This window comes from Ambystoma mexicanum, chromosome 7q (genome assembly GCF_040938575.1).
Source record: "Ambystoma mexicanum isolate Mex_15411 chromosome 7q, UKY_AmexF1_1, whole genome shotgun sequence".
Lineage (NCBI taxonomy): Eukaryota > Metazoa > Chordata > Amphibia > Caudata > Ambystomatidae > Ambystoma > Ambystoma mexicanum.
This window is the reverse complement of record NC_090941.1, coordinates 1,089,525,253-1,089,813,610: the sequence shown is the minus strand read 5'-3', so window position 1 is coordinate 1,089,813,610 and position 288,358 is coordinate 1,089,525,253. Positions and strand designations below refer to the sequence as shown.

Genomic DNA, 288,358 nt, shown 5'->3' with positions numbered 1-288,358 from the left:
AGTAATCCTCATTGCTCCTGGCCTCTTCGGCGTCTCAGTTGTTGGTTTACTGTTCCTTATGGGACAATGGAGAGACTGCGGTTGGATCTTGTTGAGAGTAATCACTACTGTTCGCACCACCGTCCTCATCTCTGTTGTTAATACATTAATATCTGGATGATATTGGGGAACACCTGAGGTACACTTAGCAGGTGATTGGGAGAGAACCAGTATGCCATCAAGGCATGAGGAGGCAATGGAAGATCCCTGAAAAAGAATGGGGGGTATGTGACTTCATCCAATGATGCTGTGTCCTCCTCTGGAGGGTTGCCTCTCCCCATGTGGTCCTCCCTCACATAGTCGTCCCAAGGGTTAGGATCAGGTAGCGGCTGCCGTCCTCTGGCCACATGGGAAGAGGCTGTCCCAGCAGAAGAAGTGATGATGCCATCAGATTCATCACAATACCTTTACAACAATACACCCCATGTAATGCTGGCTATTCCTTCATGATAGTACGTCCCATTTATTGCAAATTAGTGCCCCTTTTTTAAATTTCATTCAATTATTTCTGCATTATTTTACTTTTTCTATGGGCCTGGGGCTTAATGTATGCTATTGCCTCCGTTTTAACAGTTGTATATCGCTTGTATGTTCCCATATTGCACACCCTTTGAGCATTTGCTTGTCATTTTCAGTACACTTGTGTCTTGAAGTGGGTTGGGAAGAGGCCTACTTTACCTGTGCCCATAGCATTTCGGCCATCTCCCCACGGTTCTGAAGGATGGCCCAGAGGAGGAGATCTCGGATGGGGTATTCCGGACATTCGGGGAGACCTCTCCTGCGTTTCTGTTTGAAAAATAAAAGCAAATATGAAGGATGCATTAAGCACAATGATAGGCTGGACTTGAAAGTGTTTTTCTCCCCATAACTATCCATACAGAGCCAGTCCATACTGTCACACAAACCATACAATAGCTTCTATCATTTAAGGTATGGTACAGCTTATTGTGGTAGTCTACTGTGGGCACTACTGTACTGCACACAGTCGGATTAGACATGCAGCGTGGCCCTTTGGATGATAATTAGCTTCTATCATGCCAGCTGCCCGGGAGACACTGGAACTCAAAGGAACCCTAAAGTGAGAGCTTCAGTGCGCAGCCTCCGACATTTGCAGGCCCCAGTTTATGAGAACACGCCTAGTCGTAGGCGACCAAACCTAAAAGTCAAAATGATCATTTAACAAGAACAACGCCACTGAAATTGGTCTTCTAATAAAAGGGTAGAGAAAGACACCTCAGGGTAGCAACTTTAAGACAATTTGCCAAATTCTAACAGCAGCTTCATGAAAAGGACTATCTGATGTAGATCAGAGCTTTGTCGGAGCAATTCAACCCCCTGATGTTACACATTGAGCCCATATGAGTCCATGAAGTTGGGAAACCCTTTGGTAAAAATAGTCCTCACCAGAACACCATTAAAGATTTCATTTACAGGTAAGAAACAGATTGATGTGATATCCTGTGGAGTCATGGTTGGATAGCTCCCTTATCTGTTTTTTTCTTTTTGGTTTTGCAGCATTGCTGCCAGGGATGGTATCAGGGCCTTTTAACTTTTTCAGTTGAAATGGACCCTGGGCTTCAAGGGTGCCTGGAGCAGCTGCCCCATGTTGGCAGTCTTATGACGCTGCAGCATACTCCTTTCATTCGGGACATTTGCCTGGAGCCATCCAGCTGTCACCTCCCTCTGGCCTCTGCAGTATCCAGCAGCGTTATTATTGCCTGATTGCCTTTTTACTCCAGGGTCCTCTACATAAGCATCCTGCTGTCACAGTGCACCACATCAGGCCCTTCATAGGTCGCAACCCTTGACTTTGGGCTACGTTTTAATGTATGTGTTCGGTTCACACAGTGCATGGCCATCATTGTTCAGCTGCTTGGATACGGTATCTATGTATTAAAACATATCCCAAAGTCAGCGGTTAATATCCAACCTCAAATGTTACCTCATGCTCAACGTTTACAAAAATGCCCACAAAAAAACTTGCAAACGCATGTAGTCTAGCAAGTTTTTCACTGTGCGTGTTTCATTTACACGTTATCATTTATTTCTCTAGCTTTAAAATAATGAATGCAAAATGACATAATGAAGGAAGTCTGCAACCACCCCTCGCTCTTCCCTTTCACCCAGACCTTCAAGGCCCAACCCAAGGCCCCCTGAATGGCGCACCAGCCACACTTGCATACGTCTTCTTTAAAGTGCTCACGCAGTGTTAGAAACGGATAGCCCATTACAAAGTTCCATCTAACCCTGGTCCATTATCACAATCATAACATCACGTTTTTATCTAGTGTGTCATGGCAGATACCCCTCTCACCTGAGTGGCCTATAAGTGTTATTATCACGCACATTGATGGCAATCAGGCACTCCATGCACAATACTAACTAACTAACTAGAAAAAAACTGCACAAAACACACCCCTGAGGAACAAACACAGAACAAGCAAAGATAGTAGATGCAGCCCTCTGGGTAATGAATCAGGGAGGAAAGGCAAGCAAGAGCAAGCACGTTTTTGAACAAGGATATGTACTAAGCAAAAAAGGTTCAAAGTTACCTAACCAATCTATAGGGCCCAAAAATTGACCAAGGGGGCAGTTAACAGTCAATAGTATCTTTTTTCAGTTCTTGGTGGTTCAAGCATGGGTTTGGCATGGATTCATATGCTAATGAATATTTCCCATCTTCAGGCTGGGAATCCTCGGTAAAAGCAAAACAGTTTCACTTTCACTTACAAACTATATTTCTCCTTTAAGCCAATCCCTGTCCTCTGGGTCATGCTGCCCCCATCCAATGACAGTCATGTTCCTAAGCCCCTCCTCTGGCAGCCATCTTCGGATTTGGTAAAGTGGCAGTATGACCAAGAAGAGCCGCAGAGGGCACAGGGGGGGTTCACATGTGAATCCATGCCAGACCCATGCTGGAGAGAAATAGTTACCGGTAAGTAACTTGTTACTTCTCCAGCATGGGGTCTGACATGGATTCACATGCTCATGAATAGCAAATACATAGCAGTACAGCATAACACAACCACGGGAGGTGGCAAGGCTCAACAGAAGCAATTAACTTACCTCTGGAACAGACTCATCTCAAGCGATCAGGTTGCATAGCACTGCCTGGCTGACTCTGAATTCCTCCCTGGAATCCCTGTCGACGCAGTAGAACTTCGTGAAGGTGCGCGTGGCCCTCCACGTAGCAGCCCTGCAGTTGTCCAGCAGTGGCACACCAGACAGGAACGCTGTCGTCGCATAGATCGCTCTGGTGGAGCGGGCTCTCAGATGGCCGGGCAGCTGTCGGTTCGCCAACCGATGACAGTGCGTGATGCAGCCCGAGAGCCACCTTGAATGGAAGCCTTGGATAAGGCCTTCCATGGTTCACAGGACCAAAGATCACGCACAGTTGTGAAGTCTTCCGAAAAATCTTTGTGCGTGTTGCATACCACTTCAGGGCATGAGCAACGTCCAGCAAGTGCAAGGCCCTTTTTAGCCGGAGACGAAAGCTTTGGGAAAAAACAGGTAACACCAAAGACTCATTGAGGTGGAATTCTGACAGAACTTTTGGCATAAAAGAGGGGTGGGTCCGCAGCACCACCCTCGATTCATGGAAAGTCAGGTCTGGCTGTTTGCAGGATAGGGCCTGAATCTCACCTACCTTCCTGGCAGAGATGATGGCCACAAGGAAAGCCGTTTTCCACGAGAGGAACTTGAGAGGGGCTTGAAGCATAGGCTCAAAGTGGGCCACCATGAGCCTCGTCAGCACCACGTTGAGATTCCACGCCAGGGCAGGAGCCTTCACCGGCAGGAAAGATCAAAACAGTACTTTGAGGAACTCCCTGACAAATCGGTGAGACCAAAGCGAAGATCTTCCTGGAGACCTGGTGTAGCAGGAGATAGACGCCAGATGTACCTTAAAAGATGCATGCGCCAGTCGGCCTTGGTCAAGGATAGCAAGAATGGAAGAATCTGCGTGGCCGTGACCCTCAGAGGGGTAATATTCTGTGACCAGCACCACGTAGCGAAACGCTTCCACTTGTGACCGTAGCACTTCAAAGTCGACGATGCCCTGGCTTTGGCGAGGACCTCCCTACAGTCCGCAGGAAATTCATATCCTTCAAACTCTCGGGCTGCAGGAGCCAAGCTCTCAGGTTCAGCGATCCTGGGTCGTGGTAAAGTATTGCGCCTCCTTCTCTGGGGAGAAGATCAGGAACCACTGGCAGCTTCACCAGAGGCGACACTGACAGGCTGAGAAGGTCCGGGTACCAAATCTGCCTCGGCCATGCCGTGGCGATGAGTATCATCCTGCATTGGCACTGTCTGAGTGTGATGATGACTCGCAGCAGGAGAGGCAACAGAGGAAACACATACAGAAACAGGCCTTCCAACAGGAAGGAGAATGCTGTAGCGGCTAGGTTTCATTTTAAGGCCATTGCATGGCTCACAAATGAATTCATGGTAATGCGCCCAAATATCTGAAGAAAGATACAACCATCTACAATCCCTCAAGATCGCTTCACTCCAGCACTAGTGGGCGACTTGTTTGTTTGTTTATTATTTATAATGTGCAGACATACCCTAGGGTAACAGTGCGCAGCAAATACAAGAATATGCGAAGCTTAGTTACAAAGCGTTAAATTTACATACAGATATTTAAGTATAAAGGGTATAGATAGAGGAATCATAATACAACATATTTACAATGGCAAACTATCATAATACAACATATTTACAATAGCAAAATATACAGGTTTGATGGGCAGTCATTTCAGTCAGCACTACATTAGTGAGCATTCACTTTCAACCACAGGATAGAGTTGGTCCTGAAGTTTTGGTAGGGAAGGTCAGTTCTTAATGTGTGGGGTAGGGAGTTCCACAATTTAGCTGCTTTCACTGGGAAGCTGTTACCACCGATAGTAGAGCGATTGAAATTAGGGATAGAAAGGCAGTCTTTGTAGGCTATTCTGGTGGGTCTCAAGGAGTGTTGTCTGTGGAATTTGTTGACCAGGTAAGAAGGCGCAGGGTTATTAAGAGATTTGTGGGTGAGTGACAGGGTTTTTAGGTGGATTGTATCCAAGGTTGGCAGCCAGTTGTTCTGGCGGCTACTCTCAGTGATGTGGTCTCTTCTGAAGATGCCCAATGCCGCCCTAAGGGCATTATTTTGTAGAATTTGGAGTTTCCTAATGGTAGCTTTGGTTGTCCCAAGATAGAGGGTGTTGCAGTAGTCTAGACAAGACGGGATGAGGGCTCTGGCCAACGTAGTGCAGCTAGTATCAAATAGGAATGGTTTGGCTGTGCGGATAAGTTTGCACGTGTAGGCCGTGGAGGACGCCAGAGAATTAACCTGTTTTGCAAGTGAGAGTTTCAAGTCAAGGTAAAAGCCCAGCATTTTTACTATATGACCTACTTTAATGCTAATGCCGTCAATTAGAAATGAAGAGTAATCGGGTCGTAGTTTTTTTAGGCTGGAGGTAGTACCTAGGATGATGAGTTCAGTTTTATCATCATTCAGGCATAGTCCGTGCATGGCCATCCATGCTTGGATGATGATGTACACTCTATTCACTAAGGTCAAATCCTTTTCATAATCCCCAGAAAGCGGGAGGAGGATCTGGGTGTCGTCTGCATAGTTAGTGTAGGTGACACCGAGAAGATCCAGATCGAAAAGGGGCTTGGTAGACTTACCATCCCTAGAGCAAAAAAAAAACAGAGGCCTGGGGAGATCTTTGCCTGTGCTAGTGGCTCATATCTGGAATGCTGTTCCTACGCCGTTGAGGCTAGAAACCAGCTGGATGCTTTTTAGGAAAACTTTGAAAACGCACGTATTTTGTTAATCCCCTTGGTATCTCCTTGCCTTTTTTCCATTGTCCCGTCTTCTAAGTCTTGCCGTGTTAGTGTAGCACCCTGATGCCCTCAGGCTTTGGCGCACTATGAATAAATACATTTAAAAAATAAAATGTAAAAGAAATCAAATAAAAAGAAAACATGCCCCCTAGGCTCCTCGGTTGGTGGAATCTGCTGGCAAACTTCTGGCATTTGCAGTTTGCCGTCGTCGCAAACAGATCGATCTGGGGCCTGCCCCACTTGACGAAGGTGCGGTCCATATGATGCTCTTGAAGCTCCCACTCGTGGCTGGAGCGCAATTCCCTGCTGAGGGAGTCTGCAATGGTGTTCTTGACTCCCGCCTGGTGAAGAGGAACAAAGAACAGCTCTTGTTCGACGGCCCAGTGCCACAAGTCCTGCGCTTCCTTGGAGAGCTCTGGGGACCGAGTGTCCCCTGTTTCTTGATATAGAACATTGTGGTGGTGTTGTCTGTGAAGATCCTCACCACCTTGCCCTTCAGAGACGGAAGGAATGATTTGAGGGCCCAGAACACTGCCTGTAGCTCTAGGATATTGATATGGAGAACCTTCTCCTCTGGCAGCCACAGGCCTCTGGCGTGCAGATGTCCGGTGTGGGTCCCCCACCCTTCCAGGGAAGCGTCTGTGTGATATTGTGGGTACCTCATGTGGGTGGGACCTGGGTGAATGGAGTGTGTGACCAATATGCACTTCCTGTTGTGGTTGTCTGGTTTCTGGTATGAGAGACAAAGACTGAGACAGCCTTGCCCGAAACTGGCCTGAATGCAGTGTGTAGTGTTGAATGGCTGGGTACTTGTCCCAATCCACATTCCTTGTTGTGAGTATCTGAGCGGGAGGAGGATGGCCTGAATGCACTGCGTGCCTGATTGGCTGAATGACTGCATGAATGCCCTTCTGGATGATTGGCTGCTGAGTGTGACCTAGCAGTGTGGATGGGAGACAGAATAGTATATCTGGGGACCTCTCACCACTGGAAATTGTTCAGAAGCTGAAGTCCACTACGACGAGTAACTGGAGTAACTGAAGCTTGACCTTGAAGCACTGCTGGAAGAGAAGAATTGCTGTTGCTCTCCTTCACAATCTGAAAGCTGCTGTGTCTCCAAGGACTGACCCAGAGAGGACCTGGTAAGGCGCCCTCTTCCCGAGCTACGAGGGACTACCGTGCACAGCTGCTCTTTGCCAACACTCCCTGGTAGACAGGCCTACGACAGGCTGCCGACCGGAGACGGGGACTTCCTCGTAATCCCTAAGAGAAGCACCCGGACTGTTGTCAGCCACTGTTGACGACCGCCATCGTCGACCGGAGCCGCCGTGCTCCCGTTTGCCTAAAAACGTCCTTTGATCATCGGACGCTCTCCTCTGCATAGTCGCCCGCTTTATCCTGCTGGAGAAGGACCGACCGTCGATGCGCAGAGGAGCATCCGCCGGTGGTTTTCCCGCCACCTAAAAGACCACAGAGACGTCGATGACTCGACGCCCTTGCTGGGCCACAGTTCTTCATCCTCTCTTTGCGGTCCAGAATTATCATCACCGAGGTGCCCCGCACGCCTCTTCCTTGCAGGACGCCAACGCTCTGCCGTCAACGAGCACCGCTAGGAACGAAGCTGCCACTTCACCGCCGTAGTTCAACCTGTTCTCCGTCGGACGTTCGACGACCCGTGACTCCTGCCTTAAAGGGAGGGCACTCAAGAAGGGCCGTCGATTCCCCGACGCCGAACGCCGAGTTCCTCGACGCCTCTCGACGATCCGTGGCTCCTGCTTAAAGGGAGTCACTCAAGAAGGATCCTTCGACGCGTCTTCGAAGAACTCTACTCCACCAGGTACATTGGGGGGGGGTAAAACCTTAATAGGAGGAAATAAGACTATTGAACAATATATGGACTGGGCTTGTGCTATATATCTTTATCTACAGGTTGCCCAGGTGGGGGGATCTCCACACAGAACTGTGTCTAGGGGTAGGGGTCAGAAATCTGCCTATTGTTTCAACCATGTTGTGTTCCTTCCTATCTCTATTGCTGGTTTCCTCGTTATTGATCTCTGTGACATTTTAACCGTACAGTTGATGCACTTTAATGAGATTTGATAACATTGGTGGTACCACTTTAGAATTGTATATATTTATCATTATTGATTTCTGAGTACAAAGTGCGTTATTGTGATCGTGTACATACCTTTTGAATATTAATTATATAAAGACTGTGTTTTCAGTAATACAGTGCGTGGACATTCCTTTGTGGGGGTTCGGGGACTACACTGTACTTAAGAACCAGCCTGCATCACCTCCTGAGAAGCTAGGCCTTGATTGCTCGTCCATTGCTACCGCTTGAGAATCTTGGCTGGGGTCCTGTGTGCCTCTCCTCTACCATATAGAGAGCGGAAGTACAGGCACCCCCCACCAGTATCTTCACAGTCTGTGGTAACTGTCTCCTGGTATGGGGGGGCTTAAAACCCTGTGCTGGAGTGGACGCCACACCACCTTATCGCCCGACGGAATTTGTCGCCGAGCGGGACCTTGTCCGCAAAGCTTGGGACACCTGTATCCAGCGAGCATCCAGGAACTCCTGAAGAGGTTGCATCTGTAACCTGCAGAGCCTTATGAGGTAGATGCAAGATGACATCATGCCGAGCAACGACTTGATGGTTCGCACTGTATCGGTCTTACTCAACAGCAGTCGCTGCACCTTCCCCTGAATGGCCGCTACTCTCTCCTCAGAGGGTGACACCAGGCAAGGGACCGTATTGAGTCTGGCTCCTAGGAACAGTGTGTTCTGCGATGGTGTCAAGCAGGACTTTGGATAATTGATGGAGAATCCCAGATCAGTCAGTAGCTGGACGGTCGTCTCCGTATGTCCGACAGCCAACTCTCGTGAACGGGCCCGGATGAGTCAGTCGTCGAGGTATGGGTATACGTATATACCCCATAGATGCAGATGGGCCACCACGGTGCCAGGCAGTTCGTAAACACCCTGGGGGCTGACTTCAAGCCGAAAGGAAGGGCCTTAAACTGGTAGTGTTGTCCATGCACAACGAAGCGTACAACCTTTCGTATAACCTTTTGGTGTTTCTTGTGAATGGGGATGTGGAAGTAGGCGTCCTCCAGTTCCAGCGATATCGAGAAGTCTCCTTTCTCCAGTAGGCCGAGCACGTGCTGCAACGTGACCATCCTGAACTTTAGGGACTTGAGGTACCTGTTTAGACGTCACAGGTCTAGAATGGGCCTCCAGCCCCCGGTCTTCTTTTTGACAAACAAGAATCTGGAAAAGAATCGAGCCCCAGAGTGGCTGGTGAACTAGCTCTATGGGCCCTTTTCACAGCATGGCCTGCACCTCCTCCAGGAGCTGAGAGATGTACTGCTCCTGCCGGGCCACCGGAGGAATCCGCAGACACCTGTGCTGAAACTTCAGGGTATGTCCTTGGGCGAGAGCTTCCTTGCCGGCGATGGCAGCGCAGTCTTCCTCCACTGTAGGCACGGGAACAGCCTCTGTAGGCTTCCTGAGTCGTGGATCTGGAAGGCTGATGGTACGATGAGGAAAAACATTTTGACGACCTGCTCGACTTCCATCTGGAAGAGCGAAAAGAAGAGCAGTGTTCCTGGAGTGTGCTCAGGGAGCGGTCCATCTCCGTTTTGATGGCCTGTAGGTACTCGTTGACGACCTTTCCAAAAAGGTTATCTCCATCGAAAGGCATGATATGATATGATATGGCATTTATAACGTACCTATACACAAGTGTTTCAAGGCGCGACGAGGCAAGGGAAGAGGAACAAAGGGAAGACAGACAACAATCATACTAGGCCAGGTGTCATTCAGATTGCGCAAGTGCATGGGAAGGGGAAAAGGGAAAAGTGTGTGGGGGAAGGGAGAGGGGAAAGTGCAGTACATGGAATAGTAGAATAAATAAGATAAATAAAACGGCCAGCTGGTGGCAAGTGCAAGTTAAGTGCAGACATAAGTGCTGGTAGGGGGACTGCAGGGATACAGAAAACAGTCCCCAGGTGCAGGGGTTGCCAGGAAGGCAGTGCAGGTGTACAACTGGCGGGACCTGAGCCTGAGATCAGAAGGGTGGCCAGTGCAGTTACTGCCAGGAATTCAGCAGTGGAGAGGGGGGGAGAAGGCAGAAGCAAAGAGGAAGGTTTTGAGGTGCTTCCGGGAACCGGAGATGGTTCTCCTCAATTTTCAGGGAGGCAGGAAGGCTGTTCCAGAGGGAGGCACCTGCCAAAGAGAGAGATCTACCACCAACTCGTTGCTTGGAGAAGCGACTGACCTGCAGGTGGGCAACTGGCGGGGCCTGGGCCTTCGACTGGCGGGGCCTGGACCTCCGGGCGGAAATTTGTGGCCTTCATCCAGCTTGGCAATGAAGGCCGACACTGTTCCCCATCTGCCGGAACCCTGTGTTGGCAATATCCAGCGCCACTGTGATGGCGTGATCCGACGCCAACTCACCCTCCTGGAAGAGAGCGATTGCCTCCATCCTCTTGACATCGGGGAGGAGCTCCAAAATCGGACCCAGCTTGTACCACAGCTCCCTGTCGTACCTGGCTAGGATCGCCAGTGCGTTGGCCGCCTTGATGGTCGACGCTGCAGTGTAAATCACCTTTCTTCCCATGGCATCCCATCTTCTTCCCCTCACTTTCCTGAGGGACTGAAGATGACGAGGACGGGTTAGCCGACCGTTTCTACGCGGCCGCTGAAACCACCAAATCCGGCAATGGTTGTGACCTCAGGCACTAGGGTGCGAATTTCAGCACCCGGTACTTCTTCTCCAGCATATCCTGTTTGGCCGGAGCCGTACAAGGGTTCTTCAAGAGGCCCAAGCCCTCCTCCCACACGTCGCCATGATTGTCTTCTTCTTGGCCTCGTGCCTTTGGTACAAGAAACGCTCCTTCTTGGTTTCGTCAGGCACAAGCTGGAATAGCTCGGAAGCTCTGGCGATCATGGAATCGAACAACCCCACCTCATCCGGTGGTGACGCCCTAGGGTGTGGAGACCCCCTGAGACAATATCATCATTGTTGTGGCCGTATCCGTCCCCGGACCTGTGTCTGGGTCTACTGGGGGAGAGTGTTATAGTATAGTTATTGTGTGTTATGATGCACTCATGATGTAATAATATTCTGGAAGCATATTTGATTCCAGAATCATATGATGATGAGAAAGCTGGGAGAAAGGTCGGGAACCACCTGGGGTCCTCATATTTATAATACTAAAATAAACACATATGTTTGGAAACATATGCCTTGAGTCAAAGATCCTCATTTTATAACAATTGGCGACGAGGATCGCCCGTTGCAGGATTGAGGTCCCCGCAAGGGGAAAGACAAACAGAGACGACATACAGAGCAACAGTTCATGGTGAATTGCATTGAGGAATCTCACAGAAAGTGAGGCAGTAGAGGTGGCGAGTTGGAGCACCAATAAGCCCAGAAAAAAACGCAGTGAGTTACATGCCAGGAAGATTATATAAATGATAAAAAAGAATACGTACGAGCAACGGTGCAAAACTGCATCTTTTGCGTGAAGCGCAAGCATACAGAGCGCATTGAGTTAGAGGAAAAGACCTAAAAACCTGAAATAACACGTGGCAGCCATTTTGTGAGTGTGGAAGTTACCAAGGCAACAGAAGCCATGCGTACGATTGCAAATACATGAAAAGGAACAGTGCAAGACTACAAAAGCAGATGATTAATTGACATTATTCAGAAGTGGCAGTACAAAAGGAAGAAATACAACTAACTAAAAAGAAAAAAAAGAAGGACAACAGTACAGTACATGTATAAAGCCAATGTTAGTCAGAATGTACATAAGAAACTTATATAGCCAGTAATTGATGTTGATAGATAAGGAAATTATTAAAAAGAATAAATCAAAAGGGAGCAAACATAAGACAATACCATTGTAATTGGAAACAGCCCTGCTCAATATAAACATCTAAAATGCAAAATATTGCTGCACCAATGAAATTTCTTGCACAGCCAGGGAATCCAGTGTGCAGTTGGGAACAGTGGCTAGACAACTTTCAGGTATAATTGAGGGCAGTGGGAGGAGCCAAATTTAATGATGATCTCAGAGAAGCCACATTGCTGAACTGTGTGGGTGCTGAGGCTCTACGAATTTTTAGAACTTTACCTGATCAAGTCAATGTGGAAGAAGGATCTGATGAGGTGGCTACTGGCTCTGGAAACAATAGAAAGTATGAATTGGCTGTGATTGTATTGACCAAACATTTTGGAAATAAAAACTAATGTAGTGCTGGGGAGATATCATTTTTTCTCGAGAAGTCAAAATAAGGGAGAGACTGTTGATGCATATATGGCTGCTCTAAGGGTATTGATATCAACATGTAAATTTACCGGAGTAGTGGATGAGTATTTAAGAGATCAATTAGTATGGCAGGTTGCAGACTCTCGGATACAACAACGTTTATGGCAAGCGAAAGAACCAAACCTAGAACAAGCCATGGATATCGCCAGATCAATGGAATTGGGAGATAAATGCATGAAAGAAATGCAAGACAAAACACAAAGTGCTGAAGTAAGATGCGTCCAAGAGATTCATGAAGGGACTCCAGATAAAGAGGAAGAAAGTTTGATTGCAGCGATTAGGAGAATGTCGAAAGACAACTATAGTAACAACATGAGAAGAGATAGAGAGTCTACCAGTAGAGCACAAAACAAGTGCTACAAATGCGGCAAATATAGACACAACAACAATGAAAAAGAATGCCCAGCATTCTTGGGAGAATGTTACAAATGTGGCTATGTAGGCCATTTTGGAAAAGTGTGTCAAAATATCAGAGGAAGAGGGAGCGCCACAGGAATGTTCTCCGTGAATAGAATGCAAAGAGATTGGAATCAATTTACAAAGAATAATATGTCGAGTATAAAAGCAATAGAAGGAATTTCTGGTCCAAACAACCTAATGTCCATTGTCAATGAGATGGAAGAACATGTACAAATCCTGACATTGACACCATCTGAAGGAGGCGTAGGACCATGGGGGTCTATGTTGGTAAATGGTGTGTCATTGAGAGTAATGGTTGACACAGGGTCACCATACACCATGGTGGACATAGAAACATTTGAGAATGAACTACGAGGAAAGAGGGCAGACCTAAGAGATACAAGAGTGAGAGCAACTGGGTATGGAAAGACACCTATCAACATAATTGGATACACGTGGATACACTTACGTTTTAAAGAAAGGAAGACATATTGCAAACTTTATATGGCCGAAAATGGATTCTCAATTGTAGGATGGTGGGAGCAAGCTTCCTTACAAATCAAAATACATCCAGGAGAGACAGTACCGATTTTAGGTATCACCAAAGAAATTTGTGGAACTGGTGAGAACCTAGCAAAAAGTTTTTCAAAAGTGTTCAATGAAACTATTGGTACATTAAAGAGATTTAAACACAGAACTGTATTGAAAAGAAATGCCAAACCGGTAGTTCATAAGGTGAGAAACATTCCAATTGTCACAAGAGAAGCCCTACAGAAGGAATTAGTAAGACTGTGAGAACAGGACATTATAGAACCTATAGAAAGTTCAGAATGACTTTCGCCAATTGTCATTGTACGCATCCAGATGGATCAATAAGGATATGTGTAGATCTAAGAGACTTAAATGCAAATATTTGGGTGAACAGACATCCATTTACCAAATATAAATGAGATGTTGACAACGATGAAGCCAGCAAAGTATTTTACAACATTAGATTTATCATCTGTGCTAGATGAAGAGAAGAAACATCTCACATCTTTTGTTACCCCATTAGGAGCATTCAGATACAAAAGGATGCCTTTTGGATTGGCATTGGCGGCAGCCGTATTTCAAAGGTTAATGGACAAATTGTTTGATGGTCTGCAAGCGTTTCACTATTTCCAGGATGATATTGTGATATCAGCATTGACTGAGGAAGATCATAATGCAAAATTTCAAGGAGTTTTACAGGTCATCCAAGAAAGAATAGAAAAGTGTAAAATTAAAAAAAGTGAAGTGACTTTCTATAAATGCAGAAGGAATACAACCAAAAAAATAGCTGGTTGATACAATTCTAGGTATTTCAGAACCTATGAACAAAGACCAACTTCGCAGTTTTCAACGGTTGGCAGAGTATTATTCAAAATGCGTGCACCATTTTTCTGACAGATCAAGACATATGAGAGAGTTGATGGGCAAAGGCATGACATTTGTGTGGTCAGAAGAATGCAAAAGAGAATTTGAACAATTGAAAGAACTGATCAACACAGCTCCAACACTTAAGATGTTCGATTATGGTGCCAGAAGTATCATCTCTGTAGATGCCAGCAGCATAGGATTAGGAGGAGTCCTTGAGCAGATACTAGATGGCATGGTTGTAGCTATCGCTTTTGCCTCCAGGATTCTGAGAGGGGCAGAGAAAAATTATTCCACGATCGACAGAGAGGCGTTGAGGGTGAGGTGGATTTTAGAGCATTTTAAAGGTTTAATGTGGGGTGCAACGATTGAATTGATAACTGATCACAAACCATTGATTCATGTTTTAAGCTCCAGGAGCACACAACTAACATCACCACGCATCAAGAGGTGGATTTTAGACATTATGCAATATAATGTCATACTAAAGTATACACCAAGCAAATCCAATGTCGTGGCGGACTGTCTCTCAAGGTTACCTTGGGATAGTGATGAAGAGGATGTACAAAATGATGAATGCCTGGGGGATCAAGCCACGGAGTGTGTAATAGCACACATCAATTCAGGTTTTTCGAAAGAAGAATGGGCCAAGGCAATAGATGAAGATATTGAACAAGGACATTCGAAAAGAGCTATCAGGAGTGATTGGGAAGATGTTGATCAGAGCATCAAAATGTGGGTCAAAATAAAAGATCAAATCTCTTGTGATGATATATGTATATATAGAGGAGATCGTATTATTCCACCGATTTCGTTGAGGGAAAAATTAATGGTGATTGCTCATGAAGGACATGTAGGAAGAAGCTTTACAAAAAGGAGTGTAAGAGAAGTGTATTGGTGGCCTGATACGTGGAACCAAATGGAACAGTTAGTAAAAGAGTGCACAGCGTGTGCCATCAGTGATAAAGGAAAGAAAACACAGCCTACCTGTTGAAGTTCCCAAAAATATATGGACCAAATTGGCCATTGATATAACAGGACCGTTTGAAGCGTTGCAGACTCAAAAAGTGTATAATTTGGTTTTGATGGATTATATGTCAAAATGGGTAGAGTGGGGATGTAGCAGCGGAAACTGTTACTGCTACCAAAGTAATGAAATGTCTAGAAGAAATCTTTAATAGAGGAGATCCTCAAGAAATAATATAAGACAATGGTGCCCAAGTTATGTCTTTAGAGGTACAAAAGTTCATGAGAGAAAGAGCCATTGAACTTACAACAACAGCTTTAGATCATCCAATGGCAAATGGGCTAGTCGAAAGAATGAATGGATTCATAAAGAGTATAATCCAACTAGCAATTGCCAATAACCTATCATGGAGAGATAGGTTATTGGCAAGTATTCCAATAACCTATTCAATAAGTATTCAATGCCTCCTTAAAGGAGGCATTGAATACTTATAGAGTTACCCCACATTCAGTCACGGAGGAAGAACCTTTCACGCAGATGAGGGGCAGAACAGCTTCCAATAGGTTAAGACCTGCTTGGCTCATGTTAAAAAAAAGCAAAGAGATTAATATGGATGAAATTATAAAGAGAGTGAAGAAGAGACAGGCTGAATACAAGAGATATTATGATGACAATAAACATGTGAGAAAGAACACCATCAAGGAAGGAGATTGGGTTTGTGTAAAAGAACCAAAGAAAATATTGAAAGGAGAATCCAAATGCAGGGTTCCGCAAAGGGTGGAGAAATGTTCAAACAAGTCTGTAATCCTTGACAATGTTAAAAAGTGGTCCTGTGATGACAGTGTTGACAAGAGCAAGAATTCCGTTGGAAGAAGAGCAAGTGACAGAAGATTTTAGAGACAATGAGGGAAAGAGTAACATGTCTTCAAAAAACAGAAGGATTATACGAAACTTTAAAAAAGATTATGTGTACTATTAAACTACACACAATCTTTACATGTTACAATGATGTCAAGAAGCGGATGCCAGAACATATCCTTTTAAGTCTTATATTGCTTAGTATTGTTATTCTGTTGTTATTTTCATTGTTATTATTGTTTAACCAAATGTTCATTTGTTGAATTTGTGGAAGGGGAGATTTTATAGTACATTTACTGTGTGTTATGATGCACTCATGATGTAATATGATTCTGGAATCATATTTGATTGCAGAATCATATGATGATGAGAAAGCTGGGAGAAAGTTTGGCAACCACCTGGGGGCCTCATATATATAATACTAAAATAAACACATATGTTTGGAAACATATGCCTTGAGTCAAAGATCGTCATTTTATAACAGAGGGTGCCCGACGTGGATGTGGAGGCTGAAATGGGGGCATTGGATGACGCTTGCTCCTCTTCGTTGGTAGCTGATCGGGGGCCAGGGAGACCATTGGAACCAGACCCTGTGTCATCCTCTTTTGGATCTCTGACACCAATGTGTGGAGGGTCGACAAGATGTCCAGAGACACATCCCTTGGCTGAGCTGGCATGATCGGAACACTGAGCCCTGCGCCATCATCGCTGCCGTTGCCGTCCTCCTCTTCCACATCCTCGTGGACCGTGTGTAAGGACTCCAGGTCTTCGTCGCCTGTGGACAAAACCTCCATGGTTTGGGCCACAGCCTGGGACTGATCTGGGGTTTTCTTACCCTCCTGCCCCTTTTTTCCACCCTGAGGAGTCGGAACCGGGCTCAGTGACAGCATCCCCTTCTGCGGCGGGCCAGCAGACGTTTCCAAAGTCACTGCAGCGGTTTTGTTCCTTGGGGGCAGGGATACTTTCTGCACTGTAGGGGTTACCTTCACAGGGTCAGCTCCCTTAGCCTTTGTGAGAGCAGCCGCCACCAACTGCCGACTGGGCCTTTCTGGGCAGTTTGGCCTTCTTCTCTTCCGTCCACGGCTTCTCTGGCTTCTCCCGCAGTTTAGCTGGGTTAGACGATTTCCTTTTCGAGGAGGAGCTCGATTGTCGGCTGGCAATGGAGGTGGAGGGTGATGTCAATCGCGCCCTGTTCACCGTGGGAGCCGCTTGCTCGACAACCCCAGTGGACCAGGACTTGTGGTTCTTGGCCTTGTCATGGGCCCCCACGGATGAGGCGCCTTCAAAGGACTTAGAAGACCGCTCCTCGGATGGCCGGTCCTGGGTGGGGAATGACCCTGCTCGGAGCACGGGACAGAGGCCTTGGCATTCAGCCATACCACCAGTCTACTGTGCCTATGCTTTCCCAGCCTGACAAAAGCTTTACTGTTACAGTGAGGATTGTGTAAAATTAAACCAGCTCTAAGCCCAGCATGCACTAGGTACATAGTGATTTAGGCACACAGCCATTTGATTACAGAGGTATTTGTCAAATCTAACAGTCTGTGTTCATTGTTATGCTCCCAAATTGTTCTTTGTTGTTATGCAAAGCAGCCAGGAAGTCTCATTGGTGCTTTGTTCCATTCCCCTTCTCATAGGATTTTTACAATGAAAGCGTACCTGACTATCCATCTTAGGGTCTGACTTACAAAAGCACTTTTTGAATGGGAAAACCCCATTTAAAAAGGCTTTGTAAATCAGACCCTCAGAATGTTAACCATGGTTGTTTCTTAAAGCTTTTGAGGAAATCCACAATAATCATGAATGGGGAAGCAAGGGCTTATATTGTGGTGGCAGGCTTTCGGATATTCCTTGGGTTCTAACAGCATGGGGTGCAGGGGGCAGCTGAATCCTAAATTGGCGTTACAGGCCTTCTGATATTCTTTGGGTAATATTAGCATTGAAACCTGGCATATTCCTGGAGAATGACCGCCAAGCTCATAATAAAGCCCAGAGCCCCTCATTAATCATTTCAGATTGAACATGTCTCCATATAGCTTTGCCTTTGATAAAACAGGTGCACATCACTGAATACTGATGAAGAAAGTTGACGGTCTACCTGTAATGTCATGCGGCTCTCTGCCATGGACTTGCGGTTTTTCGGGCTAGAGTAAAGTGGCTCTGTGAACTGGCCCAGCAATCCCTTCAGGGCCCGAGCGACGTGAAGGAGGTTAACGCCTTCATCCCGCCTCCAGTGGTCGGAAGACTTGTCCACCTCCAGCACTTTCTCCAGTCTGCCATAGAAGGGGCTGTTTGGCTCGAGGTTATTGTAGAGGAATTCCAGCAGGTCCCACGTGACGTAATGCCGCAGGCTGACGCCGTGATCCAGGAAGAGTTGAAGAAAGTCTGGCTTATTCTCAATCAGGGCGACGGTCAACGAGGGATACAGGTCTTGGGGCTGTGAAGACATTTCATTTATTATTATAAAGTGCTTCTGCTTAAAATAATAGCACACTTATAAACAAAAAAAGAGGAGAAGGAAATGTATAAGGACAAGAGAAACGCAGAAAGTGGGGCGTGAATAAAAACTAAATAGGGTACAACATATTGCAGAGAGAAGAAGATTCCACTGTTTAAGAGCATTTAGTTCCAAGCAGCCGAACCAATGGGAAGAGTCAGGGGTGCACAAGTAAGCATACCCGAGAGGTAGGACTGGACAGGAACACAGAAAGAGAAGAGTGTGTAAAGAAAGTAAGGAGCAAACCCACATAAAAGCGTCAACACTAAATCTAGAAAGGAGAATTGAAAAGGAAGGTGCAAAGTCTGCAAACTGCAATATAAACTGATGAGATATGAGCAGAAAATGGGAGTTTAAAAAGAAATTGGAAAAAGAGGGCAAAGAAGTAAAAGAAATGTATTTATTTAGTTTAACAACCAGTTTTAATTTACAAGAAAAGCTTTTGCTTGACAATGCACTAAAATACAAATATAAAGACTATTAATTAAAATGTATGCATATTATAATTAATTTGAATCATCTTTACAATGCATATTTCATTTATGGTGTGAGTGTGTATATATATATATACTAGGGAGCTCGGCCTCCCTGGCGCCTTTGATGCCCAACCCCGGGGTCCCCGACCCCCCCTGGCACCTTCGGCGCCCAACCTCCCGAGGGGCTTGCATCGCTCGCCCCGATCCCCCGACTCCCTCCTGGCGACTGCTGCGTGATGGCCTCGGTGCTTGCAGGGATACCCCAAGGGCTCACTTCGTTTACACTCATCGCTTTGGCGAATCCAAAAGCTGCACAGTATACCTGCAAAGTTGGAGGAATGTGGGACGGAATGACAGCAGACCCATATCTTTAGGACATGCAATGACCCCAAGTCAAAGCATTGCGGCACGCCACTTGCACAAGTCCATCGCACAGCTTATTCAGTCAATATCAGTGAAGACACCTCAAACGCCTCATGAATTGCAGTTTCAACACCATACCATCAAAGTGGGTGGAAAGTGTGACGGAATGACACCAGAACCATGTCTGTCGGATGTACCAGGACCCCAAGAGAAAGCATTACAAAAAAACCCTACACCAAATTGTCACTCATACACAACTTCAGCAGTGAATACACTCCCAACGACTTAGGTATTGCAGCTTTGGACAGTATCCCATTGAAGCGGACTAAATGTGGAATGGAATGACACCAGTCCATGTCTGTAGGACGATGACCCCAATTTCAAGCGTTACAAAAAAGCTGCAAAAACATTAGATAAAAAACCATCACCTATGATTTTATATTATAAGGTGTATTCTCGTTAATAAAAAGAAATATTACTATACCCAAGTTGCCTTGCATTTGAGATATTTATATAATTCATAAGTCTTAATAGACAAAACACACATAAATTACTGCAATTTCAAAAAAGACCTTTTGATACCCGAAAATCAACAATAGCTAGGTTGAGCCCCACCTGTACGTCACTTATGCATTTAGACCAAAATGCGTCACTTTCCAATGATTGTTCACAATAAACAAAGCATCGGAAAACCTTTGTTCTCAAGGCTGTAAGAGCAAGGCAAGCTATGTACAGATGTTTCAGGGTTTCAATGGCTCCTGGTTCAGTGCATACACGACTTATACACTGACTGTGATCAATTGGTAAGCCATCCACCTTAAATTCCAGGGTTCTGTTGTATGGTGATCTTCTCTCAATAAGCCACAGACTCAGCAAGTAATATTCTTCAACATGGTTTATTGTTCCATAAAATATCTCTGTGAAGAGCCACAGTAGTCCTCCTCTCACGTTGCTATTCGAGAACCCAGCCTTTTGCTTGATTTTAACATTCCACAATTTCTAATGCCATCTCAGCAGTCATAACACACCGTTCCCCTTTCAAACCAAACCAAACCAACCATTAAAAATAATCACCATCTGAGCGTGGTTATCCTACCCAAACTCAACCAGTGGCCATCACATGTCATCACACTGGAACTGGTGACGTTGGATACTCTGATTGGGGTGCTACATTTGGAACCCAATTTTTGCATGCCAAACGGTAACTTATCTTCGACGATGTCTCCTACTTTGATTCCCACATACATTGTACATTTCTTCAAATCATACCTCTCATTCATTTTGCTCTTTCTCCTTCCGCAAAGTCTTTTTCCTTTCTGGAATCATCCTCTTTTTGATCCAATATTCTTTCCATCCACTCAGGACATCTAGCATCTCTGTGGCATCTTATCAACTGAAAAGGTGTGCTCCCTGTGCTGGGCTGTTTCCTCACTCTCTATGCATACTACATCGCAATCACTTCCTCACCTAAGTTTAAGCTTAAAGACCAACATAGCTGTATCCCATTTTTAACCACTCTATTACATTTCTCTGCCAATCCATTTGCCTGGGGATTATACTAAGGTATAGTTATATGATTAATATCATTTTCCTCCAAATATCATATCATTTCTGTTGACATGATTTGTGTTCCATTGTCTGTAATAAGTTCTTTTAGAACACCTACCCTTTGAAATATGTCTTGTAGAAATGCCATCACCCCTTCTGGAGTAACCTCTGTGACAAATCAAGGGAATTCGTCCCTTCTCCCCAAGGAGGAGCCTCCCTGTGAGGCTAGCGAGGGGAGCCCCCTCTGCAACACCTCCCTAGGGGTCGAGGCAAGTGGGAGCTCACCGGGAGATACCCCCCTTTGGGGACAAGGACTCTCATTCCTGCGATTAACTCCCTTAAGCTATACACACCATGGATTACATGGGATACCCTACAATATTAGAGACCGTTACATTTCAAGGCTGGGATGAAGAAACACTCAATAGACGTCATTATCACAAAGAAGAAGAGCATGTCCCTTTAAATCAAGATGTCCAATCCACTGGGACGAGTACATTGAAAGGTGTGTCCTCGACGAGTGATGATGAGAGAGAGCTGAACGCATATGCAGGCAATGAAGGGCCACAAGTTGCGTAACACCGACGGAGAGAGAGGAACGCATACACAGGCGAAGGTAGGCCCTGAGCTGTACAAGTCCTGGAGAGGGCATAGCAAGCGTCAGACAGAACGGCGGCGAGTTTCAAACTCATTCCATACTGACGAGCGGCACGCAAGCGCTACAGCGAGTTCCCAGCTGGAGAAGCCAACAGCGCAGGAGCCCGGATGAAGGTGGTGGCAAACCATGAAGGATCAGAGGTATACTACTTCACCGTGTCCTGTCACCCCTTGAGATACTGAGGAACCACAAAGAGTAGAGAAAAGCAGAAAAAGAAAATGCTGACAAAGGCACACCTTTGGCAGTACGGGATAAGAAAGTGTGTCCCTGAGGTGCAAGGCTCCTGAGGATGTTCTTCTTCACAATAGTTATATCACATAAATAACAGGAGGCTGATTGTTAACAAATTATTCCTACTGCTGGGTCCCTAGCAATAATCTTATTAGCCCTGTGTTAAAGAACTTCCTATGGTGCGGATGCCAGCCCTAGTTGGTGCTGGTGTGCCGACTACAAATGGGATGTGGAGGTCCTGACCCTTTCCTCTCTCATTACTTTCCTGATTTCTAAAAGTAAGTGCACACTTGTGGGGGTCGGTATATATGTTTAATGTTGCCGTCTCCACTCTGTGTGTCTTATCACAAAACAATTCAAAAGACCATAGGTCAAAGAATATAATTAAAAAGAGCTAGTTCTCTCTTCGCCTAGTGAGGGGATAGAGGTAAATAGCAATGAAAGTTCTTTTTCATATACGAGCCCTTTCATCTGTGTATGTAGGGTATCAGAGTCTGGGTTATCAAGCCAGTACTGCTAAACTAATGGTCAACCGGTTTCAGCGGGATTCTTTAGTGACCGCTTTCTTCAGGACGAATACTTCTGATTAAGGTATTACTATGCGGTCTTCAAATCTTTGCAGATTATGAGGATATTTTCGGGTATCCGATAGGCTTGTTGATTCAATCCCTGAGACCCAAAAGGTAAAACAAGAAAGACAAAGTGGAACTAACATCAGTCTTTAAGTACTCCTATAGTGGACAGTCTATCGGTAGAGTCTGGAGATAGATTACAAGTTACCTGTGCTCTATACGGAATAGTCTGATTCCTTTTTTTGGTGAACAGAACTTGAGTTCAGCTGAAGATCTCTCTTACTGGAATCTGAAAGTAAGTGGATAGTGGCTACTAGTGTCCAATTCTTTTTACACTTAATCATATATTACTAATGGAGTGTATACAGAACAAACTGACATATTCTTTCACCTGTTTTCTCTGCTTCATTTCTTTAAGAATAAAGACAGGATCAGGTTCACTGTCATATGGGTTAGGTTCCTTGGAATTTGTTCCTGTAGGTTAAACAATAAGATCATTCAGGTGATTGTAGGCGTCTGCAATTTTAGATACACATGTATGGAGGGCCACTGCCATCAGTGGTTGTCCATAGTTAAGTTACCAGAATATATATCTGGTCGTTTACCCATCCTTATGTGCCACACGCAGATTTCATAGTGCTGGGCCTCATAATAGTACTTCCGCCCTTTCCGGGCATTAACTTCCTATCTACTCGTTGGTAAATAGTTCAAGTATTTTGTGCTAAATAGGTTCCCAGGATCGCTAATGCGCAGTGTTCCCGCTTATATTTCTGAGTTTGTTAGATTCCCGCCCTTTCTTGCTGATTTAATCCTCTTCACAATAGAACATAACAGGGAAAACGGAAATAACGGGAGGCCCCGAGGGCATCATTATACCATGCAAGCCACTTGCCTCAGTCGAAGTGATGAGGCAAAGATAGTTCTGAACTTGATGAACTTTAAATGTTGTGGCGCAAGAGAGAACATTTCTAAGAATCTGAATATTGAGACAAAAGAACAGTGGATAACAATAACCTGGGAAGAGGGGAAATGCACTCAACATTCTGTATAAGAACACAATAGCCAAGAGAGAGAATACAATAGCAAACAGAAGGAACACAATGAATCAAAGTTTGGAGGAACTATTCATGTGAAGCCTGAACAAAGCAATTAGTCGTGAACTATAAAGACGCCAGAGGGGATGCCCTTTCAGAACAATAGCATATTACAAGTGCACCCTGAAATCAGGAACAAAGAAAGCAGATAATATAAAAGATCCCCAATAGGGACTCCAAGAGAAGAGAACAGTTAATAGTCATGTTGAAGAATTACAGAGACTAATCCATGAAATCACAAAATACTATTTAAGGATGGTGTACTTAAGAATCATACTGAATGGTACAAGAAGTACCTCCTCTGCACCCAAATTGTCTTTACAGTTAGGAATATTTAATTAAATGTTATCATAAGAAAGGTGTGCACTCACACTACTTGCTATATACATTGTTTTCTTGCTGCATCACTGGTGTGACACAAAACTCCATCTCTACCTCCCTTACCTCCAGCGCGCGGATCGCGCCTCATCCAATAGCACTAATGCTGTGTTCTGCCCAGACGACCTCCACAGACACTCGTTATTCTTCATCTGTGCTCATATGTGCATGCGCGTAACCCTTTATGCCCACTTCCCTCTACCCATGCCTGGCACCTAACCTATCATTCCCTGTCCGCTCGAACACCACACTGCAGGAGCCATGCTCCCATCCTTCGGAATACCGCCCAGTTCCTCATTCACGTCACCTGAAGTACTATAACTAGCCCCACAACTTATCCTTATGCTGTGCTTTTGCGTTTAGCCTTGTTACCGTTTGCCTACTACATTACCTGCCCTCGAAATACTCGTTCTCTGTGCCAGTTCTCATTAGCCTGCCTGCACCCTGTACTATTTGTCTTGTACACTGTTTAATTGCCTTAATGTAGTCAGGCACTGTATCTGTTTTTATTAGTCTTCCTGCCCACTGCATTTATTACCCCAAAAGTACTTGTCTATCATGTCAGCCTTCATTAGTTTGCCATTATCTGATTTGCACACTGCCCAATTGTTGCAAAGTATTTAGCCACTGTGTCAGACTCTATTAGCCCGGGCTCAATCCACCACTCTCAACTGTACCTGCTCTCGCCTGACCATCCACTAACTGTATTGTTGTATTTACCTGCTGCCTACTTTCTCCCATGGTCCACTCTAGTACATCGTATCGGCCTGATACTCGAGGAATTTGCTCTAACCCATTCCATGTTAAATAATAGGAGGTTCCTAAGTAAGATTTATTAGCCTACCCATATCATTGATCTTATGTATCCTGGTCTCACAAGACCTAGCCCTTCCATGCTGTGAGCGTTTTATATGCCTGATATCTATTATCAATGTATTCCAGCCCACTCCTAGTTCATGATCTTGTTCTCCATGTCTTCTCTGATTTAGCCCAGCACAATTCTACCCCCTTCATAACCTAGTAGCTCCTCCCCCTGGCTCTCCTTTCCGCGTTTGTTCCTGCACCATCATGGCCACCTTCCATAGAGTTACCCTTGCCTTGGCCTCCTTCCTCCCATTATTTCACACCATCACCCCTACTAACTTCCTCCCGCCTCTCCAACCTAGCAACAATCATAACCTCGCAGATGGTACCTCCACCAAATTAGCAACCAGTCCATTACTCAGCCCTTTTGACTGGATACAGCGCTTCGCCACACCGCCCACCCCTCTTATCCCATGTCCTGTCGACATCAGTAACAAGAGACTTGGCTCACGCTTCTCCAACCATAAGATTACTTTACGGATGGCCACTAAACACACACTGCCTAAACCTATTAAGTGCCTCCCACCCATTAGACTAGGAGTAGCGATTGAACCTCCTAACTCACTGGGCCTCATTACAACCCAGGCGGTAGAGGATTAACGGTGCCGGTAGAGCTGCCGGCACCGTTAACCCTCTACCGCCACATTACGAGGTCTGCTCGCGGGTCCCGCTAAGGACGTCTGTTAAAACCAAGCGTCCTTAGCGGGACCCGCTAGCAGACCATGATGCTAACAACGGGCCCGTTGTTAGCATCCTCCCCAATCCCATTGAGCCCTATGTGGGCTCAAATGGGAATGGGGATGTACCGGGTCCCGGGAAAGGGAATTACTGGGCCCTCCAAGGTCGGAATGGCCCGGTAATTCCCTATTCCAGGAACCTGGACCCGGTACCCGGTATGGGGGTAGCCATGCCGCTAAAAGCGGCATGGCTACTTCCATACTTGTAATGAGGCCCACTATCACCTATTACCACCTCAACGACCCCTTTATCGACCCTGACACCAGTACCCTTGGTAAAGCCAAGCTCTCGAGACCCTTAGCCACTCCTCCTCTGCCTACTATCAAAGGAGCACTCATCAATGCTTATTCACTAGTGGCCCATGCCCTCAACATTGCTGACCTTATCACGGCTAACCGCCTGGACTTCCTGGAAATTACTGAAACTCCGCTCCATCAGGCAGCAGGCGCAGCAATCTCATTAGCCCTTCCCGAGGGATACACTATTATCATGGCTGACAGAAATTCAGGCAAAGGAGGGGGAGTAGCATTCCTCACAAAAACCCTCCTGGTCCTCAGAGCTACCTCCCATACCAACCTTCCTTCGGCAGAACTTTTATCAGTTAAAATTGCACTCCCACCCACTCAAACTGTTCTCATGCATCTCATCTACCGCCCTCCAGGCCCGATCTCCTCCTCTTACGAAGACATCACCAACCTCCTCTCCACCAACACTTAACTCGGTTCCCAAACCATCCTCCTGGGAGACCTTAACCTAGGATTACAGACCCGAATGACACACATGCCCTATACTTGGAAAACTCCATCTCCCAACTTGGCTTCAAACATAGAGTCACAGAGCCTACACACTCCAAGGGCCGTATCCTGGATTGAGTGTCTGACCTTAACTGCTCCATAACAATTCTCCAGAATGAACCAGTTGTCTGGTCAGACCACCACTTAATTTCATTCTCTATCCAAGGGAAAATAACCCAAGCACTACTATTGCACCCCCCCACACTATCCAGAAACTGTCGAAACATCACAATTTCTAGTATCCGCCCACTTATAAACAACATTGTGGACATGTCTAACTACAAGAACCTAGACTCGAACAAGTTAGTCGACTTGTATAATGCCACACTTGAATCAGCCTTAAACATCTCTGCACCTCTCAAACAAAAAAAAGCCAAACCAACTGCCCACCTCAACAAGTGGTTCACGCCTGAGCAAAAAATCCTAAGGAATTTCAAAAGGTTGGCAGAAACCACATGGTGAAAATCACCCACCGCTCATTACAAAAACATGTTCACCACAGCAGCAGCATCCTACAAAGCCGCTATCGTATCCGCAAAAAAAGAAGCATATAAAACCAGAATCCACATCGCCAAATCAAGTACCAAGACACTCTTTAGCCTCTTAAAGGAACTAGATTCACCAGCACCCCCGACTGAAGACTGCATCAAGGATGCGGCCTGGTGTATTAAATCCAACAAGCTCTAGCCGACAAAATGACACTATTACAGAATAAGATAGAATCAAAAGAGTAGCCTTTCAAGTAGCCATCACGCTAAACTAGCGCCTACACAAAGACTCCCTCAATGCCCTCCTTTTACGTTTTCTCAGGTGACACCTAAAGAAGTAGAAGACATTATTAAAAACCTGAAACCCTCACACTGTCAAGGAGACATTTGCCCAGCCTCCATCATTAAGGAAGGAGCGAAATAATTGTCCTCTTTCATCGCCTCACTCATAAACTCCTCATTCGAGGCTAGACAATTACCTAACAATCTTAAGGAGGCCTGGGTTATGCCTCACTTAAAAAAAAACAATCTAGACCCGAACATTCCAACAAACTACAGGCCTATTACTACCGTTCCCTTCCTCTTAAAAATCCTGGATAGAGTTGCATATCTGCAAATTCGGAAACACTTAGAGGAAAACAACCTATTAGGCCTTAGACAATCCGGCTTCAGGCCGAGACATGAAACAGAGATGGCTCTCCTGGATTTGAAAATTCAGATGAACGAAGCAAAAGACAAAGGTAATCTAGCGATCCTCCTGTTGTTAGATTTGTCTGTAGCCTTTGACTTAGTTGACCACCAAATCCTAACCAGCGATCTCACCACAGCAGCAGCCTTAACCACCAATGCCTCTAATTGGATCAACTCCTTTTTATCCAATCAAACCACCAGAGTCTGTTCTCCCTCAGCATCAGCTGACCCGAGCCCCATACACTGCGAAGTCTCTGAAAGGCTTCTCCGTGTCACCCACGCTTTACAATATATTTACGAAGCTCCTCTTCGATCGCTTGGACAACCTGGGTGTCATCTACACTAACTATGCAGATGACACGCAGGTCCTCATACCACTTACTGGCCGCTATGATGAGGACTCCAAGTTAATTAATGAAATCTACCTAGAAATCCAGGCCTGGATGGCCACTAACAATCTATGCCTTAATGATGATAAGACCGAGCTCCTGAATGTCGGCACTCAGGCACGCCTGAATAAACTAGACCAGAGGTACACCTCGTTCAATATTGATGGAAACACATCAAAGTCGCCAAGGAAATAAAAACTTTGGGGGTCTACTTCGACTCAACATTGTCCCTGAAGAATCAAGGCCGCACTGTGGCATCCTTCACTGCTTACACCAATAAGTTAATCTACAGTTGCAAATCCTTTCTGTCCGCTAGCAGGTGCCTAACGCTTGCCAGAGCTTTAGCGTTTCCAAAGTTGTAACACAGTTTTCCTTGGCTCCTCTGAACGGAATCTAAATAGGCTACAGGTCCTACAAAATAACTCATTAAGAGCAGTTCTTAACCTTCCTAGATCCAGCCACTTCTAAACTATCAGACGGGACGTCAACTGGCTGTCAGTTCGAGCTACAATCACACTTTGCACCCTGGCGATCATGCACAAATGCCTCTCTAACACAGCTCCCAAATACTTGTCAGATAAATTCAGCAAGCACTAACCATCTCAACCCACCAGATTGGCCCTTTCCCATTGCCTCTCTATATCTAGGTTCAACCTAAAAACTACAAGAGGAGCTAGCTTCCCAATCCAGGCTGCCAAGCACTGGAATTCCATACCCCTCGCCTTCAGATTAGAACCCTCCTTCCTGACCTTCAAATCCGGAGTAAAAAATGGGCTTAGCAACAAGCCTATCAGATGAGGATGCTGTCTCCTGCCTCTATACAATCGACTTTGACTATTTATGCCTATTTCGACTGCGTTTCTTTGTAAAGTTTGCCATCAGACCTATCTGTAACCATTGGTCTTCCTAACTTTTGTTGTTCTTCCCATGTATGTAACACCCAAGTTTTCCAGCGCCCAGTTACCTCAGGGTTCGGTGCGCGATATAAAAAATAAACAAATACAAATACAAAACAGTGTAGTGCACCCACTCCATAGACATGTCCTTGTCTAGGATTATTGACCTAACAGACAAACATGCCACCACCCTTGCCTTTGCTTCTGAAGAGGCCACTAGAATTCTATCATTAAATTCTCAAGTTGAACATACAACAGATGCATCAGGTAACCCAAGCAAACTCATCCACAAACTTGATAGAGTCATAAGAAGAGAAATCTTGCAGAAACCCCATGCGGCCATAGTTGAATACTATAAAGCCCAACGTTTCCCAAGGGGTTTGAGGGTATATCTTTGTCCTACCCTACGTAAAAATAGCATTTAATATGTTAAAAAATGGGATCAAATCCTGAATGAATGTCCACTAGATTTGATCCTTTTGACAATCAAGGAATGAACAAAATATTTGACGTCAATCAACAGTGAGATCTTGGAATTAAAAACACAATTGAGTGAATTTAAAACCTCTGAAGAACTACATACCATCCTGGAAGACAAACACAAAACTCGCTTCATACCAGAAGGATATAGAACAGATGATAATCTGTATATTCCAGAGAGAGACCTTGGACTATACGAGAGACATTGTATATAAATGGCAAGAGTACTACTCACAAAAATTTGGAGGAGGACAGAACAGAAATCCTAACAGTTAAAGTGGAGCATATAACTCCAGTGACAAAAGTGAAGGCAGTAACTCATGTGGCAGCACAGGCTTAGGGAGTTACCTCCTTCCCACCACATCGACAAACGGAGTGGGAGTACCAACAATGATCAGTGGCTTTACACCACTGATTACTGCAATGGTACCTATCCCTGCACAGGTACCATTTTTAGATCCAAAAAGAAGACAAGAAGAGGGAAAAAGACCTCTAAGGTCGAGACAAAAATGAACAAAAACAACATTGTAATACATATTTCTACCAAACAGTTAAGCGAACAACAATTTAGAATACTTAACATGGGTTTATCCTTTGTTCCCACATTGAACACCATGCTTTTCACTGAAAAGAATAAGTTACTTACCCCTGGTAACGTTCTTTCGACTGGATGTTCCTCCCACGCATTCCTCATCTTAAGATATATCCTTCCAGCTTCAGCTGCTTTGTCACCAATGCCGACGTCGCCATTGGTACATATAGAGCATGCAGCAACCTTTAACTTCAGTTCCATTTTTACGCATTCCCTAAGCAATTACGGCGGTACATTGTGCCAGACAATACCTGACCCTCAGAGAACTTAAAGTGTAAAACATTGAAATTCTACTGCCGGGACGATGAGGAATACGTGGGAGGAACATCTAGTTGAAAGAACGTTACCAGGGGTCAGTAACTTGTTCTTCGAATGGATTCTGTCCTCCCATGTATTCCTCATCTTAAAATAGTTTGCCGAGGCAGTATTAGTTTTGGAGGAGGGAGTAGGAATTTAGAAATGTCTTATGGATTGGTATGGACAGAGTATAACACTGCCTTTTCAAATCCTCCTTTCTGAGTTGAGGTAATGCCTCGTAAAAGTATGAACAGGGGACCATGCACAAATATCATGTATTGGGACTCCCCTCTGTAAACCACAAGATGTTGCCATGGCCCTAGTCGAATGAGCCCTAAGGCCCTCCGCAGGATCCCTCTCAGCCAATCTATAGCAATCAGTAATGCCTAAAATAATCCACCTAGACAAGGGTTTTTTGTCACTGCCAGTCCCAATTTATGGACTGTATATCCAACGAAAAGTTGGTCATTCTGTCTCAACTTAGACATCATGGAAATAAAAAAGCTCAGTGCTCGCCTTGGGTCAAGCCTATGTAATTTTTCCACCTCCTTGCCAGGATGAGGAGGTGGGCAAAAAGATGGTAGTACAATTTTTTGAGACAAATGAAAGTCAGATACAATTTTAGATTGAAAAGTATGCTTAACTTTAAGAACTACTCTGTATAAGGAGGCTTGCAAGACAAGGCCTGAAGTTCGCTCAGCCTACAGGCTGATGCTAGTGCGACTAACAGAATAGTTTTAAAGTTTAAAAATCTTAAAGGACAAGTATGAATCGTCTCGAAAAGGGGCACATATGAGGAATTTTAGACCAAGATTAAGGTCCCAAACCTGAAAAGGAGTTGGAGGGAACACACAAATCTACCTACACACAACTGCTTGGAGTTCACACTTTGAACCCTTATAGAAAAACATACATTGCGACCAATCATTGGGTCCATGAACCTTCCCACACCGCCCTCAATTACAGTGTTGTGATGTCACAATCCACCTCCAATTCCCACAGCACAAAATTAAGTCATTGAAACATTTGAGGCCACCAGCAGAACTTTATTAAACTGCCCTGGTTGCCTAACCCTGATTCTCATGAGAATGGCTGCCCACCATGACAACACCAGAGCCTTGAACCACGGACATACTTCTGCACAAATGTTGCATATCAAGGACACTCTAACCCTTTTCCTAGGGAAAATGTTCTACGGGGCGATTTGAAACCGCCATGGTTCTTTTCGGCTCCATTAAGAAATTGCATTTCACAAATGATTTTCAATTATAAAATGGTCATGTTTCATTTATTCGTTGGAGGAACCTCTGAGCTCTAATCTGTGACCTTGAAAATAACAACCACTGTGTACTTCTGTCAGCACTGGCCAGGGATCACAGACTCTGCACTAAACTCCCAGCCACAAAGGTCTTTGCCGCACCTAAAATACTAACACACATTTTCACTAAATGCACGCTTCTAAGGCCTATTTACAGCGTTTTGTTCTACCACTAAGTTTGATTATACTTACCTGTGCCTCAGTATTTATGGATACGCTTTATTAAGCATTTAATTTCAATAGCATCAGAAGGAGCCCCCTCCCCTTTTACAGCGCTACTCTCGCAACTTAGAAGTGTGGTCCTTCATACTGCGCTCAAATTGCATTTTTATTACAACACCATAGGTGTTGCGCAGAAAAGGGTCTGCATTCTTTTCTCCATAACGTCATCTGGATGATCTCAATAGTTATATCTCAACCTCTCAGAAACCATGGCGTGAAGGTTGAGTGTCTTGACCTCTGGATGGAGAAACTTAAAAAGCTCCTCCCTTTGCGGATGATGCATGCATTTGACGGCAGATGGAAATGTCCAGAAGGTCTGGGTACTACGGCCTTCTGGCCCAATCCAGAGCAATTAGGATCATGGATTTCCCGAACTTTCTCAACCTCCTGATAAGTTTAGGAATGACGGGGACTGGTGGAAACACGTACAGCAGTGGAACATCCCAGTCCACCACGAACACGTCTCCTAGAGCTCCTCTTGGGGGAAATTCCCTGGTGCAGAACAGTTTGCACCTCCGATTAACACTGGTCGAAAACAGATCCACTTGAGGGGTTACCCAAAGGGTGAAAATCTCTTGAAGGACTTCCTGAGCTAGTTCCCACTCGTGGGAGACTGTTCTCTGCCTGCTCAGAGCATCCCCACCATGTTCTCCACTGCGGCCAGGTGAACCGCCAATATAGAGACTCCTTCTTGAATTGCCCAGAACCAGAGCTGCTTTGCCTATCTGCACAGTGATAGTGACCATACGCCTCCTCTCTTATTGAGGTAGTACATGGATACTATATTGTCTGTCATTATCAGGACATTCTTTTCCAGTACAGAGGGCAGAAAGGCCATCAGTGCTAATCTGATCGCCCTCCGCTCCAAAAGGTTGATGTGTATTTTGGACTCTGATGGAGACCAACGACCGCTGATTGTTAGATCATTGGCAAGGGCTCCTCACCCCGTGAGTGAGCCGTCCGTCACTACTGATATCCGGCCATGGTTGCCAAAAAGGTTCTCCCTTCAGAATGTTGTCCTCGCAGGCCCACCACAGAAGATCGTGTGAAACTCTGATCAGAACCGGAAGGAGGTCTGACATCTTGCCTGAGAACTGAGACCACTGTGTCCTCAGGGCCCATTGGAAGGATCTCATCCCCAGGCGAGCCTCTGGCTTCAGGAAAATGCCAGACGCCATGAGGCCGAGCAACCTTAAGAAGTCAAAGGACGGAAGACAGTAGGGACTGTGAAATTTGGTCCCCATCTGCAGAATGGGCTGAGTCCTCACCTCATGTGGCGAGGCTTTTCCCGTGGATGCATCCAGGACTGCTCCGATGAACTCGAGTCTTTGAGATGGTATCATGTGGGACCAGTCTATGGAGTGAGTGGCAGGTTATGCTGAGATGTTCCAGGGCCTGTTTGGGAGAATGGGCCCTGATCAGGCAATGGTGCAGGTAGGGGTAGACGTGTATCCCCCCTCTCCTGAGATTCACTGCCACCACCACCTTAACTTTGTGAAGACCCTCGGGCGGAGGTCCTCCCAAAAGGCAGAGCTCAAAACATATAGTGAAAGCCGCCAACTGTGAACCTCAGGTATTTTGTGTGCTTGTGATGTATAGCCACATGAAAATAAGCATCCTGAAGATCTAGTGACAACATCCAATCCTGAAGCTGGAGGGCCTGAAGTATCTGAGAAAGGGTAACCATCTTGAACTTGTCTTTCCTGCAGAACTTGTTCAAGTTTCTTAAGCCTGAAATGGTTCTCAATCCTCTGTCCTTTTTGGGGATTAGGATTTCCGTTGCAGGTACTGGTTCTATAGCACCTTTCCCTAGCAGACTCAACATTTCCTGCACAAGGAACGGATCCTAAACACTGAGTAAGTGGTTCCCTGGTGAATATTCCTGAGGCCTTTTTAGAAAAAGAAGGCAGTAACCCTGGGCTACCGTTTCCAATGCCTGTGCATCTGAAGTAATACCCTGCCATTCTTGCAGATGTTGTGAGAGTCTGCCTCCAACTGGAGTTTTGTGGACTAAGGCCTAAGAGAGGTATTGAAGTGGCTGAATCAGCGTCTGAGGGTCACGCAGCTGTTGCCTGGGTGGACTAGGCACCGCTCCCCCGTCCACCAATCTTCTTTGAGCCTTTTGACTGGCCAGTCTTCTCGCTCTTCCAACTAAGGAATAAAAACAAAAGGACCTGCCCCTTCAAGATGTTCCACCCGGGTGAGGTTGTGGCTGTCTAATAGCGGCACCAGGGGATTGGGCTGCTGCTTTAGAGGTCTTCGAATATTCCAGGCTTTCATCAGCCTTGCTGCCGAACAGGTGTGTGCCGTCAATGGGCATGTCGAGAAGTCTTGATTGCACATCAGGGGAAAACCCAGACATCTACAACCACGCAAATCTTGTCCCCCATGCTTTTCTTATACTGTCCGCAGTGTCGAGACCAGTTTGGAGGGACTTGCACATAGCCTCCTTTCCATCTTTTAAAATGTTTAAGCCTTCTCTTTCTTTCCCTTCGGGAAATGATCAGCTGCCATAGCTATAGAGTCCCATAGGGTGAATGTGAACTTAGTTAATGCACATGTGGCATTTGCCGATTTCAGGGCCATACTACTAGCAGAGAAATGTTTTTTCGACAAAGCATCATAGCGCTTATCATCTCTGTCTGGTGGAATTGTTGGGTAGGCAGTGTGTTTGGAAATTGAACTGGCCGCCTGTACCACTAGACTTTCTGGTGTAGGATGCTTAGATAGTTAGTAAGGATCACTACTAGAGGTCCTATATTTTTTGACAGATTCTTATTCACAGCAGGAACCAAGGCTACGTGAAAAGGATGAACAGGGTCTTCCTGGGGTCCCTTATCTATTATGTCAGTTAGATCATCTTGCTCAAAAAGTGGTGCTGGTCGGCCCCACCCTAGAAATTCAATGACCTTTGACATTAGTGGTCTATATGACCCATCTGCATTTTCTGTAGGGTCTGGTTTGTCAAATTCTAATTCAGGAGAGGTATCTATTGAACTTTCAGAATGGAGAGTCTCAAAGATCCTTCATTCTAGACTCTTCAGCTTACATGCATAGTTTGTCGCCATGCACCATGTGGCTGGCACCATGTTTTGCTCTCTGACTAAAACCCTGCATTTATATGTCCTGCTGCAACATGTGACTGGCACTATATATGCGCCATATGACTATGACCTTGCATATACATGTAGTTGCCACCATGAAATATGTGGCTGGCACCATCTTTCTGCCCACTAACTATGACCTTGTACTGTATTAATGTAACTATAAGCTCTTTTGTTTTTCTATCACTATAACCTTTCAAGTTAAAGCGCTTTGGCACCCCAGGGTTTGGGCGCTATACAAGAAATAAAAATAAATAAATAAATAAATTAGTGCTTCTGGAACACTTGGTGTCCCATACTCTAACCCAAATGGACGTACGTCATCCTCTGAAGGTTCATGCTCCTTATAAATTGAAGAAAGAGACTTAAAAAATTCCTTTCTCGGTAGAAGAATAAAAGATTTCTCAGTCTTTTCAGATTCCTTGGAGGGTTCCGAAGTTTTTGTCGACGATGGAGTTGATGTCTTCAACGCACTCGATGTTGACATTGAAGGCTTTGATAACAACAGCGTTGATGTTTTCACCAAAGAAGGCATCAACCATTTCGACAACTTCGACTCATCCCTAGCTCTCGAAGGGCTACATCCTCGACTCAAGTAAACCTTCAAATGTTCTTGAGGAGTTTTCTTTTCGCACCCGGGCTCGAGGGTGCACAGGATTTGCCTTTCGCCCTTTCTTTGTTGGTTTCAACCGTGACAGGGGCATGACTTTTGGCTTTCTCTTTTTGAGGGGGACGAGGCCATATTCGACAACTTAAAGCATTTTCTGTCCGAATCGTTCCCATTCAGCTGTTGATACTGATTTAGCAGGGCAAGTTTCCCTTTCAGGGGAGGAACTGGAGGAAGTAGATGGCAATCTATGCCGTCTCTTTTTCATTTTCCGAGATGTCGATGAAGAGTGGTAGGATCCACTGCTGGTGTGGGAATGTTTTTTAGCACTCCTCCTCTGACGAGAGTCACCCCGCGACTTGTCAGAGGATCGCTTCTCTGACTGAGTCATCAATGGATATTTATGTGATCTTGTTGCAGCTATCTTCCCTTTACTCTCTCAGGGCTTTACCTGTCATGGATAGGCAGGATCCACGCTCCAATGTCTTGTGGTCGGTGCCCAAACACCACAGGCACACCCGATGGGGGTCTGTGAGGGACATTTTTGCACCGCAGTGGAGGCACTTTTTAAAACCCAGCTAAGGGGTCGATGATGTCAAAGACAAAGCCTTATTATTGAGCAATTTTTAGGTTTTTGAAGGTTTTGAAGGAACCAGAGCGTGCCATACTTCCGAAGCGATCTCACGGAAAATGGAACTGAAGCCAACTGTCGCTGCGTGTGCTATATGAAACAGTGGAGACGTCAGCATCGAGACAGAAGAACTTGAGGGTCATCGAGTCATCCACATCGACGCTCAGCACCCTCTGCTGGAAAAAAATCCAAAGCAGCTAAAGATGAAAAGATACTTTTTAAGATGAGGAATACATGGGAGGACACAATCCATTAAAAAGTGAACTTCAGTAAACTACTCAGGAAGGTACGTCTGCAGATGTTTTTCAAATTACAAGCCCCTGTAGAGAGTGAATCACTATCCTTAGATCTATTAGATCTTCGTCCTAAAAGCAATATCAACCCAACCTTTAACAACATAGCTCTCAGTGTTTGAGAATCAAGTCATCAAAGAAATGAGTAAAGTTAACTACAAGAAAAAGTTCCCTTGTAACATCAAGTGCAATTGACTCAAGCAGACTGAAAAACTTGCGAAGGATGAAAGTCTAATCATTATACCTGCTGATAAAGGGAGAGACCTTAGTTGTTATGGATTTTCAGTTCTACCATACAAAGTGTTTGAATTTATTGTCAGACAAGGATGTCTCCCTTAAATTAGACAGGGATCCCATAACTGAGATTGTAGACCTTAGAAAGCAAATGTTAGCAAAAGCTGGAGCAAACTGTTGCATTACATCTAAAATCAAAGAATTTCTCACACACCCCTTTACGATAACGCTGGTCTTCTATGCCTTGCCCAGAATTTACACACATGCACCAAGACCACCCCTTAGACCAATCGTAGTTGGTACAGAAAGTGTCTTTGACCCTCTTTCCATCTATATAGGCAAAGTCTTACAGCAGCTCGTACAGTCAAAAGATACGTTCTTCAGGGACGGAACCCATTGTTTTGAACTGCCTTCAAGATCTGAAATCATTACAAACCTCTCATATACTGTTCGCCCTAGATGTGGGTAGTGTGAGAAACCAGAGGGTGTACAACCCACTAGTCCCCGGGAACATCTCTCTGAGGTGGCCAGGGTACGGCCATAGCCTTTGGATCCAGACCCTGAGGGTGGACGAGTGTGGGAGGATCACCTGGGTGAGGGGTCTTCAGGGGGGGGTGAGATAGCCGATGGTGAGACACGGTATTACCCCCTTTATTGTAGGATTTTCCAAAGTCCCAACTTCCCTGCCTCCTTTTTACATAAACACTGGGCCGAGGAAGAGGGTGACTGAGAGTAACCAGACTAACTCTCTCACATCGTACTGGACATGTCCCGGTAATCGGGTCAGGCAATATCAGGCACTTTAAATTAAGTGCATACACCTGATATCAGTTAGCTCTCCTCAAATGAATAAAAGGCAACACCTAAAGACACACTAAGAGCAAGGCAGAACACGAGTACAAGCAGCACTTCCGGGATGAAGTCACACCTACTGGAGCAGAGCAACGGACCAAGGGATGAGAGCAGTGGTGCGAAAACCCCAGGGGTTCCCTACTGGAGGTCGCTGCCTCTGACAGACCGTGAAAGACACGTGGAGAAGGCAAGATCCCATAAGTGAAGATTGCATTGTGTTTCAAGGACGCCAGCGACCCTCCCGGGGGTACGGGAGAGTTGGGAAGGCAAGGCCAAGCCTGTGGTACTAACCTTGACTCGTGAATTTGAAATACCAAAACAAGAAAAAAACACACACAGCCTGAGTTGGCAATTGACCTGAGAGGCCGGTGTGTGTTAAAGCGAATGAAGTGCAACATTATACCACAAGTGAAGGCTACACACAAGTATGATGAGACGCGAAGAAAGGCAGACCCGTGGATAAACTTTGAAGTAAAATGCAGCTGTGAGATCAGCAATACTAAGTAATGGAGTGGTCCGGCGAAAGGAAGTAGCCCATTCGAAAGTCTCTGTGAAAGGTACAATGTATGAAGCTATAAAAAGCGACTAAACAGCAAAAGTGAATTAATGTTAATGTTAAAGGACATTTGTACCGCGCACTATCACCACCGGAGTGGTCCCTTGGCGCTCTGGCGGCTCTGAAAGAGGAGGGGAGGTTGAGTTAGTGGGAGGAAGCAGGAAAAAGTGCAAGAGAGCAGTAATGTGCGGTTGGCGGCCTCAGCCTGGTGGGTCCGTTGGCTGGGCCTGGGGTGTTTGCGGCCGGTAGACATTGTGTACTGTTGTGCAAGACTATGTGTGTTTTTGTTTTGTTGTTGTAATGTAGTGAAGTTTGTGCGGTTTGTTGTGCAGTAGGTTTGGTTGTGTTTGGTTTGGAGTTTGAGAGGTGTATGCAGAAAGGGAATTTGTTAATTAGGGTTGGTTAGTTTGCGTCTCTATCCTGAATTGAGGTGCTCGGCTTGCGTAGTCTCCCCTGATGCGGCTCTGTCCTGATCTGGGTCCGACTGGTAGACAGGGTTCCTTACTCCTCTGGCCCCCACCTCTAACATGCTCTCTCATAGCTCCCCTTGTCCTCCCTTCCTACTCCTGTGGCCAGTGCACCTGCCTATGTCAACCTCTCAGCTAGTGTGGTGATAGCCAATATCTCGACAATTCCACGCTACTGTGGTACCTGGCGGTAACTAAGGGGCGGGCGAAAGTGTTGGTGGGATTGTCTGGGATAGTTGACTCAGTCTCTGTGCATGCCGCCTGTGTTCCAATCTATCCGGTGTCATCCGTCCAGGTGCTGTGGGAGCTATCCTCTCGGGTCGGGGATATCTGTGTCCTTTCCGGCTTAGTCGTCCTTTTTCCAGTTTTGGTTTCCAGATTTAGTGTGGTGTTGAAGAGTCAGGTTTTTAGTGATTTCCTGAATTTTAGGTGATCTTCAGTGTTTCTTATTTCTTTTGGGATGTTGTTCCAGGTTTTTGCAGCTAAATGGTAGAAGGAGGTGCCTCCAAGTTTTTTCTTAAGGTATGGTTTGAGTTCCAGGCAGATTTAATTGCTTGATTGGAGGGGTCTCGTTGGTTTGTAGACTTATTTTCTTTTGTAGGAATTCTGCTCCTTGTCCGTTGATTGCCCTGTGCGTTATGCACATTGTTTTGAAGGTGATGTGTTGTTTTACTGGGAGCCAGTAGTAAACAAGAGTAAACGTGAACTTTGAGTCAAAGTGGTCCTGTGGTGGTCTGTAAAGAGAGCCACGCACATTCGAAAGTCTTCGACATCCAAAAGGGGTCCGAGCCCGATTGAGGGAGACCCAAAGTACAATAAGCTTGCGCAAGGGAGCCCCCCCGGCAAGTTTGTGTTGAACTGTGACATGAGTGGTCTGAGCCCAACACAGGGGGACCTATGTAATCTGTGTGCTGGAAGGTCTGAGCCCGACAGAGGGGGACCTTTGTGAACTTTACGTTGGAATAACATTTTGAAAGTCAAGAAAGAGATGTTAATGTGGAAGGCTAGGCGGGTCTCAATCAACGGTTTGGAACTGCTTTGAGTGTCGGAAACCGAGCCGAGCCCGAGTGTGTCATCCTCCCTACAAGGACAGCCTTACTCTGTGAGGTTTAAGGTGAGGAGGAGAGCTGGTTCAACTAATTTTATTCTTTTGAATACTGAATTTTCCTATGCATACATTTCTCCTTTTTACACTTTTTTGTATAAGAGATAGGGCAGGCATTAGGTTTTGTTAGCATACGCCATTTCATTATTATCATTATTATAGGATTTGTAGAGCACAAACTATGGCCCGGAGGCATCTGGTGCCGGGCAGGAGAAAGGGGCAGTTTTACAGAGACAAGACCTCAAGCCTAAGAAGCAAAAAGAGAGCTAAAAAGATGAGTAATTAATACCTTCCTAATAGGAAGGTATTCAATCTGAACTCTCAAGTTCAGCGGCAGGGCATCCACAGGCTGGGGGCCAATACCGAAAAGGAACGGCCACCCAGGCGCTTACAGCGAAATTTGGGAATCTTCAGAAAATCTTTTGTTTCAGATCAAAGACTTCTTGCATGATAATACCTTACCACATCATTTTGATTTGACAGACTCCACTAGGACTGCTTTGTTTATCGTTTGATGGTCGAGACTACTCCCATCTTATTTATAGGCTAACAAAGGAGTTTTTCCGACCGAAACATTTTCAATAAAGGTTTTACAAATTGTATCCATTGTGTCAGTGCCATACTTGTGATACCATGCCTTCCCTACAGCAGTCTCTACACATCCATACCTCACCATAAAGGTCTTGAAGCAACAAAATGGCACGTCCTCAAAGATAACAAAAGAAGAGTGAATAGACAATTCATCATTGAGTTACTGTTCATTATTTTCTACAACAGTTATTTTAGACACAACAACAAGTACTAGACACAATGCTTGGGGGCCTCAATGGGCTCGGGAATGGCTCCCGCATATGCAAATACTTTTATGTAATATTTTGAGAAAAGATTTATACTGGAAAACAGTGACTGGGCACATCTAATTATCTGGAAGAGATACATAGATGACATCTTTGGAATATGGGCAGAACTCTATCCATTGAATTCTACAATTGCCTAAATTAAGTCCTTGCTCTGATTAAATTCACCATGGAAATGGGGGAACCGTACCTCCATTTATTTAGACGTTCAATTGAAAATGTCTGAGAATGGTTTAGAAACTAACATATACCATAAGCCTACGGGTGTCAACAATGTTTTACATTATGCCAGTTTTCACCCAAGACAGATGATAGAAAACCTTCCATACAGCCAATTTTCACATATAAAGAGAATAACCACTAACATGAAATTTTTACACAAAGAATACACAGAACAAGAAAACAAATTCATATCAAGAGGATACCCCTCTGAGACTGTAAAGGTGGCTATAGAAAAGGTGAACACCATCAACAGAAAAACATTACTCCATCCTACACATAAAGAGAAGGAAGTACCACTTTTGTATATATCTGAATTCTCGGGACAGGGCATCCATCTGCGTAGGATAATATGTAAGAACTGGAAATACCTACATCATGACCCTCTCTTAAAGAATCTGTTCCCAAAATCACCAATGATGGCCTTTAAGGATAGAAAAGGATACATTTTAAGGTCTAGAGAGGATAGCTCAGGGGCAACGCGCTCGCCTTGGAAGCAAGACGAAGCAGAGCAACACAGGTTCCATCTCCGGGTCCGTGCTTAGAAACCTATGGGTATTAAGCGTGTTATAAATAACCAATTACAATTGCAACTACTAGTCAGAGCAGAAATAGATGGTTGGGATACACAGACAATCTTTGCCACAAGAAAGAAAGGTACCTTCCCATGCTTCCGTTGCAGCAACTGCAACAACATCATCAAGGGCAGTAACATTCCACATCTCCATACGGGGCATAAAATTGTATTAAAGGATAACGCGACATGCAACAGCACAGGAGTCATTTATATCATTAAGTGCCCATGTGGCTTGTTGTATGTGGGCCAAACAAACAGATCGGCACGAGAAAGATGGACAGAGCACAAATCCATCATCTGTACTCAAAACCCCAAATCACCCCTGTCCAGACACTTCAAGGAACACAAACAAAATCTAGCCCAGATCAGGTTTGTGGTCTTTGATGTGGTACATACATCGGGCAGAGGAGGTCGACAAAACCAAAAAATGGCTACAAAAGAAAATGCATTGGATTAATTTCCTAGACACGGTTTATCCGAAAGGAATGAATGAGGAATGTAATCTCCATTGATTTCTCTAAGCGATGACATAATCCCTCAAATAGACAATGTGCAGGACATTAAGATATAATGTACGCTATTCGGAGTTAATGCTATACAATGCTATACACTATACTTTGTACCTGGAAAACACCTTGCCAGTGAGGTCACTAGATAATAAAGTTGATATTTTAAAGATGGTGATATGCTCTCCATTCATAACATAATAATGTTTTTAACATCATGTGTATTGTGGTAGGGACCCTATATATTGAGTAAGTTAGTAGGGATCAATGTATCCAACTTGAGTGGACCATTGTCGTCATGTTGCTGTTAATTCACAATGTACAATGTATTGTACACATTTATTAGAATTCGTTCATATATGCCATCAGTGAATGCATTCAATTATGACTCATCGCGAACATAATAAGGAAATTTCTCAATACCGAGAGTCTTTCATCACTAAATATGTAATGTGTAGAAAACCAATTGTTAGATGTAGAATGAGACATGTCGAAATAGTGCCATATGTCGTCCCTTGATATTGCAAGAACAGGTTTTAAGTGTGGCTGGAACAACGTGGTGCGCTGGCGTGGATGCCCAGAAATGGCAAGCAAACAGAGGAACAGATATGGTAAGGTTCCAGAAGGCAGAAAGAATTAATGAAGGCAGGAAGCACCAGGGCGCAAGCAGGAATCAGAGGAAAGCAGACCTCCAATAGGTAAGACCAAGGCAAAAAGAACAGAACAAGAACAAGGAGCGTCACTCTCACACACGGAAGAGATTACGACTCAAAGTGTTTGGCGTAGCGTCACAATATATAGTGGCGAGGTAGAGCTCATCCCTCAAAATGGTCACCATGGCAATCCCCTGTATACAAACGTATTGCGCATTCGCGAAGCCCGGCTGCAAGTCCACCTTGCATGCGCACTGCATCCAACATAGCGTCGCCCACTGGAGGATGTCACAGAGCGGCCCGAAGGCTCTCCACGGCAGGTAAGCACGACGTTGCAGAGCTAGCGGCATCATACCAGAAGGGGAAAAACCAGGGTAACAAGGGTGTGGGTGCACAAAGAAAAGGGATAAAGGATGAGAGGGGAAGAAATGTTGATCGAAAGATCCATCGAAGGGTGGAATGTATTAAAGGTGCTAAATCAGAGCCAGACAGACAGACGCACCTACCCGCTGCGAGGGTAAAGAAGGGGGGCGGTGGGGGCAGCTACATAGGAAATGGCACTGGTGCTCTAAGCCACAGACGCGCCATATAAAGGGCATCAGCGGGAACGATAGGGAGTAATGATGCACTGGGTGTACACACACTCCAAGATATTGTCCTATGCTTAACTAAAGAAGGGCAAGGATACACATAGTGCCCTTATAAATAAATACATGTAGCGTGAAATCCCTTGGGGTGGGCTGGACCTTGGGAAATATCTATCTGAAACACATGACCAGTACGAGAAAAAGAGGTACAGCTTAAGCTACTCCTGAGAAAAAAAACATAACTAAAACAAGGTGATGTAATTACAGGGCGATCAGCCAACCAGCCGCCCACTATGGCAGTCACATGACCGGCCAAGCCCATCGGCAGGTGGCTGTGGGAAAGGAACACTGGATGGAGTGGCGTTCCTGAGAGAACCAATCAGGCGGTAAGTTCATGAGCTCCGGGTGGGTGGCCAGCCTCCAAAGGATCTATCGCAGAGTTTGCCATGGTCATCATCCAACAGGTATCGTGTGAATGTCCACTTACCCACCAGCTGCAGGGTGTCTCTAGTTCCGTTCTCAATGGTGCTGACCAATGGCAGTGCATTAAAGTTCCGGCGGTCACCACAAAAGTTACTTCAATAATAACAAGTTGTTCTGGGGTGGGAGTGTGAATAAACGTGGTACCACATAGGGAGGCATTGTAATGGGAAACTTACACTGTTTGTTTCAATTACGCTTCACTAAGTAACGTAAACTTCGAGCAGGTGACGCCCACGACCAATGAAATCCCTGGAAACATAGAAGTACAAGTTACTTACCCGTGGTAATGTTCTTTCCATTGGATGCTCCTCCCACATATTCCTCATCTTTTGATAGACTCCCAAAGCAGAAATAACTTGGTGGTGGGAGTATGAATTTTATTTCGTCCTTAACTGTTATCATGAACTGAACGAAGGACGCTTTCACAAATTGTCCTTCTTGATTGGAAGATGAATCCAAGAGGTGATGTTTTACAAAAGTGTGAACGGACGACCAATTGGCTGCTGCACATATGTCTTTCACTGGGACACCTATCTGAATAGCAGCAGAGGTTGCCATACCCCTTGTGGAATGTGCTCTCAAACCTTCCGGCAGGTCTTTGCCCGCTAACCTGTAACATTCCCCAATAGCCAAGATGTTCCATCTGGATAGGGTCTGTCATTTCACAGCTAATCCCAATTTAGGACCAGTATAGCCAAGGAATAATTAGTCTTTGTGACACATTTTTGATATTCTATAAAGATTGTAAAATAATCTTTTGCAGCAAGTGGAAGTTGGTGACTACCTTTGGTAGAATAGAAGGTTTCAACTTGAGATCTACCTTGTCTTAATAGAAAACAGTGTATGGGGTTTACAGGAAAGTGCCTGCAAATCGCTTACCCTGGGTTGTCGTTATTGCTATTAGCAAAACAGTGTTAAAAGTTAACAGTCTACATGGGAGTGAATGTATTGGCTCAAAAAGAATGCATGTTAGACATTTTAACACCAAGTTAATATCCCATATAGGGACTTGGAATGGAATTGATGGAAATACATTAGTAAGACCCTTTAGAAATTGAACAATCAGAGGGATTTTAAAACCATGAATCCTCCTCCAAAGAGCGCTTGAAAATTCAAAGCGCTGCCAGGTAATCTTTAATTGTTCCAATCTGGAGCCCCAGATTCACCAAATGTAACAAAAAAGAAAGCACCATAGGTGTATCACACAGAAAGGGATCCACATTCTTATCTCTGCACCAGCTGCTGAACTTGTTCCAATGGCAGCGGTACAAAGATTTTGTTGCTGGCCTTCTGGGCGAAAACAAGATCTCCATTATGTCATCCGGGAGGTCCCAATCCTTGTACCTCAACCTTTCAGAAACCATGCCCAAAGGTTGAGTGTCTTGGCCTCTGCATGGAGAACCCGACCTTCCTCTTGCGAGAGGAGATCCTCTCTTTGTGGAAGATGTATTGGAGGGTAGATGGACATATCCAGAAGGTCTGGGCATCACTTACTCCTGGCCAAATCCGGAGCAATTAGGATCATGGATTTCACTAACTTTCTCAACCTCCTGATCACATGAGAAATGACAGGGACTGGAGGAAACATGTACAGGAGTGGACACTCCCAGTCCACAACGAACGTGTCTCCTAGAGCTTGGGGGAAATTCCCTGTAGCAGAACAGTTTGCACCTCTGGTTGACACTGGACGTGAACAGATCCACTTGCAGGATTCCCCAAAGGGCAAAGATCTCTTGAAGGACTTCCCGAGCTAGTTCCAACTACGGGAAACTATGCTCTGCCTGCTCAGAGCATCCACCGCCGTATTCTCCTCTCCGGCTAGGTGAATTGCAGACAGTGAGATTACTTCTTGAATTGCCCAGAACCAGAGCTGCATTGTCTCTCTGCACAGTGATAGTGACCATACGCCTCCTCTCTTGAGGTAGTACATGGCCCGGTGTTGTCCGTCATTATCAGGACATTATTTCTCCCTACAGAGGGCAGGAAGGAGCTTCAGCGCTAGTCTGATTGCCCTCAGCTCCAATAGGTTGATAAGTAGTTTGGACTCTGATGGAGACCAACTACCGCAGATTGTCAGATCGTTGGCGTGGGCTCCCCACCCGGTGAGTGAAGGGTCCGTAACTACTGTTATCTCCGGCCATGGTTGCCAACAGGGTTCTCCCTTCAGAATGTTGTTCTCGCAGGCCCACCACATAAGATCCTGTGTAACTCTGCTTGGAACATGTAGAAGATCTGACATTCTGCCTGAGAGCCTATTGGAGAGATCTCATTCTTAGGCTAGCCTCTGGCACCAGAAAAATACAGGATGCCATGTGGCCAAGCAACCTCAAACAATCGAAGGCCAGGAGACGCTTGGCACTCTAGAATTTGGTGACCATCTGCAGAATGTGTTGAGCCCTCACCTCGGGTGGCAATGCTTTCCCCTAAGTTGTGTCCAGTACTGCTCTGATGAACTGGAGTCTTTGTGATGGTATCATGTGGGACTTCTTGTAATTGAGGGAAAAGCCCAGTCTGTCAAGAGAGTGGCAGATTACTCTGAGATGTTCGAGGGCTTGCTCGGGTGAATGTGCCCTGATCAGCCAATTGTCTAGGTAGGGGTAGACGTGAATCCCCCCTCTCCTGAGACTCGCTACCACCACTGCCATTAACTTGGTGAAAACCCTTGGGCGGAGGTCAGCCCAAATGGAAGAACTCGAAATATATAATGAGAACCGCCAACAGCGAAACTCAGGTACTTTCTAGGCACGTGAAAGTAAGCGTCCCGAAGGTCCAATGATACCATCCAATCCTGGAGCTGGAGGGCCAGAAGGATCTATTTATTTATGATTTATAAAGCGCGGACCATGCCCCAAAGGCATCAAGGTGCTAGGAGGAAGGCAGTTTACAACAAACCACAGCCCAATGAGCAGTGGCAGTGAGAGAACCAAAAAGATGGGTCTTTAAGGGCTTCCTAAAGAGAAGGTATGCAGTCTGGACTCTCAAATGAAATGGCAGAGCATTCCATAGGGCGGGGGCCAATACTGAAAAGGATCGGCCACCCAGGCGCTTGCAGCAAAATTTTGGAATTTTCATTAGGATTCGTGTTTCCAACTGGAGGTTTCAAGAGGGGTGATACCTCACCAAATTTTTCCTCAAATAAAGAGGCCCCACATTGTGGAGAGCACAATGCACAAGATCTTAAACTGAATCTTTGCTTCCACCGGCAACCAATGGAGATGGAGAAGTAGAGCAGTAGAGGGTGTCAGACGCGGAGCTTGGAGAGCAAGTCGGGCCGCCACATTTTGAAGAATTTGAAGTCTCTGAATCTGATACTTTGGTTGCCCTAAGTAGATATTGTTACAGTAATTTACAGAACCCATTATTGAGGAGGTTACTAGTGTGGTACGATTTCCCAGGTGAAGCAAAGGGAGGATTTTACGCAGGGCTTTCAATTTTCCAAAGCCCGTCCCACATATGGCAGAAATTTGGGCTTTGCACGACCCCTCAAGTAGAAGTTTCACACCCAAGCTTTTGACAGAGGTACCGGGCAGGGGCCAAGGGATTCTGGCCAGTTTTGTGCATTCCAAAGATGGTCACTACCCCTGGACCTACCACCATCACCTCAGTCTTACTGCCATTCGACTGGAACCAGTTACCTGCCATCCAAGAACCCATTCTCTCTAGGCAATTGCGCAGCTGACTGGGAGGTACGCTCACAGAAGAGTATCATCTGCGTAGGAATAAAAGAGCACACTGCAGTCAGAGATAAGGTTGGCCAGCATCCGCATATATATATTGACTAATAGAGGGGACAAGACCGACCCCTGCGGGTCCCTACCAAGCAGCTAAACAAGGGAAGAGAAACATCCCTGGAAGGAGGCCCTCGAGGAAGGACCTAAACAGGATAGGTCGAGTGACCCCCACCTGCTCCAACCTACGCAGCAGAAAATGGTGGTCTACTGTATCAAAGGCTGCAGAGAGATCAAGGAGAATATTTCCTAAATATCTTCTTTCTGGAGCTCTTCGCTCTTCCGTCTCCAACTCCCTCAGGGTCAGACGCTTCTCCAAGAAACACGTTGGTGGTAGATCTCTGTCTTCAGCCGGGGCCTCCCTTTGGAACAGCCTGCCTGCCCCCCTGAAACTTGAGGAGAACCATCTCTGGTTCCGGAAGCAACTCAAAACCTTCCTCTTTGCTTCTGCTTTCTCTCCTCCTCTCCCCTGCTGTACTCCTGAATGAAACTGAATCTGCACTGGTCGCCTGGCCACCTTCGGATCTCGAGCCCAGGTCCCCTCCCCTGCCAGTTGCACACCTGCACCGCCTCACTCGCAACCCCCACACTTGTGAACTGTTTCTGTATCCCTACAGTCCACTACCTGCACTTGACACCTGAGGTCTGCATTTACCCTTGCACTTATTTATTTTGGATTTATCATTGCCACCAGCTGGCCGCACCCTTCACCTGTTGATCTCATGGATTGCACTGACCCCTCCCCCCTGGTCCCTAGCACTTTTCCACTTTCCCATGCCACTGCACTTGCGCAATCTCAATTTCACCTGGCCTAGTAAGATCGTTGTCTCTGTCATCCCTTTGTTCCCCCTCCCCTGCCTCGTCGCGCCTTGAAACAATTGTTTATAGGCGCGTTATAAATGCCATATCATATCATATATCATATAAGGAATACAATCCCTCTGCGGTCCTGAAACAGGGCAAGATCATCTAACAGCAAAATCACAACTGAATCCGTCCCCATTTTGGGGTGGAAGCCTGAATGAAATGGTTGGAAGCAGTCATTAGTTCTAAGAAGCTCTAGATTTGAGGCGTGATCACCGCCTCCATCAGCTTCATGATAGCAGGGAGCAGAAAGATAGGCCTATAGTTGGCCGAGACCCGCGGATTCAGATTGGCTTTCTTAAGCAGTGGCAAAACCACTGCATGCTTTAAAGCATCCGGGACGGAGCCTGTAGAGAAAGAATGCTGTACAGCAGTCGTCAACAGGCTCAAGGCTCTCTGAGAGAGAGTTTTCAGGATGCGAAGGGGGACCGCATCACCAGGTGAGGCAGACTTAAGACCAAGACAACAAGCGTAGTCTCAATGGATGTTTCATCAATCGGATCCAGTTTAAAGATCCTAGCCCCAGCCAAAGGGGCTGAGTTACTGCTCAGACCGTTAAGCCCCATATTCCCTCTGAAAAAGGGTAACCATCTTGAGCTTGTCCTTCCTGAGGAACTTGTTCAAGTTTCTTAAATCCAAGATTGGTCTCAAGCCTCTGTCCTTTTTGGGAATTAGAAAGAACGGGCATACCAACCCTTGTTCCTTTCCGCCATAGGTACTGGTTCTATAGCACCTTTCTCTAGCAGGGTAAACATTTCCTGCACAAGTAGCGGATCTGGAATTTTGAAAGAGCTGTTCCCCGGTGGATGATTCTGAGGCCTTTTTAGAAAAGGAAGGCAGTAACTCTGGGTTACCGTTTCCAGTGTCCAAACATCTGAAGTAACGCCATGCCATTCTTTCAAATGCTGAGAAAGTCTGCCTCCCACCGGGGTCTTGTGAGTCAAGGCCTCAGAGTGGTTTTGAGGTGGCTGAAGCAGTGGCTCAGGTTAAACTTGCCACTGCATGGGCTAATTTAGCACCTCTCCCTCGTCCACCATGAGGAAATATTCTCTGACCTCTATGACTGGCCTGTCCTCTCCATCTTCTAACTGAGGAGTAGAATCGAAAGGACTTACCCTCCAACTTGATGTACTGGGGTAGGAATGCTGAGGCTGTCCAATGGCGGCACTAAGAGATTTGTTTGTTTCAACATTATTCGGCCAAAAAGGCCATCAACGTGCATCCTAAAAAACAATTCTAGTACATGATTACAATAAACACAAGAAGAAGAAAAGAAACTGCAAAGCCGTGCAAAAGGCTGCACCCTCCAAGAGTGCCCCAAAACAGTTAATTTGGCCATGGATCAGGCACTACAGTCCCCTTACCTCTGGTTACTCCCATAGCGCCTCGAACCCAAGGCAGACAAATTAGCCCCTGAGAGTGGACTGTTACTGTAGGGGGTTCCTTTGGGACGCACAGGGGCAGGCATAAAGGGTGCGCTGACTTTGATGCCACTTTTCTTTGTCCGCCAGTGGCCATTACATTTTTCCAAAATGTCCCTTGCCATAAGGGCGTCCCCGAAAACCAGTTTGACAGTATCTGTTTTGGCTGAAAGTTTGGACAGTCTAGTGCACTCCAGCAAAGAACCCCTAGACACAAACCCATAATCCCCAACAGCCCGCAACAAGTTAAGACATTTCTTCCAAAGGGCGTTCGTTGGTTCTCTTGTGTCAGGCTATAGTTTTGGGACACCTTGGAGAAGCACCATGGAGCTACTACGGCCTTTGGGTGTCTTGTACCCCGACGGAAGTCTCCCCTCACCGGGGATTAGAACACTATCACCCCTCACTGGACGCATGTTTCCCTGGGCTCTCCCCAAGTGGTTTCGCAAAGATGGGTGCACGACCCCCGAGACTAGGGTCCCGATGGACTCCTTCTGTGGGGAGGGACTGGGGGAAGAACCACCACTGATCGGCTCCTTGTGGTGGGAGAGTCCTGACCACAGAAGCAGGGGACTGACAGGGGTACAAGAATGAGTCCCGTTGGAGGACTCTCCTGGGCCATCCCCTGCTTAACCCTAACCAGCTCTCCCCGCACTACCTTACCCCCTGTCTCCCAACACCCCCTTAATCAAGACTAGTAGGAGGTTTTTGATCTCAGCCATCTCAGTGAGCAGGAGGTGACAGGGACAGCTTGACAATTTTATTTATTTTATTTATTTATTTATTTATTTATTTATTTATTTATATTTATATAGCGCGCAAGTAACCCACAGGCATTGAGGCGCTGTTACTTGCAAAAATCTTAGTTACAGGCATATAGTCATTCATAGGTACAGTATGAGTTCGACAAAGCATAGAGCTGACATTTTGGTTGGTACAGTATGTCATTACAGTACATTTTATGCATTAGGAATATATGAGATGTATTCGACTAGTGCAACGCATCTTATGTGAATAAGATTGTTTTCAAGGTTTTGCGGAAGGTGCTGAGGGAGGACTCGCCTCTGATTGTGGGAGGTAGGGCGTTCCAGTGCGTGGGTGCGAGATATGGGAAGCTGGATCCGCCCGCTCTGACTTTTTTTACTAATGGCACAGAGAGCATGTTAGTATATGGTGATCTGGTTGGCCTCGTAGAAGAGACGGGGTGGATCCTCTGGGAGAGGTAGTCAGGGGCAGTGAGGTGAATGCACTTGTGGGTCAGTGTCAGTGTCTTGAAGATGATTCGTTCTTTTATTGGGAGCCAGTGTGCTAGCTTTCTGGCCTCCGAGATGTGTTCCCTTTTGGCAATGCCTTGGGCTGCCCGGAGAGCACTATTCTGAATGATTTGCAACCTCTCTAGGTTTCTGTTGGAGGTGCCTAGAAAGAGTACATTGCAATAGTCAAGCCTGGATCCAGTGATGGCTCTGACTATGTTAGTGCAGTTCTCTTTGGAGAGAAAGGGCCTGACTGCGTTGATAAGTTTGGCATGGTATGCAGCTGCAGAGGCTATAGCGTTGACTTGTTTATCCATGGATAGGTTGGAGTCCAAGTAGACTCCAAGGGTTTTGACTGATTCTGAGACAGGTATTTTGATAGAGTCTATGGTGAAGTGGCTGAATTGGGAGTCTAGATTTTTCAGTGTGTCGGGTGAGCCTACCAAAAGGAGTTCAGTCTTGTCGGAGTTGAGGCATAGTCCATTGTCTGCCATCCAGGCTTGGATGGTGTTGTAGAGGTTGTTGAGGGTCATGGAATCAGTGTCATAGTTACCAGTGAGGGTTAGGAGGATCTGTGTGTCGTCGGCGTAGTTAGTGTATGAAATGCCCATGGCGTCGAGGATGAGAAAGAGTGGTCGTGTGAAGATGTTGTAGAGGGTGGGTGAGAGGCAGGAGCCTTGGGGCACACCGCAGAGAATGGTAGTTGGAGATGCGGATGCTGAGTCCGAGAATACTTGCATGGTTCTGCCTTGTAGGAAGGAAGTGATCCATGCTGTGGCTTCAGGGGAGAATTTGGCAGTAGAGGAGAGGTGGTGGCATAGGACGTCATGATCCACGAGGTCGAAGGCCGCGGATAGGTCAAGAAGTAAGAGAAGTGCTGGTTTGGCCATGTCTCTGGCATCGTCCATTTGGTTTTTCAGGTCAAGTAGGGCGGTTTCAGTCCCGTGTCTGGGGCGGAAGCCTGATTGGCGGAGTCCTAGGAGTTTGTTCTCCTCAATGAAGTGTTGAACCTGCTGGTAGGCTGCTTTGTCCAGTATTTTGAGGAGGAAAGGGACAGTGGTGATAGGTCTATAGTTGTTGGGGGATGTGGGGTCGAGAGTTGGCTTTTTTAAGAGAGGGCGGACCCAGGCTTCCTTGAGGGAGGCAGGGACTTTCCCAGTAGCAAAGGAGGCATTTACAAAGGCTGTAAGGAAGGGAGCTAGCGCTTCAGAGCAGTCTTTGATAATGGTGGCTGGGCATGCATCACCTTTGCAGTTGGAGGGTTTGATGTTCCTCATTATGTTGGTGATGTCTTTTTCTAGAATGGGTTTGAATGAGAAGGGTTGGGGGGGTCCGGGGCTGGTGGTGGGGCAGGGGTGTGTGTGTTGGGTAGGGCTTGCTTAGTGGCTAGTATTTTGTTTTGGAGCAGGTTCAATTTATTTTTCATGGCTGTTTGTATAGCATCACACCAGGCCTTGTCTTTGGTGAAGTTCTGGGGGGTGGGCGTGGGTGTTTCAAGCTCCCTGAAGATGGCAAAGATTTCTTTAGTGCTGGATTGTGCTTCAGTGATTCTGGATTCAAAGGATTTGGCCTTAGCTAGGGTGATTGCTTTTTTATATCTAGTGGAGCAAGATTTAAAGGTCGTCTTGTCTTTGTCGGAGTGAGACAATTGCCACTGAGTGAGAGCGGCCTTTTTTTCAATGCGGAGTGCGAGGAGGTCCGGGGTGAACCAGGAGTTGGAGTGGCTGGTGGGTTTGGGCTTACAGGGTTTAAGGGGGGCAATGGAATTAATGGCTGCTTTGATGGTAACTTCGTAGGCTGTTGCGAGTGTTTCTGGGTCTGTGGAGAAAGGGGGTCTGAAGGCTGGGCCTTGGAGGAAAGGCAGTAGCTTTTCCTTAGTGAGTTGGCGGGAGCTTCTGGCAAGACAGGGTGGCAGTGGTTGGGGTGGGGGGGTGGTGGAGCGGGTAGTGAGGATGTTGAAGCTGATGATGTGGTGGTCTGACCATGGGGTGGGAGAGTTGCCAGTGATAATGAGAGGGCAGTTGTGTTGCGCAATCCAGTCGAGAGTTCTGCCCTGGGTGTGGGTTGGGCTAAAGATGGTGTTATTGTACCCCAGAGCCTTGAGGGCTGAGTCCAGGGATTTGGCTGCTGGGTCCTTCCTGTCCAGGAGACCTAGGTTAACATCCCCAAGGAGGATGGCTTTTGATTGTTTTTTGAGGTTGTCAGAGAGGAGGTGGATGAGGGAGGCTTGGAAGTCACCTGTTGAGCCTGGGGGGCGGTAGACAATGTGGACAGTAATGGTACATTGGGGGGATAGGTTGATTTTGACTTGGAGGTAGTCACTGTTGAGTAAGGATTTCTCTACCTTCCTGATAGAGAGGCAGTCTTTGGCAATAATTGCTACACCTCCACCTTTGGAGAGGCGATCTTGTCTAGTGATGGAGTATCCAGGTGGTAGTGCGAGGGCGAGTGCTGGGCCAGAGGCATCGTGTAGCCATGTTTCAGAGATCATGAGTAGATCGAGGTCATGGGTGGTTAGAAGGTCATGGATGTCTAAAGCGTGGGCGTTGATGGACCTAGCGTTAATCAAGGCGCATTTAAGATGTGGTCCGGTAGTGGCTGGGGGGGGGTGGGCACAGGTGGTAATACATTTGGCACAGTAGCATTCAAAATGGTGGTAAAAGAATTGCAAACCACAGGTTTTACACTGGGGGGCTCAATTTCAGTGGTGGTGGGCACAGGTGGTAATACATTTGGCACAGTAGCATTCAGAATGGTGGTAAAAGAATTGCAAACCACAGGTTTTACACTGGGGGGCTCAATTTCAGAGGTGGTGGGCAGAGGTGGTAATACATTTGGCACAGTAGCATTCAAAATGGTGGTAAAAGAATTGCAAACCACAGGTTTTACACTGGGGGGCTCATTTTCAGTGGTGGTGGGCACAGGTGGTAATACATTTGGCACAGTAGCATTCAAAATGGTGGTAGAAGAATTGCAAACCACAGGTTTTACACTGGGGGGCTCATTTTCAGTGGTGGTGGGCACAGGTGGTAATACATTTGGCACAGTAGCATTCAAAATGGTGGTAGAAGAATTGCAAACCACAGGTTTTACACTGGGGGGCTCATTTTCAGTGGTGGTGGGCACAGGTGGTAACACATTTTGTATGGGGGTGGCACCCATGTGGGTGTGGTTACGTACGTCATCATCTGCTATGTTGTCAATATCCATAGAAGCAGTAGGCTTTTTGCGGAAGAGTCTATTCGAGGACACATGTTGTGGGGGCGGCAAGATGCGTGAACATAGCCGTGCATTGCGGATGTTCGTGGGGAGGGGATTGTACTTGAAGGTGGCTTGCAGCGTGCGGGTGGCAATCTGAGGCATCTGGTATGAGGGCATGGGTATGAGCTAGTTGACTCGTAGCTCTGATTCTTACCTCCGGGATGCCGCTTGGATTCCGGGCAGTCAGCAGACGAGCAGCAAAGAGCTGATAAGAGCGTGGGAGGCCTTTCCTTCCGGCCTTCCCTGCTCGGCTTCGCCTCTCGGCCCTCTCCCCCTCCATTTAAAGCAGGAGGGGAGGGGCAGGCAGAGGAAGGCAGCAAATGGGCGGTCGGGCCCGCGGCGGTGCTAGCAGCTGGCTCCGTTGTTGTGTTGGCGTCCATGGCAACCATGGGCGCCATCTTAGGAAGTTGCAGGGCCGTGAAACACGCCGCAAACGGGGATGAGTGGATGAAGCACTCTGAGAATCCGAATTCGATCGGATCAGCCCCCTGCTGATCCGTGTGTCGGTGAGCTCGCAGCAGAGCTGATAAGAGCGTGGGAGGCCTTTCCTTCCGGCCTTCCCTGCTCGGCTTCGCCTCTCGGCCCTCTCCCCCTCCATTTAAAGCAGGAGGGGAGGGGCAGGCAGAGGAAGGCAGCAAATGGGCGCTCGGGCCCGCGGCGGTGCTAGCAGCTGGCTCCGTTGTTGTGTTGGCGTCCATGGCAACCATGGGCGCCATCTTAGGAAGTTGCAGGGCCGTGGAACACGCGGCGAACGGGGATGAGTGGATGAAGCACTCTGAGAATCCGAATTCGATCGGATCAGCTCCCTGCTGATCCGTGTGTCGGTGAGCTCGCAGCAGAGCTGATAAGAGCGTGGGAGGCCTTTCCTTCCGGCCTTCCCTGCTCGGCTTCGCCTCTCGGCCCTCTCCCCCTCCATTTAAAGCAGGAGGGGAGGGGCAGGCAGAGGAAGGCAGCAAATGGGCGCTCGGGCCCGCGGCGGTGCTAGCAGCTGGCTCCGTTGTTGTGTTGGCGTCCATGGCAACCATGGGCGCCATCTTAGGAAGTTGCAGGGCCGTGGAACACGCGGCGAACGGGGATGAGTGGATGAAGCACTCTGAGAATCCGAATTCGATCGGATCAGCTCCCTGCTGATCCGTGTGTCGGTGAGCTCGCAGCAGAGCTGATAAGAGCGTGGGAGGCCTTTCCTTCCGGCCTTCCCTGCTCGGCTTCGCCTCTCTGCCCTCTCCCCCTCCATTTAAAGCAGGAGGGGAGGGGCAGGCAGAGGAAGGCAGCAAATGGGCGCTCGGGCCCGCGGCGGTGCTAGCAGCTGGCTCCGTTGTTGTGTTGGCGTCCATGGCAACCATGGGCGCCATCTTAGGAAGTTGCAGGGCCGTGGAACACGCGGCGAACGGGGATGAGTGGATGAAGCACTCTGAGAATCCAAATTCGATCGGATCAGCTCCCTGCTGATCCGTGTGTCGGTGAGCTCGCAGCAGAGCTGATAAGAGCGTGGGAGGCCTTTCCTTCCGGCCTTCCCTGCTCGGCTTCGCCTCTCGGCCCTCTCCCCCTCCATTTAAAGCAGGAGGGGAGGGGCAGGCAGAGGAAGGCAGCAAATGGGCGCTCGGGCCCGCGGCGGTGCTAGCAGCTGGCTCCGTTGTTGTGTTGGCGTCCATGGCAACCATGGGCGCCATCTTAGGAAGTTGCAGGGCCGTGGAACACGCGGCGAACGGGGATGAGTGGATGAAGCACTCTGAGAATCCGAATTCGATCGGATCAGCTCCCTGCTGATCCGTGTGTCGGTGAGCTCGCAGCAGAGCTGATAAGAGCGTGGGAGGCCTTTCCTTCCGGCCTTCCCTGCTCGGCTTCGCCTCTCGGCCCTCTCCCCCTCCATTTAAAGCAGGAGGGGAGGGGCAGGCAGAGGAAGGCAGCAAATGGGCGCTCGGGCCCGCGGCGGTGCTAGCAGCTGGCTCCGTTGTTGTGTTGGCGTCCATGGCAACCATGGGCGCCATCTTAGGAAGTTGCAGGGCCGTGGAACACGCGGCGAACGGGGATGAGTGGATGAAGCACTCTGAGAATCCGAATTCGATCGGATCAGCTCCCTGCTGATCCGTGTGTCGGTGAGCTCGCAGCAGAGCTGATAAGAGTGTGGGAGGCCTTTCCTTCCGGCCTTCCCTGCTCGGCTTCGAGCGAAGGTGGGGGTGATGAACAATGTTCTCCTTTTGGGAGGGGGGGTTGACGGCCTAGACAGGGCTAAGACGGAGGAAGGAACTGACCCCCGAAGGGACATCAAGCGTGGACTCGCTCACGATACTGGACGAGACGCTAGACTTCTCTCCGCCGCCCAGACCAGCTGAACCTTCGCCCCCGGAATCCAGAGACATGGGGACAGAAGAAACAGGGGAATGTGCTTCGAGGTGTGCTTCGGCTTCAGGGAGAGCCAATGGCAAATGCAGGACTGTGACACCAGGATTTGGGCCAGAAGATGGGCCAAGAGGAACCAGTCCCAGGGAAGGGGCCAAAGGTGGGGCCAGTGGCACATTTGTACCAGTCAGCTTCAATATGCCCGTTGAAATCCTCTCACAGCCGTTGGCTAGGGTGTCCAGGAGAATGGCAGTGGCTGCACAGTCAGGACCCCTCCAGGAGTTAACAAATTAACAGGTGGACCAGGTTCGTCCAGAAAGGGGCTTGCCGGGCCGGATGTGGGGGGGAGGAGACAAAACAAGACCACAATGAACACATAGGGTTGAATTGGGCCCCCCCAACCTGCGGGCTGGAAGTGCAGAGTAGCTTGAATGTAGAGTCTCCCTCTTTGACACACACAGAGGCCGGATACAGTTGGACAGAAGTGCCACTCATGCAGAGGCTCCCTAAACGAGCTCCCATTCCATGCTTGGCTCCCAGCGTTACCCCCAGAGCTTTGAACGCCATGCCCCGCCTCAGTCTGCTGCCCATAATTGGCTTCCGTTGAAGGGGCCCCTGAGGGACCCTTGGATGTGGAAACCAGGCACAATCACCACACACAAACTGATCCACCAGACACAAGGTTGTATTCCCAAAATCTAGGGTTTTGTTACGCTCACCTGGTGTCCACGGGGGCGTTGATCTGGACCGGCCTGGTGTTACTTCTTCCAGTGATACTCGGAGCGCCGAGATGACGGAGTGGACCGGGCCACCCAGCTTGGTCTGTGTGGCTCGTATGAATACTCTTCTGTAATGCAGAAAGGGGAATTAACCACCTGTGAGGTTTAAGCTTAACCCCACCTTCTCCCTATGAATTACTTTGGGACTCCTTTAGATTCTCACCTGATAATCTGGAAAGATGAACTCTCCATCCTGCTTCAAGTGCAGGGGCGCGTAGATGACCAGTTGCCTCACTGGTGTGGGAAGTTGGCGAGTTGCAGACGGTGTTGACTCCGTAGAGGTAATAGTTATAAGAGTTCAAAACATCTGGAATTCACTCTGTCCAATTCCCCTAGGTTGCCCTTATGGATCTGGAAAGAGTTCACGTGGCAACCAGAGATGCGCAGGTAAGTGTTTATAAAAGCTGTTTCGGAAATAAGAGGGAAGCTTGCTCTAATCTGTGGTCTTTTTCCTTTTCAGGCATCCATTCGGAGGAAGATCCGTGGATTGAAGCATTTACCGCAACCGGGTAAGTCTGTAGCGGAATGTTTCCCCATAGTGGCCGGGATCCGCCGGATATGCGGAAGAGGTCGCGCCGACCCGAGATTAGGTGAGTATCCCCGGTGATCTCAAGTAAATCTTAATATTTGCCTTTGTTGCCTTAGATAACTCTCTGTTGCTCACCTTATTGTTATTATGTCCATAGGTGATGAAGAGCGGCCGCGGACTGAAGATGCGTGTGATGGAATGCTGAAAATGGCAACAGGTGGGTTCTGCGCGGCGTTGCAGGAGGCGCGGCAAGAGCGACTAATGGATTCTTTCTTCCAGGTCCAAGTCGGGAAGATGCAGGATTCAGGTGAGTATGAATAAACTCTTGCTCTAACCTTTCCTTCTGTTTTCCTTGCAGGGTTCAGGAGCTCTGGAGTGTAGACGGGCGTGGCAGAAGACTGGAAGCTGCTGCAGGCACGGTGAGCGTTACGCTGCTACTGCAGAATAACGCAAAGCACGTGTGGCTGTCCGGGCATGGCTTAAATAGCTTTGGAAGAAGTCCCAGGTAAGTATTCTTCCACTGCCCCACCCAGGTAAGAAAATAGTCCCTGCATTAAAATAGTCCCTCCTAAACCTCATTTGGCTTAGGTCTTCATGCAGCATGGTCTGCATCAGGTGAGTAAGCAGCATGGTCTGCTTTAGGTAAGTTATCATAAATGAGCCTGGCACCTATGGCGCCAGGACTGACTTTGTTCTTATGATCCTGGACTGCACCCAAACAGCACCTAACGGGGGCTTTTGGGCATGCTCCAAATGGCGTGATGCCTGCTTCCGGGGCTGCTGGGCCTGGTCTGGTTTCCCGGGGGCAGGCATCATGACAGGTTTATTGCAAAACAAATAGTCCCAGCTGGCCAAATGGTCCCACGCCCCGCAACATGTGTCTAACAGACCTCGGGGGACGCAAGAGAGCGAAAAACGTACATCAGTTACATATATACAAAATGAGCATCTTACAATCAGCAATGACACATTCGATGCCGCCACTAATTCATTCCCTTTGAATTGGAGGCGATGATTGACCATGGTGACGAATATGACACCATAGACCACCATATTTAGTAACAGTTTGCAATCTCGAATTTACAGACACCATTCTTTATTTGAAAGAACACAGCGCTTCTGTTTTCATGGGCAAGCTGCGCGTAGGGGACTGGCACATTCCAGGCCTTACTATCTCCTGGTTTCGATTCACGCTCTAGAGGTCAGCTTGCTCTCCAGGGGCTCACAGCACTCAGAAGGGGGGCCGTAAAGAAGAACACAATTCAAACCCTTTAATATTAGTTTCGTACGTTGCAATTCTTTTAAGGAGACTCGCTGGCATCCGTGTACTGATTAAAATGCCTTGCTCCTTGCCTTCAAGGATATGTGAGAGAGGGAACCAGGCATTTCTGTCTGGCTCTCCAGCGTAATGTTTCAACATGTATTTAATAACCTTGGACCATTGAAGCGGAATAATATCTACAGCAAAGCAGTTTTACATGAGGCAAAATAGCAGCGTTAGAGAGAACAGAGAGAGAAAACAAAATGGCGATTCTGGTCATTTTAAAATGGCCGCACTCTAGTTGAGCTAGTAACTATGTAATGACTAATGAGCATATATTCTTAACACCTTAAATGAGGCAGTTGGTCTTCGGCCAACCAATTATCCTGCATTGCCTTCCGTTCGAGGGGTGTCTAAATTTTCTAGACTGATACAGTTGCGCCATTGGGGCGGTGGGGGGGCTTTAAGTTTGATAGAAGTGAGGATGTGGAGAGATAGAGGGGGGAAGAAGGGGAGGAGATGTCTCTTCCTGCCATAGTTCCAAAGGCAGCATCCTGGGGAGGCCAACCATCATGCGGCCTTAGTGGAAAGAGCCTTGGAACAGTTCCATAAACAAGAAGGGGACTCACCTCCCCACACCACGTGTGCTGTTTGTGCTGCAGTGCCTGTTGTGGAAAGTTTAAAATTCCCGCCTCCCAACACTCTCCAGCAATTCAGGCTCACCTCATAGACGGTAATTGGGCTTTGTCACTTCCTCTGACCCCACAGGGTGCACAGGGCCCTCACTGCGTTTTGGGCTGGACTGTATTTGCACCTCTCCCTCCAGGCGCCAAACACCCTACGGCGTGCAACACCCACGCTTCAGGCCCTGCGGGGAGATGCCGGTGATTAAATGAGGAGGGGCGTGGCCTCCCCTCAACAACTACGGTGGCCCTCCTGGCCGTGTAGAGAGGCTCAGAGCAGGCCGCAAAACCCGCGCCCTTAATCTCCCATGGGCTTCAGGCCCTGCAGGGAGATGCCTGGGATTAAATGAGGAGGGGGCGTGGCATCCCCTCGACAGCTACGGTGGCTCTCATGGGCATGTAGAGAGGCTCAGAGCAGGCCACAACACCTGCGCCCTTAATCCCCGCTGGCTTCAGATTTAGATGCAGCTTTCGAGGTCTTAAGCTTTTCTAGAATTTCATCAGCCTTGCTGCCAAACAGCCTTGAGCCATCATATGACATATTGAGGAGTCTAGATTGCACATCCGATGCAAATCCAGACTTCCTCAACCAAGCAAACCTGCACAGCACGGTGCTAGTTTCCATGGACCTGCTAATGCTATCAGCAGTATCCAGACATGACTGGAGGCATTCACACATTGCCTCCTTACGATCCTTGATGATAGCCAGGAAGCCGTCAATTTCTTCTCCTTCTGGCATGTGGTCAGCCGCCATAGCTAAGTAGTCCCACAGGGTAAATGTGAATTTTGACAAGGCACAAGTTGCATTTGCTGATTTTAAAGCCATACTTCCAGCAGTAAAAATGTTTCTAGCCCAGGCATCCACTTGCTTGTCATCCCTATCGGGAGGGATAGAAGGGTATGCCGATTGTTTAGTGGACATAGCAGCCTGAACCCCCAAACTCTCCAGTGTTGAATTTTTGTTAAATATTCTGGGTTGGCCTGTATTTTTCCGAGAACTTCTTATTTACTGCAGCTGCAGTTTCTGGTGTTTCCCAGTTAGATGTGACCCTTTTTCTTAGGGCAATATGAAAGGGCAAAATTGAATCTCTCTATGGGCCCCTGATCCAGTATATCAGTCAGGCCATCCTGCTCAAAAGATGGTCCAGGCCTACTGCAACCCAAACATTCTCATTAGTTGTCTGTATGAGTAGTCAGCGTGGTCAGTAGGATCTGGTTTCCCAAATTCCAATTCTGGAGCGGTATCTATACCACTGTTTGCAGGTTTTCATACAAGTCTTTTATCCTAGACTCTATTATAGACTCTAAATTAGCTCATCGGGCACATTTGGGGTATCAAATTGTAAGCCAAATGGTGGTGTATTATCACCTGAGGGTTCATTGTCTTCATAAATTAAAGTTATGGATTTGAAAAAATACATTTTTGGTAAGGGTTTGAAAATCTTTTCCTGCGTTATTATGGGCTTCGATAATCTCAAAGAAATCATTGACTACGATGTCAAAGTTGGTGTCGCAGACTTCACTTTTGCCAGAGTCAACTTTGACACTGGCGCCGACGGCTCCGTCGCCGATGGCATTTGCGAGACCGGAGTTGCCGACTTTTTATGCTTCTTCCAGGGAACCTTCGAAGGACTGGACTCTTGGATTGTCGAAGCCCTCAACGATTTCTCGTCGGATCGAGATTTCTCCCGATGTAATTCCGGCTTATGCCTCAGGATCAAAGATACATATTGTTTAGTCTACAACTTCCCTTTGCCTTTTTTATGCAGATTTTTCGAGCAAGTTGGGCCGCTGTCTCGAAGATCTTTAACATTTCTTTTTTAAATACATCCCTGCACCCCGTTTTGCTGGGGTGTCCGACTCTGTTGGACATTTGATTACCTCAGCCGAGGAATAACTAGAGGTGACCTGTGATGCTGTTTCTTGGCCTTCTTGGAAGGAGACGAAGAATGACACAATCGACATCTCGATCGAGATCTTTTAGACATGTTAGGGAGAATTCTCAGAAATGTGCTAATTCCCTCCACCATAGAGACTCCCAGCAACTTTGCTGGATTTTGAGGACTTGATTGCTTTAACCTGGAGAGAGTGAGACACTTTTTCACACTCTCTCATGTATTTTAATGTGATTTTTGTACTCTGTATTTCTTTTGTTTGTGGAGTCTGACAAACTCGATAGGCATCATCTTTTACATTGTGTCACACAGTACCTTCAGTGCAGTGACAAAGGGAGGTCTTCCAGATTTCCCAAAGGTTTGAATACCTTCTCTGGGATAAACTACTGTTTCCCAGGGCAGTCAAGTGAAATTGACTTTACTTACATTTGTAACTTTCTAGACCCAGCACACACTATTTTACAATAGGGTGCTGGAGGGGTTACTTAGTATCCCCTTTGTCTAGCTTCTCATGTAACATCTTTATCCTCCCTCATCTCGGGAGGATAGCTCAGGGGCAACACGCTCAACTTGGAAGCAAGACGACACTGAGCACCACAGGTTCGATCCCCAGGTCCGTGCTTAGAAACCTCTGAGTATTAAGCGCGTCATAAATAACCTATCATATTATATCATATCCTTTCCTTGATGAATGGCTGGTGGAAGTGGTTTACTTTTAACTACTGTGGTGTGCATTTACCACGGGCTGCGTTCACAGCTGCAGTAAAGCACCCAAGGGTGCCATTTTTGTCAAAACGGCTCAAGTCTTCTTTTTTCGCCATTTCTTTGTGGAAAGGTCCTTCTTGAGATTTACTCTGAGAGCCAAACTAGGTTTGGTCCCTTTGCTCGCTTTGCCTTTGGCGGGATTCACGAGTGAAGCACCACCTCTGGCTCCAGGGTGTCTGGGGTGGGCAGGAAGTGAGGGAGGTCCCCGAAACTCCCTGTGCTTAGTCTCCTAGGAGACCCAAAGGCACTCTGTAGTGATTTGCCGGCTGACTGTCCGGCAAGGACAGCCACCCTGCTGAGTGACTGACAGCAAGGCTGGAATGAATGGGAGAGAACTGAATAAACGGTGAGGCTTTTGGCTTGGAAGGCAGAGTCGACCACTGGACGAAGGAACTGAAGAAGTACTTGAAGAGGACGCCTGCTGCAACTCCTGGACCGTTGGTTTTCCCGGTGAATCCCTGTTGCTGTGCTGAAACTCCAAATTCGTATCGACAGAGAAGCCCCTGCAAGGACGACTTCTCCCCTTGAGTTGGTGGGACCAATCAACTCCAAAGTAAGCCACCTGCACATTCTCTCGGAGCTAGTTGCATTTCCACAGAGTTGCTGCTGGAAACCGAAACGCCAGGGAGAGGAACACCAGATTGTGTGCGTTGCTTTTAAGTTGGCCAAGTGCTCCAGGAAGGTCCTTCGGACTGCCAGGAAGCAGGACTGACTGAGCCTGAGCCCCCTCAACAGAGTGCGGGACCCAGGAAGCAAGGAAAGTCCATCTCGACAGCCAGAAACCGTGGTGTTGCTATTTGCCGTAGTCGCGAGGACCTGAAACACCGAAGTGCCATTTGTTTGAAGTTTGCTGGTTGCGAGCGTTGACTGTCCCATTGCAGTGCAGGAGTCTCCAGAAGTCCTGCCTCTTGTCCCCACCACTGAGGCCCAGGAACAGTGAGATCTGCAGAGCTGCACAGGAAAAGAAGTAATCTGCTGCATTTTGTCTTCAATCCAAAGGTACTGTAAAGTCTGAGAGAACATACCTATTACTGTAGAGTTGCTTGCATCTTTTACTACTCACAAGCCTAAACAGCATGTGGCCCTACATAGATTCTTCTTTTCTTCAAAGATTTCTAAAACATTGTGCAAAGACTTTTCTTACTTACCTACCAGAAGTGCTTCAGCCCATATAAGACTCTTGCCCATTGACTTTGGCTTAACCTGTTATACTGAATGACTCTGCTTAGGGGATCCAAAAGTATTTGCCGGGTTAAGAATATTTGTGGTCTCTTGTTGGTTCTAATTCACCTGAGGGTGTAGGTTGTGACTGTGGGCCATCCCAAAGGGGTCTTTACTGATTTAGAATCTAAGAGTGTGTAGTTCAGGAGTGTATTTGTGTGTTGCTTTTATATTGCTCCCTTCTGAAGAAGGCTTATTCTAACTGACTGATAAATACATTAATAATTGTTTATTCAAAAAACCTTGTGTGTGTTACGCTCACCTGGTATCCACAGGGATGCCACCCAGCCGGGTTACTCGCTGGTATGCTTCTCAACTTTGCCCTGATGTGGTCTGCAGGGAAGGTTCTGCCTGAAAATATAGGAGGACTGTGTTCAAGACTGACCGACTGGGGTACGTATCCTCCCTCCACCCCTGTATGATTTCAGTCCCTCTGGTGCCCTCTCCTCACCTTCTAGTAGAATTAGGTGTGCTCTCCGTCCTGCCTTCTTTGCAGGGGCGCGTTGTCTTTCATGGGCGAGTGCGGTCCAGTTACTTCACTGACGCCGGCCCGTTTGATATTGTTCAGGTAGGTCTTATTGCTGTTCTTTAGTTTTGTTGCTATCCTGCATGCCTTTCTTTGTTTAAAATATCTCTTTTTTTCTCCCTTAGGTATGCAGAGCTTCAGCGCGGCGAACTGGCTTGGTTGAGCCCCGCTGGTAAATGATGGCGCATTAAGAGCGCTATGATGCGGTAAGTAAGCGCTATGCGCAGCGCTGCAAAGTCTTGCCTTTGCTAACCTGTGTTTTCCTTCCTTGTAGGTCGCGTGTTCTTCAACGCGAGTGGAATGTCCGGAGTGGTGCCAGCCGAGAGGCGACCAGCCAGGTAAGCCTTTTGAGCAGTTCGTAATTTGTAAATGTCTCTACTGCTTTCTGTTGCCTCTTTCTTCCTCTTTCAGGTCGTTCTGTCCGGGAGGCGTGCAGATTCGAGGAAGCTGTTCTCAGTAGCTGCGAGTGTTTAAAGATGAAGACTGCAGGTAAGATGCTGCTGCTAATGATGTTCCTTTTGTCTCCTTGCAGGTTCTGCTTCTCCGAGGATCGAGGGAATAGCTGGACACGGTGAGCGCAAGCTGCAAAGTAACGCAAAGGGTGTTGTCTTGCTCGGGTGTGGTTTAAATAGCCCCAACAAAATAGTCCAGGTAAAGTAGTCCCTAGGCTACCACACCCAAAACACTAGACCGCATAGCTTGGTTCTTAGGAACCAGCTATGTGGATGCCTCCATGTTGGCTGACAATACAATAAAGTAGTTCCCGAGCACATTGTTTTTCATGGTGTATGAGCCTGGCGCCATTGGCGCCAGGACTGGCCCCATGAGGGCTTTTGAAGAGGATGCCAGGCTCTAGAGGCCTGAGTCCTGACTCCACCTGGCCAATGGGTTTGCCAGAGGGGGTTTTGGGCGAGGGTTGTGACAGTGTGTAAGTGTTTATTTTGAATACTTGTCACTGTGAATCTCTGTGTAACTCCCATACAGCTCACATTGACCCCTCTTGAGATACGCTTGGCTGCTCAACACGCTACCAACCTGTGTAGTACAGACTTATACCAAAGGTTGGGTTCCTATTGCCAGGAGGTCAGGGTTGTTGTAGTGCACCCAAAGGGTACTGCATACAATCGTGCCTAACAAGACCTTTTCCATCAAGGAGATTCTCTCGACTCTTCAGATTTTCTTTTTTTCGACTCTTCAAAGGAGACTAGGAAGGAAACATACCCACCGCCAATTTACCTTTACGCTCCCTTAGAGCCTTTTCGGTCATCACCTGACAGGACTTACACTCGGATGTACAATGTTCGGTACCTAGACACCACAGGCATATGTGGCGGGGTCTGTGATTGACATTTTCTTGAAGCTCATTTTAGGCGTTGATGGAGCCGACGGTGAAGACGTTTTCGTAGAAAAAATTAGTGACGAAGTTCAGCGAAGAACCGAAGCATGCTGTAATTCTTTCGAAGCAAATGCGCGGAAAAACAGAACTGAAGCCAATGGGCGCTGCATGACCTACTTATACAAATGATGATGCAGATGGTCGAACAAAGGCCCTCAAGGGACATCGACTCGACGAGACAACATTTCTGAAGCAGCTGAATATGGAAAGATATCATTAAAAGATGATGAATACGTGGGAGGACACAATGCAGTCGAAAGAAAAGTAAATTCTCCAATTTGCAAGTGTTTTAATGGATTTCCGACCATTGTATTTATTGGTATAAAACGACTGATTGTATTCCATTCAGATGTCAGCCTTCCGATTAGAGCCTATCCACTGTTCTGTTTAATTTGTGCTCACCCAGCTGTAATAAACTGTGTTGCTTCTTGCACGGTCTTTGCTCTAATTTTTGAGTGCATGGTTTTTTATTATGCTCTAATTGGTGCACCCCTGAATACAGATACCTGCCTCTAGCTGCTTCTAGCCATATTGCATGCAATACATCCTAAAGAGAGAATGCACCTTTTGAAACCATAGATACATGTCACTTGCTGCTCTGAGCCACATCCCATACAATACATCCTAAAGAGAACATGTACCTTCTGAAACCATGGATACCTTGACCTTGCTGCTGATGGCCACATTCCATGCAACACAATGCTGCCCTTTGAACAACTGTTCTAGAGGAGTGTTGGAGGCAGCAGTAACCTTCTGTTGCCGTGCGGCTTGACGCTTGTCCAGGTCCTTTCCTCTAATCGCTCAGCTCCATAGCGGTTTGTTTACAGCCTTTAACTGCTGCCAAGTTTCTCAGAGTGCCAGCGCAGTGGTGTGGAGCCAGTTGCTGGTCTCATCAGCTGCCTTTCAGCCGTTCCGGGGCATGGATGACTGGTGAAGCTGGGTACCCTGGCTCTGGCATTCAGACCGAGAATGCATAAAAGCTCGCTCAGAGTGGAATTCGGAGCGTGGAGCCTGCTCCGTCGATGCAGTTAGTGTTTGTTTATCCCGCTGTTGAGCTTGCCGTGACAGACCTCCCAAGGTGAGGTGAGGCGCTGTCCACATAGTCAGCTGCTGTTTGATCCTGTTTGTTACTCTCCCTGTATTCCTATCCTGTCCTTGTACCACCCTTTCCACAATCAGGGTTCCTGGCTGACATTATGGCAGTCAGAAAGAAAAGTGGAACTGGTAGACTTGCACCCAAGAATAAGGAGTTGAAAAACCTCACCCCCAGGTCGCATGCTAAGGTGACCATAGGATTGGCAGAAACGGGTGCTGCGGCCTCCGCGGGCCTCGTGGCCTCTATCTCCCCTTCTTCTACTTGTGCTAGCGACGATTCCTCAGAGGCCTTGGCTTCCATCCCTGAAGTGCTCCCCTCTTTTGAAGGGCTGGGGAAACACACAGGTTGGCACAGGGACCATCTGCGGTCACCTGTCGATGCGCCACTAGGGGGAGTTAGACCCAACCTCTCTCCACCAGAGTCTATGGCCCCAGATCAATGGTCATATCTCATGGCTAATATTGCCAAAGAGTTAACTCTATGCACTAGTCCTTTCAATATGGGCATTTCGGTGGACGCACTGAAGGATTGGATGGTGGATTTCTGCCAACCCAGATTTAACACCGCTTCACAAACAGATGGGGCCAGTAGTTCTATTACTGAGGCACAGTCATCTAAACTGGACAAGGCTTGCCTAGCCAACATTCAAAGTGAGGGGTCAGATCAAGCCTCACAAACCGATCCCTGTAGCAGTGGACCCATGGGGCCCACTAGGTGTGCAACAGATCCTAAGGAAAAGGCAGAACCTTCCAATATGGATTCCACAGGCAATATGCAGGAGACATATACCTCCTCTTCGACACTTAACCCAAAACTAGGGCAAAAAACACTGAAACTACCCATAGCAGGAAAGACCATTTCTAAGAAGGAACCTTCGCAGAATTTGTGTCGCAGAAAACTGCAAATGCCTAAAATTGAGGATACAAGTACATTATATTTTATTATGGACCATCGAAATTTTGTCATTACCAAAATTCACCGAGTTGAAGGTCCAGAGCCCAGAGAAGCCCTGCGCTACATGGTTCTAGCCTGGCTTGAACAGAGAACTGGGCCGGGCGTTGTAAGGCTGGCATATTTGAAGATTCTTTGGGCTTAAAAGACAGGTGTTCGTAACCCAACAGGGGCTGTGTCCTAGTGGGCTGTGGGGCCAATTCCTTACCTGCTTATCTAAGACTATGAAAGTACTTTCCCAGAGGATCATCAAATTGTAACATGATTCTCTGATGTATCTCATTTAAAGGAATCTCTCGCCATCTTGCTCACGCTTTTTAGCTTTAAATTATATTTTCCCTTGGCCTCTGCATCACAACTGTGTTGTTGCCATGGCTGCCCTCCCTAGCTGTTGATATATCCCTGCCGATGGCCTCTATGTATTTTGTTTGTAAAATGTAAAGTGATTTAACTGTGATGGTCGATTGGATTGTGTTTATGTTTGTTTGTCAAGCGCCCTGATGCCTGCAGGCTTTAGGCGCGTTACAAGTATATAAATATAATAAATAAATAACGCATACTTAAGAGAGCATGAATTTTCTGAAACCATAGATACCTGCCCCTTGCTGCTCCTAGACATATTCCATGCAATGCATCTTATAGAGAACATGTACCTTCTGAAAGCACGGTTACCTGCCCATTGCTGGTGATGGCCACATTTCATGCATTGCCCCCTAGAGATAGCATGGACCTTCTGTAACCATGGTTATATGCCCCTACTTGCTGATAGCCAGCTTCTGTGTGCCAGGTAGTGCCTAAAATTTGGGCAGAAGAGCTTTCATTTGCGCACGCAATAAACCATTTTGAGAGGATGTGGTAGTCTTGAATATGCATGCACAGACATACATATTTTGGGTTTTTTAGGGAAATGTGTTTGGGAGAGTTGGGGTACACAGGGATATGGTGAATACACAAATCTGTACTCCGCGGGTCCTCTCATAGCTAGGGATTGTGCAGGCCCAAAAGCCTGGGATGGCAAAATAAACTCTGTGTGACTGGGAAAATTGGTTGAGCAAGGTTGAAGGTTGGGGAAAGGCAGCGGGAGGCTGCGATAATATCAGATGGTCAGCTACGGCCATTCTCTGGTTTTTGCGACTTGGTACTATTGAGGTAGAGGAGATGCAATCTTTTTAAGTACATGGGAGCCTGTTATTCATTATCAAGGGAAGTCCGGCCATCGGTTTTGAACCGAGTAGTAAACCTGGTACAAGGGACACTTAAGGGCAGAGTTGATGAATTGTTTATGGGTTTTGATCAGGTTCTCAAGATATGCCCAGAGGGCATGCGCGTTTCAATTGGTAGTCGTATAGATTAGTGTGAAATAAGGACACCAGCAAATCTGGGCGGGTAACATATTTATCGCCAGTTCAAAGGGAACTTGTTTGTTCCTCCCCCTCCTAATATTTTTGAAGTGTCCTTGCAAAGACCATGTGCATCACGTTCCGGGTTAAAGGTCCTCAGCCAGTTGGGACTTGTGATGAATTATGTTTGTTGTGTGAATGTGTAACTATGGGACGAAGTCATGACCTACTACTGAAGATCCCAAGAATGGGTGTGCTGTAATGTTTGAACAATCAAGTGTAGTGGGGCAATTATTGCAGACTAAGCCCCCCTGCCTTCCTCAGATAAGAATGGACACATTTGACACTGCATTGTAAATGCTCCAGGAAATGCAGTTGGCACAAAGAACAGTTAGTTTCGCTACACAAGTAGGGAACAGATAAGGCATTAGCTTGCACAATTAGTGTGTTTTAAAATAGAACAGATTAGGTGACAGGAAGGCGTGTACCCAAGATCACTACACAAGTAAGGCAGAACAACTGTAAGCAGGAGAAGGTTGCAGCTACCCATAGGTAGGGAGATATAATGTGAAAGGCATGCATCAGGAACTCGGTAGATAGAAAATAAATGTGTCCTGCAGAGGAAAATAATGTGACAAAGAGCTGTCATTTTAAATCCGCAGCAAACACAGCAGAGAATTAAACACTGCAGCTTTAAGAGAATACCTAGTTAAGCACACTATTTGAACAAATACATTTAATTCAGTAAAATGCTGTGGCCAGCTAGATGGTCAGTGCCTCAAAGGAATATCAAAACCCAAGACTCCGTAGGGGAGGGTTACATGGCAGAAAAGATAACATTGTGTGTGTGTGCATCCAACTGGCAAGGTAAATCAAGTTACGATAACATGGCAGACTATTTGAAGTCTATGGGACGAACTGAATATCTCAGGAAGTTCATAAGTAGTTGGCAGATTAATGTGTCAGCGATCGGCTAGGCGTGACAGAGAAATGCTATGCGACTAAAAAGACAACTAATTGCCGCAATTAAATCTTAACAGGGTGGAAGTAGCATGACTCACAAAATAGTTATTCATAAATGTGTCAAGAACAAGATAACTGTTGCAAGAACCGGTCCTTGAGATCCAGTGACATCATGATGGGGATAACATGGGCTATTTTATTTAATTAAGAACAAAGGCGATATGCTTGTCCTCTCTTCCCATCTACTTAAAATATGTCATCATGCCGCCAGTTCATAGAGAGTGTGACCGCAGGTGGAGCAATAAGCACATGTCCTTTCCACCGCAGAAGTAATTTAGAGCCTACCAATAACATTTAAGCATGATGAGGTAGCACATTTTTATTGGATGGTTTATGGGTGGGATCTTAGATAAGAAGTTGTCCAATTATTTTTGTAGAACATATATAATTATATATGTAGCTTAGTAGCGGGAACCAATGACCAGGAGCGATAGGTTTTCATGACTGTGACAACAAAATGTCTATAAAAACTGCTGTCTCCTGTTGAGAGGTGGAGAAAATCTTGAGAGAGAGCTTGGCTGTTAATCTTGTTTTTTCCCCAGTTTATATTGCAATAAAGCTGGGTTACCTTGCATTTGACATACTACAATCCACTCTGTATTGTCTCTTTTTTGGTAAATACCAGTTAGAGGGCTATTTCATCTGGCAGCAGAGTAGGGTTGGAATTTGTGGACTTTGGGGTGCCCTCACCACCCTCCTTTTTGGACAGCGGACCGGTCAGGAGAGCAGATTTATTTTTGGTTGTGCACAACTTAACAGGAAGGACAGCAGGAGTCTGCTTTGGAGTGTAATCCTGCCTGGTCTTCCACTGCCCACTGGAAGCAACAGGAGAAGCTGGCAAATTGAAGGGACCCCAGCACCCACAACCCTCAAAGGTCCACGGAAAGTGTGTATTCTATGCGCATGGTAACGGTTGGGGTGTGGGGGTGGGAAATTTAATGTATGATATTTCAGAAACTGAAGTTGATTAAGGATAGCCCTAGACAAGGTCTTGGAAGACTGCGCAGTAGGGCCCTAAGGGCCCAACCTTCTTTTGAGGGTAGAGTTAAGGAGACAGAGAGAAAAGGATTTTATTGTGTTGTATTGTGTTTTAATTGATTAAATTGTTGATTGCCGGCATTGTGTTATGTTACAAGACAGGTCCTGTAGAGGTGTTTTTCCTTGTGAGTTGTGAAAGTAGAAGATAGTATTGTTTGGTAGAGGTTGATAGGGTAAGTATGAACATTTTGATTGTGTGCAGGTTTTGCTGTTGTGACCGAGAGGTAGGATTTGGATATTGGGGCGTGGCCCTAGACAATGAAAACAGATTTAATAAATGGTGAATATCTGAAGTGGGGAGGAGGTGTGAGTAAGGGAAAAGTGTGAGAGAACTGCAATTACTATTTCTGTTTGAATTATTGGGAAGATGACCACTTTTTTGCATTGTTTATTCTGTGTAAGTGCCAAGCTGCACGCTGCTTAAAAGTTGTAACCATGCCAGATACCCCAATAATGCACCTATGCAAATCATTCCATAGATGTAGTGCCAAAATCATTAAGTATCATGGTGAGTGAAAGCGACTGATGGGAAGATGTATCTGTCATGGCCACTAGAGGGAACTCACTGTAAAAATGTACTCCAACACATGTGCACATAATTACATGCCACACACATGGGCAGGAAGCTCAAGAACAGGCTAGGTGTATTAGAACTCTGGAAGGCCTTTGAGGAAGAGACAGAGGGGTCTAAGAAGGAATGGAAGCTTAAAATGTGTCAGGAGGAGCGCGACCAGCCCACAGCGCTACTGCCTCCTCCCTCTAAGGAAAACGCTTACACACAGCCAAAGCATCCACACACAATTCACAGTACCACCTCCATATGAGGAGAGCACACCAGCCCGACCATCCCAGGAATATACCCGGTACAAGCAGCAGCTGTAGCGTTTAATAATCCCAGGTATGAATCCCCTGATTATGTGATGATAGTATGAGAAGGGCGAAATTGGTCAAAGGAAAGGCACCATTAGTGCAAATGGAGAATGTAGCATGGCGCAGCTCAGAGACACAGTTAAGGGATGAGGAAGAGTATAGACGGATACATAGCTTAGAAGAGCAGCTAAAGAAGAGCTCCAGAGAGTGAGAGGCATACAGATAAATGGTCACAGGGCAAGAAGCATACCCATAGTTAATGGAGAGAGTGGAGAGACTTTGATGGAACCAGCAAAATGCGTAGGAGGAAAAATATTGTAGAAAATCGACGGGAAAGGCACAGAAAATAATTATGTGAAGGTAGTTGAGTATGAAGAAATGAAGGAGGCAGCCAGATAGAGGAAGTCAGGAGGGAAACACAGGAAGAGATAGAGCAAAATGCACAAAGGGAGAAAGAGAGGGAACAGAGAGAAGCAGCAGAGAAGATGCAGAGAGAGGAGCAGGAAATACAAAGAAGGAAGAGGGAGGTAGGAGAAAGGGATGAGTATGTAAAGAGGCTAAATGAGAAGAACAGGAGAATGGCAAGAGAAAAGGAAGAAATTGAAAAAAATGAGAAAGGAGATGAGCCAAATGTTTAGCAGAAATATGATGCCAGTGATGTGGGCAGAGGGGAGTGGGACAATAACCCCAGAGACCAGGGGCAGAGATGTGTTGCCAGAGATAATGAGTGGAACATATATAAGGGAGCCTGTTAGAGTGAGTTTTGATCTCATACTTGAGGATGACAAGAGTGAAAATAGTGACAGAAAGGGTAGACATTGATGATGAAGAGGAGGGGAGAGGAGGCGGCGCAAGCCCCACAAAAGGATACCACAGGACCAGGTATAGGAGAGATAGCTGATTTTCTGGGGCCAAACTTATGCCTGTATCCACCCCTCACATCAGTACTGCCCATAAATGAAGACTATAAATAACCATATTTCTTAAGAAACTTGCCCGAACGCCAGCAACACCGTGTACCTGAGACATTGAAAAGGAGAACTTGCGCAGCATCACCTTTGTGCATGAATGGGATGACAATTCCCACTGCTCCACAAGGGATTAGGGCAGCCCCACTATACTAAATGCAAATCATAATAATACTCCATGAAATCAGACAGACAAATAACTTGATGGATACGCTGCCATCACTCACAGCAGGGGCAGGCTGGTGGATCTACAAGCTAGAACCAGAGACAGCTGGGATAGTATTAGCTATAGGTGACATGAAAAGCCAATTTGCATCCATAATGGGTGACCAGGCAGAGGTCACGTGGAAGCGAGTACTATCTTTTGCAGTGACAGAACATAACACTGCTAAATATGACAGGTTACCATTTAATAATTGTAGAGCTAATGTATGGAAGGCACTGAGGGTGCTATTTCCAGATCAATCTGACATGAGCACCATAATGACTAGGAAGATGGGGCCTACTGAGGACATTGGGATAACAATATACCAGTGGTTTATCATATTCTATGTCAGGGCCTACCTGAAGAAATACAGAGACAGTTAAAAATGATTGTGGGGATTGAAATGAGACCCTGGCCAGAGATACAATTAACTATCGTGCATCACTGTAGGTTAAAGCAGGAGAAGGATCAAAAGAAAATAGAGGAAAGGCAAAAAGAGGTGGCAAAATTGGTGCAGAAGAAATTATCCAAAATGGCGGGAGAAGGAGCGGTATTGATAAATACAGGATACAGGAATAATGGACAGGGAGCTGTCATGCCACAGCAGGGCATGGGTGGTTATTTTGCAGAAAGAGGGGAGAGTAGTTTTCCCCCAGAGGAGGAAGAGGATTTGTTCACAGAGGGAGAGGATTTGGGTTTAGTGGGGGACAGCCCCCCTTCGGAGGATCTGGGGAACTGGAGCAGTATGTTGGACCAGTGTGAAAGTAGAACATATTTCACGAGTGTGTAGAAGTAGAGGAGCAATGCAGCAAGGTGCAATGCAGTATGGGCCAAGAGGGGAGATGGCATATCCAGCAGCATATGGTGCACCACAGCAAGAATATGGGTATTATGACTATACACAGTATTCAACAGATAATACACAAGCACAGCAGATGCAGCAACCCCAAGGGCCACAGATAAGGCCACAGATAGCGCCACAACAACCACAGCAGACATTGACACAGCAACCACAGAGTTCAGTGCAATCACAACAAGCAATGACAAAGTGGGATACCAATATTATGCAACAGAAACAGACACCACGGATGGGAGGAATGACAGCGGTTGGGTGGAACCCTATTACAGGGACAGGGCTGAACATGTATCCCCAATAGGACAGCCCACAGAATAGCTTGATGGGCCCTATCCTATCAGTAAACAGAGACACTGAACAGGAACAGAGGGTGGAGGTATCTATAGGCGACCAGACTCTTTCTTTCTTGGTTGACCGTGGGACAACAACATCCTGTGACAGTTGGAGAGCGGACGGTAGCTATCCCATTCCTGTATTCCAGGAAGTCACCTGTTAACATATTGGGAAGCGATCTTATGTCAATATCATCCATAGAGCACGGCATAATATTCTCTACACCAGGCATATATTTCCAGAGAGCAAAAGAATACTTACAAGCCTTTCATGGACAGAAAGTACAGAGGGGAGTACCAGTAGATCCACAGGTATTTTTCTATGGAGTACAAGTTATGTTAGCATGGCCCCGAGTAAAACTGTATCCAATGCTCAAAGAAGCAGATGAGGGTGTTTATTAAATAATAAATGTGCTCATGAAGCCGTGAGTGATAGTGCCATCAGAATCTCCTTGCAACACTGCTGTGTAAATAGTGAAACATTCTCAGGGAGGGTCGCAGAGATTTATTTATTGATTTTTTTATTTTACAGTTATAAAGTGCACAAAACTCTCAGGCATTGCGGGTTAGCAAGATTAGCCAGATTGCGTAACACACTGCATAAGTACTGTATGTTTTGCCTTCCGCTGGCTCTTTTAGCCCTGCATAATCAGCAAGGCTGAAACGATCACCTGACTCCTTATGAGTTGGTGACAGGTCGCAGGATGCATGGGCCCATTACCATGCCCACGCGTGCGCAGATGCCCAAAACACCGGGACTGTGTTAGGAAATGAGTTACTTGACAATCTGATGTCCATGACTAAATCTCTCTCTTTCATTTCTCAACTGGTAAAGGAAAGGCAGGGTGGTATCGCAAAAGGCACAGAAGAAGAGAGAGAATTGGACACTGCCATAGTTATTCCACCTCTCCAAATGTTCCCTGGGGACCTTGTGCTATGCCGCTACTATGTGTGAAAGGGGCCCCACCCAAGGTTCACAGGGTCCCCATATTGTGACTTATTATACCCCTTCATCAGTAAAATTGCAGGACAAGGTGTGGGTCCACCTTACTGATGTAAAACCATACGAGAGTGCCGCCTCCATGATCAACTACCAGGATCCCAAGGGAGAAGAGAACAGAAACACACAGGACAAGAGCTCAGGTGTGTGCTGAGGAAGAAGATAAAAGGACTAATTAACCTGAGAATAAAGAAGATATAAATCACGTTGCACCACCTGAGGAACACTGACACTAAACTATCACTGGAACAGTAAGACAGGAGTTGATGCTGAGGACTTTTTGAATACATCACCAGCACAGTATTAAGGACTATTTTTCACATTTTTATTGGGACTAGTTCTTTCTTCCACATTTTTTTATTTCATTTTTTTATCAGCACTATTTATACATTTTTCAATGAATCACTAAATAGTGGAAGTGGTTGGAAAATCAGCAATCACATATTTTCTTATTGTCATTATATGTGGTCGTAAAATGTTTTGAAAAAGGTATATGCAGCTCGCCTCACTCACCATTGAAAAATAATAACCTGCTATTGCACAGTACTAAGTAAACTGTACAAATGTTTTCATATCCTTATGTTCCTGATATCTTCATAATAACCCGATCAATACGCTGCAGGACACATCTACAAATGACTGACATTATGGCTATTGCAGTCCTTCTGTTTTCCTTTCTCTTTTGTTTTTTTTATGTCTTATTTTATCTCACACTGCATTTGACTGATTATGATAAGATAAATGTGTCCCTATGGCATAATGTTAGTAAAGACATTCAAACACAAGTAGAATTCCGGTTAGAGCAGGAAATGGTTGTCCGCCCAGCTCTGGAGACAGTAAGGGCTAGGAGAAGTATTTCAGATGATGAATAAAACATGAAAAGGTATTATGACAATTCCATAAATATTGAACAAAACTCATGTTATAGGTCAATGGAGAAGGTGGGAAGAGAGAACTCAAGGGAAAGCTGCTTTGTTTGCTCACTTATACCCTATGCCATGGCAGCCCCTCAAGTATATAGTACCCGAGTCCAGAGCACACTGCTTGGCATCATGGACAATTTCAAGGACAATCGGCCATGATGAAGTATCTCACAGGATCAGAATTCCCATACGTAGACAACTATGTAAAAGAGGCACATATGATGAGAGTAGAAGAATGAAAAGTAAGGTGCTCAAGTACATACTACTAGGTAAAAAAAGAGGAGATGTTGAAGTAGTGGATCACCAAATATTAAGGTGTACAGATGCCCAGTTTAATTTGATACCTCAATGTGCCGACAAACCACAATTACAAATAAAAGGGAAAGTATATTTCTCAGGAGGATGGGTTGATGGATGAATGGGATGCTAAGCAGAGCAGTATGGACTGCGCCAATAGAATTGATAAAAACGCAGACAGAGTGTGCTGTGAGGAATGGAAAGAAAATGCCACATTTTTAACATGGGTGGAAGATGAAGCAGGACCACTACCCATAACCAAACTACAAGCTCCAACATTATGCTGTGGAAATAATGGTTCAGTAAAGCCTAGTGACAATGAAGGGTACAAACGCATTATGGATTTACTGGTTTATCTATGTTTTCTATGTAAAGTGTTAAAAGTACATTTGTACTGTGGAACACAATAAATAAATAAAATAAATGAAATAGAATAAAAATGGCTTTTTGCATCTTGAGAATAGCAATAGACCAATGTAAAAAGACTGGCAAGAAGGCACTCCACATGACAGTAATGGTTAATGTGACTGACACCATAAATCAGTACACTCAAACTGATGATGAGGTTTACTCTCCCATGTACCCATTTGTAATGCTTATATGCTTATGCAAAATGCGAGCTAAAACAATATGGCGCCGGTGCGCAGCCATCTTGGACATTCATCTCCCATCACTAGAATGCAAGCCTACGTTTCCGTGGGCTCAGCAGAATAAAAGCACATTACGGCAGAGAAGGCAAAGCAAGGTCACAAATATTATTGCTGAATGGATTCACTGTGGAGAATAGTCAGTGTATTGTCCGCTGAAGGACGAGCTAGAGAGGGAGTTGGAGCGTCCAGCAGGTGCAGTGATAAGGGGTCCTGGGAGAATGCGAGGAGAGGGAAGTTGGGTTTTTTCCACTTCTAGCTGGCTTTTTCCGCTCTTTGCCCCCTTCCCTTTGTGAACTGCTCTTCGGCTGAGGGCAGTCATAACCGAGAAGGGCAGGGTTATGCCCCCATAATGTTTTCCTCACGATATTTAGTTAGAGTTTGGATGCCAGGGTGATGCAGTTCAGCTGAGAGGGAGGACGCTCCGCTCCAGACTCTGTTAGTGCGTGTGATCTCTTTGCCTACCTGCTCTGGGATGAAGCAGTGTTGGATGGGCCAAGATGAAGGTGTCTTCCGCCACCTTCCTAACGGTGATGTGTTATTTTACTATGTTCCTATATCTATGAATATATAAGTGTTTGGTGTATTCATGTATTCGTGCATATAAGGTGTGAACAAAAGGCCTATAATGAGTCACTTATATGGTTAATCATACCGAAGGGTCTGAGTGTAATATTTCCGCCTGTTTGAGTCCAATTACTCGTTTTACCAGATGCCGAGGGGTGGTAAATCTAAGGCTTTCCCCAAGTGGCCAAGCAAATGCAAAACATTTTGGCGCTGTGAGCAGTCTCTTTATACTGATATTGATGCCAAAGAAACCTGCTGGAAACTTAATTAACCAGTTTTGGACTTGGAACGGCAATAAAAAAGGAAAACAGAAAGCTTCGCAGGCACAGACTGTCTGGAAATAACCATCCCAGGGTGGAATAAAGGTCTGTTTGATAGAATTGCACAATGCATGCTTCTTTTCTCCTCGTAATTGAAGATACTCAGTATATAACGTATGTATACTAGTTCATCATCTCTTGTTGTTTGCTTCATATTGGAGTCACACTCTTGCTTCAGTTTTCTAATCGGGTCCTTTCCTTCAGAGAAAATAATGAGAAAGAAGAGAAAAAATGGTACACACTGAAAGAGGCAATTCAGAGGTTGAGGGAACATGCCATGAAAGAAGCTATCCATGTTGAAACTCCCGAACACATGGGGTTGGTAAACTTATCTGTATCTGCTCGAAATAATCTAATTCGAACGGCCCCTCCAGCATATAAAAACATTATGATGACATTATTAGTGGGAATGACTGTTGAAATATTGGAGGAGGTGGTGGAAGCTATTAGGCAACTGGCAGATCTGGGAGAATGGGAAAAAACAGAGGAACGAACTAGAGAGGTAGAGAGGCGGAGTGAGAAACGCACTCCCGGCAAACGGTTTTATAGCCACGAATCTCGCGTATCCAGGAAGGACATGTTTTTAGATTTACTAAGAGATGAAGTACCGCGTGCAGAAATTGACGGGATTGAAACGCGGAAAATGTATCAGTTGTATAAAAAAATGGGTTAAGATGGGAAAGAACGGTAAAAACAATTAAAGCAACAGGAGATACATAAGCCAAAGAAGGAGGAATAACCTTTTGGACCACCTATCGAGAGGGACAACAATGAGTCTCCCGGTGGGTCTGTGGCTGCTCAGCCAACCTATGCGGATTTCAGAAAGATGGTGAGTGCACTGGTAGAGAGGTAAGCCAAAAGCATGCACTCCAAGTACGAATAGGATGAGGGTCAAACTCTGGTAACAACATCCCACGTTAAAGTGGACAGAAGGCCTCATGTAAAAGTGAAATTATTTTGGCAATCGGGAAACACACAGGAGGTTCGAGCTTTAATTGATACCGGGGTGGAGGCCTCATTGATACATGGGAATACTTTCAGATTTACAGGGGGAATTTTTACAATCACGGGATTGGGGGTAAGGAAACCACTGCAGTACACACGAAAATTGATATGAAAATTCATAATTTAAAAAGAGATGCATATCAAGTGTTGATTGTCCCCCTTCCTGAATATATTATTGGATTTGATATTCTAGAAGGGTTAATGCTTGATTGGGAGGTAAACTTTATCAGTTTGGGGGTGAGTGCTTTCACCTGTACGCCTGTTATTGTGGGCCAATAAGAAATGCCCCGGTGCAGGTTCCGATAGCAACCAAAATAGTGTCTATTAAACAATATCGAATACCCGGGGGCAGATGGAAATTTCGGAAACTATCAAAGAATATGTGGAAGCCGGCGTGTTATGTCCAATAACCACGGCTTGGAACAATCCGATTTGGCCTGTCAAAAAAAACGATGGTAGCTACAGGATGACAGTGGATTTTCACGAATTGAATAAATATACTCCTCCGCTAGTACGTGCAGTGCCAGATGCGGTAACCTTGATAGAAAATGTGCTGAGCTTTGAGGGCACTTGGTATGTGGTGTAGGATTTAGCTAATGCCTTCATCACCATACCGACTGCTTATGAATGTCGAGAACAATTCACATTTTCTTTGACTGGGAGGCAGTATACCTTCAAACGCCTACCAATGGGTTATATGCATAGCCCAACAATCTGTCAGCACCTGGATAAGATTCTGTGCAAACCAGATGTACAAATTGTGCATTACATTGATGACATTCTGATTCAAGTTAAGGATGAAAATAGTGTGTGAAAACACCTAGATCTCATCATAGTGGGTTTGAAGAAGAAAGGATGGGAAATGAATGAAACAAAAACGCAAGGTCCAGCAGAGACTGTGATTTTTCTGAGAATTCAGTGGCATAATGGACACTATGAGATGGTGCCAAAAGCCAAGGAGAAGATTCTTGAGTTTTCAACTCCGAGAACTAAAAATCAGGCTCAACAATTCATTGGGTTGTTTGGATTTTGGAGACAATATATCCCCCATTTGGGGCAGATCTTAGCGCCCCTTTACAAAGTCACACACAAAATGGTTTATTTTGAAAGGGGTGAGGAGCAAGAAGGGACGTTCCAACTGGCCAAAAACACTATTCAAGAGGTACTTGATTTATGGCCTTTAAGGGACAGAGAAGTGGAGCTGAATGTTTCAGTACAGGACGTTTATGCCAATTGGAGTTTGTGGCAAAAGCAGGATAGAAAATGGGTGCCCCTAGGATTTTGGAGTCGAAAGCTACCCGATGCTGGTGACAGGTATACTCCTTTTGGAAAACAACTGCTAGCATGTTACTGGGCACTTATAGATACGGAACAAATGACGGTGGGTCATGATGTATTGATCAGACCTGAAATACCAATCATGCAATGGGTATTGAGCTCCCCAAAGACACATCGAATTGGTCATACACATGAGGCTAGTATCATGAACTGGAAATGCCAGATTTCTCTACGGATTTCTAAATGTGTTCTACTATATTAAAGCTCCCTTTTTCTGACTACTAGAGGCGATACTTAAAGACTTCTTATGGGGGAAAGGCAGACACAAATTGCCACTATCCACGTTAACCCTTCCATACAGACAGGGTGGCATTCAACTCCCTGACCTGGAGAAGTATTATTTGGCAGCCCAGCTCAGCTTCATAGCCAAATGGCTGGCTGATGACGTCACTCCTGAAACGGCACTATTGCAGCACTCAATCGCTCCAATCCGGCTGAATGAACTCATTTGGGCTCCCCAACACCTCACTGGCGGGACCCCCTTTTTTGCCGCCCTAGGAAAACAAATATGGCACAGAACAAAATTGCTTCTCCACCTGAAGCACGCATATACCCCGGACATTCCGCTCCTTTCCGACTTGTGCCAGAACAGTGTCGATCTAGCGACCATTAGATATTGGGAACGGCTGGGAGTGTACACCTGGGGGGACTTATATAACAAAGGCTCCTTCCGAGACTTCTCCTCCTTACAATCTGAAGATGACATACCCAGTGGCCAATTCCTTTGGTACCTAAAGATCCTGAAAATAGCGCGAACCAAATGGGATACTTGAACAGCCCGAATCCAACCCCTTCGTAACGCTCCTGTACTGTCTGGGAGAGGGGTGTAGACCAGTGTCTCAAATATTATGTCACCTCATAGACAGGCCTAATCCCCGCAGCCTTGAACTAAAACTCAAATGGGACAAAGACCTGGGGCGAGAAATGACCGATGGAGAATGGGAGAGAGCACTGGCGTTCCCTAAAGAGGTTTCTAGGAATTCCAGATTCAGATTGATACAGCTCAACGTACTGTATCGCTCGTACCTAACACTGCACAGAATAGCGAAGATCTACGAGCAACCCCAGCATAATTGTCCATGGTGCAACAGAGATGAAGCGGACCTAATGCACTGGTTCTGGGAGTGCGTCAAGGCCCGACAACTCTGGGCCGAAGTTGAGCGAACCTGTAGGAGAGCTGGCATGACCAGGTATGAGTGGACCCCCAGGAGAGTGCCTTCTAGGGACTTACCCCAGATTAGCTCAAATCAAGCACACAGTAAAGCTCATGGACCTGGCATGCATCCTCACCAAAAGGACCATTGCCATGGCGTGGAAACGACCAGATGGTCCACACTTCCATGCATGGCGCAACAAACTGGAATGCTGGGCGGAGACTTCGGCCTGGGAGGAAGGCATTGCCAGGTCCCTTGAGGATGTGTGTCAGGCACTTGATGCTTGGAAGGCCCTCACAAGGGCTCTGTTCCACCCCTCCAATGATGACAAGCCCCCTTGAATGATTCACCCCTATGCTTACCGACCTATTCATCACAAGACACCTGAATGGACCACCGCCTGAATATACCTGGTGCCCCCTCCTTTTGGACTCCTTCCTTTCCCTTCCCGTCTTGACCCTCTCAAAATGAACTATTTACCGACCACTTGGAGACAATAACTGTTATTGTTAAATGCTTCATGTTGAAGTTGTTTATTGTTCATTAAATGACTGGCTTATATGGACAAATATATTCTATGCCGCAGTTGGCACCCACTGCCACACTACTGTTGTACCTACTATAAATGCCAATAAAGAAATGTTAAAATAAATCATAAACTGGAAATGGTACGTTCAGGATCGTGCCAAGACTGGAAAGGGCGGCGTGGCAAAATTACATGAGCAAGTTGCGGGGGTCCCGCTAGCCGACCTTGAGCCGGAGGGGGAGGTGATGATTAACGAATCTCCAGTTAAATGGGGGATCCCACATGGAGAATTAACAAATTAACAAGTTGAACATTCAAGGTTTACTGATGGCTCCGCTAAATATGTAGGAGTGGAGCGATAATGGAAGCGGTAGCGTACAATCCGAAGTTGAGAAAGGTACTGACCACCTTGGGTAAAAGGAAAAGTAGCCAGTTTGCAGAGCTTTACGCTGTGTACCAAGCGTTAAAGCTAGAGACGCCTGGGAGTTGCCATATTTGTACAGATTCATGGTCCGTTGCAAATGGGTTGGTGGTGTGGCTGCCGACTTGGCAGAAGAATGGTTGGAAAATTCATGCAAAGGAAGTGTGGGGAAAAGAGTTGTGGCAGGACATTACCGAGATGCTAATGCATACTACCGTAACTGTATATCACGTAGATGCACATTGCGCAACAGACGCATTAGAACGATGGATATATTCTGTTGCAGACGAACATGCAAAAATTGCAATCATGGATGCAAGGACAGAGGAGGAGGATTTGGAAGGAATTGCAAAAGGGGCCCACCAGAAAATGGACATCTCCGAGAGAATGCTACTATCAGGTGGGCACAAGATAAGGGTATCAGCATTCCGTTGGAACTTGTGAAAACGATTATCTTACAATGTCCCATGTGTCAACATCAAAAGCAGAGAGCTTTTCCACACAAAATTCATGGCACCTTGAAGAGAGGTAAATTGCCTGGTAAATGGATTATATTGGTCCCATGCCCATTAGCAGAGGATCTTAGTATGTGTGCACCATTGTAGACACCTATTCTGGTTACTTAATGGTATTGCCATGTAAAAGAGCTACCCAATTGAACACGATTAAATTATTTGATCAAGTAGCAGTATATTATGGTATCCCCCTACACATCCAATGCGTCAATGGGTCCCACCGTAAGGGGAAAGTGGTGCTGGATTATTGTCAGGAAAAGGGAATCTAATGGATTTTTCATGTCCCCTATCACCCGGAGGCTTCTGAGTTAATTGAGAGAATGAATGGGTTGTTGAAAGCACAGTTACGCGAAACAGGTGATGGTACGTTGAAGGGATGGCGAGAACGTGTGCACGAAGCTGAGCAAATCTTGAATAACCATCCCATTGCGAATAGTGAAACTCCATTAATGCGCATGTTGATGCCAGACTGCAAATAAGACCAAATAGAACAATGGAAATGCTATTATTCTGGGAGATTTCTCCTGGTATTCTAGCACCATACCGTGCCACTCCTGGGTCTGCTGGGGTGGAGGGGAGGATTTGCATGCAAGAGAAGAAATTTGTCTCAAACCTAGAGGCATTGCTTTGATTGATACGGGCATCGGGGTGCAAATTCCATCTGAACATATGGGTTTAATTGCTCCTAGATCTGGACTGGCCTTAAAAGGCATTTAAGTATTAGGTGGGATTGTGGATGCAGATTACCAAGGTGTTATCAAAGTTATTCTCATTAATAGCTTTCAAAACCTGTTGCCTGTACATTAAGGGGATCGAGTAGCCCAATTGATCATAGTACCTGTAAACATTTCTATGCTAAAGAAGGGAGAGCCACCCACAATATTAACAGTTTGTGGGGACAAGGGTTTCGGCTCGTCAGATGTAATGATCCCAGGTGCTAAAATATGGCTTGAAAAACCTAATGGGCCGCCTATTCAGGCGGATGTTATAGCAGCCAAGGACAATCAAGTTGTTCTGGTTATGGAACCGAGGAAAAGAAAGTCGACTCATATCCCAGCTGAAAAACGTTATTTGCATGAGTGATATACCTCACTGATATCTTGTTTTTAAATTCTGATATTTTAGATCCTGAGTATGCTGAGTGCCTGTGTGCAGCATAGTGGAGAGTCTTCGGGAAGGTCCGGGGACATGTCGGAGGATGTGGCAGATGTATTCGCCAGCTGGATATGGTGATTTGGATGAAGACTGATGTTCCTGCGACTATTTTTGCGCCGGATAATGCGTATGTGGCAGCTTATCACAGTGAATTGAGAAAACGGTGAGGGCAGCAGCAAAGTGCTTTGCTTTCGCTCCCTTCTGGGGTTTCTACATCTTTTTCACATCATTCCTATTCGGATCTTGTCAGGCAACCGGAAAACGTATGGGTCTATTTGGCCCAACAAGTTTTGAATATCTTGCATTTCTGTTTGGCGGACGTGCACAGTTCCGCAGATTTGATTTTGAGATGCCATGTGGCTATTCCTATGCCGGCCCCGATTTTGAGAAATATATTTGGGGTCCTGCATAATGATTCCATGGTTGAAACTTCAGATGTTAGAAATTCTTTTTCTATATATGAATATTGCAAATTCTGTGCAGACACTACCCACAAATGGAGAAACATGACCCGCATTATGACTCCTGACATTGCCCCCGCTGATGTCTGTTATCAAATGACTTGTGATCCCTCCCATATTGGTAAATGCCAACAGCTGAGTATGAGGATGGAGGGAAAGAGAACAGATTTTGAGCAACGCTTATGTACCAGACCCATAAGTGTTTGTATTGATATATCGAATGGCATGCTATGTAACTTCACTATCTTGACTGCTAGCCATTTGAACCATGTAAAACTTCCCCAAGGTTGGTTATTCTCCTGTGGGAACCATACTTGTGTTTATATCCCTGCTAATATGCCAGGTGGCCCTTGTGCTTTGGCATGGCTTAGTTTAATGATGTTCCCTACGTACCCTGCAATTAGGAGGGCTACACGTGCTGCTTCTTACACAGAGATATCACCAGACTGCAATTCTGAGGTTCACTTGCTTTCTGAAACTGAAATGCTAGACTTTGCAAGCTTTAACCGAGTTCTTGCTAGATAATAGAAATTTTAGAAAGGCTATTTTACAAAACAGAACAGCTACAGACTATTTTCTTTTAAAGCATAATTTGGGGTGCAAAACAGTTAAAGGAATGTGCTGTTTTGATTTGGGAGACCATTCCCGGGTCATTGAAAAGCATAACAAGGGTTTGAAGGATTTAGTTGCCCGAGGGGGGAATTGGTGGGAAGAACTGTTCGCCTAGATTCCTGAAGCACAACGTGCTGCTCTGATTTGGATCTTTGGTATTTCAGTTGTAGTAATTGGTTTGTGTTGTTGTGCTTCCTGTATTCCGAATTTGTGGAAATTAATTAAACGATTTTGGATTCCCCCTACTCGCCCATTGGGTTATGGTAGTTGATTGTCCAAGGGGTGGAGTGTAATGCTTATGCAAAATGCGAGCTAAAACAATATGGCGTCAGTGCGCAGCCATCTTGGACATTCATCTCACATCACTAGAATGAAAGCCTACTTCTTCATGGGCTCAGCAGAATCAAAGCGCATTGCGGCACTGAAGGCAAAACAAGGTCACAAATATTGCTGAACGGACTCATGTGGAGAATAGTCTGTGTATTGTCTGTTGAAGGACGAGCTAGAGAGGGAGTCGGAACGTCCAGTAGGTGCAGTGATAAGGGTTCCTGAGATAATGCGAGGAGAGGGATGTTGGGTTTTTTCCACTTCTAGCTGGCTTTTTCCGCTCTTTTCTCCCTTCCACTTGTGATCTGCTCTTCAGCCGAGGGCAGTCATAACCGAGAAGGGCGGCGTTATGCCCCCATAAAGAGAAGAGGTTTTCCTCACGATAGTTAGTTAGGTTCAGATTGCCAGGTGATGCAGTTCCACTGAGAGGGAGGACGCTCCGCTCCAAACCCTGTTAGTGCATGTGATCTCTTTGCCTACCTGCTCTGGGACAAACCAGTGTTGTATGGGCCAAGATGAAGGTGTCTTCTACCACATTCCTAACGGTGATGTGTTATTTTACTATACTTTATATCTCTGAATATAGAAGTGTTTGGTGTATTCATGTATTCATGTGTATAAGGTGTGAATAAAAAGTCTATAACAAGCCATTTATATGTTTAATCACACTGAAGAGTCTGAGTATAATATTTTCCCCTCTCTCAGTCCAATTACTCGTTTTGCCAGGGGCTGCGGGGTGGTAAATCTAAGGCTCTCCCCAAGTGGCCAAAACACCATTGGGTCAGCCAGCTAGACAACCTGGAGAATTGTTTACCTGCCCAAAAGATACCCATAACTACAATGAGCACTGGATGAAATGTGACGACAATGGCGAGTGCTGGCTTATGACATGCAGTCCAGCAGAATATGTAGCACAAGGAGGTAACTTGAGGGGGGTCACCAGAGTGTGGCCGCCCAAGGATGACTATAATAGGAGAGAAAATGAAGGAGTGGTTGATGACTCGATCAGAGGGGGAATGTAGTGGGCCAATTATTGCAGGCTCTGCCCCCCGCCTCCCTCAGAAGAAACACAATTATAAGATAAGAAAAACACATTTAAAACCGCACTTGAAATGCTCCTGGAAATGTAGCTGGCATGAAGAATAGTTAGTTTCGCTAAACAAGTAGGGAACAGATAAGGCATTAGCTTGCACAATTAGTGTGTTTTAAAATAGAATAGGTGACAGGAAGGTGTGTATGCCAAGATAGGGGCTCACTACACACGTAGGGCAGAAGAACTGTAGGCAGGATAAGGTTTGCAGCTAGCCATAGGTAGGGAGATATAATGTGACAGGCATGGATCAGGAACTCGGTAGATAGAAAAAAATATGTGTCCTGCAGAGGAAAATAACGTGACAAGCAGCTGCCATTTTAAAACTGCACCAAACACAGCAGAGAATTAAACACTGCAGCTTTAGGAGAGGACCCAGTTAAGCATGCTATTTGAACAAATACATTTAATTAAGGAAAATGCTGTGGCCAGGTGGTCGCTGCCTCAAAGGAATGTCAAAACCCAAGACTCTGTCAGGGAGGGTTACATGGCGGAACAAGATACCATTGTATGCATTCAACTGGCAAGGTAAATCAAGTTGCGATATCATGGGAAACTATTTGAAGTGTATGTGACGAACCAAACATCCCAGGAAGTTCATAAGTAGTTGGCAGATTAATGTCTCACCAATCGGCTAGGCGGGACAGAGAAACATGATGCAACTAAAAAGACAACTAATTGACGCAATGAAATCTTAACAGGGTGGAAGTAGCATAACTCACAAAATAGTTATTTATAAATGTGTCAAGAACAGGATGGTGCGATTACTGTTGCAAGAACTGGTCCTCGATACTCAGCGACATCATGGCGGGGATAACATGGGCTGTTTTCTTTAATTAAGAACAAAGGCGATACACTTGTCCTCTCTTCCCATCTAGATAAAATATGTCATCATGCCGCCAGTTCATGGAGAGTGTGACCGCATGTTGACCGATAAGCATATATTCTTTCCACCGGAGAATTAACTTAGAGCCTACTAATAATATTTAAGCATGATGAGGTACCACCTTATTATGGGATGGTTATGGGTGGGATCTTAGATAAGAAGTTGTCCAATCCTTTTTTTTGAACATATAGAATTATATATGTAGCTGTGGAGGGTTTTGACCCATGTGGAATCATTAGACGGGGTAAATGTGGGGATTAAGCTGTCGCTGCCCATCATTTTACCCCAGAACAAAAATAAATCATTGGAGTGGGTAAAGATGGGGATGCGCTGTCGCCGCCCATCATTTCATCCTAGAATCCAGGAGAGCTGCGCAGTTGTGTGCACACCAAAATGGGTTGCCAAAGGAAAAACAGTAGCGCCGGTTAGCTCAAAACAGCGCTTCAAAAACCACCCTGGTTTCCCTGAATGCAAGCTTCAAATGCCCATTTTAAACATTGCACATATGCAAAATGTTCACTGAACACCAGCAGACATTTGGCAGAAGGAAATTTTGTGTGCCTACAAAAATCTGGGAAGATGAAGAGCCCAGAACTGTGCTTATAACCAAACTGGCTGAGCTATGGAGTCAGCAGTTTTAAGTTTAACTGAACTACAGACATTCAAAATCCAAATGTTTAAAAGAAATGAGTGACCTACTTTTGAGTGTCACATAGGCTGCAATTGTTTAAATGTCATAGTTTTAAACTTAGAATCAGCATTCTAGCTGCATATGTAAAAAATTGTTAGTTATTTGAATGCAGAAAACTGGGGAACAGAAATGACATGTGGCTAAAAACTGGCTTAAAGAGATTCCAATTTTTCCTGGCAACTACCCCCACCAGGAGTGAAACCCAACAAATGCATTCTCAGGCTTAGCTGCCTCCTGTTGCTCCTGCTAAGAATCTGCCATCTCTCTGATAATTGAATTACCTGTGCTCTGCAGGAGATTGAACAATGCAACTCCCTTCACCCAGGCAGAGGGTTTATTGGGAGGATCATAAATGGCTTCCTCTGGAACAAAGGACCTTCTAGGATCCAAGCAAATGTTTTATTGCGGGGGTCATAAATGTGGCTTCCTCTTGCCTGGGAAAGTAAGCTGAGCTTGAAGAAACTGGAAAGACTGGTTCCTGCACCATGTGACCCGGGAAGACCCACCCCTGCCAGCCAGAATATGGTTTTAGAAAAAGATGAATAACTCATAGTACGGACTTGTCATAATTATTTAAATGATGCCATAATTCTTGTGATTTTTCGGTGCACATTTGAAGACGTGTTAGGACCCGGTGGTATGTGCAGGGGGGTTTTAGCGGAAAAGAGGATATTACTCAAAATGTATGCATGTTAAAAATGTGACACTTCATCAATTAATGTCCATACTCCTTGCGCACATGTGTGTAAATTTGGGTTAATGTCCGGTATTGCAAACCAGTTAAAAAGTGCAAAATATTGCCATTTCTGAATGCAAGCTCTCAGGAAGAGCAGATTTGGACAGGGTATACCTCCTGTGATATGTGAGGGGTGCATGTAATTTTAAACAAATGTGTACCTGTGCAAATGTGTCTTTTTGAGCAAATATAGATTGTGTGTAAAGTTGACAGAGGTGGGTTCTCTGTATCATAAACAGACCTCATCATGATGACACTTCATTTCATTCCCCCAATCAAGGGGAAGAGGATGAAGTGGCCAATGGGCAGTTGAGAGAGGGGCTGGCTAGTGATGCTGCACACACACCCATTTTAAAAACAGATAAAAGCAGACAGACAGGACAGATAGGGACATTCATTTCCATCTGCTGTGGGACGCTCTGCCGGAAAATCCATACTTTACCTCCATCAATCTCTAGAGAAAGCTGTGCAGAAAGATCCAGACTTTAAATCCATCAATCTCCAGAATCCAGAGAGAGAGCAGACCCAGACCAGACCGCTGTTAGCAGAACCAGAGAGAGCTGACCCAGATCACTGTGAAGTGCAGAGACCAGACCAGAGTCCAGTCTAAAACCTGCCCAGATTCGTGGCGAGGCCCATCTATTTCAAAAATATATTGTGAGTACCCAGCAGACTGTGCAGAACCAATCTCTTAGTTAAAATAATATAATTCAATCTATTTTAATCTAAGTAGAACTGCCTCCTAACTGTCACCTGTCATTTTGTAGTTGCTAGCTGTCACTTGTCTTTTTGAACTTTAAAATTTCAAATCTGAAAAACGACCTTTACCATATCGCTCATATATCTGTGACCGTTTGTCTTAGAGACTTGCAGTAACTTTCATCTGGAAGCTGAGATCCTAGGCTGTCCTAGGGCCCCAAAACGATAGTGCCAGTCCTTGTAGTTCCTCTGTAATCGCGAAAAACGCAATCGCGAATTTTGCCGCGATTTGCAAATTTCTCCACGTGTGAAAATAGAAGTTTTCTTGCTTTCCTTGCCAAAAATTTGTTTAACCTGCTAGTTACTCCTAGATCCTTGATAAGGTGAGCCTGAACTCATCCCAAGTATATTTCACTCACCCTGAACCTCCTAGAGGGAATTAAAAGCATTTTAGTATATTTTTCACTTCATTGCCAGCACATATAAAAGCATTTTGGGCCTGTGTTTAAAACTCCGATCTGTAATCTAAGCTTGCTGGGGTGAACTGAATTACATTTGATTGCATTTCTGAGAACTGTGTGCTTTCCTTCCATTTCCTTGCATTGCATAAAGGGGGGGAGGGGATTGCCAGAGAAAAGTGATTACATTGTTTTGTTGAAATCATATTGAGTTTTTTCTGTATTGCATTTTCATTCAACATTACATCCATCTGAACTTATATAAAGCATTCTCTACCACCTTAGTCTTCTGTTCCTATTCACAAGTGTGCTAGTGCCAGATTCTCCGTTGTTAATCTTTATCATATCAGATTAAGTGTGATATCCAATTATTAATTATTATAAAGTGTGATATATATATCTATTGTTTAAATTATCAAATAAACCTTTTAACTTGCAAAACATAACTACTTCTTGGCTCAGTGGGGTCAGGAGGATTCCAAGAGAGGGGTGTTATATAGGGGTAGTCATCCAGAACGCATGAACTGGACATAAAGATATATCAATAAGGGTTTCCATTCAGTATCCCAGACTAGGCATTGACTTAGCTGTAGTGTTGAATCGAATCCTCTTACATAGCTTAGTAGAGGGAACCAATGACCAAGAGCAATATGTTTTCATAACTGTGACATCAAAATGTCTGTAAAAACTACTGTCTCTTGTTGAGAGGTGGAGAGCAATCTTGAATGAGAGCTTGGCTGTTAATCTTGTTTTCCCCCAGTTTATATTGCAATAAAGCTGGGTTACCTTGCATTTGGAATACCACAATCCACACTGTGTTGTCTCTTTTTTGGCAAATACCAGTTAGAGGGCTTTCTGGCTTTTTGACCTCTGTTTCACAAGTGTGTGGGGATGATTTGTAAAAAGAATATGTGGTAGTGTTTTAACTGTTGCAAAATGTATAAAATTTGCAAACTTGTGTGGTTCGAGGAGACTCAGATTAGTTCGACTCCACAGCGCCATCTATCTCCTCCCAGCCATTTTTACAATAAACTTGCTTTGCTTTCAGATTTTTGATTCTCGAGAGCGGTTGGCCCGAGGAGAAGAGGGCCTCTATATTTTATAGGGGGTTACATAAGGAACAGAAGGATGCTCTAGCAGGGATAGTGGAGAGACCAACCTCTAGTGAGGAGTTGAATTCCCTAGTAATGCAGCTAGATGATAGATTATCGCAAAAGAGGTTGAAGAGAAGAAGGAATAGTCCAGAAAGTATAACTTGGGGTAGGGTGAACGTCCCAAGAGTGATTAAGTTGCTAGAGAAATAAGGAGTCCTTTGAAGGAAAGTGTTGGGAAGGGGGTTGCACCATCCCACTCCCCTGAGCGCTTTAGAGTGAGGCGAGATGCATTCAAAGCACTATGATGGGCCAAGGAGGAGGGGGGGGTGAAAGGACCACCTCCCAATATAAAGAACCCTATAATCAAATATCATCAACCCATTTACTGTAGCGCAGAGCACAAGCAACATTGCCATTTTGGGTAGATGTTAGTAATCATAGTTAATGCATTGCATGCACTAGGCCCAAACTGCGAGACGAGGGAAATCTCCAGCCATGCCCGAGCCCCCATGAGGACAACCCATACCCCCCAACCAACACAACACCTATTCATTGTTCTAACAGTGTTGCAAAGATGTGTTTTTTACTCAAGAGGGATGTGCCCTACAAGCCGCGATCAGAGACCAGCGCCTGGTGTGCATGTTAACTCACACTGGCCAAAGTATGACCCAGCCCATCCCCAGGCGACCACGAGTTATAGCCCATTTAACTGACTGACCCCTAAGACCCTTGAATTCCATGGCACCAGGTACTCTTTGACCACCAACCCTAAAGTAACAAGCTCTGAATGTACAAAGAGTACGGACATTGCACATCTTTGAACTACAATTGTATGATTTGTATTGCGAGGTGCTGGGAGGGATACATTTTAGTTCAATCGAGGATGGAGACCTTGGAGCCGGATGTCGTGAAAGGGAGTGAATTAAATGTTTCTGTTAAGGTTAGAGTGCCCCAGAACCTCCTTTGTTCCCGTTTTAAGGCCTGCCAGGTGCACATTATAGCGGTAAAGTAGCATTGTGTTAGGAGTGTAGTTAATTTGTTCTTTGACCTTTATCGGTGAGAAGATGATCACTTCAGCACCCACGTGATAGAAGACAGACGGACGAACTGAGCTGGAACCAATGCCCTGGCATCTCTAATGGAGCAGGTGGATCGTGTACAGGTGCACACCAACCAGCTGAGTGGGTTTCTACTGTATTTGTTACATCATCTATGACAATGTTTTCCTTTATAAGATTCTGCTTGTACTACTATTCAGCAGAATGTTCTTTGCAGAAGAGTTCTTTGCTGTTGCTCTCATCTCCATGTGAGATTCAAACTTGTTATCCTTACAAGATTGAATTGGGCCTTTCTTCCCTAGTGGGTTGTATTCTCTCTGGTGTGAGCGTTCAGGGACTTGCCTTCGAAAGTCAGGCTAGACGACCACTCTCAAAACAAGAAAAGGAGAGGAGACGAAAGGAGAATCTCTGCATATATTGTGGAGATAGTACTCATTTTGTGGGCAGGTATCCTCGCACTCCAAGACGATTTCCAGCATTTCCCGGAAGAAGTTGGGTAGTGCCGAATACGATTCAGTCTGCAGTGCCGCATAATACACTTCACCTATCCTTGATCTGGGAAGGGAGACATAGGGGAGACATGGTGGTAGGGGTGGTGGCCCATGTGTGATAGATTCGGGGGCAACAGGGAACTTCATGGATAGCGCTTTAGCCAACAGACTTGGGGTTCCAGTAGTCGACAAGGCAGTGAGAGCTGTGGACAGCACGTAGCCCTCGTCTGGCCCCATCACACATACAACTAGTCAGTTAGGAATGAAGATAGCTGAAGGACACAGAGAGGAGAGCTCATAGATGCGCCACAATTACAAATCATTCTAAGCATGCCGTGGCTGACTCCACATAATCCATTGACAGATTGGGGAAGAAGAACTGTAGGATTTAAGTCAGAGCTGAATTCAGTGGGCCAATAGAATCACTAAGCTAGATCTTAGAGGGGCATATCATTTAGTAAGGATAAGATAAAGGGGAAAGTGGAAAACAGTGTTCCGGATCGATTTGGATTATTCGAATAACAGGTCATGCCTTTTGGGCTATGTAATGCTCCGATGGCGTTTCAAGTTTTTTTTAATCAATGAAGTGGTCCAAGAATATCTAGATGTTTTTGTAGTAGATTACATAGATGACATCTTAATTTTTTCTAAGGAGATGCACCAACATGAAGAACATGTCCCGAAGGTATTAACTAAGTTGAGAGAAAATCTGTTGTCATCTCTCTGGAGGGTCTGGAGATGTATTCGGGTAAGATCAAGGCGGCGAGAGAGTGGCTGGCGCCAATGAATGTAAAGGACATCCAAAGTTTCATTGGATTCGCAATTTTTATCGTAGGTTCATTTGCGATGTTTCACAGGTTGTGGTCATCATTACCAGGCTGCTAAAGAAAGGAGTGAAATTTGAGTGGTGCGATGAGGCGGAGAAAACCTTCTGTTTCCTTAAATAGAAGTTCGTCACAGGACCCATTTTACTTCATGCCGATTTGGCTGACCTCTCTTTTTAGAGGCAGAGGCTTCAGATGTTGCCATGGGTGCGGTTCTGTTTCAAAGATACCTGGTGACAGCAGAGTTGCATCCAGTAGCATTATCTTCTAAAAAAGAGTTCAACTGTAGAGAAAAACGACACCATTTCGGACAGGGAACTTCTGGCTATTAAGACCGCATTTGTGGAATGGAGACATTATCTCCTGGGAACTAGGGGTGACGGTGCTAACGGACCACAGGAATTTAACCTTTTTACATTCTGGCAAGACCTTGACAACCAGGTTTCAGGTTCCACTTTGGTCTGCGAGCTAGATAAGGGTGCTGGGAGCACACAGCAGGTGTGAGGCGCTGGAAGGGTGTTTGTTTTTGATAATGGTGCTTTATTGGGAAGAATTGCCAAGGTTCTGTTTTCCTTAACACTTTTAAAGTAGGAGTCTGGAGTGATCCCAGCCCAAGATGGAAGTAGTGGTCCCTAGAATTGATTGGCTGAGCTGCATCTGTGAGGTAGTTTGGAATCTTGCAAAAGATTCTAAACTACCTTTCATTCAGCCATATACCAAAGAAGGTCACATCATTTTGAGCTCCAGAGAATCCATAGAACCCATCCAAGACAAAGTTAAGGGCCTTATTTAAGGTGAGGTTGTGAGCAGTTTAAGAGGAAGGAAGTTGAGACAGCTTCAGCAACAAGAAAAAGCTAAGTGAATTATTTTCAGAGAAAGAAGTAATGGATAGGAAACTGTTGTACAATTTGTAAATATAAAGGTTGAGGATAATATTGTTTGGTAGCTGCACAAAGTAACTGTGAGAGTGCTACTTAAGTACTTAAAGGTGAAGCAGAGAGAAATAAAACTCCATCTCTGTACTTGCACGCGTGAACTGTCACTCAAACTTGGTGCGCGTGTGTTATCCCAATTACGAGTGCATGCTTGATAAAATTAAATAAACTCAGCGGGCGTGTACTAACTTCATCTAACATTGCGCGTGAGGTAAACCGCCTTCTCAGAATCTCTGTGGCCATAATGGAGACCGAGAGGCATTGAAGACAGGTCTTAGAGCAAAGAACCCCATGGCGTGCGCGTTTGTAACGCGGACATGCATCATTTAGTCCCTCAGAAGCGTCTGAGAAAACCGGTGCCAGCGTGTCAGGTTTTCCTGTGAAGAAGCCAATGGTTATCAGCAATGCATCATCAGAGGCAGCACAGTGAGTTTTCAAATTACTGCAGAGGAGGTGTAACATTTTCAGTGTGGGTCGGAGAACTGTGCATAGCACAGCACGTGAACTTATCAGTGAAGTTAAGGCAGGCAAGTGTGAATAGTTATGTAAAGCTGAACAGCAAGAAAAATATGTTATTTTCTGTAAAAGGTTTCACAGAGACAAACATCAGAATTGTTGACAAGACTAAGACATAATTGCAAAAAACAAAGAATACAGCAAAATAAACAAAAGACAAGTAAAGACAAACTTCCTCAGAAGGTTTATGAAAACATCTTAAGGAGACAGCAGCAGCAATGTTTTTCCAAGAGCCTTTCAGCTAGAGGCAACGGCTGTACAGGAATACAGTTTATTTAAGGGAGGTTCACACTTGTAAGGGCAGGAAGAGAATATAGTTGTGATGTAGTAACATCTGTATATTTATTTGCAAGTCAGAGAGTCATCAAGCAGAGAGGCAGCGAGCAGCGAGCAGCGAGCAGAGACCTGTTTTGTTATTTTATCTACTTCCTCTTTCCCCCAGGTTCGCCTTCACTGCAATTCTTTTCTAGAAGATTGTAGAGTGGGAAAACTTAGGGGGTCAGGTGGGTTCATCGTCTACTCACGCAGGAAAGAAGTGCTGGGACCTGATACCAACCAACTGCGTTGGTCTCTGTTTTTTGCAAACTATGATTTTGTAATCACGTTTAAGCCGGGAAGACAGAATGGGAAAGTGTATGCGCTGTCAAGGTGTTTCCCTGGAAGTTCAAAGAATGATATCAATGTTCCCTTGCCGTTGTTGGCTGAGAAGAATTTTGTAATTGGTGAGGTACAGAAGGCTAAAGATTTAAGAGAACCGATTTGGCAACAAATGTCTACTGAGCAGTGCCAGGAGTGGGAGAAGGGTGATGCAGTTTGACGGGTCAAGGAGGGATTACCGTACGAGGATGACAGATTGTATTTGCCTTCCGAGGATTTCTGCGAGGAGGCTTTGAAGTCTTGTCATGATTCTCCTTTGGCAGGGCATCCTGGTTTGGTTGCTGAGGAGGGAATATTGGTGGAACCGTATGCATGAAGATGTTCAGTATTGTGTTAGAACTTGTGAAGTGTGTGCCTGGACCATGTCTGATCATCAAAAACCAGCCGGTTTGCTCCGTCCTCTGCCAATTCCTCCCTGTCCTTGGCACACAGTTTCCATGGACTATATTGTGGATCTTCCTCCAGACAAGGGTTGTACTACCATATTGGTGGTGGTAGATGTTTTAACTAAAGCAGGCCATTTTATTCCTATCAAGGGCAACTGCCTCTTCATTGGCACAAACTTTCTTGCAGAAAGCTGTGAAACTTCATGGGTTGGCAAATCAGATGATTTCTGACCAAGGGTCTCAATTTGTCTCAAAGTTTTGGCAGGCCTTCAGCAACGAGTTGAAGATTGAGATAAACTACAAGTTATCTTCCAGGGTCCAATGGTCAGACCAAGAGGGTTAACCAGGAACTAGAGAAATACCTACAATGTTATCTGAACTCTGAAGAGGGGTGGCAGGAGCTGCTTTGGTTGGCAGAATTTTGTTAAAACAACACAGCAAAATATTCCACATCCATGTCCCCGTTTTTTGTGAACCAGGGGTTTCATTCACAATTTCTGAGTAGAGCAGTGCAAGCCTTGCAGAAAAGTACATTGAGTTATACAATGTGCCAATCGAAAGCGTAGATTGGCACCAGACTATCAGGTGAGGGACTTGGTGTGGTTGTCTACTAAGAATATCACCCTGAAAGGGAAGAACAAGTTCAGCCCCAGTTATATCAGGCCGTTTGAAATTGAACAAGTCATCTCTCCTGTTTCACTTAGTTTGAAATTTCTGCAAGGGTTAAAGGTACATCCCACATTGCATGTAAGTCTTTTAAAGTCATGTAGGAAAGACACAAGGTTGCAGAAGGGGCCTGGTCCTGTGCTTTCTGACACCGCAGAGAATGAATATGAAGTGCAAGCAATTTTAGACTCTAGAATGGTGCTTGGCAAGTTACAATATTTATTGGATTGGAAGGGGTATGGTCCGGAAGAGAGATCATGGGAAGGAGTGAAAGAGTTCATGCCACCAGGTTGTTCAGAAGCGTCTATCACCTTTGGCCTGAAAATCCAGGCCCTGGGGCAGGGCATTACAGAGGTCAGGTTATTCCATAGCTCTATGCTGGCAAAAAGGGTCACGATACTGAAAGCAGAGTTGAGGCGCAGGCGTGAGGGGGTTTAGTTTAGTGAGTCAGCGATGGGTGTTTGGGCCAATCATGGCAAGTTCTTTTCCTTAACATTACTTGTAGGAATCCACAGTGCTCTCAGCCCAAGATGGAGGTAATAACATGCAGGAATGATTGTCTGGTTGGTGCCTGTGAGGTAGTTTGGAATTGTGCAAACGTTTCTAAACTGCCATTCATTCAGAGTACATTCCAAGCAAGTCACAGCGGTTTGAGCTCCAGAATAAAACTACACAAGAAAACCAGAGAAAAGATCCCAAAGAAGAGTCCAGTGTAAGCAGTGAGCAAGCAGGAAGCCAAAGACATTCCCATCAATGAATTGAGGTAAGTGGTTTAACTGTTATCTGATGAGAAAAAGTGTCTGAACTGAAAACTAGTAAAGACGTCTTATGTACATATAGTTGCCAAGTGATCCCATCCCTGTACTCTCGAGAGTACCGCAAGGATCCTGTCTGTGCCCGACGCTTTACAATGCCTACACAAAATTACTTTTCGCTGCACTAGATGCTATGGGAGTAATTTATACAAACTTTTCCGATGACACACAAATACCTATACCCATTACAGGTAACCTCGAACAGGACACGGCTCGCATTAACAAAATCTACTCCCTCATCCAAAGCTGGATGGCTAATAACAGTCTCTGCCTTAATGGAGAAAAAAACTGAGATCCTCATAGTTGGCTCCACAGCCAAACTCAGCAAACTCCACCCAGATTATACTGCCATAGTGAAATACGGTACCTCCATCACCATATCTCACAAAGTCAAAACCCTAGGAGTTTACCTTGATGCCAGTCTCACCATGGATATCCATATTAGCGCCCTTGCCTCCTCCACGGCATACACTGCCAAACTCATCACACTAAGCAGACCTCTTCTCTCCCCCAAAAACTGCCTGGCACTGGCCAGAGCCCTCATCCTAACAAAGATAGACTATTGCAACATTCTACTGGTAGGTACCTCAAAAACGAATTTAAACAAACTACAACTCCTCCAAAATAAAGCCCTTAGAGCAGCTCGGGGCATCAACAGAAGTGAGCACATTTCTCAACACAGAAGAGATGCGCACTGGCTTCCAATACAAGCGAGAATTCTCCACAAGGCCCTCACCATCACCCATAAATGTATCTCTGACAAGGCCCCTATCTATCTCAGTCGAAGCATATTTTGCAAAATCACCGCCAGAACACTCAGAGCCAGCGCTAACACACACCTCCACATCCCACGCTTCACAACATCCAGAGCAGGTAACGTCAGTTTCCCTATAGCAGCTCCCTGCATCTGGAATTCGCTTCCCACCCACCTCAGCAACGAAACTCCCTTCCCAAAGTTCAAGAAACAACTAAAAACCTGGTTGTTTACCAAACACTAACAGCGCAAGTGCAATCCAGCACCTCTCCTCAGGCCAATTGTTGCCAACTCTGCATGCACTTCGTGTTATTTTGTGGAACCCACCTGTCCTATGCACACCTATGTAACAGACTAAGATTTCCCAAGCTCTATGTACTTGCTCAAGATGCCTAAGACATATGTAGCTGCCTAAAATGCCCAAAATGTACGTAACTGCACAAGATGCCCATGATTTATGTAACTTCACAAGATGCCCATGATGTATGTAACCCACGCTGTGGCACCCAAGGGTTTGGGCGTGTAAACAAATGCAATAAATAAATAAATAAAATAAATAAACGTTGCTGGCCAGTTCAGTTGAAAAAAATTACAAGCGTTATCTGACATTAAGGAGAAGTGACCTTAGTTTAAAAAAAAATTGGATAAAAGCATGCGCAGGCAAAACTGTGTTCAGTTGTTGCATGCAAAAAGATCGTTGAGCTAACAGTATTAACTTTATGCGCACGTGTAAACTGACTAACCTAATGTGCGCGAGAGAACCTACATTAAGGAATTGATGAAACTGCTCGAGAGCCTGCAGCGCCTTCCCGAAGTTCATAGTATTGAAAAGCCTTTTGTCTTTGAAGGCCATTAGAGTAAAGGACCTTCTAACGCGTGTGCTAGTCACTCTCCAGTTGCGGGAGAGGTACGCTTAGGGAAATAATAAATGCGTTTGGTGAAACGCGGTTAAAGTGACGCGTGTATTCTTTAGTAGAAAAGTCTCATATTGTTGAAGTTTTCTTGCAAAGATCATGTGCATCACGTTTGGGGTTAGAGGTCACTGGCCAGTTGGGATTTGTAATGAATTAGGGTTGTTGTGGTAATGTGTAACTATGGGACAACGTCATGACCTAACACGGAAAGGTCCCAAGAAGGGGTGTGTTGTAAATATGAGATGATGCAAAGATACGTTGAAAGGGGCTGGTAGTTAAATGATTGTGTCCAATGAGAGCGTGGGAATTAAAAGTGATTACATCTCTTTGTATACGGTTTGACCAATCATGTGTGGGGGGATGATTTGTAATCAACTATGTGGGAGTGTTAACTGTTGCAAAATGTATAAAATGCGTAAACTTGTGTGGTTCGGGGCGATTCAGGTTAGTTTGTCTCCACTGCATCATCTAGCCTTTCCCGGTCATTTGTACGATAAACTTGCTTTACAGACAAACATGCACTCACTTCTTAATAATTGGGCCTACTTTGGCTTAAGGTGATCGGAGATCCATCCACACAGCATCCTAAAGCGAGCATATACCATCTGAAACCATGGATACCTGCCGCACGCTGCTCCTAGCCACATTCAATGCAGTGCATCCTAAAGAGAGCAAAAACCTTCTGAAATCATAGATATTTTAAGGAGAGCGCGCGCCTTCTGAAAATCCCCTTGCTGGTGATAGCCACATTCCAGGCAATGCATCTTAAATAGAGCATGTACTTATGAAACCATGGATACCTGCCCCAAAGCACATTCCATCCAATAAGTATAAGCACCTAACAAGTGACCAATAAATAAATAAATACACCCTAAAGAGAGCATGTATCTTTTGAAGCCAAAGATACCTGCCCCTTGCTGCTCCTAGCCACATTCCATGCAATGCATCCTAAAGGGAGCACAAACCTTCTTAAACCAAAGATATCCGACTCTTGCTGCTCCTAGCCACATTCCATGCAATGCATCCTAAAGAGAGCATGCACCTTCTAAAGAAAGTGGGCCTCATTACGAGGTGGGCGGAAAGGGTTTAACGGCACCGATAACGGTGCCGGTAAACCCATTCCGCCCTATTACGAGGTTCCCTTGCGGTACCCGCTCTGAACATCTGGTCAGACCAGACGTCCTTTGCCGGTTCCGCAAGGGGACCAGGGAGCTAATAACGGGCCCGTTATTAACGGCCCCGTTATTAGCTCTCTCCCCATTCCCATTGAGCCCTAGGGGGGCTCAAATGGGAATGGGGATGGGTTTTTTGAATGAGGAATTACTGGTTCCTCCAAGGTTGGAATGGCACATTAATTCCTCATTCAAGGAGCCCGGACCTGAGTTTGGCGGCCCAGTATGTACATTCTGAAACCACAGACACCTGGCCTTTGCTGGTGATTGCCACATTCCAGTCAATGCATTCCAAGGAGAGCGTGCAACTTCTGAAAACATAAATACCTGCCCCTTACTGGTGATAACCACATTCCAGGCAGTGCATACTAAACCATGGATACCTGCCTTGTGCTGCTCCTAGCCATAGTCCATGCAATACATCCTAAAGAGAGCATGCGTCTTCTGAAGTACTGAAGCCATAGATACCTGCCCCTTTCTGCTCCTAGACACATTCCATGCAATGCATCCTAAAGAGAGCATATGTCCTCTCAAGACATAGATACCTGCCCTTTGCTGCTCCTAGCCACATTTCACGCAATGCACCCTAAAGAGAGCATATGTCCTCTGAAGACATATATACCTGCCCCTTTCGGCTCCTAGTGTCAGGTCTTCATATTCTCTAGATGTCTTCAGGAGCTGCTGAACCCCTCAGTCCCCCCAAGGTGAAGCGCCCTCCACCTAGTTTAAACCAGCTGAGTCCAAAACACTCCCAAGGGAAAGGGGAAGTGGATAAAATAACGGATAAGATTCCTGGGCTTGACTCTGGAGGATGTCTGCATAGGGGCGAGAAGAAAGAACACGTTACAATATACCTAAAAGACTTTCCTCACCCTTTGCCTTCTCACCCCAGAAATACTCACTGTACCTGAACTCCCTCCGCTTTTGCATTATTTAATGGATTTACTTTCTTTTTCTAAAAGGGTTCCCAAGAATACACTAATTTATTTAAACCTTGAAGTCCTTCAAAAGTTCTTAAAATCAGTTTAATGTTTGAATTAGTCTAACTTGTGACAGAGGCCTTTTCTCTTAGCTACTCCTTTTGTGCAAGTCTTGATCCTTATTTTAATGACTGGAAAAAGCTGCACTCTCTTCTATGTTCCATTAAGATTCAAAAAGTCTTAACTTCTTTAATTTACTGTACTGCTGTAATCCGCACACTTCAAAGAAGCTGTGAAAAACGAAACGAAAGAAAAATGAAAGCTTGCACGCGTGCAGTACTAGAAGGCACCACTAGAGGGCCAAACTACCCAGATGCCTTCCTTCAATAATACTCTCTGAGGGAAAAAGTCAATACAAGAAGCTGCTTTCAGCTTCAGAGAATGTCGCCGCGCAAGCCACGTCAGTAATTCCTCTTTTAAGATCCAGAACACTTGAAAGAGAGTTAACTCCCACGGTTCTGGCATGTAACTGATAAGAATTGTTTGCGTGCGTGCTCTCTCCCCCACTGTTCAAGCACTGAGTATGTAATGCTGTGCCTGAACAATACACGTTGCTTGAGGCTTTTAAAAATGAAAACTTTTAAATGACTCTTTCTGGTATTCAGCCCCAGCCTTACAGTTCAAGTTAACAACAACAGATATTTACAGATCTCCTCACACACGACATGAGAAGTGAAATGCGAGTCTATTCAAGAACTTACCTGCATATGTAGCTGCAGCTGATTTCTCCTGCTCTGAAATTCACCTTCCTGATTCCTGCTCCTGCTTCAAACTTCATGACCTTGAAGATGGAGTATGTTGCTTACCTGTAACTCCTGTTCTCCAGCATTGGTATCTTTCATGGATTCAACAGGCTGGTAATCCTCAGTAACATTTTATTCTAGCTTATAATAGTTTTTAAGCTCACTCTAGTAGCTCATCTATGTCCTTTTGGATGTATTGTGCCTCAGCCAATGGGATGTCGAGTGACAAGCCCCACCCAGGCGGCCATCTTCAGATTCTAACCCCAGAGAGATGAGAGTTGGCAAAATGTAGCCTTTCTCCCATAGGGGTGGTAGGTGGGCGCATGTGAATCCATGAAAGATACCCATGCTGGAGAACAGGTGTTACAAATAAGCAACATACTCCTTCTCCAGCATTGGATCTCTCATGGATTCACATCAGTAAACATCCTGTAATAGGAGGTGTATTGGGAGAAGGCATACCTTATTGAAACAAGCGTTGCACAACGGCTCTTCCGACCTTTGCTTCAGCCTCTCTTTGTCCCTCAATGCAGTAATGCTTGACAAAGGTGTGTGGGACGGTTGTATACGAATTGTTCAAGTGACAATTGTCCGAATGACCATATATATATGCAGGGGGAAACCCTGTTTCCGCTATGTCAACTGTTATGTTGATAGCATGATTTGAGATGACTTCACCCTCTCAGAGGATGTCCACGGCCTGTTTTCTTTTGTCTTCTGGCAGGTATTCTAACAGTGGTGTGAGCCGGATCCACATCTCACGGTCATATGTTGAGATTATTGCAAGCGAATTAGCCGCTCTTACTGTTGTGGCTCCTGTGGCTAGGACTTTCTTTTTCGAAAACATCTTGCTGCCTGCTGTCGTTGTCAGGTGACACTACGCATTTTTGACCTTGCACGTTTGACTTTCTACATGCTGCTGCTGATACTACCGAGTCAGGTGTTGGCTGAGATTTAAGACATTTAGGAGACACTTAAGGTACCTTACATTTCTTCTCCATGCAGCCTTTCAATGCTGGTTCTGACAAAGGTTTTCTCATGAGTAATAGCCCTTCCTCCTAAACGTGGTCTAGGATGGGAGTGGACATTACTGCCTTCCTGCACTTGTGCATTAAATCAACAAGCAAGCAATCCTTTTTCTGCACTGATGGTATTAGGCTAAATTCTTCACAAGCCTTTCGTACAGTATTGTGGAAAGCAGTTATGTCATCCGGTGGAGACTGACGCAACGGTTCTTCAGAATCTTGGATCAGGCCCAAGTCTGTGTCCTCCCAGTTATCTGGTTGTGTAGATTTTGAAGTTGAGGTATCAGTGTCTCTGTTACCTTCCTCATCGTCGGTGGTAGAGGATTGGAGCTCTCCTTCCTCATGGCTGTATGGGGAATGGTTTGGTCCTGGTGAGGCCCCTCATGCTCTAATGGGGCTGCTTGTCCTGTTGGTTCGTCTGTGCCTCATAGACCTGACAAGTTCGTTCACTCGGTTTCTCTATGGCCTGCTGGGTTCCCCCAAAGGGCCTGGTGGCTCGATGGGTGTTTACGGGAAGGGCTTGCTTATTGGTAGCCTGGTCCCCAGTTGTTGGAGTAGGCTCTGAAGAGTAGATAGTACTTGTAAAGATAACAGGTACTGTGGGTTGAGTAGCGGTTCTGTTGGTTGTGTAGGAGCAGCCGGGGTTGGTAATGTCCGTTGCAGACACTCTTGTAGCCTTGGTTCCACTGGTGTTCTCCATGGTGAATATTGGCTTTCTACAGATGACTGGGGTGAGAACCCCTGTTCAAATTCTGAATCAATGTGGTGCTCCAGTATCTGGTCTGGAAGAATTGACAAGACCGGCGATAGTGTTGGACCCTTGGTTGCTATTGAGTCATCAGTGTTCCCTTCGGGTGACTGAGGTGAAGAATGTTCCTCAACTGCTATTATGTCGTGCATGTCCATGATGTTAGGCAAGTGCAGGTGCTTTATAGGCAGTTTTAAGACTATCGGACCTTCTTGGGCCGGTGCAAAGACCTGTATTTGCTCGTCCTCCTTCCTATTTGACACATGTTTGTCATCCAACTTGTGTTTGTGCTTTTGTTTTTCTAAACCTTCAGTTCTTCCAGTTTTTGATATCTTGTGTGTGCCCATAGACGTGGACGCCTTAATGTCCTTTTTGCTCCCCCCCCTGTCAAGGTCGCAGACCGGAAAGTTGTTGGTGACCTTCCATGTACTGTTAGTGATGCCGCCTTGTTTTCCGTGGACGGGATCGTCGACGGGGAGGAAATTGACGTTGTCGAGTGTCGTTGACAGATGTGTGGACGGTATCATCGTTGACAAAGATTTAATCTGCTTACCCGTCGACGAGGTAGGCGACGATGGTGTCGTTGATGATGACTAGGCCGCCGACGATGGTTTTGCGCCCGTCGACGATTATGGTTCGATGGTCGTGGACGATGATGAGGCCAACGACGATGGTTTTGCCGTTGTGGATGACGATTTTGACGTGGATGGTCGGAGAGCCGCCGGTGGTGGTTTCTTGGCGATTTTCCTTGATGGAGCGCCTATTGCTGACTCCGTCGCCATTGGAGAGTTGCTCGTCAGTGATGTCGTCGATGGACAGACTGTTTTTTCTGTTTTTTCCTCCTTTTTGCTTTGGTGGGCTGCAGATGAAGAGGAAGATGTCATTTTATCCTCTGTTCTGACCCTTTTATAGGCTTTTGGCATATCTGATTTGCCTTCAACCATACATTTAGAGGATTCTGCCTCTGAGTGGGGGTATATGCCTTCATTGATCCAAAGGGCCAATCTTCTCTTCCTATCCTTGATGGTTTTTGTGCTAAAAGTAGCACAGATTCACAATGCTCTAGAATGTGATTAGGATAGAGGCAGTATATGCATTCAAAATGCTTATCCCCCTCATAAAGTCTTTTTTATATAACAATGTTTTGGGATGTTTAACAAACAAACATAATCGGCAAACACATACCATTGCTTGGTTTCTTAACAAGATACAGTTTATAACATTCCTGGCACAGCGGTTAGAGCAGTAGTTTGGTATAGATAAGTCAGTCCGAGTAGGTGCAGGCCCTACCAAGTTACTCTTTGCGCCCCTGTTCTTAAACATTCTTAATGCCACATGACTGGCATGTCTTGAACAGAGCCTTCTGTTTTTCCTCCATATTAAGAAAATAAGAAGCACTTATCTGTCTAGGTGATGTATTTGTAGAGTTGTGAAGAAATATTTTGAGTTTTAGTTGGTTCTTGACTTTTTTCTCCAGGAGAGAGAATGTGCAGTTAGAATCCGAAGATGGCCGCCTTGCTGGGGCTTGTCACTCCACGTCCCATTGGCTGAGACAAAATACACCCAAAAAGGACATAGATGGGCTACTAAAGTGAGCTTAAAAACTCTATTATAAGCTATAATAAAATGTTACAGAGGATTGCCAGCTTGTCGGTGGAGAATATTCAAAGCATGTGAATCCATGAAAGATCCAATGCTGGAGAAGAAGACATTCTTGGGCCTAATTTAAGGGACAAAAATCATTAACATGGCCTGCCTCTAGGGCAAAGACAAATGAAAGTGAGTTTACAATGTTGGGCAAAAGCCTCTATCCTGACTAGGACCAATCACTGCGCAAACTCACTTCCTCCATCTTGGCCTGGGATAGTTGCCCTACCCTGAAAACAAGAGATAAGACCAGAAATCAAAGAAATGCTTGAAATAAAGTTTCAGAAAATAAAAAAACACAGAAATCCCCTTACTATACAGTGGCCAGAATAGGGAGAGACTGCAGACCCCTGACCTTGCCAATACCACTCCGACACATGTCGAAGGAGAGAATGGAAGAAGCTGTTCTGACTGGTAATAGAAGTGGTGGCCAGAAATGGGAGAAACTGAAGACCCCTGACTTTGCTGATACCACATTCAGACACCGAAGCCTGCCAAAGGAGAGAATGGAAAAAGGCAGAGAAGCCGTCCTGACTGACAACGGAATGGAAGCAAGGAAGAATGCCGTCCCGGTGACACAGCCCCACTACACCCAAGGCAAAGGGGAGATTGGGAGTCACAGTAAAAGGGGAGTGGAAAATATATGGTACAATCATTTTTATGTATAAAGGGAAACCAAATATAAAGATTGGCGCAATCATACTCGTCTCAGTGAATGGCATGATTATAATAAAAGCGAGACTCATGTAGGGAATCATCATACTCGTCTTAGTGAATGGCACGATTATAAGAGTCAAACAAAGATTCAGACTAACTGTGTTGGTGAAAGGATAAATAACCAATGGAGCTTGGGTCCTTCTGAAAGCAGTTTTGTACATCCTAAAGAGGAGAGAAGTGTGTGAAGTATAATAAACATTCAGAGACTCAGTCACGAATCAGAGAAACCCCAGAGAGAAATCTGAAAAGTCAAGGGAACCAATACACAAGAGCCTGGAGGAGCCCATTGAAAGAACTGAAGGACTTGGTGCGTGAGATAGCAAAAGGCTACCTGAAGATCCCCTATTGAGGAGAACCTTGCTGAAAAGCCATCCAGGCGAAGGGAGTCATTCTCATGGTCTTTAGTTGTGTACTATTAGTGGTAGGGTCATCCTAGGTTAGCTTTTAATGGAGTACAGACCTTTGTTGTGGACTTCACCATTGGCGACAAGTACCCTAGTTTAGTTGTGTTAGGATAGAGAATGGTCGGCATTTTCTTTATTATTTTCAATAAACCTTTGTGAACATGCCACCTATTGGCCAGTATCCTCCATCTGACTTGTCACACTGCATAACGTAAAATGTGTTTGTAGCAGTAAACAGAAAGCTGATATTCTACACATCTTTCATGGAATTTGCCAAGAAGGTGCATGGATGTGATTGGACCATAACGAGCATAGTTGACCGGATCCAATATTTTATTTTCAAAACAGAAAGAACTATGCCTTGACAGAAAGGGGCATTTACAAACAGGAGCGAGAACGAATATATCTGCCTAATGAAATATGCAGAAAGAGTAGTTGTACCCAACCTCTACCTGTAAAGCCTTCTGCTCCTTGGGTTTGTGTATAAATATAACTTACATACATCCAAACATACTTCAGACTTAATCCAAGTCAGCACTCCCTGCCACTCTAGTTTCCTGCAGAAGGTTTGATAAGATGTTATGGTCAACAATGTGAAAAACACAAATAGATCTAATAAAACCAGGGCAGTGAGAAAGTTGACATTGGCAAACTTTGAGTTGCTGTCTGTATTAGAAACCACCTCAACTTTGGCCCCTCTGCCCAATCGAACTTGACGACCATCTGGAGAGTCCTGTACAAAGTATTGCTGCAGGCCACACACAAGTGAATCACCCTTAGAAGGGACTTGGAGGGTTTGATTTAAAGTGGATGAACTGCAGTACATGATTCACTGCCTTCAATGGTCTTCTCCCCTCACCTTCCAATGATGTCCACTGGTGAAGATGTCACTCTTTGCAATATCCAGTCTGTTCCAGGTCACAGCCAGCTTCAGTTGATAGTCCCAGTTCTCATGGCCCTCCTGGTCAAGGCTCTGTGAGGCTGCATAGAAACAAACACAACATGCATCTCTGCCTTTTTGATCAGGGTACATTTTTACAAGCCCCTTTATAGACTTATCGCAGGACCACTCTGCCCTACCAGGCTTGGCCTAGCAGCTTATTACTGCCCATGTCTGCCTTCACAGTCTGCCATTAATGCTCGAATAATACAATTTTAATATTAAGGGAGAGATTCATAGTGACTATAATGCCACAATGAGTTCCAAATCATACAACTAATCCTTACAATTCTGGTAATTCATTAGCACTAGTAAATTATCGTAAACATGTTCAGGTCCATAATAGAAATAATGATAGCGCTGTGGAACACTGCAGAACAATAAAGAGACACTGATAGTCGAAACATGTTGGTCTATTGTCTGATTACAGTTACACATGGAATGTGCCGACAACAGTATGTTCACAGGCATCCGGTGATGTCTTGTAAAATGTGGGTCTTGTTTTGTCTAAACATTGTTGACAAGTTATTGTGGCGACCTTATGCCTTGTACCTCTGTACGTCTGTATGTCCGAAAACATTCTAATTAGAATATGTATATGTTTGATTAGAGACCAAACATATCAATCAGTGTTTTGTCATTTGTATTTTTCAAGTGGATTAACTAATATTTTTAGTGCACTTTTTGAATATATTTGTACGATAACCCTGGTAAAAACAATGATGTTTTGTCTTGTGTAAATAGTAACAGATTTAGTTAATAGCATTTGAGATTCATTAGAGTTGGTGTTTATGAAGGACCTTTTCACCCATAGGGGACATTGCTTTGAGATATATACGTGAAATTCCAGGCTAAGGTCTCATATTTCCCTTTAGTATTTATGCATGTTTTTAAAGTACAGAGTACAGAGGATTATGAGTGACAACATCCACTGTATGGGAGGCATGATATCACAAGTATGACACAGACACAATTGGTACAATTTGTAAAACCTTTATTGAAATAGTTGGGGTTGGAGAAATTCCTACTTTGCCGTATAACTAAGATGGGAGTAGCCTCGACTATCAAATAATAAATGATGCAGTCCTAGTGTCAAATCAAAATGGCCTATGCTAACAAAATCTAATGCCTGCACTATCGCTTGTACAAAAAAGTGTAAAAAGGAGAAATGCATGAAAAAAGAAAAAACAGTGTTCAAATGAATAAATGTGGTTGAACCAGCTCTCCTCCTCACGTCACTAGACAGGATGACACACTCTGGCTCAGCTTTCAACAAAACAAACAGCACAACACATGGATCGAGGCCCGTCTGGCCTTCCACGTGCAAGTCTATTTTCTGTGACTTCAAAACCAATGTTTCATCAAAACAGTTCACAAGGGTCCCCCTCTCTTGGGCTCAGACCTTTCAAAAGAAAGTTTAACACAAAACAAGCAAGGGGGCTCCCTTCCCCAAGCTTGTCTCGCTTCGGGTCTCTCCCTGTCAGGCTCGGACCCCTTGGTTCACAAAGTTTCTTCAGTTCAAGAAAATCAATGACTTTCGATTTTGCAATGGATTTTGCTATGACCTTCGCAGGACCACTTTGATTACCCCTTTTGTAACTTCAGTTCATCTTTCACTTTCCCCTTCTCTGGGAGTTACCTTCTTTATTTCACTTTTCCTGTTCATACACTTTATCGCTTTAAACAATTCACTTTTCACAGAGACTTTTGAATGGGCTACTTTCTTTCACCGGACCACTCCATTACTTAAACTTGCTGTCTTCGCAGCTGCCGTGTACTTCAAAGTTCACTCAGATGTCTGCCTTTTCTCGCATTTCATACACACGCGTAGAAGGCTCCCCTTGCGATAAAATGTTGCTACTTCAAAACTTCTGACACACAACTGTCTTTCAGCTCGCTTTCTTAACTCACCGGCTGTGTGCGACTCTTCTTGGTTTTTTACAATTCTCAAGTCAAGGTTAGTACCACAGGCTTGACATCGCCTCCCCAACTCTGCCGTTCACCCGAGAGGTTTGCTGTTGTCCTTGGAACACAAAGCAATCTTCACTTGTGGGATCTGACCTTCTCCACGTCTATTTTGCGGCCTGTCAGAGGCAACGATCTCCAGTAAAGACCTCTTGGGGTTTCTGATCAGCTGCTACCGTGCCTTGGTCCATTGTTCTGGTCCAGTAGGTTTGCCTTTGTCCCGGGAAAGCCCGGCTCATACTCGTGCTCCACCTTCCTCAGAGTGTGTCTTTGGGTACTGCCTTTTATTTGTGTGAGGAGAGCCAGTTGGTATCATGTGTATGCATTTAGCATAAAGTGCCTGACTTTGTCTGACCCGATTAGCGGGACCTGTCCAGTACGATGTGTGTGCAAGCGGATGTTGTTATTCTCAGTCACCTTCTTCCCCCTTCCTCGGCCCTGTGTTTGTGTAAAAAGGGAGTGTGGCAGTTGGGACCTTGGAGCATCATAAATCATAGATGGGTCAGATAAACAAAATAGGGGGGGAACTACTGTGTCTCACCTGTTGCTGTCTCACCCCCAATCCCCTCACCCAGGTGATCCTCCCATACTGGTCCACCCACAGGGTCTGAATACAAAGGCGATGGCCATGCCCTGGCCACCTAAGAAAGAGATCCCCGGGGACTAGCGGGAGAGACACCCTCTGATTTCCCAAACCACCCAACGCTTTACTGCATAAAACCAGAAAATCATATGCATTGCAAGAGTACTCACAGCGAGAATAATGTGCACACTGTATGAATTGAGGTGAGCATCACTCTTAAATAACCAGAGACAAACCTAAGCCAGTGAAGATCCAGGGCAGCGCAGCCCCCTCAAAGGTTTTTATCATCATAAAGTGTCACTGTGAAGACGACAGTGGCAGACTAAACACACTTTATATTGAGCTGCCACAGGTTGTTTCCGGGGCAGGTGTAGTCCACCTGTCACTTTCCAAGATGCTTTGTCCTACAACTCCCATGTTCCCATACCACTAATTCCACAATTGCTAGTGCTTCCAAGATCAAAGGCAATCATATTTAGCATCCTCAGCACATGGTAAGGATCTTTGCATGTATTTCAAGACTCATGCATGCTCTTTGTGTGTTTTCGGAATTTTCTCCTGTGGTTTCTGTGATTGGGATAGTCTCCAGGTCTGTTTTTCAGGGCGTGCTAACAGCTCACTGGACCACTTCCCTCACAATTGGTACGACGGGCACTCCTTTCCCTTGCTTCTAAGAAACCTGCACAACAAGAGGCTGGTGCCGGCACACATCTTCCTATTCAATTTGCTACGGTTTCCCGCCTGCGGGGTTGTGTTTTTCCCCGTTTCCCCCTCTCTCCCTGCGCACAGACTTCCTCCATATAACAGCCTTTTTGGGCCACTAACCTGCCCTCTTTTATATAGGCACGGTATAAAGAGCATTTTGGCAATCTTATGTTGACTTATCAACATGGTTGCTTGTGATAAATGGTAACTTTTCCCATTTCCTTAATGTTTTCAGGTAATCTATGGTGAAACTAGCAGCCACATTATGGACCCATTGCCAATCCGATATTTAGCATCTGGAGGCTTGTCAAATGTGTCCTCAGCAAAAGATTTCGAGTGTTGACAATATACTAATATTATTATTGGTATAGAGATAAACTTTTATGTTGTCTTGTATTAGCTGTATTTGCACAACAGTGTTCTGTGTTGTTGTTTTACAGTCCCTGACGAATTTCCTTGCACAATCTTGTGCACCCGTTACATTTTTAGGAAAGAAACATGTTGGTATGAATTGTCTGTAAGTGGATGTATGAGCAATGGCGAGTTTGAGTGGAGTGTTAGATTAAGTTTACAAGCGCAATTTGCACAGCACATGACACCTTTATTGGCCAATGTGACTTAATACCTTGTCCTTTTGTTTTACTGTCTGTAAAACCCTTTGCACTGTCTATTGATTATTGTGTATTTCTATATTGTGTTGAATAATTTTTATGGTGACAATCGGCACCGTTTAAAGTTTTATTCTTTATATGTCAATAAAATTGTCTAAGTTTTGAAGCTTAACCGGTTGTGTGCTTCTGAATTTAATACAACGGCAGCACAACCCGGTAGTGTTAGTTTCTGGTGTTATCTATTGTTTATAACTGTGAAAACATTTCTTAATAGCCCACCTAACCTCAATGTTTGTTGAAAAAGGTGCAGAACCTTAATGAGGGCTGGTTAGTAGTGGGAATTGCCACCCCCTCAGCTTCCTCTTTGTGTGTAAATATCCCATACCACTAACCATGCTCCCTAGGGCTGATGGGAGTTATAGGCCAAACTGGACAGTGGAAAGTTGGTTACCCCTGCTCTAAAGAAATCAAGTGTGATCTTCAGTATGAACAACATTTTATTTAAAGGACGCCTAGATACATAGATAAAGGTTAAATCAATAAGAGGTATGGGGGACATAATATCAACCACCTTTGCATGTCTTATGCATTCATTATGAAACCCTCCTTTACAATGGAAACACTGACAGACTGAAAGAAGAGAAACATAGGCTTCACCCTAAGTAGATATGCCATGTATTCTGATGGTCTATGTCACAATATGCTACGTGTTTTATGCCATGAAACATTTGTAGTGTACCGGGTTGGCAACTATGAAATGCATTTACGGCTCAGGAAACCTGGGCTGGTCGTATGGAGTCTTGCTGAATTGATAAGGCATCACTCACCTTTCAAGAGAGCCTGGAGAATGGCCACGTCCACATCCTGAGCCCCATCCTTGCCCTCTCTAAAGATGGTGAGCAGCTGGCTCATGCGCACAATGTCCTGGATCTAGGAAAGGAAGGAAATGCTGTGACAGAAGACGGGGGAATCGGTGGAAAACTAGCATGCCATTTCTTTGAATATTGTATATAGTATCATATGCCCTTTTGGGATATTAATACATCCTTGGACAACCTAGAAGAAAGCATGGATTAGGTGGAATGAAGACAGGTCCAATATTGGAGCATAGCACATAATTGGGAGTTGCCAAAAGCTAAATAGCTAGAAGCTCCAAGTAATCAGATACGGTTTTGGTAACTCAGGGTGCTTCAACCTTCATCAAGAAAACATAATGCAATCATGAAACTTCTACAAAGAGAAGCCTACTGGGTGGACCGATTTAACTCATTAGTACCGGGTGGTATGAATAAGAACTTAATACGGGTTTTACTTTTTTTTGTAAGAGATAAAAGCATTGTCTGGTCTACATGACTTTGAGATCAATGTTGCATTTCATAGCTTTTACATTTTTAGAGATTTACTGAAAAACATTACTGTTTGAAGATTTCGTTTTTTGGTTCAATACGACTTTCATTGGGCCTCATTACAACCCAGGCGTTAAGGGTTTAACGGCGCCGTCGGTGCCGTTAACCCTTAACGCCTGATTACCATTTTAACGCCTGCTTTTAGCAGGCGTTAAAATGCAAGGCGCTAACCCGCCTTGGTGCTAATTACGGCACCGTAATTTACGGTGCCGTAATTAGCGCCTTCCCCACTCCCATTATGCCCTATGGGGCAAAAATGGGAATGGGGAAGGGTAAATGGGGAATGGGGATTTACCGCCCCACTCACCTTGGAATGGGGCGGTAAATCCACCATCCATCATGGTGTAAACAGAGTTTACACCAGAGTTTAAACAGAGTTTACACCATGGTGGTAAAGTAGGGAACTTACCGCCTGGGTTGTAATGAGCATTCGACATAGAATGGTAAGTATTGATACAGATATGAAGAATGAGCAGATTAGGCTGAGAACATTGTTAAGATTGCAGGGTACCAGTGTTTTGTAAACGATGCTCAGAGTGATGCAATAAGAAAATACGTATGTTTATCTTTAGAATTATTTTTGAACTTATAGCTTCTTGTAGTATGAAATGGTGCAACAATTATAATATTATTGTTAACTTAATATTTTTTTTATTTGCGGATACCAGGTTATTTTACCTCCCAAAGAAGGCGCATGTCCTTGAAATGCACTGAGGGTTTTAAACGAGCCTGCCTCAATGTTTGAAAGATGATTATGTGTTAAAAGTGGAAGTATTGAATGAATAGTTATGCTGTATTGTTGATGATTGAATCACTCTAACAAAATCATTTGAACTGCCGGAATCTAGCTGCTCACACTTCTCTAGATCCACCCTGAGTAGTTTAGTAGTTTAGGTAATCACTGTGAACTCTCATTCGTAGGCTAGAATAAGCGGGGGTTTAGCATTATATAGAAAGTATGAATGAACAAAGAGAGGTATAGGAATATATATATATAAATTGCATATCTTGTGAAAGGTTGGTAGGACTGTGGATAGAGGTTACAGGTAAGTAACTCTGGTTGAGAAATGTTCAAATACCTCAAGGGAGCCTCTTTACTTTGTACCCTCTTGGGTGAGGTTAATTAAATGTCAACTGGGGCCTTAGAAAAAGTTTATAATATAAGGTACCACCAAAGTCACTGCTGGACTTTCAGTGGCTCAATCACTGGTTAGTATGCATAAGAAAAATGTGGAGCAACAGGCAGGCGTCTTATCGGGTCCTTTTGCAGCAATGTCCCCATTTGTAAGTATAGTGACAATGTTTCAGATAGCAGCTCACTTCAGGACCCAACAGGAGAGTTTATGGAGGCGTGCTGAGTGGTGGGAGCCCTGTGGTGGGATATTTTCATCAGTTTGCACCCGCAGCCAACCAGTGCTCAAGTCTACGAAGATCAGCGGTATATTCACAAAAAGGCTGACACTAAACATTGGAGCCTACATGGACATCTGTGCAAGAAGACACAGGAGAGGGAAGACAGGGTACAAGGCATACCCTTATCCTGCAACGGTTAGGGCAACTCCGAAGTGACAGACAGTATTCACGTCTCTGATAAAGCCTCAAATGGACACTCATTAGTGTAAACCTGCAAGAAACTGCCACAGTCCACAAGCATCTAGCACCAGGATAGGACTTTCAGTCTCACAAGTGGTTCCAGGAATGACATCATAAAGGCATTCTTGATAAAACTATGTGCAAAAGGAGACCCACCTCCAAGGAAAATTATATTCCAAGGAGCAAAGCAGGATTCCAGTTCATGCCTATGCATGGAGAGATTGTCATAGTATGACCCAATGTCATACTATGACATCTTCTCTTAGAAGCCTCACCCTTTTGTTCTGCTCTGAGCCGCTGCAGTTTCCTATCTGTGGAGATGGAAAGCCCTCCTCTGCACTAAACTCCTACACCTTTGTATGTCACATGCCCATTGTGGTGACTTTAGCAATGCCTTTCTCTCTCTCTCTCTCTCTCTCTTACACAAACACAAAATTGCGCTCTTACTCCCTCTCAGTATCTTATATTCACTCTCTCACAGACATGCACACTCTAAATCGCTCCCTTTACGATTCTCTCCATATGTTTCTCCCTCCTTTTTCTTCTACTGTCTCTTTCTTCCTTACCATCTCCCTTCCTGTGATTCTCTTTTATTCAATCACAGAAACACTCTCTCTTTCTCTGTCTCTTTCACCTCCTTCCCTCGCTAATGGTCTCTCCCAAATTTGATCACTCTTAATCAGTCTGTTTTACTCCCTCACTCTTTTTTCATACCTTTGTCTATGGGGCATTTTCAGCCCAAGATAAAAGGGACCTGCATTTGTTGAGCCTAAAATGCAGATATGACTGCAAAACTGAAAAGGCAGCATTTCATTTTCCACTGCCACATCAAAATGCAGTTTTCCAAGACAGAGAAATACACTTACAGAGTGGACTTTGCATGCAATTGTCAAAGCTCAAACACCAGAGGCCTATATTTCATTAAAGCTGACTGATGCTTAAAGGGATCATTTGCAAACACAGACACTGCTATCATGGAAATGTGGGCATTTGCAGCCTAATACACCAAACACATGGAGTCAAAATTTCCCTTGTCACAGTAATGTGAACATAACCTGATGGAAAAATAGACATTGATGGCAAGGCACAATTATATTTAAAATGAGCACAAAGCCTCGTCTATAATGTGATTGTGACATTCAAACACCAGTTTTGGTTTCCTGAGAAATGGCTCTGTTTCTATTCAGAACACTCAGGCAGTGACGGAGATGGAATTTTATGGGGTCCAGCCCTCTAAGATAAGAAACAAGATGACCCATTAGCACTGGGAGAATAAAGGCTAATGGGTTAATTGCAGGCCAAAGTCAACAAAGGAAGCAGATGCCCAGATATTATGTGCAGTGGGGAAATTAAACCTAGGTATGCAAAGTGATGTAAAAATATGTATATCATCAAGAGGTGGATATATGAGTAGATGCAGGAATGGATTGGGTTGTTTTGCTCAAGAACCATGAGGTGCACAGAGATCATTCAGGTAGCATTGGGAAGCTTATTATGGGGCCATTCCGTTCATTTACTTATCATCAAAATTCAACTTTGGGAACTTAAGCTACAACTTGAAATGCATTTCCAGATCCCCAGAAAATCTCACAAGACCGAACTTCGGGGAGTTAGTAACTGTTACGCTCACCTGACTCCCACGGAGGCGCTGGCCTGGTTCGCGCTGCTGTGACCTCTTCTAAGGTGATGCGCAGGGTTCGGAAGACGGATTGGACCGGGCCCCCAAATCTGGCTTGTCTGGCTCGCAGAAGTATCCTTCTTAGGGTCTGGAAGGACGAGCTCTCCATCCTGCTTCTGATGCAGGGGCGCGTTGGTATCCAGTTACTTCACTGGATTTTCGGATTGGTGAGAACCAAACTTGTTTGGCTTCCAGGTAAGTTTTTTGATAAGAGGTTCCCCTTGTGTCCATGCATTAATGTACTAATGCTAGTGTCTTTTTGCCCATAGGGGCCGGGGTACGGAATGCCGGGGAACAGGCACCGACCCGAGATGTGAAATCCTTGTAGAAATCAGGTAAGTCTTTTGGTAATGTCTTTTCATTCGCTCAGTAACGCTGATGTCTCTTTTTCCCCTTAGGGGCCGCGGTCCGGAAATGCCAGGATGCGGCGCGGACACGAAATGAAGAGGGAATGAATCAACAGGTAAGTCTTAACATGGAGTTTTAGCTTTCCTTATTCCCTTCTCTCTCTCACCTTTTGTTCTGGTCTTTTTCTCCCTAGGCGCTGGGGCGTGACTGCGAATCCGGATGATCGCTGCTGAACATGGAGGCGCCCTGTAAAGGTGAGTGGAATGCGGCGCTGCAGCGATCGACTCGATGAGCTTTTAAATTAAAGTCTTCCTTTTCAGGATTGTCGGCGAGATGTCTCCGGGATGCGGATTTAGCAGGTAAGGACTTTTCTTTCTCCTGTTCTCTTCTTCTCTTCCTTTGCAGGTGTTCCAGGATGCTGGCAGGCGTGGCAGAAGTCAGGATGCAGGAGCAGACACGGTGAGCGTCCAGCTGCTAGATGCAGAACAACGCGAAGCACGTGTGGCTGTTCGGGTGGGGTTTAAATAGCCTTGTAAGAAGTTCCAGGTATGTATCCTTCCTCCAATCAGGTATGTATCCTTCCCGACCACGCCCGGATGGTAAATTAGTCCCACAGGTAAAGTAGTTCCTTTCAGGCCTCAAGGAGGCCGGGATCCTGCAGCATGGTCTGCATCAGGTAAGTGCACCCAAGCATTCCCATAATGAGCCTGGTGCCTGTGGCGCCAGGACTGATGTCTTTTATGAACCTGGAGCCATAGGCGCCAGGACACTGTCCAAAGGGCCCCTATATGGGGTTGATGGGTCCTTCCTAGGGGACTGGATGTCCGCTTTCGGGGACGCCGGGCTTGAACCGGCTCCCCGGGAGCAGGCATCATGACAGCACTCCCCCCCCAAGGCCCCTCCCAAGGTTGTTCCCTCCGGGGGTTTTGGTTTGTCTGGGAAGAGTCGGTGGAATTTCCTGACTAATCGAGGTGCATGCACATGGTCGCTGGGTTCCCACGACCTCTCCTGAGGTCCGTACCCCTTCCAATCAATTAGGTAGAACAGTTTTGACCTAAACATTTTTGAGTCTAAAATGTTCTTCACTTCGAATTCGGGCTCCCCATCTATTAGAATAGGTTCTGGAGGTTTGAGTAGTCGGGTTCCGGGTACCACTGGTTTCAGAAGTGACACATGAAAAACAGGGTGAATTCGCATACTAGCTGGTAAATCAAGTTTAACAGCCACTGGGTTAATTATTGCCGTAATAGAATAAGGTCCCAGATATTTTGGGTTAAAAGTTTGAGGCCCTTTGAGTGGTAAATGTCTGGTAGCTAACCACACTTGATCCCCAATCTGATACGGAGATGCTTCACTCCGATGTAGATCAGCATTCTCCTTGTACTTTCTCTTGGCTTGTTGTAAATGTGTAGTTGCCTCTTTGAAGGCTTGGGTAATTGTAGAATGCAGATGTTCTACTGCAGGCATTCCGAGGTTCTGAGGTGAGTCAAGGTTTGAGGTTCGAGGTTGATGCCCAAACAAAGTATAAAAAGGACTGTGGCCAGTTCCAGAGTGTACCGAATTATTATATGCGTATTCGGCTATCCAAAGAATGTCTTTCCAGTTGCTTTCAGAATGCTGTAACATACACCGTAAGTACTGTTCAAGGATCTGATTTGTCCTCTCGGTCTGACCATCGGTCTGAGGGTGGTGACTGGTTAATAATCTTACGTCGATCTGCGCCATTTGACAACATTTGTGCCAGAAGTGGGAAATGAATTGGCTTCCCCGGTCAGAGATTAGTATAGATGGGAATCCATGTAGCCGAACAATATTTTCGAGGAATTCTTTGGCTAGGACAGAAGCTGAAGGTAAACCTTTCAAAGGAATAAAGTGGGCCATTTTGGAAAACAAATCCACAATTACCAGAATAGTATTGTACCCCGAACAAGGAGGCAGGTCCGTAATAAAATCCATTGATAGGGTGTGCCAGGGTGCTGGTGGTATGTCTAGAGGTTGAAGGAGACCGGCTGGTCTTTTCTTTTGACTTTTATTTTGGGCGCAAACAGCACAGGACATCACAAAAGATTTAACATCTTTTCGCCAAGAGGGCCACCAGAATTGGCGTTTCACCTTTTCCTCTGTCTTGGCAATACCGGGGTGTCCCTCTATTAATGTATCATGATAACCGGAAATAACTAGTTTGTGTAATTCCTTATGTGGCAGGAATAAGCGTCCTTGGAAATAAGGTAAACCATTATCTATGGTAAAGTCTGATCCCATTTGTATCCATTCCTGTAAGGTTGTGGGGTCCAGGAGTTGTTTCACTCTGGCTTGAATGTCTTCAAGCGTCTGTAACGAAGTCATGCCTAGAATTCTCTGTTCGGGAACTATTGGTACTGGTTCTGAGTTTGTATCAGATTCTCCCATTCCAATTCGGGATAAGGCGTCTGCTTTGCCATTCTTGCAGCCAGGTGGATAGGTAATCACGAAATCAAATTCAGCGAAAAACAAAGCCCATCGGAGCTGCCGTGATGACTGAGCCTTGGCGGTTTTCAAATACTGTACATTCCGGTGATCAGTGATCACTGTGATGGTATGTCGAGCGCCAAGCAGATAATGCCGCCAGGCTTTAAAAGCTGACTTAATGGCTAACAGTTCTTTGTCCGTGATTGCATAATTAACCTCGGGTGCCGAGAATTTTCTGGACCAAAATGCTACGGGATGCAGTTGGTTGGTTTCGGGATCTCTTTGGGACACGACAGCTCCCATGGCTAGGCTGGATGCGTCAGTCTCAACGACATAAGGGAGATCTGGACGCGCGTGTTTCAATTTAGGTGCGGAGGTAAACTTAGCTTTTGAATCCTGAAAGGCCTGCTCGGCTTCTTCAGACCATTCAAAACGTTTATTTTTCCTCAAGAGTGCAGTAATGGGTTGTACCACGCGTGAAAATTCCGGGATAAACCTGCGATAGAAATTGGCATGCTTTGAACCCCTTTTACAGAGCTAGGTGATGGCCATTTGAGGATGGCATCCACTTTTCTTGAGTCCATTCGGACTCCTTTGGGTGTCAGGATGAAACCTAGAAACTCGACCTCTGTGGTATGGAAAACACATTTCTCCAATTTAGCAAATAGTTTGTGTTGGCGCAGTTTTTCAAGTACTGCCCTGACGTGTTTTCTGTGATCAGATTCCGAAGAGGAGTACACCAGAATGTCATCGATATATATACGACAACACAAACATCGATGAGTTCCCGAAGGACATCATTCATGAAGTATTGGAAGGCAGCCGGCGCGTTACACAATCCGAAAGGCATCACCTGGTACTCGAATAATCCGTATTTAGTACGGAAGGCAGTTTTCCATTCGTTGCCTTCTTTAACTCGTACCAGATGATAAGCCCCCCGGTGATCTAAGTTGGTGTATATGCAAGCGTCCTTCACCTGGTCAAGGAGTTCAGGGATCAGAGGCAGAGGATAACGGTTTTTAACCGTTATCTGGTTCAATGCGCGGTAATCGATACAAGTTCTAAGGTCGCCTTCTTTTTTGGGCACGAAGAACGAAGCCGAGGATGCCGGGGACTTTGACGGGCAAATAAAACCATTAGCTAGGTATTGATCCAAATATTGTCTCAAATGCAGATTCTCAGGTTCGGTAAGGGCATAAATCCTGCTACAAGGGGGTTGTGCACCGGGCACCAGATCGATTTGGCAATCGTACGATCTGTGAGGAGGTAACGTGTTGGCCTGTTCCTTTTGGAAGACGTCCTGAAAGTCTTGGTATTCCGGAGGTAGTTGCATGGAGGCAGAGGTTACAGATGCTAGATTTATCTTCTGGTTTTCTGGGTAGCAGGTTTGTGTACAATCCGGGAAGGTTATTCTCTTAGCTCGCCAATCAATTCGAGGATTATGTGTCTCTAACCAAGGGATTCCAAGAATAACCTGAAACTGTGGAGCCTTGATTACATCAAACACAACACCCTCCCGATGGCCGTCGGGACCAATACGAGTCACCTAAGTAGTGGAATGTGTTACCGGTCCAGAGGCAATTGCAGTTCCATCGACTGTGGTGATGACATCTTTGCTTTGCTGGTTTTAGGACGGAGAGGGAGGTTAATCCTAGAGACCAATTCACGATCCACATAGTTTCCAATAGCCCCACTATCAATCTATGCCTTTATTGCATGCAACCGCTTAGGCTGTTCTGGATCTACGAGAACCATTGGCACAATGAAATACGAGGTCTGAGAGTTTGTTTTCAAGCTCGGCAAGCGGACCCCTACACTTGTCGGGCGGGGTCGTTTCCCGAAACACAGTCTTCATGGTTTTTATCAGTAGCTCCTACTGCCTTTCGGGGCGGTTTTGCCGGGCAATCTCGTAGAAAGTGTCCAGAATTCCCACAATAAAGACATAATTTTAACTGCCGCCTCCTTTCACGTTCCTTTTGAGTTAAGGGTCCTTTAACCCTTCCAATTTGCATAGGCTCAGAGACATCAACTCCCTTGGGATTAGCATGGGTCTTGACCAACACCCGGGTCTCAAACCTGGACCGATCCGCTTTTCTGTTTTGAAGTCTGTGATCCAATTGGACTACTAAGTCTATATACTCTGTGCATTCTTGGGGCGGATTTACAACTTGGGCCAAGACATCTTTAAGTTCTCCGCGAAGGCATCGATAAAACAACGTGACTCTTTTATCCTCTGGCCATCCCGTTTCCACAATTAGTCTATTAAAGGTTGCAATATAGGATAGGAGGTCCTGATTGCCCTGTCGCAGGGATAGAAGTTCGTCATCCAGAGCCTGCCCCTGAGAGTGTCGAGCAAATAACCTTTCCATGCTTGCTTGAAACCTTTGAAAATTACAGAGAATCGGGTCATCTTGAGTAACCAGTGGAACTGACCAATCGGCAGCGCAGCCGCTGAGATATGACAATACAAAGGCTACCTTGGTCTGATCATTAGGGAAGGCCCCAGGTCTGCATAGGAAGTGCAAACGACACTGATTCATGAATACGTCGAATCGTTTGGGGTCCCCAGCAAAGCGTTTGGGTGGGGCCAGCGGCATGTTTCCAGGTAGATTAATCTGCACAGGGCTACTGGAAACCACAGGAGCGGGGTTCCCTCCGGAACCAGGTAGAGGAGTTTGCCCAGCTTGACCTTGCAAAAGCTGCCTGGCCAGGTCATCAGTTCTTTCCTTTGATATTATTAATTCCCTCCTGAGGGCATTAGTCTCTTGACGAGCGGCATGTACTTCGGCCCGTAATTCCCCCAGTAATTGGGCCAACTGATCAGTCTCAGAACTTTCCATAGCGCCTGGGTGGGAATTTGTAGGAAGGCTTTGCATTCTGTTACGCTCACCTGACTCCCACGGAGGCGCTGGCCTGGTTCGCGCTGCTGTGACCTCTTCTAAGGTGATGCGCAGTGTTCGGAAGACGGACTGGACCGGGCCCCCAAATCTGGCTTGTCTGGCTCGCAGAAGTATCCTTCTTAGGGTCTGGAAGGATGAGCTCTCCATCCTGCTTCTGATGCAGGGGCGCATTGGTATCCAGTTACTTCACTGGATTTTCGGATTGGTGAGAACCAAACTTGCTTGGCTTCCAAGTTTTTTGATAAGAGGTTCCCCTTGTGTCCATGCATTAATGTACTAATGCTAGTGTCTTTTTCCCCATAGGGGCCGGGGTACGGAATGCCGGGGAACAGGCACCGACCCGAGATGAGAGGTGAAATCCTTGTAGAAATCAGGTAAGTCTTTAATGAGCGTTTTTTGGTAATGTCTTTTCATTCGCTCATTAACGCTGATGTCTCTTTTTCCCCTTAGGGGCCGGGGTCCGGAAATGCCAGGATGCGGCGCGGACCCGAAATGAAGAGGGAATGAATCAACAGGTAAGTCTTAACATGGAGATTTAGCTTTCCTTATTCCCTTCTCTCTCTCACCTTTTGTTCTGGTCTTTTTCTCCCTAGGCGCTGGGGCGTGACTGCGAATCCGGATGATCGCTGCTGAACATGGAGGCGCCCTGTAAAGGTGAGTGGAATGCAGCGCTGCAGCGATCGACGCGATGAGCTTATAAATTAAAGTCTTCCTTTTCAGGATTGTCGGCGAGATGTCTCCGGGATGCGGATTTAGCAGGTAAGGACTTTTCTTTCTCCTGTTCTCTTCTTCTCTTCCTTTGCAGGTGATCCAGGATGCTGGCAGGCGTGGCAGAAGTCAGGATGCAGGAGCAGACACGGTGAGCGTCCAGGTGCTAGATGCAGAACAACACGAAGCACGTGTGGCTGTTCAGGTGGGGTTTAAATAGCCTTGGAAGAAGTTCCAGGTATGTATCCTTCCTCCAATCAGGTATGTATCCTTCCCGACCACGCCCCCGGGTGGTAAATTAGTCCCACAGGTAAAGTAGTTCCTTTCAGGCCTCAAGGAGGCCGGGATCCTGCAGCATGGTCTGCATCAGGTAAGTGCACCCAAGCATTCCCATAATGAGCCTAGCGCCTATGGCGCCAGGACTGATGTCTTTTATGAGCCTGGCGCCATAGGCGCCAGGACACTGTCCAAAGGGCCCCTATATGGAGTTGCTGTGTCCTTCCTTGGGGACTGGATGTCCGCTTTCGGGGACGCCGGGCTTGAACCGGCTCCCCGGGAGCGGGCATCATGACAGTAGCTTAATGAATCATGGAACTGGATACTGACTTCTATCATTTGTAAGTAAATTGCGAAAAACTGATAGTTGAACCTGCAACCTTGTGCCGAAACAGGCGTAATTTTATCATGTGCGGCCTGTTGAGAGTAATGTAAATATGTTTATGTTAGAGGAGTTTTCCTAAAGTCCCACTTGACGGTAAGCCTTTAGTGAGCTATCCACATGGTTTGTAGATCCCCAACATTTAGTATCAGTCTTTTCATCTCATGGAACCTTGGTAGATTGGCAGAGCAGTCAGGCTCATCATAAGAGGAAGATGGGAGCTGTAGGTAAGTACACTGAACCTAGTTAGTAAAGGCACTCAAAGAAACACTCAATAAATGTATATTAAAATATCTATGTATTATATTTACACAAAAATTACTTTAAAATACTTAGGATATTGCACCAAACACACTTTAGAACACCTTGGAATACTTTAGGATACTTTGTAAAAGGCCACTGCTTAGTTGATAGTGCTTGCGGTTGAAATTGTTACAGATTTTGACAGGTCTATCCTATTAACGGTAATAACGTGCACTTGAGAAATTTAGGAGAAATACAGTAAAGACATTTACTGTGCACGCACATGTAAGATAGGGACTTTTAGGAAGGAAAAGTGTTGATTAGTGTCATACTAGAAAGTCTCAAGGTTCTAGAGACAGTTTCTTCACACAGCAAGGTTTTTAAAGTCCAAAACGCAACCCTAGCGAAAAGGCAGTTTGGAGGGTTCAAAAAGTCTAGCCAAGCAGTGGAACAGTGAAAACTCCTGCATATATTTTCAAGTCTTTAAGATGCAAGAAGATACAACCAACGTTGGAGACCCTGTCAAGGACTCGCTCAAGGGACACAAGCAACAGCTTGGGTCAGAGGTAAGAGGGGATTGCCCTGGACACCTCTATTTAGACTCCTACCCTCCGGAGAGGCTATTTGAATTAAGGTAAGCACTACCTTGATTCCCCACAGTACCTTAGGTTTGAAGAAATGTTTGTGGCTCGATTCTCGATGTGGCAGCACTGCACCCGACCTTTGGATTCAAAAGGCAGGACAATGCCACAGGATCTCTCAGCAGCAGTCCTGAGGAAGGATCTCTGACACAGATTTCAGCAACTTCTCTGGTCACTCTGCGGTTTTGGCACAGTTTCTTCAGCGCCAACAAAGGACAAGATTTGCTTGGTCAATCTTTTTCGATTCCTGGAGTCCAACACTCTGCTGAGGGGACTTGGATCAGTTTGATTCGGCCTCTGGAGAGTCCTATGAAGCTCAGCAAAAGCTTGCACAGATTGGGCCTTTCCACGAGGATGCACTTCAATATGGTCAGAGGTCTCCTGTAGTGGGGTTTTGCAAGCTGTGGAAAGTCACAGGTCCTCAGAAGATGGCTTTGATTAAAGTTTGTCTTGGGACTGGTTGTTCACACCAGTCAAAGGGAAGGAGTCTTCCTCTTCAGAGTTCCTCTGTTGCATAGAAAATAGGGTGAGAACAGCAGTGGTCACTTCACAGTGTTGCAAAGGGTCTGTTGGTGTCTCTGGTCGTCACCTTGTTTCCAGTTCCACCACACACTCCTCTGCAATCTTCCTGCAATCTTCCTCAGCAGTTTACAGAATTTGGCGAATGGCTGTCCAATTAGGACAGCCAGACCCCTAGTGGGTGCTGGTCCCATTCAGGCACTCAGGCTGGCAAAGGACAGGGAGGGTGGAACACTCCTCCCCCACTTCCTGCCTGCTCAGACACTCTGGAGCCTAGGCGGGGACCCCCAAGGAATCCCGCTGTGATACTGGAAATACATTGGCGGGACAGGGCCTCCATGTCCTTTTCCTGTACTCTCTTATCATATGTGTTCTGTGTTGTCTTCTTTACACGAGTCCATGTGGGACTCCTGGCAGTGCAGCTCTTCTTCTTTTTGGTTGTGGTGAACAGAGACCCTTTGGATACCGTTATGGCACCCATGGGTGGGGGTACAACCCTGTGCCCCTAGTGTATGTTTTTGGGCACCTGTGTGTTGCCCACAAAGCAGAGTATGGGCTGGTGGCAGCTCCATGCTGAATTTGACAGGTGCTCTGAGTATCCTCCATTTTGGCGTACCCAGGCCCTGTTATAGGAATCAGTGGATTCCTGATAGACGACAAGATGGCCCCTGTGGCCTCTTGGTTTTTATTACCTGTTACCTTGTTTTCCCGAAGTCATGGGAAGCCCTCACTTTGTCCCGTCTCCTGACTGGCTGTTGGGTATAAGAACCATACATGGTATTGTGGGGATGTCCAGGCCAGACTGGCTGGAGCCTTGCCAGTGACTGTATGTTGTGGGTACACTCTTGGGGTAGGACCTGGGTGAATGGAATGTGTGACCAATATGCATTCCATGTTATGAGTGTCTGGTATCTGTGTGTGTGACACAAAGAATGAGACAGCCTTGCCTGAAACTGCCATGAATGCAGTGTGGTGTACTGAAAGTCTGAATGCTTGCCCCAATCCACATTCCTTGTTATGGGTGTCTGGGTGTAAGTGAATGGCTTGAATGCACTGTGAGCCTGATTGGCTGCCTGCCTCCATGAATGCCCCTACGACTGATTGGCTGACTGAGCTTGGCTTCGGCTCAGAGAAGCGCGAGAAACTTAGAAAGAATACTGCAGAGTTTTTAAATACAACAACGTTGTGTTTATGTTTGCGGTAGCTTCAGCTTAGAGCACAGGGGGCTCAAAGCTGAAGCCACTGCAAACATAAATACAATGTTTTGAAAGCTTCAGTTTTCTTTCTAAGTTTTCCGGGCTCCTCCAGCCTGGAAAGCTTAGAAAGAAAACTGCAGCTTTTATATTTGCAGTGCTTATTTAAAAAAAGAATACAGCTCTTACCCAGATGCAGCTTTCCTGCCTGCCTTCTCTGGTCTCCGGCACCAATGAAGCAAAAGCCATTAAGTGGTAGCTTTTGTTTATTACAGCTGGCTGGCTTTTGCTTCATTAGTGCTGCAAGGGCAGTAATTAACACAAGCACAGGAGGCATCCATTTCACAAAATGGATGCCTCCTAGTTCTTCAAATTTTTGAGTTTTAGCTTCATATGCTCAAAACTTTACATAGGGATTTTGTTTAATAATATTTGTTATATATATTTTTGTTTATGAGCCATCTTTTAAGGCCTTGGTTAAGCCTTGATTGCGTGTCCATTGCAACGACAGAGAGAACCTTGGCTAGGGTGCTCTGTGTTTCTACTCTGCCATATAGAGGGCAGGAGTACAGATAACCCCCTCCAGTCTTTACATCCGCTGAAGGCAAAATTCTCACAAAGACCTCCCACTCCCAGAATGGAAGAAGGGCTAACAAAGAAAAACACCCTAGAAATGGTGAAAAAAGAAGGGAGCCACCAGGTTAGTACGTGGGTGATCCTATTGTGCCTAACCGGAACTGTGGATACAGTCTGCGGTAAAATGTTACACAACAGTTGGTAGGACGCATCCTCTGCCTCCAGCCATAACTAGAGTGTTGTATATGTGACTGAAAAGTCACAAGAGCATAGAGAAGGGGGATACTAAGTGTCCCTTGGCACTCCACATAAGGTAGTGTGTGCCAATCTCTCAGAATGTAATGTTTTAGGAGAGATTCTAAGTATCACTCTATCCCTAAGAACTGTAGTTACTCTAGGATAAAGAAAAGCCTCTCAAAGGAGAACCCAAAGGGTACCCAGCAACACTACACATAAAAGGACATGTGTGCTGCAAAAGTAACATTTCAGAAGCCTTAAAGGTTATGTGGAGGAAAAGTGATTGCATAGGACAGGTAAAACACAAAGAATAGAGTTCCAAAAGACAGAGCCCATAAGAATGAATGAGTGGAAAAAGGCTGCACTCAAATCAGGATATAAAGCAAAAAGGTCCAGAAGTCCAGCAAAAAGTGCTGGCGGTCTCACTAGGAGAGGGGATGAAGCACCAAAATGATAAATCTCTATAACAGTATACATTGTTAGGTTTATTTGTACATTAAAGAAAGTTGTCATGTAGGACTTTTCCAGCACAAATGCTGACATGTGTAAAAATGTGAATCCCAGTGGGTGGAATGATCCTTCTCCTAATCTAAACCTCATAACTCCAGGAGCCTATCCACAAAGAAATGATAGGCCTTTTAGCGGGGAGAGGGCCAAAGTTATCCAATCAAAATCAAGAACCAACAAGCTGGCACCTCTTGATTTTCATAATTTTGGAGTATGTTTAAGTCAATATAATGGGTTGCACAGTGGGAATCAGGGAGGGCTGCCTAAAATCATCTTGGTGGAACTATTGAAAAATTATGCTGAATGAATATTGTTTGGGAGCTCAATTCCTGCCAATAATATTGACAGGAATTGGGAGGCCAGGAAACAGAGAAGGAGGATGTATCTTTGCAAGGAGAGCCAAATAGAGGGATGAATGCTGGTGGCTATCCATGACTGAAGTGCATGACCAGACCCGTGTTTTTCCCCAAGAGAAGGTCAAGAAATGCTCATGTCTTTCCTGAGCCCCAAAAGTAGAGACATTCTGTGGGAGTAATATGACCAACAGAACCAGGTGTGTTGGGGATGTGTTTGAGTTAATACCTTCCCCTTAATTAGTGGGTGGGGGCAAACTGCGTAGACCCTTAGCATTGTATTAAACAATAATTTCATTAATTCCCATGTAGCCAAATTCCACAGGGCGAATTTGTTGAAATTCGAAATCAACAACATTGTTCAAGTGTGGATACAAATATAATCTGTAAAGTAATTGGGTATGCCTATTTATTTTTGACAACCCCAAAATTTCCCTAAAGGGAGCAGTGCATTAAAAACAAAATTCTAACTGTTTACCATTCCTCAGAACTTGCCTTTAAGCAGAGAGGTGCTGAATGTAAACTGAATGGGTTTTTGTGCTGGGGCAGAAAACTGTTTTGCCTAAATTAAATAAAGGTAAATCCCTAATCGAAAAGCATGCTCTCTACTGAGAGTTGGAAAGTGACTCCTGATAGAAGTGAGATTCTGCATTGCACAGGGCGAGGGAGGAAGGGTTCCACCCATATAGAAAGTGTTGTATTAAAAATTAAAATGCTGTTGGGATTCCACATTGCTAGCATTGACCTGTGCGCAGGGAGATTATAAGTGTGTGCGTGTGTGAAATTGTTTTGACAAATATGAAAAACGTTGCATTTTATTTAAACCTAATTTCATAAAAGTGTAATGCCAAGCGTGGATCTTGTCATGTTTTAAGGTGCTGCATCATTTATGCGTTCTAGGATTTTGTGGGTGATAAAAGTATTGAAATGTTCATTTGACCGCTGTTCTATTTACTGAGACTTAAAAACAAAAATACACATGTGATATAATCTCAGATCTTTTGTTACTGTTTAGCCCCAGAAGGTGAATGCTTGGTATAGAATATTTGTTTTGGTGCCACTGACAATGTGGCGTGTCATGTGAAGTAGTGTAAATATAACATTTTCCATATATGTTCTTTCTATACACCAGCTTGGTTCTTGGCTTAACATTGCTAAAAAGCGGGACATTCCTAATTCTAGATGAGTCACAGACAGGGCTAGATAGAAAATCTATTTCTATTTGTGTGGTACTACTCTCACTATGTCTCTCTTAATGTTTCAGTCCCCCTCAATTCTCTCTCCTTTTTCTCTGTATGTCCTCTATCCTTGCTTCTCCCTATCGCTCAATCTCTACTGCCCCCCTATCTCTCTTTTTCTCGCTCTCTCTCTCTTTGTAATTATGAATTAGTATTCCCAATCTAGGTCTGTCTATTTGTAAGAAGCTGATATGAACTATTTTGCACTTCATACCGGATTACAAAACACATAATAGTTGGGTGGTAAAAACAAGAACTGCTCTTTCATTTTAATTCTGATAGAATGATTTTTCACGTTTTCATTTCCCTCTTTACAAGAGAGCAGGTATAGTCACTTGTGTGTCAACGTTTTAAGTATGCAGACAACGTGGTCAGGCTGTGTAGCTGAGCACGCTCCTTCAGGCATCAGACGTTGCTGTTCTCCACAGGTCACATTAGCCACACAATGTTTGATTTGGTTTGCGACATGGACTCAAGAGAACCGAGAGACCAAGGTGCAAATCGGAAGGATGGAAATCGTAGGGGAAGGGAGGAGTCTACAGAAAGATGACCGCACAGGGCGGGAACCTATGGGGGAATTGGGGGGGGGGAGGGGATTTGGAGGGGGGGTTCGGGAGCCCTGTTCGTAGGGATAAGGGAATCGCTTTTCAGCAATGACATATTCAATAAAAGGAATAATATCTGTGGCTATAATCGATTTTTACAAATGTACTGTTTCATGTGACCACACTATGTAACGGGCAGTTTCAATTAAGATGTTTGATTCTTAATAAAAAACATTTAACAAAAAATAAAGAAAGATGGCGGCAGATAATACAAAAGGGGTTCATGGCTTTTATGCCCCGCTGGGCTGTCTCCTGTGGTTCCAGACATTCTAGAAAGATCAATAAACATGACCACACTTTTAATGAGGTGACAGCCTCAAGAGCACTTAGGGAGCGTGCTCACTGTCCCTCCCAGACTAGTCATACTCTCACTGTGTACAGGGAATAAAGAACCAGTTCTCCCCCGGCCAAGGTCTCACCTTCTTAGTCCAGTCTATGATCTGCTTCTCAGTGAAGGTGTCAATGGTGTCCTGGAACAGAGTGCGCAGTTTCTCCTTGATCAAGGCGATGGTGATTTTTGAGGGGTTCATATCAGCAACTTGGGCGATGACATCAGCAACACGTCCTGAACCCTCCACAATCACACAGGGTGTGTTGTTCATCATAGAGTTATGAATAGTCTGTTAAAAAAATAAACAGCACAGTTTGTAATGTACTGAAGAAACTTAATAGTTAACAGGTTTGGAACAAAAGGCACGAGAATTGGCATTATTGACCTACAGCCACTAGGACAGTTCCTGTGCATCTCAGCACGAAGCTCTGACTCGAGTATGCAGGTTACGTCCGTTCACTAATCTACAAAAACTGCACTGGGGGAATAGTGAGGTCCAAGGTCTTCCTTCTGCAGCCCAGCCTGTTGGTGGAGTCAGTTAACGCCAGGCTAAGGAGGGACCACACTTCACTCCAAGTAGTCGAGATATGTTTACTCTGGGGTAGAGATGGACCCTATCCCCATGCAGAGGTGGACTACTTCAACCCATTCTGCCCAGGCCTGGCAGTTTGGCACTTGCTGCCAGTGAGGTGAACACTCCACAGCCTACCTCGTCCCAGTCTAGATGAAAGAGAAAAGGAAAGCTATGCAACCTGCATTATCATACCAGATCTTTAGATCACTGCCCAATGGTTTTTTCCCCAGCGTGTGATATCAAGGTATCAATCACAACAGAAGAACAGAATGGTACTCTTATGACTCTTATGGCCTTGCTGCATCCACTCTAATACCATTGATCATGGCATTATATTGCATCATGAAATAAGCATTAGAGGTGGGACCATTACCACCAGTGAAATGCTCCTCTAACCAGCTTGGGACCTACTTAATGCCTGAGAGGCGCACGGGGCGAAGAGGCCCAGCAAAGCTATGGTGTTCTAAGCTCTATCCGCTGAAGACTGAGCTTCCTGTGGATGGGCCGCCCCCTATATGACAGCATGCCTGTGCAATACCTCATGAGGGTGGACCCAACTACTGTGTCCTTTCCACCAAGTTCCTGTGTGGGCGTTGGTTCCTGTGGTACTCCGCGAGTAGGGGCACATCTGCGCCTTACAAAGCACATGTTGCTCAGTCTTCTTCTGAGGCAGGACTCTCCTTCCCAGCTACCATCACCTCCTCTGCATCCGATAACGCCAAGTTCACATTCCGGCCCGGGCTCTGATGTCTCTGGGATGCCACCATTTTCACCGTCTGGCAGATGTTCTTATCCCGCCACTAATTACAGACCTGGGGCACTTCCACTAATGGCATCATTATCATGACCCAAACCTGCAGGGCCTGCTCCACCATCACTTCTCAATGCTCTGCATTTACTCATCACAAACCAGACTCTGCTCACCTTTACCTGGGTCATCCTGGCATCCAGTTCCCTATACAGGGATCCAAACTCACCACCTCTCCTGCCCTGGGGACTGCCTGAGTCCTGTTCTTGACAGGGACCTAGGGAAGTGTGTGTGTGTAGGGTTGGGGGAGTGTGTTCAAAAGGAACAGGTTACTTACCTGTAACTGTTGTTCTCCAGCATGGGTCTGGCATGGATTCACATGCTCATGAATATTCCCCGTCGTCAGGCTCGGAATCCTCGGTAAAGAAAAAATCAATTTCAGTTTTTCGTTTCTGAACTGTCTTTCTACTAGTAACCAATCACTGGTCTCTGGGTCATACTGCCCCCAGCCAATGACTGCCCTCTACCTAAGCCCCTCATCTGGCAGCCATCTTCGGATTTGGTAGCACGTAAAGCGGCAGTAGGACCAAGAGAAGAGCCGCAGAGGGGTAGGAGGGAGGGTCCGCATGTGAATCCATGCCAGACCCATGCTGGAGAACAACAGTTACAGGTAAGTAACTTGTTCCTTCTCCAGCATGGGGTCTGGCATGGATTCACATGCTCATAAATACAAGAATACATAGCAGTACACACATGCACAACCAAGGGAGGTGGCAAGGCTCAACATTAAGCATTTACATCAACTCAACATTAAGCATCTCTTACCCCCTCACCAGGCCCACCTTCAGGCGAACAGGTTGCACAGCACTGCCTGGCCGACTCTGGACTCCTCGACGCAGTAGAATCTCATGAAGGTGTGCGTCGACTTCCACGTAGCAGCCATGCAGATGTCCAGCAAGGGCACACCAGACAGGAACGACATGGTAGCAGCGATCGCTCTGGTCGAATGGGCTCTCAGACGGCCGGGCAACGGTCGGTTTGCCAACCGGTGATAGTGCATGATGCAGCCGGAGAGCCATCTGGAAATGGGAGCCTTCGAGAGGGCCTTCCCTTGGTTCACAGGTCCAAAGTTCACAAACAGCTGTGATGTCTTCCGAAAACTCTTCGTGCGGTCCACGTAGAACTTCAGCGCTCTAGGCACATCAGGCGAGTGCAAAGTCCTCTCGGCCAGCAACTAAGGTGACGGGAAGAAAACAGATAACACCATGGGCTCGTTGAGATGGAAGTCTGACGGCACCTTGGGCATGAAGGAGGGGTGCGTCCTCAGCACCAACCTCGTCTCGTGGAATGTCAAGTAGGGTGGTTTGCAGGAGAGGGCCTGGATCTCTCCCATTCGTCGTGCGGAAGTGATGGCCACAAGAAACTCTGTCTTCCACGATAGGAACATCAACGATGCTGATTGCAGAGGCTCGAATGCCAGCCCCATGAGCCTGCTCAGCACCACGTTGAGCTCCCACACCGGGGCTGGAGCCTTCACCGGCGGAAATGATTGGAACAGTCCTTTCATAAACCCCTTCACCAGGCGATGAGACCACAGAGATGATCACCCGGAGTTCTGGTGTAGCGGGAAATCGCCGCTAGATGTATCTTGATGGAGGCATGAGCTAGCCCCGCCTTGGCCAGAGACAGTAGGTACGGCAGCACTTGAGGGGCCGTAATCTGCAGAGGGTTCATCTTCTGTGCACGGCACCAGACAGAGAACCTCTTCCACTTGTGTCCATAGCACTTGAGAGTCGAGGACGCCCTGGCCTTTGCAAGCACCTCCTTGCAGTCTGCCGGGATATCGTACCCTCCAAACTCTAGTGCTGCAGGAGCCAGGCCTGCAGGTTCAGCGACCCCGGGTCGTGGTGGAGGATGGCACCTCCTTCTCTGGCGAGGAGCTCCGTGTCCGTCGGCAGTTTGACTGGGGGGGACGCTGACATGTCCAGAAGGTATGGGAACCAGATCTGCCTCGGCCACACTGGTGCGACGAGGATCATCCTGCACCGGGACCGTCTGAGTTGATTGATGAGTCGCAGCAGCAACGGCAACGGTGGGAATGCATAAAGGAACAGTCCGTCCCAGGGGAATGAGACGGCATCGCCATGCTCCCCGGCTGGGGAAACCTGCTGGCGAACCTCCGGCAATTGGTGTTCCTCGCCGTCGCAAATAGGTCGATCTCGGGATTGCCACATCGCTGGAATAGTAGGTCCACTTGATCCTGCCACAGTTCCCACTCGTGGCACGAGCAGAGCTCCTTGCTGAGCAAGTCGGAAATGGTGTTCTTTATTCCTGCCGAGTGGAAGGGTACCAGAAACATCCCTTGGGCGACAGCCCAGTGCCACAGATCCTGGGCCTCCTTGGATAGGGCTGGGGATCTGGTGCCTCCCTGCTTCCGGATCTAGAACATTGTGGTGTTATTGTCAGTGAAGATCCTTAACACCTTGCCTTTGAGGGACGGAAGGAACGACCTGAGGGCCCAGAACACGGCTCGGAGCTCCAGGACATTGATGTGTAGTGACCTCTCCTCCAGGAGCCAAAGGCCTCTTGCGTGGAGATCTCCGTTGTGCACTACGCATCCCTCCAGGGAGGTGTCCGTCGTCACCGTCTTCTGATGTGCCGGGGTCTGGAAGTCCATACCCGCCGCCAGATGTGCACGGGTGCCCCACCACCGGATCGCTTGGCGGAAGGTCTCGTTGAGCGAGATCCTGTCTTCGAAGCTGCCCGCCGCCTGCATCCAACGGGCGTCGAGGACCTCTTGCAGTAGACGCATCTGCAGCCTGCACATACGCACGAGGTAGATGCACAAGGACATCATGCTGAGCAGCGACTTGATGGACCTCACCCTGGCCACGTCCATGGTCGACAGCCGTTGCACCTTGGCCAGGGTGGCCTTCGTCCTTTCCTCCGACAGAGAAGCCAATCGTGCCACTGTGTCGAGCCTCGCTCCCAGGAACAGGGCGACTTGCGATGGTACCAAGTGGGATTTCGCGAAGTTGATCGAGAACCCAAGATCCATGAGCAGTTGGACGGTCTTCGCTGTGTGCACGACGGCGAGTTCTCTTGTCTTTGCTCGGATGAGCCAATCGTCCAGGTAGGGTTAGACGTGGATCCCCTGCAGGCCAGCCGCGCCGCCACTGGTGCTAGGCACTTGGTGAATACCCTGGGCACCGATTTCATTCCGAAGGGAAGGGCCTTGAACTGATAGTGTCACCCTGGGACCACGAATCGCAGGAACTTTCGATGTCCTTTTAGAATGGGGATGTGAAAGTAGGCATCCTCCAATTCCAGCGATGATAGGAAGTCGCCTTCCTCCAGCTGTCCCAGCACGTGCTGGTGGGTGACCATCCGGAACTTCTGGGACTTGATGTACTTTTTTAGACGACGAAGGTCCAGGATGGGTTGCCAGCCGCTGGTCTTCTTTCTTATGAGGAAGTATCGTGAGTACACTCCGGAGCCCCGGAGCCTCTTTGGGACGAGCTTGATGGCTCCTTTCTTCAGCATCACCCTTACTTCCAGCAGCAGTTGAGGGACGTGGTTTTCCTTCCAGGCCACGGGTGGAATGCAGGGGCACTACCTTAGAAACTCGAGAGTGTGCCTGTGGGCCAGGGCATCCAGCACCCAACGGTTGGTGGAGATGGACTCCCACACGCTGACGAACTTCGCCAGCCGGCCTCCCACCGGGGTGCTCAGGTGGGGGCCTGACGCTACGGCCGGTTCAGTCCTGATTGGCAGAGGCCTTGGCCTCCCTGGCGACAAAAATGAGAACCTCCTGACTTGCCGCATCCTCTGTAGGCCTCCTGCAACGAGGAGCGGGCTGCCTGGCGGTACATCGAGGAGCCTCCGCCGAATCCTTTGGAGGCACCTTGCTTGCCTCCGAAGTTCCGAAAGGGCGGCCGTCGTCATTGAAGCACACCCAAAGCCCGAGCCATCTCCATGTCGGCCTTGATGGCCTGCAGTGACTCGTCCACTGTCTTGCCAAACAGGTTGTTCCAGCCGAAAGGCATGTCCAGAACCCTGGTCTGCATGTCTTGGCGGAAATCGGTTGCCTTGAGCCAACCACGCCGGTGAAGGCAAATGCTGTTGCCCATCTGGTGAAAACCGGTGTCGGCAATGTCCGTGGCCACCGTTATGGCGTGGTCCGTTGCCACCTCGCCTTCCTGTAGGATCTCCAGGGTCACAGCCGTCTTATCGTTCGGGAGGAAGTCCACCACAGCTCCCTGTCGTAGCGGGCCACAATCGCAAGGGCGTTGGCTGCTTTAATGGTCGTCGCCGCCAACGAGATGACCCGCCGTCCCATGGCGTCCAGTTTCTTCCCCTCGTCGTCCGGCGGGGAGGTCGAAGTTGAAGACGTCGCCCCCGCCGCTTTATTCTTGCCCGCCGCAGAGACGACTGAATCCGGGGTCTGCTGTGCCCTTAGGCACATGGGGGAGGAATCCAGGACCCGGTACTTCTTCTCATACCGGTCGCACTTGGCAGGAGTCGTGGATGGGTTCTTCAGGAGCGACAGCTCCTCGCCCCATATGTCGTCCTGTAATGGAACTGAGAGGACCGTCTTCCTCTTGGCCTCACGCCGGTGATATAGGAAACCTTCCTTGTTCTGTTCCTCGGGGCAGAGCTGGAAGAGCCCGGATGCCCTAGCAATCATGGCGTGGAAGGAGCCAATTTCGTCGGGTGGGGAGGCCCGAGGAGGTGGTGATGGAAGGCCCATCCCGTGGACACCACCGTTGTCATCCGTCCCTGTCGTGGCCGTCTCCATTCCCGTATATTCCCTAGGATCGGGAGAAGAAGAAGAAGGCTGCGAAGGCTGTGAAGGCTGGAAGGGAGGGGGTGGATGAGTTCTCCTCCGCTTGCTTGGAGGGCTTCCAGACGGTCCAGGCTCCGCTGGATCGTCCTTTGGGGGTCAGGGCAACCTTGTCCTTATTTCCATACACAAGGCCTGGATCGCCATCAAGATTGCTCCTGAGTTGTCTTGTGGCCCAGGCACCGGCTGCGACAGGCGCGACAGTTGGGGAGTGGAATCCTCCCCCTCCACAGGCTCCTCGTCACCACCGCCGTCGCTTTCTTCATCCGCCTCGTCGGGATCCCTCCCGTGGGACCGGACCTCCTCGAACTTCTTGTCCAGGATTTACGCGACTCCAGCCAGCTCCTCTTCAGAGGCGGTTTCTGTGTCCGTAATGTCCACCGGGCCCCCCCCCTCTTTTTCCAACCGGGGTTTCACTGGGGTCTTATCGATGGGCTGAAAAAAGGATTTTCTCTGCGGTGGCCGGGCAATTCTAGGCCCTGAGGTCGCCTCCACTGGGGTAGCCTCCACAGGCTTCGCCAGGGCCGCCACGACTCCCTCGATAGAGGCCTCAGCCGGGTGAATCAGGGCCTTCGCAACCTTGGGCGTGCCTGAGGCCTTTAGCTTGGGGGGAGGGTCACTGTCTCGCTCTCCCTCGGATGTCTCCATCGGCATCGACCGGGCTTCTCCCGAAGCTTACCCGGGTTCTCCGATTTCCTCTTCCCCGAGCCAGAGCATTGGCTTGTGGTTGATGTCGTCAGTGAAAGTGCGCCCTGCCTGGCAGCCGAGGAGCCCGACTGATCGGCGCTCCCGGTGCCCGCGGACTCACGGTGCTTTGCCTTTTGTTGGGCCCCTGTCGCCGGAGCACCCTCAGAGGTCTTAGAAGACCGCTCGGACTTCTTCTTCTCACCTGCTGCTGGGTCCTTCCCTTCTAGCCAGTTGGTGAGCCAGATACGCTGATCCTTCATAGTCCGTTCTGACATGTTCTTGCAAAACGCACAGTCCTTCTCCACATGCGTTTTGTCTTTGTGAAGGCAGTAGAGACATCTGGAATGCTCATCCTCCTTGAAGACATTCTGCAAGCCGCATCCAGGGCAGCTCCTGAACAGCTTGGATCCGGGCGTTGTGTTTCCTTTGTCCTGGGCCATGTCCACGTGGGGTAGGCCTCAATGATCTTCCGGAATCCTCCAAGAAGCGAAACTCGACGAAAACTTCGCCCTTGGGGGGCGTAGAAAATTCCGAAACGGGTCCCTGTTGATCGGTAGTACTAACGGTGGAGCTTGAGGCTCGATTGACTGAAAAAATTAGATTAAACTCTTTCAAAAATCGCAAAATGCAGTAAAAGCTCGAGAGCTATAGTAGGAGGACTCCCAACACTTTAACGTGCGGTAAAAATCTGAAGATGGCCGCCACAGGAGGGGCTTAGGTAGAGGGCGGTCATTGGCTGGGGGCAGTATGACCCAGAGACCAGTGATTGGTTACTAGTAGAAGACAGTTCAGAAACGAAACTGAAACTGATTTTTTCTTTACTGAGGATTCCTAGCCTGACCACGGGGAATATTCATGAGCATGTGAATCCATGCCAGACCCCATGCTGGAGAACTATTTCATTCTGAGGGGTAATCTGGCTTATTTATTTTGGACTCTGCAGCTTTCGATTCAGGCCGTCCGAGATGGGGACTGTTTGCATAGTCCAGCCTTCTTAGCGCTAGAGATAACACTGCCAGGGTATGCAGCCAAATGTTAAGTAAGGAATGAGGAAGTGCAGAGTGCGGAGAAGGAGAAGACAGTTTCTGGCAATGCATCTCACCTGTAGTTCAAGTGTGAGAGCGTTGTCCATTGTGGTGCTGAGATTTCTTACTGTGGAGGATGGTGTTGGGTATGGGCCCATCTTGATGGGCCAGGGGATTGAGGCAGTTTTGAAGGCACTAGATTGAAGATCATTAGCTCCATTTTGGTAGGGTTGAGTTTTAGTCTGTTGCTTCCATCCCTGGCATGGTTTTGTGCTACAGTGGTTTGTTATCATACTGTTATGAAGTGTCTAGGTTGTGTGTCATCTCCATACTTGAATCAAGTGACTCCTGCCTGGTGTATGAGGTTCAGGCGGGTGGGGTCATGTAGATGTTGAAAAGTAGAGAGTACAGTGTGGATCCTTGAAATACGCTACAGGTCAGCGGATGTGGTCGGACTTGGAGGGGGCCATGATAGTGGTTTGCATTCTGCCAGTAAGGAAGAAGTGTATCCAACGTAGAGCTGTTCCTTTGATTCCAATGGCTTCCAGTCTCTTTACAAAGATCTTGTGACTGATGGTGTCAACGGTAGCTGACAGCTCCAGGACAATAAGTGAGCTCTCTGAATTTTCCTATGTGCTGTTCCTTAGTGTATTTCCGATTGAACACAGAGTAGATTCAGTACCCTGTGCTGGGCGTCATCCTGTAAATTGTCAAGCCAACAGTTATTGCATAGCTTCTCATAACACGGATTACCAGTCAAAGGTTTTACCTGCATAACATCCATTTCTTTCGACAGAAGGTGTTACTAAAACTGTAAACACTAGTAATGTTATAATGAGTTCAATGAACCATGAAAAATCAATTATACCCAAAAATGAGCATACAGGGGGGTCATGTCAGCTAACAAGCCATGCATTCCACATTGACTCCCAGTAGCTATCCTAGGAAGTTCATTTCCAGTTCAGAGCCACTGAGCAATGCATTGTGGGTATGCACATTCGCTCAAGAGCATGCTGTTTTCTCCTGAAAGTCGTCTTTGTCTAATAGGGCAGTGCTATTTTAGACAAAGCTTTATTAACCCCAGACAAACAGCTTTCAATAATGCAGACAACCACATACAGGTTTCACACTCATTAAGGATCATCAGTGCAGTGTACTCTGACATCTTTTTGATTGGAGCATTGTGGTATATTCGGAAAACCCCTTCAGCCTCCAGGTAGGTTTAATTAAGTATGAATGTAGACTCAGTATGCTCCCATTTGCAACACACATTGGCAGGGGGAAAGGATGGGAATGTTTGTGCGACAGGTCGGACTTTGAGACAAAGGCCCATTTCAGGGTGTTTTGTTCCTTTTATGGTGTTATATGCTACAAGACCATTATACTGTAGTTGAAGTCACTTAATTTTAACCAGGAAAATCCTGCTTCTATCTTACTATTGCTGCTGGATATTCTAAAGTGTTTTACAGTGAACACTTATGTGTGTCAAGGTTGAGAATTTGAGCAAAAGTGGCGCAGAGTGTTCCTGATGTTTGAAAAATATTTGATCTTTTTGTATGATTTGTAACTTTAATGTTAACTATGTATCGTATAATTTAATCTAGGCTTTGGGCCTCATTACGGCTAATACGGCTAATAGCACCATGGTCCATGCCGGTAACATTCCGACTCCGCCATGGCGGAATGGGGAATTACCACCCCATTCCGAGGTTGGCGGAGTGGTAATTCCCCATGCCGCCATGGGCCTTCCCCATTCCCATTTTTGCCCCATAGGGCATAATGGGAATGGGGAAGGCGCTAAGTACGGTGCCGCAAATTGCGGCACCGTACTTAGCACCAAGGTCCCTTTGCGGCATGGTTTTTAACGCCTGCAAAAAGCAGGCGTTAAAATCACCATCCCGCAAAGGGACCTTGTAATCAGGCGTTAAGGGTCGGCGCCGTTTACTGCGCCGTAAATCCCTTAACGCCTGACTTGTAATGAGGCAATACTTTTTGCAATCTGAATTACATGACATTGCAGAGAAAACATTAATACACCTGAGAGAAGATGCATCCACAGTCTGCAAGGGCAGTGAATCCAGGGAAGTTGCCAGCACTGTGCCTTTTCACCTTGTGCTATCAAAAGATGCCCCAGATTGAGACATTTCCCACATCTAGAAGGTCCACACAGTTGAGATGTGCATCAGAGGTAAATTAAAAAAACATATACAAGCAATGAAAGAGGCACACGCTTTCTACCCACCCAGGCACACTAGGTTTGCTATCACTGAACAACCCCTACCCCACAGGAAATGTATAATAAACCTTTATAGTAATGGAAAAACCCTGATCCAAGTAAGCGACATAGATCTGTAACCTTTGAATAACAGATGAAGCAATACATTGTTGCATTATTTTTATGGGACGTTGTACTTGAGCACAATGCTCACTCCACCACCAACCAAACAACAACTAATACTCCCCAACAAATGCCGCTAGCGATGAAGAATCCACAACATTCCCCATCATGCACAGCGTTCATGCAGCTGACCAGCCCTATGAAAGGCAATGAAAACACAACACACATCCTTCCTTCTTCCCCAATTACCACAAGATAGAGCAGAGAGTTGCAAATAGCTATCACATCTGCACTCTGTGGAGACAATAACAGGACAGCAACCAAATTAAGTAATTCCCGAAACATACATGCCTACTCCACAAGCTTCCCTATGGGATGGAAAAACTCGGGTGTAAGGGGAAACCCAAACAGAACCAAATCATAGCATCCTTCTACCCAACAAATACTCACCAGCAAGAGCTCCGCAACACGGACATCCAATCGCAGCTTCCAAGGGGCACCAGCCCGTTTATTTTAGAGAAGCATGCCGGGAACAACCGGTAGCAACTCAAAGAACCCTTCAAAAATCATTCTCTAAACTCCTAAGGCAATCTTCCTTGGGTCGAGAGGAGGCGAAGGGCGACAACTACTTATCTGATGCACTCACGTTCTGCAGCGAAGAATGTTACTAATATAGTTACTCCCTACTCTAAGACCTTAGCATGTCCTACCTTTGCATCATCAAAACATGGTTTTCCTTTAATTATGCCACCCCCATGGATACCCACTTTCCAAATCTAGTTTCTATGCAGCTCTAATCCAGCGCCCAGGCATTACTGAGTAAAGATTCTGTTGTCATTGAAATGTTGGGTAATGATTGGAGCAGAGGTGTACCTCTCGATAAGAAGCGTTCATGCTTTTCACAACTTGACCAATCTTTTCAGAATGTCTTGGGCATTTGTCATTTGAAACAGAACAGATTAGAAAAGACGGCTCACAACCATCTATTGATCTTACTTATCACCGCTCTATTTCACATGGGTTCCAAACATTCTCACCTGAACATGTAAGGCCATTCACAAGTCAAACAATTGAAGAGCCCGAGGGGGGTACAGTAAGGAAAGACTGAGCCTGGGAGTTACTTTTGTTGTGATTTAGTGGTAATAAAAATCGCCAAGGCAAGGTTCACCCGGATATTCTCTGATTAAAATACGACCATTTGATCTCTGCTGCTGCCACCTGCTCACCCTTCCCTATAATGGCCTCATTACACGTTTGGCATTTTTAGGGGTGTACATTTGTGTTACTGCAGCCGGTAAAAAAAAAGATGACTCTCCGATTTGGAGTTGGGGTTACGCCCTATTCTGAAGTCCTATAGAACTTCATTGGAGATTGACGGTATTACTACATCCTGTACTATAACCAACGCCATAAGCACCTTTTTATGCAGGTAATACCGCCATGCAAAGGTAGCTGAGTTTTGTCTGGATTTCGGTTCCCAAACCCCTAATCAGGAGGAGAGATAAGACTGCCTGCTTTACCATTACCGCCTAACTCGAAATTGTTTTTTTTTTTTCTAGAGTGGATCAGGTTAATGAATCCTACATTTGTTCCCATTTCCTTCTGGAGATACTTACATCAAGAGAGCCAGGCCCACCCTCCAACACCACACATACGATTGGGATCTTGATGGCCACACCTGCAAGGGAAAAACACATAAGTGCGCATTAAACACATTGACCGTGCGCACTGTGCTTCTTTCAAAGTTTTGAGTGACTCTTGTACTACGAGATGGCAATTGAAACAGGGTCAAATTCTCATGTTCTAATTAACTACCCCTACATAAGAACACCCTTCTGCCCAAGAAGTATGTCAGCCTTTTTTACGAGAGTGGTCGTAATGGGGAAAGTGTGTGGTATTTCAAATAGCTGCCATTTTCAAAACACCACCCTATTCTGAATTTGATGGCATGGAATATTTAACACATTGAGAAAAAGTACCACACATGTTATGTTAAATATGCATTCTTTACCTCATGCAGTAATTTCTACGTCCCGCTGCAGTAAATCTCCCATGTCATCCTAAATCATAATCGGGTAATATTTTAAAAATAGGAGAGATTCGATTTTACCATTGCCACCATACTCATAATGGGACCCTGGAGTGCTGAATTCAGGAACATGATGGGCAAGCACACTCTTGTCTCTTAAGACACGAGCATTCCTGATGCAACTCTTCATCACTCATATTCTCAATCCCAAAGGAGCAACTCTGGTCCTTTTTAGTTTTGGCAAAGAGGTGGCACAGAAACACTGCCTATAGGCCAACACTGTTGTAATTGGAAGGTGTGGAGGGGGGGGGATGAGATGTGAGGAGAGTTTCACAGCCTGTGGGTGTAGTTGGGTTATTTACCCACCCATTGACAGCCCTTGACCATGATTCTTCCTAGGGCTATTACCACCCACTCACCACCCGAAACACACAGAGTCTAGATCTGTACTAGCCAGGCAATAGTTTAGTTGCAGCTAAATTAACGTAATAAAACATTATTAACCAAGTGTGCCTTCAGCCATTCGATTAATGTAATGTAAAGTGGTCTTATACAGCGCCCTTCTGCCAATAATATTGGCCTGCCATGCGAATGGCTCTGTAAGAAAGGAGGGCAGGGTGTGTTTGTGGGATAGAGGGAAGGCAGATGCAGAAACCTTTGGTGTTGATGGATGCAGGTTGGAAGTACCCGTTACCTGTGTGCCAATATGAAAATCTCTATGTAGTTTGTGGTTGGTACCGACCGGGCAGGTTAGTTATATGGACGGCCTACGGATTGTGGAGTGCAAAAAGAAACAGCATGGTTGTTGATAGAAGATGGATACGGTCTGAATCTGTTAAGTACTCCAGACCTAGGAGGTAATCTGTAGGAGTGTGGGAGGTGTAAGGATGCACGATTTCAGTAGTGAGGAGTTAGTTGAGGGGGTGGAGAGTGGGGGTGAGGGGATTATCACTTCCTGGCCTTTGGTGTAGATTTCACTGAGATTAAAGGTGTGGGCCAGAGGTTCTATGAGTCATCTTGGTTTCCCACAGATGGTTGTGCCAAGAGTTTTTGAAAAATGGTTTTTGCATATTGGCCCAACTTTCTGGGGCACAGTTTTTAGTTGTTGCTATTATTTTCCTTTTCTTTGAAAGTGGTTGGTTGAAAAGCCAAGTCTTGAGTTTTTTCCTGAAAGTCACGTGGTTCTCTTCCATGCAGAGAGTTTTAGGTAAGGTGTTCTACCGTTTTGTGGCCAGAAGCGAAAAAGAGGATCCGCCTTGCTGTTTCATGTTGAAGTTAGGGACTAGAACTAGTGCAGCATTGCTGGGCCTAAGTGTTCTGGAGGGATTGTAGTGTTGAAACTTACTACTGAAGAAGGAAGGGCCCCCTCCGTGGTTTGAATGATGGGCAATGCACAAGGTTTTGAAATGAACCCTTTTTTTGATGGGTAGCCAGTAGAGAGTACGTAATGCTGGCGTGACATGAGCAAATCAGTTTATTTTAAGAAAAAATCTTCCCACTGCATTTTGAACTCTTTGAAGTTTTCTCATTAAGTAATCTGAGAGTCTGAAATAGAGGCTGTTTGCATAGTCTAGTTTGGATAATCCATGGTGAATGTTAAGTAAGATGAGTTGTAGGTAGCATAGCATGCACCGCTGAGAGAAACAGCTTCTGACGATGGCTTTGACCTGTGGATCAAGAGTGAGGGTGATGTCCAATGTTGCTCCAATGTTTGTAGAGTTTGGGCAGGTTTAACTCTCGTCACGCCATGGGAATGTGATGGAGTTAGAACCTGTAGGATTTCAGAGCATCACCTCGGTTTTTCTAGGATTGAGTTTTAATCTGTTTGCTGTCACCCATGCCTCCACCTGTGCAAGGCAGTTTTACAATGTCTGAGCTGTTGGTGATGGGTGCTTCACAAATGTGTAGATAATTTGTGTGTCATCCGTGTAGTTGTAGCAGGAGAAACCAGATTTATTGATGATGTCAAGTAGGGGTGTCATGTAGATGTTGAAAAGCAGAGGTGAAAGTGTTGATCGTTGGGTTACTCCACAGGTAAGTGGACGAGGCTGGGAATAGAAGGCGATTCAAGATTGTGTTTTCCTTCCGCCAGTGAGGAAGGAGATGATGCATTGTAGAGCTGATTCTTTAATGCCAATATCTTCAAGTCTTTACAGCGGGATCTCGTAACTAATGGTGTCAAAAGAGGCTGAGATGTCTATCAGGGTGAGTGCACTCTCCTGAGTTTTCATCTGCATTGTTTTTTTTTAATCAAGTTTTATTGGTATTTTAGCTTATAACATCATGCATTCTATATCAACAGTAGTATCCTTGGTACATTTATAGCAGTATCCCTCTCCCAACCTGCTCTCCACCACCACCCATGGCCATGGATCGAGCACAGGTATATAAAGCGTCTAGAGAGCTTGCAGAGAACATTTCAAGGTACAGTCAAAACCTTATTTCCTTGCACACTGGAGCCTTAGGCCCAACTCGGTCTCCCCGGTGGCACATATCTCGTGTAGCACATCTATTTATTGTACAATTACTGGTGGTCCCTCATGGTTGGGGTGGCCCCCACACGTGATGTTATCAACTCAGGCCAGGCATCCATACTTTTCAAAAAAAGGGAGCCACAGTTCTTCAATGTTCTATTTGGACTCATCAATGAGGTGTGTTAAGAACTCCATGTTATAGATATCCCGGACTTTGGTGACCATTCCACTTCTGGGCCAGAAAGCACCTAGCCGCCACCAGCATGACCTGCAGCATATGACCTTGGGTCTCCTCGTGGTCATCACCCACATCGATTCCGAAAAGGAAAAGCCAAGGGCACAGGGTCCTCCTCACTCCATCTACCTTTTTAATCCTGGATAAAACCTCTCCCCAGTATGTCTGCATCACCGGGCACCTCCACCGCATAGGAATGTAGTCGCCTTTTACTGTACGACACTTCCAACAATGCGGGTCATATCCCACCCTCATCCTAACAATCCTCTGCGGGGGGATAGTGCCACCTATGTAATATCTTCAAAGCCTGGTGTCGGGATTTAAGCGAAGCCGTTGAGCGGTTAGCTCGTCTGCACATTTTGGACCATCTTTTATCATCAATTACCCCCCTTGGTCTTTCTCCCATTGTATCCATGCTGGTGGAGGATCCCCTGGAGCCGACAGAAGGAGAAGTTTGTAGAGACGGGATATCACTCCCTTGGAGCCGTGGCTTGAGATGAGTATTCTCTCAAAGTCCGTCAGATCACTCCTGAGGGTGTCCCCCCATGAGAGTTCAGTGAGAACTCCCTTGAGCTGGAGATAGCGGAATGGAGAAAGGCTGCCCAACCCCAGGGCCTCCTCCAGGTCTTTCAGGGGTATAAAGGAACCCCCTACCCACAACTGACCTGCCCTGCTAAGACCGGCTTTGTACCATTGTTGGAATGCGACTGGCTCGGCTACCTTATCTATGAACGGGGGGGCCTAAATACAACTTAGTGGATAGGGCCAGGTTGTAAGCCATCTATAGTAACCCCCCTCCCTCCACACTGACCACAAGACCCCAAGCACTGGGTGATGCAGGACCCCTCTCAAGATGCCCGCTCTGGGGACCCATAGCCATTCATCTAATGTTACCGGGGCAAGCACCTTATTGTCCATCACTACCCACTGCATTTCAATCCCCGGGGTGAAGTGGTTTTACAGGACCCTCAACTGGGAGGCCTTATAGTATGTCTCCAAGTCCGGGAACTCCACACCTCCGTCTTCCTTGGGCCTAGTTAGTACCTCATAGGAGAGCCTATGTTTTTTACCCGCCCAGAGAAATCGCAAGAGGGCTCGCTCTATTTCCATTAGGAATGTCTTGGAACAAGAATAGGAACTTGGGGAGAATCACCATTTTCACCAGGTTTAGGCGCACCATCCACGACAGTCCTGATCTCACCCATCCTTCCATATCCCTCTTGACTTCTGACCAGAGCGGGAGAAAATTATTGGTGAAAAGATCGTCAGGACTGCGTGTCACCTGAACCCCCAGGTATCGAAAGCCATTCCTGTGGAGCCGAAAGGGGAGCCCTCCCACATAGTACACCTCTGCATCTGTCAGATTTCCCCCTATGAATGCCACCGACTTCCCAAAGTTCACCTTAAACCCAGAGAGTTCTCCGTAACGTGCTAGACTTTGCAGTACCAGAGGCACCGTCTGGGATGGTTTTGTGATATAGAGCAGGGCGTCATCGTCAAACAGGCCGATCTTGCAATTTGAGTTTCCTATCCATACCCCATTGATTGCTTCATCATTTCGGAGAGAGATCACCCAGGGCTCCATAACCAGTGCGTATATTAGGGGGGGTAGAGGACATCTGTGCCTTGTGCCCCTCCCCAGTGTCAGGGTGCAGGCCCTGGGATTATGTGTAAGGTGGCCAGCTGTGGGCCTTAGACATAGCCCAGCAACAAACACCATGAAAAAGAAACAAACAGAAAATAATCCAGCCTTATAAAAGACTTTTGTGTCCTTTCTGCAGGAAAATGAGCCTACAGACTACTTCTCCCAGCAGCCACAGGGCCATGAACTACAAAACTGCACCCACATTGGGTGGGGCACACACAGGCATGCGCGCATGAGCAGAAGCACAGAGCTTGTGCTCAGACGTCTGACTGAAGCAGACGTGTTTCCCAGAGCTCTGAGCATGGGGAGCAGCACGAGGGGCCACACCCCAGACAACCTTCCTTCAGTCCCCTCACATGCCTGAGCTAAGTAGCGCCAGCACTGGGGAGCCCAAGCAAGGGTTGGGAAAGACACGTCCATTGCAGCAAAGGCGTGTTGAGGAGTGAACGCTCAAGAAGCCTACTAAGCAGCCAGGGGCACATACAGGGGGCGTCGCCCATATTCTCTAGTCCCCCCTGCTCCACGGAAGCTAAGTCACCCGCGCAGTAGCGTTCCTAGCAACAAACCAAAACCACGAGAGGGGGCATCCAGGGGCGCAGCAACTCCTAGAGCAGTGCATGCTATTTCCATACATAATTAGCCACGTGTGTTGGCTAAAGGAAACCGTGGTCGGCATTAGGCGACTCATACAGAAGTCGCACCTCACCACATGCGGCTAGCAGCACATCAATGACCCGTACTACTATGTGTGATTTTTAACACAAGAGCCACCTTTTACTGCGGAGCCACGTGCAGCTATAATTCCGCATAAACAGTGTTTAACCCATCACGGGTGCATGCATACTAATATAGACAAAGCCAGAGACAAGTGGGCTTGCATGGGGAGGTGTCACTAATACCCTGCATGAGCGTTGTTATGTGTGTGTGAGGAAACACCCGTAGGATAGTAACTCACGCTCTCTTTGTAGCATTGAACTGCCCCTGATACCGGACCTGAGAGTGCACAGGCAGGAGGCCAGCACTCACCCCAGGGATAAGTCTCTCTTTGGCTCGCTTTTGAGCCTGGTTGTACTATGTGCATGCAGTACGTGGTTTTTCTGACTGAGTGTGTTTAATTGTTAATTGTATTGTTTATCCTATGTTCCCTTGCTTATCCACCTCCCCTCTCCTGACCCTCTTTCCGGTTACCCTAAAACACCAGTTCCAACCATCTCGGTCCCATCCCCAGAGAAGAGAAGATCTCCCCCATAAAGGCCCAGCTGACCTTGTCGAAGGCCTTCTCGGCATCGAGAGCCGACAAGAGGGCTCCCTCTCCACAGACCACCCTCGAGTTAAGCACATGAAAGGTTTTACGCATATTGTCGGAGCCTTGTCTGTCTAGCACAAATCCCACCTGATCTGGGTGGATCAGACGGGGGAGGCATCTCTCTAGTCGGGTCGCCAGGATTCTGGCAAAGATCTTAGAATCTAGGTTCAGAAGGGAGATAGACCTGTATGAGCCGCAATGTGTCTGGTTCTTGCCCGGTTTGGGTATTACAGCAATGGGTCTGTAAGAATGTAGGCGGGATTGAGTCTTGGTTGCTAATTTGGTTGAACAATTTGGCCAGTGGTTTCGCCAAAATGGATTGACACTGTTTGTAAAAATCTGCCGTATACCCGTCCCCCCCAGGGCTTTTCCTGCTTTTAACCTCTTAATGGCCCAGTTTACCTCTTCTTCTGATATTTCCTCCTCCAGACCCTCAAGTTCTGAGACAGTGAGATGGGGTAGAGGGTGTTCAGCCAGATACGCCCAAATCCCTACCATCAACTCGTCCCCTTGTTTGGGGTACAGTTCTTTGTAGAAGTCGGCGAAGTATTCCACTATTTCCTCTCCTTTCTTGCACACGTTGCCTCCTTTGTCTCCAACGAGCCCCACCTTCCTTTCCGTTCTACATCTCCTCGCTCTGTGTGCCAAGAGAGTCCCCACTCTGTCCCCCCTTTCATAGTACTTTTGTTGTGTGTACCTCAATTTCTTAATCACTTCCCCAATGAGGACCGTATGTAAGGTTTGACTCTTCCCTCGCATTTCCCCCAGGAGGGCTTCCCGGTCCTCCCCTACAAGATTGAGTCCGGCCCGCAGAGCCCTCAATTCTGCTTGAGTCCTGTTTTCAAAAAGACCCCTTTCCTGCTTACGCCTGGAGCCCTCGGCTATCAGAAGACCCCGAAAAGTGGCTTTCGCAGCCTCCCGCACCACCACCATGTCGGTTTCCCCATTGTCGTTTGTCTCAAAGTAGACTATCATTTCCTTCCTTAGGAAATCCCTGAAAACCGGGTCCCTTAAGAGCGTATCATTACAACGCACCGAGAAGACCTCAGGGTCACAGGCAGCGACCAATTTGCCACTAAGAGCTCGTAATCAGACCACGTTATTGCTTCTAGGGGTGTCACGGTATTAGTTTTATGACGGTACAATAACCTTCTTGCCAAATGACGGTATATCATGGTTATCGCAGTATAGCAGGTGGAGTTAACTAATCTTAACAAATATTTTCTAAAAGGTCATAAATTGTCAGATTGATCACCACAAACAAAACCAAGCACCCAGGGCCAGAATTGGGCTTTTCAACATACTTTCCACTGAAATACCACCCCTTGCTTCCACCAAACACACGTGTGGAGAGGAGGAGGGGGGAGGGAGCCCTGCTGCGACTGGCAAAGCAAGCTAAATAGCTTTTCTTAAGTGGTCATTTAGGCTTTTAGCTCCCCCACTGGCTACTGGTGAAGATGAACATGTTGCCATCTTGATTACCAGCATGCCAGAGATCAATGGAGTCTGATAATAGTTTACGCTTGTGCGCATACACACACACACACACACACACTCTTTCTCTTTACGTTACAGCCTTTAGTTTACTTGTGGGCCAAAAGGTGTTCAGTAAACACGGACATGTTACCCTTTGGTATGGCAGCAGGGACTACCCACAGAGAGGAGTACATTTTGCAGTGTGACTTATTATATGTAAATTCAATGATAGAACCAGGGAAATCCCCCATTGTCATATGTTTAGAAAACATTATCCATTCTAAATATATAAACCGCAAAGCTGCCAACCCAAAGTAAACCCTTTTCCTTCTTGGCACTGTATTTATTCTTCCTATTGCTAACATATTGATTTTGTGTCAGGCACGTGTGGTTTATGGAATGGCATTAAAAACTGCACCAACTGAAACTACTTGGCAGGCGGCACATCCAACAGTGCAAGACCAACACTGTGCAGCACTTGCTTACTGCAGCCTTTCGAAATCGGATTGAAGGCACACTTAACGGTATGAACGGTATACCGGTATAAACAATGTGGCGGTTATTATTGTTGATTAAGTGGCTCACGGTATCTTTAACGGTATACCGTTACATCCCTAATTGCTTCCACCCTTGGAACCTCAGCCAACCCTCCCCCTTCCTCTGAGATCAATAGCAGGTCAATTCTTGTGTATGTGTGGTGTAGGGGGGAAAGAAGGTGAATCCCCCCGGTCCTGGCCACGCTCTGCACCATAAATCCACCCAATAGTGTTACCTTAAGAGAGTCTGCAGGGCTATATTGTCCGTGCTACCCCCTTTGTCCCCGCACCTTTCGCTGACCACTAGTACAATTGGGGGTCCATTATGAGATTAAAATCACTACCCAGTATCATGGCTCCCTCTGCCCAGTCGTCCATTACCCTGAAAATCAGGGTAAAAAACTGTATATCTGCCCTGTGTTGGGTGCATATAGGGTGGCCAACGTAACCTGCTCACCCTCACAAGTCCCCTTAACTCCCAGTAACCGCCCTCCAAAACCCCTCTTAGTTTCAATTTCTGTGAGGTGGGGTGCCTTGCTCAGGAGAATGCCTACTCCCTCCTTTTTAGTACTCCTGTGGGAGGCCCAGATATTGCGCCCAATTTCCTTTACCTTTATTGTGGGTTCCTTCCCTTGTTTGTAGTGGGTTTCTTGTAAGAAAAGGACCATTAACTGCTGTTTGCGAAACATGTTGCTAGTCAGAGATCTCTTATTCTGAGAGTTTAAGCCTTTAACATTCAGTGTGCCTATCCTCCCTTCAACCATTGTCGTCCTTGATCTCTTCCTCCATGTACATCTCTGTGTGTTCCCAGTATGGAGCCCATTGTGGAGCATAAGGCCATGGCTCGATCCAGCTGTTCCCACTCAACTCTTCTTAGCCCATTGCCTCCCCTTTCCCCCTTCCTCCTCCCCTTACCTACCCCCTCCCCAACCCTTGGTCCCTCCCTCCCTTCCCCCTTTTCCAGGCGTGCGTCTTCATCCCCCAATACTTGTTGGGGTTAGTCAATGAACCACCAGGGACCTCCCTTGCCCCGAGGTATTCAGCTAACGGGGTTCCCATCCCCAGCTTCCTGCTGGAACCATTCTCAATCCGCACGTGTCTGGGAGCCCAAATCAGGGTCTCTCAATCCACCCCCCCCCCCCTCCACCAGCGTAATTTAACTTCCAACCTGGTAGCGAGCCCATTAACACCATGGTAACCAATAATAAACAACAACTGGCTCCTCAACCTTAGGAGTAAACATAGCACCCACATGGCATAGGGGGCAGGCCCATTTGCCCGCGGTGCCCAGGAGCCCAGGAGCCTCGGCTCCCTGTATCTTCAATGCCCTTGCATGGGGCTATGAAACCAGCAGCACCTTGCCCAATTCTTGGATAACAATTTCAGAGTCACTTTAAGTGACCCTCAGAGGCCGAGGAGGGGTGTCTAGTTTGTTTAAACTTGCAGGCCCCCTTCAGCTTGGCTTTACCTGTGAACATGTCTGTGCCACTGGGACCCCGTGCGGGGTTCCGGTCGTTTCCCTCCTGGCCACCGGAAGAGCCAGCCTGACCACTCACTAGATCCCCCGTGAACCTCTGTATGTCTTCCTTAGACACAAAATGGTGCTTTTCCCCCTTCCATTTGAACGCCAGGTAGAAGGGATGACCCCAACAGTACCTGACCCCTTTCTCCTGGAGCCATCTGGTGAGATTGCCGCACTTTTTCCTCATCAACAGGGTGAGGGCCGAGAGGTCCAGAAAGATGGCAACCTTGGAGTCCCCATACTGTATGCTCCTAAGACTCTTGGCCTTTTCCAGGATCTTAGCCTTTTCCCTGTAGTAGCGTAGCCGTGCCAACACCGAACAAGGGCCCTTGCCTCCCTCTCCAGCACGATGGACTCTGTCCAATTTGATCTCTTCTCCGGCATCCGCCCCCAGAACAATCTGTTTGATGTCGTGCACCTTGCCCTCCAGGCCAAGTCGGCTTTCGCCGTCAGATTCCGCAAGGCCAAAGATACGTAAGTTACTTCTCCTCTCCCTGTTTTCCATGTCGTCGACCTTGATCCGTAGTTCCTCCTCCAGACGTTGTACCTCCATAAACCTTGCCTCCATCTGGTTTTCCAGGAGGGCTGTGGAGAGCTGGTTGTTCTCGACTCCCTCCATGCGATCCTCCAAAGTGGTTACTTTCGTCGTGAGGTCTGCCAACTTGGCTCCCATGTCTGCCCTTATCCCCCGAATCTCCTCTAGGATCATCTGGATATTGTTTTGGATAGCACCCAGATCAGGGGCCAGGGTGCACAGGCCCTCCAAAGCCATCTCGCCGTCACCGGCCTGGAATTGGTATTTGGACAGTGCTTCCTTCCAACTCATGGGAGTCGTGTCACAGTCGGATGCAACAAAATTCCCTGTGTAAAGTGCGTGATGGCGGGGGTGTCGTCCCTAAAATCGTAGTTGTCTCCGCGGTGGTGCTCCGGTGGTGCTAATGAGTAGGATGCCACGTCTGTGGGTTTCACCTAAAAGGGAGGATCAGATCCGTGGTTAGTCACTAGTCACACCTGGAACGCCTGATTCTGGGTCTGCAATCGCTTATTTGACTTTGATGTGACATCCACCCCTCCGACAGGCGGGAGGGTAGGACAGCCTGCGGCCGCAAGGGTTCTTGAGTGGAGGTATGCAAGTCCGATATAAGGCGGGTGGCAGCGTCGTTAGCAATGCGCCTTAAGGACCTGCCTGGAGATGATGCTTTATCAAGTGTCAGCTTTCTTTCCCCACGCTAGCAAACCCCCTCCTGGGTAACATGTGTAGGATGGTTCTGGGTTTCGTGCTGGGAGGCCCGGCACTGGAGAGGGTGTCTCTCGGGCTCAGCAGCTGGGGAGAGGCTTCTGTCACAGGATGGCAGCCAGGTGCAGGTATCAAAAGGTCTGTGGAGTGGTCCATTTATCTATTGGCTTTGTTGGGAGGGTTCTTGAGTGGAGGTATGCGAGTCCGATATAAGGCGGCTGGCAGCGTCGTTAGCAGTGCGCCTTAAGGACCTGCCTGGAGATGATGCTTTACCAAGTGTCAGCCTTCTTTCCCCACGCTAGCAAACCCCCTCCTGGGTAACGTGTGTAGGATGGTTCTGGGTTTCGTGCTGGGAGGCCCAGCACTGGAGAGGATGTCTCTCGGGCTCAGCGGCTGGGGAGAGGCTTCTGTCACAGGATGGCAGCCGGGTGCGGGTATCAAAAGGTCTGTGAAGTGGTCCATTTATCTATTGGCTTTGTTGGGAGGTATCCTTGAAGGGCCTGGGGGCCTTTCCTCCGAGGGGCCTTCTGATGCCACAGGTGTGTGTGTGTCCCACCTCCTTGCTCCGATTCTTCCAGCCACCCACTGCCCCGCTGTTTTGGCTGTCAGCTGCACTCCATTTGGGTGCTAGCAAAAATCACTTACCGCAGGGATGGGAAGTGCCCTTCAGGAGCAGTCACTGGGGGGGCTGGGGTGCAGCTCCAGGGCCAGCTGCAGTTCTGGCGGACGCGTTGGGCGCCTCCAGGCATCCTCAGTGTGCCCACATTTCCTGGGCCCCCTGCGGGCACGGGGGGGGTTTGAGTGCGGGCCTCAGCCAGTACCCGTGGATCTGTAGCTGGATATGCAGCAGGGGTGAGGGGGGGAGGCGGGGTCCCGCTCTGCTCGCGAGCGCCTCAGCCCAACTCCTCTGCCCACTCAGAGGTCTGTGGTGCGGGGGCCTCCTGCTTCTCCGGGGTCCGTGGGCAGGCAGCAGCTCAGAGCAGGGGTGCCAGGGAGGAGCTGCGCTCCTGTGGCGTCGGGTTTCGGCCTGCGCTAGTGGATGTGCCCCTGGGGGTCTCACGACCTATGCGGCAGCTTCCGCCCCTTGACTTTATGTGTTATGCGGCCCCCGCAGCTCACTGGTGCGCCGGCTGCAGGACGTTGTCACTCTCCTGGTTTCTCCTGCAACGCGGGTGTGGGAGGGGCTGTCCCAAACGTCCGTCAGAATATCTCGGCTCAGGGAACTCCTCGGGTGTTCGGAGTCTTCTCCCTGTGAAGGTTCTGGGTTCCGCCGCGTCTTTTTGCTTCTTTTATTGGGGCTGGGTCCCCATCTTTGCATGTACTCCTCTGGAACCTCAGGGCTACGGATGGAGCAACAAGCTCAGGCGGCCATCTTGCCTGTGCCCCTGGTGGCCTCCTGCATTGGTTTTTAGGTCTATCCCAGATGGAGCACAGCGTCGATTCTGCACTCCTGGAAGGTTTAAAACCATGCTGTGCCTCATTGAGCAGTTTCTTTGTTTTGATAAAGCCCTGGAGTTCGAAATATATGCATTTTCTCCAGAGGTTTCCTGATGAAGGGCGTGTTTGAGATGGGTAAATAACTGGCTGGGTCATATGGATCTGCTCTGGGCCTTTTGAGAGAAGGATTGATGTATGCCGATTTCAAATGAGTTGGCCCTTTTCCGCTGGTGATGGTGTCATTTATGTGGGATAGCAAGATGAGTGCCAAGTCTGGAGATTTCATGATTGATTTATAAAAATTGGGGGGACATGGATCCGCAGGAGATCATGATGGTTTGCATTATGCAATGATAGCTTGAAATACCTCTGCAGACAGAAGGCAGAAATACAATAGAGTGGAGGTATTAGGAAGGCATTGGTGGGATCTTGGTGGTGGCGTGTAGGTGGAAGAGTCCTTTATTGTCAAGGGGATCCTGGATGTCTAGGATCTTTCGGTTGAAACATGCAGCAATCTTGGCTCACAGCTCTTGTGTAGGAGTAGAGGTTGCTTTGCAGGCTGTCAGGTTTTTTAATTCCCTGATGATCTTATACATTTCCCTTTCGCTGTGATGCGCTGAATCAAGCTTTGAGTACTTCATCCCTGTAATGGCATTATTGTTTGTTCGTAAGCAAATTGGCCAGTTTGTAGATTGTTTTTCCTCCTGATTTTCTTCAGTTTCCGATTTTCTTCTTTTAAGTGATTTAGTCTGTGGGTGAACCATTTGCCATGTTTCTTTTTTTGAGAGTCAGTCCAACGCGGAAATAATCCAGTTGTGAATGTGGTGGAGTTTTGCATCCAATGTGGTTGTCGGTTCATCTGGGAGTACGGCAGATCTGGTTGCTTCTAGTCTTTCCAGTAGAAAGCTGATGTGCATTTCTTTCCACGGTCTTGTCATGGTGGATGGTTCTTTTGAAGGTCCTGCGAGGCATGGTGTCTCAGTGAATATTGTGAACGGGAAACATAAGTGATCTGCAGCGAAAAGCAGTTCATGGCCTCTTGAGGTGATGTACTAGGAGGCCTGCAGAGCCTTGAGATGCCTGATCGGAAGGGATAGAGAGTGCTGCTTCCATTTCTCTTCTTGTTCTTTCTTCCTTTCAGATTCTGCTATCTTTGCGGTTCCCAGGCAACCTTTCACCCTGTAGTTGTTGAGGAATGGGAAGAAGGGGAAATAAGCTAGGTACAGTTGGGAGGGATGATATTTACCTTTTGAATTTCTACAGACCTGTTTTTTTGGTTGGTTAATTTAAGGATTTCTTTATTGCTATGTGACGATGTTTAGTGGTGAAATGATGGAACTATTCCAAGCATTTTATAGGCAAATCGGCTTGTAGACTATACAGATGGTTTGATTTTCCAAGGGTCTGGTTATGGAAAGGGATCCGTAGGTCCATCAGTGTATGCAGCTATGTTTATGGTTCCAGAAAGTATGAGTAATTGTTTGTGTCTGATTCTCTGTGCTAGGGGCCTAGTTATAGTGAGATAGGACTGATTACGACTGAATAGGTATAATAGGCATGTTGATTTAACTTTGGTGATGGTTGTTCAAGCAGATACAGTGGGTCCAACCAGTTATGCATTGGGGTGTAGTTGAAATACCATAAGCTGGGCAGTTATTAAGGGGATAATGCAGTGAGTTAAGGCGTGTAGGTGATTGGTATGCAGAGATTGTATGTGTTTGTATGTTGGCACAACTAAAAGTAAACTAGTTATGTACTAGGTATATAGCCAGAAGTAATACGTCTGAACTTAATGTGGAGAAACCAAACAGTGGTTCAAACCTCCTTAATTACTAGGGATGTAGGCACATGATGGAGCAATGCAGTAACTTGGCAGGTGTAGACATCAGTTAATCTATCATGCAGATGTTATGAGAAAAGCACTATGAGAAAGCTCCTCATGTGTTTGGTATACAGGTAAGAACACAGAATCAAATCTGGCTGTGCACTAGGTGCTCATGTATTATAGATGCCTGTATGAATACAATCGAGTTCATCTAGCAATGTGCTAGGTAGCAGGCCAATCAGTGTGCCCACTCTGCAGTAGTGGCCGGGTATAATTCAATTGTATGCTAGATATGCAGGATGTAGTGCAAAAAAGCCATACAAGTGTGAGGCCAACGCAATGTTTCAAACTAGCTCTGTCTTGTGTTTATGTGTGCAACAACAGAGTCTATGTCGCTGTGTGCTTGGTCTGTAGGCAATTACAAAGAGTGAAATTTAGCTAGGTTTTGTTTTCTTTTATTGTGTCATGGTTTAAAAAATTAACCCCTCAAGTGCCAGGCTATTATTGAAGTCTATGCAAAAAAACGAGCATACTCGTCCTTGGTACTCTGACATACAGTGTTAGGTATGCAGTGAGCAGTATGGTGAGAAGCAAAATCGTTGTGCTGATTAACTCAATGATTAGTAGCTTATGTGTTATGTATGTATGCAGCAATACAGTTAGCTGTACAGATGTTTTGGATGGTAAAAACAGATTTAGTCTTGACAATAGCTAGCTATGCAGTCTAACCACAATGAGTCATCATTTTTAGCAAACATTTGAGGCAAAAAGCGGCATCAGTCTAGCTATGGGGGCAGCAGTGTAATTGGCTATACTAATTAAACGTGTTGTGTAGGCGAACACAATGATTAAGTACAATTCAGTGCTAGGTGTTCATGGTCATATATTACAATGTAAACAGTTGTGTGCATGCATAAAAACAAACAAGTCTAAAAAGGCTGTGTTTCAGGTATATGATCATTTATAACACGCCTGTACGCAAATGTTTCTAGGCGCGACAAAACAGGCAATACCACATCGAGTCAGACCAGCTTGCGTCAGAGATGTTGGCTGTAGTGTAATTAGTCACACATATGTGTGGCTAGAATAATGATTTAATATAGCTGTGTGCTACAATGATCAGGCATAGATATCAGGATCCTAACAGATTTACTGGTACAGATGCACACAGTCAGAAGATTCAGTCAAGTTATGTGCTATGAAAGCAGGGCAAAATGTAAGGGTAGATTCACCTTACCTTATATGAAGATGAGTTTACTCTGCCCTAAACGGCGATGGGACCATGGACAGGACTGGGGTGCAAGGCAAACAGCTTGGGAGGAGGCCCCCTTTGCCACTGTCCTTCGCTTGGCTGCCCCAGCAGTGGCTGCAATAGGAGCAGTGCTTAAGAAATGGAGGTGGAAAGGAAAACGGCCAGAAACAAACAAAGGACTATACCACAAAAACAGTGCACTTTAGGAGCAGTCCAGATAAAAAGACGGGTTGGAAATCACAGTTAAAACACAGATTGAACCCTCCAAAAAGGCACTAAACAGGCCCTAAACTCCGTATTAAGTGGTTGTTGTGCAGATGGCTACATATTACAAGCAGGAGACCAGGAAGAGAGGGCTGCAAACAAAAGGCCACAACACCTGACTGCCTCAGCCAATTGCTATGGGGATGGGATGGCGAAGGAAAAAGGCCAAAAACAAGCGAAGGACTAGCCCACAAACACAGTGCACTCTAGGAGCAGTACAGATCAAAAAGCGGGTTGGAAATCCCGGTAACACACATATGGAACGTTTCAAAAAGGCACCAAACAGGCCCTAAACTCCTTACCAAGTGGTTGTTGTGCAGATAACTACATATTACATGCAGTAAAGCAGAGAAGACCAGCAAGAGAGGGCTGCAAACAAAAGGCCACGACACCTTACTGCCTCAGCCAATTGCTATGGGGATGGGAGGGCGAAGGAAAAAGGCCAAAAACAAGCGAAGGACTAGCCCACAAACACAGTGCACTCTAGGAGATGTCCAGATCAAAAAGCGGGTTGGAACTCACTGTAAAATACAGCTAGATTCCTGCAAAAAGGCACAACACTGGTCCTAAACTCCTTACCAAGTGGTTGTTGTGCATTTATAAACAGTATGTCCTGGCTTACATCTGTTCACTGCCCTGAATTCCTGTCAAAAACAAGCATTGGCGAATGCTACATTTATGGCGCTTGTATAGGCATCTGCCAGGCACTGCCATAATTTGCACATGTACTAGCACTATTTGTCAGCTGTTGCCATCTGATGGCCAGGTAGTACCATTAAGAAAGTGCCTGGAAAATGCAGATCCCATAACTACACAAAGGCCAAAACGGTTTGCTTTGCCCTGGGTTGTTTGTACTGGTGCTTTCGCCACTGGAACAGCACCATTGTTAACATTTGACTAACCTAGAACCAGCTTGAGTTTTGGTAAAGCCTGAAACCTTTCTTGTTCCAACTGTTCTATCCTCCGTTTGTTCTCTCATTGCAGACAATGGCCACATCTAGACCCCAACCGTATAAGGGAAACCTAGGTTTCTCCCACCCAACCTCACCGAGTTACCTGTAATTCCAAACAATGGCATTGTACCAGTATGAAACCTGTAAATGCATCAGCAGTTAGCTCATTGAAGAAACCACAAATCCTGAAACCTCTTCCCACCATAGGTAAAGTGGATCGTGCCCACCAAAAGGCTCTCGGGCCTCTTTGCCATGAGGCTGCCATTTCAGAGGTTAAAGGGGTGGTTTGCACAATCCTGTATGTGATAGTCCTAATCTCAGAGTCGATACCTTGTGCCGAACAACAGAACGAAGGACTGCAGTATGGAAGGTGCTCCAACCACATGGTAAACAAGTCGATGGACACCAAAAGCTTATCCACTTCCTCCATCATATTCCTTCTTCATAACTGACTTTTTTTCTTGTTTCATCTTTGTACTTTAGCTCCCATATTTGCTATTCACAATTTGCCTCATTTCATAGGCCTTTTCTAATGAAGTGTGTAACCCAACAACATAAGAAAAACCCCCACACTCAAGAGAAGCTGACAAAGTGGCTGCAAAACAGTGTATTTGGGCTACATACAAACACCAAGATAAGCATATATATTACAGGGCCTGCGGAAGTGGCTGTGTAATTATGGTTAAGTTGCTCAACCCATAAGTAGAATCCTTTTTGGGCGGCTTAATACTTTGTCCCTCCTAGACCAATCCTCACAAAACCTTCCAAATGAAGTATATGGCTCAGTCAGATCGATCCTGTGAAGTTTGGTGAGGTTTCGTCAAGGGGGAGGGGGGCAAAGTTATAGGGGGGTCCCAACATTTGTGGTTTTTCCCATAGACGCAATGGAAAAACTTTTTTTCTCAAGCCTACAGACCAAACCGCATGTTCACCAAATTTGCGACAGGAGTGGCGGCCTGGTCCCGAAATCGTTCTTTTGTAAAGTAGTTTTTTTTTAAACAACCAAAAAGTAGGGCAGAAAAAATGAGTGATATCTGGGATCGGTCCACAGACTCACTTTGCTGTTCGGTCTGTGGACGGGTCTCTGATTGGTCTAGAGGGCGACGTGCTGTCTGCAGACATCGGACACGCCTGCTGATTGGTTAAAACAAACATGAGGTGCGTCAGATTTTTGGAAATGCCCGCCATGTTGGATTCGCGGACATCCGCCGGGGGCCACGAACATTGCGGTGAAAACATTAAAAAACACAACATTGCACTTATCAAAGTAATGAAACAATCTCTCGGGGGTGAGGGGTGATGAGGATTGGATGGGATATGACGTTAAAAAGCCAATAAACAGGCGTTTTTCTTCTGTGATGTTTGCAAACAGTCCGAGGCAGTCCTGTGATGTCCGCGGACATATTAGATGTATATTTGTGCATTACAGTGTTGTTCAAAAGCAGTTTTTGGGTGGCTTCTAACTTTGGCGCCACTGTTAGGTAAGATTTTCATAGTGATGATACATCTTCCTCACCTGTGTCAACCCCAGAACGTTTTGCTTTACCAGTGGATTATTGTTCCTTATACCACTGTGAGTGGGAACATTTTTTCCACACTCACAGAATATGTTACTTTTTTATGGGTGTCATATTTAGACTCTCCATAGTGTCCTTTTAAAGTTATCCTTTTTGACAACCTTTTGGCCATAAGTGTCTGTTGTTGCTGGGTTGCCTTAGGGGGCTCCCCTTTTAACTTTCTTGTGCTAACCTTGACAGAACAATAGTTCCCAAGGGTAGAAAGGATCTTTGGATCCCTTTTACATTTTATTCTGTGACGTCAGCACACCCCACCTTATGTGGAGTGCTGGGGAGCTACAATGTATCCCCTTTCAGATTACAACTGTAACAATTCTGTTACAGTGACAAGCTTACCTTCAGTGGCTGGTGGCAGTGATACATTTTACTAATTCAGTACACCTTTACCACGGGCTGTGTACACAGCTGCAGTAAAGGGTTATCAGGTAATAATATCCCTACATATATATGGTCGCCGTATATAATGTCGCCAGGAAAAGGTTGTGGAGACATTATATAGGTGACCATATGTATAGGGACCAGGAGACCGGGGGTTGCAGGGGTGTCCCCAATTCACATTGAAGAAAAAAAAGGGGTTTGGGGTTGCTGGGGTGTCCCCCGCATGTTCCATCGAATCATTTTCAGTGATTTTTTCAGTGATTTTTTTGCATGGCGTTTTCTTTGAGGGGACATTACTACATGGAACCAGCAAAGGCACCCAAGGATGCTCATTTTACCAAATAGCCCCGATCTTGTTTTTTCACCATTTTAGTGTTTCTTATCCTTCCTTCTTCCCTCCTCCGACATCCAGGGTGGGAAATTCCTTTGAGTGATTTATATCTTCGGCGGGAGTCCCCTGGAAGTCCCCTGGACTCCCCGTCCAGGCTCCAGTCTGTCTGTGAAGGCAGAAAGCGAGGGAGGAGTACAAAACTCCACAGCCCTTTTTCTTCCTACTTGCCTGTATGGGGACAAATCCCAGTGGGGGGCTGGCTGTCCTGATTGGACAACTAGACCGCCCCTTATTGTAAAATGCAGGGAGAGAATGCAGAGGTTGTGCTGTAGTTCCTGTTTAATACTCCGAACCTGGAAGCTGAAGACTAGTTGACCACTGGAACCAAAATCGAAGAGGTTGATGAAGGAAAAGCAGCTGAGACGATTTCCAGCTACAATAGAACCTGTTGTGTAACCTGAGCCTGCTGTAGCCCTTCCTTCCAATCGATCTGGGGGCTCCGAAAACGACGACCCCGAACCTGGTGAGACCCACTAGACTCAAGAAGACCTGCATTTTGAGCCATCCCATGCCGTGCTGCGACCTTGCGGGCTGCAATATCCCAATATCCTGGGAACTCAAGCCATTGTGCGGTGCACGGCCTTCCAAATTTCGAATCTCGCCGAAACTTCCTGGGTATCCTGCTGAATCTCCAGAGACACAAATCAAGTCCAAAACGTACCCTCAGCTGAATGCTGGACATTTGTGACGACGAGAATCCGACCAGCGATATTCTGTCTTCTTCTGTGCTCCTGAAAAAGGCGCCAAATCCACAGAGCTGCATCCAGCGGCAAGGAAAAATCTTACCTAGAGCCTTCCCCGTTGATCCCTGCTACAAAGTCCCTTCCAAGGTCTAGTTTTCAGTCACCAAGACAAGGAATCCACCGACCAGGTTTTTGGCTGCAGATCCTGAGGTTCTCCTGCTGCAAAATCTTCTTCTGTGCTGAGGTACTGTGGTGCTGGCTTGGGTATTTATTTACCTTAAGTCTCTTGTGATTGCTGTGTAAGTTTGGGGTGTTTTCGATTGGGAGGCCTCTCGTCCAGTTCACCCAGGCCTACTGATGGATTTCTCCTAGGGTGTCTTCTGTGAAGCCCCTGGACCCTCATCCAACTGTAAAGTAAAATACTCACCTGTGTGAACAGTCTTGCTAAGGAACTATGACTTTTGCTACTTAAGAACCTATCCTGACACTGCCCGTTCGACACTAGACCATAGTGACTCCCCTTCTGCCACTGAGAACACTCAGGCTCCAAGAATAAGGGAAAGACTTTTAAGGGATTGGGCCTTTTGCATAGAAAAGAGAATAAGTGTTTAAAAGTTACTTACTTGTAAAAGAGTTGGTTGGTAACTGCAACTCTGAGAGTGAACAATTACAAAAGGTCTTACTTACCTTGAATGTGTATTTCACTATTCTGAAAAGTATATGTAACATCTTTCTTTCCTTAGAAACCGTTTCGCCATTCAAACAGAATGTAGATGTAAGGGTATATTGCTCACCTGTGATCTGATTGTGCCTCTTCCCAAAAGTAATGGATAATTGGATGAGCGTTCCACAACTGGGTCTTGCTTTTCCTGACTTGCTGTTAGCTTACCCAGAATAGGTCTGCATTAGGTTTTACCTACCTAGAATAACCTTGAGTCATTTATAAACAGTAACACTGGGTTTTGCTTTCCCTGTTCTGTTTTAGACAGACACAAAAAGAGTCTTAGGTTTATACCTGCCCCAAGCTGCTGATAGCTCCTTGAAAATGTATACCTTGAGTTAGCTGTGTGCCATTGAAAAAATAAGTTACAAGAGTTACTGCTTATCTTAACCTGTGTTTCACTGATCTCAAAAGCACCTGCAATTACATAATACATCCTTAGGTTTTACTCACCTAGTATAACTTTGTGCTATCAACAAAGTAGTTGTAGGTTTTTACTGTACCTAGAATAAGCGTCACCACTATTCACAAAACGTATATTGTCCAGTATACTGAATATGTGATTTGCTGCTTAACGTCATGGTACATCTGGTAGGGTCTACTACCCTGGAATTACTGAATGTAATCTGAAAGTAACCATTGGCTTTTACTCCCCAAGAATAGGTGTGACCTATACTGGATGTGTATGAAAAGGATTGACTTCCCTAGAACTACTGTTAGGTGTTCCAAATAAGGTTATATGCTTTGGTCTGTGTACCTTCAACCATAGTGTTGTGCTTTTATAATTGTGGTTATATATAATGTGATAGTACTTATTTCCCCCATGATTTATCTGGGCCTACTTGTATTTAAATAAACCATTTATTGTTACAATACACTGGGCATCATTATAACTCAGGCGGGCCGGAAATAACGGTGGCGGTACACCCGCCGTCACGGTTGTTTCCGGACCGCCTGATCCCAACTCCTGCAGGCGGGAGGTGATGTTCCCGCCAGGTCTGACCTGGCGGGTTTTAACACCGCCCGCCTGCAGGCGGACGAGGAAACACCGGCAGCATTACGAGATGCTGCCGGTGTTTCCACGATCACCATTCCCATCGAGTCCCACAGGACTCAATGGGAATGGGGATTAACAACATCCCCCCTCCGTGATTCCCGGAAAACCGGGGTTGTAATGCCCCGGTAATTCCGGGAATCACGAAGGTGGAATGGTAAAACGAGTCCGGCGGTAACCAGGCGGTTTTACCGTCACGGTTACCGCCGGACTCGAAATAGTGTTTCAGTGTTTCTTTGGACCGTTCAGATTACAATTTCATTTGTACTGACTCTACATCCCTCTCTCCCTCCTAAGATAAGCATGGCTGCTCTGTCTACTCTACCGACTCAGGTGGTATAGCCTTATGCAAAAAGAGGAGTCTTGTACTGTCTCACTGGAAGGGTTTTGGGTAGAACTTCAGAAAATCTGTCCTAACAGCCACTCAATGAAACGCCATGACATTTTGGAATTTCTTTCTAGACACGATTCTGAATGGTTTTGAAAAGTGTGGTGCTGTTTTGTCAAGAGGGAACGCAATTAGGGGGGTCCCAAAATATTGTAAAGGCTTGTAAATGCGGTGCCATTTGATGAATATGCACAGATATTTGCAAAATGATTTTACATCTAGATATAGATGTTATTGCAATGTTTGGTGGCATTTTGTCAAGCGGGGCAAAAGTAGAGAGGGGGTCTAAAATATTGTAAAGGCTTATAAATGTGGTGCCATTTGACGAATCTGCACAAGTTTGCAAAATGATTCCAGATCTAGATATAAATGTTTTTGCAAAGTTTGGTGGGATTTTGTCAAGAGGGGGCTAAATTAGAGGTGGGGGTCTCAACAATTCTAGATGTCTTATAACTTTATTGCCATTTGACAAATGTGTACACACGTTTTCCAAAACATTAGAGACCCACCCTTGAATGTATGTGCAAAGTCTGAATGGATTCTGTCAAGTGACATTTGTGATTTCACCTTTGATGTCCTGGGTGTTAGTCTTAGCAGTGCACGGTGGCGCGAGTTGTGGTTGCTGAGCTTACCATAACTGGCGAATTGCTGAGGTTTTCAGGTTTTACTTGTAACCTTAACGTCCCTTTAACAACGTTTTATCATTAATATATATATATATATATATATATATATATATATATATATATATATATATATATATATATATATATATATATATATACATATTTATGGGAAAGTTAGACTGGTAACCCAATCTCCAATCTAAAATGTAGCGGCACTCCAGCAAATGCATAAAAAATTTAGATGGAAAATATCCAATCCAAATCCCAGCCTCAGTTGCTGTGCAAAAATAGTCCTTTATTTTTTCATGGCTGTGGACAAACAAGACAAGCAGCAGCAAAACACACAAAACGACGCGTTGTACCCTACACAGGCTTTGTCTATATTTAAATAGCCGGCAATCCCCGGAACTGACCAGACCATACCTCCTTTCTCCACGGTTTGCTCCGAGATGAACTTTTCCAGTTTGGTCCTCAGGGGGATCTCGATTCCATATCTGCCCTGCGTCCCTTCGTCTACCAGAATGAAGTGCGAGTGATTGTTGTCCAGGCAGCACAGTCTCCCTTGGTTTTCTTCATCCATGTGATATTCAGCTGGGAGACCGCCCTGCAAATAAGAGAGACAAGAATGGATATGGTCCCTCTAGTGGTGGGAGGTAAGAATAACAACAGGAAGGGGTACTTTTTAAGATAACAGGCGTTAAGGGGTTAACGGCGCTGTAAACGGCGCCGACCCTTTACGCCTGATTACAAGGTCCCTTAGCGCCATGGTGATATTAACGCCTGCATTTTGCAGGCGTTAAAATCCATGACGCTTAGGGACCATGGTACTAATTACGCCACCGTAATTTACGGTGGCGTAATTAGCGCCTTCCCCACTCCCATTATGCCCTATGTAAACGTAGTTTACACCATGGTGGTAAGGGTACGACCCAGGCGGTAACTTACCGCCTGGGTCGTAATGAGGCCCATTATGTCTACTAAGGACATCCTTTCAGCAAGCAAGGGTTGTACACAGACAAGTGGGGTTTACAGAAAAACACACATATGTTTTAAGTAAACCTTTAAGGAGGTAATGGGTGAACTCAAAACAAAAGCCAGACATCTTTTTGTAGCTATATTTTCATTTGTACATGAATTGATGATTTGCATGAGGTGAAACAGAAACCCAGATTAGAGCGATGGTAAGAACCTTGAAATCCATTAAATCTGCCCATTTCCTGCCTACTCACGTCCCTGAAGTACCCCAGTTTTTCTGACTGACTCGGCACACTTGGATTCCCCCACCCTGCACCTGTCCTCCCCCCACCCATCCCCTCTCCTGTACCGTCTGCACTTGAAAAAACTGCAGAATCGTCATCAGACCTATTTGCTGCCATCTACACTGTTAATTGTATTATATGCACTTACTCTGCCTGTGCAGACTTGTATCGTTCAGAAATTCAAGGGCACTGAATGACTTGTTTCCCCCTTGTTCCCTCCCTACTTGGGCGCTTTGAAACACTTGCTTTGTGTATAGGCGCTTTACAAATACACATTACCATACAATACCACTCCCAGCCATTCTGAAAAACTATTTTATGTCTTGAGGTGGACGTTTGCTCCGAACCTGAGAAATGGTTAACTAAACCTAACTCTTGGTGTCCATCATCTATATCCAGTCTCAAAGCAAGACAGGGAATGATTTAACATCTTAGTTAACTTCAATAAATTCAATGAAATGTACTAATGCAATTAATCATATTTGTAAGTATTTAGAGTTCCCTGTGATATTTACACTTTCTGGTAACATACAGATAAACTTGGTGTTTTTTTTTTAAGGTTTAAATCAACAATATTTCTGAATCATGAAATTTAGCAACTGACTGGTGCATTGTGCAGTTAGTATTTGAACTGTACCATAAGATAAGGTCTTATAGAAGACCAAGTTACTTAACAACTGTAAAGTTCTTTCGAGTGGATGTTCCTCCCACGTATTCCTCATCTTAGATATATCCTTACCTTCAGCTTTGCTGCTTCGGAAATTTTTTCTCTCTCCACCAGAGGGCATCCCACTTGAGGCGGCAGCATCGATGTCCCTCGGCGGCATCCGTCAAGCATCGACGTCATCCATTGTATAAATGCCTCGAGCGCGCCCATTGGCTTCAGTTCTGTTTTTTCGTGTATCAGAGCCCATATATTATAGTTAAAGGCGTGCCTCTTTTGACCCAAGCCTTAAAAGAATTTAGAGTGTAAAGCACATAAACTGTACTGCGGGGAGGGATGGGAGGGTCGATGAGGAATATGTGGGAGGAACATCTAATCGAAAGAATGTTACAGTTGGTAAGTAACTTGTTCTTCGAATGGATTGCATCCTCCCATGTATTTCTCATCTTAGATAGACTCCCAAAGCAGTTTTGTATTGGAGGTGGGAGTACAGACATTCTTTTAGCCATGTACCAAATGAAGTACTGATTTAGCAAATAGACCTCGTTGAGAGGTAGTTGAGTCTAGAGCATAATGTTTTATGAAAGTGTGCATGGATGACCATGTGGCTGCTGCACAAATATCTTGTACAGGGACACCCCTTTGAAGTGCTGTTGAAGTTGCCATGCCCCTAGTTGAATGAGCTCTCAATCCATCAGGGGGATCTTTCCCAGCAAGCCTATAACACTCAGTTATGGCTAAGATTATCCATCTCGATAATGTTTGTTTGGTTACAGCTAGTCCTAATTTACGGCCAGTGTACCCTGCAAACAGTTGGTCACACTGACGTATTTTTGTCAATCTTGAAATATAAAAGCTAAGAGCCCTTCTAGGATCTAATCTATGTAGTCTTTCCTCTTCCTTACTTGTGTGAGGAGGAGGGTAGAAAGTAGGTAGCATTATTTTTTGTGACAAGTGAAAGTCTGAGACGATCTTTGGCATGATAGAAGGTTTGACCCTAAGGACAACTTTATCTTTATAAAAGGTGATGTGAGGAGTACCACTAGAAAGTGCCTGCAACTCACTTACCCTGAAGATTGATGTCAATGCAATTAGAAGTATTGTTTTCAGAGTAAGAAGCCTTAATGGACAAGAATGTAAAGGCTCAAAAGGTGCACATGTAAGAAACTTTAGTACCAAGTTTAAATCCCACACAGGGGCCCTCATTACAACACCAGCGCTAAACCATGGCGCTATTAGCACCATGGTTGGTGCCGGTGTTATAACGGGTCTGCCATGGTTCAATGGGGAATTACCACCCCATTCCAAGGTTGGCGGGGCGGTAATTCCCCATTGAACCATGGCCCTTCCCCATTCCCATTTTCGCCCCATAGGACTCTATGGGAATGGGGGAGGCGCTAAGTACGGTACCGCAAATTGTGGTACCGTACTTAGCACCAAGGTCCCTTTGTGGGTCCCTACTTTAATGGCTGGTGTAGACCAGCTGTTAAGGTTGGGTCCCGCAAAGGGACCTCGTAATCAGGTGCTAATGGGTTAACGGCGCCGCAGCCTTTTACAGCGCCCTTAACCCATTAGCGCCAGGGTCGTAATGAGGCCCAGGAACTTTAAAAGGTATTGGTGGAAATACATTGTTTAAACCTTTTAAAAATTGGGTTATTAAAGGTATCTTAAAGTAAGGTTCCTCCTCTGACGAGCACTTGAAGATGGATATCGCTGCTAGGTATCCTTTTATCGTACTAACCTGGAGCCCCAGATTAGCCAAATGTAACAAAAGATAATACTTTTGGAATATTAAATTGAAAAGGGTCCACATTCTTACCCCTGCACCAGTTACTGAACTTGTTCCAATGACACCGGTACAGAGCTTTAGTTGCTGGCCTTCTGGCCGAAAGCAAAATCTCCATAACATCACCCGGAAGGTCCCAATCCTTGTATCTCAACCTCTCAGAAGCCATGCGTGAAGGTTGAGTATGTTGACCTCTGGATGGAGAACGTGACCTCCCTCTTGCGAGAGACGATCTTCTCTTTTTGGAAGACGTATTGGAGGGCATATGGACATGTCGAGAAGGTCTGGGTACCACGTTCTCCTGGCCCAATCCGGGGCAATTAGGATCATGGTTTTCCTGAACCTTCTCTACCTCCTGATTACCTGAGGGATCACAGGGACTGGAGGGAACGCATACAGAAGAGGAAACTCCCACTCCACTACGAATGCGTCTCCTAGAGCTCCTCTCGGGGGAAATTCCCTTGAGCAGTACAGTTTGCACTTCCTGCAATGGTCACGAACAGATCCACTTGCGGGGTTCCCCAAAGGGCAAAGATCTCTTGAAGGACTTCCTGAGCTCGTTTCCACTCGTGGGAGACTGTGCTCTGCCTGCTCAGAGCGGCTGCCTCTGTGTTTTGCACTCCTGCTAGGTGAATGGCAGACAGAGAGATCTCCTCCTCTCTTGTTGAGGTAGTACATGGCCACTGTGTTGTCCGTCATTATTAGGACATTCTTTCCCCGTACAGAGGGCAGGAAGGCCTTCAGTGCTAGTCTGATCGCACTCAGCTCTAATAGGTTGATGTGTAGTCTGGACGCTGATGGAGACCAACAACCGCTGATTGTCAACTCGTTGGTGTGAGCTCCCCACCCCGTGAGTGAGGCGTCCGTTACTGCTGTTATCTCCGGCCATGGTTGCCAAAAAGATTCTCCCTTGAGGATATGTTCCTTGCAAGCCCACCATTGTAGATGCTGTACTAACCTGGTTGGAACTTGTAAAAGATCTGTCATTTCCCCTGAAAATTGGGACCATTGAGTCCTGAGGGCCCACTGAAGGGATCTCATCCTCAACCTGGCTTCTGGCACCAGAAAAATGCAGGATTACATGAGGCCGAGCAATCTGAGAAAATCGAAGGACTGTAGACACTGGGCATTCTGGAATTTTATTACCATCTGTAGAATGTGGTGAGCTCTCTCTTCGGGAGGCGAGGCTTTGCCCGAACAAGTATCCAAGACTGCTCTGATAAACTGGAGCTTCTGTGATGATATCATGTTTGACTTTTAAACCCTAGTTTGTGAAGGAAGTGGCAAGTCTTGGATAGATGATCCTGGGCTTGTTCTGGAGAAGGTGCCCTGATCATCCAAATAGGGGTAGATGTGAATCCCTCCTCTTCTGAGACTCGCTGCCACTACCGCCATCAACTTGGTGAAAACTCTTGGGGCGGAGGTCAACCCGAATGGCAGAACTCGAAATTGATAGTGAGAATTGCCAATCGCAAACCTCAGGTACTTTCTGTGCTTGAGATGGATTGGCCCATCAAAGTAAGCATTCTGAAGGTCCAATGATACCAACCAGTCTTGAAGTTGGAGAGCCTGAAGGATCTGAGAAAGAGTAACCATCTTGAACCTATCCTTCCTGAGGAACTTGTTCAAGTCGCTCAAGTCCAACATGGGTCTCAATCCTCTGTCTTTCTTTGGTATGAGAAAATATGGGGAATACCAACCCTTGTTCCTTTCCGCTACAGGTACATGTTCTATTGCACCTTTCTGTAGCAGGGTTAAAACTTCCTGCAACAGGAGCGGGTCTGGATTTTTGGTAGAGTTGTATCCCGGTGGGTGATTCTGAGGTTTCTTTTGAAAAGGAAGGCAGTAACCTTGGTATACTGTTTCAAGAGCCCAAGCATCTGAGGTAATGCCCCGCCATTCCTGCAGATGCTGTGAGATTCTGCCTCCCACTGGGGTCTTGTGGATCAAAACCTCAGAGTGGTTTTGCGGCAGCTGCAGTAGCGGCTGAAGGGACAGATGCCGCTGCTGGGGCAGATCTAGCACCTCTTCCTCGCCCCCGAGGAAATCTCTTTTTTCCTCTTTGACTGGCCTGTCCCCTTCCTCTACCAAATGAGGAGTAAACACGAAAGGGACAGACCCCTCCAGGAAGAGGAGCCTGTGTAGGGGCTTTGTTGAGGTTGTCTTATAGCGGCACTGAGTGATTTTGCCGCTGCCTTGGAGGTCTGCAGCTTTTCTAAAGTTTCATTTGCTTCACTGCCAAACAACCTCGAGCCGTCAGATGGCATATTAAGAAGTCTAAATTGTACATCCGGTGCAAAACCTGACTTTCTTAGCCATGCAAATCTGCGTACCACTGCGCGAGATGCCATGGACCTACTGATACTGTCAGTTGTGTCCAAACCTGCTTGAAGGCATTTCCCGGAAGCCTCCTTGCAATCCTTTACTATGGATAGGAACCCATCGTGTTCCTCACCTTCTGGGATGTGTTGAGCTGCCACTGGCATACATACAGTCCCACAGGGTATATGTAAATCTTGCCAGAGTGCAAGATACATTTGTGGATTTTAGAGCTATGTTCCCTGATGTAAAATTCTTTTTAGACCATGCATCAATCTTTTTATCATCCCTATCAGGGGGAATTGTAGGGTATGCAGCATTTCCGGTTGATGTAGCTGCTTGAACTACCAGACTTTCTGGAGGGGGAATTACAGGGTCTATATTTTGCAACATATTTCTTATTTACTGCTGAAATAGTTTCAGGTCTTTCCCAAGCAGTATTAACTCTCCTTTGTAAGGCAATATGAAAAGGAAGTATGGGGTCTGGCTGAGGTCCTCCTGACAGGATATCAGTCATGTCATCATCCTGGTATACAGGTGAGTTTCTACTCCATACTATAAATTCTGTAACTCTATTCATTAATTTTCTATAACCTAAATCAGCATGTTCTGCTGGGTCAGGTTTTTCAAATTCGTACTCTGGGGAAGTATCCAGTCCACTTGCAGATTGCAAACACTCATAGAGATCTTGCATCTTAGATTGAGGATTAATTAACTCCTCAGGGACTTGTCTTGTACCAAATTTTACCCCTGCAGATGAAACCTCTTCTTCATCATCTTTTTCTTCCTCCCTATCTCCTGACGACATTCCTTCATATATAGATGACATGGTTTGGAAAGAAATCAATTCTATTTTCCGGGTGAAACACCTTTTCAGGTATAGGTTTAAACATTGGTGTGTGTTGATTTCACCATTGTAACAGGTGTTGACGTCGACAGAAGCGTCAATGGCATCGATGTTGTTGCGATTACCCTCGATGTTGTCGAGGTAGTCTTCGAAGGAACCATGAATGTCGTCAAAGAAGTTGTCGAGACTATCAACGCCATCGAAGGAGTCTTCGATATCGTCGATTGTGTACTTGACCTAACTTTCTTCGGTTGGGTCGTCGACCCCTTATGCTCAACAGCCTTCGATGGAGGCTTCGGACATGTTTTCGTCGAGGACTTCGATGATGCATTGTAATCTAACGTCCTTTTCTTAAGTTCTGCCTCTGTTTTATGCACTGGAAGGCTTTTCGTTTTAGGTGTTTGGGAAGATTCCCTTGAATACACCATCGGAAATTTCTTGTCAGATTTCCTTCTCTTAGACCTTCCCCTTTCACTTTTTATGTGCGTAGGGGCATGGTCTTCATCAGACATTTTTGAGGGGGTCTGGGCCGCATTCTCAAAAATTTTCATCATAGATGCCCACTTTTTAGGGGAGTCATGTTTTGTTGGACATGTAATAACTTCCTCAGATGTAGTTGAGGAAGAGGAAGAGCGAGACCGGTTTGTCTTTTCTTCGCTTTTTTGGACGAAGAAGAAGAGGACTTTCTCGATCTACTCCTCAACCAGGATTTTTTATGGCATTTTGTCGAAGACTCAGCCGAGTCTTTTTTCCCTCTCGAAGAAAACTTCGAGGATTCCTCCCCCACCCCCAGTTTACCTCTTCTTTCTTTTAAGGTCTTATGGGTCATTGACTGACAGGAACCACAGTCATCAATTCGATGGTCGGAACCGCGGCACCAGAGGCAATTTTAATGAGGGTCGGTCAGCGAAATCTTTCTCCCACACTTTTGGCATTTCTTAAAACCAGTTTTCGGTGTGGAAGGGTTTGATGAAGACGACATAATTCGTTATAACTGAAGCGCTGTTTTATCTCGATTCTAAGCGAAGCTAACGGAAAAACGGAACTGTAGCCAACGGGCGCGCTCGAGGCATTTATACAATTGATGACGTTGGTGCTCGACAGATGCCGCCGAGCGACATCGATGCCGCCGCCTCGAGTGGAGCGCCCTCTGGTGGAGAGAGAAAAAAATTCCGAAGCAGCAAAGCTGAAGGTAAGGATATATCTAAGATGAGGAATACGTGGGAGAACACAATCCATTCTAAAGGAGCTTTTTGAAGATGTGGTAGCACAATGTTTACTCTATGGGTTGTCCACAACACCGAGCCAACAGACTTGCAAGCACAGACATATATATACTAATAACTTGTTAAACTAATATGTGCTAAAGTATATTGGGTGAAGAATTGTTGTCCGTATTATGCCACCTGTGAGATGTGAATTAACAATTTGAATGACTGCTGAATACTGATCCCTAAATGTGTCCATTTGTAATGTAACCTGCATCTTTGTTGCTGTGGTTGGAAACCAACATAATAAAAATGATATTGGAAAAAGAATGTTGACAATGGTTAATTCTATATAAATTGTTAGGATAGGCTTTATTTAGGATCGTGCACTGGTGGATAATCTGAAACAGACAGGTACAACTTTCCCATAATGGGCAATGGGTTGCTGACTCACCACCCATTATGCGGAAGTGGCGTGCTTCTGGTACATCCTCTGACAAACTGGCCTGAGCCTGCTCCAGAGGCAATACCGGCTATCTGTCCGCACAAAGTTGAAGCTCACATCCAAACCTGCATCTCTGCAGCACTCTTTCATGTATTTTGATGTGTGTTTTACTTTTGTGTTCTTTGGTTATTGAGTTTTAAAACAACTCCATAGGCCTCATCTTTTTCTATGTGTCTCATAGCACCTTCAGTGCGTGACACAGGGATGTCTTTCAGACTTCCAAAGGTTTGAATACCTTCTCTGGGACTGATTACCGTCTCCCGGAGCATGTAAAGTTAAATTGACTTTCCTAGTCTCTTTAAATGTACAGACCCAGCACACACTATCTTCCAATAGAGTGCTGGAGGGGTTGCCTAGCTTTACCTGAGTTAAAACACTCATTCAACAGTCAAATGTTACCTTTTCCTACTTTAAATGGCTGGTGGCAGTGGTTTAGATCAAACTACTATGATTTTTCCTGACCGCTAACAACGGTAGCAAAAAATCGTGTCAGCCATGTTTTTCAATATGGCGCCCCAGACCTATCTGTAAAAACAGACTTCGGTCATCTTTTTTCGCCATTTCTTTTAGGAAAAGTCCTTCTTGTGTTTTTCTCTGCGCACCAAACCAGGTTTGGTCCCTTTGCTTGTTGGCCTTTGGCAGGCTTCAGTGCTGAAGCCCTCCTCTGGCGCCTGAGTGTCTAGGGTGGACAGGATGTGAAGGAGGTGCCCTAAACTCCCTGTGCTTTGTTTCCTAGGAGACCTGAATGCACTCTGGCGTGATTGGCTGGCTGTCTGGCAAGGACAACCACCCTGCTTTGTGAGTGACAGCCAGGCTGGAATGAATGGGGGAAAACTGTTTAAAAGCAGGTCTCTGGGACTTGGAAAGCAGAGTCGACTACTGGAACGAAAGAACTGAATACGAGCTGAAGGAAGAGGATTGCTGCAACTCCTGGACGACCAGTGAAGCCCTGCTGCAGGTCCAAATTGCCTGAAATTCCATCGACAGAGAAGCCCTTCAAGGTTAACTTCTTCCCTTGAGTTTTGTGGGAACAACCAAATTGCAAGCCACCTGGACACCGTCCCCAACTGGTCGAATTTTCATCAAAGTGCTGTTGAAAACTGGATAGCCGGAAGGAAGGAAACCAGCTCGTGGACTTTAAGGCACTCACACCTTAAACCGACGTCTTGCTAAAGCTTTTGGCCTCATCCCTGGGCAGTGCAGGAACCTCCCAACATCCTCCTTGTCCCCACGACTGAAGCTCAGGAACAGCAAGATCTGCTCGAACTTTCAGGAACAACTGTCTCAGCTACAGCTCTTCTTCAATACAAAGGTACTGTGCAAACGCGGTCCGGAAATCTTTTTGGCTATTGTGAAAGTTCGTGGAAACTTTCTCAACTTTGAAGGCTTGTCCTTCCCTAAACATTCGTCAAACTTTTTTCGCCTAGCCACATTCTTCTAAACTCTGTGGCAAAGACTAAACCGTTTACTACCAGAACTGTGCTATCCTATACGAAGACTCTGGCCCAGGCCTATGAACTTAATTGCCAGTTGTAGTTTACTGAAACCCTTTGCACTGCCTAAGCAAGTATTTGTGCTGTCCATTCTTATACATTCTTATAACCTTGTCTTTTTACCCCTTTTCAAAGTATCTGAAGTGCCATTTTGCTCCCACTTCAGGGGAGCTAAACTTGTTCATTTACTTACCGGTTGGGTATATGTGTTTTTTAAGTGTGTGATATTGAGCTGCTCTTGCTAATGTAATGTTTTCAAACTGACTGTGTAAATAAATGTATATTATTTTACCAAGAAACCTTGCGTAAGTGTTTGTTTGAATCACTATATTAGTTGTTTCTTTGTGTAACTTGTTCTACTGCTCACACAACTCTTGAGATAGGTCTGGCTGCTTTACTGTTTAGTACAGGCTTGTACCAAAGGTGAAATTGTGCTTACACTTGTAGTCTTAATTGTTTGTAGTGTTCCCAAAGGGCACTGCACATGATTCTGCCTAACAATTCCTCTGGCCCTTCTTCAGCCCTCTCTCCTCCCTCCTTCTCTGCCTATCTCCTGTTCTCCCCAGACAAGGTTTGTAGACAAGTCAGATCATTGAAAGTCTCATCAAAACAGGTTCATCCCTGTTCCTCCAAAACCATCAAGGACCACATTGACCCCCTGGCTCCTGCTCCGGCCGACTTCTGCAACCACTCCTTCACCACTGGAGTCTTCACATCCCCCCTGAAGCACTCCCTTGTGCACCCTAATCTTAAGAAACCCTCTGGCGACCCGTCCTTCCCGGCTAACTATCACCCAATCTCCATCACTCCCTTCGTGGGCAAACTCCTGGAAAAGCTGGTCCTCTCCCAGCTTAATCGTCACACTGAATCTGTTGGTTGTCTTCATGACCATCAGTCTGGCTTCACAGCTGCTGCCACTGGTCAGGCCCTGGCGTGGCTGGCTTCTTTCCTCTCTGACCGACCCTCCAAGGTCCAACTTGGGTCCTTCCTCTCCTCTATCTCTATCTCTACCTGTGGTGTCCCCCAGGGGTCTAACCTCTCTCCCTGCCTGTACAACCAATACCTGGCACTTCTTGAACACTGCCTTGCCGCAATCTGCCCCAACTTTCAGTGCTATGCGAATGACACTCGGCTCATTTTCAGGCTACCTTCGGCAACCTCTTCTGCGTCTCTCATCTCCGACTGTCTGTCTGCTATCCAGGAGTGGTGTGCCACCAATGATCTCTGCCTTAATGACAGTAAGATACCCGCTCCCTCCTTTCCAGTCACTCTCTGGCCGGCCTCTCTTGGCCATTTTTCTGCTCCCACCTGCAAGGCTAAAAACCTTGGGGTCATCTTCGACTCCACACTCTCCCTCTCTCCTCACAGCTCTGACGTCTCTAAGAAGTCACACTACCAGCTGCACATCCTCAGAGGTATTTTTCCTTTCCTCTCCTTCCCCCAGAAGCTCACCTGGACAAGGTCTGTTTGGTAACAGCCTGGCTCAATCGGTGTCCAGCATACCCCACAAAGAGTTGATCGTCCACTCTGACCCTGGACATCCTAGAAATATAAAAGCTCAGAGCTCTCCTAGGGTCCAACCTATGGAACAGCTCCTCTTCCTTACCAGGATGAGGAAGTGGATAGAAAGCAGGAAGTACCACTTTCTGGCTTAAATGAAACTCAGACACTACCTTAGGTAGAAAGGAAGGACGTACCCTCAGTACAACCCTATATCCTTGTGGAACACAGTAAAGGGTGTCTTAGATGAAAGTGCCTGCAATTCACTCACTCTGCGAGCGGATGTAACCGTAACCAAGAAAACCGTCTTGAAAGACACCAGTCTTAAAGGACAAGAGTGCAAAGGTTCCAACGGAGCACCCATCAGGAATTTCAAGACCAAATTCAGATCCCATACCGGCACCTGAAACCTGGACGGCGGGAACACATTAGTGAGCCCCTTTAGAAATTGGGAAATCAAAGGAATCTTAAAATAAGAACATTCTTCAGATGAGCGCTTGAAGATAGCGCTGCCCGGTAACCTTTAATGGTACCAACTTGAAGGCCGCTGTGGGCCAAAGAAAGCAAGAAAGACAGAGCCATAGGAATAGAACACTGAAAAGGATCGACATGGTGTCCTCTGCACCAGTTTCAAAACGTACGCCACAGCAACTGTACAGAGATTTTGTTGCCGCCGCCTGGCCGAAAGCAATACCTCCATCACGTCATCCGGAAGTCCCAATCCTCATATCTCAATTTTTCAGATACCAAGCGTGAAGGTTGAGAGTCTTGACCTCTGGACGGAGAATCCGACCCCCCCCCCTGGCGCAAGATAAGATCCTCTCGGTAGAAAGGCGGCGTGGCAGGCAGATGAACATTTCTAGAAGGTCCGGGAACAGCGCTCTCCTGGCCCAATCCAGAGCAATGAGGATCATGTGGGATTCGAACCTCCTCAACCTCCTTAACACTTGAGGAATGACAGGGACCGGAGGAAACGCGCACAGAAGTGGGAATGACCACTCCACGAAGAATGCAACATCTAAGGCTCCTCTCAGAGGAAATTCCCTTGAGCAGAATCTCTCGCACTTCTGGTTGGCACTAGTCGCAAAGAGATCCACTTGTGGGGTTCCCCAAAAGGCAAAGATCTACTGCCGAGAGTGATATTCCTTGCTGGATTTCCCAGAACCAGAGCTGCATCGCCTCTCTGCACAATGGGAGTGACCCAGCCCTCCCTTTTTTGTTGAGGTAATGCATGGCCACTGTGTTGTCCGTCATGATCAGGACACTCTTTCCCCCGCACAGACGCCAGAAAAGCCTTCAGGGCCAGCCTGATGGCCCTCCGCTCTAACAGGTTGATGAGGAGTTTGGACCCCGACAGAGACCAACGACCGGTGGCGGTCAGATTGTCGGCATCAGCTCCACATCCTGTGATTGAAGCGTCCGTCACTACTGTCATTTCCGGCCACGGTTGCCAAAATGGCTCCCTGTTAATCAGGTTCCCATCGTTGGCACACCAAAGAAGATCCTGCAAGACTGAGAGTGGAATCTGAACAGGATCCGACATCTTGCCTGAAAATTGTGACCACTGCATCTTGAGGACCCATTGCAGGGAACTCATCCTCAGCCTGGCCTCTAGCAACAGAAAAATGCAGAATGCCATGAGGCAGAGCAACCTTAAGAATTCGAAAGCCGGAAGACGCTGGGCATGTTGAAACCTGTCCACGATCTGCACAATGTGATGAGCCCTAACCTTGGGAGGCAAGCACTTCCCCAAGGACGTGTCCAACCCAGCCCCGATGTACTGGAGCTTTTGGGAAGGTGTCAGATGCGACTTCTTGAAATTGAGGGAGAAGCCCAACTTGTGGAGGGAGCAGCAGGTGAGACTGAGATGATCCATTGCTTGCTCAGGAGTATCCGCACGGATCAGCCAGTCGCCCAGGTAGGTGTAGACGTGAATCCCCCCTCGCCTGAGATACGCAGCCACCACCACCATTAGCTTGGTGAAGACGCTCGGAGCGGAGGTCAATCTGAATGGCAGGACCCAAAACTGAAAGTGCGAGCTGCCAGCCGCAAACCTCAGGTACTTTCTGTGCTTTGGATGTATCGGCACATGAAAGTAAGCATCCTGTAGGTCCAGAGACACCAAACAATCCTGAAGTCGAAGGGCCTGGAGGACCTGAGAAAGAGTGACCATCTTGAACCTGTCCTTCCTGAGGAGTTTCTTCAACCAACGCAAGTCCAAGATGGGTCTCAATCCCCCGTCTTTCTTTGGAACCCCAAAATATGGGGAATTCCTGCACAAGGAGCAGATCCGGAAACTTCAAAGAGACAGCCCCTGGTGGATTGTTGTGAGGCCGCTTTAGGAAGGGAAGGCAGTAGTCATGGGCAATTGTATCCAGGACCCACGCATCCGAAGTAATAGCTCGCCATTCTTCAAGATGCTGAGACAGTCTGCCCCCAACTGGCGATCAATGGAACATGGCCTCATAGTTGTTTTGGAGTGGCTGCACCAGTGCCTGAAGGCAAAGAGGCAGCTGCCTGAGCGGCTTTGGCACATCTGTTTCCCCGACCACCACGGCTACTTTTACATTGCCCCCTTTGACTCGCGGCTACTCGCGCCCTACCAAAAGAGGAGTAGTAACAAAAGGACCCTCCCCTCCACTGCTGTCCCCTAGGACGAAAAGGCGGAGGTTGACGCACAGCTGCGCTCAAAGTTTTAGCCGCAGCTTTTGAGGTCTGCAACCTCTCAAGGCTCTCGTCAGCCTTGCTGCCAAAGAAATGCACGCCATCAAAGGGCATATTCATAAGACAGGCTTGTACATCCGGAGCAAAACCCGACTTCCACAACCTCGCAAACCTGCATATAACGGTGCTCGCAGCCATGGACCGGCTAACACTGTCGGCCATGTCCAATCCCGACTGAAGGGATTCACACTTGTCATCTTTGCCATCTTGCACGAGAGCAAGGACCCCATCCCTTTCTTTCCCCTCAGGAAAATGCTCAGCCGCTAGAGAAACACAATTCCACAGAGTGTGTGAAAATCTTGCTAAGGCACAAGTGGAGTTGGCCGACTTCAGCGCCATACTCCCCGCAGAAAACACCTTGCGTGCCCAACCATCGAAGCGCTTGTCGTCCCGATCAGGAGGGATGGTAGGGTATGCCGCCTGCCTCGAGGGAGTGGGGTAAGAGGAAAGGTAGCTGGGGTTGCTACTGGAAAAGAAGTATTTTTTAGTCAACGACTTGTTAACCGCCGGAAGAGATTCCGGGGTCTGCCAAGCAGCCACCACCCTTTTCTGCAAAGTCAAATGAAAAGGTAACACTGGGTCAGAGGACGGACCTTGATCCAAAATATCAGTTAAGTCATCCTGAACAAATACCTCTGGAGGACTAGACCAACCAAGATACTCAGTAACCCTAGCCATCAGTCTCCTATAAGAGGACTCAGCATGAGCCCCAGGCTCAGGCTTGCCAAACTCCACCTCAGGAGAAGTGTACAAGCCACTGGCATCATGGAGTGATTGACGTAACTCTTGCAACTGACTGTCCCCGGAAAAGACAGGAGCTACAGCAGGCTCAACAGGGTAAAATTCCAAATCTGACCTCTCCTCATCCTTATAGATATCATCCAGAGAAAGAAAGAACTCCTGCGTAGGGACTGAAGTGGGTCTGGAATCATTAACAGGCATCACAGACTTGGAAGTAGCCTTCCTTGGAGGATCCAAAGTACCAGGGACCATGAAAGTGAGAAGTCCCCCAAAATACAATACACTCCCAATGAGAGTCAATAACAGACACACCCCGGTAGGGAATGAGACCAAAAACAAGTGCAGGTGAAGTTAAGAGATAAGTTTATCCAAAATATAGGGCATACAGAGGACTCTGCACACTCCGAGAGTGCTTCTATTACAAAAACACATCATCAGTGATGTAGAATATAGGGGGCACATAAATTGTGGGGATTGGATGGTGAGGACAGGATAGTATGCAATGTTTGAGCACGGTGTTCCATGATTGGTGGAGGTCCACGTGTGGCCAGCGTGGGGTCAGATGGGCTCTTCGGGTTGGCGTGCAGTGGCAGGTGATGTCCAAGCTGTTACAATTTACACTGCTTAACAATGCCCTTGTGGCCACACATAATCGGACATTTATTAGCATATTACTTATCCGACTGCTATATTTCACACTTATCCATTGTATATATACTTAAAAGGGTTACTTCATGAATCAGGTGTGTTATGTTGGGGTTACGGTCTTGGTCTATCTGCCTCAATTCCTTTGTTAGATCTATTAGGGGACAGCTTAATAGTGTGTTAGAACAGGGGAGGATATATTATCACTTGGAATTTGAGCGTTAGGGGTGAGCTGAGGTGGCATTGGGTCGAGGGGCACACAACTGGCACATCAAACAGAATGTAGGGTTAGGGGGCTGGGGGCTGTGTCTCTTAACCTGGGGGGTCTGCTGGTGCTCATTCATAGTTATGGAGATGGATGGTTTTTTCCAGGCCGGAGCTGTGGCCCAGTTCACTCACAGGGCAGTGATGCAAAAGGGAAGACAGAAGATACAATGTTCGAAATGTTACTTCTTATACACAGATATCCGTGAGAACGAGCTCGCTACAGCAGCGACATAGGGGAGAAGGGGGGTGTAGTTGGCTCGCTGTGCACGGACCCAAGGGGAGAGGTGCAGGTCCGCAGGCCAGCGCTTCTGCGTGGCCTGCTGGAATTAATACAAAATGGAATTGGGAGTCAACTCTCCTGAGGGTGTAGCGCATGTATATGTGTTGCCCCGAGGCTACCCAGAATCATGGCCAGTGGAGCATGGTCAGCCGCGGAACAAGCATAATGTGCCTGTGGGGACAAGAATGAAGGGGAGGGGGGTTGAAAAGACCTTTCCTCCCTTGCAACTTCCATCAGCAGATTCCAGCCAAAAGGCCCCGAAGGCGTCGGCTGATGTAAAGGCAAAGCCTCGATATCCGACGGACACAGCGCCGACGGAGTCGACGCCGGCCTCGAGCCCTTACCAGATTTCTCTGGTTTCACCGGGGATGAAGACCGAGACCTGGATCAAGCACGTCTCTGGTGATCAACCTGAACCTTGTCTGAACGAGGACCCGGGCCACACTGCGCGCGAGCCTCGGCCCGAGACTGTTCCCTGCCGGCTTCTTCCGACGGCGCAGACGGAACTGTGCCCTGAGATTGAAAAATTGCCAGCATCTGCTCCCTGAAGGCTGCCCATTCCTTAGGACTTAGTAGCACAAACCACTTTCCTCGTGGCACCACCCTCCGAGGAGGACGGGGAAGGCGCTTCCGGGAATGCAGAGACGAGGACGAATGATGGGACCCACTCTGGGACGGAGATCCCCGGGACTCCTTCTGATGAGGAGAGTCGCCCCTCAAATCGTCGGTGGACATCCACTTTGCAGATTTACGGGATTACTTGGTTTAGAACCCCTACCTACCTGTAACTTCCCGTAATTGCTCCTGAAAGGCCTTATCAGTCAGCGACTGGCATGTCGTTGGTGTCATGACTCTCGCCCACACACCACAAACAAATGCGGGGCAGGTCTGTAATCAACAGTGGGCGTAGAATCTTCATTGGTATTATGGACAAATCCAACAGTGTTCTTATGGGGGCCGGTGTGTTTATTGGTGCAGGCATCGTGTGCATGTTTTCTTACACCACTGCATAATTACCGGTTTTGGGCAAATCCAACATGATGCGTGTTCTTAAATGGTCATACTGGTTGTCAGAATGGACATATTTTCTGACTCTGGCATAATGGACAAGGCCAACAGAGGTGTTTTCTAATATGGGTCTACTGGCATATATTGGCAGAGCCAGCATGGACATGCTTTCCTATAGTACCATTACTGGCAGTTTGGGCAAATCAAACACAAGTTTGTTCTTATATGGGAATATTGGCATATATTGGTGCAGCTAGTATAGACACGTATGGGCACAGCCAACATGAACATGTTTTTATGGTGGCAGAAAACTGGCATATACTGTGGTGTAAGGAACTCATGGTGGCAACAGTAAAGACAGACACAAGCGATCACAGTTCAAGGGTTTTTATTAAACTGTATAAAGGGTGAGAAAAACGCCTAATCTAAACCTAAATCTAAGATGGGAGCAAGCTGCGACCATCAAATAATAATAAGGTCGCTGTAGTGGCGTCCTGTCAAATAAAAGGGGCCTATACTAACAAAATACCTATTACCAATCCTTACAAAATAGTGGGGGATAATGTTCTAAAGAAGAGAAAGAAGTGTTCACCAAATAATAGTCAGGATGGTATGGCTGGGGTCTCCCTTCCCCACGTTTTTAGCATGGGACAAGGCAGGACCTTTGAGCACACCGACTCCTGGGCTTCTCCAGCACAAGGTTACAGTTCCATTCAACGATGCCAGGACCTTTTGGGGCCAAGTCTCTTTCCTGAAAAGTCTCTTGCTTTAGAAGGCCTGCTGAACCATAAACAATAAACAAAACAAAGGTTCCTTTGGTATCTTTCACGTTGGGAGATGCTCTTCGCCCTTTGGATCCCCCCTCAGCCGGGCTCTGTTCCTTCTTGTAACGTTAGCCTCTCTCAGTCGGGTGCATAACGGCCTATCACTCAAAATCATATCATTCAAAAGTCTCAATGTCTTTTTAAACAACTATCCATTATGGACATCCATCTGCCGGGTTCACACTTGTCCACACAATGCTCACGGGTAGATCACTAGTTACCCTCAATTCGCAGGCATCCTTCGGTCGGGTCCACATTTGCCAGTTAACAACTATTCATTGTGGACATCCCTCAACCAGGTTCACATTTGTCATCACAATGTTCATAGGTGCTTTAACACTAAGAGGGGATTAACCTCCCTTGGTTTTCCAGCCCCCAGTCAGGCTTTCTCTTAAGCCCCAGTCAGGCTTCACACATTCACAGTTCGATCCATTTTCTCCAATGCGTCAAAGACTTTTGAGTGTACAAGGGGTTTTTGCTTCGACCCTCATAGGACCACTTCAACACTTTACACCGGCCTCTCCTACGGCCTCTTGCCTCTCATAGTTTCAAAAAAACAACATAACCCAAAAAGGCTTCAGTCAGAGTCCTTCGAATGACCGCCCTTGCGACGCCGTACCACTCTGTTTCTGTTTTTACTGGGGTTTCTTTACAGTTCAATTACACAAGTTCTTTCTTCAACAATTTTGCCGCCTGCAACCTTGGGCCCAGCACAGTTTGGTTTTACTGTCTTCTTAGGCTCACCAGCTGTGCTGAACTGTTGGAGTTTCTTGTTTAGGGAATCAAGGACAGCACCACTGCATCAAGCACTTCTCCCCGCTTTGGCTATCATCACGGGAGGGCCCTGTGTGCCGTTGACACCTGTCCCACCACACGCCAGCTGAACTTCCTGGTCTCATGATTTCCCTTTCGGAGGCTTTGTGGGTCTGAGTTGAAAAAGGCAAAGGCAATTCCCTCCTCGTCTTCCCTCCAGGTCTCTCTGCCTTACTCCTCCGTTTGAACTGCCGGTCCGAAATAGCTGCTTCCTCCTGTGTACGGCCTTGCTCGAAGTGTGCTTTCGGGATCCGCCTTTTAGGGAAAGTGCTGTCAGGTGTGCGTAGTCATTATCAATTGCCTGACTCTGCCTGTCCCTTGTGTTGGGATATGTCAGGTAAACGGCTCTGGTGTTAGTCTGTTGTCTGTCACAGTCAGCCTACCAGTTAACGTGCGTATCTTGCCCTTTTACGCATGTAAATATGGCAAATACGGACCATTTAATTTTGTACTGCGTACCATGTACGCTTTGATTTATTCATTAAAAAAACATACTTTCGACCACTAGATGGCAATGTAGCATTTCTTTTGTCAGCAGCATAGCCTTCTTATGCATGATGGTGAATTTCCAACTGAAAGACCAAATCTGTGACAGCTAAGCAAGCAACACAATAAAGCACGCACCCTTTTAAAATGTGTTCATACCCATAACGTATGTGTTGGATAGGTTTTACTCTCTTGCATAGGAGAAAACTAATTTTTACTCTCTTGAAATTGCATTTACGCTCTAATTTGAAAAATCATGCGTAAAATACTCCCACCTCAAAATCTTATCTGAGGCACTGGTCACAGTGTAGGAAAGTGTTTGTGTTGGAAAATGGGGCAGGGGTAGACCTTCTGCATATCCTACGGGGTAATATGGGGAAAAGGCGTTATGGTGTTATAGAGAAGGGGGTACCGCGTCTCACCTGTCAGTGTCCCAATCCACTCCCTGAGGACCCCCATCCAGGTGATCCGCCCGTACTGCTCCACCCCCAGGAACTGGATGACAGATCCTTGGGGTCTAGTAAGGGAGACACCTTCAGGTTTCTCACAGTGGGCAAAGGCAACATGAAAATGCATTGGGCAATCCTCCAGAAAATGGTCCTTTGCTTTGCGCGATTAGTGACTTGGCATCTATTGAATTCTTTCTCCTACAAAACCGTTTGTAAGTGGTTAACCGTTCGTAGCGGTTTTGGCCTTTTAGTCACATGTTTCACTGAAAGTGTGCTGTGAAATGCACCATTTTAATCCGTTATTTTAAACATATTTGGTTGGTTTGGGCTCCTTTGCTGAACTCAGTCGCTCACACATATCCAAGACAAATTAAGCACAGATTCCGAACAACTTACAGATGGAGAGGTAGTTTCATTTCTGATTATTTTCACATGTATTTTTGGGACCGTGACATGTGGTTCTACAATCGTGAACTACAGGTCATATAATAGCTAGATGTGTTACATTGTTCCTTAACTTTATCCTGCATAAATGTATGGAATGTCACAAGCATACATTCCAGAGGAATGCCTGAAGCATACTGAGGACAGAAACAGATTGATAAAAAAGCTGAAAAAATATACGATGTGCCGGATGTGCTGTGGATTGAACTACTATAGGATATGTGTCGGGGATATATAGTTATTGCAGATAAAGTATTTAAAAAAGAATATGTGATCAAATCAACACCGTGATAAGATGTTTTTCAGTGAAAAGTTGCTAAGATTTAAGAAAGCTCTAATCGTTTAGGAACATTGGGATGGGCCATGTCCCCACAAAAGCTTCAGGGACCCTCCGAAAATGTACATAGATCTTGTTCCCAAGATAATAATTCCACATGAATTCATAATAATTCCACAAGCTCAAGTGGCTTGGTAAAAAAGCCCTTGGGCTTCCGAACAGTGATGCATGCCCTAGTAATCGTGCATATCAATGGGAGAAACGCCCTCCTTGCAGGGCTCTCAGCTGCTCACCTGTGTCCCACCAATGCCTGGCTCGCCTCATCACCGGCCCCAGGAAATGTGGCCACATCACTCCCACCATGTGCGAATTACACTGGTTCTCCATCTCGGCTAGAATCGGGTTGAAATGGCACTAAAATCCACATTTGCAGAAAGAAGTACAACCCCACCCAGGCGGTACATCCTGTTGGGCTTGTTACTCAGGTTCAGGAGGGTGGCCCTGCTTCTCAGTCCAGGCCAATCAATCTTTCCTCTTCTCAAATTCTTTTCTTCTCATTTGTATGGAACTTGGAAACCTAAAACGCAGTTAATAGGCTTCTCGAATTTGATTTTTTAGGAATAGAGAAAACGCAATGGAATTACGTAGCTGTTCGCTGACTTGCGCTTATATCATATGCCAACATACCCATATCATTTAGAAGACACTCATCTAGTTTTTTTTTCTTTGAATCCTGGAACTTGTAGTTTTGCTTTTCCCATTATTAATCCAGAACTACAAGATCTAGAATTCGAAGACAGAAACCAAACTGGATGAACATCTTCTGAATGAAAAGGGGATGATGACATGGCTAGCCCCTCAGACCCATTTGTGTTCAAATGTATTTCTTTGGAGCGCTCACATGCTGTCGCAATTTGCATTTTAAATATTTTGGAGGGAGGCGCAAGTGTCTTTTGAGCACTTTGCCGCACGCGAGAAGTCCTTGCCATGATTTGGCTACAGGGTTTCCAAAGTTGACATTGTCCCCGAGGATACTCAACACAACTTTCAATGCATTTCTTCCAAGTAGGCCCATGTCATGTGGGAGAATTTGAGCCAACGCTGGCTTTGCATTCTACGTACAGACTGCAACTGCCAGCATTGAGTCATGTTGTCTTAAAAAGCCTGGAATGCCTGAAGGTGGCATTCATAAAATGGGGACCTATTGCATCTATATTAATGTGATACTAAGACAGGCTGCAAAATAGTTCACACTTCGCCCATTGTTGGGAGTATTCAAGCATCAGTTCCTTTTTTAAAAAAAACAGAAACATCAATTTGAGGCCAATTGGTCATCTAGCCCTCTGATCCTGCTCTTATCGTCAAGCAGCTGTAGCCTTGGACGACCTCTGCCCACACCTCGCCTTCATAGCAGCAGTCCCCTGCTTCCACAATCATTGTGCATAATCACTACCTCCTACTGTAGTCCTCCTAACGAGGCTTAGTTGCTGGAATCAATCGACCAACATTTTTTCATATATGTCAACGATGCTTAACTATTTCTTCATCTCGATGGCCAATGAGATGAGATTGTGGCGAACTTGAACACCTACGTCATTGCCATCACCCACCACCAAAATCAGTTAAACCTCGGTGGCTTTAAGGAAGAGATCTTGGCCACTTATCACTGCTCTCTACCTTTTCCCATCAGCCACTTATCACTGCTCTCTACCTTTTCCCATCAGCCACCTATCACCGCTCTCTACCTTTTCCCATCAGCCACCTATCACTGCTCTCTACCTTTTCCCCATCAGCCACCTATCACCGCTCTCTACCGTTTCCCATCAGCCACCTATCACCTCACTCTACCTTTTCCCATCGGCCACCTATCACTGCTCTCTACCTTTTCCCATCAGCCACCTATCACTGCTCTCTACCTTTTCCTATCAGCCACCTGCCATTCTTTTCATCTGATTGTCACACCCACAATGCATTATTCTGTGGCTATGAACTGGAGGGGAACTTCCAAGGATGGCTATTGGGTGGCACTGTGCCCTGAGTGGCTCGGTAGCTGAAACTGCCTGTTTCCGGTTGAAGGCTATACTCGAGTGCTGCTCTATAAGACAAAGAGAATTTGCTAGATCATGCTTGCACACCCACAACGCATTGCTTAGTGGCTTTACATAGGAAAATGTGACAACAGAATCACGTTTTCCAAAGTTTGGCAAACTAAAGGCTGGACCACTTCAACACACAAACCAAATTTGGAGAAATTGAATGCTCATTTGCAAGACGAAGGCCTTAAAGGGGAAGTTCACTCAAACATTTTGTTGTTTTAAATGATAGGCAATAATCAAAAACATATATTAAACATCTTTTTAAAAGAAAGTACCTGTTTAAAATTTGAGCAAATAATGCTCAAACCGAAAAATGTTAAGCACTAGGAGGCATCCATTTTCTGAAATGGATGAGCCTCCTGTGCTTGTGTTAATCTCTGCCCTTGCGGCACTAATGAAGCAAAAGCCACCTGCTGGTAACCTTTATTACAGCAGCTTTTGTTTCATTAATGCTGGAGAGCAGAGAATGCAGGCTAGCAGGAAGGCTGCTGCGGTAAGTGTTTATTTTCTTTTTGTATGAAAACCACAGCAATTATAAATACAACTGTGTTGTATTTATAACTGCAGTGGCTTTCGCTTTGAGTCTCCCGGGCTCCCCTGAGCCGCGGGAGCCCGGGAGACAAAGCGAAAGTACCAGCATTTATTAATACAACGCAGTTGTATTTATAATTGCTGTGGTTTTCTTTTAAGTTTCCCGGGCTCCTCCGGCCTGAGAAACTTAAAAGAAAACCCCAACATTTATAAATACAACTGCGCTTTCTAACCACGCCAATCATAAATACAACAACGTTGTATTTATAATTGCCTCGCCTTTTCTTGTAGGCAAGTCCAGGCAATTATGAATACTTCGCATCCGGCAAAGTATTTATAATTGCTCTGCCTATCATTTAGCATTTTCTGTACTTCCCTAGTCTTGGGGAGCACAGAACACCTAAAATGAAAGTGAAGGCAGCCTCCTCTCCATGTTAAACTCTGCTCTGGCTACAGTAACCAAAAGCTGCCAGTAGGGTGTTTTTGCGGCTTGATTAGTGCCGCCAGAGCAGAGCTTAACATGAACAGAGGAGGCTGCTGCAAATCACAAAATGGATGCCCCAAGTAAACACTTTGAGCTTCATTTGCTCCAAATTTTACATAGGAACCTTCTTTAAAAAGATGTTTAATATAGGTTTTTGATTATTGCCCATCATTTAAAACAATTACATTTTTGAGTGTACTTCCCCTTTAAAGATTGGCTATTCCATAAAATAAAAGAAACAAACTTCGAGACAAATATTTGTAGCCAGTCTGCTTTGATATGTTAGGCATACACCTACAGCAGCTCTTAACTGTGCGGTCAATGATTATTGCATCACCTCAAGTTAAAAAAACAAAACAAAATGACAATGACGTACAGCAAGACAATTATATGACAAGGTACAGCTAATATAAAATAACATAAAGCAATCACTAAATGCATTAAAAAGAAGATGGTCATAGTAGAACAACAGCATGCACCACTGTTGGGCCCAGGCTTTACTGAGGAAGTACGACACTGTGTAAACCACCACCAGAGCACAGTGGTTGAGTTTACCAACCTCATTGCTTCTTCAACGGTGCCCACCCTGTCTGTTTTAAAGAGAGATTTCAACCAGCATGACCTGCGTTATGAGTAGTGGGGTCAAAACAATAAACTAGCTAATATTTCTTCCCACCTCATGTGCGTCAACGCGCAAGCTCTGCCCATCCCTACTAGTCAAAGGAGTGCAACTGGCCCTGGGCGGACTCTTATCCTGTGCCACTCTACGGTTGTCCCGCATCATTTTCAGATGATGTTGGTGTTCTCAGACATAGAGCTCATGGCAGCGGCTGCCAATTGGGCCTCTAACTTGCTTTTCAGATAGCTGGTTTCTAGCTTGATAACAGCGCTACTCGTTATCGCAGGAAAGACTTCCCTGCATGCTTTTGCACCCAAGTTCCAGCAAAGGTTTGCCCGCCTTGGGCAGCCATGAGATCTACATTGGCACGGTAATGTTTTCCTAGTACAGACTTCTCCGTTGATTAGTCCACAGCACCCTCCTCTTTAGGAGGGTTTTAACCTGCGCCAGCCCCCTATAGTCTCTGTACCCAACTCAGCGTTCATTGGCATAACTTGTTGTCGCTGATGTTATCCAAATGTTTTTTCAGCACTACCAACTCTGCCACCCTCTATCTCCTTTCCTCCTAACATCCTTGTTCCCATCACAGGATTACAATCTTGGGGTGCCCTTCACCAGCAATCTTAAACTCGGTCATTCCATCGCAGCCACTGCCATTGTGTCCAGGATCCACCTGCACCTCACTTGCCACTCAGCAAACTCCTCTCTGCACTGTCCACAGCAAACAGGACTAATCTTCTAGTCTGCACCCAGCTGTTCTCCTCTGATATATCGTTGCACTACATTCTACATTTATCTTCTACAGCTTACCTATAGCCTCCCCTACTAAAATGTACTGCCATCATGCAGGATACAAATCGCTACTTCAGAATCCTACCCATTATCTTTAAACGAATTCAGTGCCTTGACCAGCTCCACCTTCCTGATTGCATCTCTCGGTCTCTCTTTTTCTTTTTCTCTTGTTGCTTCTTTCACTCTCTCTCTGTTTTCAGCCCTCAATAAGCTATTAGTCCCCCTGTCCACGTGTGCCTCCCCTTGCTTCCGCTCCTTCTCTCTACTAGCTCCCCTACACTGGAAAGCCATTAAATACACAGAACTGTTCAAGACCAGGCTCAAGAGTCACTGGTCCATCACAGTAGTTGTATCCCCCAAACCCCACCGATTGACCCCATATCTGACTGTGCATACTCTCTTTTCTGGATATGTGCATGTAATTATGTGGATTGCATCTATGTCAATACTGGCTCAAGGTCAACATGTTTATATTATTCATGTTTTCCCCAATGTCCCCATCTGTGTTCATATGCATTACACCTTCAACAAATAGCTTGCTCTCAACCATACAATTGTTTAACTTCTAAAGGCAGCCTGCTTAGACACTGCCTCTGCTGACTGCACTGTTGCCTCTGCTGACTGCACTGTTGTCTCTGCTGACCGTATTGTTGCCTCTGCTGACTGTACCGTTGCCTCTGCTGACTGTATTGTTGAGTCTGCTGACTGTACTGTTGCCTTTGCTGATTGCACTGCTGCCTCTGCTGACTGTACTTGCTCTCAACCATACAATTGTTTAACTTCTAAAGGCAGCCTGCTTAGAGACGGCCTCTGCTGACTGTACCGTTGCCTCTGCTGACTGTATTGTTGCTTCTGCTGACTGTACCATTGCCTCGGCTGACTGTACCATTGCCTCTGCTGACTTTACTGTTGCCTCTGCTGACTGTAATGTTGGGGATGCTAACTGTATCATTGCCTCTGCTGACTGTACCGTTGCCTCTGCTGACTGTATTGTTGCGTCTGCTGACTGTACTGTTGCCTTTGCTGATTGCACTGCTGCCTCTGCTGACTGTACTTGCTCTCAACCATACAATTGTTTAACTTCTAAAGGCAGCCTGCTTAGAGACTGCCTCTGCTGACTGTTCTGTTGCCTCTGCTGACTGTATTGTTGCTTCTGCTGACTGTACCGTTGCCTTTGCTGACTTTACTGTTGCCTCTGCTGACTGTAATGTTGGGGATGCTAACTGTATCATTGCCTCTGCTGACTGTACCGTTGCCTCTCCTAGGTGTACTGCTGCCTCTACTCACTGTACTGTTGCATCTGCTGACAGTACTGTAACCTATGTACAGAATGTCTGGTAGAAATATCTTCCTATCAAATAACTACAAATACATGGGTGTTTTTTGCCCCCAGATGTCTGTGCCAGAGGCATTTGCTTTGCAGCAATATGATTCTAATATCTCTTGTGCTGCTGTGCCACCTGACAGGGCATCATTACCTGCATGGGCCAACGAGGAAGCAGCTTGGATATCTTGGCCGGGTTAGGAGCCAGAGAACCTTTGTTTCAATTTTGGACCAACCTAGCATGAATACGCCATAGGGAACCAAGCTGCACCTCACTGATAAGGCCCAACTCGAATAGCGTCCTTTCATCGCCAGGCTTTTCAACATGGGCCGAATAACAAGAAACGTAATCGAATCTTTTAGAGGTGGGTGGGAAAGGGCAGATAAGGGGTTCGGGGTGGGGGGATCGGGTATAGTAAACAAAATCCCGCCCACCCCCCAAAAAAAACTAAACAAAAAAATGGATAACGTTTTTCGTTGTTCTCTCCACGTTTAAAAGGCGGGCGTTAGAAAGCCTGCCGATGAAATGACATGGAACTGGCCCAACAAGGCTGAAATACCTGTGGAGTTGCTTGTGTTTCCTTGCAGGGGGGACCTGGCCTAGCAGTTCGGCTGCGCTGCTCCCCTTCGTGGCAGTACCAGACTGATTTATATATGGCTGGACCCCTTTTGCAAAGGTGCAGACGGGCTAAAAAACAATGCTGTGGAAGGTTGCCCCCAACAGTGCCAGTGGTTCAGATGTATTCAAAACCTTTCACCCATCACTTTTCTGGTTATAGTTGGTTCCCCTCGACACATCATCATGACATTTAATTTCGACTGGTTATTGATGAGTTGCATTTGTAAGCAAAAGAAGCTGAGCCTAGCAAGCAGCCCTTAGGTAATGCGCATGAATGCTAAGAAAAAGCTGGAAAGATGAATCAGCTAAACTGGCGCGAATAAAAGCGCTGATGCAGAAAAGACATGTGCAAATATTCATGCATACATATAGGGGGTAATGGATAACAATGGATCTGTCTGGATATGCCCACTGATATGGATAATGCAAGTGCAAACACGCACTTATGGCATGCGAGACCTAGACTGGCTCATACAGATATATGACGTATAAACGTCGTGTTGGTGTTATTCATTCTAAAGATGACGCCTCATGAGTCAGAAACACGCGCCGGGTTGCTGGTGGTGTTTTTGCGCAAATGAGTTGTGACACAGCAGCCCAGGATTTGCATATGAGGCCGAAAAGGGTGACCTGAAAGGTCGCAAAGAGCAATGCAAGTGCTTTTTGATTCATTCCAGACCTTACAGCTATTGAGCTTCAGTGTGGTGGCAGTGTGGTTACTGCTTACAGGGCTTTGGTTCAGTCCTTAAACAATTCAACTATGCTCTGGGGGGCATTGGTGTAGAACTTCCTCAGGCTTTAGGAAGGAAGCCATGCTCTGGGGGCATTGGTGTAGGAAGCCATGCTCTGGGGGGCATTGGTGTAGAAATTCCTCAGGCTTTAGGAAGGAAGCCATGCTCTGGGGGCATTGGTGTAGGACGCCATGCTCTGGGGGGCATTGGTGTAGAAATTCCTCAGGCTTTAGGAAGGATGCCATGCTCTGGGGGGCATTGGTGTAGAAATTCCTCAGGCTTTAGGAAGGATGCCATGCTCTGGGGGGCAGTGGTGTAGAACTTCCTCAGGCTTTAGGAAGGAAGCCATGCTCTGGGGGGCATTGGTGTAGGAAGCCATGCTCTGGGGGGCATTGGTGTAGAAATTCCTCAGGCTTTAGGAAGGAAGCCATGCTCTGGGGGGGCATTGGTGTAGAAATTCCTCAGGCTTTAGGAAGGAAGCCATGCTCTGGGGGGCATTGGTGTAGAAATTCCTCAGGCTTTAGGAAGGAAGCCATGCTCTGGGGGGCATTGGTGTAGAACCTCCTCAGGCTTTAGGAAGGATGCCATGCTCTGGGGGGCATTGGTGTAGAAATTCCTCAGGCTTTAGGAAGGATGCCATGCTCTGGGGGGCATTGGTGTAGAACCTCCTCAGGCTTTAAGAAGGAAGCCATGCTCTGGGGGGCATTGGTGTAGAAATTCCTCAGGCTTTAGGAAGGAAGCCATGCTCTGGGGGGGCATTGGTGTAGAAATTCCTCAGGCTTTAGGAAGGATGCCATGCTCTGGGGGCATTGGTGTAGGAAGCCATGCTCTGGGGGGCATTGGTGTAGAAATTCCTCAGGCTTTAGGAAGGATGCCATGCTCTGGGGGGCATTGGTGTAGAAATTCCTCAGGCTTTAGGAAGGAAGCCATGCTCTGGGGGGGCATTGGTGTAGAAATTCCTCAGGCTTTAGGAAGGTTGCCATGCTCTGGGGGCATTGGTGTAGGAAGCCATGCTCTGGGGGGCATTGGTGTAGACATTCCTCAGGCTTTAGGAAGGATGCCATGCTCTGGGGGGCATTGGTGTAGAAATTCCTCAGGCTTTAGGAAGGAAGCCATGCTCTGGGGGGGCATTGGTGTAGAAATTCTTCAGGCTTTAGGAAGGATGCCATGCTCTGGGGGCATTGGTGTAGGAAGCCATGCTCTGGGGGGCATTGGTGTAGAAATTCCTCAGGCTTTAGGAAGGAAGCCATGCTCTGGGGGGGCATTGGTGTAGAAATTCCTCAGGTTTTAGGAAGGAAGCCATGCTCTGGGGGCATTGGTGTAGGAAGCCATGCTCTGGGGGGCATTGGTATAGAAATTTCTCGGGCTTTAGGAAGGATGCCATGCTCTGGGGGGCATTGGTGTAGAACTTCCTCAGGCTTTAGGAAGGATGCTGTGCTCTGGGGGGCATTGGTGTAGAAATTCCTCAGGCTTTAGGAAGGAAGCCATGCTCTGGGGGGGGCATTGGTGTAGAAATTCCTCAGGCTTTAGGGAGGATTCCATGCTCTGGGGGGCATTGGTGTAGAACTTCCTCAGGCTTTAGGAAGGATGCCATGCTCTGGGGGGCATTGGTGTAGAAATTCCTCAGGCTTTAGGGAGGATGACATGCTCTGGGGGGCATTGGTGTAGAACTTCCTCAGGCTTTAGGGAGGATGCCATGCTCTGGGGGGCATTGGTGTAGAACTTCCTCAGGCTTTAGGAAGGATGCCATGCTCTGTGGGGCATTGGTGTAGAACCTCCTCAGGCTTTAGGAAGGATGCCATGCTCTGCGGGGCATTGGTGTAGAACTTCCTCAGGCTTTAGGAAGGATGCCATGCTCTGGGGGGCATTGGTGTAGAACTTCCTCAGGCTTTAGGAAGGATGCCATGCTCTGGGGGGCATTGGTGTAGAAATTCCTCAGGCTTTAGGAAGGATGCCATGCTCTGGGGGGCATTGGTGTAGAAATTCCTCAGGCTTTAGGAAGGATGCCATGCTCTGGGGGGCAGGCGACTGGTCGAGTGGGAGGTGGTTCTGATGCTGAGCATGTGACACAGGGGTTATGGGCAGAGTATGCAGACGGATCCTTAGGCACGAGATATCTCGGGGACTTCTGTGAGAAGGAGCTGCTCTGGAGCTGAATTTTGGTCAGAATGCAGCCAATGATGCGGATGGAACCTTGTATCCAGGGATCTTCTGCTTATTGCAAGGGGAGCTGCTAAGCAATTAGCCCTGATTTGCTTGAGGACCGCAAGGTCTCAGGGCTTCTGTAGTGTTTTGGGCAGCTGCCAGTGATTTCATGGCACAGGAGGAGCAGCTAGCTGCCATACAGGAGGTCCACTGAGACTGTGCAGATTGGTCCAGTCTAGTAGAAGTGCAGACTGGTGGGTGCGTGCTGAAGATGAACTCTTAGTATTGTGAATAGGTAAAGGGGCAACCACATTTATGAATAACTAGCCCAAAGCGAGGTTTGCATTCATTCAATCATGTTTGCAGCTACACAATCTGTGGCCACATTCAATGTTTCTGTGCCTCTTCCTAAGCAAACTCTCTGGATCTAGAGATCCGCTCACACTGGCCTCATCTGGTCTTAGCAAACTCTCAGGAAGTAGACTCAGCCTTGAATCCAGAAATCCACTCACACTGGCCTCATCTGGTCTTAGCAAACTCTCAGGATCTAGACTCAGCCTTGAATCCAGACATCCACTCACACTGGTCTCATCTGGTTTTAGCAAACTCTCAGGATCTAGACTCAGCCTTGAATCCAGATGGTTTACCATCAATTGTCTGAGGACAAATAAACAGAATGCCAAAAGACCACATTCTTTTTTTTTCTGCTCCTTTGACCGCATATATATGCGGGGGAGACCCCCATGTTCCCGCCCTTAGACTTCAACATTTTAGATTGAAATCCTCCCACCCCACATATATATATGGTCAAACCTGGCCTCCCAAATTCAGTCTTTTGGGATTCAGTCTTTTCTTCCTCAATCTTTTTGGGTATTACGATCCACAGATCCCAATCACACTGGCCTCATCCGGTCTAGACAAACTCTGGGGATCTAGACTCAGCCTTGAATCCAGACATCCACTCAAACTTGCCTCATCTGGTCTAGGCAAACTCTCAGGATCTAGACTCAGCCTTTAATCCAGACATCCACTCAAACTTGCCTCATCTGGTCTAGGCAAACTCTCAGGATCTAGACTCAGCCTTGAATCCAGACATTCCACTCACGCTGGCCTCATCTGGTCTTAGCAAACTTTCAGACTCTAGATTCAGCCTTGAAGCCAGACATCCACTCACACTGGCCTCATCTGGTCTTGGCCTGGGTAACCATTGGAAATCTAGAACCATGACCGTACATTGTCAAATCAGTATCACACTTTATTCCATAGGAACGATACCTGTTTGCAGACCTTGAACAGGAGTTTAATAGGTATAGCGGCTGACAGGGGTTACACCCCAAACATGCAGGTTCCTCAAAGCCAGTTATGTATAGGGGGAAAAGATTCAGTTACAGTAGGGTCTCTCTGGGTGTCTTAGAGTCCCCCTGGGGAACATCAGCATTCACATTCCTGATCAACTCCAATAACAGAGCTTATCAAGGATGGATCTGTAAACCATCAGAGACTATGTAGGAATGTGCTGAGGGAAAGAGCAGGGGAGTGTCATGATGCCTGCCCCCGGAAGACCAGACCAGGCCCAGCAGCCCCGGAAGCAGGCATCATGTCACTTGGAGCATGCCCAAAAGCCCCAGTTAGGGGCCGTTTGGGTACAGTCCTGGCGCCTATGGCGCCAGGCTCATAAAGATAAAGTCAGTCCTGGCGCCATGGGCGCCAGGCTCATTATTGATAACTTACCTGAAGCAGACCATGCTGCATACTCACCTGAGGCAGACCATGCTGCATGAAGACTCAAGCCAAATGAGGCTTAGGAGGGACTATTTTACTGAAGGGACTATTTTGTTACTTGGGTGGGGCAGTGGGAGAATACTTACCTGGATCTACTTCCAAGGCTATTTAAACCACTCCCGGACAGCCACACGTGCTTCGTGTTATTCTGCTTGCTGCAGCGTAACGCTCACTGTGTTTTCAGCAGCTCCAGTCTTCAGCCACACCCGCTTCAGTCCTGAAACAAGAAGACAAAAAGGATAAAGGTTAGAACAGGAGTTTTAACTTTAATCCTTACCTGAATCCTGATCCATTTCGCCACGGAACTGAAAGACAGAAGTCTTTGAAGCATCGCTTCGCATTCCTACGGTGCCGCGCTGACCTCACCTGCTTGGCGGTACTTCAGCATTCCATCACGCTCTCTCCATCTCGCGGCCGCCCTCCGACACCTAAGGAGACAAAGGCCCTCATTACGACCCTGGCGGAAATCGAAAAACGATGGCGGAAATGCAATACCGCCATCGAATAGCGCTCGGTGCGATTATGACCCGTCACCGCAAAGTACGATGCCATTAGCGACACTGCAGTGAACGCCAACGCTAACTGCACCAAGTACGCGCGCGCGCGCCATGCCAAGCCGAAATTACCACCATGGCGCAACGGTACGCGAATTCTGACCCCAGCGGACATGCACCTAACGCCATCAAGCACGGCGGAAAGTACCATTCCGCCATGGTGAGAAGTACGGCATCGCGAACCAACCGTAAACGGCCCTACTGAGTGCCTGTACACCGCTCCCTGGCCACATTGTACAACTCCCCGTAGGTGCAATGAAGCCACACAATGCATCCAGTGAAATGTACAAGTCATCCATGCCTGCCAACGAACAAATGAATCTCAAGAGGGGCCAATGGAAGCTGCAGGGCACAGATGGCACGAATACAGAAGCCACACAAATGGACATGACCTCAGTCTCCCTCCAAGAAACGCACGCAAACACAGGCACCTGTGACCAGCCATATTCTGATAATCACATCATACCACCAATCCAACTGGCTGACCGGCATCTGTTACACAAAAGCCATTCCCCCGCCCCTGAGCATCACATCACCAAAACAGTCACATTGGCAGCCCACATCCCTGACCTCACTGGGCTTCGTAGGCAAACGCGCCCAGCACAGTACCACGCAACTATACTCCGAAGCTGGAACCCAATGCAGATCTCCTCACAATACATCGCTCCCCAAATAGGAATATGACACATCACCTGCAAAGAAGAACGCTACACGGTTCATATCAGAATAGGAATTTAATGCACAACAAATTCACCAAGCCCATACAGCCATCAGGCCATGAACTCCAAAATACATTTCACCATTGTGGCCTGCATCCGCAATAAATGACCAGCTACTTCTTGTGTGACGCCCTGTACCCTCATGGCACACAGGGGCTACATTCTCGTACGAAAAGGCAACATGGAAGCGCCTCGACCCGCAGGGCCGTCCCAATAGGGAGGCACTAGTCCAGCTGAAAGGCCGAAATGTTGCTCCTAGCCACTAGTACTGCGTAAGGGCATGTGGCCCATTGGCAATCGTCCCATAAGATCGTAATGCTGCTCCACTGATTAACACGAAGCAGCAGGTGTCGGGAGTAAAATCCATCTGCAGGAGTGGCATACAGATGGCAGTGGCAAAAGGGGAGGAGATACCTGTCACCCAAACGAAATGAAAAAGAATAGAATGGCCATCAGAACTACATTTGAATAACTCACTTCAATGATCACACCAAATCCACAGCCATATGCATGCTAGCCCACTCCAAAGGATCATCACCAACCAAAAACCACTAGCGAATCATAACTATCTATATCGAGGTGAAAACACTATCACAAACGCCTGCTTCCATACTCACATGACATGTGAAACTTCCATTGAGTCTGTGCGTAATGCAGCCTGCAAAATCCACTGTTCCCCCAGCCCGTAATTCCAGTGATGTGAAGCAACATGTAATTGGGAACGTCCGGCCTTATCGCCCACTTCGCTATTGCGCATCCCATACTATTCATATCAATCATTGCATCCTCGCCATGGCCCCTGTCCCAAGGACATTGAACAATAGAACGTTATATTCGTAGTCAGACCTGTGGGCATCTCCTCGCCGCTAGCTGAAAACCGAAAGCGCCGTCCTTCGAATTCCTCATTTGCAACATCACGTCGAAAAGGCATCTGTGGCCGCTTGAAATCACAAATTAATCCATCTAGTGCGGCTGTGTGTGAAAATGGCAACTGCCTTCACTCACAAATGGGACGCCCCGCCCGTCGGTGAACCATGGTGCAGTGTTGCATGAGGGTCCACCGTTACTCGAGTACTACGTTCCACTGACCCTTCACAAGTCTGTTCGCGACTGCAAAGATAGTATGTGAAACAATGGGACCAAAGCAGAATTAACATATCAACCAATGCTACACTGCCATCGGGTACAAATACATGATTGTAATAGCAAGATGCCATGCGTCGATTTGCAGCGTTGTGTGCGGGACGTGCTCGCCCAAAGGGGATTGCAGCTTGCACAGGTGGAATGAATCACCACAGGTGGAGGCTATACAGCTTGGAAACACATAAATTGCACACCCAACCCCCTCCCACAACCACACCCACTCCAAAATGCTGCCGGCAGGACTTGCGATGTTGGCCCTGGGGGACCTGATAGCACTGCAAGTACTCCAACTTCAAGAATAAGACGAACACCAACTACTACAACAACCGGCCGCACAGAGGAGACGCAGGAGGAGGAGGAGGGCAAGGCAGGGCCAGCAAGGCCCACCAGCACAGCCACTACCACCACGCAGGCAGGCCGCAATCCCACGCCTCCGAGCACATCCGTTCAACCTCACTGATGAGCAGATCCACACCCTCTACCGTTTGGACCGGGACACCATAACCGCCATTGTGGACATGACACACGCTGACCTTGTCAGCATGATAGATAGCCCAACCGCCATCCCACCCCTACTGAAGGTGGTGTCTGTACTCCACTTCCTGGCCACAGGCACGTACCAGCACACAGTCGGACAGTTGCATGGCATATCACAGCCACTGTTCTCACGGACACTATTGCAAGTGCTCGATGCCCTCCTGAAGCACGCAGACGACTACATCTCTCTACCACGGTCGGAGCAGGAAATTACCAACACAAAAGTGGGATTCCATGCACTTGCCGGCATACCGGGTTGCATTGGTGCCATCGACTGCACCCATGTGGAATTGGTTGTCCCACATGCCATGGAGGCCCAGTACCGCAACCAAAAACAATATCATTCTCTTAATGTACAAATGGTGTGTGACTAAAACCGGATCATGACACATTGTTGTGTCCGATTTCCTGGATCAACCCATGATTCCATGGTCTTACGGAACTCTACAATACCACGCTACATGGAGCGACATGCAGGGAACAGATCCTGGCTACTCGGTGAGTCTCATTTCATGCATGATAATGTGGGGTATGTGATGCGGCAATGACCTGCCAGGAAGGGGGGGGGTGCTTACGTAGCAATGTCATTCCTCAAACATCCTTTATTGTCCACATACAGGTGATGCCGGGTATCCACTGAAGAGATGGCTCCTTACACCACTCTGGAACCCACAGGACCAGCATGAGGAGGACTACAACCATGCCCACTCACGTACCCGTGTAGTCATAGAACAGGCATTCGGCCTACTGAAGGCTCGTTTCCGCTGCCTCAGCAGGTCTGGCGGGGCACTCCTGTACCGCCATGAGAAGGTTGCTAAAATGGTCATGGCATGTGTCATGCTACACAACATGTGCATACGTAGAAATGTGCCCATGCCCCCTGACGCAGAACTGCAAGCACCAGAATATGGTCATGATGTGGCAGAACCTGAAGGAGTCCGCGAGGCACAGGAGGGCTGTGAAATTCGTCAGATTATCATAGATTCATGCTTCTAGCACTCATGCCTGGTGGTTGATACATGGACACGGGAGTTGTGGCACTGTGTGTGTCTGGAACATGCACAATATGGACTGTACGCCTATGATGGCCTCGTACACAAAGATCAATGTCCACACATCTCATTGGATGATTGTGAAATGTTTATAGCATATGTGAAATTGTGTTACACACCCCATCGACCCGCCACCCAAGTAAGCCCAACACACCCCCTCCACCCTCCTACCTCCCCCCCGAACACCAGTGTCCAAGGATGCTCATTGTCAGTGGGCAGACGCTATTGCAAGCCCCCTCTCCGGGTATCAGGGGCACCCCTGCCTGTGGAGCGCAGGTTCCTCCCAGATCTACGTTGGGGGCTGCCCTGGATGGAACTTGCAACGGATGATGTCTCTGCCTGCTCACGTCCATGCATGTCCCTAAGGGTTTGTGAGAGCTCAGTGAGCACACGGCGCACAGCAGCAAGTTCAGCACATACGTCTTTGGACGTCGCATGCAGTTCCCCCCTCAGGCTCTCGGTGCTTCTCTCCATTTGTACTCTCAGGCTCTCGGTGCTTCTCTCCATTTGTTCTCTCAGGCTCTCGGTGCTTCTCTCAATTTCTGCCCTTAGTGTCTCTGTACATGTTTCTATGGCTGCCTTGGTACCCCCACATTCATCAGCATGCTCCTTGAGGAGCGTGGCCAGTTGCTGCTGTTGCTCGATCACCTGGTCGAGGGACTGTTGCCTCTGCTGGGCCATGGCCATTTGCGGTGGTGTCACAGAGGGGCTGATCACCTCATGTTGCCTTGACACAGGGCTTGTGGGGGATGGCCAGTCGTCGTCTTGTGAGTGCCCCTGCGTGGTATCCTCATGTTGTACGGGATGAAACAAACAGGGGGATTGAGACAGGTCATGGATGGATCGTACATCGACATCACCGTTTTCTGTGTCGGAGCATGCTGCCATTAATGCAGTGTCACCTATGGTGCTGCTGCCACCAGAAGCAGTGCCTTCTGTGGCATCCATTGGGGGGGCCTGTGGTGGTGGTGGTGTTGTGGCCATGCTGGCTGCTGGGGTGCCTGTTGGAGTCCCCTCCTGTGTGCTGCCACTTGATTTGTGCTGCAGCCGTGTCTTGATGCGTGCAGCTGAGGTGGAGGGTCTTTGGCCGTTGGTCTTGGCCCTCTTTGCAGGTGTGCTGGTAGGGGTGTCCTGGAGCTCGTCGTTTGAATCGGACCCTGTGGTGGAGTAAAGGAGGGCGAGCGTTATTAATGGGTCTGTGGAAATTGGAATGGCAATGTATCACATGCATTGGGGTGGTACCTGAGGGTGATTTGGGTCAGGGCCTTGGAGGTAGTTTCATTTTTGTGTGGATTGAGGGTGCAGTTGTATTGCAGCCTGCAGTTAGGGGGTGCCTGCTGCACGTGTAGAGGGTGTTTTTAGGAATTTTAATTATTTATTTATTTAATTTGACTTTTAATGTCCGCTATCAGGCCAATGTAAGTGGACGTTCTCCTGGACATGTGTTTCTGTTGCACTATGTGGACACATGGTACTTCACATGATTGGACATTGTGGTTTTAGCATAGTTTTATTTGGGCCACCTACCTGATTCTTCGGATGTCTGCACTCCTTTCTCCATCCCTCCGACTCCCTCTATGGTCTCCATTCCAATGGTGGAGGCACAGATTTCTTCCCAGGGGGTCAGCTTGATGGGTGATTCCGATCCTCCCCCGGTAGCTGTGGCAATGTTTCGGTTGGCAGAAAGTATGCTACGGACGCGGATCCGCAGGTCGTCCCATCGCTTTCTGCATTGCTGTGGGTTGCGGGGTGCGGTCCCCACCGCACTTACCCGCTGTGCCACCAGGGCCCATATGGCCTTCTTGTTCGCAAGTGCCGTCCTGGTCATTTGCGTCGAGAAGACGACGGCAGCATTCTCCTGGAGGGTCTCTGTGAGCACCGTGAGTTCCTCACGTGAGAAGTGGACCTGCCGCTTGCGGTCGCACGCTTTTTTCGCTACTTTTCCCATTGTTTTGGTTTCACTAGGGTGGATGTCGGGTTGGGATGTCTCTCAGGGTTGTATTTTTAATGGTTGTGTGAATGTTCTGCTTTTATAGGTGTACGGCGTGCTGTTTCCCGTTCCGGGACCATGTTTTTGCTTCCGTTTCCGTATATTTACGGTCACCGTATTTTCCGATTGCCGCTCTTTGCGGTGACCGCTATGTCCGGTGGCGGTATTCCACCTAGGTCGCCGTACGACGGCGGTGAGGGGCGTTTTGGGGACATTTCCGCCATCGCGGACTTTGCACTTCCGCCATGGCGTGGTGCTCGTGCCCGATGGGTCGGAATGAGCCGCACTTTGCTCCGTCGTGCAATGGCGGAAACGCTATTTACGCTATGGCAGTCCGGTCGGTCGATTTCCGCAAGGGTCGTAATGAGGGCCAAAGACAGCAAGGTGAGCAAGGGGACTCTCTAAGGCTATACAAGCTACCCCCAAGGACTTACCTGATTTACCACGGGAGGTACTCACCTCATTTCGGGTTGGCGCAGTCAACTCTGCTTCATCGCCGTACCCCGGCCCCTAAGGGGAGAAAGCAAGGACAATACCAGTTACCCCCCACAAAACTTACCTGATTTACCACGGGGGTCTCACCTCATCTCGGGGCGGCACAGTCAACTCTGCATCATCGCCGTATCCCGGCCCCTAAGGGGAAAACCACAATAGACTTACCTGAATCTTACCGAGTGCCATTTGGAAATCTTCGAGTGGATAGTCGGCAACCTGCAAGGAATCGGACAGAGTGAAGAGCAGACATTTCAACTCTTATGAACAATTGGACTTTAGAGTCAATACTGGAACTCACCAATTCCTCTACGCCAGTGAAGTAACTGGTCACCAACGCGCCCCTGCGGTCGACGCAGGATGGAGAGCTCATCCTTCCAAACCATCAGGTGAGACTAAGGAGGGGACATCAAGAGTGATCAGTGGGAAGACAACGGGAGTGGGGAAGGTGGGTTGACACTCAATTCCACGGGTGGTTAATTCCTCTTCTCCTTTGCAGGAGAATATTCTTGCGAGCCAGACAAAATAGGCTGAGTGGGCCAGTCCAGTCCGTCATCTCGGCGCTACACGTCACGCTGGTGGAAATAACAGCAGCCCAGTTCCGGTCGACGCCCCCGTGGGAACCAGGTGAGCGTAACAGAACGCAAAGCCTACCCACAAATACCCACCTGGGCGTCATGGAGACCTAGGAAACTGATCAGTTGGCCCAATTATTAGGGGAACTAAGGGCTGAAGTGCATTCCGCCCGCCAAGAAACCAATGCCCTCAGGAGGGAACTGATAGTGTCAAAAGAACAAACTGATGAGTTGGCCAGACAACTATTACAGAGCCAGGCTGGACAAACACCTCTACCAGGATTTAGGGCAAGTCCAGCTCCTGTACCATCGAGTAACCCGGTGCAGATAAATTTACCTGGAGCCGTTCCTTTGGCTCCGCCTGAACGCTTTGCCGGAGGCCCAAAAGGGTTTGCAACATTCATGAATCAATGCCGCTTGCACTTTTTATGTATACCTGGAGCTTTCCCAAACGATCAGGCCAAGGTAGCCTTTGTACTGTCATATCTCAGCGGCAGTGCGGCGGATTGGTCCATTCCACTAGTTAACCAGGATGACCCGATTCTTCGAGATTTCCAGGGTTTTCAAGCAAGCATGGAAAGACTATTCGCCCGACACTCCCGAGGACAGGCTTTGGACAACAAACTTTTATCCCTACGTCAAGGTAACCAGGATCTTTTATCTTACATTGCAACTTTCAATAGATTAGTAGTGGAAACCGAATGGCCTGAAGCCAAGCGAATCACATTATTCCATCGAGGACTTCGAGGAGAACTCAAAGATGTTTTGGCCCAAATCGTGAACCCGCCTCAAGACTGTGCTGAATATATAGATCTAGTGGTCCAGCTCGATCACAGACTTCAAACCAGGAAGGCTGACCGAACCAAGTTTGAGAACAGGGTGTTGATTAAAACCCACGTAAGCTCCAAGGGAGTAGATGTCTCAGAACCTATGCAAATCGGGGGGGGTTAAAGGACCCTTAACCCAAAAGGAGAGAGATAGAAGACGGCAACTGCAATTATGTTTATATTGCGGAACTACTGGTCATTTTCTTCGGAACTGCCCTGTAAAACCACCCAAGAAAGTTATAGGAGCAGCAGACGAAAACCTTGTGAAATCTGACTCGGGAAACGACCACGCCCGGCAAGCGTAGAGGTCCGCTTGCCGAGCTTAAAGAAGGACACTCTGACCTCGCATTTCACCATACCCATGGTCCTTGTAGATCCAGAGCAGCCATCACGCATGCACGCTGTAAAGGCGTACGTAGACAGTGGAGCCATAGGAAATTACTTGGACTGGGAATTGGCTACCAGGATGAATCTATCTCTCACCCGCAAGACCACAGCGGATGTTTTCACCACTGTAGATGGAACGGAAATTGCCTCTGGACCCGTAACTCATTCCACTGCAGAGATGACATTGCTGAGTCAAGATGGGCATCGAGAGGCTATGATGTTTGACTTAATCAAGGCCCCACAGTTTCAGCTGATACTGGGGATACCTTGGTTGGAAAAACATAATCCCTGTATTGATTGGCGAGAGAAGAGACTAACCTTCCCAGAATGTGCTCACACCTGCTACCCAAGGAAAACTCAAAACTCAGTCCTGGCCCCAGTAATTCCAGTAGCCATGCAATTAACTGTGGAATACCAAGACTTTCAGGATGTCTTCCAAAAGGAACAGGCAAACACCTTACCACCTCACAGATCGTATGATTGTCAAATAGATCTTGTACCTGGAGCACAACCACCTTGCAGCAGAATCTATGCCCTTACGGAACCCGAAAATCTTCATTTGCGCCAGTACCTAGACCAGTACCTTGCTAATGGCTTCATTCGCCCGTCCAAATCCACTGCATCTTCAGCTTTGTTCTTCGTACGAAAAAGGAAGGCGACCTTAGAACATGTATAGACTACCGCGCACTGAATCAGATAACCATCAAGAATCGATACCCACTGCCTTTGATCCCAGAACTACTAGACCAGGTGAAGGACGCTTGTATATAAACGAAACTAGACCTTCTGGTTCGTGTCAAAGAGGGTGACAAATGGAAGACTGCTTTTCGCACAAAGTACGGACTATTTGAGTACCAGGTGATGCCCTTCGGATTATGCAATGCACCAGCAGCCTTCCAATTCTTCATGAACGATGTCCTCCGAGAGCTTATCAACATTTGTGTGGTCGTTTACAACGACGACATCTTAGTATACTCTTTATCAGAATCTGAGCATGTAAAACACGTCCGAGCAGTCCTAGAGAAGTTACGCCAGCATAAATTATATGCTAAACTGGAAAAATGCATCTTCCACACTACGGAAGTGGAATTCCTTGGATTTATTCTGACCCCGAGAGGAATCCGGATGGATACACGAAAAGTGGATGCCATTCTTAATTGGCCTTCGCCAAGTTCAATCAAAGGAGTTCAAAGCATGCTTGGCTTTGCCAATTTCTACCGCAGGTTTATCCCGGACTTCTCGCACATTGTACATCCCATCACAACGCTATTGCGAAAAAACAAACGCTTAGTGTGGACAGAGGAAGCCGAGAACGCCTTCCAAGAGTTAAAAGCTAAATTCACATCTGCTCCCATATTAACACACCCGCGCCCCGACCTTCCCTACATAGTGGAAACAGATGCATCCAGTTCAGCCATGGGAGCAGTCCTTTCCCAAAAGGATCCCGAAACTAACCAGCTTCACCCAGTGGCGTTTTGGTCAAGAGAATGTTCAGCCCCCGAATTAAACTATTCCATAACCGACAAGGAGCTTCTGGCCATCAAGTCCGCCTTCAAGGCTTGGCGGCACTATCTACTGGGTGCCAGACATACCATCACGGTCATCACCGATCACCGCAATTTACAATACCTAAAGACAGCCAAAGCCCAATCTTCGCGCCAACTCCGTTGGGCATTGTTCTTCGCCGAGTTTGATTTTTGTAAGACCAGGTTGTAAGAATGGTAAAGCAGACGCCTTGTCCCGGATTGGAATGGGAGAAGCAGAAATAACTTTAGAACCCGTACCCATAATTCCGGAACAGAGAATCCTTGGCCTGACATCCATACAGACACTGGAGAACATTCAAAACAAGATCCACCGACTGTTTGATTCCGTTGCCCTACAGGACTGGGCAAAGAAAGGTCCAGAGTACTCTGTCAGCGATTATTTACCTTATTACCAAGGCCGGCTATTTTTACCGCAAAAGGAACTACAGGAACTTGTCATTTCCCATTACCATGACACCTTAATAGAAGGGCACCCGGGTATTGCAAAAACCGAAGCTAAAATTAGGAAGCAATTTTGGTGGCCCACCTGGCGAAAGGATGTCAAGTCATTTGTCATGTCTTGTGGCATTTGCGCACAAAATAAAGGGCAAAAGAAAAAACCTGCTGGATTATTGCAACCATTAGACATACCACCTACCCCTTGGCATACCTTGTAATTAGACTTCATCACGGATTTACCCCCGTACCAAGGTTACAATACCATTCTAGTTATTGTAGATCTTTTTTCTAAAATGGCCCACTTCATTCCTTTAAAAGGGATACCTTCAGCTTCAATCCTGGCCAAGGAATTCCTTGAAAATGTTGTCCGCCTGCATGGCTTTCCTTCAGTGTTAATTTCAAATCGGGGCAGTCAATTAATTTCACATTTTTGGAGGAAATGCTGGCACAAATTGATGTTAGGCTTTCGACCAGTCACCACCCTCAGGCCGACGGTCAAACGTAGAGGACCAACCAGACTCTTGAACAGTACCTCCGTTGTATGCTACATCAGTCTGAGGGGAATTGGAAAGAGATTCTGTGGATCGCAGAGTATGCGTACAATAATTCTGTACACTCAGGAACTGGACAAAGTCCTTTTTTTACCAATTATGGGCACCATCCTCGAACCTTGGATTTGGACTCACCCCAGCATTTACAGATGCCCGCAGTGGACCATCTCCACGCTGTTATTACACAAGCCTTTAAAGAAGCAACCATCCATTTGCAAAAGGCTAGGGAAAAATACAAAAAGGATGCGGATCAGCACAGAAGTGAAGCTCCTCAATACCAAATAGGGGACCAAGTATGGTTAGCCACTAAGCACTTACCACTCAAGGGAACTTGGACCTTTAACCCCAGGTATTTGGGACCTTTTTCTGTCAAGGCAATTATTAACCTAGTGGCCGTCAAGTTGCACCTACCTGCTCATATGCGAATCCATCCCGTCTTCCACGTGTCTCTTTTGAAGCCAGTGCAACCAGGAACAAGGCTAACCACTCCACCTGAACCTATCCTCATAGACGGGTAGCCCGAGTTCGAAGTCAAGAATATTTTGGACTCAAAAAGAGTGAGATCAAAATTCTTTTACCTGATTGACTGGAAAGGTTATGGTCCACAGGAAAGGTCTTGGGAACCTAGTGACCACGTGCATGCACCTCGTTTAGTGAAGAGGTTCCATCGGGAATTTCCAGACAAACCACGGCCAAGGGGGAGAACGACTTTAGGAGGGGCCTTGAGGGGGAGTGCTGTCATGATGCCTGCCCCCGGAAGACCAGACCGGGCCCAGCAGCCCCGGAAGCAGGCATCATGCCACTTGGAGCATGCCCAAAAGCCCCAGTTAGGGGCTGTTTGGGTACAGTCCTGGCGCCTACGGCGCCAGGCTCATAAAAATAAAATCAGTCCTGGCGCCATGGGCGCCAGGCTCATTATTGATAACTTACCTGAAGCAACCATGCTGCATACTCACCTGAGGCAGACCATGCTGCATGAAGACTCAAGCCAAATGAGGCTTAGGAGGGACTATTTTACTGAAGGGACTATTTTGTCATTTGGGTGGGGCAGTGGAAGAAGCAGGAGCTGAGTTGCTAGCTTGGCCAGGTATGGGTGACGTTGTGGAGCCCCTTTCTCGACCCACAAGTCTCGAAGTAGCAGTCGCGGCAGAGCCGGTTGGAGAAGTCTGGTGTCCGTGGTGGTTTCATCTGCCATCCAGTGCGTTACGTGCTTCAGTTGGCTGGCCAGGTAATATAGTTCGAAATTAGGGACTTTCAGTCCGCCCTTCTCGTAGGGCCTCTGAAGGATGTCAAGCGCCACCCTGTGCCTGCCTCCCTGCCACAGGAATCCTCTGCAGAGATTGTTCAGGTCTCTGAAAAAGGCTGAGGGGATGTTGTAGGGGACATTGGTAAAGCAGTGCAGTAGGCGTGGGAGAGCTACCATTTTGAGGAGTCCTGCCCTTCCTGCCACAGAGAGAGGGAGTTTCCCCCAGAAAGCCATGGAGTTAGTGAGTGCATCCCTTGCTCTGACTGTGTTGAGAATATGTTCAGTATCCGGGCTACGGTGTATGGTAATACCCAAGTATTTGAAGGAAGTCACCTGCCACTGAAGAGCTAGTGGGGGCAGGGATCCACACTCATTGCTATATAGTGCCGCGAGGGGGTAGAGACACGACTTGTCTTTGTTTATCTGGATGCCTGTATGTTTTTGGAAGCAGTCTAGTGTCTCCAAGATGTAGGGCAGGAGGTGCTCAGGGTTATGTAGGTAGAGAAGAGTGCCATCCGCGTACATGGAGATGAGGTGTGTCACTCCATCTAGTATGATGCCTCCCCCACCGTATTCCTGCCGGATGTACGCGGCCACTGGCTCTACAGCAATGATGTATAGCATGGGGGATAAGGGACATCCCTGTCGTGTGCCTCTGTAGAGGAGCCATTTGTCAGAGTACGTCTTGTTGGTGCGCACTCTGGCCATGGGGTGGGTGTAAAGCAATTGGGTCCATTTAAGGAAAGCGGGTCCAATGCCCATCCTGACCATGGTGGCGTATAACCATTCCCAATTAACCGAATCAAAAGCCTTGGTGGCGTCTAGTGATGCCACCGCGTATTTCTGGGTATCTCGCTCAGTGCAGTATATGACGTGGTGCAACCTGCGTAAGTTTTCGGTGATAGAGCGCCCGGGTACATAACCAGTTTGGTCATGGTGAATTAGCAGGGGGATCACTCTGCGTAGTCTATTGGCGAGGAGTGCCGACAGTATTTTGCAGTCGACATTAAGCATAGAGAGTGGTCTATATGAACCGCAATCTGTCCCATCTTTGCCGGGCTTCAGCAAGGGGATGATTATTGCTTCCCTCATGGAGTCAGGGAGTGTGCCGCGTTCAAAAGCCTTGTTATATACTTGTGCTAGCAGTGGGGCAAGGGTCTCCTCATATGTCTTATAGAATTCCCCAGGAAGGCCATCCATGCCTGGCGCTTTCCCAGAGGGTAATGATCTAATGATAGCCTTGACTTCGTCTGGGGTAATCGCGTCTTCCAAGGCTACGGCCAACTGTGGGTCTAGCTTGGGTAACTCTATGCAGTCTAGGGCGTCCTCGATCCCGGTGTCCGGCGAGGGCGGGGTTTTGGAGTATAGGTCCTGGTAGTACTCCGAGAAGACTGTGTTAATTTCTGCCTGGGTGTGCACCGTAGTGCCATCTGATCTACGAATGTGGCAGATGGGGATCCTAGGGGTTTCCCTCTTGTACAGCCAGGCCAAGATTTTACCAGGCTTGTCTCCCAGGGCGTGTGTCCTTTCAGTGTGTTTGGCGTAGCTTAGTTTCCCCAGGGACTCCCAGTGCGACAGACAGGCCTGTCTCTGCGTTATTATTTCCCGTACATGCTCAGGAGTCGGATCTGCCTTGTTCTCCAGCTCCCCCAGCCTCCTTTCTGCTTCCGCCAGAGCATTCATAATGACCCTTTGTGCCCCCCTTACTACAGCAAGCATGTGCCCTCTCATAACCACCTTGTATGCCTCCCATGCGGTGCTGATGCATTCTACACTGCCTAGGTTGTTTAGCCAGTATTCATCTGTGCTGTCTTGTACGAGGTCCCTGAAGGCTGCGTCCAGCAGTGCCTCTGCTCGCAGTCTCCACGTGGGAACCGGGGGTCTGGGCGGGTACACCTCCCAGGTGACCGACAAGGGCGAGTGGTCTGATAACACTCTGGGTAAATACTGTGCCTCGCTGAAAGTGGCTTGCTGCTCCTGACTGACCAGCATGTAGTCTAACCTAGTGTGGACGCTATGTGGCGGGGAGAAGAAGGAGTACTCTTGTCTCTCCGGACTCAGTTCCCTCCACAGATCGCAAAGTGACAACTGAGAAATCAGTTTGGATAGTATCTTGGCTGGGGGGGACGGGCGGGAGTGTTTGATGTCAGACCTATCTTTGAGAGGGTCTAAGGTGCAGTTGTGGTCCCCACCCCATACCATGGTGCTATTTACGTAGGGGCCTAGTCCAGAGTACAGGGAGTGGAAGAAAGTTGTGGCGTCATGGTTAGGTGCGTAAGTGCTAATCAGGCATAGGTCTCTTCCCTCCATGGTACCCTGCACCAGTGCCATCCTGCCCTCGTCATCTGTCTTGGTGTCCGTAACTTTAAAGGGGACTGTCGGGTTAATCCATACCAGAACCCCTCTAGCATATGAGGAGTAGGAGGATCCCACCAAGGTCCCCTGCCAAGTTTTGGCTAGCGCTGTCAGTTTTGCCTCTGTTAGGTGTGTCTCCTGAAGCATGGCGATCCCTACCTTGCAGCGTCGCAGGTGTGCCCGGATCCTTCGTTGTTTCACATAAGCTATTCATGCCTCTGACGTTCCACGTCATCACTTTTATTCTCTCAGCCATAGTCATGGTGGTGTTCTCTCTCCTGCCCCGGTCCTGGTCGAGGTCCCGTTAGAGGTGCTGTAGTAATGAGGGAGTCCTGCGGTCTCGGTATTTCAACTTTAGGGTTCCCAACTAGGGTGCGGGTTTCCGGCTCCCCTTTCCCTAAAAAAAACTTCCCCAACAAATAACTGGTCTGATAAGATACTCCTCGTCGTGACTGTCCCGTTTCCGCTCCTTAGGACCAGGCATGGTCTTCGGGTGCCCTACGGGCGGGTAAACGTACCCTGAAAAACAGAAAAAACAAGCTCCAGGGGGGTTGAGGGAGCTGAAGCTTCAGTGTTCCACGTGATAGGATCATTTCAGCTGCTCTTGGGGTTAGGTTACTATGCTCGTAAGGTGTAATTCGCTACAGCAGTCTCTGGTAGGTGTGTCAGTGCGGCTTGCGCCTCTTGCCTTCGATGTCTGGTAGTTGCTGCTCATCCATCCAGTCCCGGGCTTGTTCCGGTGTGTCGAATAGGTGGGCTCTGTTCTTGTGTATTACTTTTAGCCTTGCAGGGTATAGGAGCATGTACTTCAAACCAGCGGCCTTCAACCTGGCTTTGGTGTGACTGAACTGAGCTCTGTTCATCTGCACTTGGAAGGTGTAGTCGGGGTAAATTGCAATCTTGGCCGAATTTCTCAGTATCTGGCCCCCTGACCAGGAGTACGCCAGGACGACCTTGCGGTCTCTGTAGTTTAATACTTTTGCTATCATAGGCCTGGGTGGGCCTCCTGGCGGGGGCCTCCTGGCAAGCGACCTATGAGCCCTTTCGATGGAGAACCCCTGCTATAGTTTCTCCGCGCCGATCTCCTGCAGCAGGAGGTTTTCCACGTAGTTGGTGGGGTCCGAGCCTTCAATGCCCTCCGGTAATCCGAGCAGTCGGATGTTGTTCCGGCGGGCCCTTCCTTCAGCCTCCTCCACCCTGTCCTCCAAATTCTTGACCGGTTGCTGGAGGCCTTCCATGTCATGCAGAAGCTGGGTATTCGCTTCAGTATTCTCTCGTACTTGGGTCTCGAGCGCGTCAGTTCTACCAGCCAAGGAGCGGACGTCCTGGCGAAGGAGTCCCAGATCTATGGCCACAGCGTCAATTTTATTCACCATAGTTGTTTGAATTAACGTGATGGCCTCCAAGAGTTGGGAGTTGGTGGGTTCAGACGTCTCTGGTGTGGGGCTTGTGTCTTTACCGGCAGTTGTCATGGTTGGGCACTCAGAGCTGGGGGGCTCGGGGGCTGTGTAAGCGTCCAGGGTGGTCTGCCGCTGCTTGGACCTGGCCCCCCTCCCCGTAGACTTATCCAAGCTGGACATCCTCCCAGCTCAGTGGGTATCAAGCGCTGCAATCGGGTGCCCCGGCCAGGGTACTTTAGTCGTGGCCCCTGTAGAAATTGCCAACTTACGGTTCTCCCAGCACACTTAGGGCTATAGTCCGCGCTCTGGGCCCTCCAGCGGGGTGTGAAGCGCTCCGGCGCCGGTCCCCCAGGTCCTCCAGGCTCCACAAGGTGCAGTAGGTCTGCGTTTTGCTTCGTCAGGCAGAGTACGGTAGAGAGGTACGACCCGCTGGGTGTAGGTTGGTAGGCCCCCAGTGGTGGTTCGCAGGAAGTCTTTCCCCAGGGTCGCATGATCGCGGGCCGTGCTGTGCAGCTAGGCCCCCACACGCTCCGCCAGGCAGGGGCTGTTCTCCAGCCTGTGGTTGCGGCTCCCCACGGTCCTCAGTGAAAAAAGGGGGGGCAAGGGCTCCTCTCGATTACCTGCCCGGTCGCAGCAACCCACTTCCAGGGCGCAGGGAGCCGGGGCCGTGGTGTAATTCGGGCGGGGCGGATGGCGTACGTGGCTCCCGTAGTAGCGCCAACCGGGGGCAGAGCGAGGCGGCCAGCGTTCGCACTCGATATAGTGCGCGATCCCCAGGCCCCGCTTCCGGCACTCCCTTCCCCTCGCGGGAGGGTCCGGCCAGTCCTCAATTACCTTCGATCCCCGCAGCGGGGCCGGCAGGCACCCTCGGCCGCTCCGGTCACCCTCTCGTCCTCGAGCCCGGAGCACTCCTAGGCTTATCGTAGTGGTTGCTTCCGAGGGGCCAGCAGGGGCACTACCCACACCTGCTCCACTCAGCAGCGTGGGGCGGCCTTCTCCTGGAATGCTAGGCTGACGCCGGGCTCTCCGGGCTCAGCAAGTGGCGGCCGCCATCTTGGCTACCCGCTCCGTCAGGTACGCGGTCTTCCCAACGCGGCTCCCGGGCTTCCACCCTCGTATGTAGGGAGTCCAGGAGGCTCCCGCCGCAGCCAGCAGCTCTCGGGGTAGTTTGCAGGCACTAAAGACGGCTTAAATGCTAGATAATAGCTTATCAATGGCTCATCGTGCGGAGCTTGCCGAAGTCGCGTCCACTCTACATGGCGGTTGGCCACGCCCCCCACATTTGAACTCTTATGAACAATTGGACTTTAGAGTCAATACTGGAACTCACCAATTCCTCTACGCCAGTGAAGTAACTGGTCATCAACGCGCCCCTGCGGTCGATGCAGGATGGAGAGCTCATCCTTCCAAACCATCAGGTGAGACTAAGAAGGGGACATCAAGAGTGATCAGTGGGAAGACAACGGGAGTGGGGAAGGTGGGTTGACACTCAATTCCACGGGTGGTTAATTCCTCTTCTCCTTTGCAGAAGAATATTCTTGCGAGCCAGACAAAATAGGCTGAGCGGGCCAGTCCAGTCAGTCATCTCGGCGCTACACGTCACGCTGGTGGAAATAACAGCGGCCCAGTTCCGGTCGACGCCCCCGTGGGAACCAGGTGAGCGTAACAGGGAGGTAGCGAGTGAGTGGCTAAGTGAGCAAGTATGGGAGTCAATTGGTAATATTATTCTAAATGCGTTTTAAAATAAAATGGTCAACATAAAGTGTTTTAAATACAAGTTTAATAAAAGTGTGCAAACGATCCAATGTGCAACACCGCCAAAGAATTACACCGAACTTTATGAGAATATGCAACTAGTCTGATATTGTTCGTGTTGTCATAGATTTAAAAAAAGTTTATAGTTCTTTATTGAGCGCAAATTTACAATGGGGCCATTCCACTGACTACATCCTGCTGCTAATGCTCGTAGCCGAAGAGGACACTGTATATCCTAGTCGTGGCTGCTGACCTTCCACACTGCAAGACCAGCAGCTGCCTGGACATGGGCTGATGGAGGCATGTTCATGGCAGACAGTCCACGCCTCACACCATATCCTAGACATAACTGCCACACCATCCAGAGGTCAACCAACAGCAAAGACATGGGCTGATGAAGCCATGTTCATTGTAGACGGTCCACACCACACACCATATCCTAGGCATAACTGCCACACCATCCAGTGGTCCACCAGCTGCATAGACATGGTCTGATGAAGCCATGTTCATGGCAGACGGTCCACGCCACACACCATATCGTAGGCATAACTGCCACACCATCCAGAGGTCCACCAGCTGCATAGACATGGGCTGATGAAGCCATGTTCATGGCAGACGGTCCACGCCACACACCATATCCTAGGCATAACTGCCACACCATCCAGAGGTCAACCAGCTGCATAGACATGGGCTGATGAAGCCATGTTCAACGTATACGGTCCACGCCACACACCATATCCTAGGCATAACTGTCACCATCCAGAGGTCCACCAGCTGCATAGACATGGGCTGATGAAGCCAAGTTAATGGCAGACGTTCCACGCTACACACCATATCCTAGGCATAACTGCCACTCCATCCAGAGGTTCACCAGCTGCATACACATGGGCTGATGGAGCCATGTTCATGGCAGACAGTCCACACCACACACCATATCCTAGACTTAACTGCCACTCCATCCAGAGGTCCACCAGATGCATAGACATGGGCTGATGGAGCCATGTACACTGGACAAGGTTCATATCCATCACATGGCATATGCCATATCTTAATCATAGCTGCCTGACAGTCCACATTGTGAGACCACCAGCTGCCTACACATTGATGGAGCCATGTACGTTGGACATAGTCCACATTACACATCGTATCATAGGCAAGGCTACCTGAGCCTTCCATAATTTGGGACCACCAGCTGTCTACACATGAGCTGATCAAAATGTACATGGGACAAGGTCCTCGATCCTCAAACAGTATCCTTGGCATGGTTGCCTATTGCCATAATTTGACCTTTCAGGCTTTAAGATCCTGACTGCCAATACATGGGTGGCTGATTTGCTGTACTAGGGAGAAGGTATACATCCTACAAATGGTATCTCAGGCGTGGCTGCCTCTTGACACCATCTGACTTTATATGATGCAAGACCCTAGTTGCTGTTATTATTATTAGGCTACTTATTAATCACAGACCTTGCTTTGGATAGCAATGGAGTGCTTTACAAGTCTTGGGGGAAGTAAACAGTGATGAAAGGAGATCACAAGGAACCATACATGGAAGTGGGGAGCTAACAACAGATTTGGGGAAGGGTGGGGAATTTGCAGCAAGTGATCTACAAACAACCAGGAAAAAAACGGGAGAGCAGATCATCCAGTCTCAGGTTAGGTGTAGAGCGGAGGGTGTTTGGACCTCGTGTTAAGGTGGAGCCATTACTTGAAGCAGAGGGTCTTGAGCTTCTTCCTGAAATGTAGGAGCAAGGGAGCGAGTCAGGTGTTGATGGGACGGAGGTTCCAGAATATGCGGCATAGAGAGCCAAGGCCTGTCTTCTGGTTCTTTCCATCCTGCCCTGGCAGAGTTCACGTCTGCACATATCCAGGCTTTTGGTGGATTGCAGGCCTCCAGAGATGCTGAGCTTCTCAGCGTGGCAGTATGGGGACTCGAGGGTGAAGCCCTTGTGCATGAGGCACAAGGTGCTACGTGTTTGCATAAGTAGCCAGTGTAGTTCGATGAGGGTCAGGGTGATGTGGTCGAATTTGCACAGTCCTTTGTTGAGTCGTGTTGAAGTATTTAGGACACATCTCAGGGGTGCCAGGAACTTCCAGATGGGCATTGCCACCATCCAGGCGGAAGACTACCAAGGCTTCAACAGCAGATCTGAAGTTCTCTTCTGGGATGAAGAGCTTGATTTTCCATAGCAGAGGCAGTTCGTAGCAAGCTATTTATATGTTCCTTGGCATGGGGTCCTTGAAGGAGAAGTGTCATTGATTGATGTAGAACCCAAGGGACTTGGTTGCTCGAGGTCAGCGGGGGTGTGAAGCCCTCGAGGTTCATAATGGATAGCAAGATCTGAATGTTAGGATGTTCTGTGTGGTTGGCCAGAAGAAGGAATTCAGTCTTGGAGGCGTAACATTTTAGGTAAGCACTGGACATCCGGGAATGCATCAATGCGAGGCCTTGCACCTGTGGATGCCTTCAATGGAGAATATCTTGCAGTAGAGCTGCGTGTCATCTGAGTATTGGTCGATATTGATGTTTTGTGAAGCCAGAAAGGTTCTGGTGGTTCCATTTAAAGGTTGAAGATCAAGGGGGGGAAGGGCTGATTCTTATGGGACTCCACAGGTTTTGGGTAGAGTTGGTGTTCTGGAGGAATCCATTTGGATTAATTGGTGGCAGTTAACAAGGTAGGATTTTAACCAGCTAGGGACAGACTTGCTGTTCCCCATGCAGTGATGTAGAATGTCAGTGAATGTCTGTGGTCTATTGTGTCAAACATGGCTGAAAGGTTGAGGAGACGCATGCTACAAGGATGGGCATCGTTGATCACCTTGATGTTAGGCATGATTGTCAGGTAAGAGGAATGTTCCAGTCAAAACGGTCTTGAGTACAGAGGCAGCGAGGGTGTCGTAATTGTACTATGTGGCCATGTGGGATGCTAGGGTGACAGGGAGGTTTTCCATAGTGAGTGTCTTGAAAGTTGTCCAGGTAGTGGTGGTTTTGTGAAATGGGATGTGTCTTGTGCTGACAGTTGAGGCATTGAGATCTATGTGCTGACGTGTCATGCTAATCTTTTTGATGAAGAAAGAGTTGATGGCAATGTATTTTTCATTGGAGTGCAGTATGGATGAGTCGGAGAGATGGTTGATGCAATGATTGATGGCCTTGAAGAGGGCTCTGCTTTCATTGTTGGCCTGGACTATGGTGTTCTGGTGGTACTTGGTCTTAGCAGTAGTGATCAGCATGTTCCTTGAGCAACGCTGCTTCATAGTGGCTGCAGATACCATGTGCACGGGAAAAGAACAATGCCCCTCACATGTTATCATTGGCATAGCTCCATGTCATTATCATTTGCTCTTCCATGCCGTGAGACCCTCAGCTTCCCATACAAAGGCTGCTGATTTACTGTGCGTAGGACAAGGCCCACTCCCCATGCACAATACCATTGGCATGGCTGCCTGTTTCCTGTATGTTGGATTGTATGCTGTACTACCACCAGCTCCCTAGGCATGGGTCGCGGATCCCCTTTACTCAGGACATGAACCACGAGTATCCTAGGCAGGAATGCTTGCCATGATTTTATCTTCCAAAATACAAGACTAAAAATATTTCAAGAACTTCAAACAGCATGCATAAGCCATCACTGCCTTCCGTAATGTTTGTAGGGAATTGAACTCTGAACTGACGATTTTTAGTACAGGAAAGGGGTTATGGGTATGGGTATGATTGTTAACCCCAGGAGAAATATGAAATTGGTACAAACATTTGATGATTTGGGTCCAAGGCTTGCTTCCTGTGCCTGCTGGCGCCCACATGTGCAGTAATGCAATACTGGTTCACTGACTTTGGTGGGTATTCCCTAAGTGCAGACGTATGTAGCCGAAATGTGGGGTCGGAAAGGCACGCACCTCCTGCTCGTGGCAGAGATTTCTTGAAGGCATCTGGGGGTGTCTACTGAATTGTTTCATGATGTGTAAGGGAGAAGGCGCCCGTTCAATACCTGGCTTATATGCACCGACACTCACTCACTCACTCACTCACTCACTCACTCACTCACTCACTCACTCACTCACTCACACACTCACTATGTTGGGGGGCCCCTGTGGACTTCCTCATGTGTTATGCTGTGCAGTAGGCATGTTACGATTGCCCTCAAGAATGCACGATTACTTCATTTGTTAATTCGATAGTAGTATTGACTTACAATAAGGACAAGAAAACCATCGCAATGATTGGAAATTATTGGGAAATTTGCTAGAATTAATAATGAGAATGAATCCCCTAAAACACCTTCTTTAGTGCAAGTATGTGCTTCAACTTTGAGAAAGGTTACTTGCCATGATTGCTGCTTCTTGCAGACAGAATACAGCTGGCTGCGTAAACATTGGTCTGTGTTGTATATCTTATGTTTTGCATTCAAGAGAAGCATAATCGGGAAGTCTAAAGCCTCATGGGGATTTAGAGTAAGAAAAAATCTTGGGCCCAGATGCCTCCAGGGTACGGGGTACAGGGTTCACTGATTTAGACCACTAATACCTCAAATTACAATGTGTATATACACATTGGGCTTCATTACATGTTTGCCGGTCCGGTAACAAAGGTGCCGGTAAGCTACGAATGTGGAGCAATGACAGAGCCAGGGTGGGATGTCGATTGGTCGCACCCCCTCGCCCCTGTGGCCCTCCTCCACTTGCAATGCTCCCCCATGCTGGACTGCCGCTGTGGACTTGCTGATTAATTACAAAAAAACAAGTAGAGTTTTTGTTCGTTCCGCAGCAGTGCTTGATAGTGTACCCGGTTGTGTGAGGTGGGGACCACTGAAAACACCTCATCCTAATGTACAGGTAGATTTAAAAACAAAACAAGTGCATGCATGCATGTTGGAATGTAATGTAATGTGTGTGTGAAACACATCATCCTTGTACAGGAACATTTGAAAACAAAAAGGTTTATGCATGTGTGTTGTAATGTAGTGTGTGTGCGGAAGAATGGTAACGCGGGAGGTTGTTGAGTGTGTGCGAATGTGTAAGTTTGTGTGACTGACTATGTTTGTGCACACACATGTTTGTGCATGTTTTTGATGGGCAAAGGGAGCCAAATTAAGTAAGTTATTTACAGTGGCAAAATACACTTTGTGGGTGACATCATCACAGTTGTTTACAGTGGGGAATATTTTGTATTTGTATTTAAACATTTATAAAGCACTTTCGCAAAAGTATATATTATATAGATATACATGCAGATATGCATTCATGTGCATGTTGGCATATATTGTGGACTCTGCCTCATGAAACTGATATGCAGTGACAATGCTGTCATGTATTGTGGGGGCAGCATCATAAAAGCGATTTGAAGTGGCAATGCTGACATATATTGTGGGTGCAGCTTCATGAAGGTGATTTACAGTGGCATTGCTGGCGTATATTGTGAGGGCATCTTCATGACAGTGATTTACAATTGCAATAATTGCATTTACTGTGATCGCAAAATTAAAGTGATTTTACATAATGAATGCTGCCATACATGGTGGTTACAGCATCATGACATCATTTTTAATATTATTTTTGTATTTGTAAAGCACACTGCAGTCCACAGGCATTGAGGCGCTGTTGCAAGAATATGTCTTAGTTACATCATCATGAAAGGTTCGCTCATGGGTTACAGAGAGTAGAACCTAGGCATAATGAAAAGAAGGCACGTACATGAGCAGCACGCATACAAACAGGGTTACAGGACAATTGTACCTGGTTAAAACAGAAAGAAGTCCCGAACAACCCCGCAACCAGTTAAACAAACAGCCAGGTTTTGACCGCTTTTTGGAAGGCTGTGTGTGATTCAATGCTCCTTATGTCAGTTGGCAGGGAATTCCAATGGCAATGATGCCATATATTGTCAACACAGACATCATACTAATGTTAAAAAATAATTCTGTTTACTGTCGGTGACCTACCATCTATTTAATATTTTCATGTATTATCCTAGATAACCAATTGTACCCTGTCTTTTCCCCAAAATTATTGTGGGAAAATGCATTATTTCAATCCACAATCATAAAAATGTTCTTGTGGGAGAACCCCACTAAACCCCTTTGATTACGCAGGGCACCCACACAAAGCTGACTTGCTCACACTAAATTAGAGATTGCAATAACCCTTGTGACGATCCTTCAGATAGCGTCACTTCTCCCCAGGGAAGAACCCCTTTCCATAAGGCTAGGGAGTTGTTGGGTGCAAACCAATAGTCCCCCTGGGGGAGGTAATACGTGGTAGGATCTCATGGAGAGGGACTCCTCTCCTGGGGATAAGGGCAGGATTGGGAGACATGGCCCCTATAAATCGCAACCCTGCAGGCTTATATAAATGCTGAATCATTCACAGATACGCTCAAATCCCAAACTATATGTCATTAGGAAATATCAAACCATCCTGATGTTATAGCTACAGGGACGAGGAGAAGGATCTTGAGAATGCTACAATCGAGTGGGACGAAAGCTCGATCAGCTGCTGTCAGTTGGACTGACGTTATGCTGGGGCCGCCCCGCTACAAAATCAGAAAAGCAAACAAGGACTGTGTTCTTCGTTATCCTCTGACCTGTCCGGCGATGGGCTGTGTGGTTCTGGCATGCTGAAAGCCGCGGTACGTCCAGAAGGAGAACCCAGCGACCAAAGGGGCCACAGCAAAGCCCATAAAACTGGATTTGGGTTTCGGGAGACTGCAGTGAGGCATGTCTTCACAGCTGTAGAGAGAAGTGGTGGGACACCCAAGAAGCATCTTGCGAGTCGGTTGCGAGGTGGCGGCATGAACCATCAGGTTCGCCAGCGGTGCCGAGGCCACCTACCGTAGCCTACAGCAGAGCCACGTAGGCGAATATGTGGAGAGAGCAAGAGACTGTTGTGGTGGCTTGACCTGCCGTTGGTGGACCGAGAGTTCCAACAACTACGCTGAGACCGTAAGCAGTAACTGGCCGTGAAGAGAAGAAGGCCATAGAAAAAGCATGGAGAAAGAAGTGGAAGTAGAAAAAGTGGACCTGCGACCCCTGGCAAAACCAGTGAAGAGTTCCATGGGAGAAGGTAACGAGAACAGGAATAAGTCTGGGAGGTGGCCGGGAAGATGCAAGATTGTAAACAGTAAAGAAGTCAACGGAGTAGTAAACTATTTTGAAATATAATAAAGAAAGTTAAGCTAGTGAAAACCGCTGTAAGGGAATTAGGAGTATTGCTGAGAACTGTGAAAGACATTGGGGATCCAGAGAGGAGAAGGGAGTCATTCTCTGAGCCCCATGAGGATCCTGCAGAACTGTTTTGTTTGCTTTTCAGAAGCTGGAACTTTTATGGAACATTTGTTTCGAACAACCTGACAATCTTTGGGACACTTTACATTCGGGAGAATGGAGTCATTCTCCTGGGTTACAGCTGTTAGGGAGAATTCTCATAAATGGCCGATTTCCCTTACCTAATGAGTCTCTCAGCAGCTTTGCCGGATTTCTAGGGTTTATTTTTTTCATCTGGTAAGAGCGTGAACCTTTTTCCTATTCTTACATGTGTTTTGCTGTGTGTTTTTCTACTTTTTGTGTGATCTTGGGCACTGGAGCCTCACCTACTCCATGCACTCACATGTTTCATGTGTGTTACACAGCACCTTCAGTGCAGTGTCACAGGGTTGTCTTTGAGGCTTCCCACTGACTCCATTTTCCGGGGCTGACTACTGTCCCACAGCAAAGATAAAGTTGCCATTAACTTTATTTAGTCACTTTGAACCACATACCCAGTGCACCCCATCTTACATGGAGTATTGGAAAGGATTAATTCTTATCTCTTTTTGTCTGTGTCTCTTGGCTGGTGGCAGTGGTAACTACCCTATTTTTTATACTGCGGTTATCTTAAATAACCATGGTATTGTTTTAGGCTATTATATTAGCCTGAAACATAAACCCGCTTCACCATATATATTTTATTACGGTTCCGGCTGGGTTTATTTGCCATTTCTTTTTGTAAATGTCTTTCTCGTGTTTTACTCTGCGCACCAAACCAGGTTTGGTCCCATTGTTCGCCGTCTTTTCACGGGATTCTGCACAGAAGCCCTCCTTAAGGCACCTGAAAGTCTGGGTAGGCCGGATGTGAGGGAGGGGTCTTAGGACCACTGCCATGGGTTCCCTTGGTAACCCAAGTCACACTCCTGTTTGATTGGCTGGGTGACTGTGCCTTGCCAGGACAGCCACCCTACTGTGTGATGACAGCCAGGTTGTATGAATGGGGGAAAACTGCATAAAAAGCAGGTCGCTGGGACTGGAAGAGCAGAGTCGCCACTGGAACGAAAGAACCAAAGGAGGAGCTGATGGAAGAGGACCCCTACAACGACTGAACCGCCCGATGAAGCCCTGATGCAGGTCTGAATCTTCAGAATCCGACGACAGAGAAGATCCTCCAGGAAACCTCTTCCCTTGAACTGGTGGGACGGATAGCCAGGAAGGTCGGAACCCTGCTTGGGTTTTGAGGAGCGCACCTTTTTTTCGTTGCTTTGCTCTGCTGCTGGTTTCTTCCCTGGGTAGTGCAGGACCCTCCAGTCTTCCTACTTCTTGTCAGTCCGACAGTCGCTTCAGGAACCGTGAGCCTGCAGGAGCTACCAGGAACGTCCGCCTCAGCTACAGCTCCCTCCCCGTTTTAAGGTACTGTGCAAATCCGGTTATTCGTTTTGTTCAGCCGCAGTGAAAGTGTGTGAAATCTTTCTCCAATCCGAGGTCTTGTTCTTCTTTCTTCTTTGAACTAACTTTTCTGCCAACCAACCTCATCCGGAACCCGTGGCACAAACTTTACCGTGAACTACCCTGAACCGTGTGATCTTGAGCAAAAGACTTGACCTAGTGACTTTGGCCCTAAGCCTTTTCTACCAGATTCTATCATTGTAGCTCCTCTTGCTCAATTGTCCTAAGTACTTACCTGTTGGCGTGGTTCATTTCTTATTAACTTTGTCTTTCCTTCCCTTTTAAATTGCTGGAGTGCCATTTTGCCCCCACTTCATTTTGTGAGCTTAACTTGTCTGGAACTTATTGGGAGTTGTGTGGTGTATTGAGAGTGTGATTTTTAAACTGCTAAGAATAGTGAAATGTTATACAACTGAAGAGTAAAATAAATGTATATTCTTTTACTTGAAAACCTTGAGTCAGTGTTTGTTTGAATCATAGTAATTTCTGTCCTTTGTGTAACTTTTTGATACTGCTCACTTACTCTTGAGATAAGTCTGGCTACTCAGCCACTGCTACCACTTTAACAGTGTAGTACAGGCTTGTATCAAAGGTGAATTTGTACTGTCACTTGTATTCTTAAATGGTGTGGTGTTTCGAAAGGGTACTGCATATAATTCTGCCTAACAACAGCACTAGCAGAACAACATACGATTTATTGTAGTGGCGAGGAAAGAGTAGGAGTCTTTTTGACTGTGACATTGTCTTTTGATTTGGACTTCCTCCCAAACACCCGGGTTTCTTTAGTTTACGTTGGGAAAACCCATTAGAGTTAAGGCAGATAAGTTTTGTTTTTAGGTTAAATAAAAGTCTATAGATACCATTATGGCACCATTGGGTCAGTCTTGTCATTCCTTGTCGCCACACTCTCCTCTGAAACTATTCTCCAGCCATCATTATGATATGATATGGCATTTATAACGCGATCATACAAAAGTGTTTCAGGGGGCAACGAGGCAAGAGAGGGGAAAACAGTGGGAAACAGACAATGATCCTACTAGGTCAGGTGACATTCAGATCGCGCAAGTGCATGGGTAGGGAGAAAGGGCAAGTGCCTGGGGGAAGGGAGAGGGGAAAGTGCAGTGCAAGGGTTGGAAGAATAAATAAGATGATAAAAGTGGCCAGGTGGTGGCAAGTGCAGGGTAAGCGCATAGTAAGTGCTGGTAGGGGACTGTAGGGATACAGAAAACAGTCTCCAGGTGTGATCGGTTGCCAGGCGGGGCATGGCAAGTGTGCAAAAAGCAGGGCCTGGCCTGGACCCAAGATCAGAAAGGGTGGCTGGGGAGAGAGGCAGAGAAAGCAGAAGCAAAGAGGAAGGTTTTTAGGTGTTTCCGGAACCAGAGATGGTTCTCCTCAAGTTTCAGGGAGGCAGGGAGGCTGTTCCAGAGGGAGGCCCCTGCTGAAGAGAGAGCTCTACCACCCACTCGTTGCTTGGAGAAGCAACTGACCCTGAGGGAGTTGGAGGCAGATGATTGAAGAGCCCGAGAAGGAAGGTATTTGGGAAGAGAGAGTTGAAGGTATTCAGGCCCCAGGCACCAGAAGGCCTTGTGGACAATGCAGAGGGTTTTGAACTTAATCCTTACAGCCACTGGGAGCCAGTGGAGATTTCAGTCCTGGAGAGATACGATCCCTGGGCTTGAGGCCAAGGACAAGTCTCGCAGTCCTGTTTCGAATAAGTTGCAGAGGGCGGAGAGTAGAGGCAGGCGGATTAAGATAGAGACTGTTGCAATAGTCTATTTTAGAGAGAACCAGGGCTCTGGAGACGGTGGGCTTCTGGGGGAAGGAGAGGAAAGGACGAATACCTCTGAGGAGGAGCAGCTGGTAGTGGGATTTCTTAGAGACATCAGAGATGTGAGGGGAGAAGGAGAGTGTGCAGTCGAAGATGACCCCAAGGTTTTTAGCCTTGCAGGTGGGGGCAGGAAGAGGGCCAAGAGAGGCTGGCCAGAGAGCTGCAGGGAAGGAGGGAGTGGGTGTGCCTATCAGTAGGATCTCAGTCTTACTGGCATTAAGGCAGAGGTCATTGGCGGTATACCACTCCTGGATAACAGACAGACAGTCAGAGATGAGGGAAGGAGAAGAAGAGGCCGAGGGTAGCCTGAAAATGAGCTTGGTATCATCCGCATAGCACTGAAAGTTGGGGCAGAGAGCAGCGATGCGATGGGCAAGGAGTGCCAAGTATTGGTTAAACAGCCATGGAGAGATGTTAGACCCCTGGGGGACACCACAGGTAGAGAAAATGATATCGGAGAGGAAGGACCCGAGTTGGACCTGGGAGGGTCGGTTGGAGAGGAAAGAAGTCAGACACAGCAGGGCCTCACCAGTGATACCCAGGTTATCACAGAGACGGTTGATCAGGATGGCATGGTTGACAGTGTCAAAGGCAAAAGAGAGATCAAGCAAGATGAGGACGTAGGGGGTGTTAAGAGTCAACGTTGGAGAGCAGGTCTTCACGGATGTTCAGGAGAGCAGTTTCCATGCTTCTGGCAGCTCTAAAGCCAGGCTGATGGTCATGAAGACAACCAACAGATTTAGTGTGAAGATTAAGCTGGGAGATGGCCAGTTCCTCTAGGAGTTTGCACAGGAAGGGAGTGATGGAGATTGGGCGATAGTTAGCCAGACAGTAGGGGTCGGCAGAGGGTTTCTTAAGAAGAGGGTGCTCAAGGGAGTGCTTCAGGGGGGATGGGAAGACTCCGGTGGTGAAGGAGTGATTGCAGAAATTGGCCAGGGCAGGAGCCAGGGAGTCGATGTGGTCCTTGATAGTTTTGGAGGAACAGGGGTTAACCTGTTTCGGCGAGACTTTCATAGATCGGACTTGTCGAAAAACCTCATCTGCAGAGAAAAGGGGAAAGGCAGTGAAGGAGGGAGGGGGGTGGTTGCAGAAGGATCAGAGGAAGAGCAGGGAGTAGAGGGAGGGAGGTGATAGGATAAGAGTGAGGACAGGATGTCCTGGGTTTTTAAATAAAGTGAGATGCCAGTGCCGTGCAGAGGGCCTGGGAGGGGACAGGAGAGGTAGAGACTGCGGCAGGATTGGCCAGTTCCTTGCAGATTTTAAAGAGTTCAGCCGAGTTGTTAGATGCCGCAGAGATGCGGACTTGGATATGGGCTCTCTTTTTGGTGAGAACGGAGAGCCGGTATTGCCTTTGCAGCAGGCGGCAGGCCAGTTTGTCAGAGGATGAACATGAAGCACGCCATTTCCTCTCGGCCACCCTGCACTTGCGTATTAGGGTGACGAGATCTGAGTCATACCAGAAGTTACACTTGACTTTGGGCTTCAGGCGGATTCTCATGACAAGGGCCAGGATATCAAGAGTATCAGATATAGCAGAGTGGAGCGTGGAGAGGGCTGTGTCAGGGTGAGAGTCAGCTAAACGGGGAGAGGGGATGAGAAGGTGGCGGCGAAAGCCTCAACTGACACGCGCTTCATGGGTCGGATGACCGAGAAGGAGGGTGGCAGTGATGAAGGTGGCTTGGCCTGAGGGCTAGGGAGGGTGAGGTGGGAGAATTGGAGAAAGTGATCACTCCAAGAGAGAGGAGTTGAGAGAGGGACAGAGAGGGGAAGGTCAGAGGAGATCAGAGAATCGAGAGTGTGCCCTGCAGAATGAGTCGGGCCAGAGGGGAGAATGGAGAGTGAGAGAGAGTTGCCGAGGTCGCGAAAGTGTCCGGAGGGGGGACAGGAGGCATCCAGGCGGATGTTGAAGTCTCCAAGACAGAGACGTGGAGTGGTTGAGGCCAAGAGTGAGGAGGAGAGGTCTGCCCACTCGGAGTGGAAGGAGTATATCTTACCAGGGAGGCGATAGAAAGCCACAGTAAGGGAATGGCTAGGAGAGATAGAGAGAGTCGGCAGACAAGGCATTCAAAAGAGGAGTAGGTCTGCGTAGGAGTGACAGAGGCAGGAATCCACTCAGGGAAGATAAGGGCAACACCCCCACCAGCACGGTTGGGCCTGGGCATGGAGAGGATCTTGTAACCATCAGGTAGGAGTATGTCAAAGCTGGTGGCAGAGCTGGCCGTGAACCATGTCTCAGTGAGACCAAGGACATCGAGGTCCAGTTCCTCAAGAAGGTGGCAGATATCAGAGGAATGTTTGACAGCAGAGTGAGAGTTAAGAGTGGCAATGTGGAGAAGGTTGCCATCCTTGAAGGACATCCGGGGAGGGGTACAGATCAGAGGTACACCCTGCGGAGGTGTAGAAGGAGCACGAGAGGGGGCAGAGAGGGAGGGGGAAGGCAAGGTAGCCGAGGACAGGGGAGGAAAGCAGGAGAAGAAAGGAAGTTGATGAGGCGCGGGAAGCGTCTATCAAAGAGGTGAAGGTTGGCCTGAGGGCCTAGGACCAAGAGGGTCCCATTAGAGTAGACATTAATGATGACCATAGAGGAGTGGAAGGAGGCCAAGAGGACATCGTAACGGGTGCCACAATTAATGGGAGAAGAGGAGAAAGGAGGTAGCACAGAGACCATATGAAGGGTCCATAGGTCAGGTGAAGGCACGACAAAGAGTATGTCGGTGAGAGTTTCCTTTGAGGAGGCACTGGTGTAGGTGTCAGCGATAGGGAGGCCTGGGTTGGAGACCAGGATGTCCTTTTTAATCTTTTTCCTACCAGATTTAGTGAGGAGAGCAGGATAGTCAATAGAGAAGCAGTTAGAAAAGATAGGAGAGATAGAGAGCACCATAGAATAGGTGGGAGAGGAGAGGGGGAGGGAGAAGGGAAGACCCAGACGAGAGCAAACGGACAAGGTAGCGAACGGCAATCAAGTTGCGCAGTAGGATAGACTCTCAGGGCTGGGAGAACACGTGGAGCTAATAATGGAGATAACTGGCGCCTGGCGTCCGCTGCAGACACAACAGGAGCCGCAGCCGTTGGAGCCACCCTTTGCCTAAGGGGCCCTTAGCCTAGGGGGCTGCCGGGCAGGGGGGCTGCCCAGGAGGGTCAGTTTAAGGCAGAAAGGCAGCCAATAGGAGGAACATTGAACTTAAATCATTTGAAAGCAGGTGCCCCCTCAGGGGTCACGCATTCATCCCTCTGGGGAGGGGTGATAAAACTGTGGGAATCCCATGGGCTCTCCCATTTTATGGTCTAGCAGTCGTTACAGTGTGGGGGGCGCTGTTGAGCGATGAGCTGCATGCTCTGTGGGCGACCGATTGAGTCTGGCATGAGAAATCCTTGAAAACAGCATGATACTGTGCTCCATGTGAGGCTCTGAGATCGGGAGAATCCGCTCAAGAACACCAGAGTTACACAACGTTGAAAACAGCTCTTCCCTGGGCCCGCGCTGGACACTCTTGGAAGTGGGCGGGCCATAACAGTGGAGGAAGGGCGAAGCCACGCTTCGCATCTAAAGCAGACGGAAGACCTCACACTGCGTATCCCGTCCACTCAGAGCCGCTGCAGACTGAACCGGGTGCGGCATTCATTTTATATCCCCTATATCTGGGGTGAGGAGGAACTGGTCTGTGGACCACGGGCGTGACTGCTTTGGTCGCCCCAGACGCGCTGAGCCTCAGCACCTCACAGGGGTCAGGACCCCCAGCCCAACGACTACATGCTGGCCGAGAGCAGCCCGTTGCTTGCAGCACAGGGGAGACCCAGCAGGAACCGTGAGGCTCACTGATGCAGCGTTGAGAGGCGCCTGGACACTCCTGACGGCAATAATGAGAATCTCCAGAGCGGAGGGGGAAGGCAAGGAGGGGCGGGCGCCCCGGATACGGTGTGCAACGTCTGGAGCACCCAACACGAGAGCGGAGACTGAGCCACGGCAACACCGCTGTCCTACCAACACGCAGCAACAAGACTCACGCTGCCAAGATTTGCAGCCTCCTTGCCGGCTAAGGGACTGTTGGGTCTTTTTGAGCGCCCGTGACAACCCTCTCAAAAGGTACAGAGATTACGGGACAGAACACCTATCCCTTGCACTAGGGGGGCAGTGGCATAAAGACACTGAGCCTGACACATAGAGCAGACCGGTGGAAATGGAACACTGCAGTGCCGGTCCAGCACAGGGGAGGATCACGCAGAGGAAGATGTGAGGAAACAGAAGCTGCAACCACCCTATAGACTGGAATGCCAACAACCTATGCTGCACTTGATGTAAATTCCCCAGGCACACCACGGACACGTACCTGAGCTGTGCAGGGGACTACAGGGAATATGTAAACTGAGTACCCATCAGGTGTGTGAGACAAGCAGAGTGACTGAGGAGGCACTTGCAGCTGCTGTCGTTGTGCTGGCAGCAGAGAGGACACCACCTGTATGACCAAATGCTTGAATTGCTTGGCTCCATCCATGGGCCCTAGGCACTGACTGGGGCCACCCATTGGGCTAACAGGTGGGGTACGTTGATAATCCCCCTGGCGGGCACGCTTTGCCTGCATACGGAGCACAAGAGGAAACCGTAGGATGTCAGTACCCACCACCTCACCTGGGACAATATGCTGATATATCCCTGTGCACTGGCAGGGTAACAGAGGCAGCACAACACGGAGGTCAGTGCAGGGGAAACGCTGCGGAGGGCAACTAAACGTTGGTATGCTACCACCCCACCTGGAAGAGGCTTGTAACAATCGTGGGGTTGTACCTGGATGCTCTGCATGCAAATAGTAGAGGCCCTACGTATTATCACGGTACTGCACTGTCATCATACAAGGCACTGCCCCCACGGACCAGCTCAGGCCGGACACTGCATCAACAATAATCAGACGCAGTGCTCGAAGAATTCCCCCCAGGCGAAGCACAGGCACAAACTCGTGCCATGGGGGGGCCCTCTGGAAAGGGACAAGTTGGCGTACTCGCCGGGGGACTCAGTCAGGCAAACTGAAAGGGTTGCATTGTTACAATTGTGGAACAGACCGCAGAAAAAGGATTGCAAGTGAGACAGAGAGGAAGCCAGCACACCCCGGCTAGAATGCACGTATAAACCGCCTGTACTACTATTCTGCTACTGTCGCCCGGAACAGACTACGGTGCCCAATAGCCGGGATCCGCCGCCCTGGGCCTCCAGACAGCCACTGCAGAGCCATCGCAAGAAGCATGAGAGCAACCTGAAGAGCGGTAGCGCACTCCAATTCGATTACCGGAACGGACAGATACACACCCCATAGCAGCGAACCCAGCCAGCCTGCCCTATTGAACAGGATAATGCCCAAGAAGGCGCTCAACAAGAGGAAAAGCGGCACGATTGACAGGTTCATGACACCTTCTCCTAAACTACCGAATACACCAGCTGTGGCCACCGGCAGCCCGGAAATGGCAGCCCCAACACCACCCTTGGATCTGCAGGGGGTCTAAACCGCTTTGCAACAAGGCTTCGCAGCAATGAATGATAAATTGGATGGCATTAACATCAACATCAATATAATGCGGACACAGATGGAGAAAATCACACAACGTGTCACAGAGGCTGAGACGCGGATAAGCATGGTAGAAGATACGGTGGGAAATCTACAGACCATGGTGACCGCTATGGCGAAGGACTTGGGCACCGTCAAGCTGAAGTGTGAGGATTTGGAAGCAAGGTCGAGGAGGAACAATATCTGCATAGTTGGGATACCCGAAGATGCCCTGAAAGGACCCATGGAACAAAGGACTTCCTGAAAACCACACTGGGTGATCCAGGGTGGTCTGTGATGTTTTCAGTCGAACGGGCGCACAGGTCCCTCGCAGCGAAACCTAAACCGGCGCCTACCCTCGGCCTATCATCGCTCACTTCATGAACTACAAGGACAGGGAACTAATACTCAGGACAGCTAGAGACAAGAAGGAAATCCGACTAGGATCAGATGTGATAAGAATATTCCTGGATTATATCCTGTCGGTTGAACAGGAAAGAAGGTCCTTTATAGAAGTGAAGAAATTGCTAAGGGAACGCCAGATCCCATGCGCTATGTTATATCCCGCAAGACTACGTTTCCAGTTCAAAAATAAGAACTATTTCTTTACATTTCCAGAGGAAGCCGCCTCCTTCGTGGAAGCTAACATCCCCTTGCCTGGAGCACAATCCGTTGTGGAAACAGATTTAAGTAACCAAACATATCCTAACTGGAATGCCGCTCGTGAGACCTTGATAGAGCCAATACCAAGCTTAGTTCACCCCTGCAGATGCTGTATTTATGTGCTAGAGAGGTATACCAGTAACCAGCGACGAGACCAGCGAACACGTAGCGACTACTACAAACTCTGTGATATGGTAAGTGATAATAGTCATTTATTATGAGAGCTGTAACATACAGGGCCAGAAGATATACATGAGGTGTGTTAGAAACGTGTGTCAAGATTGTTAACTTGGTGAATCGGGGAGACACTTATGAGACACTGCAAGCCGGCACTCTCGGTCGCCTTGGAAACGGATGCCCCCAATGCAAGTGCATAGTTTAGTTATGATAGTTTTGGGAGAGGGTGGGTTGACGGGCTGGGGGGATGCATAGTCGAAGTGTGGGGTACTATGAGGGAGGGGGAGGGAGGTAGGGGTTATAGTTGGGGTGAAAATGTTAAAATATTGCACAGACAAAATGACACTGGTAATAATAGTATACATGGGCACGCACTGATCACGCACAAATATTGACACGTGAAGAGTGATGGCTAATCAAACTACTGAGCTGGAATGTCCGGGGCCTGGGTCATCCAGTGAAAGCGTGAAAGGTAGCTGCATACGCAAATCGGCAGGGGGCACAAATCCTATATTTGCAGGAAACACATCTGCAAGAGCGCCAAGAATGTAAATTCTCCCCTAGCTGGGGAGCACATCGCTACTACACTTCCTATTACGCCAAGGCCAGAGGTGTCATGATCCTGATACATAAGACCCTTCCCTACACGCATTACACATCCGAAACTGACGACCATGGCAGATATATGCTGGTACATGGACGAAAGGGCACAGCAGAAGTGTTACTAATAAATATCTATGGCCGCAATATAGATGATCCCCAGTTCTACCACCTGATATTTCAGAAATGCGTGGCATACCCCACGGCACAGATACTCTGCGGGTACGACTTTAACACTATCCTTGACAACGATTTGGAATGCACCTCCTCCACTGCCCGACCCCTGTCCAATGCGGCCTGCGCGCTTCACATAAACATTGCAAACTTATCCCTGAGGGATGCCTGGTGGTCACTACATCGGACACAGAGGTCCTTCCCGTTCTACTCCTCACTGCATGATATGCATTCTCGTATAGACCTGTGGTTACTCTTTGGCATGGCTGTGGCTTGGGTGACCGAGGTCCGGATCCTACCCAGGACATTGTCGGACCATTCCCCTGCGATGCTGACTATAGACATTCCGGAAGGAGCACCTCAAAGGGCACAATGGCGCTTCAAGCCCGCCTCGCTCCTGGGTCTGGTGTTCAAACTGAACATAGCACAACATATATCAGACTGTTATAATAATGACGGCTCAGTTGCCGCCCAAAGCACCCTCTGGCAAGCGTTTAAAGTCTATATGAGGGGGATAGCAATGTCCACCAAATACAGGGTGCTGCGGGACATCAGGCAGGAACTCAAGGGAACCAAAGAGATCATAGCCCGACTGCACGCAGAATATTTAACTACACCGTTGGGCCCTAGGTGTAGAACCGTCCTTGCTAAGCTCTGATGATAAAAAAAGGTGGTGTCCTAATTAGTTTATCCGCAGGTTACAAGAAGGGGTTGAGGTGAAGCCGACACCTCCCTAATTGTATGATCAAGGGTTTCTCCTGGATACCTTGCGCTTAGATTGATAGTTCAAAACAGTGGATTTGCCACGCACTTTCTTGTGAAAGTCCTGTTTTAAGTGCAATTTTTATTCATTTATCAATTGTTTCATGTGGACTCATAGTCCCAATTGTGGTCAGCTGACACGTGTTTTGACCGCGTGGGTCTTTATCAAGGCAGGCTGTATGAAAAGATGGCCCAATTGGGGTAGGGTGGTGAAGAGCGGTCAGTCCTATGTATGACGGCTGGGCTTGAAGTCTGCCCCAATTCATTTAATCTGGACGCAGACGTGCGTCTTGGTCTGATACCCGTCTATCTCCCCGTTGTTCTTTGACCTTGTAATCGCACCTGTAGGTGACTTTATGAGAATTTGACATACTATAGCGGGTAACCCCATGGCTGGACGTATATAACTGATCACTCTGTACGCTGGCGATATTCTTTTATTTGTCAGAAACCCAGAGAAATATCTACATAGGGTGCTGGCAGCAGTCCAGGAGTTCCGAAGGTACTCTGGACTGCGGCTGAATATAACCAAATCCGAGATGTTCCCACTAACGGAAGCCACGACCCCCCACCCCCTGGGTGATCTGTGCGGACTGCGTTGGGCACCCCGGCAGATTAAATGCTTGGGGGTGGAGATGGCGTGTTCTGCGGGCTTAGTACGAGCCCTCAACTATGAAGCACTGGAAACAGCACTATGCGCTAAATTAGCCCGGTGGAGTCTACTCCCCATCTCGCTCATGGGCTGGGTAGCCCTGGTCAAAATGATGATACAGCCCAAAGTGTTCTACCTCTCCTGTACAATACCGCTGTGGCCAGGCAGATCTTTAGTCAAGACAATCTCTGCTGCCTGTTCTGCCTTCGTGTGGAAGGGTAATGTGCCAGTCAGCTGGAGTCGCCTCACGCAGACTTATGAAAGAGGGGGACTCTCTGCGCCCGACTTCGAGGTGTATTATCTGGTGGCCCAAGCACAATACGCTATGCACTGGGTCGCAGGGGCATCACGTACTCCTTACACCGAATTAGAAACACGAGGGAGGCCTAGGGCCACACTGCTACACAGGATAGTGGCCAGGACATGGGGAAATGCCTATCAAGTGAACCCGAGACTCGATACACAGCAGACGTGGGTGAAACTGACACAACAACTCCGAGGCACAGTGCTGTATAGCCCCCACATGTCGATTTGGGACGCTCATAACCTGCGCCCCTCACAGATACTTCACTCTCTACACATTGGAAGGAGGTCGGTATTACACAGCTTGGAGATCTGTACCATGAGGGTATATTCAGAACATGGGAGGAGGTTAAAATACAGTTTGCTTACATCCCACTCAGAAACTGCATTACCTTAAACTTAGGTTGGCAGTGGCTGCGACATGGGAAGGGTTCCCGCACGAGCCACTGTCACACCCCTGCCTTAATTATATAGCTTCAATAGGGACAGCCAAGAAAACTGCCTCTGGACTATACAAAATAGCACTCGAAACAAGGAGGGTGCAGCTCCCGGACATAAGGGGGGAGTGGGAGAGGGACCTGGGGGTCGGGTTCTCGGATGCACACTGGGCACAATTATGCCGTCTCACGAAACAGGTATCATTCAATTTCAGGTTTCCGATTAATTCATTTTGAAATATTGAATATGGTGCATCTCACCGCGGCACGACTGAAGAGAATGTACCGGGGATATAGGGGAAGATGGCCTAGATGCGTGGAAACAGAGGCAGATCTGAAACATATGCTGTGGTCGTGTGGGAGACTCTCTTGAGTATTGGTCTGGGATTTGTGCGGCATTGGAAGCCATGGTCGAACAATCTGTGAATTGGGATCATACTGTGTGTATACTGGTATGTGTGCTAAAAATGAATGCAATGAAATGTAAACTTGTAAACATTGGACTTCTATTGGCTAAGCGCGCCATCTTGATGAGATTGAAGAAGGGGAAATCCCCCACGATAGAAGGCTGGAAATGCAACATGGTATGGGCAAATGATCAGGATGAGACATACACTAGCCTACTCCCCAACACAAAGAGACCAAGAGACATACATATGGGGGGGCTTCCGCAGATACTTAAGTGATGGAACTGAAACCGTTAGCAGCGATTGTGAGGTATTGTGAGTGACCATTGTGCGGTGTCTGTAACTAACGTACTGTACAACACCAATGTTACTGTGAATTCATTTTGATAACGTCCAAGGATGTTTACTGTGCAACTTAAATAAAAAAGTGTTACAGTTTGTTTTTGTTACAGTGCCTAGAGTCCGATGGCGCATTGTGACTGCGTGATGGTGTTAGCAAGGATAATGTTGGTAGTGTGTTTGTGGTATTGTGGACACGTTGTTGATCATTGTGCACGTGCAACGTTGGGGAATCGCAGGATAAACCACTACACACAGGGCTGAGGATGCCATACTCGGCTCCCATTGAGATGCTTGTAGACTCTTCACCCACGCCTGTTTAGCCATCCCCCTCCCCCTCCAACTCCCTGCCTTCATGCACTCGTCACACCCAAACCCTTGATGGCAGTAATCCACAAACACACAGTCCTTGTTTGAGTTTCTACGACAGCTTCACAAAGATAAACTTGACACAAAGAAGTGTGCTGTGCTGACGTTCACACTTTTGAGAGCTCAGTAATCCCTTCGGTGTGGTGAAGTGGCGAAGTTTGCTTGATGGAGTGCTGTGCGTTTATCTGCCCACTATTCTACTTGCTTGAGCTCTGCGGTTTGGCACCTCCTCTGCGCCCAGTATTTTATTTACCTTTGTCCTTCCTTTTTCCAGTTGTGATTGTTTTATAACGTTTCTCTGCAAACCGTGGCCAATATGTGCTTATTTATCTAATGTATTTTAAAATGTTTTTATTGGTATTTGTATATGAACAGTTATGCATATATCAATCACTCCTTTCTCATCAGTACACTTTATACGCTCATATAATAATTGCTTGCCATTTAACAACAACCTAACACAATAACAAACGTCCTTCTCTTAAAAGGCAAACAACAAGCATTTTAGATTCACATTGTTCACTGCAGATGGCCAGGAGTGTCATGTTAGATTTGTGTTATCTTTTATCCGGGTTCCATGTTAGTAGCAGTGCCATCGTCATGTTGTCCGTTCTTAACCTTCTGATTTTAGTTGGTCTACCAGTGGTATTCTGCCATTCACGGGGGTTTGTCATCTGAGGGGTGGAACATATCCCAAACCAGCGTTTTCCAAACCTCATAGTGCTTATTTATCTAAATGTCTTTCTAGGGGAAGCTGCTATGCTGGAAGGGTGTGTACAATTATATCAGATTTGTATAAAGCGCTTAATGTCAGTTCCCTTCAGGGTCCAAGCACTGTATGAATTACTCCCGATTATCCAATGCAATGCTAGTGATATGATATGATATGGCATTTATAACGCGCCTATACACAAGTGTTTCAAGGCGTGACAAGGCAAGGGAGGGGGAACAGAGGGAAGACAGACAACGATCCTACTAGGCCAGGTGTCAGTGAGATAGCGCAAGTGCATGGGAAGGGGAAGGAGGAAAGTGCAGAAGGGGAGGAGGGAGAGGACAGTGCTGTACATGGGATAATAAAATAGATAAAGTAAAAGTACGGCCAGCAGGTGGCAAGTGCAAGGCTAAGTGCAGACAACAGGTGTCAAGTGCTGGTAGTGGTACTGTATGGGTACAAAAAACAGTCCCCAAGTGCAGGGGTTGCCAGGAAGGCAGTGCAGGAGTGTGACTGGCGGGGGAGGGGGTCTGGGCCCAAGATCAGAGGCTGGCCAGTTAACCAGTGCAGTTTCAGTATCAGCCAGGAAGTCAGCAGGGGAGAGGAGGAGAAAAAGCAGAAGCAGAGACAAAGGTTTTTAGGTGCTTCCGGAACCGGAGATGATTCTCCTCAAGTTTCAGGGAGGCAGGGAGGCTGTTCCAGAGGGAGGCCCCAGCCGAAGAAAGATCTACCACCAACTCGTTGCTTGGAGAAGCGTCTGACCCGGAGGGAGTTGGAGGCGGATGAGCGAAGAGCTCGAGAAGGAAGATATTTAGGAAGAGAGAGTTGAAGGTATTGAGGCCTCAGGCCCCAGAAGGCCTTATGGACAATGCAGAGGGTTTTTGAACCTAATCTTCGCAACCGCTGGGAGCCAATGCTGAGATTTCAGTCCTGGAGAGATATGATCAAGGACAAGTCTTGCAGTCCTGTTCTGGATGAGTTGCAGAGGGCGGAGAGTAGAAGCAGGAAGATAAAGAAAGAGGTTGTTGCAATAGTACAACCTAGAGAGAACCAGAGCTCTGAAGACAGTGAGCTTCTGGGGGAAGGAGAGGAAAGGAAGAATACCTCTGAGGAGGTGCAGCTGGTAGTGAGACTTCTTAGAGACGTCAGAGATGTGAGGAGAGAAGGAGAGTGTGGAGTCGAAGATGACCCTGAGGCTTTTGGCCTCACAGGTGGGAGCAGGAGGAGGGCCAAGAGAGGCCGGCCAGAGTGTTACAGGAAAGGAGGGAGCGGGTGTGCCGATGAGGAGAATCTCAGTCTTGCTGGCATTAAGGCAGAGATGATTAGCGGCACACCACTCCTAGATGGCAGACAGACAGTCAGAGATGAGAGAGGGAGAAGAGGTGGCTGAGGGTAGCCTGAAAATGAGCTGAGTGTCATCCGCATAGCACTGGAAGTTGGGGCAGAGCGTTGCAATGCAGTGGACAAGAAGTGCCAGGTATTGGTTGAACAGCCAGGGAGAGAGGTTAGACCCCTGGGGAACACCACAGGTAGAGATAGAGATAGAGGAGAGGAAGGACCCAAGTTGAACCTGGGAGGGTCGATCAGAGAGGAAAGAGGTCAGCCATGGCAGGGCCTGACCGGTGATCCCCAGGTTATCACGGAGACGGTTGAGCAGGATGGCATGGTTGACCGTGTCAAAGGCAGAAGAGAGATCAAGTAAGATAAGGACACAGGGGGTGTTGGAATCAAGGTTGGAGAGGAGGTCTTCACCGATGTGCAGGAGAGCAGTTTCCATGCTTCTGGCAGCTCTGAAGCCAGACTGATGATCATGGAGACAACCAACAGATTCAGTGTGAAGGTTGAGCTGGGAGATGGCCATCTTTTCCAAGAGTTTGCCCTGGAAATGAGTGATGGAGATTGGGGGATAGTTAGCCGGGTAAGACGGGTCGGCAGAGGGTTTTTAAGGAGAGGGTGCACAAGGGAGTGCTTGAGAGGGGAGGGGAAGACTCCAATGTCGAAGGAGTGGTTGCAGAGGTCGGCCAGGGCAGGAGTCAGGGAGTCAATGTGGTCCTTGATGGTTTTGGAGGAACAGGGATGAACCTGTTTTGACAAGACTTTCATAGATCAGACTTGTCTAGAAACCTTGTCTGGGGAGAACAGGGGAAAGGCAGAGAAGGAGGGGGACGAGGTGGCCGAAGAAGGGCCGGAGTAAGAGCAGGGAGTAGAGAGAGGAAGGGGAGAGGAGGAGAGAGAGGACAGGATTTCCTGAGTTTTACAGATGAAATGTAAAGCCAGTGCTGTGCAGAGGGCCTGGGAAGGGACAGGAGAGGTAGACACTGCGGCAGGATTGGACAGTTTCTTGCAGATTTTGAAGAGTTCAGCCGAGTTGTTAGATGCCGCAGAGACGCGGGCTTCGATGTGAGCTCTCTTCTTGGTGCGGACAGAGATCCAGTATTGCCTTTGGAGCAGGCGGCAGGCGAGTTTGTCAGAGGATGTACATTGAGCATGCCGTTTCCTCTGATGGATATTGATAGATGATGAGGGACTAGAATCATTTGCATGTGTATCCTTGAGTGATACTACTGATGGATATGGATAAGTGATGAGGGACTGGAATCATTTCTATGTGTATTCTTGAGTGATACTGCTGATGGATATTGATAGGTGATGAGCGACTGGAACATTTGCATGTGTATGCATGAGTGATACTGCTGATGGATATTGATAGGTGATGAGGGACTGGAATCATTTGCATGTGTATCCTTGAGTGATACTACTGATGGATATGGATAAGTGATGAGGGACTGGAATCATTTCTATGTGTATTCTTGAGTGATACTGCTGATGGATATTGATAGGTGATGAGGGACTGGAATCATTTCTATGTGTATTCTTGAGTGATACTGCTGATGGATATTGATAGGTGATGAGGGACTGGAATCATTTCTATGTGTATTCTTGAGTGATACTGCTGATGGATATTGATAGGTGATGAGGGACTGGAATCATTTTCATGTGTATCCTTGAGTGATACTACTGATGGATATTGATATCTCTAGTACTCCTCAATCTACTGCTCAGCGCCAAGATGCCTTTGGGAGATGCCTTTGCTTATGTGAGTTTTTATAAATTCATATAACATAACATAACATATAGGATGAGTGAAGAGCAAATAGTTCTCTGCTGCCTAACGTGGTAAGTCTGCAAGGGGAGGAGGTCCATCACGTTCATGTGGGATGAGCAGAGAATGGGAAATGAAATGTTCTACCCATGAACATTAAAACATCTCAATCTTTATTCGTTTTCAAGAAACAGGCTAAGACATTTCTTTTTAATTTACCGGAATAGACTTTCCTCTGGCCTATGGCTTTCCTCTTCTCTCTTTCATGCAGCGCTATGGGCATGTAGCACCCTATAAAAACTGAAATAAACAAATACATGAATAAATCCTCTGCTGCCTAAGGTGGCAAGTCTACAAGGGGAAGAGGTCAATCACGTTTATGTGGGATGAGCGGAGAATGGGTAATCATCTGCTGCCTAAGGTGGCCAATCTACAAGCGGAAGAGGACAATCACGTTCATGTGGCATGTAAGGAAGGCGTGGTATCAAAGTAAGACAGACACAAGCGATCACAGTTAAAGTGGGTTTATTAAACTTTATCAGGGGTGTGAAAAACACCCATCTAAACCTAAATCTAAGATGGGAGCAAGCTACGACCATCAAATAATAATAATAAAGTCCTAGTGGAGTCTTGTCAAATGAAAAAGGGCCTACACTAAAAAGAAACTATTGCCAATCCTTACTACTATGCTACAAAATAGTGCGTGATAATATTCACAAAAAGAAAGAAGTGTTCACAAAATTCAGGATTTGTATTTATTTGTATGTATTAAATTTATATAGCGCTTTACGCCAAAGCACTTATGTTTAGACTGTTGGCCTCCCTTCCCCACGTTTTTAGCACGGGACAAGGCTGGTCACTAGAGCACAGCACACTCATGGGCTTCTTTGGCACAAGGTCACAATTCCTTTTACCAGCATCAGGGCCTTCTGTGCCCAAGTCTCTTTTAGTCAAAGTCTCTTGCTTCAGAGGGCCTGATGCACCAAAACAAAAGAGACACAAAAGAGACACCAAAACAACAAAGAAAAGTTCCTTTCAAATATTAAATCAGGGTGCTTTACTCTTCGCCTGGGATCCCCCTCAGCCGGGCTCAGATACCTCTTTCACAATTAGTCTCCCTCCGCAAGGTTCGGACCAGCCAAAGAAAAGTTCCCTTCAAATATTCAAGTTGGGGCGCTTTACTTGTCGCCTGGGATCCCCCTTAGCCGGGCTCAGATTTCTGTTCCAACAATTAGTCCCCCTCTTCCGGGCTCAGACCAATTTCAGTTTGTAGGCATCCCTCAGTCAGGTTCGCAGTTGCCACAACAATATGTTCATGGGTGAATTTTACTGTTCACCCCGGACCCCCCTCTTCCGGGCTCAGACCAATTCCAGTTCGTAGGCAATCAAAGTCTTTCGAATGTGCACAGGATTTAACTTAACCCGCTTCAGGACTACTTCGATTTCACTTTCAATATTAACATGTTCTGCGCGCGTGGGGGAGAGGGGTTGTACCGAACAGAGACCTTCGAGTGAGCACCCACGTGGCGCCGGGCCACTAACTATCTGGTACCTAACTTTCTTTCATAAAGTTCAATCGCACACAAGTTCATTGTTCATACAATGTTGCCGTCTGCAACCTTGAGCATAACACAGTCCGGTCTGCGATCCGTTTTTCCAGACTCACCGGCTGTGCTGCACTCGTTGGCATTGCTTTGCTGCCGGAATCAAGGAGAGCACTACAGTGGCAATCGCTTCTCCCACCTTGGCTATCAATGTGGGAGGGCCCTGTGTAGTTTTGACACACGCTACACCGTTGGCCAGCTGTGATTCCTGGTTTTATGTTTCTTTTCCTTGAGGCTTCTTGAAAGTCGCAATCCTTTTGTGAATAGGACAAGGGTAACTCCCTCCTTGTCATCCTCTCTAGTCTTGCTGCCTTTCTCCTCGGTTTAAACTGCCATACCGGAATAGCTGCGTCCTTGTGAGTTTGGCCTTGCTCAGAGTGTGCTTTCGTGCTCCGCCTTTTATCTGTGTGGGCAAGTGTGATGGAAGTCAGGTGTGGGTAGTTATCAGGTATTGCCTGACTCTGCTTGACCCTTATGTTGGGACATGTCAGGCATACGGTTCTGGTGTTAGTCCGTTGTCACTCACAATGTACTGTCCGCGAGAAAGTGTTCTTGTCGGGAAAGGGTCTTGGGGTTGAGCTTCTAAGAATTGGGGATGAAATATAGCCCTGGATGCCAGAAATAAAAAGGCCAGAGTCATTTATAAATGCTCAATGAAATAGTAGGCCTGCACAGAAACAAAATGTCAGACATGAAGCCTACGGAACATAAATACAAAGAACAATTTAGAAGTGAAACTCATGTATGTGGAAACTGTGAAAGCATTATAAGATGCTGTGTAAAATTACAAGCAGGAGCCACTGTATTGTATGTGAGTATATTCCCCACTATGTCAGGTCTTTGTGCTGAGTAGTGTTATCTCCCTGAACCTGCTAGACTTCGAATTCTGCACTTTTCATCTAAGTTTTCTCAACCTCGAACCTTCCAAGTATTTCTCCTTTTGCCTTTAAGAGTCACATCCACCATTGCCCTTCACGCCTCGCTCACAGACATGTATTTTTCTCAGTTATTCAATGCCCCCACTCACAATAAAGGCAGAGTATTAGACTGGATACTCACACTAAACACCCCTACCCCAATAGATTCCATTGTACCAGTTGATTGGACAGACCACCATCTTATTAGTTTTACTCTTTCCAGCAATGAGAAACTCCACCCTACACCTATTACGATGGACACGGTTGAGACAAGAAACATTCGGAACCCGATAGACAGCCTCGCCCCCATTCTGGAGCAAGCCCTCTCCTCTAACACCCTCTCGAGTAACCCCAGCTGTCTTGCAGACATCTATCATAAATGCCTAACAACTACCATTGGCTTCTTAGCCCCACTTACAACTAAAACACGACGCCCAGACAAACGCTCACATTTTTGGTTAATGACAAACTTGCACTACTCAGGCGTAACAAAAGGTCCTTGGAGCACATCCATAAAAAAAATGTACCAGTGACACTGCCAATGCTTTCTTAAAAGCAAGCCAAATATACATAGCAGCTATAATAGCACATAAAGCCAATGTTATGAACACTCGTATCAGCAATGCTGCCTCAAACTCCAAAGAGCTCTTTACAATACTTTGAGAATTGGAGAGTCCCATCCCATCTTCTACTCAGGTCAACTCGAGTAAAGCAATGTGCACAACCATACAGAATGATCTAGCCTCAAAAATCCAAGTGCTTCAAGCCAAAACCACCACCAAAAGAAAACTCACCCCCACCTACCATCGATAGAACCAGTGATAACATCAATACCCAATTCAAATTTGCCCCAGTAAGCCAAGACCAAGTGTTAGACACTATCTCCAACTAAAACCCTCCAATTGTAAAGGAGACAGCTTCCCAGCACACCTAGTCGAATTGTGTGCCCCTACACTCACACCAATCATTACCAAATGTGTTAATGCCTCTTTCAGCACAGGCACCGTCCCTACTAGCATCAAGGAAGCATGGGTGACCCCACTCCTAAAAGAAACATGGCTGGATGCGACAGTCCCTACGAACTATCGCCCCATAACTACTGTCCCCTTCTTGGTGAAAATAATCGATAAAATAGCCTATTCTCAAATTCAATCTCACCTCGAACAAAACCAGCTCCTTAGAGCTCGACAATCTGATTTTTGGCCCAATCCCAGCACCGAAACGGCCCTTCTGGACCTTAAAATCCAGGTGGATTCCATAAGAGACGCCGGTAAATTATGCATTCTTCTGCTATTAGACTTTTCCGCTGCATTCGACCTAGTCGATCATGACAAATTATGTGCCACACTAGCTAAGGATTTTCAGTTCTCGCAAGAAGCCAACTCTTGGGTCAAATCCTTCCTTGCTGATCAAACATCCCGAGTCTCCATCGTCAAGGAGGCCGCAGACCCCATCCCAGTAACACTAGGAGTCCCGCAAGGATGTAACATACGCTATACAATGCATACACTAAGCTATTATTTGCTGCCCTCGATGCCATGGGTGTAATTTATGCAAATTTCGCTGGCGACACGCAGATCCTCATCCCTATCACTGGTAATTATGACCAGGATACAACTACGATCAATAAAATCTATGCAATCATTTAAAACTGGATGCCATTCAACAGTCTCTGCCTCAATGATGAGAAAACGGAGATACTCATCGTAGGCTCCCCAGCCAAAATCAATGCCCTCCACTCTGACTACTCATCAATCAATACAGATGGAACCCCCATTCCAGTCCTAAAGCAGGTTAAAACACTAGGTCTACTTAGTTGCAAATTTAACAATGTCTAAACACGTTAATGCACTATCCTCGGCAACCTCCTACACATCCAAACTGATTGCATTAAGTCGTCAATTCTTCACATAACTGCACCACCCTAGCCCGGGCTTTCAGCGTATCGAAGTTAGACTACTGTAATGTTCTACTGGTAGGTACCTCAAACACCAACTTGGCCAAATTGCAATTGCTGCAAAATAAAGCTCCGCGAGCAGCCCTTGGACTAAAAAATCAGACCACATCTCCAGGATGGAAGCCCGCTCACTACCCATAAAAGCCAGAATCATATTTAAATCACTCTGTGTCACCCATAAATGTCTCGCCAAGAAGGCACCTACATATCTCAACAACACTGTAATCTTGAACAAGATTTCAAGAGTACTTAGATCAAACAAATATGCACATCTCTCTGTCCCACGCTACAAACGTTCCAGCGCTGGGGGAAGCAGCTTTCCAGTAATGGCTCCAAACATTTGGAACACTCTCCCATTACACACTAGAAATGAGCACTCTCACCAATGCTTCAAAAAAGTCCTTAAAAACGTGGCTATTCAACAAGTTCTAGGCTGCTACACCCGTCCCCCATCCTTCTACTCACAGTTAGGACCAGGTAACTTCCCCCACTGCCTCTAATAGCCTATTTCATCGCTCTTGGTACACCACCCTGACTAACTGTTGCCATTATCTGACTATTATGTATTGTGAACCCTGTGCTGACATTTGGAAAAGTATTGATTTCAACTGTATCCATTTATGCAAAGATGTCTGTAACTACGGCGTGACACCCACGGGTTTGGGTGTATAATAAATGCAATAAATAAATAAATAAAATTGCCGGCGCGTTCCTTGTTGAAGAATTTTAACAAGAAGCGCAAGAGAAAGCTTCAAACTTAACCTATCCAAGACTGAATGTGTCCTCATCAATCCTCCAGCTAAACAAAAACTTGTCCAACAATGGTTCAATGATATGCACCTAGAAGGATTTGATCCACAACTCTCAGATCAGCAAAATCCTTAGGCTTCATCATTGACAGCAGCTTGTCCTTCCAGAAACATAGTGTGATGAATCAAGGGATTCAGTCACTTTTCCTGCAGGGGAGGCGGGGGGCCTTCCTTTGTGAGGCTATGGAGGTGAGCCCACTACGTGATAACCTTCAGAGGGATGGAGGCAAGTGTTACCTCACCGGGAGAGACTCGCTCCATGGGGATAAGAACTCCTGTTCCAATGAGGAACTCCCTTTCTAACCCAACTATGCCCATTCTGATGGGAGAGAACAAGACAAATCTACGATATTTGTTACTGTGATGTGTCAGAACAAACAAGTACCTTTTGGATACTGAGATGAAGAAGCCAAAGGCAGTCATAAGGAGTATGGCTCAGACACTGAGAAAGGACTGCCAAAAGATGCTGAGTCAGCACCTGAACAGCCTCCTAAAAGTGGGGGGAGAGAGTGTGACAATGAGAGAGACCTGGGAGTTTCAAACCGGCTGTGTTAAGGAAGCCAGGAAAATCGAGAGAACGACATCTCCCAAACCGGCGAGAGCTGAAGGAAGCATGTGCCAGAGCAGCACTTATCGTGGGACAGACCAGAGAGTCTGTCTCGCTGAGAGTAGTTCCAGGAGGGACGTGAGACGGAATCTGGAGAGGATCTGAGAAGAATGAGAGCATGAGTAACACTGTTCGTTGGACAAACCGGAGAGAGTCTGCCAACCTGACAGGAGCCCCAGGAGGGATCCACACGGGGAAAGAGAGGAAACCCCTCTCAGCGCAGATTCCACTGAATAGGTAACACACTGAGAGGAACGGATGCCCAAGTCCCGCTGTTCGTTGGACAGACCGGAAGAGTCTGCCAACCTGACAGGAACCCAAGGAGGGATACATGAATTGGTGGTTGACACAAAGAAAGAGAGGAAACCCATCCCAGCGCTGATACCATTGACGAAGTAAAACACAGAGGAACAGATGCTGAGTCGCACCGTTCGTTGGACAGATCAGAGAGAGTCTGCCAACCTTACAGGGGGCCCAGGAGGGTTCCACACGGGGAAAGAGAGGAAACCCCTCTCAGCACTGATACCACTGGTGAGGTAACACGCCAAAAGATGTCAAAAGAATTATGTGAATTGAACTAAAGAGCCATCAGAGAAGGAGAATGCTGACCGGGGGACGCAGCCCTATTACAAAGTAGATAAGGGGGAGAGCGGGAGACCCGGGTAGAGTGGCAGCTTTGATATCTCGCAGAGAGACTTTGATATATATGTGAAATACAAATATAACGATTGTGAAGATCATACTCATCCCAGGGAGAGGACCTGTGCTCAAGAGAATCATTGCTGTGAGCATCATACTCGTCCCAGGGAGAGGACCTGTGCTCAAGAGAATCATTGCTGTGAGCATCATACTCGTCCCAGGGAGAGGACCTGTGCTCAAGAGAATCATTGCTGTGAGCATCATACTCGTCCCAGGGAGAGGACCTGTGCTCAAGAGAATCATTGCTGTGAGCATCATACTCGTCCCAGGGAGAGGACCTGTGCTCAAGAGAATCATTGCTGTGAGCATCATACTCGTCCCAGGGAGAGGACCTGTGCTCAAGAGAATCATTGCTGTGAGCATCATACTCATCCCTGGGAGAGGACCTGTGCTCAAGAGAATCATTGCTGTGAGCATCATACTCATCCCAGGGAGAGGACCTGTGCTCAAGAGAATCATTGCTGTGAGCATCATACTCATCCCAGGGAGAGGACCTGTGCTCAAGAGAATCATTGCTGTGAGCATCATACTCATCCCAGGGAGAGGACCTGTGCTCAAGAGAATCATTGCTGTGAGCATCATACTCATCCCAGGGAGAGGACCTGTGCTCAAGAGAATCATTGCTGTGAGCATCATACTCATCCCAGGGAGAGGACCTGTGCTCAAGAGAATCATTGCTGTGAGCATCATACTCATCCCAGGGAGAGGACCTGTGCTCAAGAGAATCACTGCTGTGAGCATCATACTCATCCCAGGGAGAGGACCTGTGCTCAAGAGAATCATTGCTGTGAGCATCATACTCATCCCAGGGAGAGGACCTGTGCTCAAGAGAATCATTGCTGTGAGCATCATACTCATCCCTGGGAGAGGACCTGTGCTCAAGAGAATCATTGCTGTGAGCATCATACTCATCCCTGGGAGAGGACCTGTGCTCAAGAGAATCATTGCTGTGAGCATCATACTCATCCCTGGGAGAGGACCTGTGCTCAAGAGAATCATTGCTGTGAGCATCATACTCATCCCAGGGAGAGGACCTGTGCTCAAGAGAATCACTGCTGTGAGCATCATACTCATCCCAGGGAGAGGACCTGTGCTCAAGAGAATCACTGCTGTGAGCATCATACTCATCCCTGGGAGAGGACCTGTGCTCAAGAGAATCACTGCTGTGAGCATCATACTCATCCCAGGGAGAGGACCTGTGCTCAAGAGAATCACTGCTGTGATCATCATACTCATCCCAGGGAGAGGACCTGTGCTCAAGAGAATCATTGCTGTGAGCATCATACTCATCCCAGGGAGAGGACCTGTGCTCAAGAGAATCATTGCTGTGAGCATCATACTCATCCCAGGGAGAGGACCTGTGCTCAAGAGAATCACTGCTGTGAGCATCATACTCATCCCAGGGAGAGGACCTGTGCTCAAGAGAATCACTGCTGTGAGCATCATACTCATCCCAGGGAGAGGACCTGTGCTCAAGAGAATCACTGCTGTGAGCATCATACTCGTCCCAGGGAGAGGACCTGTGCTCAAGAGAATCACTGCTGTGAGCATCATACTCGTCCCTGGGAGAGGACCTGTGCTCAAGAGAATCACTGCTGTGAGCATCATACTCGTCCCAGGGAGAGGACCTGTGCTCAAGAGAATCATTGCTGTGAGCATCATACTCGTCCCAGGGAGAGGACCTGTGCTCAAGAGAATCATTGCTGTGAGCATCATACTCGTCCCAGGGAGAGGACCTGTGCTCAAGAGAATCATTGCTGTGAGCATCATACTCGTCCCAGGGAGAGGACCTGTGCTCAAGAGAATCATTGCTGTGAGCATCATACTCGTCCCAGGGAGAGGACCTGTGCTCAAGAGAATCATTGCTGTGAGCATCATACTCGTCCCAGGGAGAGGACCTGTGCTCAAGAGAATCATTGCTGTGAGCATCATACTCGTCCCAGGGAGAGGACCTGTGCTCAAGAGAATCATTGCTGTGAGCATCATACTCGTCCCTGGGAGAGGACCTGTGCTCAAGAGAATCATTGCTGTGAGCATCATACTCATCCCAGGGAGAGGACCTGTGCTCAAGAGAATCATTGCTGTGAGCATCATACTCATCCCAGGGAGAGGACCTGTGCTCAAGAGAATCATTGCTGTGAGCATCATACTCATCCCTGGGAGAGGACCTGTGCTCAAGAGAATCATTGCTGTGAGCATCATACTCATCCCTGGGAGAGGACCTGTGCTCAAGAGAATCATTGCTGTGAGCATCATACTCATCCCTGGGAGAGGACCTGTGCTCAAGAGAATCATTGCTGTGAGCATCATACTCATCCCTGGGAGAGGACCTGTGCTCAAGAGAATCATTGCTGTGAGCATCATACTCATCCCTGGGAGAGGACCTGTGCTCAAGAGAATCATTGCTGTGAGCATCATACTCATCCCAGGGAGAGGACCTGTGCTCAAGAGAATCATTGCTGTGAGCATCATACTCGTCCCTGGAAGAGGACCTGTGCTCAAGAGAATCATTGCTGTGAGCATCATACTCGTCCCAGGGAGAGGACCTGTGCTCAAGAGAATCATTGCTGTGAGCATCATACTCGTCCCAGGGAGAGGACCTGTGCTCAAGAGAATCATTGCTGTGAGCATCATACTCGTCCCAGGGAGAGGACCTGTGCTCAAGAGAATCATTGCTGTGAGCATCATACTCGTCCCAGGGAGAGGACCTGTGCTCAAGAGAATCATTGCTGTGAGCATCATACTCGTCCCAGGGAGAGGACCTGTGCTCAAGAGAATCATTGCTGTGAGCATCATACTCGTCCCAGGGAGAGGACCTGTGCTCAAGAGAATCATTGCTGTGAGCATCATACTCGTCCCAGGGAGAGGACCTGTGCTCAAGAGAATCATTGCTGTGAGCATCATACTCGTCCCTGGGAGAGGACCTGTGCTCAAGAGAATCATTGCTGTGAGCATCATACTCATCCCAGGGAGAGGACCTGTGCTCAAGAGAATCATTGCTGTGAGCATCATACTCATCCCTGGGAGAGGACCTGTGCTCAAGAGAATCATTGCTGTGAGCATCATACTCATCCCAGGGAGAGGACCTGTGCTCAAGAGAATCATTGCTGTGAGCATCATACTCATCCCAGGGAGAGGACCTGTGCTCAAGAGAATCATTGCTGTGAGCATCATACTCATCCCAGGGAGAGGACCTGTGCTCAAGAGAATCATTGCTGTGAGCATCATACTCATCCCAGGGAGAGGACCTGTGCTCAAGAGAATCATTGCTGTGAGCATCATACTCATCCCAGGGAGAGGACCTGTGCTCAAGAGAATCACTGCTGTGAGCATCATACTCATCCCAGGGAGAGGACCTGTGCTCAAGAGAATCACTGCTGTGAGCATCATACTCATCCCAGGGAGAGGACCTGTGCTCAAGAGAATCACTGCTGTGAGCATCATACTCATCCCTGGGAGAGGACCTGTGCTCAAGAGAATCACTGCTGTGAGCATCATACTCATCCCTGGGAGAGGACCTGTGCTCAAGAGAATCACTGCTGTGAGCATCATACTCATCCCAGGGAGAGGACCTGTGCTCAAGAGAATCACTGCTGTGAGCATCATACTCATCCCAGGGAGAGGACCTGTGCTCAAGAGAATCACTGCTGTGAGCATCATACTCATCCCTGGGAGAGGACCTGTGCTCAAGAGAATCACTGCTGTGAGCATCATACTCATCCCAGGGAGAGGACCTGTGCTCAAGAGAATCACTGCTGTGAGCATCATACTCATCCCAGGGAGAGGACCTGTGCTCAAGAGAATCACTGCTGTGAGCATCATACTCATCCCAGGGAGAGGACCTGTGCTCAAGAGAATCACTGCTGTGAGCATCATACTCATCCCAGGGAGAGGACCTGTGCTCAAGAGAATCACTGCTGTGAGCATCATACTCATCCCAGGGAGAGGACCTGTGCTCAAGAGAATCACTGCTGTGAGCATCATACTCATCCCAGGGAGAGGACCTGTGCTCAAGAGAATCACTGCTGTGAGCATCATACTCATCCCAGGGAGAGGACCTGTGCTCAAGAGAATCACTGCTGTGAGCATCATACTCATCCCTGGGAGAGGACCTGTGCTCAAGAGAATCACTGCTGTGAGCATCATACTCATCCCAGGGAGAGGACCTGTGCTCAAGAGAATCACTGCTGTGAGCATCATACTCGTCCCAGGGAGAGGACCTGTGCTCAAGAGAATCACTGCTGTGAGCATCATACTCGTCCCAGGGAGAGGACCTGTGCTCAAGAGAATCACTGCTGTGAGCATCATACTCGTCCCAGGGAGAGGACCTGTGCTCAAGAGAATCACTGCTGTGAGCATCATACTCGTCCCAGGGAGAGGACCTGTGCTCAAGAGAATCACTGCTGTGAGCATCATACTCGTCCCAGGGAGAGGACCTGTGCTCAAGAGAATCACTGCTGTGAGCATCATACTCGTCCCAGGGAGAGGACCTGTGCTCAAGAGAATCACTGCTGTGAGCATCATACTCATCCCAGGGAGAGGACCTGTGCTCAAGAGAATCATTGCTGTGAGCATCATACTCATCCCTGGGAGAGGACCTGTGCTCAAGAGAATCATTGCTGTGAGCATCATACTCATCCCTGGGAGAGGACCTGTGCTCAAGAGAATCATTGCTGTGAGCATCATACTCATCCCTGGGAGAGGACCTGTGCTCAAGAGAATCATTGCTGTGAGCATCATACTCATCCCTGGGAGAGGACCTGTGCTCAAGAGAATCATTGCTGTGAGCATCATACTCATCCCTGGGAGAGGACCTGTGCTCAAGAGAATCATTGCTGTGAGCATCATACTCATCCCAGGGAGAGGACCTGTGCTCAAGAGAATCATTGCTGTGAGCATCATACTCATCCCAGGGAGAGGACCTGTGCTCAAGAGAATCATTGCTGTGAGCATCATACTCATCCCAGGGAGAGGACCTGTGCTCAAGAGAATCATTGCTGTGAGCATCATACTCATCCCAGGGAGAGGACCTGTGCTCAAGAGAATCATTGCTGTGAGCATCATACTCATCCCAGGGAGAGGACCTGTGCTCAAGAGAATCATTGCTGTGAGCATCATACTCGTCCCAGGGAGAGGACCTGTGCTCAAGAGAATCATTGCTGTGAGCATCATACTCGTCCCAGGGAGAGGACCTGTGCTCAAGAGAATCATTGCTGTGAGCATCATACTCGTCCCAGGGAGAGGACCTGTGCTCAAGAGAATCATTGCTGTGAGCATCATACTCGTCCCAGGGAGAGGACCTGTGCTCAAGAGAATCATTGCTGTGAGCATCATACTCGTCCCAGGGAGAGGACCTGTGCTCAAGAGAATCATTGCTGTGAGCATCATACTCGTCCCTGGGAGAGGACCTGTGCTCAAGAGAATCATTGCTGTGAGCATCATACTCGTCCCTGGGAGAGGACCTGTGCTCAAGAGAATCATTGCTGTGAGCATCATACTCGTCCCTGGGAGAGGACCTGTGCTCAAGAGAATCATTGCTGTGAGCATCATACTCGTCCCTGGGAGAGGACCTGTGCTCAAGAGAATCATTGCTGTGAGCATCATACTCGTCCCTGGGAGAGGACCTGTGCTCAAGAGAATCATTGCTGTGAGCATCATACTCGTCCCTGGGAGAGGACCTGTGCTCAAGAGAATCATTGCTGTGAGCATCATACTCGTCCCTGGGAGAGGACCTGTGCTCAAGAGAATCATTGCTGTGAGCATCATACTCATCCCAGGGAGAGGACCTGTGCTCAAGAGAATCATTGCTGTGAGCATCATACTCATCCCAGGGAGAGGACCTGTGCTCAAGAGAATCATTGCTGTGAGCATCATACTCATCCCAGGGAGAGGACCTGTGCTCAAGAGAATCATTGCTGTGAGCATCATACTCATCCCAGGGAGAGGACCTGTGCTCAAGAGAATCATTGCTGTGAGCATCATACTCATCCCAGGGAGAGGACCTGTGCTCAAGAGAATCATTGCTGTGAGCATCATACTCATCCCAGGGAGAGGACCTGTGCTCAAGAGAATCATTGCTGTGAGCATCATACTCATCCCTGGGAGAGGACCTGTGCTCAAGAGAATCATTGCTGTGAGCATCATACTCATCCCTGGGAGAGGACCTGTGCTCAAGAGAATCATTGCTGTGAGCATCATACTCATCCCTGGGAGAGGACCTGTGCTCAAGAGAATCATTGCTGTGAGCATCATACTCATCCCTGGGAGAGGACCTGTGCTCAAGAGAATCATTGCTGTGAGCATCATACTCATCCCTGGGAGAGGACCTGTGCTCAAGAGAATCATTGCTGTGAGCATCATACTCATCCCTGGGAGAGGACCTGTGCTCAAGAGAATCATTGCTGTGAGCATCATACTCATCCCTGGGAGAGGACCTGTGCTCAAGAGAATCATTGCTGTGAGCATCATACTCATCCCTGGGAGAGGACCTGTGCTCAAGAGAATCATTGCTGTGAGCATCATACTCATCCCTGGGAGAGGACCTGTGCTCAGGAGAATCATTGCTGTGAGCATCATACTCATCCCAGGGAGAGGACCTGTGCTCAAGAGAATCATTGCTGTGAGCATCATACTCATCCCTGGGAGAGGACCTGTGCTCAAGAGAATCATTGCTGTGAGCATCATACTCATCCCAGGGAGAGGACCTGTGCTCAAGAGAATCATTGCTGTGAGCATCATACTTGTCCCAGTGAGAGGATCCGTAATCAAGAGAATCTGAATTGGGGACATCGTACTCGCACCAGTGAGAGGACTAATAATGAACAGAGAGACCGATCACTGGTATCATCATACTTGTCCCAGTAAGAGGATCGGTAATCAAGAGAATCTGAATTGGGGACATCATACTCGCACCAGTGAGAGGACTAATAATGAACAGAGAGACCGATCACTGGTATCATCATACTTGTCCCAGTGAGAGGATCCGTAATCAAGAGAATCTGAATTGGGGACATCATACTCGCACCAGTGAGAGGACTTATAATGAACAGAGAGACCGATCACTGGTATCATCATATTTGTCCCAGTGAGAAGGTTGATAATAAAGAGAATGAGAATAACCAGTTGGTTCATCATACCTGTCCCAGTGAAAGGCTAATAACCAAGGGGGCAAGAAAGCCAATAATCAAGAGAGTTAGAACCAATACTGGGCTCACCATCATTGCCTTGGTGGGAAAGTAAGTGACCAAGAGAGTAAGAGGCAAGCAGAGAAAGAGGGACTTTTGAACACGTCCAAGAAAGATGAAGAGAATCAAAGGCAAAGACATGGAGCTTTGATCAAAGGGATCTTTCAGCAACAGGGGAAGGGAAAACCAGAAGGCTGGGAAAACCCCCTTCACAAACTCAACAAACGTTTGTGAAAGTAAGCTCAGTAAAATCTGAGGATTCTTCAGACACTTCTTCAGATTTTGCAGCATGAAATTCCAAATTTTGCGGCACGAAATGGCAAATTTTGCAGCACAATCCTTTATTTATTGCTCTGTTTTTGCAGCACATTCTTTATTGACTGGCGGGTGCAAGATTGGCTCATTGCAGGAAAGAGGCAGTGTGTAAGGCTACAAGAGAGCCAGGGTGTCATTGTTTGTACCTTGTGTATCAATTTAATAGGAAGAGTCCCAGATGTTTCTGGCTTGGTAGAACAGTGTTTGTTTTGGCTATGTTTTTTGGCTTAATGTGCATGCCGATTTAATATTATTAACGGTATTGATCATTCTCAGCTATAATGCTAAAAAATGCTCACTTCTATGTTCTCCAATCCCCCTAAAACCCACACACCTCTCTCACCAACACACCTCTCACGTCTCACCAATTCCCCATCACAACTTGCCTTCTCGAACCTCACTCTCAGTCATACACATACTCACATGCTCTGTCACACTGCCAAGTCGGAATTTGCTCTCTCTGGTCCCTGTCAAACTCCAAATCATACTCCCAACTCACACCTTACGCTCCCCAATTCCTCACACAGTATACAGTCCTTCATTATTTCGTGCTACTTCTTCATCTTGCATCCTTTCTCCCATTCTATTGCACTCTTCCCTCATCCTTTCTCCCAATCTGCAGCTTACTTTCCGGCCATCCCCCTCTGCTTTTGGCCCACTGCTACCCCTAATCCCATGCTCCCTCCACTTTCTGTACCTCTGCTCCCTCTCTGATTTCTGGCCCACCACCCCACCGCATCCTCTCTGCTCTCTTGCCCACCGCTTCCCCCTCTGACCCACTGCTCTCCCTCTGCTTTCTTGCCTCCCACTCCACAGCTCACCCATCACTCCCCCTCTCGCTCTCCTTTCCCTCTCATATTGTGACCATTTTATTATTTTTGAAAACTGTATATTTTGTCCCAGACCCTCAGAAAATGGGGCATCTAAAAATAGAGCAGAGAATGTGCTATGTTTAGATAACCCATTTTGGGAAATGAGCAGGTCACCTTATTCTCAAAGGTGACCTGCGCATTTCCATGGGGCTGAGCTGTAGCGCAAATGATGCGCTGGCCAGCCGTCTTGAATAAGTTTGTGTTCGAAGAGCTCTCCCGACAATGGTCTACAGTCTCCCCATTGCTTTTGACTGTGACAGGCCCTTAAGGGGCCACTGTAAAATGCAACCTAAAAAAAACACATTCATTTCTATACCGTTTGGGAACAGAAATGCAAGTGAGACAGCAACTGTCACACTTAAAAAAAAAAAAGAAAAAAGTATTGCATGAGTCCATAGGGTCAGTAAAGACACTGCCATGCAGTGGCACCCCCGTGCAGCTATTCAAAGTGGGCGCATTGGGTTGCCTACAATTTCTGCACTTTTAAAAGCACATCTTGTTAGTCAATTTGGGATGTGCTTTTAAATGCACAGAAACAGCCCCCGATTTGCGCAAAGGGGTGAAAAAGGTCATCTGAATGGGCGCATATAAGAAGCACCCATTCAGTTGTCCTTTGTGGATTGGGCTTCTCTTTTATTTTGAGCAAGAGATGTGCTTGCGCATTTAATTTCTGGAGTCCAAAAAAGTGTTGAGAAACTGGTCCTTGAGTTTGTTTTTCTTTGTTTTCTTTAGCAAAAACAGCCATTTTCGCCAATGTTTTTGCAAAAACTGCTGTTTTTGCGCTTTAAAATAATTGCAGTTTGCGCAGGATTTTGCGGGATCGCAAAATCGCTATAAGCTGGAGGTTCTGATTCTTTACTAAAGAAACTGGGCTGAGAAAGCAACCCCTGGAGAAGGGAGTCAGTCACCTGGATTTTTAGTTGTTTTGTATTAGTGGTAGGGTCAGCACAGATTCGTTTTAGGCTGAGGACAGACTTACTTTTGGAATTCATAAACTGACGTCGAGCAAACTAGTTAGCTTTGTTAGGTAGGGAAACCCACAGTATATGGAAAGCGAGGCATTTTTAAAATTATTCTACCCTGGAAATTACATATTCTAGTCTGTCCCCTCCTTCTGACAAGCCATCCAAATGGCCTGGCACCAAATCTCCACTGTTCGCATAATCAAACCCTTCACCTCACAGCAGGACTACCGGACCGTAGTGCAGGCCCTTGTGATCTCACATTTCGATAAGAGGAAATGCCCTCCTGACAGGACTACCAGCCAGTCACTTGACTCCCCTACAAGCAGTCCACCACGCTGCAGCGCGTCTTAATATGATCGCATGGAAATTTGACCGAATCAACCCCAGCCTACACGAACTACATTGGCTTACTCTCCAGGCCAGGACACTGTTCAAGACTGTATCATGTATAAAGCAGTCACGTAGCACACAAGCATACTTGGAGGCTGAGCGTCACATTTCTGTTGGCACATTCTCTTTGTCCAGCAAATCGACAAACTGGCGTAAATCACACCTCGTCTGCAAAGAGAGGACACACAAACAATCCTTCTCTTGTCAGAACGCCCCCACCCTCTGGCACATGATCCCGGGAATCTGCTTGAAATGCACCACAATTCTCCAGTTCTCTCAAAACATGGCTTTTTCAACAATACCTGAGAAAGCACTAATCCCAATGAATGCGTAGACCGCAACTCCCAGCACTGCGCTACTGTTAAAAGATTCCAGCCCAAATGCTGGCTACTCACCCTCTGTACAGCATTCCATTGATCTTGAACTAGTGCAGCACTTTAAACAATGAAATAAAATGTATGCATTTATTGTGTTTCCTCCAAACTACGGCAGTGGGATCCCTTTCTATCTCCATTTTGCTGCTCTTCCACTTTATGTTCTGTATCACCGCTCCTGATCTCTCATTTTCTTCTTCACTTTGTTTACATTTCCTTTTCTTGCTGCTCTCTCGTCTTTTCCTTTCTTTACTTTGCTCTATTCCTAATCCACCCTCCATTTTGATGGGGCTCTCCCCAATGTGGGTTATGCCCCGCTCCCCTGTAGCGAATCTCCTCTCCACCACCACACGATTGCCCTGATGGCTACCCCCAGATGTTCCCTGCTCTCCTGTCTCCGTGCAGCTCTCAGTTGCACTTCACAACCTTTTTTTGGGGTGGTGGGAGGGGGTGTGTGCTGTCTTTAGTACCTGCTGACCCTGGGCCTCCCCTCGCCCCGGCGTACTTCCTCCTTTCATTTTGTCTTTCTTCTGCGCTGCCAAAGATTGCAGGGAGCGTTTTTCCTTGTTCTTTGTCCAGGGATTTGAGCTGGCTATGTCCTTGCATTTACTGTCCGGGGTGCCTCCACTCCCACTGTCTGAGGCCATGGTCAGCCCCCTGGGCGATTTCTTTTATTTTCCTACTCGGGTCAAGAGGGGAGAGGGAGCAGTTGGGTCTCTCCTTTGTTGGTGCGCCCTTGAATTTTCTACCCGCCCCGTTTTCCCAACTCTCTCATATCCTCACCGATACCGCTCACCTTCTTCCCATATGGCTCAACATCTCTGCATCTTCTTCACAGTGTGTGTCAGCGTCCACCTCTACTTTGATTTTGTTCTTACCTTCACTGTACTTGGGTGGCTTGACCCGTTTTATGCGATTTGCCCACCATTTTGTTTTGACCGCTGACGGGTCGGCACGGACAGAGACGTAGTTCGTTTCTCTTTATTTTCCTTATCCCTCTTTCTTCGTCGACATCTGGGGGGGTAGTCTGAATCCTAAAGGCAGACATGATCTGTGGGGCATCTGCCGTTATTCTCTGGTGAAAACATGAGGGAACGGAGCTCTGTCAAGGCGCGTCTGTCCTCTCCGCCATTTTCGTCATGCACCAATTCCATGCTTTTTATTCCACAAGGTCTAGAACATAGGAGCTCCACTATGGTGCCCATTCTAAAAGGGCAGTAAATCTGGAATGCCAGACAACCACAACCGCTCCCACAATCCGCTCTTATGGATTTTGATTAATTCCTGGCCGGGCAGTAAAAACACAAAGATCAGTTGGGTCCCTTGGGGCCAAAAAATAATTTACAAAAAATTTGATGTGTTTTTTTTTCGAAAAAAAGAAAAATCGCAGCAAAAAACATCCCGCGATGAAATGACATGGAACCATTAGAATAAACATCACAATCACTCTCCTCCCTCCAATACGGCTTCCTGTCATAACAAACTTTTCAACCTCCCTTCTCCCCCCATGTGTTGGGTCTTCTTCATCTTCACAAAAGAAAATATTAACCTTTCGGTGTGATATAGCTGAGTCTTAACACAAAATATCAACCAAAATCTGCGCTCGCCTCTTGGGGGCCCAGTGCCCTTATGAAATCGTCCCATGGAGTGTGTCTCTCCAAAGTTGGATGTGCTCCCCCTCTAAACAATCCAGTTCACCCTTCCATTACAATATCGACTGTTTAAACGTTATGTTCCCATATCATTCCCCCAGGTATCTTGTCATGAATTCCCCCCCTAATATCTTGTGTGTTGCCCCTCTCCCATGGAGCGCCGCAGTTATCCTTTCCATTGTACATCTATTTATAGCAACATTGATCCAATCTTTCTTTGCCGGTTTCCTAACGCCTTTCCACCAGGCAGACCCGTGCTGTGAGCAGTAGGGGCCCCGCCACCCCCATCTGCCTACTACATTTCCCACCGTCTTTCTCCTTACCAAACAGTATCAACAGCAGCGTTTTAATGCGCGGGATCCCGTCTAAGTCTTCAATCCACCCCAGGACCTCATCCCAGAACACTTTAATATGGGGGCATCCCCACCACATGTGCCAGTAATCGGCCCTTTCTCCACACAGATGCCAGCACACAGGGCTTGCCGTCTGGAACATCTTCGATAAACCGAACGGGTCATATTGCCACCTGTGGAAGAGCTTAATAGAATGTAGTTTACATTGACACGATATTGAGGTCCGCGAGGCCCCCATGCACATCCTGTCCCAGAGCTCTGGGTCAATTTCTCTTCCCATATCTTTTTCCCACCTCCGTTTCAGGCTCTCGGTTGACCCCTTCACCGCATTCACCAATGCACTGTACATGGCTGAGATCAAGCCCTTTGTTCTCATTCTTTTATTTAATAATTGTTCAAAGGGGGTGAGGTCCCTATGTATCCCTCTTTCCATTTGTCACTCGTGAGGAACCCCTTTAGTTGAAGATATGAGAAAACTGAAAGAACCCCTATGCCCAATACTTCCTCCAGGTCAGTGATTGTGATAAAGGTTCCTGCCTTCCAGAGTTGGCCTACCCTCGCCAAAACCGCCACGTACCACGTTTGGAATCTCTCGATGGTTCGGTATCGCCTCCCGGACGCCAGGCGCCCACAGATGGCTCAGGGGAGATGGCCATGTGGTGACCCCTCGCATGTCTGCCCTTTCCCTCCAAATTTCCCATATGGTTCCCAGGATCAAGTGTTCTCAGATTCTGCGCGGTAGCATACTACTCGGTGCCCACAGCCACTCCACCACGGTAGCAGGGGCTAAGTTGGTATTATCCAATACGACCCACTGGAGTTCCCTCTTCATCCTAAGATTGGGTATAAGTACCCTCAACTGTACTGCTTTGTAATACGTTTTCAAATTCGGGAGTCCCCCCCCCCAACTTCTCTTTGGGCAGCACAAGAACATTGTGAGCCACTCTTGCTTTCTTACCCTGCCACAAGAACTTAAGCATTGCCCTCTTTGTTTCCCTAAAGAATGGCTCTGGGATACGTATAGGGAGAATCTGGAATGCATACAAAAACCTCGGCAGGCAGACCATCTTCAGTGCGTTTTAAACACCCCAGCCAGGACATTGTTAACTTTCTGCATTTATCCGGGTCACTTTGAAATCCCGTAAATAGAGGGGGGAAGTTTGCCTCGAAAACTACCCCAATCTCCCTTGTGAGATTTATCCCCAGACATTGCAATGTGTCCCATTGAACTATTAATCCCAGCGGGGCAAATCTATTTGCCTCCCCTTGCTCTCCCACCTTCAGCAGAAACAGTACCGATTTTGCTCTCTTAACCTTAAAGCCGGATAGTGTTCTGTACTGTTCAATCAACTGTAACACCCTTGGCACAGATGCTGAGGGGTTCTTGAGGTGCAACAACATATCATCCGTGTAGAGCGCCACTTTATACTCGAATCATCCCACACTAAGACCTTCAACCTGGAGGTCTCTTTTGATTTTTTTTTCCAGAGGCTCTAGGGAGAGAGCAAATAAAATCGACAAAAGAGGGCCACCCTGCCTCTACTTAAATCGTACCAGCGTGAGTACTCCCCATTGACCGGTACAGATGCCCTCGGGGAGGAGTACACTGCCATCTGCCCCTCCTAAACCTGGCAGTCAGGCCCACTTTGTCCAAGACCACTTCTAAGAAACCCTATTCCACTCTATCGAATGCCTTTTTGGCATCCCCAGAGAGAAGGGCCGGATCCCCTTCCATCTTCTGTGTCTCATGGATCAAGTGCAGAGTCTTCCTCATTGTGTCAGTGCCCTGTCTTCCCATTATAAAGCCCACCTCGTCAGAGTGCATCAAGTGTGGCATATGTGCCTCGAGCCTGGCTGCCAGAACCTGTGTGTAAATCTTGGAGTCTATGTTCAACAGAGAGATGGGGTATTAAGACCCACATCTCGGGGGATCTTTAACCTCCTTATGAATCACAGTTATTAAAGCCCGGGAGAATTATTCTGGGGAGAGGATTCCACGATCTCATTGAAAAGGTCCAACATGAAGGAGAGGAGCAGGGAAATAAATTACCTAAAAAAGCCTGCAGTAGACCCATCTTTCCCCGGGGATTTCCCTAGAAGCAACCTCATCATCGCCCTCTTGACTTCCTCCGCCGTTATAGGAGCTTCCAGTAGTGTGGCCTTTTCCCGTGACAATCCTGGCATCCGTGTTTCGGCTAAGTAAGAAGATATGGCTCCCTTCTCCGGGTTGGCCTCGGATTTATACAGGGTCTCATAAAATGTAGCAAATTCTGCCTGGACTCCCACCTTCTCAAAGTCCCCACTTCTTCCCTCTCCTCTATGGTCGCCACCCACCTCTCAGATCACTGACCCCGTAATCTGGCCGCCAACAGTGCATCCGCCTTATCACCCTTCTCGTAGAACATTTGTCTGAAGAACTGTAGTTTCCTCACTATTTTACCCTCTTCAAGGATTCTAAGCTCCTCCCTCTTCTTCCTTGCTTCCTGGACTTTCAACACAGCGTTGTTTTCCCATGTGCAGACTCCCCTCCTCACATCCGCACCTTTTCCTTTGCCAGACACCTTAATGAAGTGAGGGTGTGGCCTTCAGTCCTCAGACCACTGCTAACTTGGTCCTGTTCCAAGGGTGGGGTGTGGGTGCCACCCGCGGCTTCCTTCCTCCACTCGGTCCAATCCACTTCTTATGGAGTGAAGTGAGGCTGAGTTAAAGTAGTAGCAGGAATCACACTGTATGGCTGAGCGGTTCGCAATCTGCTCTGCTGCCTTGGGATTTTCCGGGCCCGTGGGACTCCACACCCTGTGGGCCTCAGAGCAGCACCCAATCCCGCTCACCTCAGGACGTCCGACCCTTTGACTCCACAGTGGGGAGGCGACCCTCCGCTGCTCTGGCATTCCTCCTGCTCTGCCTCCGCGTGCTGCAGCACCATATACTAGGGTCCGGCGGTGCAGTGCACACACCTCTTTGTTTCTTCTGACGGCACCTAGTTGCCTCCGTTGCCTGCCAAGATGAGGGGGCCCCGCCAGTATCCGGTGCCCCCTGCTGATACTTCCCAAGTCCCGCTGCCCTTCTCCGGGCTTGAGCGGGCTGGAAGGACGTCGTCCCCTTCATGAACGCAGGATTTTTGCTTTCACTTTCACCACCGGGTGCTGGAACCTGTTCCCAGCGAATCCCTGCCTGATTCTCTCTGCTTTTGGGACAGGGGACGCGTGGATGATTCCCACGCGTGTCTGTCAGATCTTTATTGGGAGGTTAGGGGGGAGTATAAGTGGGGGCTCAGGCTACTTAAATGGGCCGTTGGACAGGAGAGCTACTCGGAGGCTCCCGGCATCTGCACGCACCCTGCTGGCCACTTCTTCTTGTGCCATTTTAAAGCACTATGAAAATGAGAGCATACGCTTTATAATCAATGAATGAAGGGTCTTGAGAATCTCTCTCTTCACTGTTGGGTCCCGCCGTGTTGTCCTGTAGGGCCCACACGTACCCTTTCCTTCTCTGGTCCTCCTCTGACGAGAGGGTGTCTGTACTGGTGGGGGATCGGGTCTCCACATACCTTACGAAACGCCGCCTGTGTGATCTTCTAGTGTCCTCAGATGACCGTTTGTCTTCGCGTGTGTATCAATTTCTGCGGTCTCCTTCTTCTTTCCTGGCACGCCGCCTTTCGCTGTCCGCTGCCGGCCTGGGCGGACTCTGAGGTGTGGGCCTGCGCCTTTCTTGGTAGCGGTGTTTGGGCGTTGAGTGGATCGGGGCGTTCTTACACATGGCCCTGTAATGGTCCATTCCCCCGCACGCGGCACACTTTTGTCCTGTGGCCGGGCATGTACCCGTGTGTGGATATTCATAGCCACATTTGAAGCATGTGGCATCGGGGTGTTTGTTGGTCTGGCTTGGGTGAGTATATAGTTTATTGATTGCTTCAGCGTTGTCACTGGGTTGGTGTATGGACACTTTGCCGAGGCTGTCCAGTTGCGAGTCCACCGCTGCTTCCATGCGGGCCAGCGCCAGAATTTCTTCTAGTGACCGTTGTTTCTGTAACAGTTGTTTCGGAAAGGCTGTGAGAGGCATCCAGCTATTACTTGGGACCTGAGCGCCTCTTCATTGGAGTACCTGTGGAATTCACAGTGTTTCAGTTTGATGCGTAGTCGCATCACAAAACTGTCTATGGATTCCCCTTTATCCTGTCTTGTTGTGTGGAACATGTGGCGCTCATAATCCACGTGTGTATGTGGTGCGAAGTATTCGGACAGCTTGGCATGTAGCTCCCCATATAAGACGGTGTCTACGTCCAGCAACTCCCCTGCAATGTCTCTTACCGCTGGTCCCACTGCCATGAACAGTGTATTTTTCAGCCTCGTGTCGTCCGTCAATCCTATGGCCCCTGTGTAAAACTTGAAGTCTCGTAACCATATGTTCCATCTGGGCCCCAGGTTGGAGATGTCTCTGATTTCAAACGGGTTGGGCATGTGCATGACTTGGGCTGCTCCTTCCTGGTGTGCATGCTGGTTGTTGTCCTGCGCTGTGTCAGCGCTTCCAGATGCCTGTCCCGCTCCTCCTGAGGAGGACGCTGGGGTGGTCGCTGTGTCCGACATGGCTGCGCAGCAGTAAGAGATTCGTGTGGCGCTATGCTGTAGCGTCTAGGCTGTGCTGGGACGGTGACTTTTCTGCTCCGTGAAGTGTTCTGTTTCCTCCCACGTTATGGCTTCCTCGTGGTGTGGCCTTTGTCCTTCTCTACTCCCCCGTCCCCTGCTATATGCCAGATGCGGCGACATGTCTTCTCGTGCGCACTCGCGTGTGGGGAGGCGGGGCTGCTCGTAGCGAGTGCCTCCGCGGTTCCGGAGCGCCCGTGTCCCGTGGGCGCCTTTGTGCGGCTTGCGGGCGGTGTCACACGGGAGCCGGGGCCGCTCTCACACGGCGCACTCGTGATCGGGAGACGGGGCCGCTCGTGGCGAGTGCCCCAGCGGTATCGGAGCGCCCGTGTCTCGGCTTGTGGGCTGTGTCACACGGGAGCCGGGGCCGCGCTCATGCGGCGCACCCGTGATGTATGAGTTTCTGCAGGCTGAATACCAGGCCTCTGTCATGCGGGAGGCGGGGCCGTGCAGAGTCGGCAGCCGTGCCCGAGCTGCGCCGACGCGCTGAACTGCTCGGCCGCAGACCTCGGCACGGTGCCTGCGGGGTCCGCGCCCGCTTGTCGCCAGTGTTGGGTCTCCGCTTCGCTCTGAAGCGGACCCGGGCCGATGATCCTGCGCGCGTCGGAATGATACGCAGGAGCCAGGAGTCTCACACAACCTGCTTTATTGAATACATCGGCGGAACTGCCAAGCCTGCCCTCGTCCCTCCCCCTTCCCCTGACGTCACGTCCGGGACGGCATGTCCTGTGGGACCCAACAGGGGTCCGCCCACACAACGATGTAGGCAACCTGACATTCACCTGTGTTATCTTGCCCTCCATGATTTGTCCCTTGTGCACTCACCGCTTTGCTGATCAGGCTGGCCCGGTTGTGGACAATCCCCCAGGTGGCGATGCCAATGGTGACGATGTCGTTATCCACGTAGCTGCTGCTGCTCATGCTGAAGTCCCGCACTGCTTCCCCGACATGCTTCATCACGCCAGCATGGGTGCCACCAGTGATGATCCATGCTCCTGGAGAGGACAGGGAGAGTACATGCTGAGTGCAGTCAGAATACATGCATATACTCTCAAAGCATTCACTGTTCACAGCAATTGTTCAGAGCACCTACTTTGCCTCCCCCACAAAGCTCTCCTGATGTTGAGGAAGCAAATTGGACTTTTTCGGCTAAGCCTTTGATTGTCTATGTTACTGCATTAGTTGACTGGGTCATGCGGATGTGTGCCAGTTTCAGGGCTTTAAGTGGATCAGGGCTAGCCAGGGCTCAGTCCTGGCAGTATCCAAATATTGCCCCTGAGCCAGGGCTCTGCCAGGGCTCTCCCAACTAACCTCATCAAATGTCTTTAAAAATAGGAGTGGCAATACTGTTCTTTGCCAGTAGAGGCCACCTTCAGTAATGTTTTGGATAACATCATCAGTTAAAGGAATGTAATATTAGGTACTTTTCAAACACGAAATGGAAATTATAAGAGAATACATTGTTTGATTTTTGCCATACATTGTATTCAAAGTATTATCATTAGAATGCCTTTAATTAGCGTACGAGTAATGGATTTTTTCAGAACAACTATGGGATTACTGACCCCTTTTGATTTGATGTTCAGTTTCATATTTGAATATATTTATTTTGGTTAAAATTGTTACACACATAAACCATATTTAAATACATCTATTATTAAACTAGAATGTATGCCCTTTCATTGCACATATGTAAACTCGACGGGCTCATTTAGGTCACTCCTCTAATTACACAGGCCACTCCTCTTTTAAAGCTTTATTAGCTACTTGGGATTTGAAGCTGCGTGGGACCCTTTTTAGGCCCTACCCCCAAATATTGCATCACAGCGCATCAGAGCCCACCCTCGATTTCTTATTCCACTTGAATCACTGGTCTGTGTCGTCCTTCTAGTGTAAGCTTAAAGTATTTTCTTTATTTTTCATTTCAACTGAAGAGATAAAATGTTCTAATTTTGTCTCCCCATGGAGAACTTTACATCACAGCCAGAGCTCATGCAGATACAAATTAGAGGGGGCCTTTGTGCCAGTCAGATGCTACGTCCGAAGGTATGAGTGCATCCTGGCGAAAGCTCTGTTATAGCTGCAGCCATTTTGTAGGAAGAAGTTACAGTTTAAGTTGATGAGTTTTTTCAAATATTTCGTTTAAGGGTTGTTTAATTTCCATGCTGCGTGATTCATGTATTATTTTTGTTCACCTTCTTGCGGCATTACCAGGCATGTAGGACATAAATAATGATTGTAACATCACTCCGTGTGTTGAGATGGTGAAACCTGAAAACTGTCAGGTTGCCCACATCGTTGTGTGGGCGGACCCCAGTTGGGTCCTCAGGACATGACGTCCCAGACGTGACGTCAGGGGAAGGGGGAGGGACGGGGGAAGTTTCGGCAGTTCCGCCGGCATTTTTAATAAAGAAGGTTGTGCCGTAGACTGGCTCCTGCGTGTTATTCCGGCGTGCGCCGGATCAGCTGCTTGGGCTCGCTTCAGCACGAAGCGGGGACCCAACACTGGCGACGAGCGGGCGCGGACCCCGCAGGCACCGTGCCGAGGTCTGCAGCCGAGCAGTTTAGCGCGTCGGCGCGCCTCGGGCACGGGTGCCCACCCAGCAAGGCCCCGCCTCCCGTGTGACAGAGGCCTCACCTTCAGCCCGTCACCCTCTGCTACAACGGGTGCACCGTGTGAGAGCGGCCCCGGCTCCCGCGTGACATTATTTTGCAAGCCGAGACACAGGCGCTCCGGCACCGCCGGGCACTCGTCACGAGTGGCGCCGCCCCCGACATTACAAGCGCAGCGTGACACGGCAAACACCCGCGCAGAGACGCCCACAGGACACGGGCGCTCTGAACCCGCGGAGGCACCCCGCCACAAACGGCCCCGCCCCCACACGTGGGAGTTCAAGTGAAGACGTGCGAGGATACAGCACCCAGCAGGAGCACAGGCCAAAGGCCACATCACGAGGAAGCACCAACGTAGGTGCCCACAGTGCATCTCACATTGCATAAAAGTCAGCGCCACCACACCCTCACGGCGGCACAGTCATGTCGGACACCGCTACCACCCCGGAGTCCTCCTCAGTAGGAACAGGACAGGCATCTGGAAGCGCCGACACTGCGCGGGACAACAACCTGCAGGAAGGTGCAGCCCAAGTCATGCATATGCCCAACCCATTTGAAATCAGAGACACCTCCAACCTAGGGCCCAGATGGAACATATGGTTATGAGACTTCAAGTTCTACACAGGGGCCATAGGATTGACGGACAAAACGAGGCTGAAAAACACATTGTTCATGGCAGTGGGACCGGCGGTACGAGACATTGCGGGGGAGTTGCTGGATGTAGACACCGTCACATATGGCCAACTACATGCCAAACTGTCTGAATACTTCGCACCGCATACAAACGTGGATTATGAGCGCCACATGTTCCACACAACAAGACAGGAAAAAGGGGAGTCCATAGACAGTTTTGTGATGCGACTACGCATCAAACTGAAACATTGTGAATTCCACAGATACTCCAACGAAGAGGCGCTCAGGTCCCAAGTGATAGCTGGATGCCTCTCACAGCCTTTCCGCAAGCAACTATTACAGAAACAACGGTCACTAGAAGAAATCCTGGCGCTGGCCCGCATGGAAGCAGCGGTGGACTCACAACTGGACAACCTAGGCAAGGTGTCCATTCACCAACCCACCGACAACGCAGAAGTAATCAACAAGATATACACCCACCGAAGTCAGACCACCAAACACCCCGATGCCACGTGCTTCAAATGCGGCTACGAATATCCACACTCTGGCACATGCCCGGCCATAGGGCAGAAGTGCGCCGCGTGCGGGGGAATGGACCATTACAGGGCCATGTGCAAGAACGCCCCGACCCACTCAACGCCCAAACACCGATACCAGGAAAGGCGCAGGCCCACACCACAGAGCCCGCCCAGGCCGCCAGCGGACAGCAATAGGCGGCGTACCAGGAAAGACGAAGGAGACCGCAGAAGTCGCTACACATGCGAAGACAAAAGGTCATCCGAGGACACTAGAAGATCACACAGGCGGCGTTTCGTAAGGTACGTGGAGACCCGATCCCCCACCAGCACTGATACCCTCTCGTCAGAGGAAGATCAGAGAAGAAAAGGGTACGTGTGGGCCCTACAGGACAACACGACGGCCACCCAACACAGCCCCATTTTGACACTCCAAGTGAACGACACTCCACTGAAGTTTCTCGTGGATACCGGAGCGACGGTCAACATCATCAGCGAAAGCGCATATCAGTCCTCAACCGCCCCACCAAAGATCCAAAAAGCCACAGTGGACATATACCCCTACGGGTCCAGGACACCCCTGCCATGCAAAGGCATGATCACGGCCACATGCACACACAAAGGACACTCAGCGAAGATCCCGCTATACATCCTAGACACCGAAGCCAACAGCGGGTGCATACTGAGTTTCTGGACAGCAGTTGACATGGGACTGGTACACATCTTATACCAGTTGATGGCCCACAAGTACTTCGCCAAACCGGACTCAATTGAACAATCATTCCCCAGACTCTTCACAGGTCTAGGCAAACTACGCAACCGAAAAGTGCACCTCCACATCAACCCTCAGGTCAAACCGGTAGCCCAACACTACCGAGGCATCCCGTTCAACATCCAAAGACAAGTAGAAGAGGAATTGGACAAGCTCATCAAAATGAACGTTATAGAACCCGTTTCAGGCCCGACACCATGGGTTTCACCCATCGTCCCCGTCCCAAAAAAATCACCAGAAGGATCCATACGGCTATGCGTCGACATGCGCAGAGCCAACACAGCCATCGAAAGGGAGCGACATCAAGCGCCGAGAATCACGGACATGATTCACCTACTCCACGGGGCGAGGATATTCTCCAAATTAGACCTCACGAAAGGCTACCACCAGATCGAAATAGCACCGGAATCCCGTTACATCACCACGTTTGTCACTCATCTCGGCCTGTTTCAATACAAAAGGCACAGTTTTGGCATATCCTCGGCCGCTGAGATCTTTCAGGAGGAGATCCACAAGGTGATCAGGCACGTTCCCAACTGTCTAAACTATTCAGACGACGCCCTGGTATACGGCAAATCACAGGAAGAACATGACCTGGCACTGCACAGAGTATGCCAGGCGCTAGACGACGCAGGGCTCACCCTAAACAAAGCTAAGTGCGAATTCTCCAAAGGATCGCTGAGGTTTTTTGGGCACATCTTCTCAGAGAAAGGCATGAGGCCTGACCCGGAGAAAGTGGAGGCCCTCAACTCAGCCACGCCCCCGTCAACACTACCGACCTCAGATCGTTCCTGGGACTGGCCAGCTACTGCACCAGATACCTGAAGGACTATGCCACCATCAGCAATCCCCTACGACTTCTCACCAGGAAGGACACGCCGTTCACGTGGTCAAAGGAGTGCCAAGCAGCATTCGAAGCGATACGAAGAGCCATCACACAGGAGGAGGACATGGCATATTTTGACGCCAACCGTGATACCGAGCTGATAGTGGACGCCAGCCCTGTGGGACTGGGCGCCATATTGACGCAAAAAGACCACATGGAACCACGGTCCACGCACGTGGTAGCATACGCCAGTAGGAGCCTGATGACCAATGAACAGGCATACTCTCAGGCGGAAAAAGAGAGCCTCGCGGTTGTCTGGGCCTGCGAATACTTTCATCTATTCCTCTTTGGCAAGGAGTTCACTATCGTCACGGACCACCAGGCACTACTCACCATTTACGGCAGCCCGAAGGCCAGGATGCCACCAAGAATTGCCAGGTGGGGACTCCGCTTGCAGGACAACAAGTTTACCATACAACACCGGCCAGGAAAAGAGGAAAACCCCGCAGACTATCTCTCACGACATCCCATGCCCACGACGGCGTCCCAACCGTCCATAGCGGACGCGTACATCAACTATATCATCCACCACCTACAACCACTTCCGGTAGGATGGCTGGAGCTGTCCGTACAATCAGAAGCAGACCCAGCACTGCGAATCGCCCGGCACTGCCTTCAGGCAGACAAGACGGCCCTCATGAGACAGCAGGCCAGAGATGAAGCGGAAACCACGAAAGAAGACATCAAGTGGCTAGATCAAGTCTGCGACGAATTGACCGTGGTGGAGGATAACGTCATACTAAAAGGCTGCAAGGTCATCGTCCCGAGAACTCTCCGGGAAAGGTTAATACACCTAGCCCACGAAGGACACAGGGGCGTAGTCGCCACAAAGCGCCTCCTGCGCCAGAAAGTCTGGTTCCCCCAACTCGATCGCCTGGTGGAAAACATAGTGGGCAACTGCCACGTCTGTGCACAAGTGGCACCCCCGCCACACCCGAACCCCCTACAACCCTCACCGCTGCCCAGTAAAGTGTGGGAAGAGCTGGCAATAGACCTATTCAGACCACTGAACAATGGGACACACGTGGTTGTACTCATGGACGAGCACCCAAGATACCCGGACGCTCAGATAGTAGAGAGCAGCGCCACGACGTGTGTCATCCCAGTTATAGACAGGATGCTCTCTGCCTATGGTATCCCCAAGATCATAAAGTCCGACAATGGTCCCACTTTCATCAGTCAAGACTTTCAACAATTCGCAAAATACATGGGGTTGCAACATCGACGCATAACCCCCCGGTGGCCACAAGCCAACGGCATGGTCGAGAGATTCATGGCCAACATAAAGAGGACCCTACAAATAGCCCATGTACAGAACAAGCCATTCGAACAGGCCCTCAATCAACTTCTACGAGAATACAGGCACACCCCCCACAGCACCACGGGTGTATGCCCGGCAGACCTAATGTTCCGAAGACCGATCGTCACACGACTACCCGAGGACCCGAGACCACAAAGCCCAACACCGCTGGAACAAGAAGCGCAAGCAAATGACACCACGAACAAAGCGAAAACAAAGGAGATCACGGACAGGAAAAGGAGGGCTCGGGAGAACACAATGCAACCAGGAGACGAAGTATGGCTAAGACAACCCAAGAACAGGAAAGAGGAAGCCACCTTCGCACCCACACCGCTGGTCGTGACACACAAGAAGGGCTCTATGGTAACTGCACAAAGGAGTGACCACTCAACAATAACCCGGAACAGCTCGCACTTCAAACGAGTCAGACTGACGCCAGCAGGCCAATGGACATGGGACCGAGACAGTGATGAGGACAGACCACGCGAAGAAGCATATCAGGGAGACGGAGAAGAGTCAGAAGGCAAAGCGCCCCATTCCCCACCCGCCAGGGAGGAGTCGACCCCGAGCAAGACAATCCGACCGCAGAGGAGTCGCATGAAACCGATGCGACTCATCGAGGAGATGGGGTAAGAGAGGGGCCCTTCAACTAACGTGTTAAAAGGGAGGGAGATGTCAGGTTGCCCACATCGTTGTGTGGGCGGACCCCAGTTGGGTCCTCAGGACATGACGTCCCGGACGTGACGTCAGGGGAAGGGGGAGGGACGGGGGAAGTTTCGGCAGTTCCGCCGGCATTGTTAATAAAGAAGGTTGTGCCGTAGACTGGCGCCTGCTTGTTATTCCGGCGTGCGCCGGATCAGCTGCTTGGGCTCGCTTCAGCACGAAGCGGGGACCCAACAAAAACACATTGTAAAGTGACCATAACTACCTAAATAGGCTCTTCATATGTAATAAATACCTGTAACACACTTTCAAACACTCCACCGAGCTGGGAGGATGGGTAGGGAGGGTAGAACAGACTGCTTCCAATGACTGCTATCTGATTTCCTGTGGGGACATCTGTACATTATCTGTGGTACTGCACCTCTTTCTCCATGTCCTCTATCTTCTGACTGAGAGGCTGCAATTCGACTGCCAGCCGAAAGATGTCCTCACAATAAATCACATGAAATCACATTAGAGCAATTATATTTCAGTGATTACACTGTGGTAAGTGAGTGAAGTGCCTGTCAGGTCTACCTTGGAGACTCTGCCTGGTGTAGGCCTCCGTTCATCCACACAGCTCCTGGGTAAATAAGGTGCGGACACAGAGGGATTCTATGTACGTCTTTATTCTACTGTCTAACGTTTTCTAACTGCTTCCTCCCTTTCCACACGCCCCACTTCCTGTGCCTTCCGGCTACCTCAGGCCCCACGTGATCCTAGTCACATGGTCCTAGCAACATCACAACTGCCCCCTCTTTTAAACAAACAGTCATCTTCTAGTCCATTTCCTCAATGAGTCTACGAGGTCTATTCCTGACTCTCTGGGGGAGACCAGGATGACTCTCCTGGACCCTCACTGGGCTGGATCCACCTGGGGAATCCAATTGCCAGACTTTCACCGAAACCTCAGCATCCAACTGCCAGACTCTTCAGTGAAACCTCAGCATCCACCTCTTCATATTCTGTTCTGAACCCCCCAGTTGCAGGGAGCTTCTTGAAATGGGAGCTGTTCCTTGTGATTTGCCAGCATCCATCACCTGCGGTTACCAGAAATCCCTTGACTTCAGTGATTTCCAGTGGGACTCTGCTTAACGCTGCAGTCTGCTTGTGTGTGAGAGGCTCTCTCACCACGACCGTGTCTCCTTCGTGTAAATCTGCTTTGCAACATTGTCTGTGAGCATCAGCGTGGCACTATATCCTTTCCTTGGCACAGGCTTCTCGGTCTCTAAGTTCCTTATCCTGCAGGTAAAGTTCTCCAGGCAGTGTGAAATGTGGCAGGCGGATTGGTATGTTGCACCCAAACATGATTTCAGAGGGAGATTTGCCTGTCGTGCCGTGGGGTGTGTTCCTATAGCCCCTGAAGAGGTGTTAAAGCACCTTTTCCACCAGCTCCCCAGTCACATGAGAGATTTGGACAGTTCTTTTAACATTGCTCATAAATATTGGTTTGGGGCCATAAAGAGGTTACTCGTCGGTGCCTGAATCACATGTATTCGGCAAAGTTCCTGAAGTCTTGTCCTGTGAAAGGGGGCCCGTTGTTGGACTTTACTACCTGAACATCCTATCAAAGGCCGGGATAGTGTGATATGCCGCCGTGGAGCTTACTATCTGTATCTCTTGGTACCTGGAGTACTCGTCAATGGCTACAAGCTCATAGTCACCACCTTCCATGGGCCCCAAAGAAAAGAAATTGATGCCAATGTTGTCCTATGCGTTCTCAGGAGGTTCTGACATTTGCAATGGTTGGGGCCTGGTGTGTGAAATAATGACAGTACAGATGGGACAGTCTTTAAGGAGTGCTTCAACGTGGCCATCTAGATGAGAGAACCAAACCTTCTGTCGCAGGAGCTGCTTGGTGGTGTGAAGGCATCATGAAGCAAGACAAAGACAACAGATTCAAAATTCAAACAGAATGTATTTTTTTAACTTAAATGTCAGGATGGTTGAAGGCCTAACTTGCCCTCTGCTGAGGTGGGATTTCCCTACCTAACGAAACTAAGGACAGTCTGAGTCAAAAAGTTCAATTTAAAAGTCTGTCTGTGCCCTCACAACTAAAGCGAAACAATGTGTACGGATGGCAATCATAAAATACATGTGTTCCAAATAAAGTTATATGCTTCTTCCAGCTCTTGGCTTACTTCCCCAAGTTCAATAACATTCCACAAAGTCTCTCGGGGTTCCCTTCCCCAAGTTCAAGACAGTTCCAAAAGTCTCATGGTTCCCTTCCCCAAGTTAAAGAACATCCAGAGTTCAAAACAAAACAGTTCACTACGGATTGGGATTGGGATCATTGACAACGTCCTTAACAGAGTTACTTTCCACAGTTGACCAATCCACATTGGTAATCACACAAGTCTCCTTCTGCACATTTTAATTGACTTGCTCCTCTTGAAATCAACACTCTTGCCATCAAAGTTCTACTACTTTTTCAATGTGGAGCACTTGGTCTAGGCGCAGCTGACAGACTACACGGCCCACCCATCACAGATCACGCAGCCAATGCTCCATTCTTGGCTGTGATTGATCAGTATCACTTTCATGCAGGGGTCTCCTTGGTCTAGGCACAGCTGACAGACCACACGCTCCACCCATCACAGGCCACGCAACCAACACCCCTTTTAATCTGTTTAATCAACCACAGTTGACTGCTTTACCTTAACAGTAAAGACTAATGCTTGCAGCACATTTACTTTCTTTGAAAACCTTCTCATGGCTAGCTTGACCACCATTCACTTAGTTGTGCTCTTTACACTTTTCTGGTTCCTACCAATACAGGTCTCCTTCTAACCTGCAGTTCTTGGACCACTTGACTGGTACCAATTCTCGTCTCGTACCGTTCTTGGGATTTCACTTGCTTCGTTAATGCTTGTATTTCAATCCATTCATTCTGTGGCACTCGCCTCTTGCACAATGTCCGCTTCCCATTTGGCCATATATGCAGGTCTGATGACCAACATGTCTTCTTGTAGTAGCCTGTAGAGTTTGGTGATGTGGCCTCTCCTGGGGCCTTCCGCTAATGAGAGTTCCAGGGGAAGGAGTGCTCTAGTGGCTCTCTGCTTGGTTGATGACTGGGAAATCAAGTGACGCAATTGTGCATGGGTAAACCTGTCTGTTTCTAGTAAGTTAAGTAAGTAAGCAAGCTTTGCACTCCGTGAAGTCCAGGGGGAAACCATCTTAAAAAAGTTGGGAGAGAGTTCGTAGGCCCCCTTGGGTCCAGTTGTGGAAGTTCGCCACCTGCAGTCCAACGGCAAAGTCTGGATTGTGGAGGATCGGAGAGAGAGGGTACAGCCCTTTGGGGATCTTTTTATTTCCATAGAGCATTCTCCCAGATTCTTAGGGTAGCCTTGGTTGACGAAATAATTTTTAGCCATTGTCTGCGTGCTGTTGCTGAGGTGTGTGGGCAGTCGCCGAGTGGGATCGGGCTTCTGGCTTGTTCTATGTTAATCCATTTTGGGGGATCTATAGGGTCCATCCTTGCCAGTGTGTTTGTTAGCTGAGCCGTTATGTAATAGTTACGTAGGTCTGGACCTCCATTCCACCCCATTTAGCTGCTCCCGTCATCACTCTCTGAGGGATCCGTGCTTTGCCCCCTTTCCATATGAATTGGAGTATTTGTTTCTGTAGATAGTGGAGCGGTTGCAGGGGGATCTCCACCGGTAGCGAGGAACAGAAGTACAGAAATCTTGGTAGAAGGTTCATTTTGCACGCTGTCACTCTCCCCAGTAGTGAGATCTCCTGCATTTCCCATCTTCTAAGATCAGATTTTAGCTTGTTGAATAGGTGGGGGAAGTTTGCTGCGTATCATTTCTTGGGGTTGGTTGTAATGTGTATTCCCAGGTATCTGGTCGTTGTCTTATGCGGCGGAGCAAATGCAGCGTCTCTTGGTTCAGATGCACGTCTAACGCCTCAGATTTGGAGTAGTTAACAGAGAAGCATGCTACTCGTTCAAAGGCTTCCAGCTCTGTCAAGGCAGCTGGGAGCGAGCTCCGGCATTTTGTGAGTGATAGCATCACATCATCGGCATACAAAGACGCTTATATTGCTCCCCATTTAGCGTTATCCCTTCAATGGCGCTATTGTCGCAGACTCTCTGGGAGAAGGGTTCCAAGATCAGGGGGTAAAGCGGACATCCTTGCATTGTTCCACATGTGAGGGGGATATGGGCCGACCTGTGTTGGTTTACTCTCAGAATTGTTTTGGGGGCTTTGTAGTTCGCTAGTACCATGGTGCGTAATTTAGGGCCAAATTGGAATGCTTGTAGTGTTAGGTTCATAAATGACCAGTCAACTCGGTCAAAGGCCTTGGCGGCATCTAGGGTGAGTACGGCCATTTCCTGGTGCTCCCCTGACGCTATTTCCAGTTCAGGGCCCGGCGAATGTGTTGTCTCCAGTGCTTCTCCCTGCAATGAAGCCAGTCTGGTCTGCGTTAATAAGCTTGGGGAGAGTTCTCGCTAGCCTGTTTGCCAGCATCTTAGTGTAAATGTTAGCATCTGGGTTAAGGAGCGAGATCTGTAGGAGGTCCAGTCCCTCAGGTCCTTTCCAGGTTTGAGCAGCATAATGGTGGTGGATTCTTGCATCGACGGGGCCACCGACCCTGTATCTCAGAAGGAGTTCAGGAGCTCCATCAGGAGGCCCGTGAGGAGGGAACTGAAGAGTTTGTGGAATTTGGGTGAGAATGTATCTGGACCCGGGGCTCTGGGTTTTAAGGATTTGATTACTTGTTCTGCTTCCTCCTTCGATATGGGGGGCTCCATGTCTTTTCTGCCTGTCTCTGATGTGTGGGAGGGCCGCCTTCACAATGTATTGCTCCTGTAGTTTTGGATCCGGGGGGGTGGCCGTCATGGCATTAAGTAGGTGTGTGGAGGCCAGTTGTAGTTTGGTGTATTCCGCATATTGGGTAATCCCCCTGTGCTCTTTAAGGCTGGTTATTCAATTTTGGTGGCAGATTTTGGCTAGTTCCGTAATAGCTCTGTTTCGTTTGGGCTAGGGATTGAGCGGTCTGCCCCGCGTAGTGTGCTTCCAGCTTATTGCGAGCAGTGCGTAGTGCACGGGAAGCTTTCGGGGCCCATCACTTTTTGTGGATCCTTTCCACTGTGACTATGTCCTTCTCCAGTTGTTCCCGTAAGGCGGCTTGGCGTTTCTTGTATGCGGCTGTGTGCGCTATTATTTCCCCTCTGATGACCGCTTTCATCGCTTCCCATCTAGTAGCTGTCGAGGTGAGGCTGATAGGATTTTCCTTGAAGTAATGCTGGATGGCTGTGGCCAGTGCTTCCTGGAGGGCCATATCGTGGAAGATCGGGTCGTACAGGGACCATTGTGGTCACGGTGGAGGCTCAGGGTTGTGGATGCGGGCTGTCAGGCTCACCGGGGCATGATCCAATAGGACTCTTGTGCCTATGCATACATCATCCGTGAAGGAAAGGCGTTGCAGGCTGGCCAGGAGCAGAGCTATACGGGAAGAGGTGCAGTGCACATGGGAGAAGAAGAAATAGTCTTTAGCTGTTGGCGATAGGACCCTCCAGGTGTCTACTACTCCCAGAGCATTGAAGAGGTGCTGCAGTACTATGGCCGTTTTTGAGTCTTTTGTCGCCTAGGGCCCTGATTTGTCCACCAGAGAGTCTGGAACACTGTTGAAGTCTCCTCCTATTACTGTTTGGCCCTGCAGAAAGGGCAGCAGGTCAGCTTCTAGCTCGGCAAAAAAATCTTTCCTGGTTTTCAATGGGGGCCAAAGCCCACATTTTTATACTTGTTGGGCTTACTAAGTGGGCACATGTGGTGGTCACTTAGTTCAATTGCCTGACCATATGTAAAGGGACATGCCCGATCTTCAAAATACTCTGCAGGCCTCTTCCTCTTCTCAGTACTTCAGAGATTAAATGAATGACAAGTGTTCATTACTCTGAGTCGCCTATCCCTCGTCCTAGTACCATAGTGTGTTAAAGGATGGAAAATGCGTGGGAGGGTTAGGCTGTTGTTCAATAGGGAAAGGGGGATACCATGTCTTGCCTTTCTCAGCCTTAAACCTTCTTTTCTTCACCCTCTTCCTGGTGCTTCTATACTGGTAATAACTCCAAGCGTTTTCTTGGTCAGTGGAGCAGGGGCAGAAATACCCCATAACTGCATCTGAATGGAAATGATGGGTCTCACCTGAGGACATCTCATCTCCAATCCCCAAGGACCCTCTACCCAAGTGATCCTCCCTCGATTCTCCACCCCCAGGGTCAGGATCCAAAAGTGATGGCCTTTCCCTGGCCACCTGAGAATCCCCCAGTGACCCTCATGGGCAAGTTCTAATACTCTCTTTCTCACAGTCCGTGGTATCACTGTCTTGGTCCCCTTCAACAATAGCCCTTCCTCAGCCCATGTCAATTTTACTTTGATGAGTAGTAGTCTTTCGACGTCTTGTCGCACTTCCAGGCATGCACCTTCCCCAATCTGCTTGGCCTGCTTCCATCTCGATGAATTCAAACGTTGCCGCATGATCTGAATGGCTTGATCGTTCTGTGACACCTGGGTGATCTGCGAGATGTAGACCCCTTGTGGGGTGGCTGCTTGCACCACATAGTGTATGCTCTGGACAGCAATTGTAGGGCTTTTCTCAGTCAAGGTGATTGGGAGGCACGATGGGAAATCTGCAGTACCTTCCCGGGTCTGTGTATGATGAAAAAACAATAGTCCTTCAGCTGCAGGCCCCATCTTGCAATCCTGGGAAGAAACTTGGCTTGGGGGTTTCCAAATATAAACAGAAGGGCCTGATGGTCCGTCACAATGGCAAACGGTTTCCCGTATAAGAATAAATGAAAATGTTTGCAGTCCCATACTACGGCCAAACCTTCCTTCTCGGCCTGGGGTAGGCCTGTTCAGTTAGAGAGAGACTCCTGCTGGCATATGAAACAATGTGTCATTTGTTTGGTGACTCCGAAGCCACTTAAACCAAAATAGCCCCCAACCCCACTGGGCTTCATCGACTGTAAGTCTTGTGTCTCTGTATGGATTAAAGTAGGCCATATTTTCTGCAGTAGTGATGTGTTGACTGATGGCTTTGAATGCTTCCTGGCAGGCCTCTGAACATTCAAATGAAACCTGTTTCTTCCTGAGCAAATGGAGGGGCTCACTTACTGACGCAAAGTTCTGTATGTACCGGGTGCAATTACTAGCGAGTCCCAGAAAAGACTGCAGATCAGATACATTGGCCGCTGGACTGGTGTTAGTGAGTGCTGCCACTTTCTCAGGGTCCAGTGTCATTCCTTGGGCTGAGAACACATGCCCAAAGAATCGCGGTATCAGGTAATATTATCCACATATATATGGTCGCCGTAAATAATATCGCCGGGAAAAGGTTGCGGCGATATTATATGGGTGACCATATATATGGGGACAGTGGGGAAAAAAAAAGAAAAAGAAAAAAGAAAAAAACTAATTTGGGGGTTGCGGGGTTGTCCCCCGCATGTTCCATGCAATAATGTCGCCACATAAAACGGCCATTTTTCGGCGATATTTTTGCATGGCGAGATTTTTGTGGCGACATTATTACATGGAACCAGAATCGCAGAGTTCTTTTTCAAAATTCGCATTTGTCCTTATTGAGGGTGAGATGCGCCATTTCCAGCGCTATGGACACCCTTGCTAGTGTTGGTTCTGATCTTTCCTGAAACTAATAAGTTATTGCTGTAGTTCAGGGAAATTGGGGATGTGCTTGATAATGGTATAGATCTCAGCCTGAAAGATCTCTGTGGCTGACGACAACCCAAAACCACCCCAAAACTGAGTCGCTTGTACCTAAAGAGTCCCAGGTGTGTGACGAAAGTTATGTAGCTGGATTCCTCACCAGAAGGCCTGTGCCCCATTCATCAAGAGAATCATATCCATGATTCTTGGGGCTTGATGGATTTCTCTCATTATCGCCTTGTTGGGTCTGCGCATGTCAACGCAGATTCGAATGTCATCAGAGCCTTTCTTTGGGACCGGGTCTATGGGTCCTATCCAGTGTGTGGGTCCTATCGCTGACTCAATAATGTCCTGTGAAAGTAGTTTGTGCAGTTCTTCCTCCACCTGCAGTTGGATGTTCACAGGTATGTCCCTCCGGTGTTGGGCCATTGGGTTTCCTTGCGGGTCAATGTGTAGCTTGATTTGTTTATTTTGAAAAGTTTGGGGAACAACTGTTCATTCTTCTCGGTGGCATCTATGTATTTGTGGGCCATAAGCCGATATAAGATGTGGATAAGACCCATGTCTAATGCAGCCTTAAAGCTCAGGATTCATCTGCTTTCTGCCACTGCCTATAGTACATGAACTGGTAGTGTCATGATTTTCCCCTTGTAGCTGCACTGAGACAAAGTATCCTTGCAGGGTAGGGGTATTTTTGGCCCATAAAGGTAGATGTTCACTTCGCCTGCTTTCAGTCTGGGCGCTTGTGAGAGTTTACCATAGACTTCTTCACTAATAACGTTGACAGTTTCCCCGGTTTCCACTAGGAATTTAGCTGACAGCCAGTTGATTTAGAGCATCAAGATTGGGCTGTGTTCTTTGGCCGTGGGGTTCCCCAGTGCATACAGATACCCTTTTCTCTTTGGTTCTTCCACTGTTGGATGTTTGAAACTGCATCTTATACCGGCTTCTTCAGCCGACGAGTAGCTAGAGCCACTGTCAGATGCGGATTGCTCCACCAGATATCAAACATATCGTTTAGGCCTCCTCTGTGGGCATGACCCAGATGTATAATGTGAGCCCCATTCTGGCACATCCTTTGCATGAAAGCGCCCCTCTTCCTTACGGTCCTTGTGTCGAATATGTGGGGGTTTATATGGCATTGACATTCCCATCTGGCCAGTGCTTCTATTTTCCTTTGGTTGGGGCGTCCCTGAATTAATTCCTACTCCCCTTGCCTGGCTGCGGGACATGCGGCATACAGTCTTGAAATGATTTCCTCCCCACACGCTGTACATTGCTGACCCAGAGTCGGCACGTGCCCTCATTCAGAACTCATATCCACACCGGTAGGAGAAAGAATCGCTGTTGTGTTGGTGCGTTGAGGATGTCACTACCTTGTGAATCGATTCTGCTGGTGGGGCAGACACTTTGATGTTGCTCATGGCTTCAACTTGTAGCTCCAGTGCTGTGTCAGACCAGGCCAGCTGCAGAATCTCAACCAGGGATCGCTGTTTTTGAACTAAATCTGTGCGAAATACCGAGGACTCACAACCTGCGATAATCTGGGATCACAGGGCTTCCTCGTTGGAGTAATTGTTGAAGTCACAATGTTTCATGCGGACCCTCAAACGCATCACAAATGCATCCATGGGTTCACCCTTATTGTGTTCCATCGTGTGTAACACATGGTGCTCAAAGTCCACATTAGTGTGCGGGGTGAAATATTCAGTGAGCGCTGCCTTTAAACCGGCATAAGAATCTGGAATTTTGCGGCAGCTCATCGACAATATCCATCACATTGGGTCCTATGGCCAGTGACAGCAGACTGTGTTTCTTGTCATCATCTAGCAGGCCTATGGCCTTGATATAAATGTAAAAATATCTGGCCCATCGGGGCCATCTGGGTCCCAGATTGCTGGTGTCCATGACATCAAAGTGGCCAGGTAGTTGCATGGCCAAATTATCTTGCAATTGCGATGGCAGGCCTCCCTGAGCCCCAATGTCATACTGCGCCAACATGATTGTGTGTGCACTTCTCCCTGATGGTATATAGCCCTGTGGTCTTATCCCGCCTGTTCTCGCAAATGGCCATGGAGTTATTCATTTGCCTGATTTCTAGCATGCCAGGTGTGGCTGCTGTGTTGCGCTAAAGGCTGTACAAAGGTATGGAGAGGGTCCTTGCTTTCCTTTACTCTCAATCCGGAAAACAAGTATAATTTATCCATACAGGATGGGCATCATCCATCCTAGCTGCACCCTAGAGCCACTCCCATGCATAACTGGTGCCTGTGGAATGCCCTTTGCAGCCCTGTACCTTTAAATTGCAGTCTTAATGTGAAAACAGCCTCTAAAATGCTTGGATGCGCACATGCACTGAATTCAGGACAGCCTCCGGTCATGTGCCGCTATGGGTTGCATCGACGTGCTGCAGAGAAGATTTGCTGACGGATATGAGCAGGTCAGTCTCTGCTCGTAGCCAGTTTGAGGTCTACCTTGGAGTCTGTGCCTGGTGTAGGGCTCCGTTCACCCACACGGCTCCCAGGAAATAAGGCATGGACATGTAGGATTCCAATGTGCGTCTTTATTCTACTGTCCAACGTTCCCTAACTACCCCCTTCCTTTCTGCCCGCCCTACTCCCTGTGCCTTCAGGCTCCCTCCCACCCCACGTAATACTTATTACGTGGTCCTAGCGACATCACAGTGCCGTTGGCAGAGTGGACTTGCTGAATAATTTATGCAGTGTAAATCGGAAAATGTACATGTGAAAGATAGTTACAGTGCTGTCCATATCCACTTGGGTGAGACTACTTGATTTGGCCAGCCCCTTTCCGGTGAGTACAAGCATGCCTAAATGCCTACATAAATTAGCTCAAAGGGACAGGACAAAAGGGATACACTTAGTACTTTCATGGCTGTCCTGTACTTGGGTGGAGTATTAATCACTATATGATTTCTTGTGCAGGAATCTGCATGTTGTCAGTGGTACTGAATAATTTTCTCCATGTTTTTACTCTCTTTATGCCTCAAATGCTGCAGTTCTAATGATATCCAACAGATGTCCTCACATGACATCAGATAAAATCACAGTTGAAAAACTGTATTGCTCTGATTAACTTTGGTAAGTGAAGTGCCATTGGCAGAGTGGACTAGGGCATGGGGCAGCCACCAGTTGTAAGCAGCTTATTTTCAGCATTTCTCACTTTTGTCCTGTCTGAATGACGAGTATAAATGTTCAGTGATATATATATAGCTGGACATGCTTGCTGCACAGTTTATGTAGTGAAAGTGGAAGAAATGTAAGGGACAGGTGCAGTACTGCTCACTTTTACTTGTGTGCCACGTTTTCATGTGTACAACCTGCAGTGTGGGACAACTGGACTTTTATGCCCAGTTCATCGCCAAGGTACATGCAAGGGGGCCCATATGGCTAAAAAAAGTAGCTGAACGACAAAAGCCACTCGGATAACTATAGGTTTTCTATCAGTGTGAGAGGCTCCATTCATGTGGCTGTTGAAATGTACAAGGCACAATTGGTCATGATTGACCTGTATTGGACTGGATTATGGGTCAGTACTAATTCAGCACCTTTACTTCACTCTATTTGGGGACTATCAAAATCAACCTGTAGGGTAATATGTAAATATGGGCAGATCTATTCAGCACTCTAAACCTGCACGACAACACAACCTGCGAAAATCCCTTTAAAATGACACAGAAGAAAAGAGAAAAACAAATAAACTGCCCGTTCAGTGAAAGGCATTAGACGTAGGCCCAACAAGAAATGACAGCTACATCTTTATTGAGCTATAACATATCTTTTATAGTCAAGCATACATGTGCGTTTAACCCAGCATAGCAGCAGTTTAGATCAGTTTGAGAAACGTAGAAAACTGCTTGAATTTGGTCACCATATTTTACTTTAGCTAAAATGCAACACACATAGGACAGATTTAGTCGGCTTTTCTCAAAGCACGAAATACCTATCTCAGAGCAGAATATCAGACAGTTAAAGAGTTTGGAACATTGCACTGTCAAAAGCCAAATATCGCACCGGCATTGGAAGAGCGACAATGATGAAGTAACACAGCCTTTTTCCACAGAAGTTTAGCTTTCAGTAGTGAGCGATATAAATGCAACTTTAAAAGAGAGTTACAAAACCCCAGAGGCGTAGACAGGACATGGAACACTGATTAGCCAAGATGACGCAAGCTTACCAAGTTCACACAACCATATTTCAGATGAAATATAAACATTTGTGTTCTTAGGCTAAAAGGATGAAGGCGCTCTGGCAGAAAGTGAACAGCAAGACATGTTCATAGAGTTAGAATGAGTACAGTACCACATTGCCACCTGTGCATTAAATAAGCATGAGTAGAGCCGTCTTTTGCAAGCAAATGGTTATGCAGAAACCTTCGTTCACAGCTCAGCCCGTTTTAAGAAATAATGACAACACAGACATTTCCACATGAATGCCTCATTAATAAAAAAACAACTTGTGAAGCATTAACCGGGAGCCTGAAGTCAATACAGTAATTCACATCTAAGTCATGCTGTTTGAATGCACTAGGAAAAATAACTAATTTTGTGACTATGTGCACTGCAAAAACACATTTGCACGTGTATGAATGAGCCACATTTGCTGACAGCTAAGCTCTGCATGTAAGGTCAGAGACAGGGCAGGGATGACTCATGGGAATAGGAAAAGGCATACAAGTAAAGTTTCCACTGAGCGAAGTTACAATATGCACCGATAACATAGATCTTAATGGCAAAGAATAGTGTTTTGGTGCCAACTCGCAGAAACAGTCCGGAACGAACTAAAAGGTATATGTATGTGTCACACGGTTACATCTCACGAAGATAATTGGTTCTAACAATTGTATTCATTTCACTCAACTCTTACGCCTACTGAAGCAACCAATGGTAATTGTAATTCAATTAGCGACATGTGTCTAATGTTTCTGACCAATTATAATGTATGTGAAATAAAATTACTTCATTAGAGAAGAGCTAACCTGCATATCTGTCATTGTACCACATGTTTAGAATAGGGCAATGAAAGTGCATACTTAGTGGAACCATGTATATTGTTACTAACACCAGCCAATCACGGAGAAGAGTTGCTCAAATGTGTTGCTCTTTTGTTTTCTGTAAATTTCAAAATAAGCATATACTCCTACTGTTAAAAACTGAATGTCCGAGGATATTTCCCTGCCTAGGCAGATTACAATAGATTTTAGATTTTTCTTGTATCCTCTGCATTGCATTTTTGAGCTTTTGGAGTACCTTTATTGGCAGAAGAAGGGACCTGCCATACATTTTGGTGGCCAGTACGGGGGTCCAGAACCTCCCAGAAAATCTTCTGGCTCCTCCACCGCACTTTGGGGACAAACAAAGCCCACTTGGAGATGGCAGAAGACTGTGCAATGCTTGAGAGGGAGTTGCAGGAACCTATTTTAGCAAAAGGCCTGCCTAGCCATTCTACGCCCGCGGCTTGGCCCCCAGAGTGAAGGCATCCTTGAGGGGAGAAGCAATCCGGGAGAGTTCGGATGACCCCAGTGAGCCAGTGCATTGAATACAAGAAGTACAGAGAGAGTGGGTATAAATGGGGAAGAAGAATGGATGCTCATGTGTGTGATGTGATTTGTTTTGCCCAAGTTTTTCTTTCTTTTTGATTTTAAGTAGAAGAATAAGAGGAGGGCTGTTGTAGCTGGGAGCTGTGGCACCACCATAAATAATTGGTAAGTGAGGTGTACACATCCCTTGGTAAAGTAAAGGGAGAGGCAGCGTTGCTTTCAAAATAAATAGGAGGTCCTGCAGTAGTGAGCAAGAGCCATACTGTTTACTGTAGAGTGAAAGACAGGTAGTAATAACATAGGAAGGTCTTGCAGTAGTGCACAAGGGTCATACCCTCCATCCAGAGTTAATGGTGTGAGGCAGGTAGTAACGAAAGTGGGAGGCCCTGCTGTAGCGAGCAAGGACATTACCCTCCGCCTGTGGTAAAAGGTGTGGGGCAGGTAGCAGTAGAACATTTCTAGAACTGTGATTTTGTATTCTTTCATTTTGCATTGTATAGTGTTGAATGCAGATTGACAAATTGGTGTTGGAAACTTTGAATGTGGCATAAGTTTGGGGTGGAGACTGAATTGTGGGAGGTGCATGTATCTTGGTAGCCTTGTGATTCTCGCGCAAGAGCACATTGTGCCTTCGACTTTTGGAGGTGATTTTGCATTAGAGTTTTGAAAAGCCGTAAGAATCTCAGCCAAGTTAGACACTGATCAAGCAAAAATGGCCAATAAAGAAGCAAAAATCATCTATCGTGTCTGGTTAAGATCACACCAAAGGAAACTATACCAACAGGATTCCGAAGCCATATTGAGAGCCATCTGCACAACAAACTCGAGAGAATTCTGGTCCCTACTAAATTCTACGACATCTATTAGGAGTGACAATATCCAAAACATGATTGGAGAATCCACTTGGGAAAACTACATAAAGGAAACTTTCAAATTACCCTTGGGCCAGAAAACTCAAAGCACTGTGAGTCGCGAGACGTCCTGGGCAACACTTGATGATCGAGAAGAAATCTACGACTTAATAAATAAACTGAAAAACTCAAGAGCACCGGGTCCTGAGGGCATCACAAACATAGATTTAAAAGCCCACCCGAAGCCTGGTCAACCTTCATCAGTCAAGTTTTCTTAAGATGCTCAGAATCCAAATCAATACCAGCTTCTTGGACTACTGCCAACATAATTCCAATATATAAGAAAGGCGACATAAAAAATCCTTCTAACTACCCTCCTATCGCGCTGCTTGATCCAATAGGAAAGTTATTCGGCTCCCTCCTCTTGAAAAGGTTCCAAGCCTGGGCCAATGAGGCCCCGTGCAATGACCCATTCCAATCAGGATTTAAGAAAAACATGGGAACCTCGACCAACATCCTCATAATAAGCACCTTAAAAAGCAAAATGATAGAAGGGGGTCCCAGGCTATAAATGGCCTTCATTGATTTCTCTCAAGCGTTTGACAGGGTCGACAGGACCCTCTTATGGAACAAACTGAAAAGTTGGCCCTGTCCTCAAGAAATCCTCCATCCTATTAGAACACTCCATACCAATACAACTGTGCGAGTCAGATTAAACTGTAAAGGGTTGCTATCATCAACTATTGTGATCCAAAGGGGAGTCAAACAGTGGGGCCCGTTGGCCTCCTCACTTTTCCTTGCCTATCTTGGAAACTTCCAAACAGCTGAAACCTCTGTCAGATCATTTCCACCGAAGCTGGGCCAACACAAAATCAGCAGGCTACTCTATGCTGATGATCTTATTCTAATTGATCAGACGCCCATAGGATTACAGCGCCAACTTGATAACCTCTTGGTACACGCATCCATCAACAACTTGGAAGTAAACAAATAAAAAACCAAAATAGTCATTCTTGAAAAATCAATAAAGAAATCAGAAAAGACAAAATGGTTCATCCAATCGGCCGAGATTGAAAAAGTAAAAAGCTTCAAATACCTGGGCATCATATTGGACAACTCCAAAAAAGAATCAGCCATGCAAGAACACCTAAGATCAAAAATCAGAAAATTGGCAGCGCAAGGAAAAGCAATTGACCAAAAACTCGGTCGCTTCTCAACAATACCAGCAATTGACTTCTACAAAATGAAAGTAGTCCCTTCAATAATTTATGGTTCAGAGGCAATGTTACTACTTCCGAGAGAAAATTGGCTGAAACTAGAAGCATACTACTGGAGAACAGTCCTCTGCCTCCCTTCTTCAACCCCTGTAGCGTCAATTCGAAGAGAGTCTCTTATCTTTACAAGGGACCTTAAACTGTATTTCGCTGAGGTTATACAGAAAAATATTGCTTCCTACGAGTCCACTGCCGTACAGAGTAATAAAATCAGAACTGGCAGTCGAAACAAACAAACAAGACCTTACAATCTTAGAGGCAATGCATTTCTATGTTTCTGAAATCTATTGAGAGCGATGAGGATGAACTGGTCCAAAACCCGACAAAGGTACTGAAAAAAATCAAGGAACAAGATTGGATCTCGACCCTGGCAAAAGCCACGGAAAACAAGCTAACGCTCCACTTGCCCTCGAACATAAAGATTCCCAAATAGGCAAGCTAGAAATTGTCTTCTAAGAGCGAGACTTAATCTCCTACCAATCGAAGCCATCAGAGGTCTCTCAAACACAGCCCATTGTAGACTTTGCCGAAACACAAAAGAAAGGGAGTCAGTTCGCCATCTTCTACTAGTCTGCCCAGAAACGAAATCAATCAGGTCTACATGCAGCATTTCTCGTCCGACCCCTCGCTGGACAGTGAATCTTGATGGTGGTCGAGAATGATCAGTGGGGACAAACCTACATGGTTTATGGCCACATCAAAAATTCTCCAACAAGTAATGTCCACGTTGGATACCCTGACCTAATTCCAAGATGTACCAGAAATATAAAGAGTCAAGTCTTTGACATCTTTATTCTCTCTGATGCCAGGATACTCACGGCTCCTTTCTACACTTCTACTGAGTTCAGCAGTCCGAAAAGGCCGCAAAAGGGCTGAAAAAACGTGCTAAACCGAATTTTTAATTTGCATTTAACTCATCTTAAAGAACATTCGCACAACTGTAAAAAGGTTTTATAAAGTTTTTGTAAAAATCAATTTCTTTTGATTCATACAAATAAAATAAAAAAATACAAAAAATTTGAGTTTTGTATTTGGAGAGTCCCACAACAGGTAAAAGAGTGTGCCAAAAGGAGGCAGCACTTGTGATATTGCTGAAGGTATTATTGTGCTTTATGAATTCTTTTGATTATAAGATTATAAAGACTTACACTTTTGGCACTGTGATACATAGAAGAGAAATGTTTAGTGGGATCATTTATTGCAGCAAGAGACAAAAAGATGAGTACTCCCTTAGAATTCCTGTGTAGGCAACTACCCTTTAAAGCTAGATATAGGATACATATAGGCCCCTGCATATTCAGAAACAAGCCCTATGAAAGGAGCAAATACACTGAGTGAAAATGAGCTTCAGTAATAACTAGAAAACAAAGTGTGTACAAATTTAGAAGCAGTAGTACACAAAGCGAAGAGGGTGACTCAGATTATGGAGGGGCTATGTCCAATGGGGAATGATGGGACTTGGGCAGCAGAAGATGTGCTACTGAAAATGCACAGGACAGTAATTAGAGATGTGTAAGCAGAAATTGAGGAACCAGAACTGCCGTGCAAAAGGGATGTGACCTAGCAGTTCGGGCTGGACTACCCCTTTGGGGATGGGACCAAGCCTGATTTGCATATGGTTTTTCCCCTTTTGTAATGGCTTGGCAGGCGAAGAACGATGGTCTGGAGGGTTGCCCAGAGCAATGCCAGAGGTCAAGATTTATTCTAAACCTTCCAGCCATCAACTCTTTTGTTTTGCTATACTACACTAGAGCCAGTATTGCAAGCAGCAATACTTTCCCCAAAAGATTTAACCCTTTACCTCAGCTCCACATACATTGTCCTTATATAATTTTCGTTATATATTGATTCGATATAATATTTTTGTTATAAAGACTATACCGTACCATACTCCCTAGAGTAAAGCACTACCCATTATACAAAGAAGCAGGTGAAGGAATTTACGACACAATCAAAGCACAGCATGGCCAAGTCATCACCTTGTAGCTCAGTTATATACCCATTGAAGCATCACAGGGGGGGGGGGTTATGGAGATTCATTTGGGATCTCCACCCTCTAAACGACATAGTGGAAGCACATTAGTCCCAAACCCTGCAGAAATACTATGCAAACATACCTGCAGATGCAATCTACCTCCCAGTAGTAGACCGCAATAACGCATTCTTCAACATATTATTACACCCAGACTTAGAATACCTGACATACTTTTGTTACATCCGGAAACGGGATTGCACTCCCTACAGACATCAGATAGTGTAACCCTTAATGGGATTTCACTCCCTATAAGACATCAGATAGTGTAACCCTTAATGGGTTTGCACTCCCTATCAGACATCAGATAGTGTAACCCTTAATGGGATTACACTCCCTACATATATCATATAGTGTAACCCTTAATGGGTTTGCACTCCCTATCAGACATCCGATAGTGTAACCCTTAATGGGTTTGCACTCCCTATCAGACATCAGATAGTGTAACCCTTAATGGGTTTGCACTCCCTATCAGACATCTGATAGTGTAACCCTTAATGGGTTTGCACTCCCTATCAGACATCAGATAGTGTAACCCTTAATGGGTTTGCACTCCCTATCAGACATCAGATAGTGTAACCCTTAATGGGATTGCAGTCCCTACATATATCATATAGTGTAACCCTTAATGGGTTTGCACTCCCTATCAGACATCCGATAGTGTAACCCTTAATGGGTTTGCACTCCCTATCAGACATCAGATAGTGTAACCCTTAATGGGATTGCACTCCCTACATATATCATATAGTGTAACCCTTAATGGGTTTGCACTCCCTATCAGACATCAGATAGTGTAACCCTTAATGGGATTGCACTCCCTACATATATCATATAGTGTAACCCTTAATGGGTTTGCACTCCCTATCAGACATCCGATAGTGTAACCCTTAATGGGTTTGCACTCCCTATCAGACATCAGATATTTTGCACTCCCTATCAGACATCCGATAGTGTAACCCTTAATGGGTTTGCACTCCCTATCAGACATCAGATAGTGTAACCCTTAATGGGATTGCACTCCCTATCAGACATCCGATAGTGTAACCCTTAATGGGTTTCCCACTGGGTTCATCCAAGATGTCCTCGATGCACTGAAATGAGTGGACAAGAATAAGAGCCGCTCTTGTGATAAAGTGCACTTTTCTCGCAAACGAGTGAAGGGGGTGCATCACTTTATTTTGCATCTTGCTTTCTTGTGTGTTAAATAGATGTAGGCCCCAATTTCGATTAACCCACATGACCCTGGCAATTGGAATGGGAGGCTAAATTGACCCAGGAGTGTTTCTGGCCCTGGGCTCCATAATGCTAGAGACATTCATGCATCGTCTCCTCTTTAGGCCTTGCCAAAGAGAGGAAGAACCCTCTGCCATAACTCTAGAAGATACATATTAGAGGGTCCCTGATGTCACTTCGCTGTTCTGTGATGCAGAATGAGTGCCTTCTGGAGAAAGCTCCGTTAAACCAGTAGCTCTTTTGTAGAAGCGAGTAGTACTCAATGTCACCCCTCTGCTTCACTTCCCCAACCTTGCAGCATAGCTGCTGCTTCTCCCAATATTCAATTTGATTTATGCAAAACAGGTCATTATTTTAATCTGCCAAACACAGGGAAAGCAGTGAAAACGAAAGGAGGACTGAGAGAGAGAGAGAGAGATAGAGAGAGAGAGAGAGAGAGAGAGAGAGAGAGAGAGAGAACTGTTTCCTTTCCTACCCATGGAGCAGAAACAGCTGCAGCCACAGGTGAGAATCCTATTTATGTATTGGATATTTGTACAGCGCCTATACAATAATGGTGTTTCAAGGTGCTACGAGACAAAAAAGGGTGTGCAGGGGGACAAGTGAAAAAGAGAACAATAACGGTCCTACTACGCCTTGTGACATTTGGATTGTGCAGTGTTGCCAACTTAGCGACTTTGTCGCTATATTTAGCGACAAAGTGCGGGTCCCTAGCGACTTTTTCCATAGAAAGCGACTAGCGACTAATCTTGCTACTTTCCCGAGTCCCATTAGCGACTAGCGACTAATCTAGCTACTTTCTCCCGAGTCCCATTGGTTTGAAGACATACACTTTTTTTCTATTGGTTTGGAGACTTGCACGTTTCCAAACCAATAGAAAAGGGTGTACGTCTCCAAAACAATAGGAGTACCCCCAATCAGTGCCCCCGTCCTGGCAGCCAGCCAGGCCAGGCCCCCGCCACACAACACGTGACGTCATGTCGCCGCGGCCTGCGAGAATGCGGCGAGATTTGTCGCCTACAAAATTAAAGGAAATGCGTATGCGGATTGCGGACAGTTTCCCATTTAATTTCCTATCCTGAGACGTGCCGTCACCGTGATCTTCATCGTTCCTGTTGCAGCCGGCCCTGCCTGCCTTCGCTTTGAGCGCCTCTGCTCCCAGTTACCTCGTCCTCGCCTCGGTGGACTCCAGTGTGAATCCTGTTGCCTGGCGATTTGTCGCCTACAAAATTAAAGGAAATGCGTATGCGGACAGTTTCCCATTTAATTTCCTATCCTGAGACGTGCCGTCACCGTGATCTTCATCGTTCCTGTTGCAGCCGGCCCTGCCTGCCTTCGCTTTGAGCGCCTCTGCTGCCAGTTACCTCGTCCTCGCCTCGGTGGACTCCAGTGTGAATCCTGTTGCCTGGCCTGGCTGGAATCCTTCTTCCTTCCGACTCGCAGTTGCCACTGCTGAACAGCTGCAATTCTCCGACGTCAAGGTAAGTGCTGCCATACGGGTTGTTTTTAATGTATTCCTGTGCACGTTGTGTAGGGGGCTTTTCTTTTAATGTATGTGTGTGGATGGGGACTGTATGCTGTGTGCACGTTGTGTAGGGGGCTTTTCTTTTAATGTGTGGATGGGGACTGTGTGCACGTTGTGTAGGGGGCTTTTCTTTTAATGTATGTTT

General features: G+C 47.1%; 1 protein-coding gene across 1 annotated transcript; it reads right to left on the bottom strand.

Annotated features, from left to right (window-relative positions):
- Positions 1 to 239,596: 239,596 nt before the first annotated feature.
- Positions 239,597 to 254,647, bottom strand: LOC138528194 (dentin sialophosphoprotein-like). The gene is made up of 10 exons (XM_069639647.1): positions 254,471 to 254,647; positions 249,885 to 250,711; positions 249,183 to 249,686; positions 248,373 to 248,768; positions 247,239 to 247,634; positions 246,699 to 246,986; positions 245,781 to 246,446; positions 244,647 to 245,096; positions 244,161 to 244,340; positions 239,597 to 239,609 (listed from the first exon to the last, which is right to left on the bottom strand). Exons 1-10 carry the CDS (start codon positions 254,645 to 254,647, stop codon positions 239,597 to 239,599), a joined length of 3,897 nt encoding a protein of 1,298 aa, XP_069495748.1.
- Between the last annotated feature and the right edge of the window lie 33,711 nt (positions 254,648 to 288,358).

Excerpts from the sequence above, each read along its gene's own strand:
- LOC138528194 (XM_069639647.1), bottom strand. The coding sequence starts at position 254,647 with ATGGCCTCAGACAGTGGGAGTGGAGGCACCCCGGACAGTAAATGCAAG. Across the intron at positions 249,687-249,884 it reads AGGTCCTCTCCCTGGGATGA|GTCCTCTCCCTGGGATGAGT; the intron begins GTATGATGCTCA and ends TCTTGAGCACAG. Across the intron at positions 248,769-249,182 it reads AGGTCCTCTCCCTGGGACGA|GTCCTCTCCCTGGGATGAGT; the intron begins GTATGATGCTCA and ends TCTTGAGCACAG.